A 288,358-nucleotide genomic window follows, 5' to 3' on the forward strand; every position below is an offset into this window, starting at 1 on the left:
GGTGGGGGCTGACTTCCCACACTACTTTACTGGAGCACAACGTGGAGGCAATTGTGGATCATTCAATCGACCGTGATGAAACGAGTCATGCTTTAGGTGAAAGCTGAATGCGTCTGTGTGTAAAACGGGGGAGGGGGTCGATATCGCTGGGAGAAGACCTACTGGTACCTGTTAAGTGTTGCATTTTATGCCCCTTGGTTCTAATGTTCACAGGATAATTACCGGTACTGTGCAAAATGGTGCTTCGTGCCTTTCGTGAAGGTTAGTAACCGAAGCGCTCGGCGCAAAAGAAATATTAATTTTTAGAGCACTTAGCAGCTTTGCACCACTTCAGCAGAAAACAGGGTTTTTGAGGAGGCGCTTTTAGCGCGACGCCTCGGTGCCTTTAATTTTCCCGAAAAGTCTAATCGCATCACCTTGGTTTGCTTGGGGTGCCGCCCATTATAGACCCTCCTTCCCTCTCTCTCCCCACAGGGGACGGGCAGGAAGGCGGTGCGGTCGGGCAGCCATTTTGTGGCGCTGCTCCGTGGCTGGCGCCGCGCTCGGCGGCGAGTTGGTTTCACTCTAACCCTTTTTTCCCGTACAGGCTCCTCGGTAAGAACATGGAACTCTCCTGCCTCGCTGAGGAGCGGGAGGGAGACCGGGCTTGCCCACCCCGGCTGCAAGCGAAACATGGCTCTCTTTCACTGCGGCTGCACAAAGGCGGCGGCTCGGAGAGGGCGGGAATTAGGCCTGAGGGAAATTTCAGAGCCTCGTTGCCTTTAGATCCATAATGCGGGGTTCTCGGTACGATTTGTTCGGAGGATGTGTAACTTCCCCATGGTATATTAGTCTTGGCGCGCAGGTTTGTGTTGTTTCTATGAATGGCGGAGCTGGCTCCGGGCAGTGAAGATTTGCCTATGGGGGTCGTCGTTTTGTAACCCCGTTTCTTGTGGGGTAGGTGAGTATTAGTGCTGTTACCGTAAATTGGCTGCGTGAAGCCAGGCTTCTCCAGGGTCTCCTCGGGCCTAATTTGATGTCGCTGGTGGCCCAGCCAAGGAAAAGTACAAGCCCCCTTGTTAAAAGAGAGGGAAGCGAAATGAGGCTGTTTTGGATTTTAAGCCAAGATGACCTTGGCTGCGGAAAACGCTGCAACGATCACAGCTACTACAATACGTCTGCTTCTTTCTGGGTTGGAGTCGAATAAAATTGCTCTCTTGCGCATATTCGTAGTGATACTTGGCTTAATCTAAAAACGCTATGCTATTTTTTGATCTTTTCGGACTGATAACGAGTGTCATTTCGTAAAGTTCCGGTATTGGTGTGTATTTGTTTGTTTTTTTTTAAATCGTGAATGGTCTTAAGGTATGCATTGACTGCATTTTTTCATTACGTAAATGTGAAATCTGAAACTGATCCTTCCTGGATGCAATTTTGTGATGTGATAACAGGTGAAAACTAAATGTCAGTATTGGTTAATGTGATTTAAAGGAAATTTTTTTCATAAGGCTTGGTGTATATGTTCAGTGTGGATATTTTTTTTTAAAAAAAGATCTGTATTGAAAAAGAGATAACAAATCAATTTGTTCTGGAGAGATGCCGGCCAAAGTAATTATATAATTTAGTCATATGTTTTGAAATCTTGATAATATAGAGCTGTATGGATACTTTATTATGTTGACTTATTTTTCATGTTGGAGAATGGTATAAATGCAAAAAAATCCTAAACAGAAGCAATAATTAATGTGAATTCACTAGATACTTTAAAAAGTCACAGAAATTTAAATGTGTTGAAGTACAAATGGATAAAATAGCTTTATAAACGTTTTCAGAAATAAGATTTGGTATTTTGAGTTTGGTTAACTTCAATTGGAAAGCTTGGCTGTCATTTGTCTTAATATTGACTTTTCAGCTGTGTAAATTAATTTATTTTTGTTTTCTTATCCTGTTCTCTTCCCAGATGTTGGGTAAGCAATTATAGTGTCTAACCGAAGGATCCAAGAAAATGTTGAGAAGCTGTTTTGTACTTAAGAATATTTTACTTTGTCATACTTCCACAAGTATCTTAGTTCCATAGGACTTTGATGTGTACTTTCAAAATTCAAGTGCAGATGTTGGAAGTGATATTTGTGAAAATAATTAGCCCAGTTACCAGCATTGGAATAATGAAGATCAGACACAGACACTGCAGAAAGTTTCAGCATATTAATTTTTCTACACACATGCACACCACATATTCTGATTGTTTCAATATGTAGTCATGCATGAAGTTTATACAAAATAGAAAAAAGGGGAAAACAGCATGTTGACAGGTTCTTTTTAGTAGAAATATCAACAAGTAAACTGCAGCTTCTAATATGTCTTATGGACAACTTCTGAATGTTATGTGAAAATGAAATTATTTGCAAAATGTTCAGGATTTTCATTTCAAGTGAACAAAAGTACAATTTGTGCCAATATATTCTTTCCTGAACCAACAAATATTTTACAGCCTTGTTTAGAAAGCCAGTGAATATTCTGTTCAGTTTTCTAGAGTTGGAGGTGTGTTTTTTTCCTTGCTAATATTTGAGGCTTTAATTTGAATTTGGTGGAAATTATTAATCATGTGATTATATTATGCCAGTTTTAAACTCTTGGTAAATTATTAGAATACAGGTCACTAAAAAGTTCTATTCTGTAATGTTTAAATACCCTTGGTTCACATCACTACTTGCTGAGGCATTCATGACATTTTTATTCTATTGTTTGTTTGTTTAGTTTTCTTTCTTTAAATAGGATAGGTTAGACTTTGTAATTAATGGGTGCCAGATTACAGATCTTGTAGTAAAGGAGGTATTCCTAAGGTGCCAAAATGGACAATCTTGCTGAATGTTTGGTATTTTTTTGATTGTGGAATAATATTTTGGTTTACTCCATTGAGAATGGAATTGTCCTGTTTCTAATTTGTATTGGATTATACCATTTTTTGTAACTGAGTTGGTCAGTGATAGTTTTATAGAAAAATATGTGAAGGGAAGGTTGATGCATGGTATTGAGGATTTAATATGATTTCTGCAACTGTGGCAGAATCTCAAAGGTTATTACCGTATGTTTAGAGAGGTTTTTCCTATATAACTGGGTGACAAATTACTTCTAGTTTTTCTTGATAAGGGAAAAATAATCATCTTTTTGAAACCAGTATTGGCAAATTATATATCTAATGAGAATACAAGTTTGAGAGAATACAGTATGTTATGGTTTTTTAGTTTATTTTCATGTTTATGTTTGTACTTTGATATAAAATAAATACTAATTGCAGTTATTGTGAACTAGTGTGAGGGATAAACAGAAGTTTTAATTTGGGCATACCCAAACTTGTGGTTTGCTGTATGTTGGGAGTACTTTATCATGGTTTTTCCCCCAAGATTTCTTTAATGCACAGTTCAGAATGGACTGTTAACTCTAGCTATATGTTGCTTGCATTGATTCTTGCCTCCATTTATTCTTTATTGCAGTCTAAAAGTTGGTTTTAATTGGTTGCCCACAGGATTGACTTGGCTTCTACTACTTGTTAAGGAAAAAAAAAAGTCTCACCTTGCAGGTAAGATGCTCTCAAAATATATTTATCATTAATGAGCACAATTTGACTATTAAAGATTATTTTGCGGTGATTTTGAATATATGCATTGATTTTAAACATTTCAATCACCAAAACATTACAGATTTTTTCTCGACGTCCCAGTTTAGTATATTTATTTACATTAACAGATTTTTAGAATATTTCTTGAATATATGGACAGGCTGTTTTTCTGGAGAATGCAATATGCTGCTTGTATGTGCTGCTTGTACTTTCAATATGAAGAGGCTGTTTATGTACAGTCATTATGTTTTGCATTTCAGAAGAATGTTTTTTTATTTCTTTACATTTTAAATTGTTCTAAATAGGCACCCTATGACAAAAAACCAATGGTTTTAGATATTAGAGCTTTATAAAGTTGGTTTATCATAGTTCCCTTTATTTTTATTTTGCTCTATCTGAAAGGTAGAGTAGCTATCAAAATATAAAATACTACTGCATGCCAATAGCATAGTGAAGATATTAAAACTAGTAAACGACTGAAGTTAATGTACAATTTTTAACTATCGTTACGAAGACAGTCGTGTGAATTTTTTAAAGCTATATATGTCTCTCATATCTATCCAGTATTCATTTTGAAGTATAGACCAGGGGTGTCAAACTGCCGGCCAGCGGGCCAGTTTCATCATATCGGAGCTGCGCCCACCCCAGTGCCGGCAATGGCGAAAAAGCTCCGATATGATAAGTTTGACATCCTGGTATAGACGAAGGTGCCTAATGTCTATTAGTACAGGTAGTCTTCAACTTACAACCACAACTGACCAAAAATTTCCTTTCCTAAGCAAGGTAGTTGTTTTGCCCCATTTTACAAACTTTCATGCCACGGTGAATGAATCACTGCACTTAGTTTAGTAATGTGATTATTAAGTGAATCTGGCTTCCCCATTGAGTTTGCTTGTCAGAAGGTCACAAAAGTTGATCACATGATCCTGGGATAATGCAACTGTCATAAATTCATGCCAGTTACCAAGAGTCTGAATTTTGGTCATGTGACCATGGAGATGCTGCAATGGTTGTAAGTGTGAAAACTGGTCATAAGTTACTTTTTTTTCAGTGCCTTTGTAACTTTGGTCACTAAATGAATGGTTGTAAGTCGTGAACTACCTGAATTTTGAGAAAATTTATTTTACTGAATTATTTGATTACAAAGATGCAGCTATCTGCATTGGTCTCAAAATTGTTTATGGTTGCAGAGAAAGTTTTGGATATAACTCTTAGTAATTGCTTTTTTAGATGATAATTGCATTTTGCTTAGTAATTGGAAATGTAGAGTAATTTATGTGTTACATCAAAGGATATAAGTATGATGTACTTATATGGATCAAAGCAGTATTCTTCAAGTCTTGAGAAATCTCCAGCTTATCTTCAGCCAAAACCTGTATTTGGAGATGTATTGTAGAGTTCTTACATATACCGTAAATGCTGGCGTATAAGGCGACTTCCGCGAGCGCTGAAATCGGCGCCAAAGACAGGGGTCGTCTTATACGCCGAGTCGTCTTATACACCGGAAATACTGGTAGTTTCCGGTGTATAACACGATGTTCTAGGAATGCGGCCCGGCGATAAAGACGGGGGTCGTCTTATACGCCGGGTCGCCTTGTACGTCGGCATATATGGTATTTTATATATTTTTACAATAGTTGGCCTGCTGTTGTGACTTTCTTATATTTGATGGCCACACAGAAAGGCAAATAGCTTTGGCTAGGTTGTCAAACCTGTAATTTGTTTAATAATCAGAATAGCTCTTAAAAACTGAATAAAAGCATCAGTAGGATTTGAATATTTATTTGATTGTTAATATCTGAATCTTTGGAAAATGAATATTTATTGGATTGTTAATGCAAAATAAACCCCTTAAGTCTTTATAAACACAAGAAAAGGCTAAGGCAATTATATCACCTAAAAGACTGAGTAGGCCACTTAGTTTTACCACTCAACTTACAAAATTTATTCATGGTAGGTTCTGCATTGAATGTATGGTTCAAAGGCCTATATGTCTAAGCATATGTCTCTTTTATTCCTGTTTGATCAATGATGATCAATGTTACAGTAGGTAATTTTCTAATTTCCTATTAAATGCTCACTTTTGATATTAAATACATTTAATATTGAAAACTGGACTGCTTCTAGTGTTTTTAACTTTTAAAGCACTAGGCATATTTACATGTGACCATTACATAGGAACTCAATTTTAAACTCATTCCTTGTTTATTATATACATTAGCCTTAAATTATAATAATTATAATTTATAATTACTATAATATTATAATTATAATTAACTAGTTTGTGTGGATTTTGAACTGTCTTCCATTTGAGTAACTTATATTTTTTGGATACAGTATTTTTCCCATTGCAAACTTGGAAATGCATTTTTTACTAATATCTGTTATAGCAGGGGTGTCAAACTGCCGGCCCATGGGCCGGTCAGAGCCGCACCCACCCCATTGCCAGCAACGGCGAAAAAGCTCCAATACGTTGTCACGTGACGTCGCGAGTTTGACATGTCTGTGCTATGGCATTTGGAAGATTTTATTTGTTTTCTTTAACAGTATTGGCCAATAGTGATTTTAATACATATAAAGAATTTGCTAGCAGAAAAAAATATTACATAAAATAATCTTACATTATTACATAAAATAATATATATTTTTATACTAGATGGTGATTTTGGAAATAAAAAGCAAATATCAATCATGATTAGGTGAAAAAATGGTTTAGAATTTATTTTTAGGGTTTGGCATTAGCTTTAAGTAAAAAAATTACCCACAGTACACTTAAGACATAGCATTAGCTATAGTTTGCCAATCATCTTTCTCCCAAGCTGCCTCTCTTGACAGTTTTTACCAGAGGGGAACCAGTAATTCCTGATTTTTGAAAACAATAGGTGTTCATAACGCTAGTCAAGTTTTAAATCATCAAGTATGAAGTAAGAGATTGCTAATTCTTCATCCCTTTGTTTTCACAAAGAATATCCTTCAATGTTAAAGATGAAGAAATAGATATGGTAGGAGTATCTCTGTTTAGCATATGCTTCACCATTCTAGCTCATTTTCCATGTTATTTGTAAAAATAATAAAAGCAGGATAGAAAAATAATTAATTACATCTGGCTTATAAATCTGGGTAGATATGACATGCTTGACATTCTGATTAGTGGCCATGTGAACACCATCTGGTGTCACTCTTTATAATCATATAGCCTTCATGTAGGAAAGCATGCTACCAAATCCAGAGCAGTTGCCAATTCCAATTTGACAAAAATATAAAAAACTAATTACTGTTACACATATCTATTGTTTTAAAAATTCAGAAGATGCAGGCTTGCCTCTGCATTATCAGTTGGCAGTTTGATTAGTGTTAAAGAAAATGGCAGGTACTTGAGAATTGAATCACCAGGAATCTGACTAATTTTTAGAAAAGGCAGATATGCTCACATGGGTCTATGGTTTGATGATCTAGCCTGAAGAAAACCATAGTAAGGTTCAGATATGATGTAGCTTATGTTGTGAATACAATACAATACACACCAAATTAAGATAAGATAAGATAACCTTTATTGTCATTTTTTTACTGTAGGCACAATGGCACACATCAAAAATGAAATTTAGTTGCCCGCTCTCAAAGTGAAACACATACATGACACACACCTAAACATACTATGAACAACATATGAATGCTTCTGGCGCAGTTCTTCTGATTTGGCACAATCTTTTGTCCATAATACAAGGAACCCCAATTACGTTGTTTAAGGTGACACAAAATTTCTTCTCCAATTTTGCCTTGTCATTAAGTTTATTTAATTATTATACATTTTTCAGGTATGGGAATATTAATCTTTTAATAGCAGAATTTATGGTGCCAGTGATTGTGTGTCTACATGTTCTGCAGAATTTGTAGATCATCATAGCCCTACCCACTCCCAATTTCAATGTCTTCTCAGTGTGTCATATACAGGTAGTCCTCAATTTATGACCCCAATTGAACCCAAACTTTCTGTTGCTAAGTGAGATATTTGTTAAGTAAGTTTTGCCCCATTTTACGAACTTTCATGCCACAGTTGTTAAGTGAACCATTGCAGTTAAGTTAGTAACATGTTTATTAAGTGAATCTGGCTTCTCCATTGACTTTGCTTGTCAGAAGGTTGCAAAAAATGATCACATGACCCTGGGATATTGCAACTGTCATAAATATGAGTCAGTTGCCAAGCATCTGAATTTTGATTATGTGACCATAGGGATGCTGCAACGGTTGTGTGAAAAATGATCATAAGTCATTTTTTTCAGTACATTGTAACTTTGAACTGTTATTAAATGAAATGTTGTAAGTCGAGGATTACCTGTATTGATGAACGGATGGCTTTGTTGCATCATTAATTTTAGTATATATAGAGATACAAATGCATACACATATTTTAAAGGAGAACTAAACTAAATTTCTTTTGAAGATTCTAGCAGTATGACCTTTTATTAATTTCCTGTTTTATTTTATCTGTGTTATAAATTCTAAGGCATTGGTTGAGCTTTCATTCTTAGAACTATTAATTTTTGGTGGTTTCAGTTAAAATAATATTCTCTGCAACCATAAGGAGACTTTAGTTTTATTTCTTTTGTCTCAGTTTTCTGTCTATGTAAAATCCAAGGCAAATTGCAGCAATTAAAAAGTACAATATTAGAAATGCAAATTATAAAACATAAAATAATTAAAAACAAGGCAAATTTAAAATCAAAACTCAGTCAAGTAAAAGCTTGATGAAAGATGGGTTTTCACACTGTTCTTAAATTCTATGGTAATATGGCCTGAACAAACCTCCTTGGAGAATGTATTCTATAGCTAGGGAACTGCAGGAGAGGATTCTCTCCTGTGTATTGGATGGGTAAACATTTGACAGTTTTGGAGGTGGACTTTCAAAAGATCCCTTTCTGCTTAATTAAGTAACCAGGCAGGCAGATGGATACAGCAAAAGGCAATCCCTTTCATGAAAATGCTTTTAAAAAAATGGGATTTTTGAAAGAATGAAAATCCTAATAGAGCAGATTCTTGGAATCCCAGCATTCTTTTTAATGTTTGGAAGATTTTCATGTTAAATCATACGTTAAATAGTAATTCTTGATAGTGTATTCATTCATAGATATTCCAGATCTTTTATTATGGAAATATTTGTGTCATTGCTACTTAGCTGAATCAGAGATGTTGATGGCTATATTTTAATACTGTCAGTAGTAGAAAGATCTAACATTGGTTTTATAGAGACTGAGAAATAAGAGTGAACTGCTGGTTTGTAGCTATTCCTAAAAAAAAGAAGGTTCTATAGTAGCTAGGAATTCTAGAGTTTTTTTGTCCAAATACAGTGTCAGATCCTCTAGCTTACACAAAGAAATTACTGTAGGAGAGAAAAGGAAACTTTAACAAGGGATGAAGAGGAGCTGTGATCAGGATGCAAAGATGCAAAGTGATTGGATAAGTGGTTTTAATGCCCACTTATCTTTAAAGAGTTATTTGTTATAGTTTGGGCCTGAAATATAAGCTTTGATTATAATTTTTCCAGCCTGCTTCAAATGCAATTTGTGGATTGGATTGTGTAAAGTTCTGATTTGATACTCTCTTGGAGGGTTTTTTTTTTCCGGTGCCAGTTCTTGGCTGGATTCATGCTAACAGCTTTGGCACTTCATGTTGCAGTTTACTTGAAAGACTTGTTACGATCTTGCTTTTACATTAGTCTTTGTAGAAAGTACCACGTAAATAGATGTAGAAAATAGAATTTTCATTCAAGACCTTCAGGAACATTAAAAAGTAATAATTTCTAGGTTAAACATGTGGTGTCAATGAATAGTCTGACCTAGTCGTTGCTTTTCTCATCTGCAGGTGTGTGTATTTCAGCGCAGCATGGCTGTGGTCATCCGCTTACAAGGTCTCCCAATTGTGGCGGGGACTATGGACATTCGTCACTTCTTCTCTGGATTGACCATTCCTGATGGGGGCGTGCATATTGTAGGGGGTGAGCTGGGTGAGGCTTTCATCGTCTTTGCCACTGATGAAGATGCAAGGCTTGGTATGATGCGCACAGGTGGTACCATTAAGGGGTCCAAAGTCACCCTGTTGCTAAGCAGTAAAACTGAAATGCAAAACATGATTGAACTCAGTCGTAGGCGTTTTGAAACAGCAAATCTAGATATACCGCCAGCAAATGCTAGCAGATCTGTTCCACCACCTAGTTCTGGAATAAGTAGTAGGGTGACTCTTTCTACTACAGTATCTAATTTTAACAGCCCTTCTCCTAGTGTAGTAACTGCAGCTACTTCAGTTCACGAAAGCAACAAAAACATACCAACATTTTCCACTGCTAGTATGGGAACTGCACCTCCCAATATGGGTGTTACTTTTGGAAGTCCCACTTTTAGCTCTACTATATCTAGTACTGCATCGCCAATGAACACAGTTCCACCTCCACCAATACCTCCTATTCCAGCTTTACCATCATTGCCCCCAATGCCTTCTATTCCTCCCATACCTGTTCCGCCTCCTGTTCCTACATTGCCTCCTGTGCCTCCTGTCCCCCCAATACCTCCTGTTCCTCCTGTCCCACCTATGACATCTCTGCCTCCTTTATCAGGAATGCCTCCTATGAATCCCCCACCTGTTGCTCCTTTGCCTGCTGGAATGAATGGGTCTGGAACAGCAATGAATTTAAGCAGTAACTTGAATCCAATGTTCATGAATCCTATGAATGCCATTCAGATAAATTCTCAAAGTAGCATGAAATCTCTTCCTATCAATCCAGACGATTTGTATGTCAGTGTTCATGGAATGCCATTTTCAGCAACAGAGTCTGATGTCAAAGATTTTTTCCATGGACTCCGTGTGGATGCAGTACATATTCTGAAAGATCATGTGGGGCGCAATAATGGAAATGGACTAGTTAAGTTTTGCTCTCCTCAAGATACATTTGAAGCCTTGAAAAGAAACAGGATGCTGATGATTCAGCGTTATGTCGAAGTTAGTCCGGCAACAGAGAGACAGTGGGTTTCTGCAGGAGGTCATATAACATTCAAGCAAACTATGGCTCCTTCTGGACAAAACCATCCTCCTCAAACTCTCTCTATGTCCAAATCTCCTAATGGACAGAAAAGATCAAGATCCAGATCTCCTCATGATCAGGGCTTCTGCGTTTATTTGAAAGGTCTTCCCTTTGAATCTGAGAACAAACATGTAATTGATTTCTTTAAAAAACTAGATATTGTGGAAGACAGCATTTACATAGCTTATGGACCCAATGGGAAAGCACTTGGTGAAGGTTTTGTTGAATTCAGAAATGAAACTGACTACAAATCAGCTTTGTGTCATCATAAACAGTACATAGGAAATCGTTTCATTCAAGTTCATCCCATAACTAAAAAAGCTATGTTAGAAAAAATAGATATGATTCGGAAAAGACTACAGAATTTCAACTATGATCAGAGAGAAATTATGATAAATGCAGAAGGAGAGACGAACCCATCTAAACTCTGTGCACATATATCTAATATCCCCTACAATATTACCAAAATGGAAATTCTTCAATTTCTTGAGGGGCTGGCCGTAGAGGAAAATTCTATACAGATACTTGTTGATACTAATGGACAAGGATTAGGACAAGCACTGGTCCAATTCAAAACTGAAGAAGATGCTCGTAAGTCAGAGCGCCTGCATCGAAAGAAACTGAATGGGAGAGATGTTGTGTTGAGAGTGATTTCTCTTGAAGAAATGAGAGAAATTGAGAGAAATCCTCCCTCTCAAGGGAAAAAAATGTTGAAAATGCCATTGCAAGGGAGTACAGCAATGCCAGGAGTACAAAATGCTGGTGGGGATGAGCATTCTTTCATAAGTGGTAGTTCAAAAGATGCAAAGAGTGGTCCTCCTTTTCATTTTCCTGGCAATTTCAGTGGTTCTAATGTATTTGGTCCTCCTCTTCCACCACCAGGAATAGGGGGAGGTGGTTTTGGTGACTCCAGGCCAGGAATGCCTACTATCGGAAGCAGTGGCTTGCCTGTTCTGCCTGGTACAGGTATTGATGTCCCAGGTTTTGGAGGTGGGCCTGGTAATTTAACAGGGCCCTCTAGTTTTGGAGGAGGTCCTCAGAATTTTGGGAATGGTCCTGGTAATTTAACTGGTCCTCCTAGTTTTGGTAGTGGACCTCCAGGTCTTAGTAGTGGGCTAGGACATATAAGTGGACCTCCGGGGTTTGGACCTGGACCTGGAAACATGCATATTACTGGGCCACCTGGGTTTGGAGCTGGCTCTGGTAAGCCCGGGCCTACTGTCATTAAAGTTCAAAATATGCCCTTTACTGTATCAGTGGATGAAATTTTGGATTTTTTCTATGGTTATCAAGTTATCCCAGGTTCAGTGTGTTTAAAATACAATGAGAAAGGCATGCCTACCGGTGAAGCAATGGTTGCATTTGAATCTCGTGATGAAGCAATGGCAGCTGTTGTTGATCTGAATGACAGACCAATAGGCTCACGAAAAGTCAAACTTGTTCTAGGTTAGTTGGAGTATAACATCCTTGTAGACTAGATATTAGTGCTGTGATTTACGCATTCAGACTGTTTTATAGTAGCTCCAGATAGAAACCATAATTTGTTTAAATTACAGATTTGTTTTGATAAAAAAGAGAACATTGGTTTAACTGTTTACAGAACAGTTGCTGCAAGAGAAAATATGCACCAGAGTGGATGTGCAGTTCTGCCAGTACAGATACATGGAGAAAGATTCTCATCAATAGAGAAGTTTTTTAATGCTCAATTTGACCATGAAATATTCATCATGGAGTCCAGATTGGTTTCTTGAAAGTTAGGAAAGTTGAAGAAAATTGTCATGATGAAGATAGTGATCTCTTAATGGGTGCTGTTGAAGCCATTGTAAAATAGAAACTAGATATTCCTAGAGTTGGTTAAAAGCTGACTGAATTTCTTTGTCTACACAAGTCAAAGATTTTTCTGTTTTTAAAGTCTTACTTTGCAACTAAATAAAGTCAAAGTATACACAGATTGTTTTTGTGCTTGTTTTCAAAGATTCTTGGTGTATGAACAGTGAAATTACAGAGATAGGCACTTTTCCTATATATGAACAGAACAATCCGTAAAATTCCAGCTTTTTTGTGGAATAATTTTAGTTTTTATTGCAATTGATTATATAGAATATAAGATATTTGCCACAAGTGCAGGTACCCTTGTTGTCGTTCTGCATTTTTATTCACTGTATGATTAAAATGAATACGTGAAGGTGCCATGCAATGCCATAACTTGAAAAAAAATTGTTTGATTAGATGATTTTGTTAGGATTGTATGTTAACAGTTGGAATAGGATGCTTATCATTTGGTTTTTGTATACTGTGTATGTTGTGTATCTTTTTGAATCACATTCTTATAAAATCTCTTGGTTTAATACATGAACATAAGGGATTGATGCGAAGTGTTAATGTTAGTAATCATTTGTGTTACTATTACTTCTTGAACTCTTGTGAATTATTACTATGGATCATTTAAGACATTAAAGCTTTGCAAACATATCCCAGTACATTTGAGTTCTTACAGTCTTTACAATGGCTTATATTTTCACTTTCAATCTCTATGTAGTGTTGTTTTTTTTAGTAGGATTTTCTTAGGAAAGAGAAGATACCATTATATAGAAAAATCAAAGTAGAAATTTGGATTATTCATGATTAAAGTTTAAAAATAGAAAGATTGAAATAAGTTGTTTGAAAAACCCTTTGAAAATCATTGTATTTTAAACAACTTAAAAGCTATTAAGTTCCTAGTTAAACAGTCTTTTGAGTTGTGTATGATAGAACATTTGAAGTGCACAGCCTGTTTTGATATAGAAATGCAAGTGGCGACTGTTCTATTCACCCAGTGTGTCAGATGGATGCAAAAGCCTATTGAATGCTACATCAGGGGAGGATTTTTGCAGTTCAGTAATTCTTTGAAAGACTGTGAAGGTGTTGCAATGAAGAGGTGGCTGCATTACAACTATTGTAATTCATGGATTTGAATTTGCTTTGACAGGAACTGAGATGGTGCACTCCTGAAAAAATGACATGATTGATTGTACTACACTGTTAAACGTACTAAGCCTCTTGTTAATAAAACTGTCTTTCTGAAGATTTGAGCTATCTATTTTTAATTGTTTGGTGTACTTCAACAGCAAAGGCCAATAAAAATACAGAGTTTTGGTTGGTGATATGACTAGTAAATGAAAATATCTTTTTCTTTTGAAAATCGTTAATTATGGGGGGGGAGTGTTTTCTGTGAAGCAAAAAATCTCAGTTGAATCCAGATTAGATGATCCAGAAATAAAGCCCCATTTATTTATGGGTGAAAGGGAATGGAGAGACAGTTTCATTGATTTTCTGTTTTGCTACATCTTGATTATGGTCTCTGGTAAGTTCCCATGTCTTCAAAGACACATTTTCAGGAGACAAAGGAATCATTCAGAAATTGCCTCATTGTTTCTTTTCAGTACATGGGGAGTCCAGCTCACTGAACAATAAAATTGAGAGGTTGAATCAAAAAAGTTCCTCTTCATGAAGAAAAAGACTTCAACAACTCATAAAACTTACATGAGCTGCAGTTTCTGCTGTGAGTGGAATGGTATCTTTGGCTCCAGCTAGATACTTTAATTGAACAATTGGTTAAGAAAATAGTGTATGACTTACTTGATATTTAAAATTTACATCTCAGCATTGCTTTTCATGGTATGAAATGCAATTAAAGTGCTCAGTTTCTTATTTAATAATTATATAACTTTCTCATAGTATTTGAGATGGGATTATTAGCGTTCTTCTGCATATTCTAGAAAATATTGCAATAGTGAGATTCTTGTATACAAGTTCTTTAATATTGCTTTCCGAATGGTGTTGGATATCTCATCTCATTGTTTCAGTAATTTTTAATACATTAAAAATAATACACTAGTATGATTTATCCAAAGTGTGTGTGTGTGTGTGTGTATAAAATCTCTCGAAGAGAAGATAGAAATCAAGAATAAACTGTAACATGCTTCTGGTTTATTAGGAACCAGAGCGTTTCTTCACACATGGACAAGAATGTCCAGTTATGATTAACAAAGACTGCATCTTAATGGCATAATAATGCCTGATATCAGCCACAGAAAGTTTCTTTTTCTGCATAATGCAAGATAAAGTGGACTTTGGAACCTGTTGTTACAGGTTCAGTAAGGTTAAAAGTGTCCTGAAAATTTGTGTAAGCCAGCAATGGGGAGTAGACCTTATCCTTTTCTTCACTAGTAATTTTTGAGAAGCCATTTCTTTGAATCTTGGAAATGATATGGGGATATTGTAAATAAAAATTAAACTTGCTGGAAATAGAAGAATCCACCTTCCAGCGATAACGTTCCTCTTGTGCTGGGATCCATTATAGATCTAATTGAATTGAATGGCCTTTTCTGTTTATTTTTATTGAAAAAATTTAATTTGATTAACTTCATGGAACTTTCTGGATTGAAGGACAGAATATCCTTTACATAAGAACAGAGGGCATCAGAAGATCAAACCCTCATAGAAGTGAGACATATACCACATATCAGTATACTAAGGATAATAATGATTAAACTTATTGTCACTCTGAATTTTTTTAAACCATGTATTAGTTGAATAATGCTATTCCTTGCTAGTTTTAATTTTACACATTTTTATATATACCTGCTTTGAGTTGATTGTTAAAGAGCAAGCATACTATAAAACTATGATACTTTTGGAACTGGAAATGTGATAATTTTTATAGTTGCAATGATCCCTTACAGAAATAGATTACTTACTTTGAAATTGTTACTAGTAATTAAGAGTAAGCCTTGTTGAAAATAGTGAGATTGAATGAATTTACATAAAGAGGAGGCAACTTTCCAGTGTATTTCAAAAGTATTATTGGAAATTAGCTAATGGGAGGAAATTTACTTGCTAGACCACCCAACTTCCAAACCACTCTTTCCTCCAATCACAAACCAGCATATAAAAATACAGCTGACCAGAAAAATAGAAACCAAACCAAGAGATCAAAACATAAGACAAAAAAGGGTGCCACAATTACCCTATCCCCTGTGCCTGGGAGAACAGCCAGGTCTTCAGTAGTTTCTGAATGATATAACAATGAGACCCACCCAAATCTCGGGGGAGGGGGCAGGGGGAGAGATTATTTCATAGTGCAATAGAGTATGCTTTCCTTCAGAATGACATTCTTTAATCAACAGGATCCAAAATGCACTCAACCTGTTGGATCAAATCAGACAGGCAAAGAGAACTTGAAGACAGTCTCTCAGATAGCTAAGCCCAATAACATGAAGGGCTTCACAGGTGTTAATTAGTACCTTGAATTGAACAAACATGGAAGCCAATTGCCAACCAGTGCAGCTTGCAAAGTAGTTGGATCATATGTACATACCATGATGCCCCCATCAATGTCTTCCCCATACATTCTAAACTAGCTGTAGCCTCAGAATGATCTTTAAAGGCATCCCCGTGTAAAGCATGCTACCTTAATCCAATCATGAGGTACTTTGGGTACAGATGACTCTGAAGAGTCTCCTGGTCCAGGAAAGGTACAGCTGGTGTATATTAGATGTACCTGTTCAAAGGACCTTTTGGCCACAGCTTCCACTTCCTCAATAAGCAGAAGCTAAGAGTTCAAGAGGATCCCCAGATTGCATACAAGTCTCATATAGGGAAATGCAGCCTGATTTGAGAGTCAACAAAGAATACTTTCAGATGGGAATGGGGGGCAAATAGACATAGTCCATGGTCAGAATTTGCCAGGACTGACCTTTAGTCTGTTCCTCCCCATCCAGACCTTCACTTCTTCCAGGCACTGGGTTAGGATTTCAACTGCATCTCTTGGCAAGTCAGGAGTTAGAATAACACAGTTGGAAGGGATCTTGAAGGTCTTCTAGTCCAACCCCCTGCTCAGCCAGGAAACCTTATACCAGGGGTGTCAAACTGCTGGCCCGCGGGCCAGTTGCATCATACGGAGGCCGCGCCCACCCTAGCTCCTGCAATGCAAAAAAGTGACACGTCACATGACCTGGCGAGTTTGACACCCATGCCCTATACCATTTCAGACAAATGGTTATCCAATTTCTTGTTAAAAACTTCCAGTGTTGGGGCATTCATAACTTCTGGAGGCAAGTTGTTCCACTGGTTAATTGTTCTGTCAGTTGACAAGCACAGATAGATATTATGTCTCTGATCCTGTTACTTTATTGTATCTTGAAGAATTGCAGAAAACAAAGTATATTAAAATATGGTTTAAAGCATAAAAATTAATGATATTTTAGCTGCACCACATGAACGTTCTATTACAATTTTGTAATAAGTTTATAGCATTTTCAAAATAGTTCTACTAAAAATATTCTTGTTGGTATAGAGCAAAAATATATAATGTTACCCCACGGTATATATAATGATTTACTTAATAACATAAAGAAAAATGAATTATTCCAAAGTTATCATGGATTATATTCCAGTGGGGAACAGACATGATCAATCTGTTAAATGTGTAGTTACACAAAGTTTTATTTAGAACCAAGATTTTGCAACAAATGTAGGATTTAAGGAGAAAACAGGTAATAGTACTGATGCATAAAGGAGAAAAAACAATTTTAAATAGCTGGAAATAGTTGATTCTCTTCTTTTAGGTCATGTTTTGAGAATTATTGGTGAAACCTAGAATATAATTTCACTTTCACTACGTATTAAATATATTCTAAACATGAGGTGCTGATTGGTTTCTAATGTGCTTTGTTTGATTTTGACTCGAGGGGTCCTTAGTGGTCTCTGAGCTTGGTTGTTTTCTTGCAGACGTTCCATTACCCAAACTAGGTAATATAATCATCATTTTGACTTGGTCTTTATGAACCCAGCTGTTGTTTGCTTAATCAAAGTTTGTTTATCACTGATATACAGATAGCCCTTGACTTACAACCATTTTTTAGCAACTGCTCAAAGTTACAATGGTACTGAAAAAACTGACATGACCAGCTCTTGCACTTAACTGTCACACTGTCCCCACAGTCAAGTGACTGGGCACTTGGCAAATGTTGCATACTTACAATGTTGCCATTTCCTATGGTCACCCTTTTGCCATTTGTGATTTTGTGACAACCAAAGTCAATGGGAAAGCCAGCAGGAAACGTTGCAAGTTATGGTCACATAATGTCTTGCTTAATTACCATGGTGATTTTCAGCAAATGAATGCACCAAAAAAAAAAAGTTGTAAAATTGAGCGTGATTGTGTGATGCTTCACTTAATGAGTGTACCATTTAATAAATGTTCTGGTTCATATTGTTGTAAGTCAAGGACTACCTGTAATGTAATATGTGAACCCAAATAGTTATGAAATTAAGCCAGCACATGGTATCTTTGATTTGGTTGAAGGTTTCTTTGTGTGTTTCAATTATTACATCAGAAATTTCAATATGAGTTGCGTGTATCGAAATTATTATTGGAATGTTATTCAAATCTGGCAATTAATCTCTGGTTCTTTTATTGGAGTAGGGATTTGGGTACTTCAGACACAATTATCCATAAATAGATTTAAAATGCATGCCCAGTATTGGATCCTTACAAACATTTTAGAAAATATATTTTGTAAATTCTTTTTAGATAACATTTTAAGGCAGTCCTTCAATTGTAATTATTACAAAGCCATAATGGGAGGGGGGAGTGATATATGCAGTTAAACAGTAAGGCACTCAATTCATTATATAATGCACACATTAAAACAACAGAATTCTTATTAGATTTTTATCTCAACTTTTTATATATAATTCAAGCCACATACTTATTGCTTCTGCTTCCTATTTTTCTACAACAGCAACTCTGTAAGGAGGATTGGGCTCAGTGAGAGTGATTGATCCAAAAACACTCAAATGTCTTTCATGCCTAATGAAAGTCTGGAACTCATAGTTCCTTGGTTTCTAGACCTGTACCTTAACCATTACACCTAATTGGCTCTCTAAACCAGAGGTCCCCAACCTTTTGGGCGCCAGGGACCAGTTACGTGGAGAAAGGTTTTTCTGCGGACCGGAGGGGGAGTGGTTTTGTGTGCTGCCTGCATCCTGTGGATAGGGCTTTCCTTGTTTGTGCGGACTGGTTGCTGGCATGCCATGGCCCAGTACTGGTCCACGGACCTGGGGTTGGGGACCCCTGCTCTAAATTATAACATAGATAGGAAAAACTATGCAGCAATACTTCTAGAAACAGTGCTTGCTTCATAAATGATTCTGTCTAAAGAATATATGTATTGTGTCAAAGCTGAAAAAAGTTTTTTTCTTATTAAGAAATGACTCTCTAATTTAATTTGTATGTAGGATAGAATAGAATAGAATAGAATAAGAATAGAATAGAATAGAATAGAATAGAATAGAATAGAATAGAATAGAATAGAATAGAATAGAATCTGGAAGGGACCTTGGAGGTCTTCTAGTCCAGCCCCCTGCTCAAGCAGGAGAACCTATACCATCTCAGACAAGTGGCTGTCCAGCCTCTTCTTAAAAATCTCCAGTGATGGAGCACCCATGATTTCTGGGGGTAAGCTGTTCCATTGGATAATTGAGGGAGAGGTTTTTTCTTCTATATCAATTTTGACAGTTCTTTGGGATTAACAAATTAAATAGAACTGGTAAATTATGAGAGGTATTTTGAGCTGTGTATAATGTGTAGATCAGCATTGTGAAGCTGGTGGCCAAGATCATCAACACTGGAAAATACCTGGTCTCCCAATGGGCAAGATTGTGACAAAAGACCTAAAAGGAATAACAATGGTGATACCTGTTTGGGAGATCTTATTTAGGGGTTTTATTAGAGTAGCTTTGTTAAGACAAGTAGTGTTAACAATTAGTTCCCTCTTCTTGATGTTGGTAAGACTAGTTGTACTTCCAAGTGTTAGTGAAGAGGTCAGACTTAAATGGGAGATGGTACCAAACTTTACATCTTAGGTGAAAAATATAGGGTTTTTTTTTTAGTACTTGCAGAAATGTGTGACAAAATCAAATTTATGGTCATTTAAAATTTGAATAATTTTAATCTTACTTGTTTTTGCTTGTCATGTTTACAGTCAAGGTGCAAGACACAAACTTCACCCCAATAATAAAGTGCAAGCACTTTAAACATTATAATCATATCTGCCTATAGATTTTAATTAGTTTCTGTGTATTTGCATTATTTTCTGTACTTTTTGTGCACAGAAATATGACATATAGTCAGTGCTAGTGTATTCTTTACTATGTTTCGTCAAGGAGCTTATGACATGCACTGTTTAACTCAAAGTGTACATTAGTGAAAATATCTTCAACCAAAGAAAGATGTCAGTTATGAGGGATGATGGTTTTCAAAGTTTCTCAACTAAAACTAGGATGCAATACTTATTTACTTATCCATCCTACAATTTCAGTTATGTCATAAATTTTATTAATGTTGAAATAAATATATATACAAACACACAATTCAAGAAATCACAAACCCTTTTAAAATATTTATTTATTGGATTTATGTGCTGCCCATCTGGTCCGAAAGCAACTCTGCGTGGCTTAGAAACAATAAAAATAATTAAAATATTGCAATTTTGGACTCTAAGATGAAACCTAGCATGGGGTTTTGTTAAATTATTCAGATTCTAATAAAAGTTTTTGCATTCATTACAGTAAAACTATAATTATAACTTTATGTACAATGCTACACTTCAGACATTGAAGCATAAAGAATAAAGAAAACTAATTAACATTAATATTAAACTACAGACCTGCCAAAATGCATTGTACAAGAAATATGACTACAAAATATTTTACAAAAATAGTATGATCTGTTTTAGAAAATTGTGTTATACTAGTTCATCCCAAAAAAATTCTGATGTTTTTAACCTAAAGGTTCCAGAGGATAGTACTGTTGAATATAAATCAGTTTCAGGTAGGTAAAACTTCTAGTGGCAATTGGTATTTTTCAGTTGTGTAGATTAGCTTGCCTGCCTGTTTAACAAATCATTTTCTTCCTATTTGTATTGTATTGCAAGTATTACCTGGTTTTGAAAATTTCTTTCAAAGGAATATCATTTTTATAGACATCTAAGACACTTGAATCTGTACATGTGGTGATCCTCATAAATTATTTTGTGACTTGGACAATTAAACTTTGCTTGAGTCCAATAAAATCACTGGCCTATAATTTATAATAGGTTTAAATTTTTAGATTTAAAATTAATAAAGGGATTTCTAATAATTGTCTAACTGTCATCAGAGCAAATCCAATTGCACTGGTTTATAAATATTCCTTGAGAAGAAGAAATTTGAATTGCAACAGGAACAAAGAATGTAGTTTTCCAGTTTCCTGTGAGATTCCTGTTTTGAATGTTCTGTATGGTAGTGATATTGGATTCCTTTTCTTCAAGTACTGCGATCTAAAAGTTAAGAAGATTGTTGGATTTTGTCAGAAATGCAAATTAGACAAAACCAAAGATTTGTTGGCATTTTATATTATTTCATCCCCAACAAAAAATTGAATAGTCAGCAGGGGGCACAATGAAAGATATGTTGTAACTGTACTGAGAAAAGATGAGAAATTTACACATTCAAAGATTTGTCAGGACCAGCTACGAACAGCCATTGCCTGCTTATGTATTCTAGTCACTTGGAACATTCTGCCACTCCAGCAAAGATTTCTGCCTTGGCCAGTGGGAACATTTTTAAACAAAACTCTTAGGTGTAACCACTTGTCATTTATATTTTCTATGGCTGTATGTAAACCCAAAAGATGCTTATAACTTTCTATTAACTTTTATAATCAAAATGGCCTCTACATGTGAATTAATCAAATCTGAGATAAGTTGTGTACTTTTATTGATACTATAAAGAAATTATGTGTTCAACCACTGAGTTGTCATAATTTGGTCAACAAAGGTAATACATTGCAATTGATACATACCCAGTAAAATTATTGGAAAGCTATGTAACAACATGCTAAGAATAATGGCATTTTAATTTTGTGCTTGCTAAGGGAAAATCATTTAGAATTTAACTCACAAAGAAAGAATTGATTGATTTGAGCTAATGCAAGTCATCAACTATTACTTTTGCAAGCCTTTCACAGCATTAATTCAGTATATGCCAACTGTGTGTTACAGTTCTGAGAAATTATCCAATACTTTATCTGTATTGGACAGACACATTAAATTGCATTTGTCTTGCATCTGAAAAATACAAGGTTTATTTTACTTTAATATAAGCATTTCAGTTTTCCTTTACTTATGTATTCCTCAAGCTTATCCTACTTCTAACTAACAAGGTTAGCTACTTATCTTTCTAAGTACATATAGATCTACTTTAATGGCAGCTTTCCATCCCAACCACAAACTGTTTAGAAGAACATCTAAAAAGTTGTTTCTTGCCCACCAAGTAATTGGCAGGTGAGGCATTTTTTTTGTAGAAACATCAATTCTTATTCAGATAAGAATGATGAAATACTACAGGTATTATTTCTAAAATAAAATATGGTGTGGTATTTGAAATATGACTTTGCAGAGAACAACTAAAAAAACAATTTATGGAAAAGATATGCTAGAAATATATTCTGGCTTTATTTTATTTTTTTTTTAGTTAGATGGGCCTATGTAATATTCTTTGAGCTTTTAAATAGTAAACATTCAACATGAATCTAAATTGAGCAGCAATCATTTTCTTCAGAACTAATGGAAATGGATATACTCACCTTCACAAGTGGAAACTGAAGATGTCATTGACGCCCAGAAACAACGTATTGATGTTTATTGAAGATATTTCTCATGTAGAAATGTGTCTAGAAAGCATTCTTTGTTGATAGTCTTAATGGGGTGCAGAATATCTTGTTTAATGCAAAAGTATGTGTTCCAATATATATTATGACCTTGTATGTGCAGTTTATAAATTGTTTTTAGGGGAACATTAAAATGCAAAATAGCTCTTTGTCAAGAACTTTTATTTTGGTGATGTCCTATTTATTCTTTTAAAGGCTATTTTTTATACATGCTTTGCAAAAAATAACACTATTGCAGGAGACTAGGATGGAGAAAAATGGACAAGGTTCTCAAATATCCAGAAATGCATATTCAATATATATAGCTTTTTCACAGTGAATGAATAATTTGCATGTCATCGCAGGGAAGACAGCTTTTTTTTTACGTTTTTCACAGTATTTATTATTTAACCTAGAGCTAGAGTGTCATAAGAAGGGAAAACGTATCAAATAGTTTTGTGTTTTGCCCAGGAAAGGGGCGTTGTCTTACCTGAACGCCTTTTCTCAGCATGACAATTGAGAATCCACCAATGGGTTTGCTTCGTCTTCTGCCCAGATAGACTAAGTCAGCCAAGTTGCCACGCCTCCACTTCCTGGAGCAGGACCCCATTCTTGACTGAGGCGCAGCTGTTTGGCTATGATTCGAGTGTGTTGGCTCAATTTTTCCTGACATAGGACCTGACAGGCCCTAAGGGTGGGAGTGGATTCTCCATCGTCATGCTGAGAAAAGGCGTTCAGGTAAGACAATGCCCCTTCTCCAGCATTACGAGTGGAGAATCTGCCAATGGGATGTACCAAAGCCTCACTGTCCCTGTGGGTGGGAAGCAGTCTGGGCCTGTGTCCCACTCTCTGATACTACGCATTGGAGGACCCTTCAGCCAAATGAGGCCTCCACCGATGCGAACTTATCTAACTTGCAGTGTCTTACAAAGGGGGAAGGCGACGCCCACGTCACCGCCCTACATATTTCCTCAATCGGTGCCTGAGTCGCCCACACTGCTGATGTTGCAGCGCTGTGAGTGGAATGAGCAGTGATTTGCTTAGGAACTAGGAGCACTTGCCCCTGGTATGCTCCTGCTATGCAATTCCTGATCCATCTGCCAATTGTGGATGCCATGACCCTTCGACCCTTTGAGTGAACCTGGAAGGATACAAACAGAGCCTCAGACTTGCGGAAGGGTGCTGTTCGCTTTATGTAATGTCTTAGGGCTCTGCGAACGTCTAAGGTATGCCAGTTGCGTTCCCAAAAATCTGGTAGCACCACCGCCTGTGTTCTGTGGAACAAGGAATTGACCTTGGGAATGAAGGAGGGATCTAGACATAGGGTCACCCTATCTGCGTGGAAGATGCAGAGGTCTTCCCTAACTGATAGAGCTGCCAACTCTGAAATGCCTGGCCGAAGTTACGGTGACCAGAAATGCGACCTTAAGAGTCAGGTACTGTAGGGTGCAAGTCCAGATAGGCTCAAATGGAGATGAGGTGATGGCCTGTAGGACCTTGGATAGATCCCAGGAGGGATATCTGTGGACTACGGGTGGTCTGTTGTTCGTTGCACCCTTAATGAAGGAACGCACCTTGGGGTGCCTGGCCAGAGGCTCAGAGTTGCCATACGTTGGGATAGTGGACATTGCAGCCACCTGTCTGCGAATTGTGTTGGGTGCTAAGCCCCTCAAGCCCCTCCCACAAGTAGTCTAAGATCCTTGGAATAGCAGTTCTGGAATGATCTAAATGCTGTTTTACGCACCAGTTACAGTAATTTCTCCACGTGGAATCGTAAATTCTGTTAGTTGTAGGCCTTCTTGAGGCCTGGATCGTGTTAATGATGTCAAATGAATAAGACTCCCTTGTCAAGAGGCTCTGTTCAAGTGCCATACGTTCAGTTGGAGCCACTGTGGCTCTGGGTGTTGTAAGGCTCCCTGATTGAGGGAGATTTGATTGTGTGGAATCTTCCATGGAGGTGATACTGAAAGACTCACTAGGTCGGCAAACCACGGACGTCTTGGCCAGTGTGGAACAATGAGTATCATCTCTGCCTGTTCCTGCAGTACTTTTCTGATGGTTGCTTGCATCAGAGGAAGAGGGGGGAAGGCATATAGCAGTCCCCTGGGCCAGGGCCCCCGTAGCGCATCTGCTCTCTCCGCCCCTGGAGACGGGAAGTGGAAGAAAAACCTTGGGAACTGGACATTCATGGGACTGGCGAATAGATCCAACCCTGGATGGCCGAACCTCTTTGATGCTCTCTGACAAGATCTGGATGCAGGCGCCACTCTGAGTGGTCTACTGTTGATCTGCTCTGCCAGCTGATTTGCCTCTCCTGATATGTGTTCGGCCCTGAGGGAGGCGAGGTTGCTCTCCCCCTAGACTCCCACCAATTGAGCCTCGGCCATGAGAGATCTGGATTGAGTACCCTCTTGTCGGTTGATATGGGCCTTTGCTGCCACATTGTCCGTGAGAACTAGATCGTGTTGATTTGTCACTGAGTTGCGAAAGTGGCGAGAGCCAGGTGTATAGCTCTGAGCTCTAACCATGTTGTGTCTCAGATCTGCCTTGGACCATTGGTCCTGTGCCAGCTGTGATTGCAGGTGTGTTCCCCAACCAAATAGGCTGGCGTCCGTAGTTAGGATGACTCGGGTGGGTTCCTTGAACATCTGTCCCCTTCCCAACGCTGTGGACGGCCACCATTGGAGAGACTTCAGAAGTTGTGGTGGGACCCTTACCTTCTGGTTGGCTGCTTCCTATCTTCTGAAATGGGAGCAGGAACTATTGAAGGCTTCTGGAGTGTAGCCATGCCCAGGGCATGATTGCTAGATCATTTTTCCCATCAGGTGGGAAAGTGTGGTCAGTGTAGTCCGTTTCTTTCGAATCTGACTGACGAGGTCTCAAATGCTGGTTCAACGCTCTCGAGATAGATAGACCTCGCACGTCAGTGTGTCTATCATGGCTCCCAGATGGAGGAGACAGGTTGACAGAACTGTTTGACTCTTCTGGAAATTTACTGAAAACCTGTGGTTTTGAAAGGTTCTTAGGGTCATTGCTAGCTCTGACTCTGCCGCCTGTACGAATGAGGATTGTATGAGAATGTCGTCCAGGTAGCACTGGATACGTACGGGGATGGCTTGTAAGTGTGCGGCGAGTGTCGCCAGTACCTTTGTGAACACTCTTGGGACCGATGAAAGTCCAAAGGGTAGAACCCTGTATTGGAGATGTTGGCCTGCATAATAGAACCTGAGAAACCTCCGATGCTCGGGAAGTGTGGGGATGTGAAGGTAAGCCTCCGTCAGATCTATGGATGTCAGGAGGTCTCCCCTTCTGATGCCGGCCAATATAGACTGGAACGTCTGCATCTTGAATTTTCTGTATGCCAAGTGATTGTTCAGACTCTTTAGGTCTAGAATTGCTCTCCACCCCCCCCCGAACTCTTTGGGACTATGAATAAGATGGAGTAGAATCTCTGTCCCTGTTGCCCCTTTGGTACTGGCTCTATAGCCTGGATGTCCAGGAGATGCTGTATAGCGCCTCTCATGAAGCCCCTTTTGATTGGATCCTTGGGTGATGGGCAAGGAACAAAGTGGTTCGGGGGTTTGGAGGTGAATTCCAGTGAGAGGCCGTATCTGACGATGTTAGGACCCAAAGATCCGTGGTGGTGGCTTGCCAACTGTGTGAAAAGGGCCAGCCTGCCACCAATGGGAGAGCTTTCCCCGCCATCACTTGGATTTCCGGAAGGGATGGCCCCCCACTCCTCGAAAGGGCCGCTTCGACTGGAATTGCTGCCTATATCTGTCCCTGTTACCAGATCTGTCGACCTGTTGGTCTGATCTGGGCTGATAGGGATGGGAAAAGGAAGCTCTGGACCTGCTTCTGATCGGAAGGGCTGTCTGCGAGGGTAGGTAGAGACTCTCCCCTCAGTCCTCTTCGAGAGGTGGGCCAGGACCTTGCGTTTGTCCTTGTTTTCTATTAGGTAAGGGTTGAGGGCCTCACCGAAGAGTAGGCCATCCTTGTAAGGCGCAGTAGCCAACCTCCACTTTGCCTTGATGTTGGTTCACCATTGTCTGAGCCACAGTAATCTGCGTGCTGCAATGTTGGACGCTATTGCCCTGGCAGAGTAGTTTGCGGTGTGTAATGATGAATCTGCCATGAATTCAGCTGCCACCACCAACCTCCTTAAATCATGGTGGGTTCTCTCCTCCTCTGGGGAGATCCTGGCCTGGAGTTGGCACAGCCAGAGCAACAAAGTCCTAGCAAAAAAGGAGTTAGATATGGCTGCCTTGATTGCCCACGCTGAGGCCTGGTGTGTTCTGCGGAAAGAATCCTGCCTTTCTGTCCTCTGACTTCAGGGCCTCCGCCGCATCCCGTGGATGGTAAGAATAGAGCCGCTAGTGGCTCATCCACTGCCGGGACCTCTATTACCTCCGATAGGGCAGGGTCTATATTGAACAGCTTCTTATCTGTCCCCCCCATTGGAGGGAAAGACCCCGGTGCCCCCAAATGTTTTTGAATTGTATCGAAGAGAGGAGGACAAGGGATATATTGCTGTGTGTAGGTGGATTGTGAAAACAACCTGCTGTTTGTGTCCTGACGTGGAGGGTCCCTCCTGGGGGAGCCTTGGCCTCTTAACCTTTGCGGTGCTGCTGGCCTTGTGGAGCAGGGATTTAAATAAGGTCGGATTGAAGAGGCCTACAAATGGTGGAGGGTCAGGGAATATATCGTCATCCTCTGACAATCCCTGTGGGGGACCTTCTGTTTCTGGAGGAACGAGATGGTGAGACTGATTCCTGGTATGCTGAAACTTTTTCTTGGGAGAAGTAGGATCAGCCCTTTGAAATAACTGACCCGGTTCTGGACCTATGATGTCTTGTAGAAACCATGGCCTGCATGACAGCCTGAGATATTAGGGACTATAAGTGTTCCGATGATAGGGCTCCCTGATTGTTTGAGGGCCAGGGCCCTTCTGTTGAGTGAGTATCGGGTGCCCCCGGACTCTCAGGTCCTCGCTTAGGGGGGATCCTGACTGTTCTGTTTCGGCCTCTGTTTCCAGAGGTTCCTGAACAGACTGCTGCGGGCCGAAAATCTCATCCTCTGTGTAAGCAGGGGGAACTAGTCCATCTCTTGATGTGTTTAGCCTCTTTTTGGCTCTTGAGAATTGTTTCTCCAGAGCCTGGTGCTTTCGTTTGGCCTCCTTATCAGCGGTCTTGGAAGTTCTTTTGCCCGATACTGCTTTGGCCTTGATCCTTCCCGCTGCATCCTGATTGGATGATCTTGGCTTCTTACATCCAGGAGGACTAATGGAGGAGTCCTGCGCTGCCTGAGCAGCAATGGTGTCTGCCATTGACACAAGAGATATCTCAGCATGGGGACTGAGAGGAATCTCGAGGTGAGAAGCCTGGTGATAGGCCGGCTTAGATCACAGAGCAACCTGGTTATGACTGGAAGCAGTCCAAAGTGGCAAGGCTAATAAATGGTACAGCCACACCTCTGTGCTCTCTTAATCCAACACTCTGTTGTGTTGTTAGCTGCAAGATCAAATTAATGATACGACCCGCACACAATTGTTGGGTAGACAACTCAGGTTATTATGACCCTCTTGTCTTGCCTCCCTTTCCCTTTCCTTTTTCTTTCTTTTCCTTTTTTTTTTTTAATAAACACAAGGCGTGGTGATTGAAGTTGTGTCAGATTGATTGGTGATTCAGCAGGTACAGGGGAATGGTATTGTCCTGTATAATGGGGAGCTTTGTAGGTGGGGAAAGGTGACACGCGTTTCCCTTTCCTGCTCCCCCATTCGGACCTTTTCGACTTGATTTGAGTGGAGGGAGAATCTGAAATTCTGTACCCTGTACCGATCCGAGCCAGCTGTTACTTATCTGTGCTAAGCCTCAGGTGGCAATTGAGCCTGTTGAAAACTGAGCGATCTGGCTAGCTGGTCTTTTTGAATTTCGCGCCGAAAGTGGCAGCCGCAATTCCTGTATTATTAATGGCGACCACTGAAAAAAGGCGCTCTCTGAAGCTGGGATGGGTGTGAGCCGATATCAAACTGTCCAGCTGTATCGTGGGGCCCAGGAATGGTCTCTTTTTTCCCCGGGGGGAGATTCCTCTCTCTCCTAGTCTAAGGTCACACGGTGCCGAAAATGGCGACCGGCTCTTTGTTTCCCCTCTGACGATCAGCTGAGGCTGAAAGTAACCCTGCGGCCCGACGATCAGCTGGGACTGAAAGGAACTACACGGTTCGCTCAGATTAGTTGGAAGCGACGGCGAAAGAACGCCTGCTCGTAAAGCGGGGGGGGGCGTTTACTAAAAGTAAGAAAAAAGAGGTTAAATACGATCTGATCTAGAGATCTGTTTTAGAGCTAATTTTGTGTGTCCTTACGGACGAGAGACTGAGTCGAGACTGGGGTCCTGCTCCAGGAAGTAGAGGCGTGGCAACTTGGCTGACTTAGTCTATCCAGGCAGAAGATGAAGCAAACCCATTGGTGGATTCTCCACTCGTCATGCTGGAGAAAAATTACAGCTGCTGTATTGTATCTGTAGGTCCTGTGTTCCACTTAGTATCTACAACTCAGTGAAGAGCTTTCATTTATTTTAGTCCAGAAAATATATTTAATCTTGTTTAAAATGAGATATTAAGTGAGATGAAGTTTAATTTCCTTGGTGGGAAGAAATAAAAGCCAGAAATAAATAATATCAGATATTTTGGCATCATCTAACTCTTAGCTATCAAACAGTTATTATTGGAAATTCAAAGTTGCAAAACTTCACTTGTTCCATTCAGGGAAGGTATGGACTAGATAAATGTCTTTGGACCCACATTGGCATATATGTTCAGTAAAACGGTATTATTCTCTGTAATACTGTTGATGGCAATTTTGTAATGTTAATACTGTTTCCAGTTCTCAATTTTGTTGCATTCATTCTAGTATACTGCTACATTCCTTGTTTGTGGAGAATAAAAATCTAGAATTGATGAGTTTTGGAACATTGCACAAGCATTATAGTTGTCTTACTGAAATAAACAGACCTGTTTCCAAATTCAGCTGAGATATGCATATATATTCAGTGCAGGCTTTTGGTTTTATTACCCCAAAATAATGCCAAGCTAAATGGCTAATGCTTGGCTGCAGTCAGGATCCTCAGTTAACCATCTCATATACTAAATTTTACAATACAGTAATAGATGCTTATTTTTAAATGAAGAATTATCTCCAATATAGAAAACAAGTTAAATATTTCTAGATAATAAAAATGGATTTATAGCTGTGTATATTAATGTATCTTATGTAGAATAGTTTTTTACATGGGAAATATCTTCTTAATAGCTTCTCTGCCTCATTCTCTTAGAGATATGTAATTACCTACATATTAATTACAAAACTCTAATTATATTAAAATTAATTATTAAACTATGGATTAATTATAGAACTACATATGTAACATGTAAAAATGTAATATGTTCCATACTTACCCTATAAAAGTTTGGGAATAACAGAAAATAAAAAAAGTTTGAAAGAACAGAAGAATAACAGTACTCTATGTAAAAATTATCTTTCAAATAAAAACCACAAATGTAACCAAATGTTAGGTGCAAACAACCAGATCCACATGTGAAGAGTTCAGTTAGTAATTTTATTGCTCATGCCTATTTCACAGGAATCTTCCTGACTTGCGGTCTGCACCTGAATCAGACTACATAAGATTCAACAGCATTTGGGGGATGAGAAGAAATGGACCTCCCTTTGTGCTTGTGTAACAATTCTAGGCTAATTCCCTGCTTGACTTCTCCCTGTGGCTTAGCCAGTCTCTTTCCAACACAAGCGAGTGAAGGATATTTAAATACAGCATACACACCCACACACCATGAAAGAGCACAAGAGCACACTATTTACAGTGTGTTCTTGATGTTACTATAATGAGCTAGACAAACTAAAATTCATTCTAAAGTTATAAAGGAAATAAATATAAAATATTAAATTCATTGCAAAAACAACTAGATTTGCTGTAAATTATCATGTGAGAAGTAAAACTGGTCATTTTTGCAAATTAATTGAAAATCAGAATTGAGAAAAGGTATAAGGAGTTTAGTAAGAAATATTAATTGTAGGATGCCCAGCAGGTGGCAGTTAACCTGGCTGATCTAAAAGAAATCCTACAATAGGATGTAGTTAAGGAAAGGCTTGAGCAGAATCCAGTTAATGTAAATATTCCATTTTTCACATCTCAGAAATCCAGCAATATATCTGTTGTAAATTTATTTGGAAGTTTCACTCAGGTATAATGGAGAGAATCTACGATAGTGCTTTGTTTTGCTAAATAAAGCTGCTGTCCATATTTTATGCATCTCATATCCTGGAAATTTGTTTAAAGACTCAAATTTCTGTAAAATAAAAGTATGAATTGAAGTATCTTGAGATAAGTATCTATAAGCATTCTCGTTATATCAATGTGGGTAATAATCTGTCATTGATAGATCTTATGTTCTGATGATACATGAATGCATAGGAAACTTGGAATTACTATGCCTTTCCTGCTTTTTAATTCTGGAAAATAAATGCAATACAGGAAATATGTTTTATATATAAACCAACATTTTAAAAATCAAATAAAAGTTGAATAAAGACAATGAAACTTCTGATTAGTAAATGTAATGTATAACAGATGAGAAAGAATTACCAAGCATGCTGGATTTGTTAACAAATTCATTAGAAGCAATGCACTTATTTCAGAAAATATCACATTTCTGAGGTCAAGCAATTCAGTAACATTACTGTATTTATATGAAACTAAACCCTCAAATAAAAAGGTTTAAAGGAACTGAAGTTTCATACATTTTATCCCCTTAATAGATTTTATTCACAACAATAAACAACTGTGTGTGTGGATAAGCTGAGAATTTTTGGTACCAAAATAATGCCCCAAAAAGTCAGTTTTGCTTTTCTATGTATTAAGAAAAGTGGAACAGTTAGAAATGGGCATACAAATTGCCTACTGCATTGATTGGTTAGTACTTTCCAACATTTTTAAGTATATTGGTCAAATTCCATAAATATGTGCTATTCTAACATAAATTATAACCAAGCCCTCCAATAAATGGGCTTATTTGTTTTCTGAAAACAAGTTTTAGCAGTCAAGAAATTGCTGTCATGATAGACTTGACAATGCCCCAAATGGGTAACAGTGCTGTTGCTGGTCATGAAATACCAATTTATTATACAATCGTTATAGACTCTCCTGCCTTTTTTGACTCCCAGTGTCTGCTGATAAATCCCAGCGTTTTTTTCTCCCCTGACAGGTGAGTATATTTGCAGCCACTCATTTTTGAATAACAGGATGCAGCATGAAATTCAGAAACATTTTTAAAGAAAAATGAATACTGGAGTTTTGCTTTGCAATATAGTATGCCAACTTCATTTTTACTTTTGCTTAAAATATAACTCAAAGTGAAGCAGGGGCTTGATATACTGTACACTGAGGAATAAGTGTTGATTGCAACTGCCATGGTGGGGATCCCAAACTTTATAAAATGCATCTTTTCCAGTATGTGTCATCTGCATAATGGCAGCACAAGATGGGGGAAAAGTGTAAACCTTATTTTTTTTCTATCTCTTGTTAGGAAACATCCTGCTGCTTAAACTATATATGTTTAGATAATACAGGAAAGACTGGGTAAAGAGGAATAAACAGTGCAGAAATAGCTTGTTGCTTGTGTGATGTTGGAGTCTGCCCATATTTCTAAATTTTAAAACTTACAAACTTTTAAGGATGTTTTAAAAATACATTGCTTTATTCTGTCATCAACAATTTATTATCATCCTGTTTTCATGATAATGTATTATATAACTGCGATCCCATCTGCAGAAGTCTCTCTAGCTCATTGTATAGAAATAATCTAGTCTTCATACAATTAACAAACTCTTAAGATTCATTTGGAAAACCCTAATCACATTGTAATAATACATCATGTGGAGTTTCAGTATAGAATAGGGAACGGACAATTTGCCCATTTCTTTGTATTAAAAGGTAACTGTCCTGTACCTATGAGCTAAGAAAGAATCTGTTCCATAGTTACTGGATAGAATAGCATGCTATAACAGAATAGTGCTTATTTTTCTTTCACAAAATTGTCAAATTTCCTTTTTTGGATCATTTTTCTTCTTTCTATTAATTAGAAATAGTGGCTAGAAACATAATTATGGGAGACAATGATATTCTTAAATATAAAAAAGAACTTAGTTTTTACATTCTATAAAATAGAATCATTTTATTCACAAGAATTTTTTTTAGCTCAGCAATTGACCCACCCTGCTAATTTATTACTCATAGGGAATACCTCTTCAAATATCTGAAATTACCTTCCTTTCACACCAGACTTCCCAACATAGTACTGTAGAGCATATCGCAAAATACATCTGATGTAATTGTGGTTATATCACTTGTGGGTGGGTGGGAGGAAGGAAGACCTGACCAGATCAAATATGAATCAAGAGATTTCAGCCTGCTATCTTAAAAAGGTTTAATATTAAAAGAAAACAAAAAAAACCTCTTCTAAAATCCAAGTTATAACATGAAACAACAGGTTATTTTGCATAATTGTTTTGGAGACTGTTTGGCACCACCAAGTAGTCTGCTCTGTTTTCCCGTATATAATTGATGAAGCTACAATCATGACTGTAATGAAAAGCAATGCCAGCTACAGGGATGTGTATACTAATCATGCAAATAATCCAAATAATTATTATGTAATTGTGACTTGGCAATGGAATACCCAATCTAAACGATTACAGCCATTTTTTTCTAGTTCAGATACTATTTTCTATACACATACTTTTTCTGCATTGAGTTCCTAAATATTATATAAATCAAATCAAAACAAATCCTAATGATTTGCCCTGGATTATTGGGATGGTCCTGTGGCTGAACATAAGTTATGTCATCCCCAAGAACTAGTTCAATCTTATCCCCATATTTCTGGGAAACAATATGTGACATCCCTGTAGTTTGGTAGTATTATTCATGTTCTAGCTTATGTGGCTTTAAAAAAAACACACATTTGAGGGTTTTAAAGGTTAGAATAGTATGGTAGTGGGAGATGAGGTATAGAGGAGGTGGTGGCATAAAAATTTAATAAATAAAAACAAAGGATTTAAGTTACAATTCTGTGCATTTTTATCTGAGAGATACTGGATGCAATAGGAATTTTTTTACAAATAGTTATAGGATTGGTTGTGATGCTTCAGTTGCACACACACTTAATGGTCCCATTAAGCCTTGTATATTTAAATGAATACAGGTAGTTCTTGGTTAATTACCAGTTGCTTAGTGGCCATTCAAAGTTATATGCCCCCCCCCCCCCAAAGCTAATTATGATCCAATTCTGGAGTTCCGATGGTTGCACACCTCCACTCCATATTTTAGACTCTTGGCAACTAATTCACTTTTGTGGCCAGTTGCAGTGTTCCATGGTCATGTGACTGCAATTTATGATGCCTTTTGGCTGATTTACAGCAAAGAACACTCGTAGGAACATTGATTCATTAATGACCACTGCAAAAGTTTTAAATTTAGGTCCAGTCCTATTGATGCCTTGGCTTATCACTATCATGACTTATGGGAATTCTGGGCTCCATTATGGTCAAGGTGTAGATACAAATTGAGATGCTGTTAATGTTTGTAGTGATGATCATGCACAAAATCAAAGCATGAGGCTATAGGAAACGAGAAGATGAGGTGTCTCTTCTGAATTTTAATCTTTCTAAGTCACACTGAAGGTCACATATATGTCAGTCTTCAGGAATTAATGTGAATACACAGATTCCATGCAATGCATAGCTTAGAAAACTTATTTTGAACTATTTGAATCATATAGTCAAATGTAAATAGCTTTGAGAATGACCATGGTGGATCTGAAGGAGGTGATACGAGACAGAGGGGCATGGAGAACACTGATCCATAAAGTAGCGAGGTGTTGGTATTGGACACAACTGAATGACTGACAGGGATGAAATAGCTTTTAGATGACATAACTTTTAACTGCCATGACTGTAAACTCTTCAAACATCCAGAGTAAATCTCTCTTGATTATGAAATGAGTAAAATCATATAACTTTATGCAGGCTTTTATGTTTCTTTACTTTTCTTTATACTGTTTGCAGTTTACATATATAGTAGCAGGCAGACCAAAACAGCTTCTCATTTGTTTGTTCATATACTTAAATCTCTCTTGGAGTACTGTTGCATATTCTGATTAGCATATTAGAAAAATCTTTTTCAACGTGACTTTTTCAAAATATCTTGAACTGCTCTTGGAATGTCCAGGATTATATCTAGAGAGATTCATATTGGAGAATATTATACTAACAAGTCAAATGAAAAACATTTTGATAAGGATGGGTCCATTAGAAGCTTAAATATACACCTCCTTTCCCATTCCTTACAATCAAAATAGGAGTGGCTGGCAGTATTGGTAATCCCAAAGGCAAAAGTTTCCTGAAAGGATGATGGTGAGTATTTTAATTGGTTAGTTCAACATGAGGCAAACATCACTCAGTCTACTCCCATCAGGAGGTGCAGGATAACATTTCCTCAGAAATGTAAATACTGTAAAATGTAAGTTGAGCCATTGGGCTTTGAAACCTACAGAATAAATTAATATACCATCTAGCTGATCTTGCCTGAACTGAAAAAAAACCCCAACTCAATACTGATTAACACTTGAATGGAAGACTATTGGGAAACCCTGGGACTAGCCTAAGAAATTGAGCAAATTTTCCAGAAGACAGTGGCAAGCCACTTCTGTAAAACTACATTTTGCATCTATGAGTTTTCACCTTTTCAATATGCCATGATTTTATAACAACGTTCCATCTAATATTTGTTTTTTTGTGGTCCAGATATATACATACTGAGATGCAGAGGTATACACATTTTGTAGGCCTTACCATGATGTTCTGTATTTGCAAGGTCACTTTGACAAAACTACCAAGTGATTTAGTATTAATATCTTAATTTCCTGTATTCTCTTGACAAATGCTCTTGGACAAATGATGCCATAAATTAAATCAGTATCAAGTCAGCAGCATTGCAATTGCAGGTAAACCCATTGATACAGATGAGGTGGGAGAGCAATGAAAGGATCCTTTCAAATGAAAAGCCAGCATTGATTATTGTGTTTTCTGCTTCCTCAATGCCTCCCTTATGCTTCCTTGTTTCTCTCACTTTTAGCATCCTGCCTGATCTTTTGCTTTTCTTTTTTTCATTTTCAAGGATCATCACTATTAATGCTATAGCTTCCTTCATTGTCAATATGTAGCAAATTCCATTGCAAGAAACAATAATCATGGACTTGATAATGTTACCACACTATTGTAGGGTAATACTATAATATATGCATTGTTGTAAATGTAAACATATGTTATTGATTTCATAGTGTAGATAGAGAGAATTAGGAATGCATACCAGTCCATAAAAGAATGTCAGAAGTTTCATTTGACATGAATATATGTAACTCAAGGTTGTTCTGAAATCCTTGTTGCTCTCAGTTTGATTGTTGGATTGTAGATGTTTCACTAGTAGACTAGGTAACATCTTCAGTGCTAGAAGGGAGAGTAAACAAGCAACCAAAACTCAAAGAGCAACAAAGACTATTGTTAGAAATTTGTTACTCAGTAAATAACAACAGTGTTTGCTTTAAGTATGGAGGATATATATATATATATATATATATATATATATATATATATATATATATATATATATATATATATATTCCACTGATTGCTGCTGCCCTTTTTTCAATCTTGCTTTTCCATGTCTGATAATTACTGTCATACATTAATGTTTATCTGGTTTGATCTGAATTACATCGAGTTTGTGGCAGCAAAGCTTTTGATAATAAACTGATTCAGCATAGAATGTTCATGGACATTATAGTCGCTCAGGAAACAAAGCCTGCAGCAAGAAATGCTGACAGTTGAGTTTCTGTATAAGAATACTAGCTTGGTTACAGTCAAAACGTTGCAGACTATGAATGCAGTGGTGTCTTATATGGGGATGCTAGGGAACTAAGTCTGGGGTCAGATCTACCCAGCAACTGAGTTTTGTTTTTGTTTTTTTTATTTTTGGTCACTGTCTTGTTATTTGTTGACTATGCAATTGAGAAGGCTTTAGCTAACAGGATCCATTCCATTGATGCTTTTAATGAATAACATCCAAAAGTGAGTTGATAATGATGTGACTCAAAAACCATGGAAAGAAACAGGTTGAACTGCCCCAGATGCTAATTATTACTAAGTCCTAAGTTACGGGTCCCCAACCTCTTGTCTGTGGACTGGCACGGGTCTGCAGCATGCCAGCAACTGGGCTATGAAGCCCCATTTGCGATATGCAGGCAGCATGAGAAACCACGCCCCTCTGGTCTGGGGAAAAATCTCCACAGAGCCGGTCCCTGGTGCCCAAAAGGTTGGGGCTACTGTCCTAAGTAAAAAGTCATGCTGTCCTCAGAGGTTCTCCTTATGTAAGCAGCAAGTACCACTAACAATGGTAGCCTCCTGTGTGACAACTACTTAGAATCAGCAGTCACAAGGGAAAGATGACTGAAGGTAGGACAGAAATAGGCAATGAACTCAAAGCAAAGTTCAAAGAGAATGATTAGAGAGAAGAGAATTCACAGAAAAGGAAAAAAAATTAAAAATGTGTAAGGAGGACAGAATAGCCAAATATCATAATTTAAAATTGGCAATGGATTAGTAAACTAGGATCCATTGAAATGGAGGAAAGCGGCAGAGCAGGAACGTACCCAACTGGCAAGAACAAGTACACTGATTGAACTATATGGGAAACCATGAATTAAAATAGTGAGCTTTTAATTTGTAAAGCCAAATCTTAAACAGCTGAATTTTAAATTTCTGGATCTGACAGGGTGTTTCTTGTTTGCTCTGACTTCCACTGCGATATGATTTTGCACTCCCTAAAAAAAAAACAAATATTTTTTCTTCATTCTAGTACAGAGTATTGTTAGCATGTTAGTTCAGGCTCTGTTATATAAGCTGGTTGATATTCAAGTTTACCGTTCACACTGTGCTTTGGGAACTACATAAAGCAGTTGAATGTTCATATCTACCACTGTGTGCATGTAAGTGTAGTTTGATGCTTTAGAGTTTGAAAATAATATTCATTGATTTAATTTTTTTTCTTGTGCTAGAGAGGAATGGGATATTTACATAGTTTTCAGATATCAAATTAGTTATCTTATAAATTCTTTGGTTTTTGCTGTTATTATATTAGACATTGGAGTGCACAATTATCTAGCGATAGGATTTTTAAAATTAAATACGTATTTTCAAAGTAAGTGATAAACTATTTTAACCTTTTAAATGTTTTTTTTTTAGTTATTCATCAATATAAAGTTATTGTAAATAATTATTGAAATGCCACCAATAGAACATGTGTGACATGTATTACACAGTTTTTATTTGGAGACTACTGTTGTCTGTCCAACTGAAAAGAATATCTAGCTGGATATATTAATATTTGAATTGCTGAAATTTTTGTTTTTTAAGTATGCAGAAACTGTTTGATATTATCCTTTCTGTGGTTGTTCAGATTTAGAATTCAATGTAGACAAATCATACTTGCATTTATATTTTAGGTGCCCATATATTCAAGAGGCAGTCTGCTTTATATTGATTTACCCAGTCTAATGTGTCTGAAACTGATGTTGTATCAGTATTTTGAGAATCTGGGAAGTGGAGTGACAGAACTGTCACAACAGAAACTAAATAGATTATAGCATTTCATTCATTATTGATATAATTATACATTTGGCACTCTGCAGCAATGAATATTTTTTGGGGTGTTGTATGGGACTGCTGACATGGTTGCTATCATTTAGTTCTCTGTTGCTTTTGAAATTATTTACATTAGGAAGAAAAACTTAGGAGTTATGTTCTCTGAACTTTTATCTTTTTCTGTGACTTTTACTTGTATTGTTTTAAAGGAATAGTATGAAAACAATATTAAACAACAGATTAGATATCTGCCGGTTTAAATACATATTTATCTTGCTAAATATAGTTGCTGCATGATTATTTTCATAATAGTATAAATATGTTGGGGTGAAAAAGATTTGGTTGGTATTCAGCCAAATTCATTCAGCTTTGTTAACATTTGTGTTCCATTCTTTGATTGGTTTAAATGTTAAAAGAATAGCAACAATAAGAAACCAATACAGAACTAATGAAGTACATTATCAACAGATACATTGATATATAAATCAATCCAGATTCTATACACATTGTACACTGAATTTTTTATCATTTAATGACTATTCATTATTTTGTTTTCAATCTGTTTATAGATGGCTCACTGCGTGACCAAGGTGGAACTGTCCATTTCCTGTGACAACCTGATTGATAAAGATGTTGGCTCAAAATCTGATCCTCTGTGTGTCTTGCTTCAAAATGTTGGTGGTGATCAGTGGACTGAAGTAAGGAATTTTTGATGGTAATAAAATTACCAGATGTAGGTAAAGCCTTTTGATGTAGATTGATTTTAAATATGATTAAATTAACTTCAGCTGAAACAATTCCAAGGAATTATTTTTGGCAAACTTTGGCAAATTTCAGTTCGCATAAACCACCATAAATACAATTAAATGATCTCAAAATGAGTTTTATTAGTACATTCAATTTTTAGTTATTTGGCATAACCCCATGGTGGTGAACCTATGGCACGCATGCCACAGGTGGCACGCAGAGCCCTCTCTGTGGGTACGTGCGCTGTTGCCCCAGTCCTAGGCCTTCAGCTGGGTTTTATAAAACCTTTTCGTTTTAGGTCTCTGCCGCCGTGTGCAAAAAAAAAAAAAAAAGGTTCAATCAATCAATTTCAACTTCTCATGGGAAAAAAAAAAGATCCCGCAAAGTTGGAATTGATTGATTGAACATTTTAGTCCCACCTAGTCAGCTATTACCACTGCAGCTACGCCCACCCAATGGGCCACGCCCACCCGGCACCCGACAATACATAAGTGGGTTTTGGGTTGAGGTTTGGGCACTCAGTCTATAAAGGTTCGCCATCACTGGCATAACCAATTCAATTTTAAAATTTATTTATTGTTAAATAGTTTTGCTTCTTATTATTGAATAGTTTGAAATGAGAAAAAGAAATAGACTGTAATGAGAAAGGAACTCTTACTCATTTTTTTGGAATGCATACACATTGGCTTTATCTGTCTACAGATAATATACATTTTCTTTGTAATATTGAAAGTATTATTATTGCGTTTAATTAATTCCTTTTAATTATTTGAAGCAGCATTTGGATATAGCATGTTGCAAGAACTTTATTTTTAGCAATTACACAAATAAACCTTCTCCAGGATGATCTGACCCTAACCAGGCTGTTTAGATCTTCCCAAACCTAACTGTATACCCAAGTAAGTTTTAATAGAATTCATTCACCTTGCTGCTGATTGTACTTCTTTGCTTTCATTTTACCTTTCTCAGCATTTTGTAGAAAAATACTGGACGCGATATCTCAAAGACTATGTTTTATCTTTTTCTTTCTTTTTTCTTTTACATTCATATACATTCAAACATTTATTTAATATCTTGTTTGAAATAGAATGGGGTGGGGGTGGTGGCTCAGCAGTTAAAATGCTGGGCTTGTCAGCTGGAAAGCCAGCAGCCCAGGTTCGAGACCCAAGCACCACATGATGGGGTGAACTCCTATCCTCGTCCCAGCTTCTGCCAGCCTAGCAGTTTGAAAGCCTACAAATCCTCCTAATCCTCCTCCTCTTCCTCCTCATCATAATCATCATCAAAGTTGGAAGGGATCTTGGAGGTCATCTAGTCCAACCCCCTGCCCAGGCAGGGGGAGTAGATGAATAATAGATGCGAGTAGATGAATAAGTACCACTTCAGTAGGAAGGTAACAGTGTTTCATGATGTCATGCTGGATACATGACCGTGGAAATGTCTTCAGACAGCACTGACTCAATGGGCTTGAAATGGAGATGAGCACTTTCCCCTTCAGTCAGCCAATAATTAGCGGAGTAAAATTCACAGGGACTCCTTTATCTTTTTTTACCTAGAAATAGAATAGGAAAACTCAGCATTTTGTTCAATCACAAGTTGGTCCTATTCAAAATAGCATAAGTTTTTATAATCGTCCAACATAGTTACACATAGTTCTGTTAATTTGATTAGATAAAAATCCTATTTTCACCCAAAGATTAAAAGTTTGGAGGTGAGTGGTGTATAAAAATCCAGAATATTCATTACTGATAGTGAGGTATGGTTTCTAATTATGTATAGAAGAACAGCATCATGTTTTTCTGAACACTTCTGCTTAGAAAAAAAGCAGACAAGCTTCCTTGGAGGTCAACTTGCCTCATACTACGGATCTCCTGAAGTGAAATGAAGCCCGGGGGAATGCTATATATGAATCTGTTTGTTCACACTGCATTATGTGTTAAGCAGCCCCTTTTCTTTCTTTTTGTTTTCCTAGTTGGATCGAACTGAAAAAATAAAGAATTGCCAGAATCCTCAATTTTCAAAAAAGCTGCTAATTGATTATTATTTTGAGAAAGTTCAAAAGCTGAAATTTGGTATATATGATATTGATAATAAGTCATATGACTTAAGTGATGATGATTATCTTGGAGGTGCTGAATGTACCCTGGGTCAGGTACTGTAAACAACTATGATCATTACTATATAAAATGTTAAGTAAAAGTTTAGATTTATTTTTTGCTGATGGTGAATAATTAAAAGGAGATATTAATGTTCAGAAGCTTTAAGTTAAGCAAAGAGATAGCAAATTACTGTTCTTTCTTCCGTTTTGTTATTCTTGTTGAGAGGAAGGAGATTTCCTGGGTTTCTTGGATGCTATCTGGCAGAATCCTTAAACAACTGTACAGCCAATTATTTCTCCATTTCACTTGGAGGATTGCATTCGTAAGAACAGTAATTTTATATGTAAAAATTGTTTGATCTCAAAAAATTCCCAAAATTTGCTATGCCACAAACCCCTAAAGTGCTAAATGTATTTGGATATATCTCCCATGAATAAATCAAATTATTTAATTGGAGTCAGCTAAAAAATACATCACTTATTTTAACAAGAAGATTTAAATTTATATGTCACAGAGGTCCTCAAATTTTGTAGTACTAATTACTGCCTTCTAGCTTGCACAATTAAAATGAACACAACCTAAAATTAATTTTGACAGTTCTCCCATGTTGACTGTCCAATCCTAAATAAGTGTTTTAAATAAAAATTGTGACTGTCCTTCTAAGTTACTCATACCCCCTGGACATCTGAACCCATAGTTTGAGAATCCATGCTGATTAAAAATTGTCCTGCTTAGGGACCCCAAGAAGCGTTTTCTTATAAAATAACCATGCAGTGTAATCTTTTATTGGAAAAGATTAATCATTCAGACTTTTACAGTATAAATAATTATAAGGCACATTTTCATATTTTTCTTATATAATTTGAATAATGTGTGCAATTTATATTTTAGATTGTATCAAGTAAAATACTTGTTCAGCCTTTAATGTTGAAGAAAGGAAAGCCTGCAGGAAAAGGCACTATTACGGTAAAAGGAAAATTCAGTTATAATTTGTTGTGAATATATGAGTTAAGTTAGACATCTGTTTCTTCTAGAGTTTAATATATCTCAAGCATTTTCCCCTTCAGTTAACCTAATATGATGTATCCATTGTGGTTTATAATTTTTTTTAACCAAACTAATTTTTAAATAAATATTCTACAATAATAGAGTGTCTTCCAAGATTACTAATACAACATTTCCTTCAACCTGCAGATTTGTGCAGAAGAGATTAAAGATACCAGAGTTGTTTCTATTGATGTTGAAGCTCGGAATTTAGACAAAAAGGTAAAAAGAAGTATAAAAACATAATTCTAGTAGTTCAGTCATGTTCTAATTTTGAAATCATTTTAATCCCAAAGCTTCAGTCTCCATCTGAGTCTCCACTTCTCCAGCAGGATGGCTGTAGAGTCCAATGGTTGGGTTCTATGACAGCCTTCCTGCCCGGCAGACTGGGTAAAAACTTTGGCCACACCCTTCCCTTGGGCGTGACCCCAGTTTTGACTCAGTCTCGAAGCCCGTTACCAGCTAGCAAATTAGCTCCTGACAGAGATTGACAATTAGACCTAAAACCCTCTGCTAAAATTTACAATTCAATTAGAAAACTCACAGGGAGGCTTTTTTCCTTTCAGCCTTTGCTCGAGGCTCCGAGCAGCCGACAGATCGCTGTTCCCACAGGCGTCGCGTGAGGAGGTGGTGAGAGTATCGTTTAAAAAAAAAAAAAAATTTGCCGAGAGAGCCTGCGAGAGGCAGCGGAGATACAGGGAGCGTCGGCTGCCCTTATCTCCCGGACCAGCTGGGGCGCGCGAAATCGGAACAGGGCGAGTCAGAACAGCGGCGTTCAAGGTTTTTGGAGGTTTGCCAGCACGGCAACTCGCCCAGTCCTTAATGGCCGGCTTTAATTTAACCCTTGTTTCACCGGATTACCTGGGAGAGCGCGGCCTGTTTCAGGGGGATTGTTAAGGCACCAGTACCTAGCTTCTGCCCCCCCCCAAAAAGCCTCCTCAGCCAACGGAGTGACCATTGGAGACAAATCCGCCATTTTGAGACTCGTGGTTCTCTTTGGCAGTTAATAGGAGGGCGTGGCCTTCACCCAGACGCCATTTTGAGTGCACCTCCTTTAGCCTCCATTTTGGGTGTATTCTTATAGCCTCCATTAAATATACTTGAAGGTTTTCCACAGGAGTGTGGGATAGAGAGGCAGAGGGAAAGGTAGAAGGACATTTATAAGCACACCCGGTGGACTGTCTTTACAGCCACAGATTGGGGAATTTATACTCACAGCACTAGCAAACCTTTGGCCTTATATCAGTGCCATTGCAATCAACCCTGGTGAAGGAAGGGGAGAAAAGTTTGAACTGTTCCACTGTTCTTCAAGGTGACCTTTAGTCACAGGCCCACAGGATCCTTCCTTGCAAAGGGACCTGTCTGTCCGGCCATTGTTTCTTCTGGGCAGAATAGGCCTTCTAGGTCTTAATTATCTGCAACCGATCTGCGTACTATTCATTCCCCACCCCAGGTATTGCCTACTCGGGATACCTGGCCACAATGGCAGACAATGTCTCGTATTCAGCTACGCAGGGCCCCCAATTGCCCCCCCCCAACAACAAAAACGCAGATCCTCAGAATCTGAGGTGGGGGGGAAGAAGAAGGCTAAAACAAAGCACCTGACTCAAAGGGGCCCATCCAAAACAGCTGAGCGAGAGGCCTCGAGGAGACATTTGGCTTTAGAAAGACAATTTGCCAGGGCCCAGAAAACCAGTTCCAATGGGGCAAGCATGGTTTCCCCTGCCCCATTGGTGGCCCCTATTACAGAACCTACCCCCCAGGAGGTTCTCAGAACTTGGTCTCCTCTGGGGGAAACCGAACAGTTGGACTCCTCCCACTCCTCTTCACCTGACTCGTCACCAGACCATACTCCCACTGTGGCTGCGTCCACGGACAGAGCTCAGGAGGACATCTGGTCTGCACAATTTCAGGCATTCATGCAGGATGCCTTTTCCCAGTTCATGGCTTCTAAGGGCCAAGTAGCCTTTCAGCCATCCCTTAAGGGACGAAGCAAGGCTCCGGCTACAAACATTTTTGAAACTTCCTCTCAAATCGGAGAGGGAGATTTACTAGACCTAGACATGTCTGATATGCCCCTCTCGGAGGATGAGGGCACCGCTCCTGGGCAGGCAACGAGCTCTGGCTTCTTTGATCCAGCTCTTCTAAAATCACTTCTGATAAAGGCAGTCTCTACGGTCAATTTGACCTCAGTTCAGGAGGAAAATCCTTCTACTAGCAAAGAGGCAAACCCTCTCTTTGCCAAGAAAGTTCCACAGGACAAGTACATTCCTTGTCCTGAGGTTTTCCGTACCACGATAGAGGAGCAATGGGGTTCCCTAGCAACACCACCAGCACCTAGCAGCGTGTAGAGGAAACTATTCAATGTTTCTCCTTCCTTTTCGGGCATGTTAGATGTCCCTGCAATAGACAGTCCCTTGATCTCATTATTCTCTACTTCTGCGATTCCAGGGGACATGGCGGAGGCCTTGAAACCAGAGGAAAAGAAATTTGAGCACTCCCTCCGTTGTTCCCACATGGCCGCAGCCTGGGCGGCCAAGGCGGCAACATCATCATCATTCTTCGCCAGGGCGTGTATAATGTGGCTGCGTGAGCTACAAACCACTGTACCTCCAGATCAGGTCAGAGCTCACCAAACTTTGGCCAAGATACTGGCGGCATCACAATTTATGGCGGACGCCTCACTTCACGCAATCAAGTATGCGGCAAGATCAATTCGGCCACAGTAGCCTCTCGCAGATTACTGTGGCTCAAGAATTGGAAGACAGATCTGAAGGCCAAGTGGCGTCTTTCGACGTCCAAGTACAGTGGGTCATTTCTGTTTGGATCCATTCTGGATCCACATGTAAGCGAGAGTAGGGACAAAAGGAAAATTCTAGTCCATCCATCAAAGAAATTAGACAGGAGAGGCAGTCAGGAATTCCGGAGGCAGAGTTTACGCTCGGGCAACGCCTGGGACTGGGCACAGCCCTTTCGATCAGGGCAATCCTGGGATTGGTCTAGAGGCTCACGATCCTTCTATTCAAGACAGGATTGTTCCCAGGATCGCCCAAACAGGGGAGCCAGAGGCCAGTTTCAGTCCAGGCGGCCCTTTAGAGGATCGGGAGGCCGACCCTTTAAACGCGCCAAGTGACGCCAGACAGGACACTCCCATAGGAGGTCGGTTAGGGAATTTCATCGAGGTCTGGGAGCAGACCACTACCGACGCCTGGGTCTTGGGGACAATCAGGCATGGCCTGACCTTAGACTTTTGTTCTTCCCCACCAAACAGATTCATCAGATGTCCCATCTCCAAAAAGGTACACAAGGCAAGGCTGATAACCTTGGCCATAGCACACCTCTTGTCAATTCAGGCCATAGAAAGGGTACCAAAGGAGGAGGAAGCAAGAGGATTTTATTCCATCCTCTTTGTGATACCGAAGCCATCAGGAGGGTGGAGAGCAATATTGGACCTAAAGGGCCTGAATTATTACATAACTTACAGAAGGTTCAAAATGCAGTCCCTGAAATCCATCCTAACCAGTGTCAGGAAGGGCGACCTCCTGTCCTCAATAGATCTCACGGAGGCGTACCTGCATATTCCCATATACCCCAAATACCGAAAATTTCTCAGATTTACCTACGCACACCGGCATTATCAATACAGGGCACTACCCTTCGGTCTATCCTCAGCCCCAAGGGTATTTACCAAAATCCTAGCAGTAATAGCGGCCCATCTCAGGCTGATGCCGGTGCGTGTACAGTTTTATCTGGACGACATATTGATTCAATCCAGCTCACAGGAGCAAGCAAAATTAGACCTCCAGACCACGTTCTACAAGAACACGGATTCTCAGTCAATGTAGAGAAGAGCCATCTCACTCCCTCAAGGAAGCTACAGCATCTGGGAGCGGTGATAGACTCATCCCAGTGCAGGGTATATCTTTCCCAGGAGCGTCGAAGCAGCATCTCCAAGCTGGCTCATCAAATTCAGAAAGACAAGAGAGTACCTATGATATAACTCTCGAAGCTCCTGGGAAAGATGATATCTTGCATGGGCATTGTCCCATGGGCAAGACTCCACTCAAGGGAGTTGCAGTGGTTCCTCCTCCCCTATCAGAGGAGGAGCCTCAGTACCTCCAGCAGGAGGGTCTTGGTACCAAAAAATGTACTGAAATCATTGAATTGGTGGATATCCCCCATGATGCTCAAGGGGAGTATATTCAGGGAGCCGAACCAGATCACGCTCACGACAGACGCGAGCCTATTCGGATGGGGAGCACATCTGGGAACTCAGATAGCGCAGGGCCAGTGGAATCAGGAGGACCTCACTCACAACATCAATTGGCTGGAGCTTCGGGCCATTCACCTTGCTCTACGTCAATTCTCCCACATAGTAACGAGAAGACACGTTCTCGTTCTAACAGACAACGTAGCAGCCAAGGCCCATGTCAACAAGGAGGGAGGAACACGATCCTCGGAACTAATGCAGGAGGTATCAGCTCTGGTTCGGTGGGCAGAAACAAATGTGAGTTCCATCAGAGCGGAACACATCTCAGGGGAGACAAATACCCAGGCAGACTCCCTGAGCAGAGCCAAGGTGGATCAGTCGGAATGGCGTCTGGATCCGGCTCTGTTCGAGAAGATCTCACGGAGGTTCGGACAATCGCATCTGGACCTATTTGCCACTCCCAAGAACACTCAACTCCCCAGGTTCTTCTCCAGATTCCCGACTCCGGGATCGGAGGGAACGGACGCTCTCAGGTGTCGGTGGCCGCCACAACTCCTGTACGCCTTTCCACCACTGCCATTAATACCGGCAACCATACGCAAGTTGATCCTGGAAGGCGCAGAAGTAATCTTGATTGCTCCACATTGGCCATGGCGCCCGTGGTTTGCCGACCTCGTGGATCTTTCAATATCACCCCCGTGGAGGATTCCCCCGGACCGAGTAATACTCAGTCAGGGCAAACTTTTACATCCAGATCCTCAGTGGCTACAACTAGCCGCTTGGCATTTGAGCGGCAAAGTTTAGCCAAGCAATCCTATTCCTCAGGGGTGATATCGATCATACAAGCATCAAGACGACCTTCGACAAACAGTATCTACGATGCTACATGGAAAGGTTTTTCCAGGTGGTGCGTCCTACTTCACCTAGATCCAACCTCAGTATTTATTCCCAATATTCTAGATTACCTATTGGAAGGACTTAATAAGGGCCTGTCAGTCAACACTATTCGTAGACAGGTATCGGCCCTCTCAACTGTACTTTCCTGGGACAACTTAACCTCTCTGGCACAACATCCAGCGATTAGCGCCTTTTTGAAGGGTGCGGCCAATACTAAACCTCCTGTTATACACAGGTACCCGTCATGGAATTTGCCCAAAGTTCTTCAAGCTTTGACATCAGCACCCTTTGAGCCTCTTGACTCATGTTCTCTGTATCACCTATCGTTAAAGGTAGCCTTTCTAGTGGCTATTACTTCAGCGAGAAGAATCTCGGAACTAGCAGCACTGTCAGTGAGGAAGGATCTCTGCACCTTCTTCAAAGACAAGGTCGTTCGTAGACCAGACCCTGCATTCATTCCAAAGGTAAACAGCATCTTCCACAGATCTCAGGAACTGATTCTTCCTGATTTCTGCCCAAAACCCAGACATAGACTAGAACAGAGATGGCACAAGCTGGATGTACGTAGAGCGTTGTGTTTTTACGTGAAGCGCACTTCGTCCTTCCATAAGACGGAAGCATTATTTGTTTCCTTCCAACCATCAACTATGGGGAAGAAGGTGTCATCTTCTACCATAGGTAGGTGGATCAGAGCCTGTATAGCCCAAGCCTACGTCTCGCAGGCTCTACCAGTGCCCCCGCAAGTGACTGCCCATTCAACACGCAGCGCAGCCACATCGGCTGCGTGGTCCACACAAGCATCGGTGGAAGAGATTTGCAAGGCCGCAACTTGGTCTTCTCCCTCCGTATTCATTAGGCATTACTGTTTAGACTCCTTTGCAGCAGCGGATGCTGCCTTTGGTAGAAGAGTGCTACAGCAAGTTGTATCTGCTCAGGATTCAGTGGCCTAGACACTCCCTCCCAGGGGGACATGAGGGCTTTGGTATGTCCCAACCATTGGACTCTACAGCCATCCTGCTGGAGAAGGGGCGTTGTCTTACCTGAATGCCTTTTCTCAGCAGGATGATGTAGAGTCCAAGCCCACCCAGGTATTAGATCTAGGCAGGTATTGGACAAGGAGCTACCGTATCAAATCCAACAAACAATTCTCGCCTAAGTCAAAACGGGGGTCACGCCCAAGGGAAGGGTGTGGCCAAAGTTTTTACCCAGTCCGCCGGGCAGGAAGGCTGTCATAGAACCCAACCATTGGACTCTACATCATCCTGCTGAGAAAAGGCATTCAGGTAAGACAACGCCCCTTCTGTCCAGGAATGAACCTCCAGAACTTACTGAGTCAGAATCACTTATCTTAGACTGAGTTCGTCTACATTGATTCACCAGTGGTGAAAGTTGGAAACAAAGTTGGAAACAACCCCCTATTTTTCCACCAGAGCTTTTCTGCTTTTTTTTTCAGAGGAGGCAATCGATAAATCTCATTCTTTGAATGTGGAAGTGGGGCAACAGACCTAGACCTAGTGTTTTGAAGCTGTATGTATGCAGTATTTCTACCATATATTATTCCAATGCTATTAGTGTTTTAATAAAAGAGGCCTCCTACCATGCTGTTGGCTTACCACATATCAGTATCCTTCCCTTTATTTGGTACAGGACATTGTCAGCAGTATGGGCAAAAGGCATTCCTAGGAGTCCTTGGGCACTTCCAGCTAAGTTTTTCCTTCCCTAAGTAACTAAAGCAAAGTGGAAACTGAATTCAATGGGCATAAGCGTTACATATCTAGTACCATAGTGCCTCTGGCATGAGGTAGCTTCCTTCTGTAGACTTCCAGTTAACAAGCAACAACTAACCCAAATACTTTTTGCAGAGATTGCTTGCATGATGAAACAGCAACTTAATATGTGACAGTACTTTTAAATCCACAGCTAACATTAATCACGCTGCAAAAAAAAGAGAGATTCTGTCTTTTGAGGAACAGTGGCATGTAACTCTGCCAGGGTTCCATTCACTGCACCTGCACCAAGAACAATTAGCACTGGGTGCTTCAATACCTATGGAAAGTCCAGGATGAATTCTGCTAAATATTGCAGCAAGAATAGAATAGGTCTGTCATAATTTAGAATTATGTGTCTTTTTTACTAGGAAAACTGTCTATCTGGTATTCTTCCCCTCCCCCATCATTATCCTGGATTGTAGCTAAAGAAAGGCTCAACTCTGTCTCATTTAGGGGGCTTCCTTCACTTTCTTTCTCTTTGTTTTTTATGCTTCACAATACATTTAGGAGGCAAAACACATACAATTGTGCTTAATTGGATTATCTTTATAGTTCTCTTTATCTAGTTTTAGGACTTGTGTGAAGACCAGTTCATATTTTAGGTCATATTTGTATTAAAATATTGAACATTGCAACTTTAAAGCATCACTGTATGTTCACTGGCTATGGCCACCTTTTTGCATTCAATTTTATGAGTCCATAATTTTAGAATTTCTTAAAAAGAATAGTGCCGACTTTTTGTCTTATAAACTAGCTAAACAACAATGCCTTATTCTAATCAAAGGACATTTTATTAAAGTGTAATCTCAGTGCCTTCTGCATTCCTTGAGAATATGTCAGTCTTTTTAATTATGCAGTTACATAGGATCAGCTTTTATGTTTTTGAGGCATTATAGACCTAACCTTTGGGTCATTAGTGCTGCCCTTAATAACATCTGTTCTTGTCACATAAGTCATCCTTTGGAAATTCTTCTTGAAGTCACAGTAGCAGTCATTGGGGGAGATGTCTCTCTCTCTTTCCACTCCCAGAAATCTTAAGAATTTGAACCTTGTTCTGTGCCAAGTGCAGATTACACATGTATAAATTCACAGCTGGCCACTTGAATCTCAGTGGTAGATAACTAACCAGTTTTTATACATGGTTATAAAAACTTGAATGTTCCCTAGATAGATAAAGATTGAAATAATTAAGATGTGGAAGAAGACAGAGATGAAGAAAGAAAAAATGTACATTGAGTCTACTAAAATATAACATAAGCTTTTCTTAATGTTTTGTTGAAAAGAATTAACTCCTAAAGAGTATAAAAAGCCATCATAACTATGCTCCAATTCCAAAATCCATTCCAAATTTTAATATCCATAGTCAAGTAATATTTTAAGTGTGATTAATCAAAATAGAGCAAAAGAATATGAAAATATTTAAGGTTTCCTCTTTCAAACAAAAAATCAAGCAAAAGTCCAGAGGCAAGGAAAAGTAAAAAAATAATGAGCAAATAATTAGGCTAGATGTTACAAATATGAGCTTCTGCAATTCAAAATCAGACAAAGATAGAATTGACAATTGACTGAAATTGTTAATAGGAAATTTCATGATTCATTGATGAATATTGTAGGTAAATATAGATGGCTACCTCAGCCTATAGGTTTCCTAAAAAAGAATAATAGTTGTAACTCTAGTTAACTTGCATTTAGTGCAAATTACATTAAGCATATTCCCAAGGCATGATCATATAATATTTTCAGGCTCTTAAATGAGAAATGTACTGAAATCTGTAAAAGAAAATGACCATTACAAGTCAGAACGTAGGAGTATTTCATTGAATCTGTGAAAGGTTTTTTTTAATAGTTTACCATAGGTTTTGTATATAATAGAAATAATTAGAAGAGTAGAGATAGTCCTCGACTAATGACCACAATTGAGCCCAAATTTTCTGTTGCTAAGCAAGACAGTTGTTAAGTGAATTTTGCCCCATTTTACAAACTTTCTTGCCACAGTTGTTAAGTGAATCACTACAACTATTAAGTTAGTAACATGGTTGTTAACTGAATCTGGCTTCCCATTGACTTTGCTTGTCAGAAGTTTGCAAAAGGAGATCACATATCCTAGGACACTGCAACTGTCATAAATATGAGTCAGATGCCAAGCATCTGAATTTTGATCACATGACCATAGGGAACGCTACAATGGTTGTGTGAAAAACAATCATAAGTCCCTTTTGGGGGGGGGGGTGTTTGTAACTTCAGATGGTTCCTAAATAAACTGTTGTAAGTCAAGGACTATCTATACATTGCTTTAGATGAAACATTTTAGTTTTCCTATGTCTATATAAAAAATATTTTCCCAATACAGGACTTCTTGGGCAAATCAGACCCATTTTTGGAATTCTATAAACAGAGTGATAGTGGAAAATGGCAACTTGTATACCGATCAGAGGTAAGATTTCCAGCGATTCCACCTTTGTTCATTAAGAGTTGTTATATATTAATGGGGAGTTGCAGGCCTATGTTTGAAGTTGGATGGTGTTTCAATTTGGACAAATAAGATTGATCTGGACAGATTTTTGATTTCCCGTGATGTAGGATGGGTTTCTCTAATTGCCATGTCTTTCTTCAACAATTTCTGCAGAGCTTCAGACTTGTTTTATTATTCTGAAGCTTCAGTCTCTTGCAAATGATGGAGTTATGTCAACAAAAAGGAGAAGGAAGAGTAAAAGTCCTTGGGGCATGCATTTATATAAAATGCCTCTCAGGGAGGGGAAAACGAGTATCACATTCAGTGATACTATGGCCTGTTCTCAGATTAAAGTGATCTCTACCATCATTGGTTATCTCACTTGCACTCTTTGGGGACAGGGATTCTTGGCCATTGTTGGACAATGCAAAGGCCAGCAGGAGTGCTTGGCTATGGGAAGGACAGGGATAAGTTTCGGTCAAATTGTAAGTGCAAAGAAGCTTTAGAAATGATGCCGTATAGATTCCAGGTAAAGTATGGAATGTTTTGGGCAGGCTATTTCCAAAGTATTAGGTCAGCCCTTAAAAGTTATTCAGCTACAAAACTGAACTCTTATTTGCAGAGGTCAGAAATAAGCACTTCGTGTAAGCAGAGTTCCTACCTCATAAAAAGATATTTCATTTCACTTAATTCTATACTGGCCATCAGGAACAGCTATTCAGAGGCAAAGTAGATTTCTGCCTGTAATTTTTTGGACTCTGTTAATCATTGGATATCAACAAACAAGTCAATTAGGATGTTGATAGAAGAAGGCTTCACAAACTGGCTCTAGGAATCTTGTAGGCCTAGCCAACTTAAACTTTCATCCATGATGGAACTGAAATATTAATTGAAGCACATATTGAAAATGTATTTAAATAGGACTTAGGAAATGAAACAAATTCATTAATTTAAGGAATGCTAACATTCATTTATTCATTCAACCAACTTATATGCCACTCATCTCACGTGGAGGCTTACAACAAATACAAATGTTACTTCAGAAAAAAGTGTAAGACTATAAGGTAACATTGTGGTTGTCTTGGACAAATGTGACCATGACCCAAAAAATTTTTGGGGGAGAGATATAAAAATATGAGAAAACGTGTGCTTTCATAATATACATTGATTATAACTATTTAAAATAATATTTTAGGTAATTAAGAACAATTTAAATCCTTCCTGGAAAAAATTCAGCGTACCTTTGCAAACATTTTGTAGCGGTGACTTCAACAGGCAAATCAAGGTGAGGACAGTGATTAATTTCAGACAAATTAAGAACTCATTTTATTCAACTCATTTTTTGTTGTGATATGATGCCTGATTTTTAGATGAGTTAGAATTAAAACTTATTTATGTATGATTTAGTTGGCTTATTATTTATAAAGCAAACTGCTTTTCTCTCCACCTTCATCTGTTTATTTTTCAGAAATAATTTCAGAAATTACTTGATACAATTCCCCTTTTTGATCGCTTTAAAAGACCTATCAGTATAATTTGTAGTATCTGTAATAGATCTATGCTGAACAGCAAAAATATAGGTAGTCCTCATTTAGTGACTGCAATTGGTTCCTGTAACTCAGTCATTAAGTAAAGTTTTGCTAAATGAAAATCACATGACTATGGCCTGCACTTACAATTTTATTTCAGCTTTCCTTTGATAATACAGTATCAGAAGGAAACGACTCTAAAAAGCTACGTGAGCCCAAACATAGGGAAGGTTTCTGAGTATCAATTCATGAGGAAAATTAATGAAAGGGCAAATTTTATAACCCTTCACTCCCCCCTCTTTTTTTTCTCCCCCGCTGTATGAATGTTCACACACTACTGGGATAATTAACAAAAAGTGAATTAATGTTTGTGCTTAGATTCATTGCAGAGGAAGGGATTACAAGAGAACAAGCAGGCATACAGCAGTCCTTTTATGGCTGTAAGCAAGAGCTACTTAGGAAGCAAACAAAAACTTTTTAGTGTGAAACTGATTAGGGTCTTGTCAGTATCAGGCAGCAGTGGGAGGGATCTAATCAACTAATTAAGGTCAGAGAACTGAGCATGAGATTAGAACAGTTGTGCCATGGAAAGATAGCTTGTTAGATAATTTCTACAAGAGTGAGTGGAAAGAAAAACAAGTCAGTCACAGAACAACACTAATACTTAGTGACTATAATGGTAAACATTTGACAGAGAGCTTCTGTGAAGTTGCAAATATGGGCATTGGATACAAAGTTATTTTTTCATCACAGTTGTACTACAAACAATTGTTGTCTAAGGCAGTTGCTAAATGAGGATAATCTGTATATTTAAAAATTATGCTATTGTTATTTAGTATTTACACTTAAGAAATGTATTTTTCTTGAAGACCAAGATTATGAAGATATAAAGTATGAGCTTGCATTTTGCAAAGTAAGTGTAACATATTGTTGATTGTGGTAAGACATGAAAACATGACCTGAATGTACCAGAAATACCTATTTGGGGGTTTTGGCATAAGTTTTATAAAACCAGCATGCTCATGTCAAAACATTCTAGAATACAGTGATTACAAAACTTATCATAATTAATCTCTTTTTAAAATTATATTTCAGATTGGTGCATGAAACTGCCTAATATATTTATTTTGCTGATGTTCATAAGAAAAGTTATCTAATGGCCTAGTCATTAATTGTTAGGTGCAAACAATCAGATCCATCAGATCCACACATGAAGAATTCAACTAACTGTTTTATTGCTCAAGCCTATATGCAGGAATGTTTTAGAATGATGGTTTGTACCTGGGTTAGGATAGATAAGATTCAACAGCATGGGGTGGGGATGGGTAGGTTAGATTTCATTCTCTTATGCTTACATAGAGATTCTAGACTAATTCTTTGACTCCTCCTGGCTTGGCCTGTCTCTGTGAAATAAATATGACATTTCAACTTGTTTGATTTTGTTAGATTTTAAATACCACCACTCAACTTTCACAACCCGGGGTTGAATGTAAAAAAGCTGCAGGATAGGATCTGACATTTTATATACTAATAGATATTAATACAGTATTATGAATCATAATGGATTTATAATTAACACATAAGCATAAGTTGAAATAATTAAACTATAATGATTTCTTCCTTTGTTGGGAGAAAAGTTTCAGAAATACGACAAAATTCAGAAGAGTAGGCATGAGAAGGTTGAATGAAATAAGAAACTGATGGATTAGAAATACATAGCAATCCCATGCTAAAATAAGCTCACACTAAAAAAAATACAGTGAATTCCTTCTTCCTTTTGAATGGGTAATAACCCTGAACCAAAATCTTTTTTTCTATAATATTTCCTTCTTGCAACAGCATGTTCTTTGTTTGTCCTCCTGTAGAAAAAACTTAGAGGTATATAGTTTCTCCTGTTTAGTTAAGGCTGCTTGATAGAAGATAACAGACAAGGAAAAGTAGTTGTCATTAAGAATATTCTCAGTTGTTATTTATTTCAAATGTTCCATATCATTTATTCTTAGTTGATTGCTTCATAAATGGAAAAGGGCCTTTTTTAATTTTATAATAATCATGAAACACAAAACAATTATATGCTACCACAATCCAAAGCAACCCTATCTTGCTATTCTTAGTAGTATTAGTAGATTGATTGAATAAATGCCATCAAATTGGTGTCAACTCTTAGTGACTACCTAGTAGATTCTCCTGTATGATCTGTCTCTAATTATTAATAGATTAGCTTTCTTTAAAGGTTAATGGAAGAATTTAGCTCTTATGGCTGTGTACAGTCAGTTTGCAGATGTTAATAGCACAACTCTATTATTAAGCAAATTTTGAAATATTAATAACTCAGCATCTGGAAAATGCAGTGACTACCCAATTAAACCAGCAATGTAGTTTCTACATTACCATCTGTAGGGATATTGGAGTTAACATTTTTTGGTGAATAAGATATAGTTGCATTTTTATGCTTTCCCAACCTTATCACTGTAAGGGCCCATTTAAAACTAAATGTTATATTCCAAAATATTTATTCCCATGTTTTATAAACAGGAGAAAGTTGCTGGTGAAGAATGATTTTCTATTTACTAGGAATCTCTGAGTATTCTGAGTCAGTCAACACTGACCTGGATCTCCAGCCTTAATAAATCCCACTTTTGGATACTCATTATTGCATTTCCTATGTACTTATTTTGGGGATTATTCATGGGAGTTGTAGTTCCACTAAGCATAACATCTGCAGACCCACAGTTAGGAGTTGTATTTGAAAGTGGTTTACCTGTCAACTTTCTGAATTTTAGTACAGTTGTCATAGTGCTACTTGTATTATTATTTTTCTCTTCAGTGAATAAATTTTCAGACACTCTATGTGGGGCACATAGAAGTGATAAGCAAATTTTGGCAAATGTGGCTTATGACTACAAGTGTGGCTCAAGAATATGGAGAAGCTGGAGAGAACCACTTGGTGGATGTTTACAGATCACTGATAATACATAGGCCATATTTGAGAATCACTATTATTATTTTATAGGTCCTCCAGAGATTTTGTCTTCCACTTTATTCAGAGGAAAATATAATTGTTCATAGGCTTGGAATCTAGCATCATTAGTAAGAAGATCATTAGTGTAAGGCTTGGAATCTAGCATCATTAGTAAGAAGATCATTAGTGTAAGGAGGGCTGTATGTTTTGGGCATACAGATAAAGGCTAGCAAAGAGATTAAATCATAATGAATGATTGTTGATGAATTATATGATACAAAATGCAATTCTGATAAAGATGTTGCTGTAATTATTGAGATGCATCACTTTTTTCTTGCCAGAAAAATATCTATACTTTTGCATTTTGCTTTGTTATTAAAGTAGTAGCAAAGAATACTTTTCCCTTTTGTTTCTAGTGAAAAGTCTCTGGTCTTTTCTATCAGTGTGACTGTCTTAAAGGACTTTGCTTTTAAGTTTTGGTTCCTAGGCCTCTTTATTTCTGGTCTGTGATATTTTCATCTATAAGTTTTAGTCCAAATATGTGTCATTAAAAGTTTATTGCAAGCAAATATATTTAAGATTAACATATTACACAATATTTACAGCATATTCATAAACACCACACATAGCCCTATATTGTTAGTGTATCACAGATGAGCAAGAACAACAAGAAGATAAAAGTCATGTTTTCCTTAAAAATATCAGCATTATTCAAATATCTTTTTAAGCCCTGATACAAAACAATATCTGTGTGATTTCCAGATTTTTATATTTTATGCTGAACATTTAACTTAACATGAGCATTCAGGTCATATTTTGCTTGATTTTTTTTAGAATGAGCCTTGCAGTTTCCGCATGAATGGATGTTCTCATGAAACGTCATAAAATAGAGAAGAACTGTGTGGTTTAGTCTTGTCATATTTTGTATAATTCATGCACCTACTTGCTGTTGGGTATCTTATATTTAAGTTCTTTTTTAAACTCATCTTGACCTTATGTTGCCTATGCCAGCCTTCCCCAATCTGATATGGTGCTAGCAGTATTCTGAGAAGTGTATATCAACATATCTGAAGGGCATCAGATTAGAAATTACTGTTTATGCTGGCATATAAAGCACTTAAGGTTTCTGTTTCTGTTTCTCAGAATGCTTGTCTTCTGTAAGTTATTGAGTTATTTTATCTGGATCATTGATACATATTTTTTAAAATCTGCTTTGCATCTGAGCTGTCTTTCCATTGCATATTGAACACCTAACTCTTACATTACATAGTTGTCCTTGAGGACTCATTTTGAGGTTTCTTTCTTACTATTAGGTTACAGTTAGTGATATGGATGGCAACACCAGTTCAGACTTGATAGGGGAATTCATATGCAACGTCTCAAAGCTGTTGGAAGTGAGAGATCAAGTGGTGAGCAGCAGTCATTCTCCTTGTCTATTGCCCTCTGTTTCTTTCCTTTTAGGTGCACTGTTATGATTATGATAGTGATGGGTCACATGATTTAATAGGCAGTTTCGAAAGTACCCTGTCCCAGCTACAGAAGGCAGGTGACAGTTCTCCGGTGAGCTTTGAATTTTACATTATTTGATTCGTTTAATTTTTGTATTTTTTCCCCAAGAAGGATAATAAAATATTATTTTCATTCTCCCAATATCTTTGTGTGTTTATGGAGGAAAAAACAAGTTATATATGTTTTACAGCTATATTTTTCTTTCTTTTGAGCCTACCATGAAGATAACATTCTGATGCTTATGAATCAAAACTGATAGGCTTAGGAAGGCAGCTATATGGCTGAGTTGGTCTTAGCGGTAATATAAGTAAATGTTCTCTATTGAATGCAATTGTTCTGCTCCATGCTGGTTAATCTTCTGTTGAATTGAAAAATAGCATAATAATCGAGTAATTTATAATATAGATTTAATTTTCCAATGACTAACTTCTCAATAATTCTTAGTTTTCTGCTACACCATTTGGGAGTCCACTATTTAATTCTTTGTCTCTATTAAACTTCTCTCCCAAAGGATTCACAAACTGAGATGACAGCTGTAGAAATTCTCCATTGAAATTTAGTTTACATGCACATAATTTGTTATTTTTGACATATGTTTGCTTTCCAACAATTCAGTATTCTGTATCTCAGGAAAATTCTGTGTCAGATAAAAATTCTTTATTTTTCTTTTCCATTTAAATAAGAATATTGTAAAACAAAACACTGTGCTTCATAATGTACCTGTATTTTGGAACAGGAATTCACTGGTCAGGCAGATAGTTTAATTATAGATCCTAAATGATGAATGATAAAGTTGGAGGAATTTTTGAAGCCTTTATATCACAATACATATTTAAATTAATTCCTTTTTATTTAAATTGTTACAAGATGCACCTTTAGCATATTCTGTATAACTGGATCTCATTGTGCCTCACTAGTACAAAATTTAATTCTTTCAGAAGTGTCAAATTCAATATTCTGACTTCACTTTTGCTAGTTATTTCAGCTAGTTATTTAATGTCTTCATTAATAAGTATTAGTTATGCAGTGTGGAAAATCTGGGGGATTCAAGCTGATGCTGAATTACAATTTCCAGCAACCCATGGAAGCATGGCCACTTGTAAGCTGGCAGTTGTAACTTGGCACTTTCTGAAGGACTTAGGTTCCCCCATTCTTATGCTCATATAATGATTTTAGCATCTGTACTTTTCCACTGTCATAATGTTTGATACAAGTCAAGAAAGAATAATATAGTAATTCTTCCTGGTTATCTTTTTTTTCAAATTAATTTGGATTTACCAAAGGAATTATTCCTAATTCATCTTAAAGTGTTAGTCTTGATTACATTGATTAATAAGCTTGATTTTGTATGTATACTTTTCATATAGGTTGAATTTGAATGTATTCACCCTGAAAAAAAAAGAAAAAAGAAGAGTTACAAAAACTCTGGCATTATTAGATTGAAATCCTGCAAGGTATGAATAATTTCATTTAATGCAGTTGACTTTTCTGTCATTATAAGGTAAAAATAATAATGTTGCAATGGTTTTATTTTTCACAGATTGAAACAGAATATTCGTTCCTGGATTATATCATGGGTGGTTGCCAAATTAATTTCACTGTGAGTATCAACTCATGTATTTGATTTCTAGATTAAATGTAAGCTCCAGCATTTATATTTTTCTAAATAGTAATTTGCATGCTAACATTTGTTAAGATGCTTTTTAAAAAAATAAAGATAGAAATTACTATGATTTACTAAATTTGTTTTATATATTTAATAAAATTAAATTTACTTTTTTGTACTTTTTAATTATTCAATAATTAACCACAATTATTAAATACAATGAAGAATAGGTTTGACCTTTTATTGAAATTAGTAACTCATCTTAATTTGCCTTTGACATTTGAGAAGCCATTTTGGCAATATTCTTTAGTTGTAGCTGGGTTTTCCTGAAACCAAAGTTAATGAGTAAAAATCTTGTTTCTTATATTATCTAACATTTAATTTATATTTCTTATTCTTCTATCAGGTGGGGATAGATTTTACTGGCTCCAATGGAAATCCAAAGTCACCAGATTCTCTTCACTATATTAGTCCAAATGGGATAAATGAATATCTCAGTGCTATCTGGTGTGTGGGTGGTGTGGTCCAGGATTATGACACGTATGTTAAATTTTCCATCTTTAGCTTATTTACTTAATAAGGCCAAGAAAGATTCCAAAAGGTCCAATGTTATAAACTCTATTTCCTTTGAACTGGTAGTTTATTTCATGGAACTGGAAGTTGCTGCCAACATGTTTTGATACTAAAATTAATTCATTGTCTAGTGTGCCTTTGACATTTTTATTAGTTCTTTTTAAGTGGAAACTGTTAATCCACTGTCCCATAAAATAACAATGTTTGTTTAACATTCTATTATAAAAGTTATGAGTGAAGCATATTTAAAGAACTGCTATTACTTGTTAGATAAAGAATATTAGAACGCCATTCAGTTTAAAAGAGACTTGAACTCATAACGTAGCTTTCTGAACATTACCACTTTACAAAAGATCATGCTAATTACAGCTAGCTTTGGTCAAGTTAGAGTTAAATGTTACTTATTTTGTTCAACCTGCAGTTAAAATAAAAATATCTGAATACTTTTGTGTTTATTTGATTTGTTTTTCAGTGATAAGTTGTTTCCTGCCTTTGGATTTGGAGCTCAAGTTCCTCCAGATTGGCAGGTGGGCTTCTCACTTTAATCACCGTTACACATTTTTAGTTGCCTTTGATCCCATGTCTTAATATGTCTGTCTTTCCAGGTTTCCCATGAATTTGCATTGAACTTTAATCCTGCAAACCCTTATTGCCAAGGTAATCATTTATTTTTCTTATAAAAATAACAAATTTTATAAGAGAAAGAACAAAAAGATGCAAAGGATCTTTCATTAAAATTATAAGAGGAACATCGACAGTTTTGAGGACAATTGGTATTTGGCCATCATCATTACTGTAGCATATCTAAAGATCTGAATTTTAGAAATCTTTATTCACCATTTAAAAGAGTGTAAATAGTATTATGATTTCAGTTTATAATGAACTTTACTATAACATTCAGTTTGGGCTTAAACATTAGTGTAAATGGTGGATCAAAAATTAGTTTATAAGAAATAAGACAGGAGCTTGCACTGCTTAGGGTGGAAGTCACAAACAGCTCCAGTTTATTATACTCCTTAGCCAAGAAATAGTTTGTTTTTAACTCATACCTAACTTTTTTTCATTCTTTATGAAAAAATGAAATAAAAAATTACATTTGAATTTTATTAAATAACTTAATACTGGATGTATGTGGTATATGTATTGATTTCAGTCTAACCATTCTTAATGCAATAACTTTTACCCAAAAACAAAATCTTTCAAATTTTCTGGAATTCTTTATGAGGCAAAATAAACTTGATGTTTGTTTATATCCCTCCTTTATTATTTTTGCAAATAACTCAAGGTGGCAAACACATCCAACACACCTTTCTCCTCCCACAACAACTCTGTGAGGTGGGTTGGACTAAGAGAGAGTGATTGGTCCAAAGTCACTCAGCTTCCCTGAAGCTTTTATTGAAATTTTTGAAGTATTATTGAAGCTAATTTTTATGATGGTCAATACAACTGCTTTTTTGTGTTGCTCTTTTGCAACACAAATATCTTGTTTACTTTAATCTTATCCAATCTAATCGTTGGAGGCCTTTTCTAAATCACTTTGCCATCTGAAGTATGACTGGTATCTGTGAAAGAATCCTTTTTATTATATGGCAAGAGGCTGACATTTCCTCTCAGAGCATCTTAAGTTCCTTGATATCTCACTTTTTGGGATTTTTGGAAGTCAACTTTTTTTTAATGATGTTGTCATAAACAAAAGTATAAAGGCCATTCTGTTAACAGTTTCATCATAAAGAAGGATAAAATATCTAGAAATAAAATGAAAACTATCTGAAGTCTGTTAAACTATATACTTTCGATTGGAGAATTTTTTTAAAATTACCTAAAAACTTTAGATAAGAACTTAATTTTTAATTTTGAATGGCGTGTTTTTAGTAACATTCCTCTAGGCAAGATAGCCACCACAACCTCATAGTACAGTATACTATTGTTAATATTTTTCTTACCTTCACTTTCCTCTTAAAAGATTAAAATTTGGTATTTTTACCATCATGCTAATCCGGGTGAGTGAAATGAGAATACAGATAGTCCTCAGGTTGTAACCATTCAAACTTAAGATGGCACTGAATGAGGCTGACTTATGACATGTTCTTGGAGTTCTGACTGTTCCAGTTTCCCCGCGGTCATATGATTGCGATCGGGTACCTGTCTCTTGATTACATCACAGGGAGCTATGGCCGTGTGATTACAATTTTTGATGTTCCCTGCCGCCTTCCCACAAGCAACATCATTGGGAAGCTGACAGGAAATCAGAAATTGCGATCATGTAAAGTCCTGGTTTAACTACACAGGCTTCATTTAATGACTGCAACCAGGACTGCCAAAATTGTCTTTCTTAAGCAACACGGTCACATGATGTCATGCATTGCTTAATGCAGCGTCTCCCAACCTTTTCTATATCCTGCACCCATAGAACGTTCCTGATATATTCTCGCACCCCTTATAAAAATTCAAAATAAGGGCAACAAATTATGCATATACACTATAATTTGAAAAACCCAAGTTTTCGCACCCCCTGGAATACCGTCTCACACACCCAAGGGGTGCAAACACCCCCAGTTGGGAACCCCTGCTTTAGTGATAGGAATTCCCAGTCCCAATTGCTTTATAACTCAAGGACTACTTACAAGTAAATAACCAAACTGATTCAAGTAGACTGCTATCCCCATTTCTTTATCTGTACGTTATTCCTAGGTGCTCTTCATATTGAAACATTTGAAAGATGCATATAATACTTTATCCAAAGTTTTTAATTAATTCTGCTGTTTCTTTGTTTTAGGAATCCAAGGAATTATAGATGCCTACCGACAGGCCTTGCCTCAGATTCGTCTCTATGGTCCAACAAACTTTTCTCCAATTATAAATCACGTTGCTAGATTTGCTGCTCATTCAGCTCAAGAAAAGACTGCTTCTGTGAGTTGGCTTGATGCTGTTTTGTTTTTGTTTTTTCATTTAATCTAGGCGACTCAAATTCAAGTTAATCACAAGTGCTTCAAAAGGATCACATTGTTTGAGGGCCACCACACCAAAAATATTTCATTCTTTGATACAGAAGTTACTTGCATGTAATAATTATGTTTTAATCCTTAATCTTCTGTATGGCCATCCAGATGATGATGAATTGCAACTTTCACAACATTAAAAGCCTTCAGACTGTCCAGAGAAGACAGATCATTTGAAGAGAAGCTTCAGTTTCCAAAGAAGTCACATCTGTTCTTCCTCCACAGCCTCTGATTAAACATATATGCCTTTTGCTCCTATCCTTGGCAGAAATCTCAGCCAGTTATTACAGCTCACTTCCTGAAAAGGATTTTCTCAACTCTCCTCTAGTAGGAACAACTGCTCACCTACCTGCCTCTTCCACAAAAATCTTCCTAACTCTTATTTTTTCCTATCCATTTCTGCACTTCTTCTGCAAGGTTATATATGAACCCTTATGCACTAATTGAGTGCCAATGCCAAGCAGCTCAGCTCAGTCTCCATTTGCCTTTTCACCATTCTTGCTCTTCAGGCCTGAGGAAGACAGATCCAGAGAGAAGAAAACAGGGTGATATCTGTCTGCATTCAGGATCCATGTCCATTTGTCTCCAATGACCTCCAAGGTCCCTTCCAACTTTTTAGTATTATTATTATTATTATTATTATTATTATTATTATTATTATTATTATTATTATTATGGCTTGTGAACAAGGCACTGGAAGCAAGTGAGTGAATGCATGAAGGCAGATTGTTCAAGGCAAAGTAGGATGAATGGGTGAACCATAGGTTGGCTGCAGAAAACGTGATTGTATCTGTTTTTTGGGTCATGAGTTTGAGACCTCCGAGACTCCCTTTCCTCTGTTTTAGAAAAAAAAATCCCTAAAATAGGAACTACTACTGAATATCTTAATGTACAAATTAATGTACAACTCGCAGGCATAGGCAGTTCTTTGAGTGTTTTCTAAAATAAATTATACAAAGCAAAACCTGAAAATAACTCTTTGAGATCAGAGCCGATATTTAAAAATAATTGCATTGTTCTTTTCAATCCATTTTAGTACTGTATATATGCTTTATGAGGTTATCATATCCATATTGTATTGCATTTCAGTCACTTTTCAACACGGCATACTTGTTATATTTATTTAATTTTTATTGTTTCATCTATTTTTTTGCAGCAATACTATGTTTTACTGATAATCACAGATGGGGAGATAACTGATCTGGACCAAACTAGGCAAGCCATTGTAAATGCCTCCAAGCTGCCTATGTCCATCATTATTATTGGTGTTGGCAGTGCTGAGTTCAAAGCCATGGAATTTTTAGATGGGGATGATGGTGTCCTGAAATCATTGGCAGGGGAGCCAGTTGCACGAGATATTGTCCAGTTTGTGCCTTTTAGACAGTTCCAAAATGTAAGTTCCAAATTTATTTATTTATTACATGTTCTTTTATGCTGCTTCAACCATTTTGCTTTCAGGGTGTTGATATAGCAGTAACTAAAGAATATGACCCTTAGAGGTTAAATTGATCCATTAGTAAATTATTAAAGTCTGCAGTAAATTAAAATTGGAAGCCCCCCATTTATCTGGAAGGTCACAAGTTTCTCCACTCCAGTTACAAACAACTATGTTGATTGTGAATCAACATAAATAATTGTGTGAGACATTTTATATCAAGAAATATAGGCTTAACTTGGTATGTTTTAATAGGTTAATTTGAACGTAGTCTGGATAGTATCAACATCTGGAGCTCTGATCTGATGTAATTGCTCAGAGATCTAGAAGTTATTGAATTTTTTTTTAACACCCGATACTTTTTTTTAGAGGCAGAAGCTTGTAACAGATTTAATTCTGCCCATTTCTTACCCATATTTAACAGCATAAATTTGGATCAGAAATTTGGACTTCTCATCTGTATTGATTATTCTATTTCACTATAGGTTAGTGTCTAGTTAGATAAAACGTTGCATGTATTCCAGTGTTGTTCAGATTTAATTTTGAATTCTGCTTAAACTCTGTCTTTTAAGTCTTTGGATTAAAAAACAACTTAACATGCTCCACATTCAAAAGGGTGTGACAAAATGTATGGGAGGCAAGATATATTCTTTTTGTGCTTTCTTAACCAATTATTTTAAGAAATATAAAAATCTTCATATGCTGGTATGGTAAAATGTAAAAGATATTTGAGGCAAACTGTAGTTTTGGAAATGCATAATTAATCTATTTTTTAACTGAAATGACTCAGTTTTATTAATTCTGGGTAGCAGTATCAAAACTGGGCATTTCTCCATTGCTTATTCTTGTATGGTATTTCCTGTTTTTATCTACTGTATTTTTTCTGTTAAGTGTCTTTTTATATTGTGGAACATAATATGGAAAATAATATGTTTTTATATCTGTGTAACATTCTTGTCTTTACATAATACATTTTCTTTTTCATAGGCTCCTCGGGAAGCCCTTTCCCAGGCAGTATTGGCTGAAATCCCTAGACAACTAGTCTCCTACTTCAAGAAAACTGGCCTGACTCCTGTAAAATTGCCTTCACAAAAGCAACCATAAAGCAGAGAATATTTTTATTGCTTAAATATACAGTCAGGAAAATAATGCTGCAGACAGAAGGTTTTTTTTTAATAAAAGCATTTATCTTCTGGCATCCAGTAACACTGCACTCAAAAACATTTCTGTGGTTCTGCATATAATGCTCATGTTCTATGCAGAAAATGTATAGGATCTGTACATGTATAGGAAATATATAGGAACTCTCATGCCTATTAAGAATCTAGTGGCTATCTCAAATTGTAGGATTTGGCTATCAGTTTGTATTCTGTATATCTGCATACACTTTGTACAGCATGGAATCAAATTGAAGAAACTTGGGTTTAGAACAAGATTAAAGCTTTACGGTATATTTTTTCTGTTAAAATTATATAACTTGGATAGATCTTAGCAGTGGTTTTGGAAAGGTGATGATACTTAACTAGGTTACTAAATGGTTGATGGTCCCTGTGATCATGCAGAAGTTGTAACCTCAAAACTATATTATTTTTTAGCACAAGCCTATATTTTATGCAAGATAATCTGATTACAAGAACTTCACATATGTTGCATATATCAGAAATTCACTTTAAAAATAGTTGACATGCATGATTTCTTTCTCTAATTTAGAATACTATGAACATCTAGCTGCTGTGAACTTTTTCACTGATACAGAAATATGTGTGTGTGTATAATACACACTATATAATATAATATATAATGATAAATGCTATATTGTATATATACATATATACATCATTTATTATATATTCCTAGACAATTTCTCATCTGTAGAAAGACAAATCTTCTTGCACTGTTATAGCATTGCCTTAATTTTTGTGGGTCTTTATGAAATGACAAATATTAAAACTATTTTCTTTATAAAGGAATTGTACTATACATTACCAAAGCTGAATACAAATCATTGTTTAATGTTTTAAATAATGCTGTTTACATTCAGACATGTTTCTTAAGGGCATTTTCTTATATTTCAAATTATGTTTTAAAGTATATTTCATTCATGTATTTCACTGATACTAGTAGAGAAGTGACAAGTAAGAATTTGAACCCTAACTCCAACCCTAAGTTGCAGGAACCTTAGATGCTTTCAGCTACAGCAATACTAGTTTACATTAAATACTTTCAGTTATAGTTTTGGAAAGTTCATTTCAAATTTTCTATAACTTTGGAGTATGAAAGCTTTTTAAAAGAAAGTGCAAATCTTATTGATCTAAAGGAAAATGTGTTTGAATAAATTTAACAATAATATCAAATATTATTTATAAATCCAAATATAAGGAAATTAAGTCTGTGCTTAGATAATGAAATAATTTGTCTAATGCTGAATTTGCAGTTTGATCCAAGTAGAGCTGCTTTGTTAATGAATGCATCAAACAAAGATATTTTAACTAGAGGTAGTTCTTGATTTACAACCATTTGTTTAGCCACTATTCAAAGTTATAACAGCAATGAAAAAGTGACTTATGAATGATCCTTGCACTTAGGGCCATTGCAGCATCTCCATTGTCACATGATCAAAATTTGGGTGTTTGGCATTTGTGATGCATTTACAATAGTTAGTGTCCTGGAATCATGTGATCACTTTCTCATCTGGCTTCGAACAAGCAGAGTAAATGGAGGAAGCTGGATTCGTTTAACAATTGCATGATTCACTTAACAGCAGCAGTGATTCACTCAACAACTGTGTCAGTAAAGGTGATAATATTAGGTGCAACTCAGTTAATAACCACCTTGCTTAGCAGGGGAAATTCTAGCCCCAATTGTGGTCATGAAGACTACTGGTATAATCACATTATACTTATCATATTACATCTCAGTTGAAATTAACTCTATAGTAATAATATTGTGTCCGTTTTCAATCCTTGAGAAAAATTGCTTTTGCTGTATTTTTTAGACAGATTTAGACTTGTTCTCTATCATGATAGAATGTAGGATACACATAACAGATTTAAATTTTAGGGAACCACTCTGAAGAAATTACATCCTTTCTGCTTTTGAAAGTTTTACGATTTCTCATTCAATAGGAATTTGGATTCAATTTCCAGGGCCTACCCTATACTCATACCAGGATGATAACAGTTGATTTCTAAGATGGTAAAATAAATAATACAAACTTAGACTGTAGTTGAAAAGCACTCAGCAACTTTAATACTTATTTGTGTTAACATATTTCTCAGAAATAGAATATAGTTCTTTTATATTTGGAGGAATATTAGAAGGAATTTGTACCTTTTATATTTTTTGATTTTGCCTTTATTACTTTTATAAATATCTCAAAACAGAGAACATATACAATACTCCTTTCTATTTTCCTCATAACAGCAATCCTGTAAGGTGAGTTGGGCTAAGAGAGAGTGCCTGGCACAAAATCATGCAGCTGGATTTCGTGCCTAAGGCCGAACTAGAATTCACAGTCACCTGGTTTCTAGGCCAGCACTTTAACCACTATTCCAAACTGTTTAAAATTTTTAAACCACATTTTTAAAAGGTATCTCCAGCCTTTTTGAAAATTGCCTGTTTGGACAATCTTCTATTGCACTGTTTGATTAAATGTTTAATGGAAATAATGTTTCTAATGTAAGAATGCCATTCTGTATTAAATCTCCGTATAAATTTTAAGCCTCTTATTTGAATCAAACTTCTCGGATGTGCCTGAAAACAGTTTTCAGTGAATTACATGGGGAACTTGGGGAGATGCCTAATATAGACATAATCGATAGGAAAGCATGTATATTTGAGCATTAGTATAAATGAATCTTGAATGCTCTTTGAATCTTTAACTAACATAGCCAAAGGCCATACTGATGTCAAATTCTGGACGTTGGAATCCCAACATGTGCCAGGCTAAAGAATCTGATCTGACTGAGAAATTTGATGTTGTGAGCCATTTTCAAGCCTTCAAGACAACTTTCAGTGTTTTTCCAGGACATTTTGTCACCTACTGTAAAGCCCAAGATTCTTCAGTTTACACACACACAAACTAACAGATCATCTTACTTCCACAAAGGTAACAGTAGAATCCTTCGTCAGTGGAGTGGGCCAGGGAGGCTGTGGTGCTCACACTTTTTTGCTTAATATGTCTAAGATCAAGCTGGTCATTTATGCCTGAAGTGAGAACTAGATGACCCATTTAGTTGTTTCCTTGGCTGCCAATGATATTCTCAGGCGCCTTCTCTAATCCCAAAGTTCAAAAGTCTCGATATTTCTGCCTCAGTTATTCAACTTTCACTTCCAGAGAGTGCACAGAGAAAAAAAATATTGCCTGCATAATTTGTAGATAAACACATTTTGGCATCTGTTTTTTCTAAAGTATTAATTGATAATCTACCTACAGCTTATTTTTTAGCTGCTGATTCTTTAACATTAATCCTAAAAGGCAGAAGCTGTCTTAACCCTTCAGTATCTTCCTTTTTTAAAAAAAATTGTGTTATTTTATTCATGGTTAAAATATAAACTCCCAAAAAGGGGAAAAAATCAAAAGCAAAGTAAAGCTAACAAGTCATTAAAAAGTGCATTTTTAAAAACCACACATAGATTCCCCCCCCCAGATGAATAGTGCTAAATACATTTCAAGAATAGTGCCCCCTTTTGCTACAGGCCCATGATTTATGAACTTCTACAACTGTTTACCCAACCAATTTGACCTGCCATCAACTGTATAAGAAAAAATAGTTAACAGGTAAAGCCAACAGCAAAGTTAAACTTAGAAGTTTACTGTTAACAATCTGTTATTGTATGTGTCTTGTAGAAAGTTCACTATGGCTTCTGATCTACCATAAACTATCGCAATCATTACCTCTGATCTGTTCAGGATCAAATATCCCCGACTGATTCTTAATGATAAAAAATTTTCTTAAAATTTTTACTGGGATCTTTCCCAACAATTGCATCTTATTCCCCAAAGTCATAAATCTCTTGTAAATATCTCTGCAGCATTTGTTTGTTCAAAGAATCTTGTTATAATTTGAAACTCAGTGTGTCTTGACAATTGTTTTCTAATTGGATATAAATCCATTCCCAAATCTCCATCAGTCTTCTTAAGAAAGTTCTTAAGAGTTTTTACAGCAAAATGTAAACAGTTTCTCTCAATAGATGTACTATAACAGAATGACTTCAGAAAAAATTGAGATATTTCCCTTGGTAAAAAGTGAATAGAAAAAAAGGGAAAGTTCCCATTACAGTTTAAAAGAAATAAGACCAGAGCTTTTAAAAATGTAGAATACAAAATCCTTGCAGTAAAAATCTGATATAAATGTAAATCAGATCAAATCACATTCACTACCTAGAGGAGAGTCCTCTTGCTATCAATTTCCATACAATGAAAGCAAAAGGTGATTCACAAATCCAAAATAAAGCAGTAAAAAGATGCATAAAATACACATTAAAATTCAGCAAGAGGTTAGAATAAATCAGCATTCAACCAGTTGATTAACAATTGAAAATGAAAGTTAAAAAGAAACAGTAAACTTCAAAAATGTGCAGTTAAAACTGAGGTGTGCTTTTAAAAAAAGCAAAGCTGAAAGGAAAAGATGGAGACCCAAGCCCTTGGGATATTTCTATCAAGAATTGCAATCATGGAGATTCTTCTTCCCAGGTAGATGCATGGTAATCTGAGGATCTTCTTAGGTCATTCCTAGTTGTTCCTATTCAAATCTGGGAACCATGCTTTGGCAGCAAAATCAGTTGTTTGTCGCAGGAAGAAAAAAATGCCCCACCGCTCAGCATGCCATTTTTGGAGGAACTATATCTTCATTCTAAAGTCTAGTTGCTGTACCTGTTTTTATGAGTTTGGCCTCCTTTATATTTGGTCCCATTTCTTGACTGTACTTCTTAACTTTAATCGCTAGAGCTTGCAGATCATTTACATTTTGGCTATCAACAATATCATAAGCATAATGCAGGCTACTGATGTACACTTTTCTCCAATCCATCCCTCAATATTTATTTAGCATATAAGTTAAACAAATAAAGGAAGGGCATACAGCCTTATGTTCATGTGGTTTTCTTGTAAATACTGTAGTGGTTTACTATTGCCTTTTTCTGTACAATATGATGCCTTCCACTTCCAGCAATTCCCTGTATTACTGCTGCCCATTATAAGTGTCTGCTTGCTTTAGCTGGGCAGTTGGGTAGCCTTAATGCCTTGGATGAACTTGCTGGGATAATGTATTCTTGGCACACACTGCAGACATTCTTCGCTTATTCCTCCCAGAACATTCTTACCCCTACAACAATAAGGCAGCAAAGCAGCACTTGCTGGGGGAAATAGAAATAGTGACTAATAAGAATTGCAAGTGGATACACCTATAACACATTGTATCTATCAAGAAGGATCTGACTTGTATCTTAGTAGTCCTACAAACCAAAATTGGTTTACTCTGTATCAATTAAGTACTGTATAAGCATTTTACTGCCCTCTGGTGATTCTCAATTGAAAGGTTTATACGGTATGAAATACAATTTACTAAGGGGTGTTCCAAAAGGTGATAGACCTATAGCATTACATTCAAATTAGTCATTCAGATGTTGATTATTGTTGTGTGCTTTTGATATGACGCATGTAGCTGTTCTTTTGGCATAATGCTCTATGGTGATTTGGGGAGTGGTTGGAATGTAGTTACATAGCATATTTCTGCTATAAAGTCTCCGTTAGTTGTTTTACCTGTCTCCAGTAAGCCTAGGAGCTATTAAACTCACTGGATTTTCCAATCAAGTGTGATGACTTTGGCATAATATTTGGTTATTGGTTGCAATGACATTTGCAGGAATTGGGGGTGGGAGGAGACAAAATGTCAATAGGGCAGTCGTGGTCCCATGCCTTTTGTGTGTGTGTGTGTGTGTGTATATATATATATATATATATATATATATATATATATATATATATATATATATATATATATATATATATATATAAATGTTATATGTGTGTACAAGAAATGTGGCTTCAATTGTGCAGCTCTAATCACTACCTTGTTTTTTTAGAAAAGAATTGCTCAAATACTTTCATAAATAGCAAGTGATTCCTTCAAATAATTTTCAAAATATGTTCACAAGTGTCCAGAAGACTTTTTTTTCACTCCTTCAAATGTTTTAAGTTCCAATAAAGAGTTGAACTAGATGACCTCCAAGGTCACTTCCAACTTTATTATTATTATTATCATTCATCGCACAGTCAGCCAGATGTTCAGCCTGGATTTGGCACTTTGTCTACCTATCGAGTCCTTACCCAGGACCTGGGATAGGCAGATGTGGATGTTTGATGGTATTACAGGTATCGTCGCAGGATGGAAGCAGTTCCTAATAAGGCCGCCTTTTGCAATTGACTAATAGCAAATTTGTCAATGCCAATGGTGTTCAAGTGGTGCTCCAGTTGTTTTGGGATTGCGCCCAAGGAGCCTATGACTATTGGTACTACCCTTGCTTGCTTTTGCCACAGTCTTTCTATTTCTATCTGTAGGTCTTTGTATTTTGTTATCTTCTCCAGTTCTTTCTCTTCTATTCTGCTATCTCCAGGCACTGCCACGTCCACTATCCAGACTTTTTTGTCTTTCTTATCGACAATTGTTAAGTCTGGGGTGTTATGTTGCAGGTGCTTGTCTGTTTGAATTCTGAAGTCCCAGAGCAGTTTAATTTTATCATTTTCTATGACTTTCTCTATTTTATGATCCCACCAGTTTTTGCTTACAGGCAAATGATATTTTTTGCAGATCTTCCAATGCACCATTGTTGCTACTTTGTCATGCCGCTGCTTGTAATCAGTCTGTGCAATCTTCTTGCAACAGCTTACCAAGTGGTCCACTGTTTCTTCAGCTTCTTTGCATAGGCGGCACTTACTGTCTGTTGCTGTCTTCTCAATTTTGACTTTGTATGCATTTGTCCTTAAGGCTTGGTCTTGTGCAGCCAGAATTAGTCCCTCGGTCTCTTTCTTCAATTTTCCTGCTCTTAGCCATTGCCAGGTTTTATTATTATCTGCTTTCCCAGCTATTTTTTTCATGTATTGGCCATGTAGTGCTTTGTCTTCCCATGCCTCTATTCTGTTCTTCATTTGGTCTTTCTTGTAGGCCAGTTTGGTCTCTCCAGTAGTTAGTAAGCCTTCCTGATATACTAATTTCAGTGCATCTTCATCATTGTTCTTCAGATATTCTTCCAAAGCCATTTTTTCTTCTTCAACCATCTGATGTACTTGTAGCATTCCACGCCCACCTATTTGCCTTGGTAGATAAAGTCTATCAATGTCACTGCGTGGATGAAGGGCGTGATTCATTGTCATTATTTTTCTGGTCTGCCTATCCATTGCTTTTAGTTCTGCTTGAGTCCAGTCCACTATTCCAGCTGTGTACCTAATGACTGGGATTGCCCAGGTGTTGATTGCCTTTATGGTATTTCCTCCATTGAGTTTGGATTTTAAGATCTTCTTCACTCTCTTGATGTATTCACCTCTAATCTTTTTCTTGACTTCAGTGTGCTTGATGTTGTCAGCTTGAAGGATACCCAAGTATTTGTAGTATCTTCCTCATCCAGACTCTTAATGTTATTTTCGTGGGGCATCTTGATTCCTTCAGTTTTCACTATTTTTCCTTGTTTGATAGTAAGTGTGGCACATTTGTCCAAGCCAAACTCCATTACAATATCTTGGCTATATATACGGACAGTGTTGAGCAGCGATTCTATTTCAGATGATGTTTTTCCATACAGCTTCAGATCATCCATGTAAAGGAGGTGGGATAGTCTGGCAGATGTTTTTGATGTTTGATAGCCATGTCCTGAGTTATTCAGTATTGTTGACAGAGGAAACAGTGCAATAACAAATAGTAATGGTGATAATGAATCTCCTTGAAATATTCCTCTCTTGATATTAACCTCTCCCAGCCTCTCACCATTGATCTGCAACTGTGTCTTCCATTGTGCCATCGATCTTTGCACAAATTTTCTGATGTTTCTACTGACTCCTGTTATTTCTAGGCACTTGATTATCCAATCATGTGGCAGAGAGTCAAATGCCTTTTTGTAGTCAATCCATGCCACATTCAGGTTGGTCTTCCTTCTCTTGCAGTTTTCCAAGATCATTTTGTCTATTAGGAGTTGATCTTTTGTTCCTCTGCTATTGGGGCGGTTTCCTTTCTGCTCAGGTGGAAAGAGATTGTTTTCAACTAGATGCTGTTGTACTGCATCAGCTACCACACCAGTTAGTAATTTGAATGTTGTTGGTAAGCAGGTAATTGGCCTGTAGTTACCTGGTGTTGCCCCTTTTGCTGGATTTTTCATTATTAGGTAGGTTTTCCCAGTTGTTAGCCACTTTTCAATTTCTCCTCCTTGTAGTATATTGTTGAACTGCTTGGCAATGAGTGGGTGTATAACAGTTAGATGTTTCAACCAAAACCCATGCAGTTCATCTTCACCTGGTGCTGACCAATTTTTGATTTTCTTTGCTCTTTTTTCTACCATTTTTGTTGTTACTATTATTATTATTATTATTATTATTATTATTATTATTATTTACTTTTGAAACAGCTAAATAGACCCTCCTATGGGCATAGCTGCCTTAACCCTTTGAGGTGGAATTCTTCGCTCCTATTAACAAACCTTACAGTATCTCTTATGAATATTTTGCACAACTGTTGTAGAGTACCTTCTTCTCTGTACTGTGCATGATATTAATTTCAGTGTAAAGGCTGCACATCTTTAACTGACTGTATAGTTTTCATTAAAAAAAACAATATTTTTTAAAAATAAAACTGATTATAGCATCCATTAATTCTCTATAATTTAATGTATACTGTCATGTACAGCTTCTTTTTAAATTATTATACACTCCAGCACTTAAAAAATTCCTGAATTCTTGAAATGTGAAAGAAGCATTATATCCTACTTGATATTCCACTGGTTCCATTATTTTTCTAGCCAATTCTATACCTTTTTTTTTTTAACCTGAACACTAGGAATAAGCAACTGTCCAGTACCTTCCTCTGAGTAGCCCAAATCTCATGAGATTGGAATAGTCATGCAAAGTTTCCTCATTCTCACAAGAATTTGGTCCTGTAGATTTGTTTAGCTTAACTTGGAATTCTGTGAATTTCATTGTAAGACTTGATGGAAACTGGCTTTTTTAAAATTAATATTTTTTGTAAGAATGCTTCCTGATTCCCAAGTATAAACAAAAGGATTTTGGGTAATGAAACATCTGCAAGACAACTATCAAGCTCAAAGAGCACCAAGGAATCATAAGCAAACAGAATTCTCAAAAAATGAAAAAAAAAACTATGAGAAATGTGAGCTGCTATTTTGGAAAGTGTCTCCTCCTGCTCAGAAAAATGACAAGGTATGTCTGAGAGAGTAGAGATGTAATTTGTCCAGCCAGGCAGCCAGACTGCTCATGATTATTCTCAACATAAGATTGATAAAACATTATTTCCCCTTGTGATACCTTCCAAATGTTTTGGGATGACGCTTCTCAGAATTCCCAGGCTATGTGCTGGATGATTGTTCTGGGACCCGTCCTAACACAGCTGGAGGATGCTAGGACGAGAAAGGATGATCCAGTTCTATGTTCCACTCCTGCTTATGAATGCAACCAATTATAAAAAATGTTTGTTGATAACTAGGTAAAAAGTCACTACAACTAACACATATATTACAAGGTGCCTTTTTTTCCCCAAAGGACCAAGCATATTATTACTTTTTTATTTTAATGCCAGAATCTGTACCCGTTTTTTTGGCTGGTAATCAACTGCATTTATTAAGAACTGGGCTTATCTTAAAGCAATCTTCCTGATTTGGGTGGTGGTGGTGTGTGCAGACATTTAGTTACCTGTCAGTGTGGCCCAGAGCTACTATTATTGGACAATGTGTGGCTTGCGGGTGGGGTCTGATCAGTCAAACCTGCTTGGCAAGTCCCCAGGCCTGACTCACTAAAGAGACAGGTGGAGCCCTGCTCTGGCAGCGGTGGTCACACAGAGGCCATCAGTCCTGCACAGAGCCAAGCCCTCGCAGCACCATGGCTCTGAGTGTCAGCATCAAGAGGGTCTTCCAGCTGCCAGGGACTGGGGAGAGGCAGGTGCACATCAGCTTTCGAGGTGCGGAGGACAGGGAATGGGGGAAGTCTGGGGTGGGTGGAAGGAGTTGCACACGGGGGTTTTGGGAAGAGGGAAGACATAATACAATGGCTTAAGATTATGTCCTAGAGAAAGCTAGAATATAGCTCCGTAATATAATTGTTTCCTAATGATAGAGAGTTTGTGGGACTTGTATACAACATGGAAAAATACATAAACCTGCCAGTTATTCTTTATGTGAACATCTGTCCTTCCTTTTAGGAAAATGCACACAATTATGTTTGTACTGCCACAAGCAGAACATATTTAGGAGTAGCTGCTTAAATCAACAATAACAACGAAATCTTACAGTTGTTTAAAGAGGAACGTTTATTAAAATTTAAAGTTTTGAAAACTGTAAGAATACACTTTGTCAGAATACCATTCTATAAAAGGCATGCTATATATTCAACATGATTGGAGGGAGGAAGCATTAGTAAAAGGAAATGCCAAAGAAAAATTAAATTTAAATGAAAAAGAATAACAGATAATTAAGGGGGGGAAATCTAAAATCAATTCCTGGATAAACTTTATGGGAGAATTTGAAAACCTTCAAACACATTTCTGTCATTTTGGTTGATTCTATTAAAGGCATCACCTCCACTATAGATTTTGATCTTTAAGGAACAGAATCTTCTCTCCTTAAGTTCCTTTGGTTAGTCAATATATATATCATCTATCTCTTTCAATATCTATCTATTATCTATCTACCTGAAATTTGGAACTTTATCTTAAATTTCACAACTATCTGAAGTTCTGGAAGCAAACTCCAGAACATGGAATATATATTAAGACTGGGCACAATCATTTGTGTGGGAGTAGGTTCAGTTAAATTCAAATTTGTTTATTTCTGAATAGATTTGTATAGAATTCTATTTCTAAGGACTTAAACTGACAGCATTTGACATGAGAGAAAAGAATAAACAATTTTCAAAACAGTATTGGAATTCTGAATTTAATGTAAATAGGTATTTTCTACAAGAAAAAATAAATATAAATATATAAGGTACAATAATCTTAAAGGTTTCTTTAACCTATTTAGATATTTCATATTTTTAACCCCAGGTTCTGATCAATATTTTGCAACTCTAGATTATATACTACACAAACAATTTGCTTTTCAATGGAAATGTCTAATAGCCATTTTGTCAGTAGTTATTTCCTCCTTTTTCAGTTAATCCTCCATTGATGGTGAGTCAGTAACTGATAATGGTCTGGTGTTCGACTGCACTGGCATATTTACTAGAATAAATATTGAGTAAATATTCTCAATTTTAGCAGCTTTAGTATATCTGGACTTCAACTCCCAGATTCCCCCAATCATCCATGCTGACTAAAGAATTCTGACAGCTGAGGTCAGAATTGTCAAGGTTTAGAAACACTGATCTAGAAAATGCTGTAAGTGACTGGTGTGGAATGGCAATTGTCTCCATAATTTTTTGTTCTGCTTCCGTAACCTATAAAACCTCTCAGAAGCCAAATATACATGCATGTTGTTCCCACTGTAGAACTATGCATTTTGAGGTGTCAGATTGCATGAAAACTTGAGAAACATGCAAAAGTTACTACCAAAACTGGTTTAATATAAATTAGGAGTAAACTATTAAATATCCAACTGAAAAATAATATTAGCTATACTTAATGTAATATAAATAGTGTAAAATGAACTTAATGTATATGTTGTCTTGACCAGCCATTACTTGTTTTAGAATGTGACCTTAAGCATACTTCATCCTGAAAAGTTATGCAGCCCTAGTTTATATCAAGCATACAGTCACTTATCTCATCTCTCAATGCATCATTTCTCTCTCCATTTTGTTTTTTCCTCTTACGTTCCTAAGATAATGAATTGGAAAAGATGAGACTTTTGTTGATTTCTGTATGTGTATTTTGAACACAACAGATATTGCACAGAGGCACGTTCTATTTTCTGCAATGTGGTATAATAGTTTAATTTCCCCAAACCTGAATTCCTTCATGAACATTTTGTTTGAGAGCTACACTATAACAAATTGGAGGCACCAAACTGGGTAAATGAGAGCTAAGTTTATGTCAGGAAAATTCACTTTCAAATGCTCATTGTCCACAATGTTTGCAATATATCTGTAGATGATTTTTCACTGCTCAAATGAATCTCTCTCATGCTGCTGTTTGGTGGATAAAAGAGAAAAAGCATACATATTATTTTGGAGTCTATAAATAAAGGCAATGGAATGAAAGAAAGAAAAAATACTACAATCTTCAGATAAGTAGTTGTCATCGAGTGGTGGTAGAAATTACGTAAAATCCATACATGAGGGCATCTGTATTTCTCTGTTCTGAGAGCTTAAAGAAAGGTAGAACATATATATTATTCTGATAGATTCTATATATCCCTTCCTGCAATGATTGAACATGAAGACCTGGATAGCTCCTAAAGCCAACACACTGCACTGTGCAATCTCCAAAGTGCATTTGAGTCCCGTTGGATAACATCTGGCTATAAAAAAAATCCAGATTTTTGAATATGGCTTTCTTTTCTGGTACGCTCCTTCAAAGAAAATTCATACCCAGGGTTTCATATGTTTGACAAAGTTTGTATTCCTCCCCTCCAAGGATTTACCCAGAAAACAAAGAAGATACGCTGTGGCCAGGAAGCAATCTTTGGAGAGGTAAGGAAGTATCACACTCAACAGGAAGACTTAATTTTGAATCATAGTAAGTTCATTGGTGTGCGTGGGAAGAGTATCTTTGCATTACACTGCCCAGGTTTCTCCAGAGTAGGAAGTACTACAATCTGGTGAAAGCAGGGTTGTATTATTAACTGAAAAATCAAAAACTGTTGAAAAAGAGTTTGTTAAACTATGTTCTTGCATAATTTCTCAATTATTGTAAGTCAGTATAGTTCAAAGACCATGCTATAGCTTCAGTGAATCTGAAGTACACCAGATTGGGAAAAGTAGTGATCACTGAATACAGATAAATACTACAAACCACGTCTCATTGTGGGCGAATACAGCTTATGATCTTGCAACTTGCTGTTGAATTACAAATCTCAAAAACTCTTGGCAGCATGATGATGGTGGGGGTTGATGGGTGTTCCATCAGCATCTGGAAAACCTAAATATCCACAATCCAATGTGAGGTTGCCTCAAAATTCTGTAATTAGAAAGATAAATGAATTGTATTATGACATAAACTCCCACATTTTCTGTCATCTGTTGAGATTGGACATGAACAGATGGAAAGGGGACTTTTCAGAAACCTTGGGTATTAATTTTGGCATTATTTCATGTTTTAGCTCTTTCGCTGGCCACATTATGGAAAGTTCATTATGGAAGAAATGTTGATAGTTAAAGTTTACAACTGCAGTAAAGTATTCAGTAACAGGTAGGTTCCTAACTCCCTTGGAAAATCTTTCTGCTACATTTCATTTTACAGTCGCTTGAACCTGAATAATTCATTCATGCTATACCAAAAATACATCCCATTTTTTAGTAGATACACTTTTCCCTGTTGTATCTCTGAGAGATCAGTCAAGTAATTGTAAAATAACCAACTGCTCGAGTTTCTCCCATTTAATGTTTTTATGCTTAACTTTTCTTCTTCCAGATGACATTTTCCAGTGGACGACATAAAAAATTATGTTTTTAAGGATTTGTTATGTATAAAAGAGAAACAAAGGACTACTACTATTTCAACATAATCTGTATTTACATATGTTGCTACCCCATAATAAGATTTGCTTGGTTCAAACCAGATCAAAAGAGAAAGATGGGAAAGAGCAAAGAGTTTGGAGGAAGGGTGGGGCAGAAGCAGAAGGCTTAATTGCTTTGGTTCTGATAGAAATACCTTCATGGTCTCTTGTCTGATATAGTCACAGCACATAATTGCTCTCCGAAACCCAAGGGCAGCTTTCTTGCTGATTTATGATTTATTTTTATGTAACATCATTCCTGAATCTACCAGAACATCTTTATATGCTTACAATTTAAACTTTTTAAATTAAACTGTTAAACTTTTTTGCCTTTTATCTTGGTTTTCTTTTTTGTAGATTACTTGGCACCTTAGTTATCAGCCTTCAGCAGTTGGTAATGTCTGGACGACTGAACATCAGAGAGGCTCTTGTTGATAAAAACCATAGCATTACTGGGGTAAGTAATTTGATTAATATTATAGCATTTAAAATGCACAGTGATATGACACAAGCATCTCAAATCGGCCTTTTGACACACAGCACACTATCACAGAAACATTTCAGTAATTTTCTGTTGCTGAACATATCTGCAATCATCACACAATAATTCATCGCCAACTCCAGTTCCTGGCCACCCTTAGAAACCCCCCCCTCCTCCCTCCCCAGGCTTCAGGTTGCATGAAATACATTTTTCAACATATTTTTTCTGTCTTGTGGGCACTCCTCTCTCCATGTTGAAGTCTGGCCAGGCAGAATCTACCTGGACTAGAAGATAAAAAGGACCTTAAGGCCACAAAGAGCCTGACATGTGGTGGCCAGCAACTTAGATTAAACCTGGAAGCCTTCAGACAGTCACTGCAGTTCCTAGGAGTTGTTTTGTTGAATTGTTGAAGAATGTTTTAGAATTGTAAGCCATCCAGAGTCACTTGGCTGAGTAGGGTGATTATAGCAATTGAATAAACAAACAAACAATAAATAAATAAAACAGAGCTGGAAAAACAGAGCTAAAAAGTTAAAACTTACAAGTAAAACTAAATCAAAATTCAGAGCTAATTGGTTAACAAGACAGCAGAAATATCCTTAGATCACCAGCCATTCCCAGGCCTGCACCATACTTTTAGACTCCCCCATGCTAATTGACAAAGCCAGTTCCTAAAACTTCCAGCATGGGATAATAGTTAACATATTTTACATGCATGCTGATATTATATAATCATGAAACTTTTGAGGCAGAGTCTAAATAAATAATGCAAACAAAGTAAGGTTAACAATTAAAGGGAGTTGGAATTAAAATGAGATATGGTATAATTAAATGGTTCAAAATTGAGAAAGGCATGTGCCAAAGTTGTATACTACCATCCTATTTATCTTATATGCAAAATATATCATGTGGAACGCTGGGTTAAAAGAAATAAAAATTGCATCTCAGATGTGCTAATTATATTACTTTGATAGCTGAGGGTGTGAAAGTTTTGAGTAATTACTTGGTTGAAAGAAGGGTGTTGAAATCCGGTCTGCTGTACAATATTAAAACAAACAAACAAACAAATAAAGATTATGGCAACAAGCAAAAAAGAATTTGAAGTGAAGTTGAGTGAAGAAAAATAAATGTCTTTAAATTGTGGGTATTGGAGACAATTAATGGTAATATTTTGGACTGCAAAGAAGAACACATAATTCATACAAGATTAAATAAACCTAAATTATTCATCAGAAACATTAATAATAAAGCTTAAAGTTTAAAGTTTTGAATATATAATATTAAGAGAAGAATTATTGGAACTTGGAAAAAATCAAACACAATTGAAAAAGAGGGCAACAAAATGCAAAGATAGCTGGATGACACAAGCATGGGCTTAGAAGAATTTAAAGAACTTCACAGATAATCTTGGTGAAATTGTATTCATTTACAAAGAGAAGTGGCTAAATAATGAAATATTTGGTAATTGTTTTGGAACTCAGTTTTACCACTCAATGATTCCCTTAGCTAGCTAGCTAGCAAGCAGGAGACTGCTTTTGCAAATTATTAGACAAATGCATTCAGTCCTGTAGCTGGGCAGTAGCTATGGGTGGGTCTTTTTTGTAGAGAAATGTCCTTGTTTTGGTTTGGTTTTTTTTAAGATGAAAAAAACAAAAAATCCTCCAAATATTTGGGAGTTATAATAGTTTTTCTTAAATTTTACTTTTTTTCTGTAGATATATATTGAATTGGATTTGAGATATCAACCTCCGGATGGTGCTGCAGGGACATGGGTTGAGGAAGATTTTGTCTACCACATGAAAGACAGGTACTGGAATCTGTACTAAAACACAATATATTCATTTTTAATATTCCAAATGATAATAGTATTGTTTTTTTAAACTAAAAAAATCTATCCCACACCTAAATAGCTTTCTAATCAGAAAGTCATAGAACTGCTGAAATTAAGATATAGTCCCACAGTCTGATAAAGAAAGTGTGACAAATAAAAAATAAGATAGATTTGTTACTGGCAAATCCAACCAAATATAACAATTGCCACATAGCTTTCAAGATGGATCCAGGTGTATTTGCAAATAGCCAAAAACTCAGGTCAATTTTGGTTGTGTTTTAAATTAGACTGAGTGAACTGGGAGATGTAAAATTACAGCTGACTACTATATAGAACTTTAATTCCCAAACTGGATGATTTGTAGGGGAAAGGTTTTTTTTAAAAGTTATATTAGTAATTAATTTGAACAGCCAACATTTGTTTGCTTTGTACTACTCATGTTTTATTTTCCTTTATTACAGCTCTGAGATTATAATTCGCAACCCAGGATTTGAAGAGTTAGAGTAAGTAGCATATTCTATATAGATGCTACTAGTCTGATACTGTATATTGCTGCTGCAATAAATGTATGGAAGTGTATACAATCCATGTGATAGTGCAATATTTCAAGTTGTGTTCCCCCCCCCCTTTTGTGCTTTTGAGTAACTTTTGCCTCCTTAGCAAGCTTTTTGGAAATGATTTGTTGAGCGCAAATTAATTGGCCCAAGGTCATGCCGCTAGCTTTATGGTTAAGGTGAGACTAGAATGCATGGTCTTCAGTTCCTTACCTGGTGCTTTAAATGGTACACCAAACTGCCTCTCAAATTGTAGTACTGCATACATGTAATATTAGTCTGCTTTGTACTCATATTTCAAGTAAATCTCAGTGATCAACTCAGTAGTGCTTATGATTTACAAAATACAGGATAGTGTGGGGCGGTAATGGTGGAGGCTTTCCGTATAAAGCAACTGAGTGAGGTCATCTAATGGTAAGTGTGATACCCAGCTTTATATCTCCACCCCGAATGAGAATAGGCTTCAACTCAACCTTAGCAAGATTGAGTGGCTTTGGATATTAAGGTCCTCTGGTACTGGGGACTGTCTATCTTTAGTTCTTCATGAGCTGGTACAAACTCAAACAGAACTAATGGCCAATTTGGAAGTCCTCCTGGACTTGTAGTTCTTGTGGCAGCCGTGGCTAGGACAGCCTTAACACAACTTTGTGTTATGCATCAACTGCACGCTTTCCTGGACTGGGATGGCACTCATGCCTTGTTCGCCTCCTTTCAGTACTCCTACAATGTCTTTATAATTTAATCTAGTTCACTGAAATCAAAGTTTCAGAGACAATTATGTGCATTATTATTACTTAGTAAAGAATTAAATGTGCTGTTTTCCTAAGTAAGTGATTCATCTTATAAAGATTAAACCAGTAGTAGTAGTAGAAATAGCACTAATAAAAATACAGTAACAAGGGAGTAAAGGAAAATGGTATGTAATGTTTTTCATCTCAAATTGTATACATTGCCTCTGGAGATAAAAGAATTATTATGAGCATGCCAGCCTTGTAATTCTTAACTTCTGGTGTGGCTATAGGGTGGCTGATGCAAAACGAGCCGCTGACCTGGATAGGAAGGCTGCAGTGCTGGGCAGGAAGCTTGTCAAAGGTCTGGAAACGGATGATGAAGAAGACGATTACTACGATGTATCTGATATGGAGTTCTCTGGGATTGTCTTCAGTTCTGTAAAGAGGTACTTTTCAACCATGAGTAGGTAGTGCTTCAATTTCTTCTTAGAAGAAAACAGACTTCAACCTGATACATTCCAGATAAACTGCAATATCAAGAATCCTAAAGCTGCTCTAACTGTGGTGCAAAGATTTCTTTATTTCTTATTCCATCTTCCATCCAGGAGTTCAAGAGATGGTACATATAGCAGTAGCCAGTGCTTTTTTTTCTAAAAAAAAAAAAAAAAAAGGTGCCGGAACTCACACACGTCATATAACCCGCCTTGCCTACCCTACAAGGTTCCATCCAAAAAAGGTGCCGGAACTCCGTTCTGGGCGTTCTATGAGAAAAAAAGCCCTGGCAGTAGCAATAACATTTAGACTTATATACCGCTCTATAGTGCTTTACTGCCATCTGTTAAAAGTTGTCTTCTCTCCAGACATTGTACATTAAAGGAAGTGCTTGGTAGGTGATTGCCTACCAGAGGATGTCATGGGGGCGGATAGGTAAACAAAAACAAGAGAAACCAACACTTGGTTTTCATAGCTTCTCCACATTATATCTGTCAGGAGAGCCCTGCTCCTCGGCCTCATTACTGGGGTAGAAGACTCATCAGCAAAGATACCAATACAACAGTATGTGGTTAGACAATTCTGCCTCCTTTAGGGCTGGAGAAAAGCTCTGGAAGACAGCTAGCATGTTTAGTTCAAAAGTGGCTAGAGGGTACCAGAAAGGAGAAGGCTAATACTTAGCCAAACATTCCTTTCCAAAATAGCATGTGTGCATCATTTGGGTTTATTATTAGCATTTATATCTGTGCAATACTAAAACTCTTGTGTCTGTTCTTAACCTTCAATTGGGCAAGATTGGAAGGTGTATGACAACAATTATTGAACCAAAGTAACTTAAATGGAGTAACTTACAAAATGCTGGGACCCATGATTTCCATGGGAATGAAATTTTGGGAGGTTGTGTCTGCTTCACTGCCACTACACCTTTTGCCTGCTCTTCCCAGAAACCTACCCTCTTTCCTGCCTCCCTCTGGCCTCCTGCACCCAACCAACCAATAGCAAGGTCTGGCAGGCAAGTGACAATAGATTGCTTTGGAACCAAGGTGAAATCCCTTAATGGCAATGGGCAGCAAGGAAAGGATGAGGGAGCCACTTGGATTTGTCCTTGTAAAATAGGCCTGGCTGTGGGGTACTGGAGGTCAACAGGTGAGGCTTCTTCCTCCGTAGAGCCGGTGGGCCCTTGGGGACATACAGGGATGGGGTGTAGAGGTGCAATTTTCTTTGCCATCCATGGTTCTCCTTGTTCCCTCTCTCCTTAGCAAAGTGGCAGACAGTTTTGTGGATCAGCCAAAGAGAATGATTTCTGATCTTCCCTTCTTTGCCTGCCTGTAATCATTCTTTTTTTCTGTTTAGGAATGGAAATATCCCTGAAAGGATGACCCAATGGGTCACAGTTTGTCTACTGCTTCCTTAATTTTTTCTTTGGCCAAAGTTATGATTGTTCAAACATTTGCTACAAATATTCTGCTTGCTATTTGTAAATTAGCATTAGCATTAACTAGCAGTACCTGACAGAACTTATTGTAAAAATGTTTTATTTTAAGATATTAATGATCTGAACAATTATATATACATGTCACAATATTAGTAATTTCAACATTAATAATAACAAAAAATTAAGGAGAGAGGTTTGGAAAATTGTTAACCAACAACATGTAGTGACAATCTGTTGCTGCAGATCAGGTATAAAGATGCCTTTTCAGTTTTCAGAAAAATAGTCACAAGTAATCATGGCATTATCACAAGCAGAAATGGTAGTAGATATATTTATTTACTTACTTAGACTTGTATGTTGCTAAAATCCTTGAAGTTTCAAAGCAGTTTTCAATGTTCTTTCCAGCATAAGGATTTTTTTATTTAGTATGTGCATATATCTAAGCGCAGTACAGTGGTACCTTGGTACTCCCATTAATTGGTTTCAAGAGGCTTGATGAGTACCAAAAATGATGAATACCAAACAAATTTTTCCCATAGGGAATAATGTAGTGAGTCACCAGGCAGCTGACACTGACAAATTCTAGCTTGTGTGTTGAGTACCAAATGATGATTACTGGAACAATTTTTTTGTGCCAAAATGCTTTGAGTACCAACTTTGATGAGTTTCAAAGCAATTGAGTACCAAAGTACCATTGTACACATGAAACTAAAACATCAGTAACACCTAAAGCAATTTCTATTTAGTTGATTACACCAACATACATTATCACCATTATCACATTAATTTTATCCTATAAAATTAATCTGCTCTGGGCAGATTACTCAATGAGCTTGTGTTTGAACAAAACTACACTCATGGTTTTAGCTACTAGAATGCAGTGTTTTGACACATCATGTAGTTTGAATGTAATAGCACTGTTACATATATTAATGGAAATGTAAAATTAAATTTAAATACCATCTTTTTTTTAAAGTAAAAGCATCTGATTACATTTAAAATTAAATGTTGATTTACTGTCATTATCCTGCTGAAACAAATAAATAAATGTGTTTTGAGCATAATTAATGAAATTAATTTAGTTCTTCAATAGACTTTCACAAGTTGTAATATTGGGGAAATGTCTGCATTTATAGATTTGAGTATGTAGCTATTTATTCATTATTTTTATCTTTTTATTCCAATGCACTCTGCATTCCAAAACAAAAATAACAGTTCAAATAAAATGACAGATAAGATAGTAATTAATGTTGGATGTTTCATTTTAGCCGTTCTAGGGTTTTCTCCAAGTGGGATCCCTGTGCATCTCCTAGACCACAGAACTTCCAGGTAATGTATTTGACACTTTTACTGTGAATTTTGAATTTCTAGCCATTTTGAACCAGTGGGGTGCATTTGAAATTATGAGAGGAAGCTCTGGCATTCACATAAAATGGCTATCTTGGATGGAAGTGTCCCTACTTCACAATAGTTGCTCTGATGGGCATAGCAGGTTATACAGTAAATAACCCAGTTACCAGAAGGCAAATTTGCTTCTTGCTCTTCCTGTAGTCCTCAATGATGTCCCTTGTTAGCCCAGTTTATCTTGTCTTTTTTTCTGCCAAGTATAGCAGACATGCAAAGAATGCACAGGGCTGTTTTTTACGAAAGAAGATTGTGCAATCTAGAGCCATGCTTGTCAATAAAGAGGACACTAAAGCTTAGTAGTATTTTTGTTTTATTTATTGAATATAGCATTTTTTATTGAAGAATTAAAATCAGGTGGACAGAAAGCCTGACAGACACATATGAATAGTTGACCTCTTGGAATCTCTGCCAATAAATCATTCAAAAGAATGCTCTATATAACTCATATTTCTTACCTGATTTTGGAAACCATGTATTTGTTTATAACTTCCATTAATGATTGAGCAATCATTCCAGCAAATGTAAAAGGAAAGTAAAGGAAACATTGATTGATTTTTACAAATCAACAAGTAATTGATTTAATTCCTCTCACTTTATACTGATATATCTAGACTGATTCTAGGAAATATATTGTCTCCCTAGATTGGCATCAACATCATTGAAGCTCAGAAGTTGGTTGGAGTTAATATTGACCCTTTTGTGGTAGTGAAAATTGGAGGTGAGAAAAGACACACAGCAACACAGAAATCCACCAACTGTCCTTTTTACAATGAGGTATGCAACTAGAAGAAAGCGTACATAATTCTATTCTCAGACTTGTCAATCTAATGCATGTGAGCACAGTTATATAGCCAACTGCTTACCACAAGCTTGTTTTAGCTTTAGAGTTCATTTTTGATACAGTTCTTTAACATATTATGAAACTTACCAGATTGACATGAAAACCATGTACAAACTGTTCTATGTATTGTAGTCAGATGTACTTGTGTACATACGTAACTTAAGTACTTGTGTTATTAAGCAATTTGAAGACACAGTAGATTAATAAATAAAATTATAGTTTATCATAGTATATGAGGCAAATATCTTGTGTACATGAGCGATATATAGAATTATAAAGTTTGAAGGACTGTTAGGCCAGGGCTCGTCAATCTTTTCTTGCTCATAATCCTCTTCTGACCCTCATTTACCTCTTTGATCTCCCTGTTGAAAAAATGTGTTTTACCATATGCACTGTTTATTAATCTATCAGATAATATAACTATAACTAAGATAATAGATAGATAGATAGATAGATAGATAGACTATATATAAAAGTTATAGTAGCTAACAAAACAATTCCCTGCAAACATATTTGTGTAGTAGCACAGAAAATTCTTAGAGACATGAAATGCAGTAGCGTAAAGCTTCCTAGAAATAAGGCAGCCCCCCCTCGAAGAGGCATATCACTCCACTGAAAACTGCTGATTTAAACCATTAAATCTCAACTCAACTCCTTGCTTGATTCAGGAACCCTATTTAAAATATCCCTAAAAGATGGCAAAGGAAGATCTGTTTGAACACATCTGATAGACAAGAGTACCTAATCTATTTCAGAAATAGATTCCAATCTCCAAGGACTCTTACTTTTAGGCAGGTTTCCTAACAATTAGTCAGAGTCTGTTTTCATCTAAAAGCACATTCTATACCCTGGGATGATCTGCAGTATCTTTTGGCCTTGTTAAATATATAAATTAATTTTAAAGTCCTATAGAAAAGGATCTTCCATTTAGAAATATTGGGACCTGTAAGGAAGCTCTTTTCTTACATAGCTTCTTGTTGAAAACATTCTGCATATTATTATATATGATGCTTGGCATAAGGTAGAACTTAATTTTTACACGAAATGTAATATTTATATTTTTTCCTTTTTCTTCCAGTATTTTATTTTTGATTTTCATGAACCAAGAGATATTCTATTCCACAGACTGATAGAGATTTCTGTAAGTATACTAGCTACTAGTTATAGGGTAGAAGTGAGATGAGGGTAAATGACCAATGGCCTTACATCATATTATGAAGTGAGCAATAAAGTAAAAATACAGTTTCTCATTTATTCTTCTAATGTTGCAGCTATTCTTTGTCACAGATCTATGAGAGCTAATCATATCATATTTTATCACATAGGCAGCCATTAGAGATGTATAACCTTTACTTTGTGTGTTTCTCTTACAAGAAATGTATTATTATTCAGATGTTTGACATTATCTAGTTTATAAACTAATTCAATTAAACATGCAATTATGAAAAGAAATACTTGGCAAGTGATGTTTCTGAGAAAAAGAACTTTGACTTATTGTCTTGTAGAAACTAATTTGTGAAACTTGTTTCAATTTATTAATACCATTTAACTGGGCTATAATTGCTACTTGTTTTAAACCCAGTTATCAACTGTTCAGTATCCTCCCCATTCTCAAGCAAAATGCTAGGCTTTTCTTGGCAATAGTTGGCTTCTGTGGCACATATGGCTTATCTGCCATATGACTTAGAACTGAGAAATACCTTTATATTCATGTACAGGTCTTCCATTCAAAGAAGATTCCTTTCCTGGGCACTCTCATAGGCACTTTCAAGATAGATCTTGAGACTGTATACAATCAGCCAGGTACTGTACCATGAGGCTGCTATCATGCTAAAAGTTGCTTCTTAGTTCTCTTTTGCCATTGCTTTGAATTACCTGCTTTGAGTCCATAACGCGGAGTTGTCAAACTTGCAATGTCACATGACGTGTCATGCTGTATCGCAACTTTTTTGCCATTGCCAGCAATGGGGTGAGCGCAGTTTTGCTATGATGCATCTGGCCCACGGGCCGGCAGTTTGACACTCTTGTCATAACGTGTTCTAGCCTTTCATTGTGGGTTGATCAAAAGTTAATCAATCTGTTTGAAAAGGATTTGTTTCTGAAAAGTATCAATCACTTCCAACCAATGTCTAAAAATGAAAATTAAAAAAGGAGTTCTCCCAGTACTTGGTCCCTTCAAGAAGGTCCATGATCAAGATTCTTAGCTGAGAAAAATTGAATTGGGTCCTTAAATCTGGCCAATATTTTCAGGGCTGGTTGAAGACTTTTTGCTGTATGAGGTTGATCAAATCATGTTTGTGAAATTTACCCAGCTGGCACTAAAATATATTAGCAATTAATTTGTTTCCCTTACACATCCTGCCCATATCCTGATCACTTGGTACTGCACATTGCCTAATTGTCTATCTTCTAAAATATGGTGTCATTTGAGATTAGTACTCCCAAAATTTTTCAATATATTAGATCAATGCCAGGTTGGGATTGGAGCCATATGATGCTCATGGCAATATTTCAGTAAAAGTTTATGTGTTCCGTGTTATAGCTTTCTTTATAAGCAATCTGAAGAGCTCTGCTAATTTCTGGGAAGGAATAACTGACCTATGCTTGCTAAGTATTATGTCAATCCATCAGTTTTAGTTTTCTTCTGGGTCCTTTGCTCAAGACACTGATAGTCTAGATTTAGAATTTGTAGGCATTACAGTTTGTTTATATATTTATATGAATTATGTGGCTACCCATCCCATACTAGTAGCTCTGGGTAGTGTATAGGGATTAAAAAGACAAAATCACACAACATATAACCAATCAGGCAGTCAAGGATAAACAATAACCCCAGTCATAAAAAAAGTACATCAACAAAAGCATAGCTCATCTAACCTTCTGACTCAAACTCCTAATAATCTAAACTAGATCCAGAGAAATTGTGATTCAATTGTTTTCTCTTTATTCATTTAGACCATAGGTTCTACCAGAAGTGGGCTGTGATTAATGACCCAAAGGACACCAGAGCAGGAATAAAAGGCTTTGTAAAGTGCAACATTTCTGTCATGGCTCGGGGGGATGTAATGGGTTCCTTTCCCACCTCATCCAGCAGTCAGAATGAAGACATTGAAAAGTAAGTCTGTGGTGATGAAAGGTGTATAGAATATTGTCTTATGAAGTAGTAGTAAGAGGACAGTTTTCTTACTCTTATGGATAAAGAAAAGATCCAGAAGTGCAGTGCTTAATCACAAACTTGGAAAGTTTGCTTTATTTATAAATTCTATTGTTTAGGACAGGAAAGGACTTGAGCATTCAAACAGAATGAATTTCAGGTCTCGTCTTTTTTTCTCCCTCTAAAATTGTTGTCTGTCCTCTTTTACATTTGGGATCTTCTCCTTGTCCCACTATCAGTACAGGCCACCCACCATTTCCCGAGTGCAAGAATAGATAATGTCATCTTCCACCTACTCCAAGTCCATATTTTGAAGCTCCATGTCAAAACTGGTTTTATGTCTTAAACTATTTTAAGCCTTTCTGAACCAGGCAAAGGATCCAAAATACTATAAACTCTGTAAAGCTACTTTGCTTTGATTAAGAATAGAACAATCCTTAAAAAAAAAAAAGGGGGGGGGGACATTGAGACACTTGCCTACACAAGGCTAGTAAACAAAGTTTGTCTTCTCTGCATGGATGGGGAAGGCAAGAAGTAGGAAGAATAACCAATTGGGTTCTGCAGTAGCCATATTTTGGACTGGGCACCAATTCACTGCAGATTAGACTTGAATCTTTAAGCACAGCTTCAGCAATGGTTGGAAACAGTAAGAAAGACAGCTCAGTCTGGCTGCAGTGTGGACTTCTTAGTTTCTTTCCTCATTCTAATCCAAGGAATGATGATACAGTTGCCTCCTTTTCTGAAAAACCTCCCAACCCACCACAACCCTCCCCCAACCTTTCCAGGGCTGAATACAGGCTTAATTAAAATTTAAAAGGAAAAAATTTTAAACACAAATAAACCATATACAAATTTGGTTACAATGATTAAACAAATCATAAAATACTTTAACACTAATATTTAAAAAACAGAAAGAGAAAAAGAAAAGAAACAAGAAAAAGAAGAAGAAAGAAAAAAAATTAGAAAAAAAAGAAAAAATATCTAAGAAATATCTTAAACTTTAAATATAAATTATTCAAAAGCTAAATAATATTTTTTTATATCATACTTGTATTGTATAAAATTTATCCATCTTTTCCATACTAAAAGGTACTTCTCTTGCGATTGATCTTTCAAGAAAGCCGAAATCTTTGCCTTTTCCGCTAAATAAGAAACTTTAAGAAACCATTCTTGCAAAGTAGGCAAAGATTCCTTCTTCCAACATTGCCCTACTAACAACCTAGCCGCTGTATGATTGTATTATATTAAAAATAATCAGGCATATGTTGCTTGCAAAAAAAATATATTTTGAGAGGCCCCAAGTTTGTTCATGGATATATTCGTGTTATTTTCATGGAATGATGTAGAATTTTTTTTCTTCTAGAATGTGTTTCTTTGGGCATTTTTTTTTTTTTTAACTTGCTGGTCCAGTTTCAAACTCTGTTATTTTTTGGTAGTCTCTCATCCAAGTACTAACTGAGTCTAACCTTGTTTAGCAATTAGGCAAAGGTGGCTGTGTAGCTTGCTGTGTAGTAAGATAGATTTGTTGGTTAATTGAAAAGCAGATAACTGACGGAATGAACTGTTGTTCTGATTTTATTCTCCATTATTTGTATCCTTAGTTAATCAAAGGTTTATCCCTCCTAATTGATCAAATATCTTATTTTCAGGAACTTATTGCTTCCTAAAAAAGTTCCAGCTGAGAGACCCTGGGCCAAATTCTGCATCAAAATATACAAGGCAGATGGTTTGCCCAGTATGAGTGCAGGAATCATGGGTGGCTTTTCAAAAATCGTGAGTGAGAAGAAAGTCTTCATTGATCCTTATGTGCAGATTTCTTTTTCTGGACAGCAGGTAATTCTTTTTTTTCTGCATATTTTATTATTGAAAGATTCATGAAATAGACCAATCTATTCAACTTTAGTGCTGAGCTTTTTGAATAGATCACATAGAACTTAAGAACAGATCATTAAGAACTTAGGAAACAATATGACCCAGTCAGGATTCCTCTAATTGCTGGTTGTGGAATAAATATCAAAGCTTCCCTAATGTATGCTTAGGCAATTTCTCCTAATGCCTCATTTTGTCGCAACCTCTTAGTCTTACAATATGCAATTAATACAATCCCAATGTAGGATTTGCTGACAGTGTAACAGGGGACGTAAGGCTTTTCCTACTACTGAGTTAAAAAGTTATCTGTCCTTATCTGAGAGCAGTGCGGTGGCTCAGTGGTTAAGACATTGGACTTCTAAGTGGGAAAGCTAGCAGTCCAATTTCAAGACCTGAGCATCAACATGATTGGATGAGCTCCCGTCCTTGCACCAGCTCCTGCCAACCTAGCAGTTTGAAAGCGTGCAACTGCGAGTAGATAAATAGGTATCACTTCAGTGGGAAGGTAACAGTGCTCCGTGATGTCATGCTGTTCACATGATTGCAGAAATGTCTTCAGTCAGCACTGGCTCAATGGCCTTGAAACAGAGATGAGCACTACCCCCTACAGTCAGCAACAAGTAGCAGAGTAAAATCCATAGGGACTCCTTTACCTTTACTTTACTTTACCTCATCTGAGCTAGGTAAAAATGTTGTTTCCATTGTCAATTCCTATACTGCCTTTAATGCTTCCATTCCAACCACTGCCAGTCAATGACTTATAATGGATTACAAAGCAAGGCAACTTCATGAAAACAAGAGGAATAATAAACATAATTATGGTTGATTGTGCTATATAGTAATTAGATGCATATAGGGACATAAACACAGTGCAGGACTCTTTAAGAAAAAATGTTTTTCAGATGTGAATTACTTTGTTTATATAGTTCTGATTTAGTGCATAAGCCCTAAACTTAAATTTACAAGAATCTAGACCTGGCCATAGAACCTTTAAGGAAAGGTGACAACGTTTGGAGCTAATTGTTTATTTAAAAGATGGATAAATGGGGCATTTATCCTAGATGGGAATTCAGGCAGTTGCAATCTCAAGACATCTGAATGAGGTCAAGGAATGGAAAGGCTAATCTGAACAATTCCATGCTCCCTCACTCTTCTAATATTGCTTTATCATCAACTGTGATTTTTGGTTCTATTCTTATAATGTTCTTTCATTTAGGGAGAAACATCAGTTGAAAGTAGCACTACAGAACCAATTTGGAATGAACAAATAACATTCATTGAGATGTTTCCACCTCTTGTTCGAAAAATAAAAGTCCAGCTACTGGATGATGCAAACATTGGAGATGTTGCCCTTGCTACACATTTCATTGATCTGCAACAAATATCTGACCCTGGGAGAAATGGTGAGTTTGTCAGAGACATTGCCTTATATCAGACCATAGCTCTATCTAGCACTTTGTTATCAGAACTGCTGCTTTAGCTAATTGGAAGTCTCTCGGAGCTATCAGCAAGATTGTTTCCAGCCTTAACCCAGGAGAAGTCAAGGATAGAAGCAGCAAACATTTAGCTTGGAAAGCAGAGATTTTTCTATTGAGTTACAGCTCCTTAGAACATCCTAGCTGATAGATGATGGCTTTACCTTTTGTCTATTACCCTGTTTATCTATTTAATTTAATTAAAAATTAATTATCAAATTAATTTGTACATTAATTTATACATTTACAAAAAAGCAATGATTTGGGTCAATACCAAGTGTTATAGCCTTGGCACAAGATGTACAAAATACTCGGTAGGACTGTTTTGCCCATATTGTGTAGGCTAATTATATATGAAATAGAAGAAAACTTTAAACAAAAGGTTTTACTTAAATGGTTCACAAAAGGGACTCAATGTTTGTCAATAGGAATTCCACAGGGTCATTACCAAACAGGCTTTATCACTTTTGCACATCAGCATAACATATCTTTCCGGTGAATGTTTGAGATAGATGCCTAATATAGCCATAAATGCGCAACGGAGGTTTTATAAAAGTTTTATATTATATTTTCTTATTGTATCCTTGATTCAGTATAGTAATATAGCCTTCAAAATTATTGGAAGGATGGGGCATCTTTTCTTCAACTATAATTCAGCTGAGAAATTATTATATACAGTATCTCTGTCTACTCCTGTGTGTGGTAAGACATAGCTAGGAATTATCTACCTCTACTGGTTGACACCAGGCTGAGGGATATAGCCACAACTAGTCCTCTGAATTTCTGTGTGATAACAGCATGCCAAATATCTCTTTAAGTCCTCAACTTATGACCATAATTGGAACCAGAATTTCCATTGCTAAGTGCCAGTTAAGTGAGTTGTGCCCAATTCTATGACCTTTTTAGCTACAGTTAAGTGAATTGCTATGGTCATTAAATGAATCACATGGTCATTAAGTGAATCTGACTTCCTCCATTGACTTTGCTTGTCGGGAGTTTCATGGGAAGGTTGGAAATGACAATCATGTGACTCCAGGACCTTCATTATAAATACATGTCAATTGTCAAGCACCTGGGTTTTGATTATTTGAGATCAGGAATGTTGTGATGGTCATAAATGCAAGGACCAGTCATAAGTCACTTTTTTCAGTGTGGCCATAATGTTGAATCATCATTAAATAAATGGTTATAAGTCAGGGACTATCTGCTTATGAAAGATCACCAAGGAAGCATGTCAAAATGGTCCTGTAAAAGTGCAAATCTGAACCAAATGCTGGTATATTCAAAAATATATTTTCTTCCCACCAGGCTTTAACCCGACTTTTGGACCAACTTGGATAAATTTATATGGTTCATCCCAGAATTCAACCTTGCGAGATATACACAAAGATCTCAATGAAGGTCTAGGTGAAGGCATCTTCTATCGTGGACGCCTTCTTATGGCCATTACAGTAGAGATTTTCAGTACTATCCAGGCAGCAGAAAAGAAGCCAGCAGAAGTTCTTAAAGGGGCCTTAAGCAAACTCAAGCTGAAGAAGAAGAGCAAAAAGGCCAAAGAGAAGTCCAAAACTTCTGTCAAGGAACATCATCAAAGCCAGGCTGATTTTGGTACCACTGAGGAGGCTGAACAACCAAGTGAAGTGATTGTGGAGGTAGAGGACCTCTATCCTCTCCCAGAGGTGAGTCTCTTTAATCACAGGAATCATAGGAAAGTGAAATTATCTTATACGAAGCCTCCTCTATATTTGGTGTTTAATAAATTATGGCTAAAACATTATTTCCCCCATTTAACACCTACAATATTAAACTTTAAATAGTAAAGAAATGAATACAAATAACTGTAATAAATAAACATTGTGATCTAAATTAACAAGATAAAATCCTTCTTTAGAGAAAAACATTAGGCAATTTGTAATCTGTCACTGAATCTTTAGAGTGTTATCTATTTCTTATTCTCCCCTCCTAAGACTTATGCGTATTTTTAAAGATGGAGTAATTGTTTAATGACTTGTGCCACTGATCTTTTTTTACTTCAATTTTTTATTTTACTCAGAATATTAAAGTACAAAATCAAAAACAAAAAAAAGTTAACATAGACAAAACTAGACAAGGACATTAACAAAATGTGAATTAAAAACAAAGAACAACTCCCCTTTTTATCCCCTCTACTTGAACACTATCAAATATTTTGCAACAATAAGATGTTGTTGTAAAATTTTTTTTGTAAAACTCCAGCAAGCGGTTATAAAATAGATCAGAAGTCAACTAGTTGTAAATCTCTGTTTAAAGCTCCAGTGAAGCCTTTTAAAAATAAAAGCTAGGCAGTTAGTTTGCACAGCTAGGCCCATAAAGAGACTTCTGTCTATCTAATGCTATTTCCTTTCTATGTATAGAGGTGATTTTTTTTTATAACATAATGTTTCTAACCTTTAGCTAAGGTCTCTATGTGTTACTATGGTCAACATCCTGATTTTTTTTTTTAATAAAAGGAAGAAATTAAAAGTGATTTGAGGTAGTTGAAATTCAGCATAGAGAAACTTCGGGATGAAAGGGATTAAAATAATTATCATTGCTTTTCCTGATCAAAGCATCCACTCGCATAAAAGGGAAGGCAAGGCATGAATGAAAAAATGAAATAGGAAGAAAACACCATTTACCTTTTAAACATTCTCAAAGTTATTTTATTTTAAAATCTGAATTATTATCTGTGTTCTACTAATCCCAATATATTTAGACGCAACACATTGTGTATTTACTCCTTTAAGCAAAATTCAGCTTTCAGCTCTCACCCTTTTTAGACAAATATTGATGCAAGTTTATGTTATGCTAGAGTACTGCAAGACTAAATGCCATCATGTGTGTGTGTGTGTATGTGTCTGTAAACACATTAAATTTAAAAATACAGTTTGAATTAATCTGTGAATCAATATTTTCTATTATCATAAAGAACCAAACTGAAAACTTTTTCTTCAGAATGCCCTAGGAGTGAAAGAAGAATTTCTTCTCTTTGCATCATTTTTTGAAGTGACTATGATGGATCCTTCAGTAGGAACCAAACCTGTAAAGTTTGAAATCTCTATAGGTAAGTGACAGAAGCTTCCGTTCTTTTTAATGTAAAACATTTTCTCTTTTTCATCCCTCTGCCATGCATTCTTCTCTTCCATCCTTTACTATAGCATGCCTGGCTGAGGAATTCTGTGAGCTGAAGTCCACAAATCATAAAAGAGCCAAGTTTGAAGACCCTTGCTTTACTAGAACTCTACAACTTTGTTACAGCCTGCTCTAAATTGGTGCCCTTCAGATGCACAGGCCCAGAACTGCTGTACTATTACGTTCAGTGAACATGGTCAAAGTCCTTGCCTTCAGGAAATTCAGATTTCACCTTTCTTAGGTTGCATCTGCTGGGAAGAGCGTCATATGATATTATTTTTCTATTTAGATTGAGCTCTGTAAGAAAGCTTCCAGTTCTTTTTATTAGTCCATAGCTTTATTTGACTTTAAGAAAGTAAGATTTTTATTCTTGTTTAGTTTGCAGCTGAGCTGTGGGTTTGTCTAAGTCTAAGAATTAACAACCATAAAATAGCTAAGGAGTTCCTCATTGATAAGGTGACCAACTTTTTTACAATGAAAAGGAGGACACAAATAAATTGAAGAAAAAAATATCATAAATAAAAGAAACATTTTATTCATTGCAACAATAATACAGAATACACTATAATATGATAAATGCATAATAAAAAACATTTGTAACAATAACATTTTATATTGTAATTATGCTTACATGCTGCGCCCCTGCCCATAGCTGCCCCGCTGTGTAGAGTGGGTCCCACAGCTCCCAAAGCACCAGCTGCACCGGCTCTGGCCCCGGGGGGGCAGCCTGCCATCGACACACCCCACCTGCAGCCGCCCCGCCAGCACCACTGCCCAACCTGCACAGCCCTGTGTAGAGCAGACCTCACGGCTCCCACAGCACGGGGGCAGCTGCCTACTGCTGCCCCTCACACCCCCACCTGCAGCAGCCCCGCCGCCCCTGCCTCTTGCACCCGTAGCCATTATTGCCCTTGCAGGGCTGAAGATCAAGAGAAAGTTACTGTGGCATTGCCGCTCCAGTCTCCTCCAGGTAGGAGATAGTGTAGTTGGGTAGCAGGGAGGGATGCAAAGTTCCTGACAATTCGCCTTTGCTGCAGACAATTTACATCTGTCAAGTTTGCCGGTCAGGTGTTTTGGAGCGCTCAGAAGCAATTCCTATTGGCTTTTGAAAGCCAATAGGGGGAGTAGCACAGCTCATGCAAAAGTTGAAAAAAAATCATCAAAAAAAAGGTGCCGGAACGCCGTTCTGAGTGTTCTATGAGAAAAAAAAGCCCTGCAGATTAGTCTTCAAATATCGAAAAGGAGGACACTTTTCAAGGGAGGACAGAACTCACAAAAGGAGGATTGTCCTCCCTAAAGGAGGACAGTTGGTCACCTTATCATTGGGGGACTTACAATAGATAATAGTCTCTCACAATTGCTCTTCAAACAGCTGAAAAAATGGAAATATGCTAGTTTTCCTTGTCTGAGTTAGAAAAAAGAAGAAATGCATTATTGGTCTAAAGTTAGACCAAATTTAGCTTAAAGATGGCCTTCATCAACCTGATGTATGCTAGGAGAGAGATGGAATGTATCAGTTGATATCCTTAGAACTTGTATAGCTTTTGATACCATGGATCATGGTATTCTTTTGGAGTGCTTAAACAAAGAGGAAGTTGGTAGCTTCATGCTAATTGAATAAAGATGCTTTTCTAGCCATGTCATATCAAGTGTCCAGGTATCTTCTGCCAAGTCTGAGTGAGGAAATCTGACACAACAGCTTGTAGGACTTAGGCTTAAACTGTCTCCAGGACTTCAGTTTCCTAATAGTCTATCTGTGCTCTCAGGTTTTTTACAAAATAACTAGATAATATAATATTAATAACATGGGGCTACCCTTGAAGAGCGTTCGGAGGCTGCAGTTGGTTCAGAACACAGCCGCGAGAGTGATTGTGGGCGCGCCAAGGTACGCCCACATGTCATCTATCCTCCGCGAGCTGCACTGGCTTCCTGTGGGTCTCCGGACGCAATTCAAGGTGTTGGTTATCACCTTTAAAGCCCTTCATGGCATAGGGCCAGGTTACTTACAGGACCGCATTCGGCCGCACAGCTCCCAGAGACCGGTGAGGTCCCATAGATTGGGCCTCCTTCAGGTCCCATCGGCCAGACAATGTCGGCTGGCGGGCCCTCGGGGAAGGGCCTTTTCTGTGGTGGCTCCGACCTGGTGGAATCAACTTCCCCCCGAGGTTCGAACTACTCCCACCCTGCCGGCCTTTAAGAACGCCGTTAAAACTCTCCTGTTCCGGCAGGCCTGGGGCTGATGTCCCCGGGGGGCCGGGATATGATCGGACTCGCGGTATGACTGTTTTATTTTATTGTTTTATCATTGTTTTAACTTTGTACGCCGCCCTGAGTCCTTTGGGATTGGGCGGCATATAAATATTTGAAAATAAATAAATAAATAGATAAATAAATAATAGTTATTCACTTTTCTGAAATAGGGTTTATATTGTTCAATTGTTTAGGAATTGTTAATTTTTTTACCTAGGATTTTTAGGTTATTAAAAACTAAATGGTTTTAATTTTATATTTTCATGAAATAACCTAAACCAGTTTATGGAATTGGAAGCTTATACATTACTTAAATTCATAGAGATAGATAGACAGACAGACAGACAGACAGACAGATGAGATAGATAACAGATATTATGAACTGTAGATTAATGTTATCTTTATGTCCAAATCAAACAAAAGTTCTGATATAACTAAACATATTAAATGTGCTACAATAACAAAGAATAAACATGTTTAACTTCAAGGGAACTATGGGAAAACTGAAGAAGTTACTACTAAGATATCTGTGAAAGGTGAGAAGGGAGAAAAGAGTGAAGAAAAACAGCCTTTGCTAGATCCCCTTTCAGATGAAGAGCTGGATGTTGAAGTCATGCCTCCAACTACAATTTTGCTTGATAAGTCTGTAACTGTGAACCAAAGACCAGAACCCACTGAATATGACAGGTAATTTCTCAATAGTTTTAAGTCATTTGAATTTCCATATTTTAATTAACTTGTACTATTAATTCTATTTGCAAAGAAACCAAGGTATAAACTTTAGTGCTCATTTATGGCCAGAAAATCTATTTTTAAAATTGAAATTTGCTCTTTCTCTATAGAGTAACTTATATTGCATCTACAAGATACACAACATTTACCTGGTTTTTAGGAGCCAGTTTAAATCTCAGTTCTTGATAGCAGTAAGTTCTTCAATGCTTATAGAAAGCTTATTACATTTCTAATCCTATTCCATCAGGAACAATTCACCAGTAAGTTACGTTTGAATCTTAGGACCACTCTCCAATTTTATTTCATGATAGAGCAGCGGTTCTCAACCTGTGAGTTGCGACCCTTTTGGGGGTCGAACGACGCTTTCACAGGGGTCGCCTAAGACCATCGGAAAACACATATTTCTGATGCTCTTAGGAACTGAGACACTAGTGAGAATTTCTGCTCAAGGCTAGCTCCGCCAGCCAGCTCGGGCAGACAAGAAAGCAGTTGCCTCAGCAACATGGCGGGGCTGCGCTATCCATCGCAGAGCAGCTACTGCCACATCACCATGGCTATGAACCTCCTGCTTGGCGTCTTTCAGGTCCTCTTGCCTGGCTTCCGTCTGGGAGAAGCGCAGGGCCAAGATAAAAAAAAAAGCCTGGTGAAATACTCCCGAGGGGTAGCGTCGACCCCTAGCAATTTTCCCCTTCAATCTCCTTCCTTCTCCATCTCCTTCCTTTTCCCTTCAATCTTCCTTCCTTCCTTCCATCTCCATCTCCATCCCTTCCACTGCAATCTTTCTCCTTCCTTCCTTCCTTCCTTCCTTCCTTTCTTCCTTCCTTCCTTCCCTCCTTCCTTCCTTCCTTCTTTCCTCCCTCCCTCCCTCCCTCCCTCCCTCCCTTCCTTCCTTCCTTTCCTTCCCTTCCCCTTCAATCTCCTTCCTTCTCCATCTCCTTCCTTTCCCCTTCAATCTTCCTTCCTTCCTTCCCCTTCCCTCCCTCCCAACATTTTTGAGCAAGGAAGAGTAAGCTTCTCCAGCGAGCATTGCCATATTGTTTTTGTGATTAATCACTAGGCTTTAATTATGTTCAATTCGTAACAATGAAAATACACCCTGCATATCAGATATTTACATTACTATTCATAACAGTAGCAAAATTACAGTTATGAAGTAGCAACGAAAATAATTTTATGGTTGGGGGTCACCACAACATGAGGAACTGTATTAAAGGGTCGCGGCATTAGGAAGGTTGAGAACCACTGTGATAGAGGAACTCATTTTTATTTGTCATTTCATTTTCATTTACCATGAGCAAGCAGTTTATAGCTCAGAAGCTGTATAAGGCCTTCAGCAGCAAAAGCCACAGCCTTAGCAATGATTAGCAGGCATGCAAGTTTTCCTGTTGCCATGAATGGTGGAAAAATTAAGCAACCAGGTTCCCACCTGGCAATTAAATGTCAGGGATCAAGTTGTTCATTTCTTACAGTTACTCACAGCAGGAAATGAACAATCTGCAGTGGATCACTGGGAGAAAGAGCACTATGGATTGAGAAAGATACATGTATGTCAATGTGTATAAGAGAAGTTACGTATATGTGATTAAGGTGTCTTTATGCAGCATTCTATATAGCTATTAGGGCTGAAAAAATTGCCCACCCATGAACCTGTGTCAGGTTCATGTAATAGGAACACACTCTTCTTCTGTCCTACAGGGTTTATGTTTATGTTTAAGAAATAGCAGTTCTTTGTTCTATGTGGCGTCCCTACTGGGCTTTTTACCAATAATCGGGTTACCAGGTCTGGGCGGCAGCTTTGCTGAGTAAGATAAAGATTTGGCAGCTCATACCTGGTAATCCCAAATCAAGAAAACTCTAGCAGGCCGACAAATATTACTTGTTGTACAACCTTAAGCATTTTCTGCATACTGCTGTTAGCTCTTACAGCTGCCTCCCAATGCTGCATGAGAAGCCCTGTGTTTATGTATGGAGCTACTGGGAAGACTACACCTGGAGACTCTATAATTCCAACTGGATTGTCAAAATAGCAGAGCGTTTGGTAACGTATCACTTTGCCTGGAAACACTGTCCAAACCTGCTGCTTTCTCCCCACATAACTGATTTCCTGGGAGCATACATAATTGTTTGGGTAGAGCTAAATCATGAATCATAATAAGAAAACCTTCTTGATTTCTTTGCAGAATGACAATTCTTGTTGTTTCTGCATGCCATAATCCTTCTGGTACAGGGTGTATATTATGCCCTCATTCTTGCAGCTCCCTCCTGCGAAAATTAGATATAAACCCTGTTCCATCTTTAAGTATCTTTTTTTCTACCTTATTTAGCATTTATGTATTGAATTGATATGGTCACTCGCTGTTTCATTGAATGCATTGATTTACGCTGGTTCAATGTTTTAACTGCTGTTGTAAATTATATAGTTCTGGGTTAGTTTAGCAATACTTTAATTATAAATATATTTTAGAAATGTGATTTTTGTAAATTCTGTATGAACTGATCTAATATTGCACAATATGTAGAGCATAATATAAGTATCTTCCTGGTTTTGCATATTGAAATAAGTGGTTTAGGAAAATAGATGTTTATAACTATACATTTCATCAAAACTTGATTAGTAATAATTGTTTTAAATAATTTTATAGATCAGTTCCATGTGGTTTTTTTTAAAATCCTCACATGCCAGAGAAATAGGACTGTACAACCTATGGATAAAGCTCATGCTTGAGTACATTGGAGGAATCCACCCATTGTGTTAGCATGATCTATTTAAAAGGACCCATCATATTAAGCTGAGATGCAATTTGGCTGTTTCTTTTTATTCAAAATAGCTGTTGAGTTTTGTTAACTTGTTATGATTAAGTGTATTAAGTGAGTCTAGCTTCTTTGCTGACATAGGGGCACGGACTAGAAGATGTAGAGAAACTCTTGAGGAGACCAAGATCAAAAGCAGATGAGAGGCTTCGTCAGGTTTTGGAGGAATTTGTTGCTGGATGTAGGTCAGTAAACTTCTATTGCCTTTTTACAACATGCAAGTTTGTACATTATGTCTAGATCCACTCTAGAAATTCAGATTTGCCACAAGACACTTTATTATAAAAATGGCAGCTTCCACATATTTTAATTTTATTTATCAAACATATGCCTCTCATCTTGCCAATGGTGATTCTGGAAGGCTTACAGACATTGAATAAAAAATGCAGTATAAAACATTACAACAAGAAAGATCTTAAATTTAAAAATTCAATTAAAATAAAAATAAAACTAAGCAGAATGGAGAGGGAGGGAGTAAAGTGTGCACAGGGAGGAGGTGGGCTGTTCTCTACCCCATTAGCCATATTTTGAAGCATAGTCATATTTATATTCTGAAGTATATCTTTATAGGGTCCCAATACTTTTTTAAGTTCAGATATTAATTCTTAATGAAGAAAAAAACCTGATAGTTTCAGAACTTCCAAGGGATATTTCTAGGTAAAATTGTTCAGAGGTAGATTTTGAGCTTACAAAACATTAACGTGCATTTTAAAAAGCTTGTGTGTAGTTCTGGGTACTATTTTATAATACTGAATGTACAGTGGAACTCCAGTTTACTTGATACATGGACTTCATACACATGAGCTCTAATTCTGCTGCAATTTACATCATTTGCATAATAATGTTAATTTGCATAAGACACAAATAATATAATGTGCGCATTGGCTCTTTGGCTTATAACACATTACACAAAACCTAGCAGATAAATTTATAATAGATTCACTGCCTTTATTTGTTTAAACTAATTTGATTCATCTTTCTAGACTTGTTTAATTTTCTCCTTCCTCTCATTTTACCACTGCTCTGGAAGGTAATTTGGACTGAGGGAGAGTGACTAGCCTAAAGTAACCCAGACAATTCCCATATCTAAGAGAGAACTAGAACTCATGATCTCCTTATTTCTAGTCCAGGACCTTAACTGCTACACCAACGTGACTCTTAATTTCTCAGTTATATAAAAATGTCATTTCTGTTTGAATTTCATATAATATACTTTGGGATAAAAAGGACATTCCCTGCTCTCAATTCACTCATTAAAATGTAATTTCAATGTACATTGATTTCTTCTAACTGTAGAGAGTCATAAATTGTGGTGATTTCTAATTATTTTAAATTCATGCAATGTATGTATGTTCTCATAAATTAAAACTTAACAGTGCCTCTAATTTCAGACAGTATTCTCTCAATGTGGACAAAAAACCAATGACACGTCCAAATAACCTTGACCGATGTCGGATGAAATCTCTCCCACAAAACATTGTAAGTTAGGTAGCCAGACTATTGTTGTAAATCAACCTGATTTAGTGTCCTGCAGTTGTATGGAGACATCATATATTTGGAAGGTACCAGATTAAGAAAGGCTGCTCTAAAGAGATGACATTACATTTTAGGAACAAACTCTGAATGCTGAGTGTGACATTGAACATAGAACTCCAGGGGTCTGTTAGAATATTGGTTTTCAGAATTTCTCAAGGACAATGCAAAGGTCTATAAGGTGGATGTACTAGATCAATTAAATTCAGTTTGTTTAGGCTTTCCATGTGAAAATATCTTAATTTTTGGTTGAAAAAAATATTGCAAGGAAAAAAACTTATATTGACAAAGAAGTTCTAAATAATCATACACGTAACTTTTCTAACTCCAATCAAAATTTATATTGATGAAAGCTACTAGGAACTACAACTTCGCTGTAATAGAAGTCTGGCATGGAATGAGAATGGGAAAAGAGAATTATCTTTATCTAGAGTACCTGGAAGGGGGTCAGAAAAGTCAAAATAGTGGCCACAACTATGCTACTGAAGCCCTACCTTTTTTTACATGCCTGATATTTATTTCAAAAAGAGGATGAGAGCTCAGCTTGATTCCCTATGTTGATAAATAACTAATTAGATGAAGATGTTACTTTCCCGATGTTAACAGATTAGTTAAGAGTTAATATTTAAATTTTTGACTTATTTGATTACAATGAACTTCTTGAACAGTTGGTATACATAAAACAAATTATTTATTGTCTCAATTGTTAATTTGGCTCTAGATCAGTTCCTGTATGCGGAAATATATTTTTTTGTGGCAATAGTCCATGTTGAAATTTACCCAGTTATGAAAAATTATGTTTTTTTCTGGCAAGGGGGCTGCCTAAAAAAATATGCTACATCTGTGGAAGAAGAAATCTACATCCAATTTGCAGTAATGGATTGCTTGACATGTTTTGTGGGTTAATATTGGAATTGTGGAGTTTTTTTTCAACAAAGGGGCAAGGAACATTTTTCAGCAATATGTTCGAAGTCTTTGAAATAATAAAAATAATAATGTTAATAAAATAATTTCCAAGCCTTTTAAAAAATTTGTACTGCTATGCTGTTCATTGTTGAAGTTATCTGGGTCCTTTAATGCTGTTGCCTGTCTTTAGATTTTTCCTTTGCGGATTAACTTAGCATGATACATTTTTAAAATGTCCTCTTTGCGTTGCATTTAGATACTCTATGCAAAACAGGGACTCCGCATAAGGAAGCGACTGACTAAGCTCAACATCAAGGAGAAAGTAAATGAGACAAAGATAATCCTGTCAAAGTTGCGCTTCCTGGCTAAAGAGGTACACAATTGCACAATGAAGGATATAAACACAGCTGAGCAGTCAGTTTTGTATTTATAGCTTTAGGGTTCAAGAAACAGGAAATAAAGGTGAAGTTCTGTTGCTGTAAAGGAGAGGGGTAATTTCCTAGATAAATGTGCTAAAATTTTCAAATATATGTTTAGAAAGGGGGAGTTCAAATTTTCCTTTTGGGAGTCTTGAAAATGAAAAGAATCCTGGTAAGTTTTACACATCTGGGTGGCCTGTTCAGGTTTTGAAATTAAAATACCGCAAACATAGCTTCCAGTACTTTCTAGAAATCTTGTGTTCCCACATTATTACCTACTACAATTCAATGACTCCTACAACTTTTCCTTTACATTATCTGTTTTTCTAGAAAAACATATTTACAGTGTTTAGACGTCTTTACTGTCTCGGTGAATATACAAAGAATAGCTTGCACAATAAACTTTCTTGTTAATTTCAACAACTGAAAGACTTTTGTTTTGTACCGATTTTGTCATCTTCTTCAGCCTCAGTGTTCTATTCCTGATGTCCTAATCTGGATGTTTAGCAACAACAAGCGTGTTGCCTATTCAAGGATCCCTGCACAGAATATCCTTTATGCAGTGGTAGAAGAGGAAAAAGGCAAAGACTGTGCAAAGATCCAAACTGTCTTTCTAAAGGTAGACATTATTCATTTCATCATTAGCTGATAGTACTTATTATTCATCATTAAACCTATTTAGTTAAAAAAGAGCAGGATAAATAATCAAATCAAATCAAATATTTGTATTATGGTCTTTAACCGGCCTTTATAATAGAAATAGAAAAATAGTTCAATTCAAGAATTCATTATCAGGGGGAAACAATAAGAAAATAAAATAACATATATAATTAACTTTTGTGTGATTAGATGACTTGATGAAGATATTTGACCACCTGATTTGTTAGTGTAGAATTAGCATCCCTTAAAAAATAATAAACATAACATTTATCATTATGACTTTCAAAATTAGAGATAATTGGGGAAATCAGAGCACAGCTTGGCCCATCTAAAAATCTTAGGTTGGTGAGTATAAGTTAAAGAATTAGCAGGATAAATAGTGAATATTAATCGAGCAACATCAAAGTAGTAATATTGTTTGGGCTTAAAGGTTCCAGGGTCACGCACCGAAGAGATCTTTGCAAAACTGGAAATCTATATGTGGCTTGGGATAACTAAGTATGTGAAGAACAGTACTGCAGAACTTCCAGAAGAATTCAAACACATCTATGACAAGACACAGAAACTTGCAAGCATTCCAAAATACTTCCCACCCATCCAACTCAGCAGAGATGGTGAGTTTAATACTTGGAAAGTCCTGGAAATAGAGTTGTTTCAGATGATTTTTTCTAATACAAATAATCAGAGATATTATTTATTTGTTCATCATTTTAGCTAGAATGGCAATATTTGGTTTTGGCTTGGTCTATCATGTGCTAGTATCATTTACAGGTAAATTAGGCTACTAGAACTTGCTCAGCAAAACATGGTCTAGGGAATCCAGGGTTAATCTTAAGTTTCAGAGCTGCTTATGGATGTCTCCACTAAATATATAATTTTAGCTCTTAGAGCAGTGTTCCCTAAATGTGCTGTCTGCTGTGTTTCTGCATAGTCACTTTTGTAAGAATTATTTTTTTGAACACTTTCTCAACAGAAAGTTCATTCTATTGCACTGGAAACTATTAAATAATTCAATTACACCCAATTCAGAATCATATCCTAATTAGCAGATGGCACTGCCTAGCTGACCTTGATTAATCTAAAAAAAACCCCAAAACCCTAAGCATGATTGGATGTGGTTAGTGTTTGAATAGCTGTAAGCTGGAGCAGTGTAACGATGCTAAGAAAAAGACTCAGGCATTTCTTGAGCAGAGGTTTGAAGCTGTAGGACACAGCTTAACAAACTCTGAATTTATTGCTTCTTATATACTTTTTATATACATAGGCTTTACCATTAATGCTGACATTTTACATTCATAAGTTTAACCTTTAGCTGTTGACATAAAGTAATTGAAAAATTGCTTCATATAAGCAACTATTTTCTAGTAACATATTACCTGTTCAGAGACCAGGTAAAGACAAATACAGGTAGATGAAAGACAGGAAGAGATAAGAGAAGGAACTAAGCATATTATCTGTTTAGACAGGTAAGGCATTAAGTCAAAAGGGTATGAACTTCTGGCTGCTTCATTAGGACAAAGGGTATCAAAAGGTTATGAGGTTTGTGGGGGGGGGGGGAAAGCATGGCAGTTTGCTGCGTGTGCTTTTTTCCCCACAGAGCAGAAAATCTAAAATACATTTTGGGAGAAGGCAAAGACTATTTTTATTTAGTGAATAAATAAGCAAATACAGACAGTTCTCATTTAGTGACTACAACTGAGACAGGCAACTTGATCGTTAAGTGAAGTTGTCACTAAGTGAGACAGCTGTGCTTATGATCTTATTTTGGCTTTCTTTTGCTTTACAGATCTGCAAAGGTCATAAATATGACAATTGGTCATAAAATTATTTTTCATCACTGTTGCAACAGCAAACAGTTACTAAACAAGGCAGTGACTAAACAACTGTATAATAGTTATTATAGTTATTCCTATTTAACATGGCTAGATTTATTTTATTCCCACCTTGGTATAAACTAGTTAGAGAAGTATCTGTAATTCTCAAGACAGCCATAATTGAAATCTGTGGATATCACATATAGCCTATTACTATGGAAAAATCTCTCCCTCCCTCCCTCCCTCTCCCCCCTCTCTCTCAGACTTCAGTTACTTTCAGCTTCGAGGTCATTTGTATCAGGCAAGGGGAATTCTTCCTGCTGATGAAAATGGCCTTTCAGATCCGTTTGCAAAAGTGGTGTTTTCAACCCAGTGCCAAACTACAATGGTAAGAATATTTGCAGACATTGTGAATAAACTGTAGATACAGTAAATACTGAAATGGCAACATTTTCCGTCCCTCTCCCTCCATGAATGTCTGTACTAATCCTGCCCCTATCTGCTCACCAAATATTTAAATCCTGTTTTACAACAACATCCACAGTGGCTCCCTGATTTCTGACATTTTTACTTATTTATGACGTTAATTCCAGGGGCATCCATGGGGGTGGGGCAGGATTGTCCAAAATGTCAAGATGGAAGCTATGACCATGTGATTGAAGCCCCACTCCTTTTTTGTGTGCTCTCTTGACTTTTTAAGTTCCTCTATAGGTATCCCTATTCCAAAGCTAAATGAATTTCTGCTCTGCCTACTTATTAATACATCATTCTTAGTCTTCAGTTTATCAAACTGCTGATGTTCCTCCTCCCATTTTTTTTTCCTCCTGGAGGTGGGCTGAGAAATAATGACTGGTCCCAAATCACCCAGTGACTCCTATGACCACAAATGATTTTGAACAGGATCTCCCTGGTCTTGGTTGAACACCTGAACCATTACATCATATTTATTTCTTTGTTAGGTTTATTCCTTGCCCTTCCTTCAGGTGCTCAAGAGGGTATATGTAGTGCTCCCCCTTTTTTTCTCCCAAGAAGAGCACTGTGAGTGAGATAAGTTGGGCTGAGTAAGACTAAGAGTAGAAACCTAGGGGTTTCTAGTCCTAGTCCCACACTTTCACCACTACATCTCATATAATTCATTAATATATTTGTATTATATTTCCATGCTTCATGCCATACTATAGCTCTGTTAGAAGAGTCTCAAATGATTGAATGGGTCCACACTGGAGAAAATTATCTATAAGATTTTTTCCAGTTGTATATATTTTTAATTTTACCTTTTTAAAAATGTGCTACTAACTTGAGCAGAGTTTAAATTGGAAGAACTTGGGGCAAGACTGTGGAGGAATGGGAGAGAAGAGCACTTTACATTAGAAAAAGCAACACACCCTAGATGTGAGAGGTGTGGGAAGGAAGTGCTTCAGAGAGACTTACCTTAAATAATTCACTGTAAATCTAGCTGGGAATTTAGTTTCAGTTTTCAAGCATAACTTTTGCTCATTACTCTTTACTAGTATCATACGTGTTTTTGAAATCCATGTGATTCTTGCTTGTTTAGTTTGACAGCTATTGCAGCACCTAACCTTACTTAATATTTTCTCCACAAACTATTTCAAATTTCAGTCTCCATTACTCCTGTCCCACTTCAGACTTTTTTTTAGTAAGAGAAAGGGAGAAAGGCAGACGTTATTTTTTCCTTCAGGCAGAAGTAAATCAATTGGGAATGAACATTGGTGAAAAAAAATAGGCAGCGAAGAAAAGGCTATGTTCTTTTTTGTCACTCCTTAAACCTAGGATATTCCATATGTGATATTTGCGTCACTTCAAAATCAGCTCTGAATCCACATGATGCTTTTCATACAAACAGAAACTGTATGAAAACCTATTTATTGTTATTGTCCCAGCCTGAACTTATCATAGTACCAGAATAGAGTGTATGTCTAGGCAATTGTGCGATAGGATGAAAAATAGCACTCATCAGCTTATTCTGTCACTGTCAATAACCTCAATATTTATTAATGCAGGTATTGGAAGAAACACTCAGCCCAATGTGGAATGAGTTACTTCTGTATGATCAGCTTATAATTGATGGAAAGAAAGAGGACTTGAAGACAGAGACTCCAATAGCTATTGTCAATATTTTTGACTACAATAAATTTGTAAGAGTACTTTTTCTTTATAAACCTTTAAATCTGCTTCTTATTGCTAAAAAGAGATTACAAAGCAGAGAGCAATCTTCAAAAGTTTACAATAAATTAAAGCAATATTTGAATTAAAAACATGATTAAAAGCATTAGAGAACAATATTGAACTAAATCAGAAGGCCTAGCACCACCAGTTTAATGAAGTACCTGGATAAATAGACTTGTCTTAAATTCATACCAAGAGCTTAGAAGATTCATAGGCAATCATTGGCCTGAAAACTTCATAACCTGAGAGATTGTGTTGGTACTTTTTCTTGAGCCACCGCGTAGTAACTCACTGGTAGATGCAATATCCTTAAGAACCTTTGATTCTGCAGACTGACATTTCCAGATGACTTACCTTGATTCAAGAAAATTGCATAGCTAAGGGAAGCTCTACACATGACATTTGCATCAATCTCATGATGTTGGTGTACTTTAGATCTTTTTGGTAGATAAGTCAGTTAATTTCTGGCGCAGCTGTGATGTTTTGCAATACAGGTAGTCCTCGACTTACAACAGTTCATTTAGTGACTGTTCAAAGTTATAATGACACTGAAAAAAGTGACTTATGACTGTTTTTCACACTTATGACTACTGCAGCATCTCCATGGTCATGTGACTGAAATTTCAATGCTTGGCAACTGGTTCATATTTATGACGGTTGCAGTGTCCTGGGGTCATGTGATGAACTTTTGCGACCTTCTGACAAGCAAAGTCAATGAGAAAGCCAGATTTACTTAGCAATTGTGTTACTAACTTAACAACTGCAATGATTCACTTAACAACTGTGGCAAGAAAAGTGGTAAAATGGGGCAAACTCACTTAACAAATGTCTCACTTAGCAACATAAATTTTGGGCTCAATTGTGGTCATAAGTCGAGGACTACCTGTATTAACTGGATCTGGAAGGGGTGCAAATTTTCAGTGCAGGAACTCTCCTATTGTCCCCATTCTCGGCTCTTTGGCTTTTGCCCCTCTCTACGGAAGCGAAGATGCCTTAAAGCTTCACCTCTCTTCACTGAGTTTTAAAATTCAGAAACTCTCTCTGATCCCTTTGAAATCAATGTTCCAAGCTTTTTAGAAAGCACTGCCTTTTTCCCATCCGCACTGCAAAGGTAAATAGGGGTAGCAATAAAAACAGGAATGGACTGCTATCCAGGTAAAGTAAAAGGTAAAAGAGTCCCTGTGGATTTTGCTCCACTAAGTCATTGGCCGACTGTAGGGGGAAGTGCTCATCTCCTTTTCAAGACCATTGAGCCAGTGCTGTCCGAAGACATTTCCACAATCATGTGGCCAGCCTGATTTCACAAAGTGTTGTTACCTTCCCATCCAAGCGGTACCTATTTATCTGCTTGCATTTGCATGCTTTCAAGCTACTAGGTTAGCAGGAGCTGGGGCAAGGACAGGAGCTTACCCTGTTGCGTGGCTCTTGAGTCTCGAGCCTAGGCTGCTGACTTTCTAGCCAACAAGCCCAGCGTCTTAACTGCTGAGCCACTGCGCTGTCCCTGGACTACTCTCTAGTCAGTCCTCAAAATTATTAGGCTTTCATGTTTCAAAAATGGTTTGGAATTAGTGCCCCAGACTTCATATAAGTGCTCCACCTCTCTGCTATTCTTTAAATGAGCCGAACGTCTTGCTGGGTTCCTATAAAAATCTGAAAAGAAGTGCTGCAAGTGCTGTAAGAGTTGCTTTAAGAATGGACTCCTTAAAGCAACAGCAACTTTTGCTAGGGTGGTGCTCAGCTACAAGAATATTCTACATCTGTGTTTCTCAACCCCAGCAAGTATAAGATGTGCAAACTTCAATTCCCAAGCTGGCTAGGGAATTCTGGGAGTTGAAATCCACATATTTTAAAACTGTTGAGAATGAAAAACACAGTTCTTAATGAAATGTATAAGCAAAGGCATAATTTAGAAGTAATGAATCTGATACTGTTAGGGATAGAACACGTCATCTGAGTAAAATGTCCTTGAATCCTTTGGTAGTAAACTTTAGTGATCTCAAAATAATGTGCATGTATAATACTGATCTGATGCTTGCCTTTTTTCTGTAGGGCTCACCAGAGTTCCTTGGTCGAGCCTTTGTTACCCCACAGGTGAAGCTGGTGGATGAGCCTTACAGCAAACCTTCTCTCCAATTTTTTGATATTTATAAGGGCCATAAATCAGCTGGGGAATTAATTGCTGTATTTGAACTGATTGAACTGGATTATAGTGGTTACTTAGAGGTATGTGTTTGTATTGCCATCACCTAATTTATAGATACTGATTTCCTGAACCTCAATTAGCAAACTTTGGGTATAATGAACAAAATCTATTCATTTTGTGCATTTTTAAAATTAGTCATTTAATTTACATTTTGATTTAGTGGACACTCATTAGTCCATAAATTCTAGAGTTTGCTGAACTTGGAAACAGGAATAGGTTGAAAATATCCCTGCTAGACACAAGATGCATGTTCAGTAATGTATATTTCTAGCAGTACATTGGGCATAACAAGTAGACCTATTTCTGCCATGTTTTCTTAATAGAATAGATTTTCATTTTGTAGAAGGATACGGTAGTGCTGTGGAAGGTTATGATTAAGATTAAAAAGCTAGACCGTAATCTGTAAAATTACTCAATAAAATAGTGAATGAAAACAAGTTACTATGTAGTAAGTGCCTTTTCATCTCTTTAGCACAACCAGTGTGCAATTAGGAAATATTTCTGGGTAAGAAAGTATCACTTCCAGAAAAATATCATGTGATAGTTCCATTTTAGAAAGATAACAACTGATTTTGATAGCAATTATCAAATAAATATCATGCTTCAATGATGGCATTTCTTACTAATAAAGTAACATATAAATGATATTGCTTTATATCATCATTCCTCTCTTTGTGTAAATTAGCAAACAAATCAAAGAATCTTTAGTTAATCATAGTTTTCTGTGACATAAGAACTATGAAACTTTTGATTATTATTTCAGAAAATGCTATAGCTTATTAATTAAAAAACTGTCATTAATAATTAAAAAACCCTCTCATTTATTTGGTAACTCATACAAAGTATGGAGGCTATAGGATTGGGCTTGCTTAAATCTTTTGACAATAACCGTATTTATACATGCTCACAGAGATTTTTTTTAAAAATTGCTTTGAACTTTATTTTCTAGCCATCAGTGCCTAATGATGTAGACCCCAAAGAGCCAGACTATTTGGGGGATCCCCGTTCTGGACGATTCATTATTCCTGAGGGAATCCGCCCAATCCTTAAAGAATTTCGCATAGAGGTAAAAATATTTTCTAAAATATATTCCATGAAAATAATTAATGAATATAATCAACCTGTTTAAACCGACTAGCCAGATAAGAGGACAGAAAATGAAATTCTTTTATATACTTTTATCACCAATCCATGTGCTCTATGCCATATCTTTTCCATGTGCTAAAATACCTTTTCCATGTGCTAAAATAATGACAAATAAATTATATGGGTAATAACAAGCCTTATGTTACAGCTAATTATGTTTGTGTATGCATAAATTAGATTAAGAAACTACGAAGCTATAAATTAATATATCTGTTCAACAATTTTTTGCTTTTTTATTTTTTTTTTAACTTTTGAGAATTATGAAGTGAATCCATCAAGAGAAGTGGCTTAGACTGAGGTATTTTGCTGAAATTGTAGAATTAATATACAACCGATGACACATTGGGTCATTCTTCTTTCCAAACATAATATAGGTTTGTGCCATTTCCCCTTCCCTCACAATCCTCCTCCTCCTCCACCTCCTCCTCCTCCTCCTCCCCCTCCTCCTCACAGAACTGCCTGCCACTTTGCTGGGGAGAAAGGGAGGAAAGGGAATGAGTAAAACTGCAACTCCTCTCTCCATTCTGGCATGTGCCCCTCAGCCAGTCCTACCTTACCAGCAGACACTGGAGTCACTCCCTCATTTTTCCTCATTAACTACCACCATTAAGAGATTTCAAATTTCAGCCTCAGTTCCAAGCAGCCGATGGCTGCTTGCCCAGTGGGCTTTGCCTCTAGCCCAGGGGTGTCAAACTGCTGGCCCGTGGGCCAGTTACATCATACAGAAGCCATGCCCACCCCAGCTCTGGCAATGCAAAAAAACCTGCGATACATCACAACACGTCACGTGACACAGTGAATTTGACACCTTTGCTCCAGCCAATTGGGTGCAGGGCCCAGATGGAGGCAGGAAGGAGTGTGTGGCGAAGCCCTTCTCATCTTTCCTTGCACCACACAACATATAGGTTTCTGGGAAGTGCACATGGAAGGTGGTGGTGTTATAGAATTAAAAAAAAACTTGAATCAGCTCTTTCAGGAAAGGGAAGTTTATTGCGCAGGTTCAGAGAGCCATCCTGGCTGAAGGAATCTGAACCCAGATTGTACATTGATGACCATTTTTATAACCCTTCAAGCAGAGTTATTTCCTGAGCAGGTCACATGCCTCACATGGTTACATTCTATAGGTCCTTATTCTAACATGGGAAAACTACTGGACAGATCTATAATCGATAGCTCCTCGTTTACATTGGAATGTTTTTAGCAATCAGCAATATATCAAGTGTTAAGCAATTTAGATACACCATGTGACAAGCAGTTAGTAATATATCATGTGCAGAGCTGGGAACAGGATGTCTGGCCATCCTAAATTTAAGAGTTGTCTTGTAAGCAAAACAAACCTCCCTTACACACACAATCTTTGGTGGGCCATCTGCTTTTTACCCATATTCTTTGTCAGACCATTAATATTTTTCCAGGTACCACTTTAGTGGCATGACATGGCCACAGCTTTGCCAAATTTCAATCCCACAGAAGTCATGGATCCCAGATTTTGGATGCATTCTGTAAGTTGGTTTATTAGAAGTATGTTGATTTAAAAATTGTTGCTCTGTGATGCACAATTTTGCCCAATTGAAAGTTACAAAGTATCAAACAGATAAGAATTTAGTGATGTATAGATTTATGAAGTTTACATTATTGTTCTAAATCAGAATCTTCAATATGGAGATTAACCCACAGTAATTTAAACTGAGTATACTGTGAGATATAACATAATAAGTTGTAATTTCCCATAATATAGACTAGGACATTAGTTTATAAATGATAAATATCTAGAGTTAGTATTTTAAAGTATAGCTACATTACTACATAATCAAAGCACAGCCATGTTTAACCGATGCATGAACTCTGCTAGGCGATGACATACACAGCTTCTGGCCTGAGACATATACCAGGCACTGAATTGTACAGATAAACAGGAGAACTGATAAGGGAATACCGAAGAGGTGAGAAATGAAGGGGCTGAGTGTTCAGCAAGTTTGGGTGACAAAAAGGGCTTAACTAACTTTAAACATTTAGGTGTGGTGGCATCTTATGGGCAGAATGTGTCACTGGCCTGAGCCTATCAACTGGGCCTGGAAAGGAGTGACTGTGTGGCTGGGAAAGGATGTATTTAAACTGCTTAAGAGGTGTGGTCTCTTAAGTAGGTGTGGTCTCTGTAAACAGGTGTGGTCTCTTGCTTGCAGCTTTGAAATCCACCAGCCTTTGCAAATGCTTTATTATTAAAACTTTATTATTTCCAATAATTTGAGTGTGAGCCTTGTTTCTCGCAATACTATAAGCAGAGAAGAGATTGTTAATTTGGGATATAACTGTCACACAATTCAGTGTGACTTAAGACTGGGAACCCTTTAGAGAAGGAGAATGCTTGGCCTTATTCTGACCTAAGACATTTATTTGCTTCTCTCTTAGATCTTGTTTTGGGGCCTAAGAGATCTGAAACGTGTGAATCTATTTGAGGTTGACCAGCCACAGGTGATAATTGAATGTGCTGGAAAGAAAGTGGAATCAGAAGTGATCACAACTTACAAAGAGAATCCCAATTTCAATGAACTTGTTAAATTTGTTAATGTGGTAAGTGATAATTAGGAGGCAAATCCCAAAAGTTAAGATAATTGTAATAGAACTAATCAAGCTAGAAATAATAATAATAATAATAATAATAATAATAATAATAATAATAATAATAATAGTTGGAAGGGACCTTGGAGGTCATCCAGTCCAACCCCCTGCTTAGGCAGGAAACCCTATACCATTTCAGACAAATGGCTGTCCAGTCTCTTCTTTAAAACTTACAGTTCTGGAGGCAGGTTGTTCCACTGGTTAATTGTTCTAACTGTCAGGAAGTTTCTCCTTAGTTCTAGGTTGCTTCCCTCCTTGATTAGTTTCCATCTGTTGCTTCTTGTCCTGCCTTCAGGCGCTTTGGAAAATAGCTTGATTCCCTCTTCTTTATGGCAGCCCCTGAGATATTGGAATACTGCTATCATGTCCCCCCTTGTCCTTCTCTTCGTTAAACTAGACATACCCAATTCTAGCAACCGTTCCTTATATGGTTTAGCCTCCAGTCCCCTAATCATCTTTGTTGCTCTTCTCTGTACTCTTTCTAGAGTCTCAACTTCTTTTTTACATCATGGTGACCAAAACTGGATGCAGTATTCCAAGTGTGGCCTTACCAAGGCATTGTAAAGTGGTATAACACTTCACGTGATCTTGATTCTATCCTTCTGTTAATGCAGCCCAACACTGTGTTGGCCTTTTTGGCAGCTGCAGCACACTGCTGGCTCATATTTAAGTAATTGTCCACTAGGACTCCGAGGTCCCTCTCACAGTTATTACTATTGAGCAAGGTACCCACTATACTATACGATCTAGGAGATGTTTTTCTGAATGTCAGGGCAGTGATCAGGTGCCTGGGCAATTGGTTCTTTTGGTTCCAGAAACAATGAACATGCAAACAAATAAAAGGATTTTAAATTTCATTATTAGCTCAAGCAAACAGATTTAAAAAGCATACATACCAAGCAAAATGATACTCAGATCTACTACAAGCTGCTATGACCTCCAAGACCTGACCTTAACTGGATGACATATGTCTCTGGAATGGGAATCAAAAGACTTTCACAGTGAGAAAAGCTTTGAACCTCCCCCCCTTCTCCTTTATCCAGTAAACAAGAGTAACAAAGTGAGCAGGTTAGGGCAGAATGAGCTCTAAAGTGACAAAATATGTCACTAAACTCCTCAAAATAACAATGGTCTTCCACGTTGCCATTACAGGAAGGACCATTATCTTTTATAGCATCCATGTGCATATCTTTTTGTTAAATACTGTTTTCTTCCCTTTATAACCATTGAGAATCCTACAGCATATAGCTGATTTTCAGTGGAAATGGCCAATGGCAATCTGCATATTGAATTACTGGATATCTGATCAAGAAAAGAAATGTGTAACTTGTTTCTTTAACTTGTTCTTCAAATAACCTATGTTCCAATAAATGTTTATAAATATTCTTTATTTGTTTTTTCTTTGGACCAAGCAAAATTTTATCTAGTCCCGTATCTTGTCTATAAATACCTCAATCATGTTTATCTTTCGAATATCTTGCTTGGATCTGGAGATAAGACCACCACTCTATCTCTATTCCTTGTTGTCTTAACTCATGTCTAGATTTTAAAACACCTTCTTCCGTCAAAATATCTTTGTATCTAATAACCTTATCTTTCCTAAGCAAGTTGGGGTGTATAACTGCCTCCGATAGAGAAAACCAAATTGGGATCTTTGTATAATATTGTAATTTAACTGTATTCCAACTTTTAATTAACCCTTGCCGCACTTTGTGCTTTAAAAAATATTGATAGTTTCTGCTTTGCTCCTTCCACATATGAGCATGCCATCCCTGTTGAAGATCAAAACCCTCTAGCTGTATACATCTATGATTCTCTAAAGTTATCCAATCGCTAGTCCAAGATAAGGCCGCAGCTAGGTAATATAATTCCCAGTCAGGGAAGCCTAGACCTCCCCTTTCCTTAGCGTCTTGTAGTGCCTTCAATTTTATTCTAGCCTTCTGACCAGACCATACAAATTCTAAAGTTATTTTATTTAACTCTTTAAAAAATTTCTTATCCAAATAAATTGGAATATTCTGGAACAGAAATATCAATTTAGGTAGAATATTCATTTTTATAGCAGCAATTCTCCCCAGTAATGAAAGATGTAAATTTCTCCAACGGTCTAAATCAACTTTAATTTTTTGTATTAATTTAACATAATTATCTTCTTTGATTGAAGAGCAACGTGCAGAAATAACTATCCCTAAATATTTAAATTTAGAAATTATTTGTATACCTAATTTATTCTCGAGAGATCCTTTTTGTATATTAGTCATATTTTTAGTAATAATCTTTGTTTTATTTTTATTTATTTTTAAACCTGCATATTCTTCATAAACTTCCAAAATTTCAAATAATTTCTGCCTGGAATATTCTGGGTCTTCCATAATAAATACTAGATCATCTGCATAAACCTGAAGTTTATATGTTTCTCTCTTAATCTTAAGTCCTCTAAGAAACAATGGTGACATGGGCGATGGATTTAGGACATAATATTAATTTGGATCAATGGCAGCAGGTATGGATGCGAAACAATAAAATTACATTGGCGTCATCCTATAAAGAAAATTCGTATAAGATGATTTATAGATGGCATCTCCCTCCAGCAAGACTAGCCAAAATGTATAAAGGACACTCAGCCTCATGTTGGAAATGTAAAAAAGAAAGGGGCACTTTTTTTCATGTGTGGTGGTCATGTAAGGAAACACAGGGGTATTGGCGTATGGTTTGGAAATGGGTAACAGAAATGAGCATACAAAATATTCAATATAAGCCTGAGACATTTTTGTTAGGAATTGTTGAAGGAAATGTTAGTAAAGAGGATATGTATTTATTTATTCATGTGGTTACAGCGGCAAGAATAGTATTCGCTCAGAATTGGAAAAATTCAGCTGTACCTAGTGAGGAAATTTTAATTTATAAAATTATGCATTGCACAGAATTAGATAGGTTAACTAAAAGACTCAAAAATCAGGATGTTATGGATTTTTACCAAATATGGAATAAATTTTATAAATGGTGGGGGGAAAAATTTGGAGGTCACTGTGATGAGATAAGTTAAGATTGAGTTTAGAGTGATGTTTTTGGATAGAGTTTAATTAATTATGAATAGGAATGAACTGAGATGTTGGTCAAGTCTGATTTACCATGTTCAATGTTTTTAAACTTTTTCTTTTTTTGTTATTTAATAATAATAAAAAAAAGAAATGTGTACTTCTGTTATTGTATCACTGGAAATTCGGTGAAACATCATAATAATCCACTTATCTTAGAAATACTATGGATTGTTCTGAAATTAATTTGGTTGACTTTCTTTTTTTTTAATAGGAACTTCCAGAACAGGTATACTTACATCCGCCTCTCAGTATCTTTGTGGTGGAGAAGAGAGCCTTTGGACGCTCCGTCCTCGTGGGAACTCACATAGTTTCTCATATTATGAAATTTGCTCCTAAAGAAGTAGATGAACTAGAAGAGGAAACAGATAGCCCCCCCAAGAGTGAGTTTTTAGGACATCATCCAATGAAATGAAATAGAGTATAATGCATTGGGATTCAAGATATGTAGAGTATAGCATCTACTTCGTAAATTATTTTTGTCAATTAATACAGATAGTCCTCAACTTACAACAGTTTATTTAGTGACCATTCAAAGTTACAATGGCACTGAAAATGTGACGTATGACCATTTTCACAGTTACAACTGTTGCAGTATCCCCATGATCATGTGATCAAAATTCAGACACTTGGCAACTGACTCATATTTACGACAATTGCAGTGTCCTGGGGTCATATGATCCCCTTTTGCGATCTTCTGACAAGCAAAATCCATGGGGAAACCAGATTCACTTAACAACCATGTCAGTAACTTAACAACTACAGTGATTCACTTAATAACTGTGGCAAGAAAGGTCATTAAATGGGGCAAAACTCACTTGACAAATGTTTCACTTAGCAGCAGATATTTTGGGCTCCATTGTAAGTTGAGGATTAGCTGTATAAAGAAATGTCCTGACGGGTCACCCTAGAAATAAAAACATGTATTTGCATTATACACATGGTTAATATCTTTTATTTCAGAAAGGAAAGCATCAGATAAACCAAATATCTCCCAAAAGGTAATGAACCTTGGTGCAGCTGCTGGGCAGACTGTAATAAATATTGGTGCAGCTGCTGGACAGACTGTAATAAATATTGGTGAAGCTGCTGGAGACTTAGGAAATAAAGCTAACCCCCTCAAGCTTGTCAAGGTGAGTGCAGCAAAGCTTCAGCTTTACTCTAACAAGAGATTCTGTAATGTTGGTTGTATAATACATACATGGATGCTTTAGAAAAAAATATTGATATGATGGCACCAATTAAATGGCAAAGAAGGAAATATAAATGGGAAGTTCATGAAAGCAAACAAATAAAAAGGGACCCTAAAATATTTTAAGAGCCAGTTTGGGATAAAGTTTAAGGCATCAGTCTAGAAATCAGGAAACTATGAGTTCTAATTCTGCCTTAAGCATGAATTCAGCTGGATGACATGTCTAGTCACTTCCAAAACACTTCTGAGTGACAGTGATCAGGAACCTCCCACCCCCAGATCCAGGAAGAAGCGCCCAAGGCAAAATTGTGCAAAGGACCTCCAGATTGCAGAATGAATCCAAGTGAGGGAATGCAACTCCATCCAGATTCAAAGATCAATTCATTTCCCTAGGGCCCCAAATTCACAGCTACTTTTTCTTGGAATGGTGGAGCTGAAATCTGTTCTTTCCTATCAGATCCCCAAGACCTCCAAACTGCTTCACTTGGAAGATTGGGGCCATGATGTACAATTAAGTGTTATCAGCATGCTAAGATACTGCACCCCATGCCAAAAGTTCACTCCTCCAACAGCTTTACTATCTAATATACATATTAAACAGGAGAGGTAGAGAGTAGAGCTTTGAGGCATACACAAAGCAAGGGTTTTGGACTAAACCACTTTCCCCCAACACTAGAACCAGCTCTGGAGAAAGAACCCATCTAGAAAGTCCCCCACCTTCCAACTCCTCAATGCTGACAAGAGATCAAGGAGGACTAGGATGGATGCACTGTCTCTATTCTGAGCCCACCAGAAGTCACTAGCAAGCACAATCAAAGCTCTCTCAGTGTTATATCCTAGTTTGAAAGAGGTCCAGATAATCTACTTCCATTCAGGACCCTTTGGAGCTGCAGGTTGACCACCTTCTTAATGACCTTCTTACCTTGATAGTAATGATGAGAAAATGATTCAGTGTTTATATATGGATTTTATGAAGTAATCTTCCAGCAATTGTTGGAGAGGTCCGACAAGATTGTTCTACATTTCCACATAATAGATGGAATTTATGTCATTTATATTAAGGCACCACTGAAAAAAATTCCTATTGATAAATTGGTACCAAAAGAGGAAGAATTTGAGGAAGAAAAGCCTGAGAAGGAAGAACTGGATTGGTGGTCTAAGTACTATGAATCATTAAAGGAATTAAATAAACAGGTAATCATGGACCTAACAGTATAATTTATATTGTATTATAATGAGATATGCGACTGAGTTGGATAACCTGTCCCTTTTAACATTGATTATAAAGTGTAAAGTTCGGATGCTAGAAGGAAAAGGGGCTATTTAAACAGTAAAATTTGCTAAAATATGTCTGATTTTGTTAGGTAAAATAGCTGCCTGTTTATTTAATTTAGATTATGAATTTCTTTTTTTACTATTACCATATCTTTGCTCTTCAATACATTAGCTGATTTTCTAAATAGAGATGGGCTGCAAGCTCTTATCAATAAACCTAGGATTAATTCTCAATGTGACTTAATTACTGTATACCACTGCACTGCCAGCTTTTTTTTTCAAACTCTATGAAAACTTTGTAGTGTTACTCATAATAAGAACTCTATAGAACAGGTAAGAGGAAAGGGCTCTCACACAAAATAATTTAAAATTAGAGGAAGAGAAAAGAAAATCTGAATATCCTTATCCATAATAGGTTTTAAATAATCAGTGTTTTGAGTGCAGAATTTATTCATTTCTTGCATTTACTATAAAACTCACATTAGAAAACTGTAAGAAATCTACAGTATTAGAAAACTATAAGAAATTTATTAAGACCATAAAATGGTAAGTCTGATTGGCATCTGTTATAACTCAGTTAAAAACCATTCTCTTTTACAGTCTCTTAGTGATGAAGAAGAGGATGATGCAAATGATGCAGGTAAGCTAATCATGCTATAGAACAGCATTCCTTAACTCCGTATCTTCACAATGTCTTAAATTATTCCTTCCGTCTTCCATAACTAGCATATCCAGGAGGGATTATATTGGCCCAGCAAGCACCAGGGCAGCGGAATGCTAGTGACAACATTTCTTCAGATTGTTACCTATTTGAAGTTTAAGTTTTCTTTACCAGAAAGAGACCAACACTGTCTTTGTATACATCAACAAAATGAACAGATGTTGTAACTAAACACCAAGTCAGTGGTTAATCCCCTGCTACCTCAGATCCTTATCCCAAAGTTTCTGCTTTCTCTAAAGTGCCAAGTACTTGTGGTGTCATCTGATTCTGACTATCCAAACAGGCTCTTGCTGTACCAACATTAAATTCTCTCTGTGAGAAGAAAAAGAGAAATGTGGCCAACTCATTGTGCCATAAATAAAATGGGGGGGGGGGTAGGTTTTGCTCTTAACTGTTGAAAGAGATCACTATTCTAAATAGAAGTAAAATGGATGCAGTAAAGAAAAGTCATTAACTTTACCCAACTACTCCAAATTATTGCAGCCAGCAACTAACACTGTGAGCTGAGAAGAACACCAATCTAATTTCTTAGTATCTTCTTTAGATGGAGGGAATCTGAATGCTGCTTCTCTTGATGAGGATGTAGAAGATGAAATAGTTGTTGAAGCTGAGCCAGTTCGTCCCAAAAGGAAACTTATAGCAACATTAAAAGTAAGTCTTTGTACAAAAAAAAAGAAACTGACATAACTTACAAATTTAGCTAAATTTAGTATATTTACTGAAGCAGTTCTAGTTTCTTCACATGGATTCCTTACACATGGCAGAGTCTTGAGAGATGAACAGACGAAGAAATTTATTTAATCATGTTATGTGAGAGACATAATTTGTTACGATCATTTGTTCAGTGTTCATGTTGTCTATTCTCTTTGTCTTTCTACTTTAAAGCTAAAAGCCAAGTAAAACAGGCTGAGCAGAGATGTAGCTGATTGCTGTGTCCTACTGTCCATACCTTTGCTTCTGCAAATAGTATGGTGACTCTTCTGTTAAACAGAAGCCCCAAGAGCACTATGGCACCTTACAGACAAAAAAACCATATTGTGACATAAGTTCATGTGATCTTGAATCTAATTCATGCAATAGCATTCTAAAGTTCGGTTACAAAAAGTGGAGATATTGTAAGCAGTCAAGTTAGAGGAAAATGAAATGTAAAAAGAATATAAAGTAAGGTCGTGAGAGTGGCTATTCATAAAACAAGCATCATTGTATTTGATTAATTAATGCTTGTAATGAGCTAAAAAACTGTAATCTTGATTCAGGCAGGAGATGATAGATTTGAACATCTTGATAAATGGTAGCTCACCTATTTCATACAGGTGTTCTTTAGTCATAACAATATGTCCTTCTGGGAAGTTGCAATGTTCTATTACTGGCTTCAAAATATTGACTTTTTGATATTAGATTGTGCCCATATTATTCTTTTGAATGGAGACTGGCTTCTTGAAGTGTGTGCACACTAAATAATTATAGTAATTTAAGATAATACTACCGATACATACTTCACATTGAAAAATAAGTATACAAATATTTCTACATAATAAAGGATTCTGGCTGACAAAATACAATCATCAATGTGATTCTTTAGGTTGCACATTGCTGTAATAAAAATGCATCTTTGTAAAATAAAGCTGTGAATGAAAATATCAAATGGACTCCCAACACAATATATCTTTATTTTCTTTCTTTATTTTACAATTTTTATATACTACATCCATTGCTAGGTCTTAAATAAGACAGCAAAAGATGTGAGAACAAGTAATCAAATCATTACAGGTATCTAGTCTCCAACCATGGGTTTTTATCAAATCTCTCTTCAAGTGCTGGTTGACTGAGCATAGGATACCAAATTCAGTTGTTATGGTCAGGCTAGATACATCATGTTATCATCATCCTTTATATAACAGCCACTCATGAGTCAGTCTCTTCCAGATATATTGGACCATAAACACTGGGCATCATTGGTCATCACTATGCAATCAAGAGCAACCAAAGTCTAACACATTAGGATGGTAATGGATAGAAAGAAACTGTTATGGGAAACTTGTTGATGATTAGAAAATGATTGTGGGAAAATGTGAGGACAAAGGTGGGCAGGGCAATGATATAGAAATAGCAGAGCTTTCCACGTATGACCAAGATTTTGTGGTTTTTTTTACAAAGTTACATTGCATTTAAACTTGTTTAAATGATGTTGAATCTGTTTTACAGTTTATGCTATAATTTAATGTTTTCTCTCTCAAAATGGCAGAAAGCTTACTACCAGTTTTCAATCAACAGTGATCAGAAAAAGTTCCAAGAACTGCAGAAAATGAATTAGGGGGAGTTGTTTGTATCTTTGGGACAGAAAGTTGCCTAGCCTTCCTTTATAATATTATCTATATCACTTGTCTGTGAAAATGTAGTCTGTTGAAATAGAATTACAACCCATATCTGACTGATAACATGAATTTTGAACACAAAAAGGAACAGGATAAATAGCAAAAAAAAAAATCAAACACTGAATCTGTCACTACAAAAATTGTCTTTGATTGCATTAAATTTTCTAATTCAGATTATGTTCAATTACCATTTCATTCCAGATTTATAGTTCAGAACTAGAGAATGAGTTTGACAATTTTGAGGACTGGTTATGTATTTTTCCACTTCATCGTGGAAAAGTTAATGAAGATGAAGATGGGAATGAGGAAGAAAAATTTGTTGGGAAATACAAGGTAGGAACCCCACTGAATCATATTCATTAATACTATTTGATTTTGTTCCACAGTAATAATGATAATGATTTTATTTCTATTAGTACTAATTTGTTTGGCATAGGGACTCGTCAATGTGTCACAATTCAGTCTTACTCATTCCCTTATAAAATATAAGCCTTATTGACTTTAATGGAATGATCAACCAGTAGCTTTGCTATGTACTTTCCATAGTTCTTGACCCAGATTTCTGTTGCTACAACATGGAGATATCTTTTCTTTTTTTTCTTTTCTTTTCTTTTTCTTTTTTTACAAATGGTGAACTTTCTTTGACAGGAGATAAATATTGGATCCAAATCCTAATTTGGGAATATGACTGCTGATCTGAAAGAAAGTCTATTTTAACACAATCTATTATTGTAGCACATTCACTCCAAAGCTTCAACTGGTTCAGAATATGATGGGCTTGCCATAGCATTATTGCTCCATGAGCTGCAGTGGTTGCCGGTGTGCTTTTGAGTGTGATTCAAGGTGTTGAGTTATTATCTATAAAGATACTGCCTGTCTTCCACAGTTTCTACCAATCTGGTATGAACTGGCAAAGTGGGCATTTTCCAGGTCACCCTTGATTAAATAGTGTCATGTTTCAGGACCTAGGAAGTGTGTGTTCTTTGGCCTCTGAAATGAGGTTCCTCCTGAGGTCTGTATGGTTCCTACATAGATGATGTTCTAGAAGGTCTTGAAAAACTGGCTATTTATTCTGATCTTGGGGTAGGATGGGTGTTTGTATTTACATTGTTGTTTGGATTGCTTTATTGTATTGTAAGTATTTTGCACTTTTATACTTGCTCAGGTTAATATTTTGTTTTTTGTTGCTTATATATTGTTCCACTGGGACCTGTTGAGACTGGGTTGGAGTCAGGTGGCAGCTATATTGAATAAATGAATGTTAATTAATTAAAAGTCAGATATATTCTGCTAGGGGATGTGAATATCTTCTTTTCATCAGTAAGGCTTTTCAGAATATAAATTACTAGAACAATATTACATAAACAGCACATTCTTCTCAACTCTCTTCATTACAGGGCTCATTCTACGTTTATCGCGCTGAAGAGGCAGGTCCAGAACATAAGATCTCCCAAGGCATCCCCAGAAATAGACCCATCAAGGTTCTTGTCAGAATTTATATTGTCAAAGTAAGTATTTTGAGTTCATATACAGAAATACAGATTTCTGATTTAGGATTCTAATCTTTCTTGAGGTACATTGCAGACAGGTTGATTTCCAAAGCACAATCTGTTTCTGCTACTGATTCTGTCATTATTTCAAACCTGGCCATTACTTATTTATTGAGAATAGCTCTTAAGTGCTATTCTTTTATAAATTGAAAAGTAAAATATTATTACAGAACTTTCTTCTTCTTCTTTCGGGTTGGGTATTTTCAAATAAAAAAATCCTAGTGAAGTTGTTGCCCCTGCCTTGCAGATTGTTTTGCTGTTAGGAAAATAGACCCAGTATTGGGAAAATATAGTAGAATTAAACATGGAAGTTACTGTTTATAAACCATGAATTCTCCAAGGTGATTGTGTTAGGAAAAATTCATTTGTAAGCAATCTAAGCCTTTTTTCAGATGGGAAGATATAGGTTTACCACTAATTGCATGAAATTCCATTATATTAATTCCACACCAATTTGTAGAATTCTTTTTGTCCTGTGCTTTTGTATTCTGTCATTATATCCCATGATGCTGTTTCTTTAGGCAACTAATTTGACACCAGCAGATCCCAATGGCAAAGCAGATCCTTATCTTGTGGTAAAGATTGGCAAACAACAAAAAGACACCAAGGACCGATATATCCCAAAACAGCTCAATCCAGTTTTTGGAGAGTAAGGATGTTTTTGTCTTGTATCAGTTATATCTTCTCTAAATTGATTCTTGTTTTACCACAAGATGTCCTCTATTTCAGAAGAATGTACCTGTTTGTTGTAAAGAGAAAGAGAGAATCTGAGGTTATATCCAACTAATATGCTCATGAAAATAGGAGTAAAAGAAAGTAATCTGCTAGTAAAAAGAAAAATTGCAAGAGTCTGATACTTACCTGGCCATACGAGATAAAGAAGGAAGGTGAATTGGGGACTTTAAAATGAAAGAATAGTCTTTAATGGATGCATCCAGCCAGTACTCCTTTATTTTAGCATTTATGTTCACAAATACAAATTAAAGGAAATGCTGCTAGAGCAAGCAATAAAATGATTGTTGTACAGAAGCTATTTTGTTACGTTCTGTCTTTATTTGCTATCTCTCAATGATATTTTTTTCTTTCTATCTCATCTTTAGAGTACTGGAGCTTTCAATATCCTTTCCTATAGAATCAGAACTCACCGTATCAATATTTGACCATGATTTGGTTGGATCTGATGATTTAATTGGAGAGACCAAAATTGACTTGGAGAACCGATTCTATAGCAATCACAGAGCCAATTGTGGAGTGGCCTCACAATATGACACGTATGTATTATAGGAACAGTCAAGGTGACTGAATCCCTCTCTCATTTTATTAGTATTCTGCCGCTTTGTCAACAGAGCTTAAGACACAATGCTTTCTACATTAGTGCTGGAACGCCAGCACTAATAAACCAGTTTCATATCTAGTCTGAACTTGTTAAAATGCAACATACCCATATTTAATCATTTGTTACAGAGAAGGCTACAATATATGGCGAGATGCTTTCAAACCCACGCATATCTTGGAAAGTTTATGCAAGAAGAATGCACTCCCCTCAGCTGAATACAGGGCAGAGGAAGTCAAAGTCAATAACAAGATTTTTAAAATTCCTCCTGAAGCTTTTCCTGAAGGTAATGGTACATATCTCTGATATAATTTTTATTTCAAGCTTGCTGGAGATTTATTTCCAAAGCTGAACATGCATCTCCATGTAATCCTGATTATTTATTCAGGACCTTAATTTCCATCGCCTGGTGTCCTCAAGAAATATATTTGACTTCAACTAGTACCACAGTCTTTTCTAATTGGGACCATGCTCCCAACTTATTCTGCTGCAGAAGGCATATCTATTTATCTATATCTATCTTTAATTTTGTCATATTTTGTCACTTTCTTTGGGGGATTTAAGTAAGTGATCTCCGTTAATTTTATTTTAATCAAGTGAAGCTAAGTTTCAACTCCCACCAACTGGGACAATTTTCCAAATTCAGTGACACTACTATGGATACAAAATTAGAAACTGAAAATGAGTGGATGATTAGAAATCTCACATATCACATTAATTACTGAATTGAATCTAGTCTTGATGGGATCTGTATTTTGTTATATTTCAGAAGCCTTGGCAAAAGACAACATAGAAAGTAATGATGAAACCTGGTCTGCCTATGATGAGCACAAAGCTTTGTATGTTCTTCAACACTGGGATGAAATGCCCGAGTATGGATGCAAATTAGTACCAGAACATGTGGAAGTTCGATCCATTTACAATCTAGAAAACCCTGGTATACTCCAGGTAAAAGCAGAAAGTTGATTTATACATATTATAGCGTTGTTATATTTTGCATCTAACATTTACACATGTATCTTTAAGAAGAGATTGGACAGCCATTTGTCTGAAATGGTAGAGGGTTTCCTGCCTGGGCAGGGGGTTGGACTAGATGACCTCCAAGGTCCCTTCTATCATCTTCTTCTTCTTCTTCTTCTTCTTCTTCTTCTTCTTCTTCTTCTTCTTCTTCTTCTTCTTCTTCTTCTTCTTCTTCTTCTTCTTCTTCTTCTTCTTCTTATTATTATTATTATTATTATTATTATTATTATTATTATTATCTGTAGCATAACAGCCATTACCTGTAAAATATTTGTAGGAACACATGCGTGGTCTGCTGTTTAGCGAGGTCCTCTCTAAGATAACATAACATATACATAATAACATATACATAAGATATTTCAACTCCCATAATAACCCTCTGTGGACAGAAGGCTGCTCTAGTACAATCATAGCTACATGTTACTCTGGCCAAGTCAAACTCAGTTCCTGATAACTTTATAGATATAACAATATAGTTTTCTTGGCATAATTATGAAAATGGTTTGCCATTATCTTCTTCCTGGATGTTTTTTTTTTTCAATTTTGCTACCTTTCTGACAGCTCTTAGATTTCTTCACGCTTTCCAATCCAATCACAAACTAAGCCTGACTTAAATTTTTGAGACCAGTCAAAGATGTTTAGGTCTATCTATTTCATAATGCTGGTTTTGCTTGGTTTTGGCATTTGCTTATACTCCTACTCACAAATATTTTGTCTGAAAATATTTTAAGATATTGAAATTTCTTCAACCCTTCATTGAAAGAAGGCTGGATCCTAATTGTTGTCAGCCTATACCAGTGATCGTGAACCTTTTAGAGACCAAGTGCCCAAAAACCGCCCCCTCCCCACCCCCTGCTCTGTCCCGCCCTCCCACTGCTCCATAGCCTGCCGATCGCCCAGGCGGCCCAGAAGCACCATGGCGCCCATGCCCTCCACCGCACCCTGCAGCAGCAGCTGCATGCGATGGGGTACGAGGGCAGAGTCTTGTCCCTGCTGCACTGCTCCGCACGGGCCGCACCCGGGGATGACTCTCCTCCGGGGGCTGCTGGTGAGGAGAGGGCCATGGGGGATGCGGGGCTGGAGCGACGGCACGTGTGCCCACAGAGAGGGCTCTGAGTGCCACTTCTGGCATGTGTGCCATAGGTTCGCCACCACTGGCCTATACTTAGAACCTGATTACACTTCACATAACTTGTAAAAATTGGCCTGTTTTAATTTATTTTGAACCAAATTATAGAGTGAGTTAGCTATTTCTTTTCACATGTGAATCTAGGAAAATATCTGCATTTGGGTCAGTGGAATGGTTTGTACAAATATAGAAACAGAAAAATAGAAATAAAACCAAGAAACAAAGAGGTATTATGCTGATTTCTTTCCTCCAGGAGCATCTTTGTAAATATTTTTCTAATCGTTTTAGTCTATTGTGATTTCAGTTACTCGATCTGTATTAGTCCTGAATTTAGAGGAAATGGGGAGGGGACAATTCCTTCTGATTCAATCTTTCTGGACATTCCCCAAACAGGATGTTATTTAGCCAGCTTGGCTTGATATCTACAAACTGTTATTTCTTTTTTTCTACACAACTTGACAAGGCTGATTCAGGGCTAGCAGATGCCCCAAAGTCATACTGAGAATCTCCAGTTCTTCCCTACTTTCCAATGGGATGAACTGTGGTTGAAGGAAGAATTCTTTTCCAGCCAGCAAATATATTCCTGGTACAACTTTCTGCTGAATTCATCTTCCATTTTTCAGGGCAGGTTGTGAGCAAAGAACATGAAAAATGTTGGGGAAACAAGGATTAATGTTCTTGCACCTGACCTGACTCTCCTGGGCATAAACGAAAGGATGAATGAAAAATGCTGTTTAGTTGCCTAGACAACACATCCCAAGTTGCAGTGTAAAAACACAGATGCACGGAATAATACCAAGCAACTTAGGCTATTGACCAACAAAGGAAAGAACATTATCAAGTGACTTTTTGTTGTTCTTGTTTCTCCAGGGTTCTCTCCACATGTGGATTGACATGTTTCCAAATGATGTCCCTGCGCCACCACCTGTCAACATCAAACCACGACTGCCAATCAGGTGAGGGGGGACCTCTATGAACAGGAATGTGAATCAATACTTATTTTATCTTTATAGAATTTGTTGTGTATATTGTGCACTGGGAAAAGATTTTTGACTTGAAATTCTCTGATGCCACAAACATCTAACCTTTTATCTACTTTCTAACGGCAAATTGCATCACATTGCACATAAATGAAAAGTGCATTTAATATTCTGGAAAAAGGTTTGCAGAATAACAGAATCAGTACAGTTAATTTCATCTGGATGCCTTTTCAAATGGAAAAGTGCACACTTGTGGGTAATATGCTGTTAAGAATGGAAAGTAATATATGTATAATAAAGCAAGAGGAATATGCAGCTGCAGCTTGCCTCAGAATTAATGGAGAGACTGGCTAGAGCCAAATTTAGACTAACTCAATGGTATACAAGAAGAATCTGTAATTCTAATATGGAAACCATGGAAATCATATTGAATTCGTGCTATTTTAGCATTAAACCAAATGCAGAGAATCTGCAATTACCCTAAGGCAGTGGTGGCGAACCTATGGCACAGGTGCCAGAGGCGGCAATCGGAGCCCTCTCTGTGGGCACATGTGCTGTTGCTCCAGCCTCGCCTCCCCCCACGACCCCCTTCTCTCCAGCAGCCCCCCTGAAGGAGAGTTGCCCCTGAACGTGGCCCAAACGGAGCAGTGCTGCCAAGGACATGGCAGCCAGGCAGCGTAGACAAGACTCTGCCCTCACACCCCATTGTGCACAGTGGATGCTGCAGGGGGCGGGCAGAGGGCGTGACTACCATAGCGCTGCTGGGCCGCCTGGGCAATGCAGCAGGCCCTGGAGGCGGTGAGTGGCCCTGCGGGCAGGTGGTGCAGGGGATGGGGAGTGGGCTGGGGGTGGGACAGGGGGTGGAGTGGGGGCAGGACCAGTTTTTGGGCACTTGGTCTTTAAAAGGTTCGCCATCACTGCCCTAAGGATTTGTTTGTACCAAGGCCACTGCAAGGCCACTTCACTGCCACCCATCTTGAATGCATCTTTGCAATTAATTAACAGATCAGCTAACCAATTATTCAGGATTTCGAGAAAATCATTATTGTCTTTGGTTTTTTTCTTCTTTCCCAGTTATGAACTACGTGTTATTATCTGGAATACAGATGACGTGATTCTTGACGATGTCAATCCAATAACAGGAGAAATTTCCAGTGACATATATGTCAAAAGGTGCATTTGCTGGGATAGGTTAAAACAACCAGAAATCTGTCCCTGGGCCATCCTTTCTGTTTCATTTAGTGTGTGAATTGGAATTTAATATATTGTATTTGTGTGTGGAAGGTTAATTCATAATTATCCTGATACAAATTCCTCCTGCTACATGGTTCCTTTTGGGTTTTTAAGCACTTTGTATGATGTGAACTTTAGCCCACTCTCAATTTGTGGATTTTCCTTTGCTATTTGGGAGTTAATCAATTTAGCATGATTTTTCATTTTTGCAGCAAATAATACTCTACTGATATAGACTTTGGCTTGGGGCACCTAAATAAAGCTGCTGCTGTTTTTCTTCAAGCTTGCATATGAAAATGCACTGTATATATCCTATATAAATAACTCTTCGACTTACAAGCACAGTGGAGCCCAAAATTTCCACAGCTAAGCAAGATAGTTGTTAAGTGAATTATGCCCCATTTTAGGACGATTTTTGCCACAGTTGTTAAGAGAATGACTGCAGTTGTTAAATAAATCATGCGGTTGTTAAGTGAATCCAACTTCCTCAATGACTTTGCTTGTTGGAAGCCAGCTGGGAAGGTTACAAATCACATGACCCCAGAGGCAGTGCAACTGATCATGTGACCATGGAGATACTGCAATGGGTTTAGTGTGAAAACCAGTCATAAATCACTTATTTTCAGGGTCGCTATAACTTTGAACGGTCACTAAACAAGTGGGTTGTAAGTCGAAGACTACCTATATATAAAAATGTGGACATTTATAATGTGATGGAGGCTAGCGGGGCTGCAGCTGAGACATTTAACCTTTGGGCTTGAATGAGCAAATCTCCATTCCTTCCTCCACTGTTACCTTATTTAGGATGTACAGGTAGTCTTTGACTTATGACTACAATTGAGCCTAACATTTCCATTGTTACGTGAATTTATTAAGTGAATTCCCCCCCCCCGTTTTACGACCTTTCTTGCCAAAGTTGTTAAGTGAATCACTTCAGTTGATAAGTTATTAACATGGCTGTTAACTGAATCTGGCTTCCCCATTGATTCTGCTTGTCCAAAGGTTGCAAAAGGTGATTAGAATGAGCTTGGGACACAGCAGCTGTCATAAGTATGAACCAGTTGCCAAGTATCTGAATTTTAATCATATGATCATGGGGATGCTACAAAGATAGTGTGAAAAATGCTCATAAGTCACCTTTTTCAATGCCGTAACCTTGAACTGTCACTAAAAGAACTGTTGTAAGTCGAGGACTACCTGTATTCTGAATCATCCTTATGTTAAAATGTTGCTAGATGCTAATGAAAATTTCTCCTGCAGCTGGATCAAAGGACTGGAGAAAGACAAGCAAGAAACAGATGTTCATTTTAATTCTTTGACTGGGGAAGGCAACTTCAACTGGCGGTTTGTGTTCCGCTTTGATTATCTTCCAACCGAGAAAGAGATAACTTACAAAAAGAAGGATTCTATTTTTTCTCTGGAAGAGTCAGAATTTCGTGAACCAGCTGTCCTAGTCCTTCAAGTCTGGGACTATGACAGGATTTCAGCAAATGATTTCCTAGGTATTCTTCTAAATGTACAGAATTTGAATGTTAGCTTGTTTTAGTGCATACAAATAGGAGAAAATTTAGGAGAAAAAGATCTTCTATAATTTTGCTTGCAATTATATGAAATTGATCTGCTACTTAAAGGTGTCCTGTTCTTCTATTAAGCTGGTTAATATGAAATAAAAAGGGAGCCAGAAACAGGAAAAAGAACTATTTCAATTCCCACTATTATTTAGAGGACATGTCCCAGAATGCCAGGGACAATTTAGCAAGAGCCTCTTCTCCTTGCTCAGTTTTGAATGGTTTATGCAACTATAGGTAGCAAAAGTCATCTTACCTATTTATAGATACAAAATTTGTATCCTTGGTGAAGCAGTAAAGGACAAGAATGAATACACAGCACTACCCAGTGGTTACCAAGATATTACAATATAAGGTCTAGAGAATGTCAGGGTGAGTTTATGAATTCAGAAGCATTGATTGAGTCTCTTTGGCTCTCAGTCACATTTATTTATAGACCACAATTCAGACCAGAATTTCCATTGCTAAGTAAGGAGGTTTTCAGTGAGTCATGCCAGCTTTCATGTTCTTTTGTGCCATAGTTGCTAAGCAAATCACTGCAGTTGTTAAGTGAATCATGCAGTCCTTAAATGAATCTGGCTTTCCTCATTGAATTTGCTCATCTGAAGTTGGCCGGGAAGGTCTCAATCCTATGATCCTGGGATGCTGCAACTCTCATAAATGCATGCTGATTGCCGTTTTAATCACAGGACTATGGGAATGTTACAATGGTTTTCAATGTGAGTTGCAAGTTCCTTTGTTTGGTAACTTTCAATGGTCACCAAATGAGTGGTTGTAAGTTGAGGACGACCTGTATTACATTTGTTTGCCTATTTGTTTAGCAAGTAAAATACCAGATGCCTCTGCCAAGAAGCCAGGCAAGATTAGGTCTGATTAATTCTTGCTGGGTGATCACGAGAAATCCCAGGGAAACAGTATAGGCTAAAAAGTCAAGAAATATTGTAGAAGAAGAAAATGGCAAGCCACTTTTCTACTGTTACCAGGATAATTATTTGGATATATCCAGAGAACTTTCAGTTGAGGGTCCCTTAACTTTAAACAATTTCTGGTATCCCTGGGTAGGTTTTCTTAACTAAATAGGAAGATCTATATGAACATCAGGAACTGCTTTAAAAAGAGGCCAGAATGTTTTGTGTTGCCAATGTAGAGCTGTGGGTATCAGAGCTAGAAGAACCAAGGACAGGTGAAACCTGAAACCAGACAGTCCATTGGGAATACAAAGATGAAGACCACAGATGGATTCTATAATGCTAAGCCCAGTGTGGGTTGGTACATTGTGGGTATATATAGTTGGCAACTGCAAGTTTTCTGCTGTGATTACAACTTTTCTAGCATCTTTAATCAAACAAGGTTATAAATGAGTTTATTCTCTGCTCTGAGTAACAAACTGAGTGAAGCTTGAAGGTGGGAAGTTCCCTGAAATGAACTTCACCAGCTATGAGAGTTATGCAAGAATACAGTAACACAACAAAATCTGAGAAGATCGTATTGTTCAAACAGGACTCAATAAGAAAAGGAAGCCATTTTATATTTTTTCTTTCCCAGGAGAACCCAGTGATCAACCTGATCAATTGGGTTAGATCAGGGGTAGGCAACCTTGGCTCTTTGATGACTCGTGGACTTCAACTCCCAGAATTCCTGAGCCAGCCATGCTGAGGGGAAAAGGAGAGGTTTCCAAGCTGAGCCAGGCTGGCTCAGGAATTCTGGGAGTTGAAGTCCACGAGTCATAAAAGAGCCACGGTTGCCTACCCCTGGGTTAGATCATGTGCTGTAGTTATTATATGCCACCTTCAGTCAGTATTTCATCAGTAGCACCAGATTTAGCCATCTGTGATAATGGTGCATAATTGTATCAAATGATAGTTCCATAAGATTAGTAGTAGATGGACTTTGTTCAAGAATTGACTAAAGGATATTTCTTCAGCTTCAGAATATAGGTTTTTTGTACTATCTTTAAGAGGAAGTTTGAAGAAAAGGAGGTTCACATTTTTTTCTCAAGCCAGATTGCTGTGCCCTCTTTTTCTGTATGTGACTTGGTCAAAACATCTTACAAACATCTTTCTACTTATGCCATGCTATTGGGAGACTGATGGTTAGAATGTTCTGCCTTGAGCAGGATTCAACAAGATGACATTAAGAAGTCATATTGTGATTTCTGCAATAACGTTTCAGGCTATGAAGATTTGATGCCATGCTAATTGTGATCAAAATTAATATAATTCCCAGTAAAATTTTTTAAAAAACCAATTCTTACCGGTTTAGCAATTATTGCGTATATTATATATTATATAAGTGGGTGAGTGCCTGAGATTCTCTGTTTTTTGCACCTTTATAGGAGCCATTGAATTAAAGCTGAATGATATGGTGAGAGCTGCCAAGAGTTCAGAGCAGTGCACTATCAAGATGGCCAAGGAAAAGGCCATGCCACGGTTTTCGATCTTCCGAAACAAACGAATGAAAGGGTGGTGGCCCTTCGTTAAATTGAAAGGTCAGGAAGACATCGAAAGGGAAGAGAGGGAGGCTAAGCAGAAGAAAAAGAAGAAGAAGAAGAAATGGAGGAGATCAGTTAAGCCAGAAGATGTTGAGTTTTCAGATCCTAGTGGGAACATCTTCATCTTAACTGTAAGAAAACATGCAGCAAAATTGAAGTGGTGCCTGAAAGGCTAAGATATAAATGTGGGGGCTGAAACCCAGCTTTTATTTTAGGGTTCCCATTCCTTAAAAATATCTCTGTTTTCCTGGTCTTCTTATTCCTACTTCCCTCTTTATCTGAGAGGAATCGGGCAGACCCTAGTTTTCTGACAGTTGTGATGCTTTCTTTTGAAATTGCCTTTTTACAGAATGTCACCAGGCTGAATCCATCTTCAGTTTCCAGATATTAGGAAAAAGCTCTGAATTTCATTAGACTATAGTTTGGAATTTATATATTTGTGATGGCTATCAATATAAAACCAAAACCTGACAGGGTAAAAGAAGAATTCAAAATAAAAAGAAAAACTTCAAAGGGCTGATGCCAATGTGTTTTGCTTCAGGCAAAAGAACAAACCAGTCTCCAGAGACAGGAAATTTAAAAAGATGAACTTCATAATCAGAAAAACTTCTTGCCAACATCATGTTCTGGGCAGAGGAAATAGGTGGATAGATGTGACCCTACAAAAAGATCCCAATCTAGAATTAAATGGGATCTGTGCTACTCTGAGCGCAGTCAAAATATCTTTATCTTGCTAGGAAATGTGTTTAAAGAGACATAAAACGTAAGACACAGAACATAAAATAATGGGTGCCTCATATATTATCAGAAGCCACTATCTTTTCTAGGTATCAGAGCAGTTGTTCTTAAAGACTATCAACTGACTTCTCCCATTTCTCTGATGATTGATTCTACAGACATGGATTTTTACTCTTGAGTTTGATTGATTAATTTTATGTTTAATTTGCTGTCAACTCAGTGGTGGGATTCAGCCAGTTTGCACCACTTCGGCAGAACCGGTAGCTAATTTTTTGTTGCCCAGGCCCAGAATGGACTTCCGGAAGCGGCATCCACACAGAGAGCCGGTTGTTCACATATATGAATCCCACCACTGTTTCAACTGTTGTGGAAATTGTGTTTCTTGGAGAAAATTTTTGGTTCGTTGCATTGTATTTTCTTTAATAAGCAAACACTTGAAAATGTTAACCGCTATTTCATAGTATGGTTTTTTTTCAGGGAAAAGTAGAAGCTGAATTTCAGTTATTGATTATAGAGGAAGCTGAAAAAAACCCAGTTGGTCTGGGGAGAAAGGAACCAGAACCTTTGGAAAAACCCAAGTAAGTGCTGATAAATGTTTGCTGATTATCATACAAATGCCTCTGTCATAGATCCAACCATATCTGCCCTTGGTCTCCCACTCAGAATGGTAACAGTGATATATAGTGAAGGGTTCTCTAGAACAGAGGTCTCCAACCTTTCTGGGCTCGCGGACCGGAGGGATGGAGAGCATCTTCAAAATTGGTGCATGGCTGCACGGGGCCACGCACACTGGTATGGCACTAGCAGCCCTGTTTGTTCATGCGGTATGCGCTGGTGCTGTGTGCATGCGCAAACAGTCACACATCCCCTGTGGCAGCTAGCAGCCCATTTGCACATGTGCTAACAGGCCATGCAACCCACCCATGCTAGCGGCACATGTGCAAATGGGCTGCAGACACCCACTCCACGCTAGCATCCCCGTTTGTGCCTGCACGCATGGGCAAATAGGCCCGCAGGGGCTAGCACGAGTGGGGGGGAATGCACACTCACATGTACACGCATCGGCCAGCCTTTTCCGTGGCCTGCTGACCAAGAGCCCACAGCCCAGGCTGCGGCCCATAGGTTGGGAACCCCTGCTCTAGAATCCTCCTGTTTATGTGTATGAGGAGTTAGCTGAATGTAAAGTTAGGATAATTTTATATTAATGTGGCCCACTTCCAGTTAGATGTCCTGAAACTCTGTTTTTTACTGTATTTTCTTATTTTTTTACTATCATTTCCAGGTCCAGATAGCTGGAAAGTAGTAAGAGAAAGAGAGCCTAAATTTACCAAAAATCAATTTATATCGAAAATTATCATACTGCTAAAATTGCCTCTTTATGTTGCTAATTAAATAGAATACAGAATATGGAACATATTCAGTTTAAAAACTGGCAACACAGTTTGGAAGATCTTTAGCTTTTCAGATTATGAGGCTGAAGCAAAGAATATTGGCTTAAGGAGAATAAGGCTATTCATGAACTATACTTGTGATAACTATATCCTGCCTCCAGAATGAGAAGCAATTTTTCTCTGAATATCACTCACTCTTGGCCAACAGAATGATACAGTTGTTGTCCTTGTGTTTTGCTTCTGGGTTTCCTTTAAAGAAGATAAGATGATGAACTCAGTCAAATTTTATGCTTGAGAAGGTGCCTCCTTATGAGAATCCAAGCATCTGTACACTCAGTGGGAGTCAAATTTTATTTCCTTAAAACATTTATATAGCCACCCATGTTACATCAGATATAGGGCATATGGTTTGTATATTTTAAATTTTAGCATTTGATTCCTTCCTTAGCTTCTCTCTCCCTCCCCACCTATCTAAAACATGTTCTTTCTCCTCCAGTCGTCCCAAAACATCCTTCAACTGGTTTGTGAACCCCATAAAAACATTCGTCTTCTTCATTTGGAAACGGTATAAGAAGTACATCATTGCATTGCTGATCATTGCAATTGTGACCATATTCTTGGTTCTTATTCTCTACACAATGCCTGGATACATCAGTGAGAAGATAATAAATGGCTAAAGAATTACTCTTCCTCTCCAGCAAATAGGGATTTAACAAGAGGAACAGAAGGGAGATAACAGTGACTTTCTATCAAAGATCTTAAAGAACGTGGAATATAGCTGCCTAATTATTCGTACAGCATTTTAAAAATGCATCTGCCAGTGGAAAAGAAATGCTGCCTCTATCTGAGCAGACAGCCTGCTCACATATAGGATTCATAACAGTCTTTGAAATATGTTTTTTACTTGTCAATAGTTCCGAAGATAAAGTTTTATTGAAAAATCGACTCTGTGGACTTTATGGATAAAATAAATAAAAGAAAGCAGAGGAGATGTAGAAGCACTAAAATTAGTCATACAAAGAAGACTAACAGTTTTATGCTGGTGCTGTTTGTGTTCCCAGATCAAATGTCTGTGGGAAAATGAATTTCAATTAGTCAAAACACATGCTATAGAGAAAAAAAAAATCCCAATATTATAGAGCAAGAGATGGTAAGCGGTAGTGGGATGCATTTTATTTATGGAAAAATTATCACTTGTCATTGTTAGTATTTTGTGTTTATATAACAGTACATAAGAAAATAGACTATGTACCAAATAGACTACGCAAACAGACCAATTTTAACCATGGGGGGGGGGAACTTTAGAAGATGATTGGATCAACTTAATTGCATTTATACCTCTGTTTCCTCATATATTTACTATATCTTGGGTTGTGTTGTACCACACTGAATAAAATGCTATGATGATGCACTGAGGACAAAAAAACTATTAAGGTCTAGTTGAATCTTTAGAAGAATTAAGTGTATCAAATTCTTTGTCAGTTTTGCAATGGAAGTGCAGAAAGGTTGTGCAGGTGCAAACTATACTAACTTTTGTAGATAATCAATCACAGTGATTTTTTTTCTCTCCAACCATGCCTACCAAATTGCTAATAATATAATATCCAGTTTGAGAGAGGTAGAGATGTACTGCTGTTTGTGGATTAGAACACTTAGACTGCTGGAATACCAAGCCACATTCATCTTCATAAGAAACACTCACGAATGGGAAAGATAGTTAATAGTGTTATATAGCTTTTCAGTACCTTAGATTCTATTAAGTAACGTAATTTGTATGGGCTTTGGATATTTGGGCAATTGTGAGAGCATATTGAAGTGCTTTCATAATATGGAGTATGTGGGTCATCTATTTGTGAAATGGCTGCTATGGTGGACATGGCCAAACAAAGCATTGGTTTTATAATCAAAAGACAGGAGAGATTGTTCCCCATCATTTGTTCTAAGCTCTAAGGAAGTTATCTACTTTTACTTTGGTCCTTATTCTGGGTAATCAGCCTACTACCAAACCACTGTCTGGACTCCAAATGTATCCACTCAGCTGGAGCTTCTGGGCTGAGCAGAGATAATTAGAGTCAGGCTATCCCAGGGGCTGTGCCATAAAGGGCCTTATAGGAGATAGTCAGCATCTGGAACTGCACCCGAAAGCTTATAGGAAGCCAGTGCAGTTTTATAAACAATTAAATGAGATGAGTACACTGAATTTTGCTGCAGATTTTTGTTGTATGAGTCACAGCACAGTAAGTGGGGAATCTATGCAGTGCAATATTGCACAATTTGTAAAAAAAATAAGGCATCAAAAATCAGTTTATAGCTGTCAACACTAAACTTTTAGGAACTCAGGTTGCTCTGCAAATCATGTTATTGATTAATCTTTCGTTTCCAAAGGACCAACTGGCTCCTAAATATGTGCCAAAATAGCTTTAGCTAAAGTGTGTCATAAGCAATATGTATGCAACTAGTACTACACTAAATGAAGTGATTTGAACAGATATGAACACACAATTCCTTTCAATGATCAGACTACAAACAGTACTAGAAAACTATTCGGAGTTCAGTGGGAGATAGCTTCAATTTGGTTTTGAATATTTGGAAAGTCCAGTGCTGAACCAAAATTACATTATCCTTTGTGCCTTTTTTGTCTGCCATACTGTATGTATCTCTTTGTACACATAGTAATCAGCATCCAGGAATTTAAAAAAATGTTAACTTTAAGTAAAAAAAGTATTTTAGCATAATTTTATTTATTTATTTATTATGAATGTATACTCTGCCTTTCTGTTTATGAAAATACTTGAGACTGTTAAATATTTTAAAAATACAAAAAATAAAATTTAAAAGCTTGGCAGAAGAAAGGCATTTTTGCCATTTTTCTAAATACTCAAGAGAATTGGTGACCAAACACTCCTTTCCAAGTCACTGTATGGCCCGGGAAAGTCACAAGATAGGCAATTACTGGGTGGTAGAAAAGTGCACAAGTCTGAGCATTTCTTTACGTACTATTCTCTCTGTGCATGACTTGGACAGGAAAGCAGAATTACAGAAGAAGAGTGAGCAAGCTGCTGCTCTGCTTTTCAGAGGTTTGTGGTCTTCTCAGCTACCCTTAGCTGCTTCCTCTCAATCCTGTTCCCCTTTTTTCTGTGGCCTGATATTCCACTTTTCTGACTTGGCTGGACAGCCCAAGGCTGTGTCCTTCTTTGCTACGTTCACCCGCCACAGACACAAGAATGCCAGACCTAATTTCTGTCCAAGACTTCATCTCCCAAACCCAAGAGGACCTGAGTTCTCCAACAACCTCCTCCTTTACTAGCCACTTGGGCAAATGCAGGAACACAGTTTGCATCTTAGAGGAGGTAAGGGAGGAGCAGGGAAAAAGGATTTAAGCCAATACAACTGGATTGAATTAGTTGCTGAGGATTTATTGGGGGGGGGGGAGTAAACAAGAATCAGGAAATTTCCCCTTCATCCTATTAATATGTAACCAATTATTATTTGTGAAATAATGTGCACTTTACTCTTTCAAAAGCAGAAGTTCAAAGCAGTTTACATAATAAAAATGCAATTGTTAATTAAAAATTAAGTTCCTGAAAAAGTGAAAAATCTAATATTATATTTCTATTTTGAAGTATGAATGACTATCTGTGCATCCAGATGCTCACAGAGGTTGACAATCCATTTAAAACTTTCCAGCCAAGCTGACAAAAAGGTTATGATGTACAAGAGTTTGACCATAATAAATGTGTTACTCCCTAAAATGCCATAAGTACAGCTATACTCTTTAGAGCCAGACCACCACAGGACTTTACAGCGGCACAAAATTTCTCTGAGCCTTAACAGGTTTCATCTCATTGGTGAAGATACCATGAATTAGTCTTATCTAATAACTGCAGAGTTCCTATGGGCACAATCTGAAATAGGTTGATATGCTCTTTGGCTAGTGAATTCTGCATATTTCTTGAGTTATTATTCTTATCCTGTGTCAGCACTTCAACAACTGTTTATATATAATTTAACCAGGCAGATTAAGTTTATGGTCTTTTCACAATATTACTTAGGAATGAATCACATGAAAATAAACTCTCATTCTGAGAAAACAACTGACTGACAACAGGCATAATTGATATTTTTAAAACAATAAGGTGGGGCACCGTTTATACAGCTATGGAAGAGATCATTTACAGTAAATATTTGTTGATTATAATTTTTAGAACCATTTCTGTCTCTTTTACTTTTTCATTTCCTCTTTTAAAATGTGTTGCACATCTTTCATTTTGGTTTCCCAATAACCACACTTATTGTGAAGAAGATTCTAGAAATGGACAGCTAGTTTAGTTTTGTAAAGAGCTGAGCAGATCCTGAAATCTATCAAAAGTCCCTTAAGAGCTAGGACAGGATGTAACATTAAATTTAAAATTGGTAGCAAGAAACCATTGAAGAATATTAATAGTTTGGAGGAAAAAAACTTGTAGCATCAGAAAAAGAAAATATTGGTGACGTTCACATTATAAGTCCAAAGGTTTATCTTCATTATTAGTGCTTCTAATTAGCATACTGACATTATTTCATCTGGCATTATCTTACTATTGTAGTGTGTGACTGAGCATGCTTTAGTACTGTTAATTTTTGATACTGGGAAATAAATTGATATTCCCAATCCTTTACACACTGCATTCCATACCTGTACGTAGAACTTTAATTTCATCATCTTGTCAGATTTTAAATAATTCTGCTAGAATTTCATCAGCTCCTGCTGGCTTGTTATTAGCAATATTTTGTAGGGGCCACTTAATTTTATTTTCCAGAATGTCTGATTGTAGTTCTGTGATAAAATCTTTTCATGAAAGATTTTGACAATCTGTTTTGGTCATGTTTTTTCTCTATGGTTGTGTCACCTCTTTCTATAGTATGTGTTTGCCTCCTTTGATTTCTGTAATTTTCTTATTTTTTTTTAAAAAAACTATTTTTTATCCTTCTATTTTTCAGTTGTCCTTAATTTCTTTGAATTGGTTATTCAGACAGAACTCTTTGTCTCTCCCTGTTTTAACTAAAATTTGGAGTTTAGCTGCAAAAAGTTTCCTGTCTCTGTTGCCATTCAGCATGTCAGCAGACTGTCATTTTTCTTTTACTTTTTGCATTTCTGAATATTTTTGGTTTGCTTCATTTTTAATTATGTGTCAGTTTCAGTGTAGAGTTCTGCGAGGCACTCTGTTTGTAATAACTATTCCATTAAAGATATTTTTCACATTTGTCACATGTGAAACATTGCTGAGGTTTTATTTTGGTCTATTTTATTTATTTTCTTTAGTTTAAGGTTTAATTTGGTAAAGAATGTGTAATCTCACAAGAAGCAATAAGTCTTATTTGTACTGACTGAATAGTACTCCTCCATAGTACTCCGTCTGTATATTGTATATGATTGTATTGTATATCACAGTGATGGCGAACCTTTTAGAGACCGAGTGCCCAAACTGCAACCCAAAACCCACTTATTTATTACCGGGTGCCAGGTCGCTGGCCCACTGGGTGGGCATGGCTACGGTGGTCATGGCAGATTGGGTGGGTGTGGCCAAGGTGGGCATGGTCACCTCAATGTTGCTCATGGGGAGGGATGCCTGTGGGGCCGGGCAGGGTTTGGGGAGATCCAGGGAGTCTCTGGCAGGTGGGGCAGTGGGCAGGAGGCTCGTCCTGTGGGGTGAGGCAGGACTGGGGTGCCATTGTCGCAGGACAAGATGAGGCAGGGGCCGGGGCGGCTGCTGTCTTACACCATTAGCCCCCGCACACAGAGGCCAGCGAGCGCATGGGGGCTGACAGTGTCTGTCAGCAGCCACAGTCTGCCGGCCCCTCGACCGGCGCACTCTGGGGCTCTGCAGCCCACCACCAGAAGTTCAGAGAAGCCGCCTCTGAGCTGGATAGACAGCCGACAGCTGAGGAGACAATGCAGTGGGTCATGCCCGGGAAAAGGAGAGCATGCGAGACCAGGAGGGATGGGACAGGTGGAGGGAAACCAGCTGTGCTGAGATGCATCCGGCCACGTGAGATCTCGGCGAGTTAGCGGGCGGCTGGTTGAAGAGGGACAGTTGCCATTTCTGGGACATGGCGCGCATACTCACAGAGAGGGCTCCGAGTGCCGTCTCTGGCACGCGTGCCATAGGTTCGCCACCACTGGTATATCATATAGTTAATGATTTCAGTGTTGTCCGTTTGACCAATAGAAAAATAAAATAAAAAAATCTTGTCTAGTTAGTTCACACCTTGAACTTCCACCAACTGTACAGTGACAAACTTCTCTATCTTCATTCCACACAAAAAGAGTAATAAATTGCTAGCAATCCTCACCATGCTTTCCAGTATATGTATTTGAGTCTATTTATTTATTTACATAATTTATATCAGCCATTTCACAAGCAAGTTATTCTGGGATGTATACAACAAACTAAAATAATAAATATCTAAAATCATTTTCATTAACAAGTATTAAAAACATTATACTTGTTTTAGTAGTTTGTATAGTTTTTTTAGACGAAGGGACATTTATAGCAATGGAGCCACCTCACTAGTTCATCTGTCCCCTGCCATCCCAGGCCTGCTGGCAAAACCAGATCTTGAAGGACCTTCAGAAGCTGGGAACTAATGAGGTTATTCTTATCTTGGGGTGCAGGGGAGAAAATTCCAGCATTGGATGATCTGCAAAAATCTGAACAGCATTTATTTATTTACAGCATTTGAATAGCTGCCCATCTTAAAACCAACTCTGGGTGGCTTGCATCCAATAAATACATAATGCTGAAAACAATAAAACAGAAAAACCTGGCACTATAGCCCCATTTCTCTGATGCTACCCACATTCTCATCTCACTTTACCCTATTCCAGTGCTTGCAGTATAGTCAAGTCTTGAAAGCTGTCCACAGGGATAAAAAGGCTAGGAGCAGCTTGATCTGGGAGGAGGGAGTGCCATAGCGCAAGGGCTGCAACAGAAAAGGCAAGCTTCCAAGGACCCACAAGATGGCAATGTTTAAGGCAAGCAAGGCAGTCCTGCAGGTAATTTTGTCCCATGCTATATAGGGCTTTAAAGATATAAGCACTTTGGATTGCCCCTGGAAGAAAATTGAGAGCCAATGCAATTCATGGAACAGGTATAATGGGCAAACCTCAGGGCGCCCAATACAGTTCATGTCACTGCATTCTGGACCAGATAACTTCTGGGTGGTCATCAAGGGCAACCTCATGTAGTGTATATTGCAGTAATCCAAACAGGTTAGTTATGAAAGTAAGTTTATATAGTTGATTGTAATAAATCTGAACAAAACCACTGAAATCTTTCAGAAACATCCTGCATCATTGTTGTCTTAAAAGCTTCTGTGAACATAGGTTTTGTGGGGAGGGGATGACAATATATGCATTATGATGTCATCATGCAAATATCACCACTTATAAAATTGTGTCTGATACCATGATGCTAGGATATAACCACAACCTTTGTATAATGAAATCATTCCAAGCCTGTCACCATTTTAGTGTCCTTATGATTTGCTATAAAAGCTAATCCTAATGAACTGCAAAATTAAAGTAATAGCATGTTGGTAACTCTGCAATAACATACTTTTCCCAATTGCTGTGACTATGGTTGTAGGCAAAAGAGAACATATGTTTAGCCTTTCTTTTTTAATGCTTTTAGGACTTGGATTCAGATCGAACTGTTCTGCAAAAAATGAGGAAAGCAGTCAAAGCAAAACACACGACTGGACAAGGTCAGACTGCAACAAGAAATAGAATGTAGCCAAGTGAGCCAAATCTGATGGGCCAGAATATTTCTGTATCTTTATATCTTTAAGGAGTATTTTTTTTAAAAAATGACTAATTCATTTTCTTCTTTCTCTTAATTCTACAAAATGCAGGTATCCAGAAATAGATCCTACTAAGCTTTAGTAAGAATGTTGAATTTAGTAAGGCTGTTTAGAGAACTGGTTTGGTGTAAGTGGTAAAGGCATCAGGTAAGGAACTGGGAGATTCTGAGTTCTAGTTCCAGCTTAGGCAAGAAGCCAGCTGGGGGACCTTGGCCCAGTCATTCCCTCTCAGCTCTAACAAGCAGGAATGGCAAAACATTTCTGAAAGACTTTGCCAAGAAAACTGCAGGGGCTTGTCCAGGATGTCAATATGTCCTCAAAGGAACCAAAAAGGGGGAGAGGGGGAGGCAACTTACATTGAACCATAAATTAGGCAACCATCTTGTAGGCAACATGATGTATAAGCCAAGTCCATGTCACGCAAAGAAAGAAAAGTTGATTGTTATGATCACACTCAGTAAATGTATTGCACAAACTGCCATTTTCAGGTAGGATGCACCAGACTGCTACCTGACAAATATACTTGTTCAGGCATGACAAAGAAATTTCAACTCAGTACATGCCTAGCATTAAGCAACTCTCCTTTATATTAAATCCTTTTCATTTCATCCATGAAAAGCTGGTTTTCCTGCAGACAGACATTCTAGAATTCCGTGTCAAGCTGTAGATGCAAATGCTGCCCATTACAGGCAATCTTGCTGAACCCCATGGAAATTGGCTGTTCACTGATGTTGTGTACTTCTTTGTTACATGTGAACAGACGTTTGGGTGCAGCAGACTAATTATATGCACTCTGCTTAATAATCTGTGTATGCAAGAAAAAAGCTGGATTCACACATTACATTGTGCAACAGTTTGTTTTAACTAAGGATTGTTAAATAAGCCATATATCCTGATTTGCACATTAACCATAAACCATGACTTAGAAGTCAGAATGGCTAGATTGATAGACTACAATTAACCAGAATCAAACTTTGTTTATACAACCATAGGCATCACATGTCTACAACTGACAGAAATTATATAATTTGAATTATTTGCATGACGATGCCATTAACACTGTGGTATCACTTGCTGTCCTGCTCCCCTGCAGAGACATCCCACAGTGTGAATTCAGCCAAACTGTAATATTCCGTGAAAGAAATTAGATCAGACAAATACTTTTGTAAACAAATTGATTCCAAAAAAGAACAGCATAATCATGGACATTACCATGGTGACATCAATTTCTCAAAGAGAAAATATATTCCAAAAGTGCTTCCTTCGCTCCTGACCAGCTATCTCTCTGTGACCCCTTTGTCATTACACCTCCTTCCTTGTAGATAAATTTCCCATTCAGGATACATTTGGAAGTCATTCTTTCCAGAGGAGAAAAGACTGAGGGATCGTATCTTATTATAAAGCAGTCTACTTTGTAAAGGCTTACCATTTGCAATCTGTAATTCCTCATTTGGCATGGAACTCCAGCCCTTATCTGCCCTTACAAGCATGGTCAGGAGGTCCCAAGAACTAGAAGACCACATATTCTCTTCTGCTGTACTATCTTAAGAACCTCAGATCAGTTATCTGAGGTCCTTACCTTCATGTGGCATTCTATGTCCTTCTCAAAGTACATTTCCATATCCTAATTTCCAGAGTATTCCAATACTATATGTATTCATGTTGGTTTTAGGGCCATTAAAATAAATGAAATGGCTTCCTGCCAACGTTTTCTGTTTTCTTTTTGTAATACAGCTTTGCTTGCCTCAGAAAAAGATGTGCAAGAACATTCAAATACCTTTTTATTTCTGCAGATCTCATTAGCCATTTAGAAGCTCATATTGCTGCCCTGGAGAAATTTTCAGGAAACTATCACAACACTGGAGATGAAAAGCTTTCTGAAGCTTTTACCACCTTTGCTTCATTTTCACAAGAGCTGCTAGAAGCCATCAAGAGTTTGGTACTGTGCCATTCATTTGACCTCCCATTTTCTGGGGAAAGGATTCCGATGCCCTACTGTTGGGTTTGCTGGGCGTTGTTGTCCAACAGCATCTGGAGGGCCACGGAAAGGACTTTCCTGTTCTTTGTCATGACAGTTTGTATTAATTTCATTTTAGGAAATCGATTGAAATTTCGCTGACCTGTGCAAAATCTGACTACAGGTGTCAAGAAATTCACATGATTAAATAATCTTCTAGTTATAAAAATGGAAAATGTGCTTAATTCATTTATTAATCGGAGGAGTCAGCAGAACATTTTGATGCTTTCTGTATATGAGTAGTCAATTTTTTGTGTGGACCAAAGCCCATGCTCAGCATCTGGGGAGCCTGAGATAGGAATAAGGTTGGGGACAAATGTTTGAGAATTCTAATTGCAATGTACATATTTTAAGATTATTCCACAATTCCTATCAGTTTTTTATCCTAAAGTTGCATTGGACTGCAACTCAGTCCTGGTTTTAAAGATATGCCCTCAAGACTTTTCCTTTATCTTAATTCCAGCCCAAAGGATAGACCAGTGATGGCAAACCTTTTAGAGACCGAGTGCCCAAACCACAACCCAAAACCCACTTATTTACCACAAAGTGCCAGGGCCACATCAGCATTGTGGTGCCCTCGGGGGGCATAGGGGCATGGCCCATTGAGTGGGCATGGCCCACTGGGTGAGCATGGCTGTGGTTGTCACGGCAAACTGGGTGGGCATGGCTGGGGTGGGTATGGCCACCTCAATGTTGCTCATGGAGGGGATGCCTGTGGGGGCTGGGCAGGATTGGGGGGAGATCCAGGGGATCTCTGGTGGGTGGGGCAGTGAGCAGGAGGCCCAGCATAGATGGGGGGAAGCACGCAATCCTCCCTGGGGGGCCATGGCACCAATGGGGACTGGGGGACCATGGCACCAATGGAGATCCGGCTTTCCCTGCTTGGGGTGGCCTTTGGCTTGCTGGGTGTGGGCATGCTCTACCACCTCTACTTGAGCTTGCTAGCTGGTCGCTTCGCCTCCTTTGTGCTGGGTGGGGCTGCCGCTCCAGGCGGCAGCAGCCTAATGGACCTGTACAAGCTGCTGACAGCAGCGGTGCACATGCCCACAAAGAGGGCTCTGAGTGCCGCCTCTGGCACGCGTGCCATAGGTTCGCCACCACTGGGATAGACGCTTAAAGGCACCTTTAGCTGTTCCAGTTTTGAAGTAATGTTTTCATGATTCAATTTTTGCATTATAATCTATCATGAAAGCTAATCTGGTGTAGCTGTAACAGTTAAGACATCAGACTAGAAACCAGGAGACTGTGGGTTCTAATGGTAGCTTGGGTTCTAGTGACTTTGGGGCAGTCATTTCCTCTCAGCCCAAGGAAGGAAGCAATGAGAAACTACTTCTGAAGAAAACTGCAGGGACTTGTCCAGACAGTCTCCAAAAATTAGATATGATTGAATGGAAGAAAAAAAATCTTGCATACTACACCAACCACTTGGCTGCTGATGTAATCTAGGTTGAGAATCAACTGACTTCCTATTGGTCTTGTTAGCCTGGCTGCAGAAGAGACAGGATAATTGGCTTCTACAGAGGCATCTGCCCTCAAGTGCTGATCAATCCATTCTGAAGTGCTTGTTTCATCTTACACAGGCTCTTTATATGCACTGATTTAGTACTCTTTTGAAAGAGCATGGACCTGTCCTTAAAGAGAACTGGTTTACACTGCATAAAGTATTTGATCCAGGAAAAATAGCGGAGTTTGCCAGCTGTGCATTGCTAGTTCTATGCCTGATGAGGGCGTTAAAAGATTGCTGGTGTTTCTGTTGAGTAGGGGTTTCATGTGGCCATTGATTTTAATACTGGGGTAGCAGGCACATCCCATTTTGTTTGTTCCACAGGGTTCTTCTAGATGCTGCTTGTCATGACCCTTTATTGCCAGCACTGCCATCCCTTTGCTAAGCAAGGGTAAAGTTCAATTATTATCAATTGCTCCTTCCCATTTCTTATCATGTCAGTTATCCACAGCCGTGATTCAGCTGTTTGGATTCAGAATGCCTGCTCTCTCAGAAGAGTGGTTTTTTGCAAAACAGCAAGTTTAGACCTGCTATAGATGAGATTTCTGAATGTTGTACATAATATTGCTCTGGGATCGGCATTGCCTGCTTTTATCATTGTTTTTGAATTCCTGCAGTACTGCTAGATCTGTTTGCTTTTAGGGGAGGTTCTTATAACAGCTGCCCTGCCTCATAAATAGAGTTATGGGGACTAGACATTATAAGAGAACAGCTGCTTGACTCTTCTTAATGTCTATAAACGTTGGCTGTCTGAAAGCATTCCATATAATAGCCCATACTATACTGCATACTTTAAGTTATTACAACAGTTTTTAATATTCTCTTCTTTCATTAGGAAACAACACTTATTATGTGCCAATTACATAATAAACTTTTTTTTTCAGTTGCTGAGCCTCTATCACAACATTCATTTTTCTCTGGATTCACTGGTCAAGGGAGATTTCAAAGGGGTGAGTTGATGCTGGAATTAGAGTGTAGAATGTGTATTAAAGCTAGTCATCTGTTAATTTTCAAAATGTGATTTCATGATCTTTAAAAGAGTCATTCTGTAGTTTCTATGTTGTAGGAAACATTATTAGGGACAGCTCTTTTCATACTATTTCTCAAATTCCTCACCCTGAAGTTATTTTCTTGCAAAGCCTTTTACACAGACTATTTTTCTGATAATTCTTTTGGGCAGTTATGGACACTGTTTTTGTTTTCTGATGTGATATCAAAGCTGTGGTATTATCAATTTCTTTTGTGAAGAAGTGATAGGGAAAATTGCATAATTTCTAAATAAGCAGAATTAAAGTTCATTTTTAAGGCACACCATTGGGCTGGAAAACTGATTAACGAATGGACCTTCTCAGAGCAGCTAGTATGTCAATAAATTAAAATTACTTTTAAACTTAAGTTTTTGTTCAGGCCTGCATGATCTCAAGCAATCAACTTAACAAACAAGAGCATATTTGTAGTCCTCTACTACTTCAGGACAATGAAAAATGACTTTTTCAACATTTACTTATACCACTTCCAAAACTATACATTTGTGTATTGCATTAACTTTCATTTTAAATAGAGCAGCTGGTAGGCTGCATTTCTTGCATTATGCCTATATAAAAGCAATTTGTGTGGCAGAAATAAAAGGGATTATTAAAAGAAACTGCAGCCTAATTTTGATGAGCTTCCTGGCAATCCAATGATATTGCAGTGAAGGCTTGTTGCTGCAGGCGGGCAATTCTCATTTATTTCAATTGTTTTATTGAATGGATAATTCATCAACATGAGATGGAATTTGATACATGTGAATGGGAACACTCAGATGCTAGCAAACCAGACTAAAGATTAGATGTTGGAACAATAGGGAGAAAGAGAAAGAAAGTAGCATATCCAATACTGCCGGATGTGACTGTAAGGGTTTTCCTTATGTTCTAATAGCAACACAAATGTGCATTGATAACTGCTTATTACCTTCTGTCTGTCTTCATAAGTTTGCCATTGTCTCATTGTGGCAGGTTTATATTTAAAGTATTGTAGAATCCACAGACCATGTGGCTGAATGCTTCTCATCTCATATTTATAAGAGGTAGACTTATTACATAAATTATAATCACTGTTGTAGTGCATCTAGCTTATACTGTATACACATTTATCCAACTACGCTTAATCCTATATCAATAGGATTATAACAGTTTACAAAACTGAACAAAGTTACAAATTTCCTTTTCCCATGTCCTTAACTGACCAACTTAGCAATAAAGATAGTATAGTAGTGACACAATGTTAGCCTTCCAAGATGATCAACATAAAAAGCACACTCAGATGAAATAATTCTACCTTATTGTAAGCTTACTTTAACAGAAACTTGCAAGTCTGAAAGTAGATTTCTCTCCCATTGCCTTTGCAGTCCCCAAAAAACTAAGGAGGGTCCCTTCAGTTTCACCCACATTCCTTTTGCAGGCTGAGCTGCCTAATATCTGACCTGGCTCTTTCCTCTGTCTCCCAAGGACATTCCCACATACCATTAAACACATTTTTTTTTTCTCTAGCCCTTTCCTGTAGGGAGTGAGAATCCTATTATTTTGTGATTACACCTGTCCCTATATTTTTTCTACCCTCCAGCCCCTTACCTCCATAGGTCTTGTTGCAGATTGGAGTTGCTTGATAATTTATTTATTTTTTTACTGAGTTACCTTTCAGTGTCTTGGTCCTTATCAGTGTGGGATGGGACACAATTACTTGCTGCTGGTTGGCTATAGCAGTCTGCATCAATAGAAGCTTGTGAGGCTGTTAGGCTCCACTGCTTCTCACTCCAGTTACCAGCTTTAGCATTTCACTGCTCACTACACCAAATCTATGTTCCGTTTCACCTCCTCCAGGCCCAGCTGGCTGTTTTTTCAGCTTTGACTCAATTTTCTTTCTTCTACCTCCATTCACACCCTGTCCCTTCAGCATTTTTCTTTTATCTCTCTGCAGCACGAGGGTGGTCATTTATTTTCTCGAAATCCCAGGGGATACAAAACCACAAGGAAGGAAAACTCACATTGGCAGCTTTGAAGTTTTTCTTCCACACTCATCCCCAGCAGAGGCCACTTAAAGTTGTCCTTAGCTGTGTCAGTTTTAAAATAGCATTTCTCTTCTCCGCTGGGCTGTGAATACAATCTAGCATATTTCATCAATGGGATGCTAATGCAGTCTTCAACTTGGGATCTGCCCAGCTTCTTTTTATACTTTAGGCCAGAGGTGTGGAGCAAGCATTTTGCTGAGCAAGATATGGGATCCTGTTTCATTCTATGCATCTTTCTATACTTGCACACTATTAGTTGGGGAACCCAATAAGTAGATAAACCTACTCTGTTAGCATCTACCTGCACTTCTTTTTTCCATCCAGCAGGTTGGAGGGGAAGTAATGTTAGAGGAATCCACTAATCCCCCTCCTTAATTTTTGCAATGTGTATAAAGATGGTACCTATCACCAACTTCATTGCTTCTGCCAGTTGGGGCAGAATCCATAGCAGATTGCTTTGGAGCTGATTAGTGATTGGGGCAGAACAAAGCATTCCAGCTTACTTTTATGTTAGTTCAATGACTGGTGGATAACACTTTAATATAGCTCTCTGGAAAAGAGAGTTAGGAGATGGAAAAGCTGAAAGAATTCACTCTCTATGATGCCACACACTAAAAAAAATTGAAAATATATTTATTTTATTTGTTTTCAAACTCTTTGGAAATGTAATGGCTCTTTTTCTGTATATTGTTTCCAATACCACAGTTAGAAAAAGGAACTATAGCTCAGGAGCTTTTGCAAGTATGTAGCCTCAGATTTTATCCCTGATAGCCCGAGCTGAAAAGATCAAGAAGGTGTTGCTTCTGTCAGAGAATACCAGAGAGGTACTAATTAGGTCTGATGAGTACAGAGAACTTGAGGATTACTTACTTCAAATTTCTATTTTAGTAACTGATCAGTTGAAACAAAATTTTATTTAGTATCAATATTGTGCCTAAAGAAGCATAATGATATAGCATACTGTAAAGTATTATATAAAGGGGAATTATGATTTAAATACTATAATGTTAAACAGATTAATTGCAATAACTAATTTTCTGCACTATTAAAGATAGTTTTAGCAAATAATAAAAATTAAAATAGGAATCGCGTACATACAAGCATAATGCATAGATACAGATAATCAACTAAATAGACAACTACAGCTAAAAAAGGATGACCAATAGAGTCAAATAGGAAATGTCTAAGAATTAACTGAGGAAAACTGTGGGGTATTATACAAACAGTATAACTGTATTTAGCAATATTCAGAAAAATAGAATCAGACTGATCTGATAATAACTGAAGGTAAATTGGAATGCTTGACACACAAATACATACATGCCAACAGAACAGTTTAGCAATGTAAAATTATTTGGGGGTAGAAAAATAGAACAAAAGATAAAATGCAGCATTAAAGTGTTGCTTCATCTCTCAATAGGATTTTAAAAAGCCTTTTGAAAAAGCTTGGAAGGACTATGAAAGCAAACTGTAAGTTGTTCTGATATTATCTTCTTTACAAAACTAACCCTACTTTATTTTGAGATGATTTTATTAAAATACCTAACATTGCTTTTTCTCTACTTGAGTGCAAAGATAGAGAAAGAAAAACGTGAGCTGGCGAAACAATATGGAATGGTGAGGACAGAGGTTGCTGGAGGAGAGATTGCTGAGGAGATGGAAAAAGAGCGAAGGATGTTCCAGTTACACATGTGTGAGGTGAGGCAGGCAGATGGTGAGGTTTCTTCTCAGAAAGGAGGCCCTGAGTCTGTCTTTCTTTCAGCTTAGGCAGGACCCTTAGCATGTTACCTCTGAAATGGTTGAGAATCTATTAACTCCATCCTGTGGAATCCTTGGTGCTTTCAGAGCTTGGTAGTTTTGGATGTTTCAGTACCCAACTAGGTAATATCTTCAATGCTAGATGGGAATGTGCTCATATCTCCATTGGGCCCCACATCTTTGGCTCTTCTCACTCTCTTACTTCTTACTTCATTTATTTTTTCCAAAAATTGCCTCTAAGAAAGAGAAATGGCCTATCTGCCATGTGACCTTCCTATACTATATCTATACGATACCTAATGGTGCTGTCCCAGAAGCAAAATTCTTGGATTGTGAGAATTGTGCCTTCCTCCAAACTGATACCCGCTTCCAGGACAGCATCATCTGGCCTCTATATAGTATAGGAAAGCTGCATAGCAAATTGGATGGTTCTTTTTCCAAAAGATGATCTTAGAAAAGGTAAGTGAACTGAGGCATGATTGGGGGGAAGAGGCCAAGGGTGTGGGAAATTTGCAAGGATAGTCACAGGAAACTAGGGAGGCCCTGGCAAATCAAGGGCAAATGAATGAGCTTGGGAAGTGCTATACTGTGGGTCTGATCTGTGCCAGGCCTCCCTCCCTGAGGCACCCCATGTTCCACTTAATGAACTGCAGTCACTTATTGACCACCATGGGGAGAGCTAGGGTTGTAGTCATTAAGCAAGTCAATCATGTGGGCACCTCACTCAATAACCTCCACAACCTCCATATTTCTGGGCTCAGTTGTGGTCATATATTGAGGACCATCTGTAGTGGGCCTCAGAAAGCAGGAGAGCTAATATAGAGTTGCAATGAAGAAGTGAAGTGGCAAAATCACTGCCTGTTTTGTGCCTAATTTCCTCTTCAAATTGAAGGAATCTCTTCAGTTCATTTAGGAGAATCTGGATCCAACTCTTAATTTTTTCCAATAAATTATGTTTGTTTTTAATTTGTTGATACATATCCTTCAAGATAATTCCTCTAACATTGGGACCTTCATTTTTAAAGCCTCATTCAGTCTCTGAGAATATACAATATTTCCACTATTTGGTAAAATTCGGTTATAATTATTCAGATCTTAATTCTACCATAGTACCATAATTACCACTATGTAGCAATTAACTTTTTTGCTGCGGGCTATTAGAAATAAGCGTATCTTATACTTGGAAAAATATAAATGTAACACTTGGTTTAGTTAGTGTAAATAGCTATGTAAGTTCTGCCTTTCATAGAATTTAAAAGACAAATCATAAAAATAAATTTAAATTACTTCAATCCAAGTACAATTGTTTTTGAGTTTGTGTAAAGCGAAGATTATTATATACTCTGTGCGTGATATAAAAAGAAAGAACTGCAAAGTGTAACCTAGCATTCAAGAACAGAGGAGGGCTAAGCAAACAAATGAGAATGTAGCTTAAAAAGTCAGCTATGTAACCTTTCCCTCCAGTACCTAATTAAAGTGAACGATCTTAAAACCAAGAAAGGAGTTGACTTGCTGCAGAATAACATCAATCACTGCAACTCCCAGTTCAAGTAAGTACCATCCATTTTCTACCTTTTCATTCTTCACAATTCTCTTGGAAGCAAAGATATTAGGGCAGTTTAAATGCAAATTTCTTATTGCATGAACTTTTGTAAGTGTGAATCTATGGCATACATATATTTTATTCTAGAGTGTACATTTTACTCTATTACAGGTAAGTAATCTTATCCTTGCAAAGCTTCATTTCCAATTCTTTTCTTATAATTGTCTGAACTCTGAAACATAGAATATAGTTGCAAAACTGCCAGGCCCTCCTCATAACTCCTATTTTTATGTTGGCTTTTGCCATCCCTGTTAATTTTTCTACCTTTTGGGAGGGAAGGGATAGTGCTGTAAATTGTTTGGGATTAACACAAATGAAAAACAGTATACAAATACATATTTTAATTTTTAAAGTTTGCCTTTTGTTTTTACTACTGCGTTAGAGCAATTATTTAAAAACTATGCAAGAACAATTGCAAAGGGCATCCACTCAAAATCTAGTGTAACCAGTTGCTCTGTTTGAATTTCCATCCGTTTCAAAATGAGTTGTGAAGACCGTAGAGGAGTGGAATGCAGTGTCCATTTCAAAAAGAATGTGGGCAATACTATATTTCAATGCTGCAAACATTAATAATAATAATAATAAAAACTGTGATGTCATTCATAAAAGAGTAGCAATGTTGCTTCTCCTGAAAGGAAATTGTATGATGGATAGGTACATAGGTCAGTAGGTTTTTGCCTACTATGCATGCAATGTTAACAAAAGGAAACATTTGAAAGTGTGCTTCCCCACCTCCAATTTCAAATGGCCTTGCCTATTCTATCATTTCCTTCTGTTTCATGTATAAACTGTCCCTTCACCGACAAGAATGGGTAACAATTGAAGTAATCCAATAAAACACAAGTAAGGCAAGAGCAATATGTCCATAGATTTTTCAGCCACCATCTTGCAAACTCTGAAGAGATACATTTCTAGCCTTAAAGCCATCCAGGCCAGTAGCTATACCTGGGTACTGAGGCTGAAAAGAGCTCTTCCAGATGAGGTCCTTACAGCAATTCAGAACCTGGACCTCATCACTCTCATGGCTGCATTTGGGAGTTGAATTGATTTCTTACTTGCTCTATAGTGCATGCAACATCACAACAAATTAAATAGTTTCACCTGAGCATTGGAGACCTGGACAATCGGTTACCCACTCTTGCTTTACTCACCCACTGATGGAAAGGTATCCTAATCTCCTCCCACTTCCCATCTTCTTTCTGCCACTCAAGCATCATTCACAACATATTGAGGTTAGCAATTGTGATGATAATTGTGGAAAGACTTCACTGAAAATAGTAGTATTGATGTGAAAGTGTCCTTTGGTGTGAAATGAACATGTACTTTTTTACTTTTGTTTCATTGTATTTTTGTATTTCTCCATCAGTTTCTTCCAGAAATGTTTAAAGGCAACAGAGAAGCACAAGCAATTTATAGAGAAACTAACTCCTGAGCTTCAGAGTGTGAGTATATAATATGAAATTGATAGGCCAAAATTTCATATCAGGTTAAAACACAGTGTGAAATACATAAACAGACTTAAGTCCTATCCAGTCTTAAGCTTACACACACTTTCCAAACAAAAGTTCAAAGTTTTCAGTCTACTTTTAGTTAACTAGATTCTTTGTTGTATTTGGCATTACTAAGGTTTGTATTAACAAGCCATCTCTAGAAATCATATTTTGAAGCTAGTTTGTTTGAACATAATATAACTAATATAAATAGCACTTTGTCTGGATGAGAAATTCTGGCAGTTGAAGTCCACACATCTTAAAGTTGCTGAGGTTGAGAAAATTGTTCTAGACAACATAATAAAAACAAAAGCTTACATTTCAAAAATCTTTCTTCCCTTGTAAATTGTGTAGTAAAGAGCCTGTCCACTTAGCCGGAAGCAGGTTTTCATTCATATTCTGGCTTTTCATTCTCATGCAAGCTGCATTAGAACAGTTTCACAAAACCTGAAGTCCTGGGAATGCACCCTCCACAGTAAAGACTTGGAAGTTTCACATGTGTAAAGGGATTGGAGCTTGTAACTTAAAATTTCAAGAACTTGCAGAAGCCACTGAGAAGAGAATTATTGAACGATTATGATTGGAGAATAAGCATATTGGTTATGTTTATTTTTAATATAAAATGAAATAAAATTTAATTTCTGTCCTAATGTATGCATTTTGTGCAGCTTCTAGCATGTCACTCATATTCCAGAGTGGACATGCTAAATATGTAGAGTTTTGCACTACATATACCCTGCTATACCATGCAAATATGCAACACTGGTGTGGGGAAACAGACAGTCAGTCAAGGAGGGGGGAACCAAGTTGGGAGTTAGCCTTGAGTTGTTACTCAGCTGCAAAATACCTAGCTCTAACCTCCCCTCTAAGTTCCATGTACCTTATCAATATGTTCCCAAGAGAAAGCAAGCAGACTAGTGAGATTCCTGCGTTATAAGTGGAATAAAATAAAGTAGTTAGCTTGAAACACTATATGTGTGGACTTGATTGTTTGTGCCTGAAAACTGGTGAGGCAAACTTTCAGCAACAGGCTGAGGGTTCCAAAAAGTCCTCCACCCTAAACCTGTTTCTTGAATATATCTTTAAGGAAGTTCATATGTTTTCAAATACTACTTGGATGGTTTGCAAGGCACAACCATAATAAATATTTTCAACTTAATAATTAAGTTCAGCAGAAAAAGTAAAATGGTTCCATGGAAAGACATGTAACTTGGCCTTTTGGCCTTCCAGATGGGTATTAAAGCTTGTTTTTGCCAATTGGCTTAGGTGCTGGAAGAGTTGGTTGATGGAATAAGACCTCATTTCCATGCTGTCCATCTCCTTGGTTTTAATTTTTTGTGTAGTTTTCAATTTTCAATTTGTTTTTCTATTCATCTTTTTATAATCTGTAAGCTTCCCAGAGTCGCTTTATCAGGGAGGTGGGTGGTATATAAATTTAATAAATAATAAATAAACTTCCTTTTCCTTCTGGTCAGATTTTATATGCTGTATTGTGCAGTCTGAACATCTCACTTTAATTTTAAATTAATCCCTTTCAAGTATGTGTAACAATGAAGAAGAATCGAAGAGAAGTAGACATAATTTCAAATTGCAAGCATCTGAACACATAGCGGTCAGACTTGGAACAAATGATGTTGTCATTAAATTCATTAGCTTAACTGGTGTTAAAATTGCTGTTAATAATATTGGCTGGAGACTTCTGGAGATTTGGGCAGCATAGAAAGAAATGCTAACTGAAGGTATTTTGCAGCAAACACAAAAATAACTGATGTGTTTGATGAAATGTTTTTGTGATGCTTTTTAGATGAAGTCAAAGCAGGAGGAGGAGAAGAAACAGTTGTGTTCCCTTCGGGATCAGCTCAAAATAGCATTGCAGTTGGAGCCCAGAGAGGTAAAACTAGGGACGGTACAACCAATTTTGCTATAGAGAAAGACCAGCAGGTACCTGATGAAATATTCTTAGAAATCTTTTGTTAAGGACTAAAAGGCAGAATTAATTGGGGGAAAGGCAATTTACCATGTGTATGAGCACAGTTTCTGCCAATCTGTCTTTGCTTCTGTCAATTCTTCAGTTTTATGGAAGAGAATTTGGTTTCAAAATTCCTTCAAAGGAGAAGAGAGCTTCAGGAAATATTCACAGGAGGAGTGTTTCTGTATTTATTTAATTACAAGGGAGCTGGATAGATAGATAGATAGATAGATAGATAGATAGATAGATAGATAGATAGATAGATAGATAGATAGATAGACAGACAGACAGATGAATGTAGTCATGTCTCTTGTATTCACTGTATACTTTTCTCTCCTACATGCTTCATCCTCCCTTCAATTAAATCTCAAAAGAAGACAGTATGAAGGAGCTACTCCCACAAGCCTTTTTAAAAAAATAGTGGTAGCAGCAGTTGTGCTGTCCCACCTAAGGGAAAGTTGTGCTCATGAGAAAATGTTAAAAAAAAAATTTTCCATGGGGAAATTCAAAAAAGCCCCCCATTCAATATGTCTATGCAGAATTTCACAAAGCCTTCTGTGCCCAAAAGTATTTTGTGCTTTGACATGAAATATAATGCCCATTACATTGTTTTAAGAGGAAAGTTATTAGTAAGAAAAGGTGCCAAGGTAGCCTATCACAAGGACAATTTCTTTTTTGGCAAGGATAATAACTGCCCAGCTTTCAAATTTCATCTGCTAACATTGGAGGAGTTGTGACCAAAAGAAAAGATGGGTGCCAGCAAAATCAGGCCATTATATCACACCAATGTTTCTTAACCTTGTTAACTTTAAGATGTATGGATTTCAACTTCCAGAAATCCAATTCTACAGATCTTAAAGTTGCTAAGGTTCAGAAACACTATACTAGATTGATCTTTCTATGCTTCAACAGTATTGCTGCAGATAATACATTGCTATTGCAGGCTTAGCATTTTCTAGGTAAATGTGCTGAACCTGTGCCCAAAGCAATTTTAAAAAATATGAATCAGTGGGAAAAGAGAAGATACATCATATGAATGAATAGTTGAAAGGATTTGTGCAGCAAATGGATTACATTATCTGTTGATCTAGAGAGCAGACCAAGAATCAATGGGTGAAAATGGCAAGGAAGCAAAGGTTATATTTTAAGAGGATCTGATGGTAAAAGGATTTTGCAATATGGTGGATTCTCCTTACTCAATAGCTGGATGATTGTGAGGGATTCTATGGCTCCATATTGGATTGAGCAGAAAGGTGGAATCAATGTCCATCTATTTCCAACTCAACATTTCTAATTTTGAGATCATATTCTAATGGACGTTGAATTTTTGGCACCCTTGCTTATTGGTGTATATAATTACATTTTAAAAATGTATATTTGTTTTCTAGCAGAATTCTGTGAGCAAGCCAGTGAGGTATAGCATGCATCAGCTCCAGGGAAATAAGCAGTATGGCACAGAGAGATCTGGGAGCCTCTTTAAGAAAAGTGATGGGTAAGTAATGCAATGATTTCATCCTTGGCAACTGCAAATATAGTTTAAAAACAATAAAACTTAAAGCAATAGAACTATTTAATTGCTGCCTGATTTTCTCTGTTGAATGCAGGGCTGTGGCTATTTCTCTTGTAAGTTGCCTTGGAAATATTGTATTTTGAAAGCAGAGCATGAATTACTGAAAAGAAAACACAATTGTTTTCCAGGCAAAATTTTGGTGTCAAAATTATTAAAGTTGTTTACTGGGTATATTTGGGGTTAACAGATATCTGGCAAAAAGGAGGATATGTCCTTTTTGGCCTCAAGTTTTGCCTCTGGAAAGCATAGCCTTAAAATAAAATATTGTCTTTTTGAATCTCTTCATTTTTTAATTATTATTTTGGATTGTTTCACAGCCATAGTCATTCAAATTTTCATATATTGTGACTTTGTAAATTGTTTGCTTCTTTCTTTACCTTGTTTATTGGTAGATTCAAGAGTTTAGAATTACATTATTTATTTCCCGAAGTCATCAACTGACTTCACTCAAGTCCTTTCAAATCGATGATCACTCTAGTTTGTGGATCACACAATTCATCATACATTTCTCTGTGAAATCTGAATGGGGCATTGCTGCAGATTCTATGTTATTGCTAGCAGATGTTCTGGAAATTAAAATTTGTTGTAAAAATATTATGAAAATATGATTTCATATACATCTAGACCTAAGTAAAAAAAATTGCAGTTTTTCACTGTAATTTTGACTGTGGATGCCGAGAAAGTTAAACAGTTAGTGTGCCCTCCTTTCTACTTGTCCATGTTCTCCCATGCCTGTTCAGTTATCTGTTGCCCCAAAGTACATTTCAAGGCCTAACTAGCTTAAATCTTAAGTCTGCCTTTCCTATAATGAACCTATCTGACTCAGATTTGTAAGATGGGTTTTTTTGTAGCTGCCATATTTCTGCCATAGGAGAGAGAACCTCCTGCTTTGCTCCAAGATTTTGGAATGCATTCTCTTGGAAGCTGAGTTGAGTTTCTATTTTCTCAGTATCCAGAATATGTTTATTGATTTAATTTCTTTCTACTAATATAATAATGTCATTTTGTATATATTGTTTTGCTTTTAAAATGGGCTGTCTGTCTTTTCTACTTTGCCTGAGTAGAAAGGACCTTGGCTCTTTTATGACTCGTGGACCTCAACTCCCAGAATTCCTGAGCCAGCCATGGTATAAGGGAACTAAATAAATCCTTTTATTATAGTATCTCAGCCCAATGGTAGAAGGTTCACCCTTCTCTATAAGAAATTCCATGCTCTGCAGAGCTGAAAAAGGCCTCTTTCCAGACAGACCCTATAGAGATGCTGATGGCTTCATTAGGAAGAAAGGAAATAGTGGAAAACATTATTTCATTTAAATTATAGTTATGTTCCAAACATGAATGCCTTTTGTTTGATCTGACCATCTAACAGTGCTGTTATGCCATGGTGGTTGGAATTAATACTGTATATATAACTGGTTAGTTCTCCAATAATTTAAAATGTTATCTTTAACTTTTAAATAAAAATATGCTATTTTTATATTTCAGCTTAAGGAAAGTCTGGCAGAAGAGAAAGTGCACAATCAGGAATGGCTATTTTACCATTTCACACAGTACAGTATGCATTTTACTTCCAGTATCGGGGTGTTTCTCTTAAAACAAAACTCTTAACAAAATGGAGCTACTGTTTATACATTGGAGTTCCTCTATGCCCTTATTTTGTTTTTGGATGCCCTGAAAAGGCAGGTCCACAACTTGGGTCTGCCTGGACTCATGGATCAGCAGATGGAGGATGTGGCCAGTCAGGGCTTTGCCCAGTTTTAGTAGTATGTCATTTGCAACCTTACTTGAGACCTTTAGAGAATTTACCTCCTCCTGGAACTATTCAACCTAACACTTATTGCTTCTCCATTGGTCTTCTACTCAGTCTTTCCCCAGAAACCCTTCCTTCCCCTCTTGAGGTCTGGATGAAGCTGTCACCAGCTGGATCTCTCCTTCCCATTCTTAGATCTTGAGAGTTCTCATCCCTTTGGGTCCTTATTTCCCTTTTTTCAGGGCTGCCTCCTGAGAACTTTTCTTCTCCCTTTCCAGCTAGGAAGTGACAATTGTTCTGCATAAACTTCTTTCCCCAATTTTTCTTTCCGGACATTCGGTACACTTCACGCATAGACATGTTCTCTCTTTTTCTTGTTATATTCCAACACACTTCATCTGATCCTCTTTATGAAGTAGTAACAACAGCTCTATAACATCAGGGTTTAACCCAAATAATACTGCTTAGGATACTAGTTAAATGCTATTGAAACTGATGTTCATTTTTTTTTTCTATGGTTAATTAGTTAAATCGTCTTCCGGTGAAGCTGAATTTGCTCACTTGTCAAGTTAAACCAAATGCAGATGACAAGAAATGTTTTGATCTTATTTCACGTGAGTTCTGTTAAATTCATCTTAGACTGGAGTCGTTAACAAAGTATCATCCAGATATTTGATTTTATTTCCCACCAATCTCAGTAGACATGCCAATGATAAGGGATTAGGAGAATTGCTGCCCAAAGTATCTAGAATTCACCTGGTTGCTTGATGCTGATGTAATGATTATTAGGTACTTGTAGTTTATCTCACAAGTAACCTGAATCTGGATAACCACCCTGTCTTCTCTTCCCTCTCCCCATTCCAATTTAAATCATACACACATCTGATAAAATGAGCTAAAATTCATTAATATATATTTTTAATTGTGAAAAGGTGTTACCAGACCCTTCCTGATTTTTGACTATCGTGGCTAATATGGCTGTCATCCTACAATATTTTTTGTTAATGACTCCAGTTGCTTTATTTTTTATATTTCTTTACTAATATTCAGTTGTTTCCACATTTGCATATAAAGGATACGATAGCTTTATCTCTGCTATTTTCTGGTTTGCTAATTATTCAAGTACAATTCTGTTATTCTGTTTTTGTGGGATTTTTTTCTTTTCAGATAATCGGACATATCACTTCCTGGCAGAGGATGAACAAGAATGTAATATGTAAGTATCAGGGAGGAAAAATAAGTGCCTCTTCACTGGATTTCTTCAAAGAAAATCTGAATAGATTTTTGTATCTCTGTGCTAAAGAAAGATTTATCTCAAGGGCCTGGCTGGTCCCTTTTAAATCTAAGATTTTATTATTCTTTTCCTACTAATTGAAAGTCTTATTTTTGTTCTTTCAATTTCAATTTATTTATAACCATAAGACCCAAATGATACTATCTGTTCAATTGTGTCCAATTCTCAGCTATCCACATTATCTGATCTTACACAACTTCTTCCAGTTATTTTATGCTCTGGCTGATGTTAGCTTTGACAGCCAACAAATAGCCACAAAAAGTCCAAATAGCAGGTTTCAAATATAAACTAAAATTTGGCATTAGATAAAACAGTTTAAGATGTATAATATTTTTTAAAAAATTACATAATACACTTAAAACCCCAACTAACTGAGGTGTTACTAAAAATCTTGGTTTTATAACAATAGTTAAAAATCTGGCCATGGCTTCTGTAATTTTAGGATTTTCGTTTGAAGTAAATTTTTAACATATTCAGAAATATTTCTTCCTTAAAATAGACCAGATAACTTCTTGCCAAAGAAGCCTATAAAATTCACAATACAATAAAATGTGGCAAAGATCAATACTGTACCATTTACAAGGACAACATCTTTAAAAGATGGGGAGTTTTTGAAATCCACCTTTTAGTGTATTTTATGGCAACATATTTAATTTGGCTTTTGAAAACTCTGCCCTTCACAGATGCATGAAATGAATAAGTGGAGAGCATAAGACTATATATCTTTTCCCCATGTCAGAGAAGTGTTCACTCATCAATGTCGGTCATGCAGATTCCATTTTTATCTTTCTCCATTGTTTAATGTAAAAGAAGTGGTGTACACAGTAAGATTTTATAGATCCCCTTAATCTGTGGCGCTCTGAGTAACAGGATGAAGGCATTCATTTATCTAATGACAATTTTCTTCTATATTACAGATGGATCTCTGTTCTGAGTAACAGTAAAGAAGAAGCTTTGAATATGGCCTTCAAACAAACTCACAACAAGGAAGGATACAACATGGAGAATCTGACTGGAACAATCATTGAGGAAATAAAGCACATGCCAGGAAACAATATGTGCTGTGATTGCTCAACACCAGGTACAAAAAGAGATTGCTGCTGCTTCTCACTATATCTGTGAGAAACAATTTAGGATCTCAGCAAATGATTATGTTAAATTGTAGAAAAGAGTGATATAGCCCTTGTTATACAATATATAGGGTGTGTGGTGTGTGTATGTCTTATTTCTTCTCCAGGAACTGAAATAAGGCAGTCTTCTTAACCAGTCCAATTCAATCTAGTCAACAATTCTCACTATTTCCAATCACATACCTGCTGGTTGTGTCAGCAGGGAATTTTAGAAAAGTAATCCAACATACCTGAAGGGCACCAGAGTGGGGAAGCCTTGAGTAATAGGTCATTTGAAAGCAGATTTCTCACCCATCCAGTTAATTGTTTTTCCTATTTTCTATTGTGTTCATTTGTTTTTAATAATAATAAAGTTGGAAGGGATCTTGGAGATTATTTAGCCAGCCCCCTGCTCAGGCAGAAAACCCTATACCATTTCAGACAAATGGCTGTCCAGTTTCTTCTTAAAAACTTCCAGTATTGGAGCATTCACAGGTTGTTCCACTGATTAATTGTTCTAACTGTCAGGAAAATTCTCCTTAGTTCTAAGTTGCTTCTCTCCTTGATCAGTTTCTCATCCTGCCTTCAGGCGCATTGGAGAATAGCTTGACTCCCTTTTCTTTGTGGCAGCCCCTGAGATTTTGGAACACTGCTATCATGTCCCCCCTCATCCTTCTCTTCGTTAAACTAGACATACCCAATTCCAGCAACTGTTCCTTATATGCTTTAGCCTCCAGTCCCCTAATCATCTTTGTTGCTCTTCTCTGCACTCTTTCTAAAGTTTCAACATCTTTTTTACATTGTGGTGACCAAAACTGGATGCAATATCCCAAGTGTGGCTTTATCAGGGCATTGTAAACTGGTATTAACACCTTACACTTTATATTTATAGGAGTTAAATATTTGCTGCTAGCAGAATATGAAAAAAAAATTGCATTAAAGTCTCACTATACATGTGCCATCATTTTCTGTCATTGCACTAGCTGTGGATGCCTAGGAGTTCCTAGGACAGTGGTGGCGAACCTATGGCACACATGCCAGAGGCGGCACTCAGAGCCCTCTCTTGGGCACACGTGCCATGCCCCAGAGATGGCAACCAACTGCCCATTAACTCGCTGAGGTCCCACATGGCTGGATGCATCCCAGCACAGCTGCTTTCCCTTCCTACCATCCCATCCCTCCTGGCCTCACGTGCTCTCCTTTTCCCAGGCACGACCCACTGCATTGCCTTCTCAGCTGTTGGCTGGCTGTCCAGCTCAGAAGTGGCTTCTCTGAACTGCTGGTGGCAGGCTGTGGAGCCCCAGAGTGTGCTGATCAAGGGGCCGGCAGGCTGTGGCTGCTGGCAGACACTGTTGCCCCCCATGTACTCTCTGGCCTCTCTGTGCGGGGGCTGATGGTGTCAGGCAGCAGCTGCCCCAGCCCCTGCCTCACCTTGTCCTGCGACAATGGCACCCCTGCCCTGTCCTGCCCTGCCTCGCCTTGCGTCACTTCACCCCACAGGATGAGCCTCCTGCCCACCGCCCCACCTGCCAGAGACCCCCTGGATCTCTCCCAACCCTGCCCGGCCCTCACAGGCATCCTTCCCCATGAGCAACATCAAGGTGACCATGCCCACCTTGGCCACACCCATCCAGTCTGCCATGACCACCACAGCCACACCAACATCTGCCCTCTTCCTTGCACAGAGACTGTTAAATGTGACTATAGACTTTGTTTCCCTTTTATTTTATTTTTTTTGTTTTGAAACAAATTATTCTATAGCAAATGGTTTATCTCTACTATTAATATTTTAGGAAATACTGTACCTTCACAATGTCAAAAATTGGGAATATTCCCTGTATTAGTCATTATTTCCAGCAAGATAATGCTATAACCCTATGCTTCCTCCTTGCATAGATCCAGCATGGCTCTCCATTAATTTGGGGATCTTAATTTGCATTGAATGTTCTGGGATTCATCGAGAGATGGGTGTTCATCACTCCCGCATCCAATCATTAGCCTTGGACAAGTTGGCCACCTCAGAACTTCTGGTAAGAACCAATTTTGTTTTGCACCATCACCATTTTTTCACAAGCTTAGCATTGGAATAGATGTGATAAGTTTCACTATGTTATAAAATCTTTGTTATATTCTTATTTCTTTTGTAGTTGGCTAAAAATATTGGAAACTCACGATTTAATGACATAGTAGAAGCTAACCTTCCCAATTCATCTTCAAAGCCAACTAAGGACAGTGCAATGTAAGGAACATTCATTTTTTTATGATCATAAGAAGGGGATGGGGAGGGGCAGAATTTTCACAATTCCATAAAACAAACTTTAAAAAGCTCAGAATATCAGTTGAACAAGTGGTTACAGTCAGTGTGAAATTTGGCAATTTAAAAGTAAATTGGAAAATAAAAATAAAAGCAACTGAAATTGCAGCAATTGTATTACTTTATCATTATAAGAAGTTCCCTGCTAGATCAGATTAAAAGATCATGAAATCCAGTATCCTGTAGTGATTTTTATTTGCTTCTGAGAATACAACAAGGCTTGTTGGCACTAATATTTTTTCCCTATAAAAATATCTTTTTTTAACAATTGTGACTGGTTATATAGAAGAAAAAAAATTATAGGAGAGGGTGATTTTATTGTAAGTAGATTTGGAGTCCTTGGTGCTATCTGAGCTTGGTTGTTTGCCTGTAGACCTTTCATTACTTGATTGGGTTTTAACTTTTATATAAAATAGCTTGCATGCCAGTGTTGGTGAAGGTATGGTTTTCTCTGTAATAGCTCCTTGATTTCTGCTTGATTGCCATGAAAAGCAAAAATCAACAATAGCATTATGTTAATTTTCTCCAACAATAAACTATTTTTTAAAACCCTCCAAATATTCTGAGGATGCAGAAGAAGAATTCAACTTTGATGTATGGAGATTTGGTTTGAGGGTATAGGAAGTTTTTTAATGAATTCATGGTTTGGGAATGTTTATACCATTGCTGAGAGCTGCCCAGGCTTTTGGTAATAAAATGGTTAGTAGTACAGTCATATCTCAGTGCTTGACTGTTTCAAAACTCATCAAATTCAGTTCTTGATGCATTTTGAAGCAAAAATCTTGTCCCAGTACTCATCTTTTTCCTGGTATTTGATGCACAAGGTAGAACTTGCTGGCGTCAGCTGCCTCATGACTCGCTATTCCTTCTGGCTGAAATAAAGGATCACGTAAGTCACGTGACTTGCTCAGTACCTGTTGTTCTTAGTAGTCATCATGCCTCCCAGAAGGAATCCTGGGCGAGTACTGAGGTGCCACTGTATTTTGCAAAGGAAAATAAATATTTGAGAAATTGCAAGACCAATTTCAATACAAAGTTATTTATTGTGTTATTTAAGTAATGTATAGGTGGTTACTGGACTAATTAGCTGGCCCATTCCCCCCATGCTTTCTACTCCCCCTCTATCCACCTTTTTAATTCATATTATTCTACTTTTATCTTTTCATTGCTTTGTTTTTGTTATCTTTACATTTTTATCATTTTTTATTTCTGCTTTACTGTTTGTAAGGTGCCCAGAGTAGCCTCACAGTAAGATTGGCAGCAAATACATTTAACAAATACATTAAATCATAAATTCTTTTTTTTCCCCTACCCTAAAAGATAATCTGTTAAGTAGGGAACCGGTAAAGGATGTCTTTCTTCCGTTTTCTCTTTCTTTTGGAGCCTTATGACTTGCACGTCTCTGCTTATTGGAGGGGAGTTTATTGTTTCTGCTAGCAGATCATTATTGTGCACCTTTTAAATCTGTCGTTTCTGTCTTTCTGTGTACCATTATAGGACTCATCGGAAACATTTCATAATTTCAAAATATGTTGATAGGAAGTATGTTGTTCCAAGGATCATGAGGAGTCCAGCTGCCAAGCTCAAGAATTTGGAGAATGCTGTCAGAGAGAAGGATATATTTATTTTGCTTCAGGCATATGCAGAAAAAATGGATTTAAGTGAGCCTGTTTTGGAATCTAGCCAGGTGAGGCTTCCTCCTGTTAAAAGCTGAGGAATATATGGACACTTTAGCAGAAATAATACATTAATACCAAAATGTGGAACATGCAATACACTCTTTTTATTGAAGCGTATAAGAAAAAATTGGTTTTTGAACTATGTGCTAGGGAAGATAATCTACCTAAAGTGACTCAGCATTAATGTTCTGGTCTTTTTCTTCAGGGCAATAGCTTGCTCAGTAAGGAAACTCATTAACTTCCCTTTCCTTCTTTTGAGTCAAAAACCTACTGAATGTCAGTGGAAAAAAACTTGATACAGTTTGACACAAGTTTTTTTATATATCAATTTTCTACTATTTGGTGTCCTCAAGATGTGTTGGATTGTTATCCCTGTTGTCAGTGGTGCTAATAGATTCTATTTTCCTATTCATTTCGAGGCCACCATGAAGGATAATGCTGACATATTTATTTCCACCACTGTCTCTGTTGGCCTCTCATTTTGTCACCGCCCTACATTTTCCCTTAAATGTAATTAATAAAATAAACAAATAGCTCTTCTTTACTAATAGTAATTATAGCCTAAATATGAAGATTTTACAGAAACGTTCTGTGATTCTGCTTCCACCTGAGGGGACCTTTTAATGTTAACACTAAAGTTTTAAAAAATGGATACTGACAATAGGAACAGTTGGGAGGAATTCATTTCATAGACAGGATTATGCGGCCCGTTTCTCCAGTAAACTATTAGCCATCCATAGTTGTTCATTTGCACTTTGATCAGAGACCAATTTGTAATCTAAGTTTAGGCAAGTAATTCCATAAACTTTCTTCTGATGTTTTTTTCTATTATAAATTAGCAGAAATTGAAGAAATCATTCCTATGATGCTAGTTCCCCATGAATTATCATGGCAATCTATTTTCTTAAATAATCAGCTTGTTTCTTGTTTCAAAGGAACCTAGAGAGACGCTTCTTCATCTGGCAGTCCTAGTTAGTGACCGAACCTCTTTGCATATTGTAGATTTTCTGGTGCAGAATAGGTGAGTTGCCTTGATAGGCCTAACAGAATTAGCAAGTAGCAAATGTTCTTGTGGGTTTTTTTTCACATGCACACCAAATAAAGTGAGAATACTAATAGATTCTGAGCTACTAGCTCTGGGGTTTCTTCACTCCGGTGGAACAAAAATTGACATACCCATATAGGAGAGATACCATGAGGGGAGATACCATCAATATGCTGATGATACACAATTTTACATCTCCACTCCTGGTGACCCAAATGATGCTGTGGATACCCTTTCGTGGTGCCTCAAGGCTGTGGGGGCATGGGTAGGGGACAACAGGCTTCAACTGAACCCTGGTAAGATGGAATGGCTATGGGTATACAGAGTCTCAATATCCAGACATTTATCATTTTTAGTTCTGGATGGGATGGCACTACCACAGACAGACCTGATGCACAACTTGGGGATTTTTCTAGATTCACGACTCCTGCTCAAAAAGCAGGTGGCAATCATGGCTAGGAGATGCTTCACAACATCATGTGGTGCATCAACTGTGCCCTTTATTGGATTGCGAGGCCTTGCGTTCAGTCACTCATGCCCTGATCATTTCCCATTTGGATTATTGAAACATGCTCTACATGGGGCTATACTTGAGGAATATTCAGAAGCTATAATTGGTCCAGAATGCAGCAGCACAGACAGTTTTGGAAATCCCTAAGGTGGCCCAGGTAACACCACTGTTATATGAGCTGCACTGGCTCCCAGTCGCCTTCTGTGTGCAATTCAAGATGGTTGCTACCTTTAAAACTCTTTATTGTATGGGTCTAAGATTTCTGTAGAACCATCTTTCCCCAGTGGGAATGGCCTGCTCCACTCATGCTAGCAGAAGGGGCCTACTGCGGATCCCATCAACCAAGGAATTTTGGCTGGTGGGATTCAGAAGAGCATTTTCTGCCACAGCTCCTGCCCTTTCAAACATCTTGTCACAGGAGATAAGATCTGCCCCCTCTCTTTTAGCTTTCAGGAAAAGCCTTAAAACCTGGTTCTGCCAATTAGCATGGGGTCCTGAAGTAGAAGCTATTGGCTGGAGGTGGCCGGTGCACTAATAGAGAAGGCACCCTTACCTCTCCCCTCCAAATCCTTGTTTTTTTAGTTTGTTTTAATTTTTATAATTTTCATCCAATTTTATATTTATAATCATTGAATGTTTGTGTGTTTTATCGTTGTAAGTCACCCAGAGTCGCCCTGATCAGTGAGGTGGATGCCAAATAAATTTGATCAATTAATCAATCAATAAATGTGGTTCCATAAGTGGAGGATTTTTGTATGATGAATAATTTCTCTCTTCTAGTGGGAGCCTGCTGAAACAGACATCCAAGGGAAATACTCCCCTTCATTATTGTAGCCTTCATAATAAACCTGAATGCATAAAACTTCTTCTGAGAGCAAAAGCCAATATCACAATCAGTAAGTGATCATGAAATAAAAGGAGTGTTCTGAATGAGAAGGCAAAATGTCAATTTCACTGTAGTGCTACAAAATGTATAGTGAAGATTATAATGCTGCTATATTTTATACTCTGTACTATATTTATTTTTCCTTTCTCTATCTCTTCTGTAGTTTTTTATTGTAGGTTTATTTAATAGTAATGGATGAATGTTCAGTTTAAGAAAACATACTTGAATATTTGTATCACTGTAAATTTTATTTTAATACTGCATACCTGAATATTTAACCCATTCCCATTGATGTTACTGCATTGGGGTAGTCTTTTTCAGTACAGTATTTAATTGCAAGCCATTTAAGAATAGTTAATTTTACCCATTCAGTTATCTCCAACTCATAGCAAGTTTATAGGCAAGTGCTCTTAAACAACAATAATTACTAAATTCCATAGAACTATGGGAGAAAACAACATCCTACAGTGATTGGATATGTTGTTTTAGGTATATCTTCATATCTGTCAAACCCAACAGTTAGTAGTTGATTGGCAGCTAAACATGCTGTTCCAGGCATCTGCCAACACTCATCTAAGCCAATAGGTGCCAGCAATTTACCCAGGACAAGGCAGTAAATCTCACCCTAGCAATAAAAACTTACACTTAGGAGCATAAGCACAAGAGCCAAGGACAAAGTTTGAATAGGCAAATTGCTTTTATAATTTATAAGAAAATTAACAAAGAAAATCAGCTACTACCAAATCTAGATATTTATATGTAGTAGCTGATACACATCAGATATAGTGTTGAAGTCCTGCATCAATTTATCCTGCCTTTACTTGGTTTTGGACATTTGTGCCATTCATTTTATGACCTCAGATGTAGAAGGCATCTGCAAAGGGGTTTGATAATGGTCCTATCTGGTTTCAGGCTCTTTTCTTTCCAGCTCTGACAACTACAGTCCTTTCAGGCAGAGTAATGGGTGATTTTCCTCCCCTCTCTCCAGAAGCATTGATTAGCGAGATGGGAAACAAAGCCAGGGGAACCCACCAATCACTTTCCTTAACAGGCCACATTAAATCAATAGTGACAAGAGGACCAGTTGCAGCCTCCTTCTGGCAGAATAGAAATTGGCAATGAGAGTAGCATGTTTTATGCTGGCTTGGCATACTTTACTGCTGGAGAATAGCACTTTAATATTTTGCCCTTAGTACATTCATTTACCGGAAGCTTACAGTTTCACTACATTTTACAATTTATCTTCTCTGGAGTCATGAGCAATTCACTTCCCCTTTCCTTCTTTGATGCAACTATAGAAAGAAATTAGATTTCATGTTTAATATTGATTAACCATAATTTAGCAGTACGTTCATAAACTGATGTCTAGCTAATCTTGTAATTATGCCTTCCTTGAGCTGCAAGGAGTCATATATCTTAGATACAACAAATAAATCTTGGTTGCTCTTCCACCTAAGACAAATATTAATTTGACCCTTCTTAATACTAAATATTAAAATATTAAACCCCAACCAGTCATTTTGGAAAGATTTTATTCTCAAATGACATAGATCCTTCTCTAGTATAATGACTGTAGTTGTGAAAATAACAGAACAGCTTTAATTGCATATTTTGTATCTTATTGTATATAATATTTAAATTTACATAGTGTTAGCTCTTATGTTAATAGTTTTCAGTGCTTTTTTTTGTCATAGAACGCACGTAATGGCGTTCCGGCACCTTTTTTTGAACAGAAAAACTGGTTCCTTCTAAGCGGTCAGCGTGAGTGAGTTACGAGCATTCACTTAACTCTCATGCTTCTCCCTCCCTTCCTGCCATGTGGGACTCACCTGAAAAGAGGAGAACTCACCTCCTCTCTGCCACAGTTCCTGCTGCCGCTCCGATCTGAGGCCAGGGGATGAGGTCACAGCCCCCCACTGCCTGATCCAGGCTCTGGAGCCCTGGAAAAGGCCTCTGCCACCTGGATCCACAGCCATGGAGTGATTTTGTGGCCCCCCCAGTGGCCCGATCCAGGCTCTGGAGGCCTTTTTCCAGGCCTCCGGAGCCTGGATCGGGCCTCTGGGGGGACCCGCAAAATCGCTCTGGAGCCATGGATCTGGCTCCGCAGGCTTAGAAAAGACTTCCAGAGCCCACATCAGGCCGCTGGGGGAGGTCACAAAATCACTCCATGGGCATAGATCCAGGCGGCAGAGGTCTTTTCCAGGCCTCCAGAGCCTGGATTGGGCCGTGGGGGGCTGTGGACGCATCCCCTGGCCTCAGACCGGAGCGGCAGCAGAAACAATGGCAGAGAGGAGACAGACTTTTTCCAGGTGAGTGTTCTGTGCCTTGGAAGCTCCCTAAAATGGTTTCTTCTCCCCCCCCCAAAGGGCTTTTGACTGAAGCCGGAGCTGTGCGTGAGTTCCGGCACCCCCCCCTTTTTTTTTTTTTTTTGCAAAAAAAGCACTGATAGTTTCTAAATGTAACTTGGAGAATCACTTAAGAATTAATATTTTAAAAATTGTGTTTAAAACAGCAAATTTATATAGTGCTGTCTAACTGGTTTATTTCCAACAACCTTTAGGCACCAGAGGTCTTATTCTAACATAATAAAGGTTAATTAAAAACAAAAGAAAGTAAAATGTATTTCCATCACAATACTCTGAGTTAAAATAATGCCTAATATTGACATTTTTTATGCTGTTCTTCACTTGAATCACCAAAATCATATAGTAATATGGTGTTTCAGTATGGCTCAGCCCCCGGTATAAGGATCCTCAAACATGAATTTTCCTACGCCACGTATTATCCTGTTAGGAGAACTTTGCTCATACTTCCTGATTTCTTCCACATTATTTGCTTAATCCAGAGTAGAAAACCTTTTTAAAAATGCTTTTCACAAAGGCTCTAGATGAGGCAGTTGTCAGAGCATTGCATCAGGGTTTTATATATTGTTTTTCTGTCTTTTGCAGATCTCTCTCTTTCAGGGATCTCTCCAGGGAGGGAGTCAAAAAGTTAATATGGGAGCCACATCCATGTGATTGAAGCCCCACCCTTTTTCTTGAGCATAATACATAGAAAAATGAGCAGGGCTTTGATTGCTTGGTTGTGGCTTCCATATTGACATTTTTGACCTACCTACAGTCTTGCACTGCTGTTCTTGCTTTGCATAGATGATGATTTAAAAAAAGTAATATTTCAGCCATGCTAAACATAGTGTGAAAACAACCCTTTGTTAGAAAAAAAGTTTCAAACTGGACATACAAATAATATAGCTACAATCTTTAAATGTCATTTTGAGGTCCTTTCTGTGGTTGACAATATGATTTATATAAGTGGAGTCAAATCTATGAACAATTTCTTTAATTATTATTCTTTGGTGACATCTAATATTCTCCAACAGCTAATGAAGCTGGAGAGACAGCCCTTGATATTGCTAGGCTACTGAATCACACTACATGTGAAGATCTGGTAAGAAACAGCAGGTTCAACACAAATGTCTAACATTGTCCCAAGGCCTTGACAAGTGGTATCTGGATAATGTGATCCATACATAGCTATAGGCAATATGTTTTCAAAATGCAAAGTATGTTGAAACTATTACAGCTCTGCTGTACACGTGTCTTTTCCCACAGCTTTTATCATAATCTCTTCTCTAATAGATGTTCAGTTTTATTTAGCATAGCACTTAACTGTACATTATAAAAGCAGAAACATGTTAAGTAAAAATAAAAGCTGAAATATATTGAGTCCACAACTACTTCAATTAAAGTGTTTCTGTTTTTATATGATTTATGTGCATGATCGTTGTATAAAGAGGATGGAATAAAAGATTGTACTCACTTGCAAACAAAAGTCTAGAGAATATGTTTCTTTTTCTTTTAAATTAGTGAAAAATTAGGTTTGTATTCACATAGTCTCACACACACAAAAATATATATATAAAGGACAAAGAACATGAAGACAAAAAGAGACATATCTTCCCCTTGCTAGGCGTCTAGTAACCTCTATTAAGATAACCTCTATTATCTTAATAGAAAGCTCTATTAAGATTTCTTAATCACAGACAAACCATGCAATGCCTTCTTACACATCATAATTTTATTCATAATATTAAGGAAAGAACTGAAATGCTATGGTTTGGATACAAGCCCAATATCAGATGCAGCTTCCACCCCACCCCCACCCCACACACTATTTTTTTAAAATCAGCTGTAATAGGTAGGTTTTCATAGCTCAGAAATAATGTGGTTGAAATCTCAAAATATTCAGTCCTCAGCCCTGAATTCATCCTGTACTGAAGTTGGTGTTTTGATTTCTAAATCTATTTTTCCCTGTGAGATTTTTCAGTTTTTGTTCTTATTCTTGTTTAGCTTAGTTTTGAGTATTTGAGAATTACTTTTTAAACATTCCCTAACTTAATGTCTGGAGGGAAAGCCAAGTCTTCAATGCTTTTTGAAAGACAGGCAGAATCAGGGCCAATTGAATATCAGGGTATGCTGTTGTAAAGGCGGCAATAGAGAAAGCATGTCTCTGAAGTCCCACAAGGTGATATTGCCTAAGCCATGTTTCTAATCTCACTAGCCTCAAGATATGTGGATTTCAACTTCCAGAATTCCCCAGGCATCAGAGAATTGTGGGCGTTAACATCCACACATCTTAAAGTTGCTGAGGTTGAGAAACACTGGCCTTATGCAATGGAGCTGGAAGTGATAGAAAATGTTTCTGCTAGGACTACAGCTGTAGCTCTCTGTCTACCAATACAATCTAAAAAAGCTCAGTGGAAGGAGTTCACTTATGATGTCTACCTTTGGGATTGAATGGAAGTGGAAGGAAGGAAGGCTGCACCACTGATAGAGAGATGATTGAAAGGGTATTCACTTATACCTTTTGATTTTATCTAACAAATGCAAAATAAAAATCACCTTGAGAATTTCTGTGAAATTCTTCTTTGAAATTTCAAAACACCTTCTCTTCTACTGAACTGAGCTAAAACTGAAAAAGCAGAACAATTGTTTTACGTAAGACTACTGTGATTGCATAGCACAGTATTTTATAGTAGTGTGATTACCTATATAAATATTCCTTCCCTTTGTTTTCTGCTGCTTCCTAATTTCCATTGAAAGTCCCAAATACCAAAGAAAACAGATTTAGTCCAGTGGGGTTAGACATGCTTGGAATTTTCCTCGCGCAATATCATTATGAGCAGAGATGTTCTGTATCTTCCAGCTATTGCAGGCTGAAAATAATCAGTTCAATATGCGTGCCCATGTTGAATATGAGTGGCAGCCAGGCCAAGAGGAGATGTTTGAAAGTGATGATGAACTGGATGAAAAGGTAAGATCTCGTCACTTCTGGTCAGGTTGAAATTTGTAACTATAATTATTTAATTGATATGGTATAGATTTGGTACCTTATTAATAGATTACTGACCTTTTATTGGATATATTTTCTGATATCAATTCCAGGAAAACTACATAGATATTTATCACAGTCACTGAATTATAAAATCAATGAGGTCCTGCCTAATTTCTTAGACTATTTTGATATTCCAAGGCCATAGTCTTGCATTATGTTTTTGTTATTGAATATCAGGGGCCTTAAGCATATTTCATTCTGTGGTTAAGATGCCACTCACAGATTTTCATCCAAAACTTGTGCTCCAGATAGACTACCTGTTACTATATATTTAAATCATCATTTTAAAGGGGATATTTTTCCTAATACAATGGTCCCAAATGTAATAATGAATGTAGCAGTTTTACAAATATACAAATATAAAGAATACTATTTTTAACTTCACTTTTCTAGCAATGTAATCTGCTTGTATGTTTCAGCCCTGGCTGGTGAAAAAAGATCGCTTTCATCGCCCGCAAAGCTGCTACAATCTTCCTGGGCCAACCTCTCAGTCATGGAAGAATCCAGCCGACTTTTTCAGAGGAACCAGTCCAGCATCCCAGGACAAGTGCCATGACTTATATGCCACACCACATGGCTATAGATCTGCTGCAACAGCATCGCCTCCCACTTCTGCCTGTCCAGGCCCTCCATTGCCACCACGTAATGCCCCCAGAGGTAAGACAATGCTTGGTATAGTCTTGGAATTATACCATTTTTTTTTTAAAAAATGTTAATTTTAGTACTAATCTATTTTAATATTTAATGCAATCTTTGTAAAACAACACACTTATGCTTTAATATAAACACAGTAGATGAGTCTGAGGATATGATTAACCTATTCTCCTTATTTGCTTCTTACAGTTTTATTAAGATTGCTGTAATTGAATTTGTTTCTCAGCCCCCAGCTTCTCTCCTCCATTACCCCCAACCAGCAACTATGTCTATCCTGTAGATACAGCAGCTAAAAGAGCTATGCCTCCTCCTCTGACCATTAGGCATAAGCGGACCTCCTCAGAGCCTCTCCCTTCTACGCCACTGAATCACAGCCCTTCTGATGGTAAGAGAGCCTACTGAATCACTTCTCAAGTGGAAAATCTACTCCTGTGGAACAGCTGCTTTTGACACTGGTTTTACTATGTTTCTGACTCATTAGACAAAGTTCACTTCATAAGAGAGAAAAATAGCTTTGATTCTGTTTTTTATTAGATTCTAGATCTTTCTCGCTTCCAAGGCGCTGCTCTCCAGAAGGAGCTTCTCCTAGGAGTTTGAGGTAATTGTGTACATGTGATATGCAGAACTGAATAATAATGCTACCTGCCTGAAGTTGGGTTTGCTCTGAGGGTACATCCTAGTTTTGAATAGAGACTAAGAGTCTTATGTTGATTGTGCCTGAGGTAATGGGAATATAAAAGTTACTCTGGCCAAAATAGTCATTATCACTGATCTTTTTTTTACCAGCTGGGACTGTGGAAATCTCTTAAGGGTATTTTGTAAATGCAAATTTAAGCTACTTTGCACTAGACTGGGAATATCTAGACAGAGGCTATCATTTAGAAATGTTCAATAGCAAGTAATAAGTAATATGTATATATTCAACTATATATACATATACATACAAACATACATACAGTATATATGTATGTATGTATGTATGTATGTTTGTATGTATGCATGTATATAATTTTCCTCTCCCTCTTCCTCTCCACCTACATTATTTCCCTCAGTTCTCAGCCATCTGAACTCTCTGAAGGGGTGGATTCCTGGCAGCAAGGTAAGAGAGTTTGTTTTAAATATACTATTTAGTTGTAACTGAGAATTGTTATCTCTTTCTTCAGGGAGGCGTTTCAGCTGTGAAAAACGTCAATTTACATAACTTCCTGTATGGTGGGGGAGGAAGATGGAAAAAATACTTTAAAAAGTTTTCTCATTATGAAAATAAGTGCTATGGAAAGTGCAATTATATGAATGCTATAAACTGCAAAGTTAGCAGGTAGAAATTAATAGGGAAAAGTTTTCCCATCCAAGCTCAGAAATATTTATCAAATTATTTAAACACAGAAGGTCACCTACTTCACAGTTTATCCAAAAATAATAATGTTATAAACTATATATTTGATAACTAATTTTGATCAAAATCTCTGATTTGGAAATTGAGTAGTTACAGGTGGAACATATCAAAGAACATTTTTTTCCCTGGGATAAAGTGGTTACTGCCATATAAAGGTAATCCTGACTGCTTTAAAGTATTCTGATAGATGCTACATATCCCTTCCAAAACACATTTTGCACTTCAAATCTGATTTCTTTCAGTCACAATAAATACTTTAGATTTCTTGTATAATGTCATTCCCATGTTTAAAACCAGCAATCCTCAAGACAATAAAAGCAAAACAATCACTATAATATCTCCTGAGGCCCACCAGCTATGAGGACACTGAGATTATGGTGTACAGCCGGAAGTGCTGATCCTGGGGCCTTTGTCTCGTCCCAGCAGCCCTGCAGCTCCTGAGGACTTTCTTCACGGCAAATCCTGGGCTGCGCCGCTTTGGCTCATTCCCTCCCCTGCTACACTTGGCTAGGCTGGGCAGGGCCACATACCACCTGCCAAGTGTCAATGTACCACCAGTGGTACCACCGGTTGAAAAGCCCTGGTCTACAGGGTAGTTCTATTTCCTGTGTTGTTTGGATGCATGCAATTTGCTCCTGGAGGGATGGGCTGAAAACTATGAATCCGTTTGGATCATTACACTATAGAGTGTGGTGGGCAAGCCTCTGCGAATATCTGCGTAAAGCCACAATAAATCCTCCAGCACAAAGTGTGTCCTTGTTTTGTCCAGTCACATTTATTATATTCTGTCTGTGCCAGCATCCTAAATAGCTTGTGGTTATTTGAGGTTCATGGGACTGGTTTGCATCCCATCTTCTTCAGGATTAGTTCTCCTGCCAGCTACTCACTTTTGGGTCACTAGAACTGGTTTTCAACGATGATTGATTTATGGTCTCAAAATATTGTAGAATTATGTCTTCTCATCATAACAGTTATCAGGTTTTTTTGGCACAAACAGCAAACTTCAGAGAGAAAAAATAAATGGGGCCTCTGACCCTCCCAGAAAATATAAAGTTATAGCTTTATATTACAGAGCATACTATCATGAAGGGAATAGATATTGGCATTAGGTTCATCACATTGTGACAAATAAGCTTACCATAAAATAAGGTAACTAAAAATTTAATTTGCATTCTGTCAAGCTTCAAGTGCCCATTTCTGGGCATCATCCTAATACATCCCAACAAACATTGCCTCCTCTCTCTTTCTCCCTCTCTCCCTCTCTCTCTCCCTCTCCCTCCCCCTCCTCCCCTCTATCCCCTTCCTTAAACCTGCTCCAGTTTCTCTCAATCTTTATTTAAATATGCCTAGAACCGAACACAAGCAAGAACCTGACCAGTGAAGAATAGAAGAAAGTTATGATTTTCTGTTGTTTGCAAACAATAACTTTCTATTTCTCAGGAACTCAGCAATGATACAGCAACTGTTAAGGGCACCAGGATATTCAACCAACAACACTGGTTCTATAACTCAGGAGTGGATCAAGTGTTCATTCTCCTTTCTCCTTTCAGAAGAATCCACTCTTTCAGAAGTGATCCATTATGTGTCCTATATTGTATGGGAAGCATATGCTATACAAATAATATTGAATCAGAGTGAAAACTGCACAGCATTAAACACACCAGCATGCATTCTGCATAATCACTCAGGTTATCCAAAATTGAAAATGACATATCTTTTTACATTGCAGCTGCCTCTGAGCCAAACCAAAACTCAAGAGAGAACCACTGGTCTTCTTCTCAATCTCCTGAATCATCAGATGACATTCCTCCACCACTACCAAAAAGGGGATATATGGTATGTTCTTAAACTTAATATTCTGAGGTTATTTTTGCTTAGAATACCCATTTATGGATTAAGGTAACTATCTTCTTCTGATACAGAATATCCTAGATACTATCTAAATATATATGAACCCATATTCAGATAGGTTTTGGGGCAATTAACTGTTCAATACCAATTAAAAAATAGATAATACCACAGTGTATGATTATGTGCATTGAAATATTTAGCAATTAGGAAATTCATTGTGTGATGGTCTCATCTTACATGTTTAGGTCTTCTTCACAATATGATTGAGATTTCTTTTCATAAACTGGTATCAATAAAAATCTAATCAGCTTGGGTATATGGATGCATGAGACACATGCAGAAATATATAAATTATCTTTAAAAACCCAAAGATATCTACTGTTCTGAACACTTCTTTTTATTTGCCTTATATTTGTATGATTAGCTTTTGCAATTCTATGTGATATACAAGACCCGTACTCTTAAGCTTTTTGCTTATGGTAAACTGTTTGCTTATGGCAGAATACATCCTTTCTGCATCGTGTCAGAGCCCTTTATGATTGTCAGGCTGATCATGAAGATGAGCTCACTTTCAAGGCTGGAGAAATTATTATAGTAGAAGGACAAGAGGACTCCAACTGGTGGGTAAGTGTCAATTTGATTCTCTATTATTATTATTGGGAATTCCTTATTGAGCACAGAACACATCCCATAAGACCAGCTTCAGGTTTGGGACAAAGACTCTGTGAAGGAGCCTATAAGAGTTTTCCTACTAAGTCATTGGGTCTATTTTGGGCAATGGATAGCATGGTGGGTATATATTAGGCACCAGTAGGCACTGGAATATTCTGGGTACTTAGCATCTATTTTTAGATGGTGACTAACTTTTCAAAAAGTCTTCCAAGAATTATATTAATTTTCAGTTATGCCTTAGAATAATGTTATATTAAAACCATTGTGGGAAACTAAAAATGGTAAATAAATTTAGTTGCCTGGCAGTATTCAGAATTCTTGATCTGCTACAAAAATAAAAGGTATAATGAAGCTCAAGATAAGCATTAAAGGTGTTAGGTACAGACTCATCTCATCTAATGCAGAGTTCCCCAATGTTTCCGGATTTGTGGACCAGCGGGGGAGGGGAGAGGGGATGGTTCTGAGTGAGCAGTCGGCAAGCGCATGCACATACAGCTCCATTTGCATGAGCGATGTGCATGTGCACCTGCCGCTCACGCAAATGAAGCACAGATGCACATACTTGCCCTCTGCTCGGTCAAGTGAGGATATGTGCATGTGCTCATGGGCTCGCTGGCCTTTTCCATGGCCCGTTTGCAATTCCCTCATGGTCCACTAGGTTGGGGACCCCTGATCCAATATATCTCTATTCCAATATGTGGAAAATGATGGGATCAGAAATACTGATAAGCATGTATATCTTCTTAACTAGCTTCTAATTATTGTGCACGGTTCCTGCTGTCTGTTAAAAATCTTGGCTTTTCTTTTATTTTTTCAGCATGGCAGGATTGAAGGATACCCTCACAGAAAAGGTGTCTTCCCAGTGTCATTTGTTTATATACTACCTGAATAAGAATACATCTAATTCATGTAAAGTACAATCATTCTACTGTAAAAGGGCCTCCTGCCCTCTCAAAACACATGTATTAACCTGCACAATAGTTGTTCAGAAACACTTATTGGAATTAAATACAATGCATTGGCACTGAAATGTCATGCAGAGGATAAACATCTCCTCCTCAAGTCATTGGCAAGAAGTCCATTGAATTTTTAAAAAAATGATACCTGAACTGCAAGAGCTTTTTGATGAACTCATCAAACATACCTGTGGGAATAGTACAATTTCTTGCTGTCACTGTTCGTGCATGAATGCAAGCAGTACGTACCTTTCAAATGCCTCTGTCATCCACCTGTTAGACTAGAAAATGATTTAAGCAAAAAGACTTCACTGTTCCAAAATTTATTAGTATACATAATAATATAATTCACAATAATAACAGATAAAGAGAAGAAATGAATCAAACATGTCATAAGAAGATAATGCCTGTGCCTATTGTTTATTTCTAAATATCAAACATGTCATAAGAAGATAATGCCTGTGCCTATTGTTTATTTCTAAATATCAAACATGTCATAAGAAGATAATGCCTATGCCTACTGCATATTTCTAAATGTCAGAAACACATGAGAAAAAATGCAAACGTATGGTGTTTCTTAATTCTTCTCTTCCCTGTATTCATGAAACATGGGGGAAAACATTTTCAGAAGTAATGCTTTAGGACGTCTATGGAGATTCTCAGTCATCCAGGTCATGGTTGTCCCAAAGATGCTTTTTCAAAAGGCAAGTGGACTTCGTTTTTCTTGAAGACATTTCACTTCTCATCCAAGAAATGTCTTCATTTTAAGGAAAAACAAAGTCCAGTTGCCTTTTGAAAAAGCACCTTTAAGGCGCTTTAGGAATTGCAAAATTCCAGTATATTAGTTTTCGAAGTAAAATAATGTCATTTCTGATTTGACTGTTTGTAAATCTATATATGCAATGTATTCCATAAGGACTTCTACTAAAGGATGAAGAAGAATGGGAGAAACTTACTTGCATCTAAAATATCAAAAAATAGAAATCACAAAATATATTTCAGTTTCTGCAAACCCACCCAGTCCTTTCTTGAAAACATTGTTTATTATGGAAAGAAAATAATGCATACACTAATTCAGAGTCTTTTCAATTTTCCAGTTAGATGTGTTCTTCTACTATTCATAATGAAATCTTAGAATAAATATGGTATATTGAAATTTCATTTTCCCCAAGTTAACAACAGTTCTTTTAAATCTCCAAAACTGTTTCTAATAATGTGAAATAATGCTATTAATGCAGAATTCCTCTATTTGCTATTATGTTACTAAAATAAATACAGTACTCCAAATGTTTTAATGATGCTTTATATTATAGTACTTCTATTTACGAAGAATGTGATATTCCACCTTCAATAGCAATTTTGTTTCTTGTTTCTGAACTGAATATAGCTCATAATTATATCTCTTATCAATGTCCACTTCACTGATAAGATTAGAAAATGTTGACACTGAGAATGGCAGAAGTCTATACTATTTATTTCATCACTTTGATTTTTTTTTGTTCAGATTTATTGTCAAAAATTATCTCTGTACGCCTTTATATTAACAGTATTTTTGTAAGTCATAAGTTGTCAATATAATAGAAGAATCCTATTTTTATTTATTCCTTTCCCCGTACAAATGTTTTTTGAGTGCTACTCTGCTTTGATCTTGGTTTTTTTATATATATCTTTGCTGTGTTGTTTCCAGTATAAAAAGGAAATGTTCTCAAAAATAGAATTGGGAAGTGGCCATACACTGAAATAGAAAAAGAAAAATAACCTTAATATAACTGTTTATGGAACCCATATATTTCTCCTTTCATGTACATAAATTATACTAGGGTAGTAAAATGATTCTGAATGAGATGCAAGCGGGAATGCTAATTCTAAATAGCAACGTGAATACAAACTACTATGTAATTTTAATGTCACTGAAATTTAATAAATAAAACTAAAATGTAAAAACCAGAATGCCAATGAGTGAGCAATATAAAAGGAGCACACTGAGGTAGTTCAGACATATAGTAATAGTAATAGTAATAAAGTTGGAAGGGACCTTGGAGGTCATTGAGTCCAACCCCCTGCTCAGGCAGGAAACCCTACCATTTCGGACAAATGGCTGTTATAGAGGAAATGAATGAGGATCAATTGCAAAAAAAAAACAAAAAAACAAAATCAAAGGAAGAGTAAATGGGTAAAGAGGGAGAACAAGAAAATTATGATTGGAGGGAGCTATTTAGTTCCTCAAAAAGAGAGTAGTGGGAATTTTAATGAATAAAAGGCAGCATATGAAGTAGTATATGTACATGACAGAAGTAAAAATGTTTGCAGATATGTATGGATATAGTGACTGGTATGGGTGTAAACCAGATTTGTTTTCTTTTTTTAAAAAACTCATACCACTAATTTCTTTGGCTTATTATTTTACTTGCAATCTATACTTGACATAACTTAATGGGTATGTATGTACATGTGCATAAAATTGATGATTGTGACTTTATTAATTTGAATCTTACCTGAGTATTTGCATCCTCACATGCATACTCCAGTAACATAAGAAATAATAATAATCTCTAATTTTAAATACACTTTATAAAAAGCTAAAAAAACCCCACTATAAATGATTCTGGGACAAATCTCTTAATGGGACAACCGTTAATGATGTGCTGAAGAAAGTTGAAGGACTCAACCTATCAGTTTGCCTACCACATATTGAACACACAAAATCAGGACATCAAAATCAGGACTCACGATCGATGCAGGGTAGAGCCTGGAAATAGAGACAGTATTATGGGTATTGTTTTCTGCTGTCCTGAGTGATAGAAAGTCCATTATACCAGAAGTTGGAAAAGGCCCTGAAAAGTCATCTAGCATAACTTACTATTTCAACAAAAGATCAACAATGGTGAGAAATCTAACTCATTACTAAACTTCAATGAATGATGTCCCTGAAGAATGTAGTACAAAAACAGATTCTTCATGCTGTAGCCAAATTTTATGGCCTCAGTTGCAAAAGGAATACAACTGCCAAATTAATAACAACAAACTGTGTCATGGTCAACCAACAATCACCGAGCATCTGCTTCTTGTGTCACAACTGCAAACGGCTACAGGAAACCACTTCTAATTACAGTATGTTTCAAACACGTTTCCTTTTTTATTGTTTAAGCTGATCTGTTTTAGGAAGAGAACGCACATTTAGAAAAAGGAAAAAAACAGATCAGTTAGACTGTTAAATCTTTTTGCAAATTTTCTCCTCCGTCTTACCAGAATCTGTAAATTGTAGCCTATGGCTGAGGAAGATTAAGATTTTTTACTAAGAAAAGGAGTAAATAAGAAAGGGCTTAAACATTCATAGAAACGGAAATACTATTTGTTGGCATGAGGTCTCCATTTAGGAAGTGCAGCTTTCAGCACAAGTAAGTATATTGCAGAACTTTTTTTCAATTTGTCTCATTAACAAGCTGCACACTAATTAGTGCACTGTGATGTGCATCTATGTAAGATTGAGTTTTTCCTGAAGAATCTTCTGAAATAATTCTGCTATCAATAGATTTTATCAGGCTATTGAAAGTATGGGATTATAACGCTTCACTTTTTCCCAGCTAAGTGTTTATTTAGGCTTTTGGACACACTAAAATATGTTCTCTTTCATGCTAAAGAAAAACTAGAACATTGCTTTTTAAATATACATTACTATTAACAGGCTTTGTAAATGCATTACAGAACATTCAGGCAATAGGAAGAACATGAATTTAATTTGCCTTGTAAACTGCCTGTAGAAATGTTACTAGAATTGTTCTTTCTTTTAGCTAACGGCCATTGCATTATAAATATATAAAACTCCAAGGGGTGATAGAAGTGATAGCAGGATAAAAAAAAGCTTGATTTGTGAAAGCATTTTGCTGTACTACTGTTGATTTATGTTAATGAATAAATAGACTTATAATACTATAAAAACTAACACATTTTTGCACAAGCTTTAATTTATTCCACTTCATGGGGATTATATTGTACTGTATTATCTGACAAAGCACTCTATAATCACAAAATGTTATACTATAATAAATTGGTCCATCCTTTAGATGTTAAATGTAACATTGTTAAAAGTAATGGAAAATAATAAAAGGATTGCCCCTTAGAAATGTATTCTAACATGCTAGCCGGAACTCGTCCATTCACAAGCTCTTTTCCTGGCATTGTATAAATCTAGGACTTACATAAGCTTGTGCTTCATGGTGCAATATAGGATCTGACTTTTATGACTGCCAATGTTTGAAATTTGTTAATTTTATTACACACCTCTCTTGATACCAAGAAGTGAGAGTTCAGTGGTCTTTCAATCTAGGATTACATATTCCAGATGTAAGATTGAGTTCTTAAAGATTCCACCCCCAACACATGTATTATTCTATATTTACATGCATATAAGCATGTGTTTATGTGAACTATTTATTTTTAATTCATTTCACAACAACTATATGAGCAATGTAAAAAAGAACAGGGCCTGGACAATTGCCCACTAATATTAAATAACTACTGATTAAAATAAATATAACTAGCTGTGTGTAAGATGAGGGATGTTAGCTATCCCAGTAATTGATTCCTATCAAAATATACCAGTTATTCTTTCTCTCTGGGAGTGTCTGCTTTTATGGCAATATTATGGCCACCATCTTAACTTTTTAAAGTTAAGCATCCTGCAGATGCTACTGTCTCCTTCACACTCAATCCATTCTACACACAGGCTCACCCAAGTGTACACAACTATCTACTTCCTCTTCTCTTCCCAGCAGGAGGAGGGAAAAGGGAAGGGGAATCTGGATGTAAGAGGAACTGTCTAATTGATAGGAAGGGAAGGGAAGGGAAGGGGGATGAGGAGAGAAGACTGCTAACTGAACATGTTAAGAAAAAAATGGGAAGAAATCTTATATTCTTAAGAAAAATGTTTAGGTCAATAGACAAGTAACTCCTACTACAAAGTACTTCCCATTATTCATCAATTGGTCCACAGTTAGTTGCATTTCCTACTCTACCAGAAGTCTTTGAATGCTAGCTGATTAATTTATATCTCAGTTTAGGTGACCAAATCTGAAATACAAGCAAGGAAATATGCCTACTCCCCAGCATCCCTTGGTGACTTCACAGCTTTCTCAAAATGTGTGGGTCCAAAATTCAGTGGTCCTTTTGCATTTTTAAGAATTGAAGGAGTTAAAAGGAAATTGTTACATTAAGATTTGCAGATGTTAAGGCATCCTTTTCAGTCTTTGAATTTCTTCTAATGTCTCCACCCACTTTTAGTGTGTGAACTTTGATGTACCATTCAAAGCCTGGAGTGAACCTCAAGTTGAAGCTTGCATCTCTGATATTGGTTAAAACTGTTCTTGGTATAATGAATAATTTGACTTGTCAACGTGGAAAGACATTGCACTTAACACATGAGCACAGAACAGTAATGCCATCTGAAGACAAATACACATTGTTGCAGGTTTACCAAGAAACTGATTTTTCCTCTTTTATTTATTTATGGTTTATTTAGTTTTGGTTTAGTATGCCTATTCAATTGCTTGGTAAACCATCATTTTTTTTTGCTTTAGTGAAGAAACTGGTATATTAGTAAACAATGATTATGATTTACCTTACTATGTCAAACCCAACTGGTAGATATGAGTGTCGAGAGAAGTAATTGTTAAAATTTCTGCTCATCCATGTCTACAGCCATTCCTCCCTGCCCAAGCCAGTTGTCCCACTTGCCAGGTGTCTGGTACACTTCTGTTTACAGAAGCAAGATGAGCCATTGCTGGAAATGCAGAACTTGCCACTTCTTGTTCTTGCTTCTCTGCTTCATATTATTTTTTTCCTCTCTCATTTGCTTCACCATGTGCTTTTTCTTCCTCTTTGATTTTGAGTATTTGTAACCCATTTCTCACCATCAAAGGTGACACCAGCCAGAGCATAGAATAACTCAAAGAAGTAGTGCAAGATCAGAAGATATGGAGAGAGCTGGCCCATAGAATCACCAAGAATTGGACATGGCTGAATAGACATCATCATCATCATCAACCCACTTCTGCACATATTCTCAACTATAAATCTCATTGAATTCAGTAGAGTTGATTCCCAGGTAAATATGTTTCTCTAATTTCTGAAAATATCTTTTCTTGGTTATTCTTCTTTATTTCTCCTGTTCTTTTTTCTTTCCTACTATATTGTTTAGAACCCTATACAGGTAGTCCTTGACTTACAACCATAATTGAGCCCCAAATTTATGTTGCTAAGTGAGAAATGTGTTGAGTTTTGCTCCATTTTATGACTTTTCTTGCCACATTTGTTAAGTGAATTGCTGCAATTATTAAATTAATAACTCCATTGTAAAATGAATCTGGCTTTCCCATTGACTTTGCTTGTCAGAAAGTCACAAAAGGTGACCCTGGAAAATTGCAACCATCATAAATATGAACCAGTTGTCAAGCATCTGAGTGTAAATCACATGACCATGAGGATGCCGCCATTGTCCTAAGTGAAAAATGATCATATGTCACTTTTTTTTAGTGGCGTTGTAACTTCGAACAGTCACTAAACAAATTGTTGTAAGTGGATTAGTTCTCTTTCTATCTGTCTAAATGGTATGTGTTGTTTTCCTTTAGTAAACTTTTTTTCCATCAAAAACATCTGAATCCTATATAATTAATAAGAAAGAGTGAATGCTGTCTGATGTAAAATCACAAATTAAGGGATTGGATCTTTCCAAAATGAAGTGATTGGGGAGTTTGGGAGCCTAACAATTCCTGGGAAATTCCATCTTTGACTCTGAAGACTTATAGTTCCCCCTTCAGAGGAAGTCTGCAATTTGGGAGGTCTCCTAGACTCACAGATTCTGCTTGAAATGCAGATAGCAACAGTAGCCAGGAGGGATTTTGCATAGTAACATCTTGTGCACCAATTGTTACCCTTCCTGGACTACAAAGTCCTGCTCACAGTCACCCAGGCCCTAATAATTTCCCCAGTGTAAGGCAAGCTACGTGGAGCTGTCTTGAAGAACATGAAGAAATTACAGTGATTGCAGAATGAAAAGTCCCAAGCCGTGTAACTCACTGCTTTGGAAACTGTACTGGTTACCAATTGGTTTCTGAGATGATTCAAGGTGTTGATTGTCATATTTAAGACCATAAATGACTGTTTATTTAGGGACCAATTTCTCCCATATTCATCTGCCTATCTAATCAGATCAAATCCCATCACTAATCACTTGGTGGAATCCTGGAAGCATACATTTTCAGTAGCTGTCCTCACTCTTCATAGCTCCCTCCTAGTAGAAATTCACTGTCATGTCTCCTAGGCTTCAGAAAAACTTTGAAGATTTACCTGTTCAGTCTTGCACAGAAGGAAAGTAATCCATGATTTGAAGGTGAGGTTGCAAACACATGTATTTTTTGATGTTTAGTTTTTTAATTATTTTTCGCTTAAATGTATTTGGGGATTTCTAGGGTAGTGTTTATATGTTTGTATTGTGAACTGCCTAGAGCCTATGGGAATGGGTAGCCTACAAGTAAATCAGTCAGTTAATAATTTACTGAATAAATGATTAAAAACTTTTGTTACTAGCTATGCTGCTGTAAGGAAAATTCCCAAAAAATGAGACCACCAAGAAAATTGTCAGGACTCTTATAATTGATAAGGATATATTAAAATGGTCCTAACAGCTTTGGAGATTCACCCCCCCCCCCAGGGCATCATAGCAAATCTGAGTTGTGGGGAAGTATGTATAATCCATGGAAGTGATTGACAAAGAAATTACTTTTCTTGGTCAAATTTTATAGCCCTTCAATCTCTTCACTCCCAGAGCTGGATGCAAGTTTAGGCACAAGGGAGGGATATATATTAATGAAGATTAAATGTCTGGCTAAGAGAAAAGAGGGAAACAATTATAGAATTGGGATTAGAACAGGAAATTTGTTATGTTGTTGCTTGTGAGATTAAATAGAAAGAGCTAGCTTGTCTTATTTTCACTGATTTGGCTGTACTCCAATTTGGATATATAAAAGTTTCAAATATATTAAAGTGGCTGGGGGCGGGGAGTTTACAAAAATGTCAGAGTAGGTGTGAAGTGAAAAGTTATCACTAAACTGAAAAATTCTTCATGCTGATTTAGCTGTTAGTTGCTTTCTCTTTGTTTTTTTCTTTCAAACTACATCTATTATTTTTAGTGTTAAGATCCTGACACTTTCAACAAGGTTTCCTGGTTCTAATACAAACATACACCCATGAAAGTCACCATAGTTTCATATAAAGTTTCAAAACTGTCTTTTCTATTGGCCTTTTCTATTTATCCTTTTCCGAAATGGTATAGGGTTTCCTGCCTGAGCAGGGGGTTGGACTAGATGACCTCCAAGGTCCCTTCCAACTTTATCATTATTATTATTATGGATCATCGCACAGTCAGCCAGATGTTCAGACTGGATTTGGCATTTTGTTACCTATCAAGTCCTTACCCAGGACCTGGGATAGGCAGATGTGGATGTTTGATGGTATACAGGTATCATCGCAGGATGGAAGCAGTTCCTAGTAAGGCTGCCTTTTGCAATTGACTAATAGCGAACTTGTCAATGCCAATGGTGTTCAAGTGGTGCTCCAGTTGTTTTGGGATTGCATCCAAGGAGCCTATTACTATTGGTATTACCCTTGCTTGCTTTTGCCACAGTCTTTCTATTTCTATTTGTAGGTCTTTGTATTTTGTTATCTTCTCCAGTTCTTTCTCTTCTATTCTGCTATCTCCAGGCACTGCCACGTCCACTATCCAGACTTTTTTGTCTTTCTTATCGACAATTGTTAAGTCTGGGGTGTTATGTTGCAGGTGCTTGTCTGTTTGAATTCTGAAGTCCCAGAGCAGTTTAATTTTATCATTTTCTATGACTTTCTCTATTTTATGATCCCACCAGTTTTTGCTTACAGGCAAATGATATTTTTTGCAGATCTTCCAATGCACCATTGTTGCTACTTTGTCATGCCGCTGCTTGTAGTCAGTCTGTGCAATCTTTTTGCAACAGCTTACCAGGTGGTCTACTGTTTCTTCAGCTTCTTTGCATAGGCGGCACTTACTGTCTGTTGCTGTCTTCTCAATTTTGACTTTATATGCATTTGTCCTTAAGGCTTGGTCTTGTGCAGCCAGAATTAGTCCCTTGGTCTCTTTCTTCAGTTTTCCTGCTCTTAGCCATTGCCAGGTCTTGTTATTATCTGCTTTCCCAGCTATTTTTTTCATGTATTGGCCAGGTAGTGCTTTGTCTTCCCATGCCTCTATTCTGTTCTTCATTTGGTCTTTCTTGTAGGCCAGTTTGGTCTCTCCAGTAGTCAGTAAGCCTTCCTGATATACTAATTTCAGTGCATCTTCATAATTGTTCTTCAGATATTCTTCCAAAGCCATTTTTTCTTCTTCAACTATCTGATGTACTTGTAGCATTCCACGCCCACCTATTTGCCTTGGTAGATAAAGTCTGTCAATGTCACTGCGTGGATGAAGGGCATGATTCATTGTCATTATTTTTATGGTCTTCCTATCCATTGCTTTTAGTTCTGCTTGAGTCCAGTCCACTATTCCAGCTGTGTACCTAATGACTGGAATTGCCCAGGTGTTGATTGCCTTTATGGTATTTCCTCCATTGAGTTTGGACTTTAAGATCTTCTTCACTCTCTTGATGTATTCACATCTAATCTTTTTCTTGACTTCAGTGTGCTTGGTGTTGTCAGCTTGAAGGATACCCAAGTATTTGTAGTAATCTTCGTCATCCAGACTCTTAATGTTATTTTCGTGGGGCATCTTGATTCCTTCAGTTTTCACTACTTTCCCTTGTTTGATAGTAAGTGTGGCTCATTTGTCCAAGCCAAACTCCATAACAATATCTTGGCTATATATACGGACAGTGTTGAGCAGCGATTCTAATTCAGATGATGTTTTTCCATACAGCTTCAGATCATCCATATAAAGGAGGTGGGATAGTCTGGCAGATGTTTTTGATGTTTGATAGCCATATCCTGAGTTATTCAGTATTGTTGACAGAGGAAACAGTGCAATAACAAATAGTAGTGGTGATAATGAATCTCCTTGAAATATTCCTCTCTTGATATTAACCTCTCCCAGCTTCTCACCATTGATCTGCAACTGTGTCTTCCATTGTGCCATCGATCTTTGCACAAATTTTTTGATGTTTCTACTGACTCCTGTTATTTCTAGGCACTTGATTATCCAGTCATGTGGCAGAGAGTCAAATGCCTTTTTGTAGTCAATCCATGCCCAACATTCAGGTGTCTCCTTTTCTTTGCAGTTTTCCAAGATCATTTTGTCTATTAGGAGTTGATCTTTTGGTCCTCTGCTATTGGAGCGGTTTCCTTTTTGCTCAGGTGGAAAGAGATTGTTTTCAACTAGATGCTGTTGTACTGCATCAGCTACCACACCAGTTAGTAATTGAAAGTTGTTGGTAAGCAGGTAATTGGCCTGTAGTTACCTGGTGTTGCCCCTTTTGCTGGATTTTTCATTATTAGGTAGGTTTTCCCAGTTGTTAGCCACTTTTCAATTTCTCCTCCTTGTAGTATATTGTTGAACTGCTTGGCAATGAGTGGGTGTATAACAGTTAGATGTTTCAACCAAAACCCATGCAGTTCATCTTCACCTGGTGCTGACCAATTTTTGATTTTCTTTGCTCTTTTTTCTACCATTTTTGTTGTTATTACTAGTTCTTTCATTTCAACTTCTGTTTTATTTGCATCCACCTCTTTTAACCAAGCCGCATCCTTGTTGTATTTCTTTGGGTTATCCCATATCTGCTTCCAGAACTGCACTGTTTCTTCCTTGTCAGGTACTGACTGATTCCTTGCAGTTTCTCCATTGATGGATTGGTAGAAACGTTTCTGATTGGATTGAAATTGGAGGTTCTGCCTATAGTTTGCAATTCGAGCTTCATATCTACTGATTTTCCTGGCTATAGCTGTTATTTGTTGCTTTATTATTTCCAGTGCTTCTTGATCTTCCTTGTTTCTAAGTGGTATTTCTTGATTAGGTATTCTTTGGTCTTCTTGTTCTTCAGCTTCTTTTCTTTCATCTGTTCTAGCTTGCTTGCATGTGATCTTAACTTGCTGATCTTATTTTCTAGTCTAACCTTCCATTTTTGTGGTCTTTGTTTTCAGCCACTGTGTATCTGCGACGGGTAGACACCTTTTCTTCCAGTAGTTCTGCAGCTGCTGGCTCTGGTTGCTCAGCCAACAGTCCTGAGTTCTCTAACTCATTTTTCACCAGATATCCAGGAACTCCAATATCTAGTGCGGACCTTGTTAACCCGGGCGACATCCAAGCCGATATGGCATTCTGAAATTTATGTCTCACCATATTTTTTATGGGAGAGACACTCTTTGTCTGACTCCTCTGATGAGACCTGTCCAGTATGGTTGAACCATAGCTCTCATCTTCCTCAGAGTACACAAGCCCCACAACCATGTCAAGGTAGTGCCTCACTGGGGGATTATTATTATTATTATTATTGATCATCGCACAGTCAGCCAGATGTTCAGACTGGATTTAGCATTTTGTCTACCTATCGAGTCCTTACCCAGGACCTGGGATAGGCAGATGTGGATGTTTGATGGTATTACAGATATAGTCGCAGGATGGAAGCAGTTCCTAGTAAGGCTGCCTTTTGCAATTGACTAATAGCGAATTTGTCAATACCAATGGTGTTCAAGTGGTGCTCATTGTTTTGGGATTGCACCCAAGGAGCCTATGGACTATTCTGGGTACGACCCTGCTTGCTTTTGCCACAGTCTTTCTATTTCCTATTGTAGGGCTTTGTATTTTCGTATCTTTCTCCAGTCTTCTCTTCTATTCTGATCTCCAGGCACTGCCCACGTCCACTATCCAGACTTTTTTGTCTTTCTTATCGACAATTGTTAAGTCTGGGGTGTTATGTTGCAGGTGCTTGTCTGTTTGAATTCTGAAGTCCCAGAGCAGTTTAATTTTATCATTTTCTATGACTTTCTCTATTTTATGATCCCACCAGTTTTTGCTTACAGGAAAATGATATTTTTTGCAGATCTTCCAATGCACCATTGTTGCTACTTTGTCATGCCGCTGCTTGTAATCAGTTTGTGCAATCTTCTTGCAACAGCTTACCAAGTGGTCCACTGTTTCTTCAGCTTCTTTGCACAGGCGGCACTTACTGTCTGTTGCTGTCTTCTCAATTTTGACTTTGTATGCATTTGTCCTTAAGGCTTGGTCTGGTGCAGCCAGAATTAGTCCCTCGGTCTCTTTCTTCAATTTTCCTGCTCTTAGCCATTGCCAGGTTTTATTATTATCTGCTTTCCCAGCTATTTTTTTCATGTATTGGCCATGTAGTGCTTTGTCTTCCCATGCCTCTATTCTGTTCTTCATTTGGTCTTTCTTGTAGGCCAGTTTGGTCTCTCCAGTAGTTAGTAAGCCTTCCTGATATACTAATTTCAGTGCATCTTCATCATTGTTCTTCAGATATTCTTCCAAAGCCATTTTTTCTTCTTCAACCATCTGATGTACTTGTAGCATTCCACGCCCACCTATTTGCCTTGGTAGATAAAGTCTATCAATGTCACTGCGTGGATGAAGGGCATGATTCATTGTCATTATTTTTCTGGTCTTCCTATCCATTGCTTTTAGTTCTGCTTGAGTCCAGTCCACTATTCCAGCTGTGTACCTAATGACTGGGATTGCCCAGTGTTGATTGCCTTTATGGTATTTCCTCCATTGAGTTTGGATTTAAGATCTTCTTCACTCTTTGATGTATTCACATCTAATCTTTTTCTTGACTTCAGTGTGCTTGATGTTGTCAGCTTGAAGGATACCCAAGTATTTGTAGTAATCTTCCTCATCCAGACTCTTAATTTTTTTCGTGGGGCATCTTGATTCCTTCAGTTTTCACTATTTTTCCTTGTTTGATAGTAAGTGTGGCACATTTGTCCAAGCCAAACTCCATTACAATATCTTGGCTATATATACGGACAGTGTTGAGCAGCGATTCTATTTCAGATGATGTTTTTCCATACAGCTTCAGATCATCCATGTAAAGGAGGTGGGATGTCTGGCATAGTTTGATAGCCATGTCCTGAGTTATTCAGTGTTATTGACAGAGGAAACAGTGCAATAACAAATAGTAGTGGTGATAATGAATCTCCTTGAAATATTCCTCTCTTGATATTAACCTCTTCCAGTCTCTCACCATTGACCTGCAATTGTGTTTTCCATTGTGCCATCGATCTTTGCACAAATTTTCTGATGTTTCTACTGACTCCTGTTATTTCTAGGCACTTGATTATCCAATCATGTGGCAGAGAGTCAAATGCCTTTTTGTAGTCAATCCATGCCACATTCAGGTTGGTCTTCCTTCTCTTGCAGTTTTCCAAGATCATTTTGTCTATTAGGAGTTGATCTTTTGTTCCTCTGCTATTGGGGCGGTTTCCTTTCTGCTCAGGTGGAAAGAGATTGTTTTCAACTAGATGCTGTTGTACTGCATCAGCTACCACACCAGTTAGTAATTTGAAAGTTGTTGGTAAGCAGGTAATTGGCCTGTAGTTGCCTGGTGTTGTCCCTTTTGCTGGATTTTTTCTTAGGTAGAGTTTTCCAGTTGTTAGCACTTTTTCAATTTCTCCTCCTTGTAGTATATTGTTGAACTGCTTGGGCAATGAGTGGGGTTATAACAGTTAGAGTTTCAACCAAAACCCATGCAGTTCATCTTCACCTGGTGCTGACCAATTTTTGATTTTCTTTGCTCTTTTTTCTACCATTTTTGTTGTTATTACTAGTTCTTTCATTTCAACTTCTGTTTTATTTGCATCCACCTCTTTTAACCAAGCCGCATCCTTGTTGTATTTCTTTGGGTTATCCCATATCTGCTTCCAGAACTGCACTGTTTCTTCCTTGTCATGTACTGACTGATTCCTTGCAGTTTCTCCATTGATGGATTGGTAGAAACGTTTCTGATTGGATTGAAATTGGAGGTTCTGCCTATAGTTTGCAATTCGAGCTTCATATCTACTGATTTTCCTGGCTATAGCTGTTATTTGTTGCTTTATTATTTCCAGTGCTTCCTTGATCTTCCTTGTTTCTAAGTGGTATTTCTTGATTAGGTATTCTTTGGTCTTCTTGTTCTTCAGCTTCTTTTCTTTCATCTGTTCTAGCTTGCTTGCATGTGATCTTAACTTGCTGATCTTATTTTCTAGTCTAACCTTCCATTTTTGTGGTCTTTGTTTTCAGCCACTGTGTATCTGCGACGGGTAGACACCTTTTCTTCCAGTAGTTCTGCAGCTGCTGGCTCTGGTTGCTCAGCCAACAGTCCTGAGTTCTCTAACTCATTTTTCACCAGATATCCAGGAACTCCAATATCTAGTGCGGACCTTGTTAACCCGGGCGACATCCAAGCCGATATGGCATTCTGAAATTTATGTCTCACCATATTTTTTATGGGAGAGACACTCTTTGTCTGACTCCTCTGATGAGACCTGTCCAGTATGGTTGAACCATAGCTCTCATCTTCCTCAGAGTACACAAGCCCCACAACCATGTCAAGGTAGTGCCTCACTGGGGGATTATTATTATTATTATTATTGATCATCGCACAGTCAGCCAGATGTTCAGACTGGATTTAGCATTTTGTCTACCTATCGAGTCCTTACCCAGGACCTGGGATAGGCAGATGTGGATGTTTGATGGTATTACAGATATCGTCGCAGGATGGAAGCAGTTCCTAATAAGCCGCTTTTGCAATGACTAATAGCGAATTTGTCAATGCCAATGTGTTCAAGTGGTGCTCCAGTTGTTTTGGGATTGCACCCAAGAGCCTATGACTATTGGTACTACCCTTGCTTGCTTTTGCCACAGTCTTTCTATTTCTATTTGTAGGTCTTTGTATTTTGTTATCTTCTCCAGTCTTTCTCTTCTATTCTGCTGTCTCCAGGCACTGCCACGTCCACTACCAGAGACTTTTTTGTCTTTCTTATCGACAATTGTTAAGTCTGGGGTGTTATGTTGCAGGTGCTTGTCTGTTTGAATTCTGAAGTCCCAGAGCAGTTTAATTTTATCATTTTCTATGACTTTCTCTATTTTATGATCCCACCAGTTTTTGCTTACAGGCAAATGATATTTTTTGCAGATCTTCCAATGCACCATTGTTGCTACTTTGTCATGCCGCTGCTTGTAATCAGTTTGTGCAATCTTCTTGCAACAGCTTACCAAGTGGTCCACTGTTTCTTCAGCTTCTTTGCACAGGCGGCACTTACTGTCTGTTGCTGTCTTCTCAATTTTGACTTTGTATGCATTTGTCCTTAAGGCTTGGTCTTGTGCAGCCAGAATTAGTCCCTCGGTCTCTTTCTTCAATTTTCCTGCTCTTAGCCATTGCCAGGTTTTATTATTATCTGCTTTCCCAGCTATTTTTTTCATGTATTGGCCATGTAGTGCTTTGTCTTCCCATGCCTCTATTCTGTTCTTCATTTGGTCTTTCTTGTAGGCCAGTTTGGTCTCTCCAGTGGTTAGTAAGCCTTCCTGATATACTAATTTCAGTGCATCTTCATCATTGTTCTTCAGATATTCTTCCAAAGCCATTTTTTCTTCTTCAACCATCTGATGTACTTGTAGCATTCCACGCCCACCTATTTGCCTTGGTAGATAAAGTCTATCAATGTCACTGCGTGGATGAAGGGCATGATTCATTGTCATTATTTTTCTGGTCTGCCTATCCATTGCTTTTAGTTCTGCTTGAGTCCAGTCCACTATTCCAGCTGTGTACCTAATGACTGGGATTGCCCAGGTGTTGATTGCCTTTATGGTATTTCCTCCATTGAGTTTGGACTTTAAGATCTTCTTCACTCTCTTGATGTATTCACCTCTAATCTTTTTCTTGACTTCAGTGTGCTTGATGTTGTCAGCTTGAAGGATACCCAAGTATTTGTAGTACTCTTCCTCATCCAGACTCTTAATGTTATTTTCGTGGGGCATCTTGATTCCTTCAGTTTTCATTATTTTTCCTTGTTTGATAGTAAGTGTGGCACATTTGTCCAAGCCAAACTCCATTACAATATCTTGGCTATATATACGGACAGTGTTGAGCAGCGATTCTATTTCAGATGATGTTTTTCCATACAGCTTCAGATCATCCATATAAAGGAGGTGGGATAGTCTGGCAGATGTTTTGGATGTTTGATAGCCATGTCCTGAGTTATTCAGTATTGTTGACAGAGGAAACAGTGCAATAACAAATAGTAATGGTGATAATGAATCTCCTTGAAATATTCCTCTCTTGATATTAACCTCTCCCAGCCTCTCACCATTGATCTGCAACTGTGTCTTCCATTGTGCCATCGATCTTTGCACAAATTTTCTGATGTTTCTACTGACTCCTGTTATTTCTAGGCACTTTATTATCCAATCATGTGGCAGAGAGTCAAATGCCTTTTTGTAGTCAATCCATGCCACATTCAGGTTGGTCTTCCTTCTCTTGCAGTTTTCCAAGATCATTTTGTCTATTAGGAGTTGATCTTTTGTTCCTCTGCTATTGGGGCGGTTTCCTTTCTGCTTATTATTATTATTATTATTATTATTATTATTATTATTATTATTATTATTATTATTATTATTATTTACCACTCAGCAATGTAAATACAGGATTTTGCAATCTCTTTTGTCTTTCTAGTTCTCTGGTAATATTACAAAATTTTGGATATCTGTTTGAATATTACATATTTGCAATATTTTCAGGAAATGTATAACTGGCTTGAAGCAGTACTTTTTATGCAATTCCTACACATCATCAAAATTCATGTTTCAGTGCAGGTATTGTCTTATGAGCCATACCCCCTAATAAAGTGCTGTATGCTTAAATCACATTTAAGGAAATTTAAGGAAAGGATACTATGAAGCATTGACTGTTTCACTGCAAAACATGGCTATATCCTTTAATAGATTAAAAAAAATACTGGATGAGGTGTACAGAAAATACAAGCTGATTGCATTACATTCTGGTACAAATTATATATGGAACAAAACACACTATGAACCTGTATTTGAACAACTTTGGGTACTGAAACATAGAATTATTGGATTTTTAAATCTGTTCATTAATATCTAACAAAGTATATTCTATCATGACACATGGTATTGTCCTTTGAGATTTTTGGATAATATTGACATATCATTTTGTGTGTTTCAGCACTCTGAAGATATGGCACCTCACTATAACAATCTGCTCACAGAATGAATACAATCTACTTTGGTTTTTCTAGACTTTATCTACTTTGAAAACAATCTAATAATACCTGAGTAAAGGATTTAGCTGCAGTTATATCATCCAGCATGATGATTTTTATTCTATGAAAAACGCTAAACTAGCAGTTCAAACTGAACTGATGGAGTGAACAATGATGTGTAAGAATAAGTTGTGGATTGCTCTGGCCTTATGCATTGCACTTTCCATCTGGAAGATATATATTTCTGTTTCATTTTTGTCAAAAAGTCTTGATGAGTGGCTAGTGCAAGACTCATTCATGAAAGAGGAAATATGTCACCATAACAGATGCATTGGCCTAAGCAGCTTGGATTGGTTTTGTGACCACTTTAATGCCTCAGTAAACCGCCTGCTGATTCTTGAAAACTCTGATATCCCACCAGGGGTTCTTCAGTGGTGGCTGGTGAGTACTGCATCATATTACTAAGTGAAACAACTATATCTATTTAGAGAAAAGAATTGGAAAGAGTATTATTCTCTCCACTAAGCAAAGTGTTGGTCATGTGTAGTACTTGTTCAGATTTGTCTTTCAGTGGAAAATAAATGATAAGAGACTTATTTTAGCATTTTATCTTTGAGTTCATTTTAACTAAGACTGAGCATAGCAAACGCACTAAAGTCCAATAGAGTGAACATTCACAACTTCATATACTGTATGTAAAACATATTTTACCCAATTTGCCTTTTGCTTGCTTTTTTCCTGTACTTGTCAAAAACCTGGCTTCTCTTCTTTCCTCTTTTTGAAATATCTAGATTGCATTATCTTTTGGCGAGATGGATGAAGAAAGATAAGACCTGCTTTTGTTTCCTAACTGTAGAGAAACCATTCATTGTCCATTTAGCCAATAATCTCCCTGAATGTTGTTACAATCTGAATTCCATCAACATAGCATGGAATGAGCAGACTTGGAAATGAGCAGGAATATGGGAGTTAGGGTTGAACAAAGTGTAGAGGGCCATAGCCTCCCTGTCCATAATGTACATTATCCGAGACAGCCAGTTTGGAAACCTTCAAGCTATCCTTTGGTTTCTTTTAATCTTTCAGCTCTGTTCTCATGTCTTATAATGTATCTAAGGTATAGAACGTTTTTTCTGTTTAGGACTACACTTGATGTTTGATGTGTGGTGAGTTATATTAAAAATTAATTTTTATTTTCTCCAATGGATATTTACTAGAAATTAACTAGACATATCTACTGAAATGTTACTTTCCATATATTTAATGTTTCTCTGCTTTTGTGTCATTAATCGTTACCATTTTATGAATAAGTTTTAAGTAAACCCCAAATTAATCAATTATGATTAAGAAAGAAGGATAAATCTATAAGACCAAGAAAACCATTTGGTAGGGAAAGATCAGCACTGCAATGAAAAATGATAAAGAATTTGTTTCTATCATATGGATAAATTGATTCAATATTTTAAATTGCTTAATGCACTTGAACCATACTTTTCAGATAGGGAATATTTACAGAATGTATTAGGCTAGAATGTGACTGGCTGGTTTTTGGTTCAGTGATTGCTCCAGGGCATTGAGGCTAAACAGCTGTACCTTATTCCATGTTTGTTAAAGAAATAGTGATCATTTTTCATGGTCAGTCTCCTACAGATAAAGGTCCCACTTTTGAAATCAGTATTGACCAGTGTAGTTCAGAGGTATCCAAAGGGTAGATCCTTAACGTAGATCATTTTCTTGGGCAAGTGTTATTGAAAGTCCCTCCAGCCTGCTTCTAATGCTCTATTTTATTTCATCAGATGCTACAAAAATCAAAAGATGGCAGCCAATTTCAGATGATAGTAAAAAATCTGTTTGACCTCCTTCAGCCACTCCCTGCTAGAGTTCAGGATGTTGTTCACTGTGGAACCTGTGCTGTGGTGGGAAACTCAGGAAGGCTTAGGGGCTCTAAATATGGGGAGAAGATAGATTCTCACAAGTTTGTGATGAGGTAAGTAGAACAGAGCATATACACAAAGAATGAGAGATCTGCAGGCCTCAATTTAGATTCAAAAGACACATCACAGATTGGTGCAGTCCTCTCCCAAGAGTGATATTTTCGTATTTCATTCTTTTTTTTTATTGTTACATCAACTAGTTTGACTGCCCTAAAATGGTAGGGAGTTGGAATATTTATATTTATGTTTGATTTGATTCAAAGGCGGTGTTTTGAATATGCAGGGCTATGAACTCAGCATGTCTCTCTGATTTGTTAAAGCAGTGGCAGCAATAAAAGTATTTTCCATGATCACACAACTCTGTTGGGATCCAGGATAAGATGACATTGTATTAATGAGTCACACAGAAACTGCATTCACTTTCTGAAGCACTTTGAATCTGAATTAAACCTCAAGCATTGCACAGCCTAATCCTCCAAATTAGAAATAAAGATTATAGCAATAGTAATCTTGCTCCCTTCTTTGGCATCTTTGTTAATTTTGCCAATTTTAATATTAATATTTATTATTCTAATATTTTAATGTTTATCTTGTTGCTTTTTTACTTGCTTGTATGCCTCCTAGAGTCGCCTCTAGGTGAGATGGCAGCATATAAATTTAATAATGAAAAGTAAAAATCTTTTAAAATGTATATATAGAAAAGATATGATTTCCTCTATTGACAGCATGTGGCCATCAGCAAATTGACAATGAAAGAATGACCATTACCATTTTAAAAACATTTTTATCCTGATAAATGATCCTAAGTTTGTAATCAGGAATCTAATATGTTGCTCCTATGATCAGATATTATAACTGGTTATTGTAAGACTCTATTGTCTTAGGAAGAAAAAGGGTCTTTGTGGGCCAGGTTTAGAGATCTCAGTCTACATCCAGTTGGGGGTTAGAAAATCCCCATTTCTAAGGGTAGGTAGTATACATTTTGTTATATAGATGGCTTCATGTACTTTGCCCAGCATGTCACATTCCCAAAATAGGGACCTAAAGTAGGCACCATGGGGCAAGTCTGAATTTTTTTAAGCCATGAAATGAATGCCTTAACATTATCCAAGGTTTAAAATTTGCCCCTTAAAATCCACCCCAAATCCTAAATTCTCTTGAGAGCACAAAAGGCATGCTGCATGCAGCTAATCTTCTAGCACACAACATATACTGTATTATCCTATTTAAATTTCTCTTAAAAAGTAATAACCACATGAGGAAATAGATAAATAGTCTCAAGTTAATAAAGCACATTGAATATCATGTAGGTGATATCCATAACTTTATCTTAGATCCAGGTTTTGTATTTAGTAAATTTAAGTAATGATTTTTCCCATGTGTGTGACCTAGATATCTTGAATAAGAAGATTCTCATTAGGGCTTTTTTTTTTTTTAATATTCTCCAAGAATGAACACTGCACAGGTTACAGGTTTTGAGGAAGATGTTGGTACACGAACCACACACCATTTCATGTATCCAGAGAGTGCTGTGAATCTCCACTCTAATGTACATCTTGTACTAGTCCCTTTCAAACCCCTGGATCTCAAATGGCTGGCCAGTGCCCTTTCAACAGGAGATATCCAGCAGTAAGTATCCTCCCTAAGTAGATGCAATATAAAAGGCTGGGCAATTACGTAGTAATGTCATGCTATCAAACATTCCTAGTGCTATTAGGATATCAAGCATGATTCCATTCTTGGATGGCAAACATATTTCTCACTATATCAGGTATCTACTTGTCATTATCATTTATTAAAGAAATTTCCAGTGAAACTGATTTTTCATAAATGGATTTCAGTCTACCAACCAGAGGAACAAAAATAAAATTATGGTTAAAATCAGAAGTCTCCTTATTTGGGCTACCATAGACTAATATAGTTCTCTTTCTACAATGTTGATTAAAAGAAAATCAAATAATGTTGAATGGTAAAGATTCTTCCATTCTTTTCACAGAACATACAAAAGAGTTAAACGATTTATTAAAGCCGATAAAAGCAAGGTAAAGTGTAAATGAAAAAAAAGTAATAATGCATTTATTAACTATTACAACTCTTTTTATTTTTTGTGGATTAAAAATTATCAGCTTTGGAGTCCCAACTTCATAAATAAAGTGTATGTATTGTTTTATATTTATCTTATACTCGCCTAGACGAGTTCAAATCACCAGGACCAGATGGATTACACTCCAAGATTCTCAAGGAACTGGCAGATGTGATCTCAGAACCACCGAACTATATTTTTCAAAGATCTTGGAGCACTGGGGAACTATCACAGGACTGGAAAAGAGCTGATGTAGTTCCCATCTTCAAAAAAGGGAAAAAAATGGATCCAGGAAATTACAGATCTATCAGCTTGACCTCTATACCTGGGAAGATTCTGGAAAAGATACTCAAACAATGAATCAGCGAACATCTAGAGGCAAACAAAGTCATTACTAAAAGCCAACATGGGTTTGTCAAAAACAGATCATGTCAGACAAATCTTATTGCATTCTTTGACCAAGTGACAAAATTAGTGGATCAGAGGAATGCTGTGGGTATAATTTACTTGGATTTCAGTAAGGCATTTGATAAAGTAGATCACAACCTACTACTCAATAATATAGAAAAATGTGGGTTAGACAGCATCACCACCAGATGGGGATGCTGGGTGACCGGCCGTACTCAGCGTGTGGTCCTCAATGGAACTGCATCTACATGGAGGGAAGTGTGTAGTGGGGTGCCCCAGGGCTCTGTTCTAGGCCCAGTGCTCTTCAACATCTTCATCAATTATTCGGATGAGGGGATAGATGGGGAACTCATCAAATTTGCGGATGACACCAAGCTGGCAGGAATAGCCAACACTCCAGAAGACAGGCTTAAGAAACAGGAGGACCTGGACAGACTTGAACACTGGGCGCTATCTAACAAAATGAAATTCAATGGTGAAAAAAGTAAGGTTCTACATTCAGGCAAGAAAAACGAAATGTACAGGTATAGTATAGGGGGGTACCTTTTTCAATAGTAGTAACTGTGAGAGGGATCTCGGAGTCCTAGTAGACAATCACTTAAATATGAGCCAGCAGTGTGCTGCAGCTGCCAAAAAAGCCAACACAGTGCTGGGCTGCATTAACAGAGGGATAGAATCAAGATCACGTGAAGTATTAATACCACTTTACAATGCCTTGGTAAGGCCACACTTGGAATACTGCATTCAGTTTTGGTCACCACAATAGAAAAAAGATGCTGAGACTCTAGAAAGAGTACAGAGAAGAGCAACAAAGATGATGAGGGGACTGGAGGCTAAAACATATAAGGAACAGTTGCTGGAATTGGGTATGTCTAGTTTAACGAAGAGAAGGACAAGGAGGGACATGATAGCAGTGTTCCAATATCTCAGGGGCTGCCACAAAGAAGGAGTCAAGCTATTCTCCAAGGCGCCTGAAGGCAGGATGAGAAGCAATGGATGGAAACTGATCAAGGAGAGAAGCAACTTAGAACTAAGGAGAAACTTCCTGACAGTTAGAACAATTAACCAGTAGAACAACCTGCCTCCAGAAACGGTGAATGCTCCAACACTGGAAGTTTTTAAGAAGAGACTGGACAGCCATTTGTCTGAAATGGTGTAGGGTTCCTGCCTGAGCAGGGGGTTGGACTCGATGACCTCCAAGGTCCCTTCCAACTTTATTATTATACATTAAATGCATAATATTTCAAGCTGATAATATTCCTTGCTAAATAATAAAATATGGGAGGCAGAAGAAAAAAAGTTATGGAGGCCACCGTACACATTAACAGTCAAAGCAAATTTGTACTAGGAAGGGTCCAACTAGGAATCTCTTAGGAATATGAACTGTTCTCATTCCAGGCTACAGGTGTGGTATTTTGGTACCTTGGCCCTGAAACCATGGAATAACTGCACATACTGTCAGGGGCCAATGTGTCCAGGGAGAGGGGATCATCCATTCTACTTTAAGGCCTAGGGAAAATGAAAAAAGACCTTTCTTGCTCTGGAGTTATTCTTATAAATAAATGGATCAATTTGAGGAGGGATCTATGATCAATCTGGGTGACTCTTGTTTTACAAAATTATCTTCTTAGATTCTAATAATTCACCCTGTTTTCCTGAAATATATCCAAGACAAATGGACAAGGCATCATGGAAAATATCCTTCCACTGGGTTGGTTACACTGATTTTTGCCATCCATACTTGCACACAGGTAAGTGCTATAGAAAGAACCACCCCTCTTAACTCTGTAAATCAGGTGCCCCCAACCCCTGGGTTGCTGCCCAGTATTGGACCACAGCTCATTGGGAACTGGACCATGCAAGCAGCGGGCCACCAGGTGAGTGCACGAAGTTCCAAGGGAGCTTTGCAAGCATTCCTCCTGCTTGTGCAGAACCATTCCCTTCCCCCTCCCCGCCACTTTCACCACTGGTTGCAGAGCCAGAGAGTTTAGGGCTGGCTGCTGTAAAGGGGTTCTGAGCTAAACGGCTCTCAAATTCCTATTGCTTCACTAACCACTTTTAGCTCTGTTCCTAAAACAATTTCTCTTTATTTATTTAGTAATATAAATCTTGTTGGGAAGCTACTAAATGGCAGGTTGTATGTGGCCAATTGATAGGACACTTTATACTTTAATCACCAAAATGAAAAACGATGACAAAAAATAAATTCAACCTACTATTCAGCACGAGTTATACTTTAACTACTTGCTGTTTCACTTTCCACTTTGCAAAACCCATATATAACTTTTGAAAACAAAGAGTAAAATTGACATTTGAGGAGGGATATAAATTATGCAACTTTGGCATTTATGTAATGTAATAGACCACGGGTGTCAAACTTGCTGTATTTCATGACGTGTCATGACTTTTTTCACATTGCTGGAGCTAGGGCCGACACGGCCTCCATATGATGCCATAGTTTGACACCCCTGCAATAGACTATAGTGAGACAGGCAACCTAATACAGCATTTTTGATGTTTTCTATTTCAAAGCACATCTATTCCGTCCAGCGTGGCAATGACAATAACACTGCAAGAAATGTAATTCAAAACATATAACAGGGATTAGGTGTCTGATCTCTTCAGTAGATGTGTAACGTTTAGGTTTTTTGCAGAGATTTACTGTTTTTTCACTTGCTCCTATATATGGTAGGTTTCTGTCTTTGGCTTTGGTGCAGACAGCAATGGGAATTGGCATCACTACTGGGAAGACAACCGTTATGCAGGAGCCTTTCGCAAGTCTGGAGTACACGATGGCCCTTTTGAGCTACAACTCATTGAAAGGCTGGCAATTGAAGGCAAATTGGCATTCTATAAATAGTTTACAATTTAAGATGGTTTAAATTATCTCTGTTCTGGTTTCAAAGAAAAGCAAAACTAGAATAAAACACAAAAAGAGGAGACATTTCGGTTTGTTTAATGCACTAAATATTAAAAACATGAGTAACATGGTTCTGCTTTTCTGAATTTATGCATTTTAGAACAACAGAGACTATAAACACTATTTGTTACTAGCTTCAGATTTTGCTTCTTTCTCTGAGTATGAAACTACAGACAGAACCATTCAGATTTGCTAGCTGTGTTTTTGACAGCAGAAGAAATTGGAGCACCAAAAGTAGCACCAAAGAAACATATTTCTGATTATTTTCATAACAGGTATTTGAATGTGAAATATACCTTTGAATTTGAAAAATAGGCTTTCTGATAATTCATTTTGTGTTTCTCCTTCCCTCCATCACAGATTATAAATCAAGTTCTCAGTAAATTATCCAAATTTTTAATATTATTTTAATATTATTTGAAAATTATTATTTTAATATTATTTGAAAATGATTGCTGGAGGTATGTTTATTAAACTTATATACTACCCATCTTATTGTTTGGAGTGATTCTAGATATATATTACAACAGTCATGATTTAGGAATGTCCAATACACTAATTGGCTACTCTACATTAAGCTTCATCAATTCTAGACCCAATATCAAAACAAATAAGGAATATTAGCAATGATGAGAAAATTCACATTATTTCTTTTATTTTTTTTATTTAAAACTTTTTTTAAAACAATGGTAAGCCAAGTAGCCAATGATTTAGTTCATAGTTTTCTATGATAGATGAATTTTTGTTGGCATGGCCATTTCTATGATTAGAAATATCGCATGATAGCCTTTTTCTCTGTAAAGTAAAACTGAAATGCAGGATAAATCTATTTCACTGGGTAAAAACACACTATTATCTAAATACTTTTATGCTGCTCCAATTAGAGAATGAGTAAATAAATAAAGGGTCAGATTGGCACCCAACCCTACTTAACTGACCCCTGCTCTTCTCTCCAACTGCTCTGATGGGTTTTAAGCAGAGAACCTCCCTCTCCACCACAATATTTAACCTAATTCCCAAAACCTGGAAAATCCTGACCTGCCCCATTTGTATTATTCTTCAACCCATTATAACTCTTATCACTTCACAAAATGTCAGTGCGGTTCCTAGCCACTGATAGATTATCCACCCCTAATGTCACTCAGTGCTTCACTTTAGCCACTGCTGCTCTCAAAAAGGATAACATATAAATGATGTGATCAGTAAAACAGCAAAAATTCAGTTGTAGACATTTAAGTTAATGTCATGAAGAGTAAAGTGCCATAGTGGTGCAGTTGATATATACTCCCAAGATGGAGTAGAAAGCAGTGAGGAAACTATTTCTACACTAGGTTCCAAAACATTTGGCCTAGAGTAGGCATAAATTCAATAGGTCATCATTATCACAACCATAAATAATCGCCTTACCTGCTCAATCATCACAATGATTAATGAACAGGATACTTCTGTCAGCTGGACAGTGAGATGAAGAATGAGATACTGCTAATACATATATAAGGCATTGGGGAAGAGTTATGAGACAAGAACCAGTATTTTCACATGGCATCGCAAAATATTCTAATCAACTTTAGAAAATGAATAGCCAAAGATGAAGATCATGTGACCTATTGCAGAGTGTGGTTAGAATTAAAATATTACATACCAATGAAGAGGGAAAAATGACTGCCATAAGCAATATTTTTGGATATAACAACTCTTGATACTACATAAGCAAGCTTTAAAAAAGTAAATTATCACATCACTTTAGTAAAACTTTTTCCTGAGAATTTATTCCAACCACACATTTTACAGTATCACTAAATACAAATTAAATTAGAAATAACTAGTTTTAGACATATACAAGTTCTTATAGTCTATATTCTGGATGACGCTTTTTTTTGGAATATAGAAACTGAAATATATGCCAACAGATTACGGTGCATATTAAAACAGAAATGTTTTAACAGCCACAGACATTGATGTTTAAATTTAATCCCTGTTTTACTTGTCCCAGAACTAGAATGTCAGTCTCTTCTCAAAGTTCCAATTATCTTCACTTGGCACATTCGTATTGGACATTGATGTTAGGGTAATTTTTCATTTCTTCAAGTCTTTTAGGAAGGATTGTAGAATCTAATCTATGTAGTTTTTCCAAGTTCAATTTTCTTCTGAATGGCTCGAGCCGAATGATAGATCAAAGAATCAATGAGTCCTGCAACTGAAAGGAGGAAAAGGAGGGTCAGTTTAATTAGCCCATATAGGAAGGAAAGAAAAAAAACACACAACTGCAATATTGCCACAAAATAAAAAGAAGCCCCCTGGCATTCTTTCCGAATTCTACTCTTATGGTATAATACATTCGTAACCATGTCAATTTAATCTTGTTGAATCAATCAGAAGTTATACATTTTCAAAAGCTGTATAGTAAGTAGAAGCCACAAATATTACTCATTAATAATCGCAACTGTCAAATTTTCCCTATTTCTCATTTTATTTCCAATGATAATGGCAACTCTGCGAACTTGTAAATGATAGAACTGATTTGAAAATGCCCTGAAAGTATGATATATTGATCAAAACATTTACAAACTAATTTCCAGATTCAAAATGAACAGAAAACTATTTAAATTTCTGAACACAAAAATCCAGTTACCTGTAAACACTCCTCCAATAATGGCACAGACGCCTGTGAGAAAATGTGTAAAGGACCTGGATTTGGAAAAACATTAATATGAATTTACATTCTGAAGGCAAAAATTGAAATCAAGAGAGAGAATTGTTTTATTAAAGCCATTTCATTAATTACATTTATAATTACATTTATACTCAGACAAAAGTCAGATACTTTCAGCTTGGATCTGTTGATTTCAGAATATCTTCCAGAAACCACACTTATTATCAATCTCTATGTATAACACATTTCACATAAAACATGGCTTCTACAGACACATTAAATGAAATTTCATCTGGAGGGAAATTAGGTGGTTTTTTGCTTTACACTCATATTGAGAATCTCTCACCTGTGCTTCTCCGTTAATTTCACCATCATGGGAGAAAGCTCATATAGCACAAACACACCAGGTAGGCCTTGATCTCCAATTAGTCCATTAGCTATTTTTTCATGCCTTGTTACTGAAAATTGATTTGTCCTTACCATCTACAAAAATGTTGAAATAACTGATTAGTGTCAGGCATCATCCAAACTGAAGAAAAGAAAAATGCAGCTAATTGTGTATGACTTTGTGTATTCTTCAGGTAGAAGCATTGTTAAGTACATGTCACTCATTTCTCTTTTAGATATGCCAGAAGACTGCAACCATAGTAACAGTGACCTGCAATCCAACTATCTCCTTTCAAAAATATCTGTGATTCATATTTTGGAAGATCCTAGGCCCACTATTCATGGCTTAATAACAAAATAGAATTGTTTAGTAGAATTGCTTGAAATTTTCTATCTGGTATTTATGAGTGCTATCTCTTCACTCCCAATTAAATATAGCAGATTACTTCCCCGCAAAAAGGACCCTGCTGAAAATTTGAATTCTCCTTCATCCTGTAACCTTTCCACCTGCATTTCTCACAGCAGATTTGTGGGATATATAAAAGGAAGAGAAAACAATACAGGTAGTCCTCGACTTACAACCACAATTTTTGTTGCTAAATGAGACATTTGTTAAGTGAGTTTTACCCCATTTTACAACCTTTCTTGCCACAGTTGTTAAGTGAATCACCTCAGTTATTAAGTAAGTAACAGGGTTGTTAAGAGAATATGGCTTCCCCATTGACTTTGCTTGTCAGAAATTCACAAAAGCTGTTCACATGACACTGGGACACTGCAACCATCATAAATAAAAACCAGTTGCCAAGCGTCTTAATTTTGATCACATGACTACACAGATACTACAATGGTCGTAAGTGTGAAAAATGTTCATAAGTCACTTTTTCCCATGCCATTGTAACTTTGAATGGTCACTGAATAAATTGCTAGAAGACGAGGACTACCTGTAACAAAATCTGAATAAAAGACTGTTTTAATGTTGAATTTAACCAAATTTAAAGAAACTACTTAAAACTATTTAAAGAAAAGACAATATTCAGCTCTTACCTCACCATCAACTTTCATGTACACAGTGGGGACTACTTTTACAAAATACTGGAACATCATCGAAGCTAAAAGCCAAAATAAAATCATAATGGGTATGGGTGAAACAGAATTGTGTTTTGAACCCAGTACAAATACTGTATGATGTCGAATGGCTCTGCTGGATTGTTTTGAATTAAATATAGCTCAGCAGGGAAAAAAAATCACTTTGGTTGTTCCAACTTCAAGCTGAAATAAAATTGGAAGAAGCCCCAGAGTGATTTTACAGGGCACAAAAAGCTAATTTGCATCACCCCATTTTTCATCGCATATATATTGTTAGCCACCCCATCACCCAACACCTTTCCTTCCCCAGCCACGACACATTGCCATCAGTGTTTGCACATGCCACTGCAAAGAAATCCCTCACTGCCAGGGATGTCCACATACATTATTGGCAAAGAAAACCAAGAATGACTTTTCGCCTTTTTCCTCCTCAATTAATTTCTAACTGGAAAATGCATTCTGGGCCACTGTATCTGGAACAAAACACCTTCATTGTTCCATACAAGGACTCAAGCAATTGAAACATTTTTCTATGGACTGGAGCACCAGCTCCCTCATGCACAGAATAGCTCATGCCAAATATAAGTAACCAAAATTGACTGAGGAGAACTCAACCAGTAATTTGGTAGGCATTAATAGAGTTGGGCATGAAATCCACTAGGATCTTATCTTCCCATTCTCTTTGGACTGCTTGTGAAACTCTACTCAATATCAAAAAAGACTACCACACAATTTACTGCATTTCTGTCTTAGGGAAAAATGCAAATTTTTCTGCAGAATTAAGTACTAACATAAATCCTAATTATTATGAGTGAGTATCTATGTAGCCACCTTCTTCCTGGATGTTTTAAGACTTCTCATTTAATAATCCTGGGATTATCTATAGTCTCCTACCCAAGTATTGATCAGGTATGACCTTGCTTAGCTTTTCTCAGATAAACCAAGATTTGTAGGTGCTGCCACCTACTGTGGACATCTAAAAACTTGGGATGTGCAAAACAGTGTGGTTAATTGCTGGAACATTCTTTGTTCTGCAGAACATTGTTTTTCCCACAAAATGCACAGATCTCATGGTGTTTTTCAGAATAGGAAGTGGCTTGTAATTGCACATAACTACCCAAAAGTTAAAAGCTGGGTTTGTAGAGAAAAACTCAAGAAATGTTAAAACTTCAAGAATCTTAAAACAATGACTTAGGATTCAGCAAGAATTTGAAATAGATAAGCACCAGCCATTTTAGGGGTGAAGTTTTATGAATTTCAGTGGGCTCTCAATCATTAAGTTATTTTTATTATTATAACTTGGATCTGCAATTAATAAAACTAAGATGACATATGAAGAGAGTAAAGTGAGAGGTTGAGGCTAGGAGTCCTTCCTTAAAGTAATCACTCAATAAGATTAACAACTCCTCTCTTTGGAAAGCCTTTTTGTTGCTCTCCACTTCACACAAATTAAAAAGGTTAGAAGAAATTAAAAGGTGATACTGTAAAGACTGTGCAATTAGGGAATATCTATTAAAACCTAACTCTATCCACACTGCTAATGAAAACATGGAGAAAAAAGAGAGGATATGGTTCCATTAGACATATATTCCTTATTCTGAAGTAAAAAAGGAAGAGAAAGTTGCATTTTTATGGTTCTGCTGAAAAGTTACCAAACTCCAATTTATAATTAAAATGATTAGTTTAGCCAAGGCATATGTATTTTAATTAAGCACCCAACAAAGAGTAAACAAATGTTGTGCTGGTTGTCACCTTCATTTACCAGTTTAGATTGAAAGGCTGCTTCAAACCAATACCTTGATGAGCTGTGACAATTGTTCCATCAAGTGGGTTCACAAGGCCTGGATAATCCTTCCCAAATGAAAGATGCCTGATAAAATGTGTTATGTTTATCTGAAACAAGCAAACAAAGTCCCAAAATATCAAGGAGTTGAAGAAATAGCACAGATGAAACAGGCTGGAGGCCATTCACAATGCAGGCACCATTTTATATGATGGATGAAATATGACTCTTGTTATTCATCAGTTCCCAGCTAGTGCCTAGGCACACAGGTGTATTTCACAGGCTTCCCTCTTTGTGGAATGGAACAACAAGTGTTTAGCACCTGTGCCAGTTTATGCCAGGTCAGAACTGCTCATATTGTTTCCTTCTGTGTTCCTGCGTGTACATTGCCCGAGGGCAGCTGTCCCCAGGCAATTATACATCTGTACTCCCTCCTGGGAACAGCAGCCATAAGAAAGGGATAGGTTGTTTGTGCTCAGTGATCTACGTCCTCTATCAAAGAGGACAACAATTGTAGCAAAAGGGGAGAGGGATTTTTTAAAGCATGATTTATAATGAATGCATTGTATAATGAACTCTACAACAATTTTCAAAAAGAACAATTGTATTACTCCTACAGTTATACGTTATTCTCTACAGATGCCACACTAATATATGACAAATTATCTACATGTGCACAACTGGTAGATCTCCTATCCCTTTCAATGTAAGGAGAAAGCTCAGATACAAGTTCTCTTAGGGAACTTACATTGTCAAGTCCATAACTCTGAAGATCATGAACTGCAAAAGACAGACAACACATAAAGTTACTGGAGTAAGCCTTTTTGTACGAGACAATTATGCATTTTTAAAAAAACAAAAAAACTAAAAGTTGATTTTTTTAGAATTAGCATTTCTAACTAAAGATCATGATACACTTTTAAGATGAAATAGTTTAAATAAATAACTTAAATAGTTTAAATAAATAAAATAAATAAATAACTCCTCAGTAGTAAACACACATAATTTTTTTTAAATCTTCCATTATGACCCTAAACTGTCTTCTCCTCAGCAATTTCACAATCTTTTTACTGTTACTCTTTCTTTTTATTGATGCCTAAACTCAGTCAGGATAAATTAAAAAGAAAAAAAATATCCATGAAATATCCCAGCTTGGTTATAATTACTCTGTAAATTACTGATTTCAGAAAGCAGACACTTTATTTAAGCAGGATCTACCAAACACATAAACATTCCTCTTTAATATCAAGGGTCTTAAAGAAATATTTAAATATAAATTGTTTAAACATTCCATTTAGCAACTAAACTCATGAAACATTACTGTAACATAAACTCTTAAGGATTTGATCAAGGCAATATAAAAGAATGTGTCAGATCCAACTAAGCAGAAAGATGAAATGCAAAAGTAATATCTAACTAAAGCTACGTTTGGAAAATCTTAAATAATGTTTTATTTTCAAAATTATTATTTCTCATATTATGTAGTAGCAAACATAAATACGGTGTATATATGCAGAGGACATGATAGAACCCTATCATTTATAGCAGGAATTTCTATCCATACTTAGTTGAAAACAGTACACAGCTCTGTGCAAAGTATAAGGTACTTTGTATTTTTAAAATGTGTGTGAAACTGGTTTCAATGATCTATAAAATAGAATGCACCTAAAAGAAGAAACATTCTATTTCATGACTGGGCAAAACAACCCCATTCAGAATGCTCCACTGGAACATTTTAAGTTGGCTTTTTTAAAAAAAATTGTGCTATCAAGTTGTTGTAAATTAGGTATCTAGGATATTGATATATTTACTGTTCAGAATTTCAGTACATTCCTTCCATCTTTCATCTTCTTTAGCATATCAGTTTGAGGTGGAAAGCTTCCTTGATTTTATTTCAGAGTTCTGGTTCCCTGTCAATGAGATTCAGGACTTCAAAGTGATTCCTGGTGTTCTCCTTGAAAACAGTGGGTATATGCTCAAAATTTTGGAACCTGTTTGACTTTATTCTTCTGGTTTAGCTTGTGTGCAAGTTCTGACTTAGAACTTGCACGCGAGCAGTTCATGATCTGTTGCAAAGCTTCCAGCCACACCTTTGCTGCTAAAATTGAATTCTTCCACTTCTTTGTATCAATATGATGTAATGAAGAAATCACTGAGGTGGCAAAAACTGAAAAATGGTTCTCCTGCTTCACTTCTGTTCCTGAAAATAGTTGGCTAGCTACTATTTCCAACATTGGCATTCCTGTCTCTAAGTACAACACATTTGCTTGCATTCAATTTCAGATTGAATTTGACTATGAAACTGATCAACCCCGCCTTCTGCATCAATGGCTGCAGCATAAACTTGCCTATCATATTAAAGGGCTCGCTGCATAATCTAATTGATATTATTTAGATACTGATTGCATTGTACCCAAGGATGATCTTTGCTACATTATTCCTCATCTGAACACAAAATGGACAGCATTTAATTAATTAATAAAAGCATCTGACTGAAAGTGTCCAATTTCAATCCATTCAATTCACTAATCTTTGAGATGTCAGAGTAATCGGTTCATTTCAACTTCCACTATATTGAGTTTTCCTATGGCCGTGCTTTTTACCTTCCCCTTTTCCACTAATTTTCTCTTTGTTGCTTCAGATGTTCTTTTCCTGCATAGCAGCAACAGCAACTAGCTATCCCAAGGGCTTTACTTTAATTGTATCATGAACGCCAAATGGCAAAAATAACTCAGCTCTTCTTCAATAGCATGCATCTAACTTGGGGATGAATCATCATTCAGCACTGAACTGCCAATCATTTTAAAGCTTAAAATGTTCTGAGAGTTCGAAGCATAAAAAACTCAAATAATGCAATTGATGGGCATTACTTGTACTAAGATCCCTGTTGTCGGCTCATGACAAAAAACTTTTCTCTTTCCCATAGCAAAAAGAAAGAAGAAAATGCTCTAATGTAGTTTTCTGCGGTCAGCCAAGTACATATCTTCCCAATGCTAGTGGTCTGAAAGGGTGTAGTAATCATCACCAGGTCCTTGCTTCTTAGGAGAGATGGGACACGCAAGAAAGAAAGAACAAAAGAAAAATATAACAAGCAGCAGATTGTTGCTGTACAATAACTACCACCACCAAGAGTACAAATTAACACCATCGTCATTATCACTATTGGACTATTTAACCACCAGACCACTTCCTTTTAAATAAACAACTTTATTAGGCTGCAACTTCAAAAGAAAAAAAGGAAGAAAAGCACTATTGTATTTCAATAAACAAGCTAACAGAACCTGCATCTAAGTTTAGATGCTGACGTTTAACGTCAGAGTGTAAATTTAGCCAGCAAGGTACTAAAACATGCACAAACAAACCAGCCCAATTTCAATTTTAAATGCACTATAAAAACTCAACTCTATAAAGCATAACAGCCAAACCCTACCAAACCAATCATACCAACATAAAAATTAAAATACTTGTTTCATTTGTAAAGATTTGATTTGATATTGAGAGATAAATTTATGGGACAAACTGCCAGTTCTATGAGTGATAGGCTTCAATTACTTCTGATATATAAGCTTTATAACAATTCCAATTTATTTCTCTTGGAAAATAATTCATTGTGAGGAGTTGACAAATGATAACATTGATACTTCTACAAAGTTTACCTTAAATCATTGTTTACTATAAATCCTATCTTCTTCAAAACCATATCTCCTAACTTTGCAATGGTGTTAAGTCTGGTCTTTATATATATTCTACAGAAAGTTTGAACGGGACCTTACTACTTTACATATATACAGCTTCTATAAGAAAAATTGTGTGATTCAATGGATTAGAAAGGATAAGTAGCAGTACATCCTCTAAAATGTTCAGGGAATTTGTTTTTTAAGAATAGAATTGTCATCAAAACAATCTCAATATTTTAATGGAACATCATAGCCATATAATGCCCATTCCCAGATCCCTGAACCAAAATATCATCCTCAGTTTGGTCAAATCCTTAAGTATTATCAAGCTTTAACAGGAGAAATTAGTCCCCTTCATTATAGACAGTACAGAATTAGCAAATAAAATAAATCAACAAGACTTTAATTTCATCAGCATGCATGCATATTTCCAAATGTTTGAACATTACCTAATTCAGTTAGGACTGCATGTAACAGATAATAAATAATAGATTTACAGAGGTGGTATCCTACTCAGTGTATTTTGACTTAATTCTTTTTAGAGAATAAATTCTTAGAAGACAAATAAAGAACCAAATACTTTTAATAGAGATTTTGTATCTTTTGCAGACAATTGAAATTAACCATGTCAAACATCAGAAAAATGAATAAAGTACTGCCAGAGACTTTCCACACAGGAATGAAAAACTATAATGGATAGTAGCCAACACAGAATTTGACTCAATTTTCAAGAAATTATTATACATAGGTTTTTTTCATAGATATCAAGTAAATTTGCAAGCTTTGTGCAGAAGCCAAAGCCCTTCTTTCTCTTGAAGAAGATTAGCTTATTTATTCAGTTTTAGCTCGCAATCCAACCAATAAGATCTGCAGATTCATGTAGAACATCTCAAGTGCCACATATGAAAAGGAAATAACACACTATATTCATAGTACAATGCATGCCGCAGCTGCAATAAAATTGCTGAGCATATGAAGATCTTTAAAATCACAAACCTAAGGTTTGTTGCTTTAAATTACATATGAATTTTTTAGTCTTAAATATCCAACATTTATATAATCTAAAGTGTACTGAATATGTTGTGTACTGTATGTTGACATGTTATTTTTATATGCTGAAAACATATTTTATTAAATCAATCCTGCAAAAGGAAACAGATGATCATATCATCTGAATGCCTTTAAAATTGTACTTATAGCATTTCCTATGCAGAAGGGAATAATGATAAGCAATTATTTGTAAGTGTGTGCATGCATGTGTGTGCATGTGTATGCGTGCAGATACACACACACACACACACACATCCTTGCATACTACAACTTTCTTATTCTCATGAAAACAGTACTTTTGAAATGTTTCCTCTTGCTAGTTCTTCTACACTCCGTGTATTAGTTATACTGCTAGAGTTCATCACAACTACAGTGCAGTAATTGGACTGATAATATATAAACATCATCAATCAATCAATGTATCCTAAAATTTAAGGGAGGAGGCGGGGAAAGTTTATAAGATATTCAATGCATATGTTACTTTACCATGAACATGAGACTGTTGAAAGCTTTTTCCTGGTGCAAAGTGAAAATTCCCAGCTACCTGTAAGAGAAATCCAGATCTCATTCAATGATCTAGTTTTCTATACCAAGCAGCATCAGCTTTGAAAAGCGTGTCTTTTTAAATTAAGAAAATCCCTCTTATTTGGGTATTTAAAAGGAGCACACATACCTTTGCCTGAAATGGAATCTGAACAGATGCTTCTAACATTTTAAATAAAGCCATATAGAAATCCATTTTGTTTTTATTTGTAAACAACAGCTAAATTCAACTTGACAAAGAATATTCTGGGCCTTTTGATATATCAGTCAAAATATAGAGCCCTTATGTAAGAATGAGTACTTCATCCTTATTTTAAATGCAAATTATTTACTGAACTGCACACTGAAAAGAGGCACTGCCTCAAACATATGCCTATGTTTAAACTCAATACTATTCTTACTAAAGGAGTTACAAGCACATACTCAGAAACAATCCATTCACTGAATAGTAAACAATTATTTGATAGTCAGAGGCTGAATGGCTAAAGATGTGTGAGGTTCTGTCAAAGTCACTTGATTGTTAAGTGAATCTGGCTTGACTGCTTGTCAGAAGGTGGCAAAAACTGAACACATACCCTGGGACACAGCAACTGTCATAAATATGACCAGTTGCTAAGCAATTTTGATCACATGACCATGGGGATGCTGCAACGGTTGTAAATGTGAAAAATGGTCATAAATCACTTTTTTAAATGCTGTTGTAACTTTGAATGGTCACTAAATAAACTGCGAGTCTCCTGGACTGCAAGGCGATCAAACCAGTCAGTCCTAGAGGAGATCAACCCTGACTGCTCTTTAGAAGGCCAGATCGTGAAGTTGAAACTCAAGTACTTTGGCCACCTAATGAGAAGGAAGGACTCACTGGAGAAGAGCCTAATGCTGGGAAAGATTGAGGGCAATAGAAGAAGGGGACGACAGAGAATGAGGTGGCTGGATGGAGTCAACTAAAGCAGTAGGCATGAGCTTAAATGGACTCCAGAAGATGGTAGAGGACAGGAAGGCCTGGAGGAATGTTGTGCATGGGGTCGCGATGGGTCGGACACGACTTCGCAACTAACAACAACAAAATGAACTATTATAGTTGAGGACTATCTATTCTGAATTTCTACTTAGCATGATCAAACGTTTATACTGGGTGAAATGCCAATGCAGAATGATGATAAAAATTGCCATACTCACTTTATTGACCTCTAAAAATCCATATACTTTGCATCCCTCATTTTTCTGCTCCTGCATTTTCTCGCTAAATCCTTCTCTCTTGCACTGTTCTATAGTATCTGGATTCTTGAAGGCCCACCCTCGCCGCCTGTATGCTTCTCTCACATCATCACAATTATTGCAGCATCTGCCAAAAAAATTAAATGCATAAACACATTAATTAGAAAAAGACCATCATACAGCAGCATTACAAAGCCTGAAAATTATGATTATCAGGGATTTTTTTTCAAAAAGTTAATGAATTGGAAGTAATATTAGATAGTGTGCTAGATGTCTGTCACGGCATTTCCAAAGCGTATGAAAACTGGGAGAGACAGGGAAAGTTAAGACAGCCATCACAGTAGTACAGGTAGTCTTCAGCTTACAACCACAATTGAGCCCAAAATTTTTGTGGTTAAGCAAGACATTTGTTAAGTGAGCCTTACCCCATTTTATGACCTTTCTTAGCACAGTTGTTAAGTGAATCAATGCAGTTGTTAAGTTAGTAACATGGTTGTTAAGTGAATCTGACTTCCGATTGACTTTCCCTGTCTCAAAAGGGGATCACATGACCCGGGACACTGTAACGGTCATAAATATGAACCAGTTGTCAAGCATCTGGATTTTGATCATGTGACGATGGGGATGCTGCAACGGTCATAAGTGTGAAAACAGTTATAAGTCATTTTTTTCAGTGATGTAACTTTGAATGGTCAATAAATGAATTATTGTAAGTCGAGGACTACCTGTATTTGGGTAATGATCGGAGACAGAAAATCTGACATCAATACACAACTGTTTTCTAAACCGGGTTATAGAAGCAAATGAAACAGCTTATGGTGCAGAGCCTTTTGGTTGATGGCCTGAGACTCCAATTAAATATTATAGGAAGAGTCTCATGACAAAGAGCTTGGGATAGTTTGGAATTTCTTGATTATTCCTGGCTCAGTAGAAAGCATTTCAAATGGCTAACATACTATGCTGATTGTTTTAGGACAGTGGTGGTGAACCTATGGCACGCGTGCCAGAGGTGGCACTCAAAGCCCTCTCTGTGCCATTGCCCCAGCCCCGCCTCCCCCCACGGCCCCCTCCTCACCAGCAGCCTCCCCAGAAGAGAGTCGCCCTGAGTACAGCCCACGCAGAGCAGCGTATCCAAGGACATGGCAGCTGGGCAATGGGGACAAGACTCCGCCCTCACACCCCGTCGTGCACAGTTGATGCTGTGGCCACCATGGTGCTGTTGGGATGCCTGGGTAATCTGCAGCGGGCTGTGGAGGCAGTGGGTAGCTCTGCGGGTGGGCGGGGTGGGGGTGGGATGGGGTGGGGCAGAGGGAAGGGGAAGGGGGAGGGGGGATAGGGCCAGAGTGGTGGCAGAGTTATGGTGGGGCAGGGGCGGTCTTTGGCCACTCGGTCTCTAAAAGGTTCGCCATCACTTTCTTAGGAGCAATATAGCTTAGAATCCTATGGCAAGCACTCCTACAGAAAGGATAGATTCTTTTTCTTCTCGAGATGAGGAATTAAACAGAATTATTTTATGCTCCCAGGAATGCAGCAGACTTCACATCTGCTAACTTATAGGAACAGGGCATATCAGACCATATTTTAGAGACAACACAAGCATAATAAATAACTGTTGCAATTAACAATGTATTTGTTGTTGTTGTTGTTAATTGCGAAGTCGTGTCCGACCCATCGCGACCCCATGGACAACGTTCCTCCAGGTCTTCCTGTCCTCTACCATCTTCTGGAGTCCATTTAAGTTCACACCTACTGCTTCAGTGACTCCATCCAGCCATCTCATTCTCTGTCGTCCCCTTCTTCTATTGTCCTTCCTTCTCATTAGGTGGCCAAAGTACTTGAGTTTCAACTTCAGGATCTGGCCTTCTAAAGAGCAGTCGGGGTTGATCTCTTCTAGGTTTGAACGCCTTGCAGTCCAAGGGACTCGCAGGAGTCTTCTCCAGCACCATAGTTCAAAGGCCTCAATTCTTTGGCGCTCAGCCTTTCTTATGGTCCAACTTTCACAGCCATACATTGCAACTGGGAAAACCATGGCCTGGACTATACGCACTTTTGTTGGCAGGGTGATGTCTCTGCTTTTTAGTATGCTGTCTAGATTTGCCATAGCTTTCCTCCCCAGGAGCAAGCGTCTTTTAATTTCTTGGCTGCAGTCCCCATCTGAGGTGATCTTGGAGCCCAGAAAAATAAAATCTGTCACTACCTCCATTTCTTCCCCATCTATTTGCCAGGAATTGAGAGGGCCGGATGCCATGATTTTGGTTTTCTTAATGTTGAGTTTCAAGCCAACTTTTGCACTCTCCTTCTTCACCCGCATCAAGAGGCTCTTTAGTTCCTCTTCACTTTCTGCCATTAGAGTGGTATCATCTGCATATCTTAGGTTGTTGATATTTCTCCCGGCAATCTTAATTCCAACTTTTGATTCATCTAGCCCTGCCTTTCTCATGATGTGCTCTGCATATAAGTTAAATAGGCAGGGCGACAGTATACAGCCTTGCCGGACTCCTTTTCCAATTTTGAACCAATCAGTGGTTCCGTGTCCAGTTCTCACTGTTGCTTCTTGACCCGCATATAGGTTTCTCAAGAGACAAATGAGATGGTCTGGTACTCCCATCTCTTTAAGAACTTGCCACAATTTGTTGTGATCCACACAATCAAAGGCTTTTGCATAGTCAATGAAGCAGAAGTAGATGTTTTTCTGGAACTCCCTAGCTTTCTCCATGATCCAGCGTATGTTGGCAATTTGATCTCTAGTTCCTCTGCCTCTTCGAAATCCTGCCTGTACTTCTGGTAGTTCTTGATCCACATACTGCTGGAGTCTAGCTTGTAGGATTTTAAGCATAACTTTACTAGCATGTGAAATGAGTGCAATGGTGCGATAGTTTGAACATTCTTTGGCATTGCCTTTCTTTGGAATTGGAATGTAAACTGACCTTTTCCAATCCTGTGGCCACTGTTGAGTTTTCCAAATTTGCTGGCAAATTGAGTGTAGCACTTTTACTGCATCGTCTTTTAAGATTTTGAATAGCTCAGCTGGAATACTGTCACCTCCACTAGCTTTGTTGTTGCTCAGATTTTCTAAGGCCCATTTCACTTCACATTCTAGGATGTCTGGTTCGAGGTCAGTGACCATCTCATTGTGGTTATCTGGGATGTTAAGCTCATTCTTGTATAGTTCTTCTGTGTAGTTTTGCCATCTCTTCTTAATCTCTTCTGCCTCTGTTAGGTCTCTGCCATTTTGGTCCTTTATCATGCCCATCTTTGCATGAAACGTTCCCTTCATATCTCCAATTTTCTTGAAGAGATCTCTGGTCCTCCCTATTCTGTTGTTTTCTTCTATTTCTTTGCACTGTTCATTTAAGAAGGCATTCTTATCTCTTCTAGCTACTCTCTGGAATTCTGCATTCAATTGGGTGTATCTTTCTCTTTCTCCTTTGCCTTTCGCTTCCCTTCTTTCCTCAGCTATTTGCAAAGCTTCCTCAGACAGCCATTTTGCTTTCTTGCATTTCTTTTTCTTTGGGATGGTTTTAGTTGCTACCTCTTGTACAATGTTGCGAACTTCCATCCATAGTTCTTCAGGCACTCTGTCTATCAGATCCAGTTCCTTAAATCTATTTGTCACCTCTACTGTATATTCATCAGGAATATGATTTAGTTCATACCTGAGTGGCCTAGTGCTTTTCCCTACTTTTTTTCAATTTAAGCCTAAATTTTGCAATGAGAAGCTCATGATCTGAGCCACAGTCAGCTCCTGGTCTTGTTTTTACTGACTGTATAGAGCTTCTCCATCTTTGGCTGCAGAGTACGTAGTCAATCTGATTTCTATGTTGACCGTCTGGTGATGTCCATGTGTAGAGCCATCTCTTGGATTGTTGGAAAAGAGTGTTTGTTATGACCATCGTATTCTCTTGACAAAATTCTATTAGCCTGTGCCCTGCTTCATTTTGTACTCCAAGGCCAAACTTGCCTGTTATTCCGGTTATCTTTTGGCTTCCTACCTTAGCATTCCAATCCCCCATGATGATAAGGACATCATTTTTTGGTGTTAATTCTATAAGGTGCTGTAGGGCTTCATAGAACCGGTCAATTTCATCCTCTTCAGCACCAGTGGTTGGGGCATAGATTTGGACTACTGTGATATTGAATGGTTTGCCTTGGATTCGAATTGAGATCATTCTGTCATTTTGGGGATTGTATCCCAGTATTGCTTTTCCTATTCTTTTATTGACTATGAAGGCTACTCCATTTCTTCTGAGGGATTCTTGCCCACAGTAGTATACCTGATGGTCATCTGAGTTAAATTCACCCATTCCTGTCCATTTTAGTTCGCTGATTCCTAAGATGTCGATGTTCAGTCTTGTCATCTCTTTTTTGACTACGTCTAGCTTGCCTTGATTCATGGATCTTACATTCCAGGTTCCTATGGAGAAAAAATCTTTACAGCATCGGACTTTCCTTTCACCACCAGATATATCCACAGCTGAGCGTCCTTTTGGCTTTGGCCCAGTCGCTTCATTCTTTCTGGCGCTACTAGTACTAGCCCTCTGTTCTTCCCCAGTAGCATATTGGATACCTTCCGACATGAGGAGCTCATCTTCCATCTTTTTGCCTTTTAGTACTGTCCATGGGGTTTTCATGGCAAAGATACTGGAGTGGTTTGCCATTTCCTTCTCCAGTGGATCACATTTTGTCAGAACTCTCTGCTATAACCTGTCCGTCTTGGGTGGCCCTGCACGGCATAGCTTATAGCTTCATTGAGTTACGCAAGCCCCTTTGCCACGACAAGGCAGTAATCCATAAAGGGGTAACAATGTATATATACTTCAAATACCTGGATGTAACCATCCTAAGAAAATAATGCAATAAAAAACTTCCACCCAACAGCTTTGCTTCAGGCAAAACTATTATTGCACAGTTTGTAATCCTATCTGCCTTGGGACCTTATAAGAGTTTACCCTGGAGTGAAATGAATGGTTCAATCCAAACCCAAATTAAGTGGCTGAAATTTCCACTATTTCAGATTCAATCGGTCTGCTATTACTTGAGAAACATTTCCTACCCTCTATTAACAATGAAAAGCCCAGTAAACCCATATGATGTTCTAGGCAAGAAAACATGGAAGAATATCAGCTAAACTACAAACAACCACAAGCTTAATCCTTTTTAGTAAGTTCAGAAAATGATATAGCTATGCAGCTCCCTCCCGAAACCATTTTCTTGCTTCCAAGTCATAGTAAGAAAAGTAAAACCTACTTGATATCCTCGGATTCTGCTCCGTAACAGCTTTCACAGCGTTCAGGATCTAATGAATTTGGATTAAAGAATAGTTCCTCTTCTTTTCCTAACTCTGAAATAAAGACATAAAACCTGTAAAAGTAATGTATGACTAAGCATATCAGTGCAGAGCATGCTCAAACATCACTAATACTGGTCCATGTCTATTAGTTGTACCGAATATCTGGCCACAATAGAAACTTATGCCAGCCAGTCACTTTTATACCCTTAAAATCAGATGTCATAAAACTAAACCCAGTGTTACCATCTCATCTGCAATACTGCTCCCACACTGGAACAGTATATCTATTCTACCATGTCTTTCTGCTTCTGGAGTCACATGCTTGCCATCTTTATCCAAGCGCTGTTTGAAGAGATTATGCTCAACATCTAATTGTTGCTCTCCAGCCACATCCATTGCATCAATGCTCAAATCTGTAAGTAACAAACAAAGACAGTTCCAAACCAATTTCTTGGGGACAGTTATAATATACAACATATCCATCAGGCCATTAACGAGAACACTGAATTTTTTTTGAAAACTATAGCAATTAGAAGACTGGGTAATCAAAAATCAATGTAGATCCATAATCACACTAGCTAAGATCTAAGGAAAGAATCCTGAATCAATACTAATATATGAGAATTGATGAAAATCAAGAAAGGATGCATGGCGCAGGTTAAAGAACATTTACATATATCTGACTATTATTTATGTCTTAACCCTTAAGAGTAGCACTTCCTTTTACCACTTCAATATTATTCCCTTGTAATCAGCATCCATCTTAACAGAATCACAAAATTGGATGGGACCTTGGAGGTCTTCTAGTCCAACCCCCTGCTCAGGCAGGAAAACCTATATCATTTCAGACAAATGGCCATCCAATCTCTTCTTAAAAACTTCCAGTGTTGGAGCAGCCACAATTTCTGGGGGCAAGTTATTTTACTGATTAATTGTTCTAATTGTCAGGAAGTTTCTTCTTATTTCTAGGTTGATGCTCTTCTTGATTAGTTTCCATCCATTTCATTCCATCCATTGTTCTGCTGCCTTTGGGTGCTTTGGAAAATAGATAGACCCCTTCTTTTTTGCAGGCCCTTAGATATTGGAACCCTGCTATCATGTCAATCCTAGTCCTTCTTTTCGTTAAACTAGACATATCCAATTACTGCAAACATTCTTCATATGTTTTACCCTCCATATGTTTTAGCCAAATCATCTATGTTGCTTTTCTCTGCACTTTTATAGAGTCTTAATATAATATAATAACAAGGCATTATAAAATAGTACTAACACTTTATGTGATCTTGGTTTTATCTCTCCGTTAATGCAGCCTTGGACTGCACTGGCTTTTAAGTAAAATCTTACTTTTAAGATTTTACTTTTAATTTTAGGTAAAATCTTATTTTACTTTGCAGAGTAAAACTTGTTTTACTTGTTCCTAATATTAACTAAAATATTATAAAATACTAAGTGAAGACAAGGAGTGTCCATTTTTCCATCATTTCATTTAACTAAAAAGCAAAATTCAACACCCTTTACTCACAAGCACATGGCATATGTGGAAAAGCAATGTCTATATTTATCCGTAGCTTATCTCCCCTTGATTTATCAACATATAATTCTGGGTGAATCTAAAGATAAAAAAAAATAAACAAGCATAAAATCATTTATAGCTTAGACCCAAGCTACTTATAGGATCATTTATTCCCATAAATTTTTATCGCCCTCTTAAATCAATGGGACACAATGGGATATGTTTCACATCAAGCACCAATTCAGATTTCTCCATGACAGGGCCAATATTAGTGAACAAATTACCACCAGAGTTAAAGCAAGCTCCTGGTTTATTTCAGTTTAGACGCAGACTCAAAATATGGTTGATTTTTTGAGGAGTTTTAACGTTATATTTTATTTTTGTTTTTAAAACAGTTTTTGCTATACCTTGCAAAGTGTTCGAGAAGTAACTGGCTCACATATTTTCTACATAAATGCATTATTTATTAGAACATATTAGCCATATGATATTTTAAATCTGTTGGTTATCACCCAAATTTTATTGCTTATACTGGTTGTTTTTTCTTTTTTTCTCTTCCTTCTATCTTCTTTTGAATGCCTGTTTCTTTCAGCATTATTTTTTCCTTGAAAATAATAATTTTGAAAAAGAATACAAGTAGGCTTTGGGTTATGCTTGGCAATTGAGACCAAGATTGTCATTGCTTAGCATGGTATCACATGACTGCTTTGCTTAGTGATGACAATCCCAGCAGTCCCACCTTTATGGTCTCCCACCTTATTTGCTAGGGTAATTTTAAGCTAGACTCCATGAGAACTTGATGAAGATAAGATCCAAAAGAGATTTCTGACATTTTCTATTATATTAAAAATGAGTATAAATGAGTAAATACATTTCATTCAAAAACTCATCAGGAGGTGTAGGTTTTTTTTTTTTAATTTGCTTCAGTGGTTTGAAAACAAGCTTGCTTTCAAGCATCCTATATTAAAAGAATTAAAGAGGACTAGCTGTGGGTTTTGGAAATCTAAACCAAAGAAATATTTCCCATATTCTGGACTCCTCAGAGTGTAGCCCAATACATCTGGAGGACAATAATGTAAGGAATTCAGCTTACACATACTACAATATAGTGACTAGGAGACATACAATTTGTATTGCTTCTTTCAAGACACCTGTTATAAAGAAAAGGAAAATCCTCCAGAGCAGTGGTTCTCAACCTGTGGATCGGGACCCCATTTGGGGTCGAACAACCATTTCACGGGGGTCGCCAAACAACGCAGTCCGCCATTTTTTTCCCCTTTTCCTTAGCTGTGCTACTCCCTTTTATTCTATTGGCTTTTGAAAGCCAATAGAATAGACTCTCTTGAATAGAGTCTAATTCTATTGGCTTTCAAAAGCCAATAGGAATTGTCCAGGCTGTCTCTGCCCTGCTGAGCCTGCCAAAAGTCCCATTCTGCAAACGGTGCTGCACCAGTTGAGTAGTCCTCGACTTACGACCGGTTGAGTAGTCCTCGACTTACGACCGGTTGGGGGTCGCAGCATTAAAAAGGTTGAGAACCACTGCTCCAGAGGCACAATAGTCATATTAAGGTAGAAGAGAGGAACCTGAAGTAACATTTCCTTTTATTAGATGTGTGCAAAAGAGGCAAGCAAAAACATGCAATGGGAGAAGAATAGCAGTTAATGACTTCAAACTACATTAATGTTAATAAAAATGCAAAATACAATTAGAGCAATTTCCTCAGAAACATAAAACTATGTTTTTAAATATATTATTAAATGTATACTTTCTGCTTACGTAAGTCTTCAAAACGGCCTATAATAACAAAATTTACATTTTTAATTCCACTTGCAGAATGGTGTATTTGATCTACCTTTTATCTTTCTAGGCATCTTGTAGGATAAATTAGCCTGAAAGACATAGCTGCTATAGATTTCATAGGACAAGTAGGGAACTTTGAAACCATTTGGTAATATCTAATACAGTAGCTGCTTCTAAAGAATATGTGAGAAAATTGAAGGTTTATATTCAGAAATGGATATCCCAGGACAAGAAGACTCTTTACCTCCTTTGTAAGATAGTATTGGAGCTCTGAGAAGAACAGGAAGAACATGATGAGTCCACTGATTACAGTCACTGCGTACGAAGAAAGGAAAGTTACATGTTGTCATATCTTAAAACATATACATTTATCATTGTATTAACATTTAAGTATAGAAGCTGTAAAGTATTTAGCTGGACAGATTAATGATCTATCTATACTGACAGTTTTTCTATAATTTCAAATACCGTAAATGCCGGTGTACAAGGCGACCCGGCGTATAAGACAACCCCCGTCTTTATAGCCGAGCCGCATTCCTAGAACGTCTTATACACCGGAAACTACCAGTATTTCCGGCGTATAAGACGACTCGGCGTATAAGATTTCAGCGCTCGCGGAAGTCGCCTTATACGCCGGCATTTACGGTAGATCTTTTCCCATTCTACAGAAATACCAGAAATGTAGTACTCTGCAGGGGGGAAAAAAATCTATCACTGAATAAAAGCCATTTATATGTTATTGATTTTATTATAACTTTTTTGTTTTGAGCCACCCAAAATTGTTGAGAGTTGAGCAGCATACAAGTTTAATTTATTTATTTATTTATTTGTTTAAATTTAAATGGCTGCCTAGTTCACTCACAGTGATTCTGAGTTACTTACAAGGCTTACAAATCATCATCATCATCTCCCTAACAATTTTTGCATGTTTCATGTACTATAAATGTATGGGATACCTCAGAGTCTAACAAGGGGGGGGCCTCAATAGGATTTCCCTGACAGGAAATGAAAATGCATACCTTTTAAGAAAATAACACTACAAGCATGTTTGGCTTGCTCAAGGAATCATGCAGGGAATCTGGAGGAATTGGCTAAGCCCTTTGCAATTCACCCAGTGCCTTCAGTTAAAATGCTCAGCACTGTAAAAAGACATGAAAATTTGAAGATTTCCCAGGAAACCAATCAGCCTCTATGTACTTGTTGAGAGAAAGGGATTCAATACCACTTTTTAATCTAAAATATAAAGGTATCTTTCTAGTCCATAAAAATGTAGCTAGAATAAGCACAGGCTTAGGACAATTTAGCAGTTGATTTAGGTACAACAAATTAGTAGACTATCCCCCCCATACACACCTCTGAAAACTTTCTAAAAAAAGTTTGAATCAATATCAAATTTTGGAATGATGAAGCAGCCCAAGAAATAATTACACAAACTAGTCTGGGACTGCAATATTATATAAATTGATTGACTTTTGCTATATTCATGAAAAACAATTCCTTATATGAAGCTTTTTATATCTAAATATTAAATTCATAGAAAAAATGCATGCAAAAACATGTGAAAAATATATTTTGCACTCCAGCTGCATGTGGAAAAGTAACTGCCTGATGAAACTTCTTAATGCGGGATTGGTAAAACAAACATGTTTGTGTTATTCAGATGCAATGGTGCAATGTTTTTACTACATCAATAAAATAAAAAAATCAGGAGGAAAAGTCCTTTCTTAGTTTTCAAGATCTTTAAAAAAGTGAAAAAATAAAATAGGTAATATTCATTTCTCTTCAATAATAAATTGTTAAATATTCATATACTAACAATCAACCATTATTTTCACCATAATTTTTAAAAGCTATACAATAGAATAACATATCTTTTATATTATTATTTATAAGAGATTATTATAATTTTTGCATGCAAATGTTCATTCTCCATGGAAGACTGATATTTTCTTCCAAGAAGGATGCAAGCTTTCTTAAAGTCTTCCTTTCTCTTGTTTACTTTTGATCTTACAGACTGGTGAATGTGTTCTTATCCTCAAAGAGGTCCCAAAGGACAGGGCTGAACATTGTCAGCAGCAGCAATCAACCTGCATTTTCAAAGGGATACTTAAAAAGCTATGCATATATTTTTTTTTCAGTTTCCAGGAAACTGCTTTAATTAAAATTTCTACTATTGTTACCTATCTATAAGCACATATTTAAAAGAGTGGTGCTGAATCCTGAGCAGTAAAACATTCAGAAACACATACCTACTGTATGTAACAAATAAATAAAAAGCTTGGACAAACACAAGTGAAAAACAAATTATACAAAAGTACTATATAGCCAAAAAAATACTCCTAAAAGAGATTATGTATTGATTCATATATATTTTTAAATATTTAATATAGTTTTGAGATGCTATATTTCAGAACATTTAAATTTTAAACAATCAATGGAATCATCAAAAAGCATCCATTCAATATCTCTGCAAGATCAGTTCTGATTCTTTGTCTCAACTCTAAATTATTTTAAAAGAATATGGATTACTGTACTTTAAAATAAGCAATGATAAAGAAAGCCACTATAAGATAATTTGACTTCTTTTCCAGTCCTCAACAGAAGACATATTTTCTTGGAAAATTTTACTCAGTATTAAGTGACAAGACATCTGGCAAAGGCTAAAAGATCTAAGTTTTAAAAAAATCTAATCTACCATATGGTTCTAAACTGGAGAAAGTACAATGAATAGATTTACTGATTCATAGGTTTATTGATTTTTTTTCACCCCAAGAGAGTCATTGGATTGCTAAGGATTTAGGTTCCTTACCAGCAAGTGGTACCAAAGCTGCACCAAGCAATCACTTCATAATCCTGGCTATTCTGTACATTCTTAAAGATTAATTTGCTAAAAAAATGGAAACAATCAAGGCTGCATTTTCTTTAAACGATTTCCTCATACACATTCAATGCACATATAACAACATATACTGCCTTCTGAATTAATGCTGGCATTGAGAAAACGTCAGGTATGATAACGTAACACAGAAGAAAAATCACATTAAGTTCAGCCTCGATACTTTTCAATATGATCGCTACCGATCACCAAGCTGCGAAAGATCCAACTTCACAATCCACAAGACCAAAAGATAACAAATGAGCCAAACTCTTTTCAGTTCACACATGAAACATTACGCTGATCTGTCTGCATGTGCAACACTATGCCTCAACTTAGGACCGCTTTAAACTAGCAGGGATCTCTGCAAGAGCAACCCCTCTTGTCTTCCTCCCGACAGCAGCCCTCTGAGTCCTGTAGTCCTCGGGCAGCCGGCGGTCCCTCACCGAAAGCGCCGCCACAGGTCTTAACCCGAAAATCTTCCAGCGTCTTGGGGAAGGCATCGAACCGCTTTAGCCTCCAAAGCGACTCCATGATGGACACTCCCCCACCCACGAACCAGAAGACACGACGAACTTCCGGCCCTCGCCCCGCCCTCTGTTAGCTATCAAGGGGGTGGCGACAGGTATTGGCTTTCTCGCAGAACTAAAATCCTGATTTCGGTGGGCGTTTCCTTCTCGTCGCCAAAACGGAGCAATTTTGAGGAGCTTCAGTGAATTGATGTCTTGGGTTGCACAACAGGGAATCTTTTGTCTAACCTGGGTCTAAGTCTGGGAACGTTACATCATTTTGTTTCTAGTGGTCAGAGGTTTAGACGGGGGAGTTCGAATTAACCTTCAGGATGGTTATAAATCACCTTCTTTCTAATGATACCGCCAATTTATATATGACATACCATACAGGTTTTTTTTGTCTGAGGATCTTCTATTTGCAACTCTCAAACAGCCCCCAGGGACATTTATAGTGGTTTTTCATTCTAGACCCTGAAATACCTAGTTCAGTTACTAAGATGTGTACTGTATAGCTAGCTGAAGTTCTCTAATTGTAAAGAAGCAAAGGATTATTGAGAACAGATAATAAGCAACTATTGGGCACTAGTTGCAAGAAGTGGTGGTGTAGATTATAAATATAATGAAGAAATAACCAACCGAGGGCTGCGTTTCTAGAATCTCAGAAAATTATTAATACATAATGTGGGTATGGAAAAATAGAATTATTGTTAGGGAAATACTATTATAGGGTATTATGAAATATCTGTAATACCCAATAGAAAACTTTTGTACAAAATCCAGGATTTTTTAAAGTGCTTTTTAAAAAAAAAAATCTGAGAAATATTTAAAATGAACTTCTGCAAGGCATTTGCCTAGTTGTGTAAAGAATATGGAACATTTCTGCTTTTAGTCTTCTGAATTAGTCCATTTGGGGGATGAGCAATTTGAAGTATAAAATATATTAAACATTCCAGAGCTAGGCCCTAACTATTAAGTTTCAGTGACATTTTATATCTCACTGGGAATTAAATCTGAAACTGGAAAATACACATTTTGACCACAGTTCATGTTTCTGTAAATGTCCGTAAGGTCTGTTCTATTCTCCCAATGCAGATCAAACAGCAAAATTGTGATTTACAAATTTAATTATGCAATTAAAACTTTTCAACATTTTATTTTTTTTAAAAAAATGGGACTTTGCTAGCCACTAATCTATGATATTTTAATTTCACAGTAGTAATGATCAAATAGTAAAAAGGGGGAAAGGAACTTCTATGATTTCTATTATCCTATGTTTACTCCTTGTTATTCAAAGTAGCAGGAGATACTTATTTAGCTGAAAGAGAACCATGGACTGTACCCAAGAACTGCCTGCTATATCCTTCCTATGAAAACAATGTCATTGTTCAATTCACTGATGCCTAAGATGTCAATATGTAGCTGATAAATCTCATATTTCATTGTTGAGCTTTTCCATGTTTATGCTTATTACATTCCATGTTCCTACTGCAATTCCCTTAACAATTTAGGATTTTCTTTTCTTGCCTGGCAGCATTAGTAACTAGAAGTTCTGAAGGCTTTTATCTAGCCATGTCATAAATACCATTAGTAATCCAAAAGAATCTTGATTTTCCTCAGCAGTATGCCGAGTGCCATCCAATCTAAAGGGCCCATCATCCAGTACTACATTGTCAACCACTTGTCAGTTTTTGGTGTACTGTTGATTTCTTCCACATTATGGATGGTTGCTTTTACCATTGTCACTAAAGTGGATATCTGCCTCCAGCATCTTCTGTATAGCTTCTGCCTGATATATGGATCTTCTTCCTTTAACTGGATAGCTGGGATGAGTTTCATACCTTGGCTGACTTTGCTGGGAGTATAAATATATGATGTATATTATTGCTTCTTCATTCATCCTTTCCAGGAACCCTACCCCAACTCCTACCACAATAAGTCAGCATAGCAGGATTTGAGGTAGAGCACAAGCCCATACTGGTATGTAGTTGAAATAAACTTTTGAGCATTCCCTAAATTAACTATTTCATTGCCTGCCATGTAATCTTTCTTTTAACAAGGCAGCATCTATTTATGCTTGCAGCTTTGTAACGATCCCTAAATCCTCTCCTGTTTAGAGTTAACCAAAAGCTTAGCTGGCAACTTTGCAGGCTTTTGCTCCTCTGGTCAAGTAGGAACAAACCCTTGAAATCTGGACCTCTCCTATTTTCAGTAATCTTTCCTTTACCCTGGAACTCTTCAGTGGACTTAATTCACTCTGGAATCAGTAAATTTTTAATTTACTGAAACTGCCTAAATGCATCTTGGCTTCAGTAGTTTTTTTTCTTTCTCTCCAAAATGCTAGTGATAATTCCTTCTTTCTGTTAGGTCATCAGCCTGTTTTCATTTCCTGGTTTTAACGCATAAACTCCATTATGAATTGGTGTAGCTACTATACTTTCAGGAACAACTCTATGTAGTAGCAACCCATCTGTCTCATCACTCCAACAACTTTTTTTTTGTAATCTCTTGAGTTTCATGAGGTGAAGGAGTCAGTTTTACAGACATTTCTTCTTAGTTGTAACATCTAACTTAGTACTTTCAATACAGGATTGGCCTTCTAGAAGTTGGTTTACTGCAGTGGATTACTGTAGTTCCAGGGGATACTTGAGAACTGAAGAACTAAATGTATTACTTTGGTACTTAATTTTTATCTTCTATTTTAATTACAATGGTACGTGTCTTATATAGTCCTTGTCGACATAAACCTCCAGAGGTTCTTGTAGATAATGGCTATGCATGCATATTATCTATTTATTTATATATATATATATATACCACAATCTCAAAAAGCAGAAAAGCGTCATATGAAATATTTGAGCGGAGAAAGAAAAAATAAAATGCATTTTTATTATAAAAGAACTGTTTAGTACAAAATGTTATAAAAACCCTCTAGATATATCTTATACCAAATTGCTGTACAATAATTTAGGAAATGATATCTCTATCAGTAAGATTATTAAATCAAAATGACTTTAGATCCGAGATTTCTCTCTCTGATCAAGTACTGTCCCATGGGTCTATACAAAAAAAGCGGGAAATCTTTTTAATGACTTCAGTTTTTTCAGGACTCTTTTCCTGGAATGAACGTCCATTCTTCCTATCAGAAATGGTTTCTTTGTTTAGTTCTAATACAATGGCTTTGAATTTTGTCATGTCCAAACATTTTCACACTGCATATCTTCAGCCACTTAGTATGCAGCCTTTCAACTATTTTTGCTTTTTCTCAGGCTGTACTGAGATCTTCACTGATTCCAAAGAATCTGGAATTATATTTCTGAAGGATCAAAACTAGAGACGATGAAGTATCCATCATGAATATGAAGAAGTATCCATCATCCAACAACTTTTTAAACCCTGCTTGTGCTGGAGCCTCTGTAATTTCTTGCTTTTGCCACTCCTGTGCTACCTTGTGGGCTTCTGATGAACACTTTTTGGTGTTGAGCTTGCCATATGTTTTTCAGATAAGACACTGTCTGAGACTACAGTTCTCCATGTCAAACTGTTATTCAAGGTTTCATCAAGCCTGCGAGTCTCGGATTCCAGAACAGTTGCCTCAGGTTTCCTAGCCACAACAGCTAAAGAGTTTACAAGCTCTTGATGTAAATCTGAAAGCTCTTGATTTGTTTTGGTACAGCTGATGATATAATTCTGCTTCTGCTTCCGTTCTAGTGATAGCTGTGATTGTAGAACAAAAACCTAAAACAAGAACAAATGACATCAAGGACTAATGACTTATTTCCCTTTGAAGAACTTAATTTCTAATTTTCAGCACAAGGAACAGTATCTTATGTAAAATAAAACTGTTAGATTTATTATTTAACATATTTAATATTACTAAGAAATTCTGAGAAAATGTTATGTGATCACTAATAATCAGCACTGACTTGATGGTGCACAAGTAACATTTTTTCATAGCAATGCATTGTGCATTTAACAGCAAAAACAGTAAATCATTCAAATGTCATGGATAAAAATATTTTGAATTTTTTTTAAAAAAAAATCAGAATTCCTTAGAGAAGTACAAAATAATTTTGAAGATAAAATGTCCCAAACTGTTCTGATTGGGATTTTCTACTTTAAACTGTCCTTTAAGATCATTGCTTACAAAGATTATTGTGAATCTTTAAAAATGCAGTTACTATGGAGGCGCAGCTCTCCAACAATGGAAGATAAGAAAAGCAGTTCTAAGAGACGTAGTTCCAATTATAAACTACACACCTGTTTTTGTAACTCTGCCAGTTGCTTTTGGAGAACCTGGGTTTCTTTCTAGAGAAAAAGAGAGAAAACTCAATCAGCTACTTATCTTCAAGAAGTCTATTATTTACGAAAATTATTTATATAGCTTAGATTTTCTTTCAATTATTCAGGTTCAACCCAACAATTATAAACTTTAGTTAAACATAAAAGTAAAGGTTTCTTCTGTCCAAACATTTCCAAGTCTAGGGGGCAGTGCTCATTTCTGTTTCTCAGCCAAGGGAGCCAGCATTATTCAAAGACATCTGTGGTCATGTAGTCAGCATGTCTAAACATTGAGGTGCACAGAATGCTGTTACCTTTCCACCAAAGTGGTACCTATTTATCTACTTGCCTTTGCATGCTTTCATACTAATAGTTAGGCAAGAGCTGGGGCAAGTAATGGGAGTTTACCCTTCGTGTGGTGCTCGGGTCTTCAACCCGAGTGGTCCGCTTTCCAGATGACAAGCTCAGCAGTCTTTAATTGCTGAGCTATCGCGTTAAATATAATACTATCTAAAAGCAAAAAGGAAGGAAATAATGGATAGTTTTAAGTGAAACTTCCGATAATATGCAAGCCTTCAGAGCAGGGATCCAGGATATCTGAGGAACTGTCTCACCCCAATAAAACTAGCCTGCCCCACCCATGCTGGCAGAAGGGGCATGCGTCAGATCCATCATCAAGGAATTTGGGATGTCAGGGTCCAGACAAAGTACCTTTTCAGCTGTGGCTCCTGGGGAACATCGTGTTCCCCAAGGTGAGATCTTCGTCCACCCTTTTGGTTTTCTGAAAGGATTTGAAGATACAGCTCTGTCAACTGACCTACGATCCCAATGAGGGCACATCATTCTGTAGGTGGCCAATGGATTAGATAACACCTCACCTCCTATTCATACGCACTTTGCTCCCTTCCTCTACATCTTGGTCAATTTAATTTTAACTAATTTTAAATTTAAGGTCTGTTTGTTTTATGTAGCATTTTTATTTAATGATTGTAAGCTGCCTTTGGTGACATGGGTGGCATAAAAGTTTTATATGTATGTATGTATGCATGTATGTATGCATGTTCAAACCTTTGAAATGGAGAGAATCTTTTGTGAGCCGGAGTCAGCTTGTGAATATTCAGAATTTAGAGAAAAGTCTCCATGACTCCTTTTCAGTTTCCTTCGTTCATGTTCTACCTGTAATCGATAAACGAGAGATAAAACTATTATCCTAAATTAGGTAAAACTGGCTAATACTGATTGCTGATATTGAGCAGATTACTGAAAATAAGACAAAGAATACCAAGTACAAACACTGAATTGTGAACAGCCCTAAATTTCTGAAAATACGTAATATGTAAAAGAGTAGTCACCACCCAAAGAAATCAGTAAAACTTAGAAAGTCAGGAAAAAGTGTGAGCAGGGTTTTTTTATTAACTACATTATGAGATTATAACTACATTATAAGTTTGTGAACCTTTATAAACTCTAGTACTGTGATCTATAAGAGATTAGAGCTTTATCTAAATCCTATTAATAGATAAAAATTCTAGTTAAACAACTCTGAAAACAGCATGTTGTATCATTCTTTATTGAATATATAAAGCACATAGTTAGAGAAAGTTATGTGAAGCTTTAGATTTAAAACACAGGCTCCCTCTTTCAACCAAGTATATATTGTGCCCATTGATATCTTCCATACATTGGCTTGGAGTTGTTTTGGCTCATTCCTCTTTGACTCACTGATATACTTGGGCTGTCTTGCATGAACTGCTTGCTTCAGGTCATACTACAACATTTGTGTTGGGTTAAATCATGCTTTAGCCCTCCCATTCAAAAATGAATTTCTTTTGGTTCAGCCATGTTTTTACATATTTACTTTGTGTTCAGAACTACTGTTCTTCAACTTATGCATAAATACCCTGACATTCTCCTGTAAAAATTCACTGATATAATTCAAAATCCATTACTGCCTCAATCAACTGAAAGCAATTCATTACTCAATAATATTTATTTGGTCAATGACCAGCAAACTGAAAGCCATTGAAGTCTTGAGACTGCAAAGCATACTATCATACTTTCAACTGCCAAGTTTCATGTTTGGGAAGACGTTCTTTTGTTTCAGTACAGTATTTTATTTTCTGCAGATGTAATATTTCTCATTATTATCCCAAAGTTCTATTTGTGTCTCACTTGTCCGCAGAATTTTTTTTCCATAGTCTGTTCAATGTTCTCTGGCAAACTTGAGATGAGTAAGATAACAACATTAGACTTTCTCCATTTATTCTCTATCCATCTGACTGTGGATTGATGAGGTCCATAGTCTCCCATGATAATTTTACAGTCCTTTTAAGCACTGAGAATTATTTTTCTTAGGTGTACGAAGAACCCTTTTGATTAGGGCCTGACTCACTTCCATAAACCTGAAATGAAGGTGGTTTATTTGTCTTTTTTTAATAGGGGAGGCCCCTCAAACTCACAATTCTATCATCTCATTAATTAAAACGTATGACTCAATTTACCTCTTTATCAGAGCTTAGGGCACATTACCTTTTTATGAACACAATAAAGGTTGACTCATTGTATTCAATAAAAACAACAGTGCATTGTCTTACACATTCATTGTTTAATCAGAAGCTCTTTAATGAGAGAGTTTAATCATTAATTCGATCACATTATAGGACAAAGAACTACTTTACCCAATCACTGTATAATGAAGGCTAACATATGATTACATTGCACTGAAAAATAATGCTGACCTTAGTTATTTTACCTTTTCAGAAAAGCTTACCTCTTGCAATGCGTCTCTTAATTGGGCATTGTGCTTCTCTAAACCATATTTATCATTCTCCAGCCTGGCCACAGCTTGCTGCAGAAGTTGTAAACGCCTATACAAGAGTCGTTTTTCAGCCATCCATGTCAGCTGTCCCTCTTTTTTCAAAGCCTGCATGACACAGAAATGGTGCAGTACAAAAGAAGAATATAAAAGTCAGGATACAAGAAGATAGGAGGCAGTCACTCACAAATGAGGGTGACATTGTCCCATGGATGGTACATGACTTTTTCTGAAGAAACCTTAGTATGTTGCTATTGTAAATTTCAGAATCTTAAGCAATTAACTACTTAAGTTAGATACGTCAGTTGCATCAGTTCCTATAGGAGTAACCGCTAATCATTTGGAATAAAATGAAGAAAGACTAAACTTAAAATACTTGCTAATTTATTATTACATAATATGACATAGAATGGGAAGCAAAAAGGCATATAGAATTATAATAAAGTTATAGTTTAAGGTACAAAAAAACCTGATGAATATTTGAATACATCTTGCTCTTCTATATGACACATTGCTATCTCAGATGTTTCATATCCATTCTTTTATCTCACCTTTCCAGCTTCATTATGCTGTACCCCTGGTACATCATTTTCACTGGATAGCAGATCAGTAACTCCCACCAGAGTTTCAATAATAAATCTTGCCTCCTTCAGAGTTTTGAAAGCTGTATCCAATTGTTTCTACAGGAAAATAAACAATACTCTGCTTATTTAATTAAGTACAATGGGTCTGCAAAATGTTTTCTTACAAAATGAACAGATCCTGGAATATGTCATTTACAGTGCTTGAAAAGACTCTGACATCAAGACAAAACATCCCAAAGTTAAAATGCATATTTCACAATGTCAAATCATATTCAGAAGAGTCTTTTCTAGAATCAGGATGTTCTATGGCAGAATATATGGCAAACAGTAAGTTAATATTTGAATCCACACTCAAAACTCCTCAGAAAGATTATAGCACATCTAACTCACAGCCTCTTGGTTTTTCTTCCTGTCTCTTCTCATTTATTATTTATATCTTAAGAGTCCAAGAAAATTTCATTTTAAACCACTTTCCCTTTAAAAATATAAACAGTGCATCTCTAAAAGAGAATAAAAATGATAGATATAATTTTTAAAATGCAACTTGACTGCTCACATGCTTTATAAAACATGCTGAATCTGTAACGGTTTGCATGCATTTTAAGATGAAATGCATACCTGGAGATGAAGCCTATCCATATCCCTTTCTGAAACCATGCTCTGGGTAACAGCCATTTCCTCCTTTAAAATTCTCATAGCCTCTTCACTTCGGGCAAGGGTCAGATCCAACTTCTGGGCTTTCTGCCTCCATTCTATCTCGCCACTCTCTGTCTGTTTTAGAACAGCTATCATATGATTCAATTCTTGTCCGTTTATCATTTTCTCATGTTCCAAATGTTCAATCTTTTCCTTCTGCCATTGCAAGCACTGTTCTTTTTCCTTAATAACCTTCCTTTGAGCTAGTTCTTCTTCCTTCCACATAAAAATTTTCTTGATACAGCTATGGAAATTGTATTCTTTGTTATCCTGCAATCTCAGAGCTGAGATTATTTGCTTTATCTGATCACGGTAGGATAGTAATTCCTTCTCTTTATCTTTGAGTCTCTCTTCCAGTTGTTCAATTTTTCCTTTTTGCAATTCATTCTCATCAGCTTTCTTCTTTATAAGTTGGTGATGCTTCTGCTTTTCTTCAGGCTCATCTTTCATTGGTTTTTGACTTCTCTCATCTTGACAATTGATCTCTTTGTTTTTTTGATCAAGCAATTTCTCTTGCTCTCTGAGATGTTTTTCATGTTCTTGCTCATTTTTGTCTGGATATTGCAAAACATCTTCCTTACTTTTTTGTTCTCTCTGTGTGGCTTCTACTTTAGCCTGGCACTTACTAATTTGTTCTGCTTGCTTCCGAAGCTCTTCTTCTTTCTCTGCATTCAACCGATTAATCCTATCCAGATCCTGCTGTAGACTTAAAACAGTGTGCTGTACTTCCTCTTTCTGTTTTGAGAGTTCCTCGATACACGTTTGTAAGGATTTTGTTTCCTTTTCTTTCTCATGAAGGGAAGACCTAGTGAGGTGAAGTTTATCCAAGATAAATTTTGTCTGTGCCTCCTGTTGTTGAACTTGCTGGAGGTTCTTCTCCTTTAAATATTTGATCTGCAATTCTCCAGTTTTTAAAGCTTGTTTTGCTTGTTGAAGTTCTGCTTGCAATCTTTTTATTAGCTTTACATTCTCTTGTGTGTTCTTTTCATGCTGCTCTTTCAGGGACTCAATTTCTTGTTGTCGCCTCTTAAAGAATACTTTGAGTTGTCCCAGCATTTCAAAAGTAGTTTCCTGTAGTTTTTGCTTCTTTTGTTGGTTTATTTGTTCATCCGGAAACTCTGCATTACCTTCTCTCTCCTTTAGCACTCCTGAGCTGTAATGGATATCTTCAAGTAGAGCTCTTATCTGGCTTTTTGATTCTTCTTCATGCTTTCTTTGGAATGCCAATTCTCTGTTGTTTTCCTCCAAAGTTGCCTGTGTCTTGGCTATATGTTCATGAAAAGCCATTTGTTTTATTTCCATTTCTTCTTTCATTTCTTTCATTTGATTTTTTTGTGCCTTGAGTTCTTGTTCTCTTTGGGTCAAAGTCAATGTCATCTGCTTCTGCTTCTCAGAAAGCTCGCTGAGATGCTCTTCCTTCTGAGCTTCAAGCTGTTGGAAAATGGATATCTGTTCCCTCTGGGATTCTATTTCCCGTTCTTTGTCCTTAATCATGGATTTCATGTGTTCTAGGCTTGTACAAAGAGCTTTCTCACGCTTTTCCCCCTGTTCTTCCCATTCTTGAAGTAGCTGTTTTTGAGATGCAAGTTCCCAACCTTTTTCATTCATCTTTATTTTCAGGTCATCTAGATCTTTCAGCAAAGCTCCAATTTGTGCGGATTCATTATGTTCCATAATCTGAATTTTCTCCTCTTTGATGTTAGCTTCCTTGATTTTTTCCTCCAGATTCAGAGATAGGCTTTCAATTATTGTTTTTTGGTGTTCTGATAACTCTTGTAGTTTTTGAAGCTTTTCTTGTTGGGATTTCAAAGTCTGAACAGCCTCTTCTAGATCTAGATTTAGTTTCTTGAGATCAGCCTTTTGCATCTTATCTTGCTTTGTCAGTTCTTCAATTTGCATTTTTTGGAAGTCAATTTCTTTGCTTCTGTTTTCTAGATTTTGAGTGAGATGCTCTAAAGCAGCTTTTTGCATTTCTTTGTGATTCTCTAAATCCCTAATCTGCTGTAGCTGGTCTTTTATTTCTTCATGTCTCTTTTCTACAGTAACATTGAGCTGATCCACAGTTTCCTGAAGTGCTCTTCCTACCTCTACCTCTTTCTGCAAAGCCACAAATCTCTTCTGATGAGTCTCAACTTCCTCATGTTTATTTCTGAGAGTGGAGAGAGCTGTCTGAAGCTCTTGCTCCAGGGACTCATTCATCTTTTCCATGGCTCTTGCTCGAAGTTCTGAAGCTTTGGCTGATTCCCGAAGAAGGTCCAACTCCCGTGTGAGCTTTTCTTTAGACATTTGTAAGGTGCACCGTTCATTCTGAAATGCAAAAAGAATTATTTTCTTCTTGTTTGTTATTCCAGAACTCTACTGTTCAAAGACGGCATTCCTTCAAATGTAAATCTTGCACAAAAATGCTTGTCATTTTTAAAAATGAAATGTTTGTTAACTGTCAGGAAATTTCTCCTTAGTTCTAGGTTGCTTCTCTCTTTGATTAGTTTCTATCCATTGCTTCTTGGATGGAAATCTAAGTAATTCTGTTTGATGATTCATAAAATCCTATTAATAATTCAGAATTTGAGTAATAACTTTCTTGTCCATTAAATAATTTTTTTTCCCATAACAATTTCTTTCTTAAATATTTAATTGTGACATATTTCTAATTTATCAAGAACTATTCCATCCCTGATTAATACAAGAGAACAAGCTAGAAGCAGAAAACATGGATCAGAAAATGGTTACTGCTCTAACTACTACTATGTACATTAGAAAGTGTGTGCTTCTGCAAAATTGCAAAAGCTATAAAAGAAACTTAGAAGAGAAAGACAGTCACAATAGACAATAAGAAACAAGTATTTATATGCGATCTATCCCATTATAAAATCACAATATGAAAGAAAATTAATTCCCTTAGAAAAAAAATGTTTTCAACAGTTTATCTAATTTTAGGATATTGAACCTACAAAATGTCTGGTTTCCTTACCACCAAGCCTTTTCTTTGTTTCTCTGTGTTTTCAAGTTTTGTTTCCAAACTGGTCAACTTTTCACGTAGACTCACATTCTCTTCCTTGAAAGCAATGACCTCTAACTTTAAGGCAGACTCTAAAGAGCTGCGTCTTCCTTCAACTACATTTTTTTCTATAATGGAAAAAAAAAGTCATTATAATAGTGACTTTTCTAACAAGAAAGTAATTTGGGGGTATTTTAGAAAGTGCTAGTAACTAATTTACTATTCAAAATAAATTTTAAAATATCAATGCATTTTCAGCATGAAATATCAAGGAACAAAAAAAGAAAGCATCTATGAAAATTTCTAGGAAAAAATAGCTCCAGAATGAAATACTACCGGTAATTTTTTATTGAAACCATTGTTAAGAACTGATTTTCTCAAAAGTCATCAGAGAAGATGGTTTGAATCTCCTACATCTGCTGGAGACTCTGTCCTTCTGATATTATATCCAGTATTGCTGTATATAAGGAAATGTTTTTGTTACTAAGCTTGACATAACAAGGGCAATAATGCTTTGCCACTGAGGATTTTCTCTATCCCTGAACTTTGTTTAGGGAATCACATTTTTAGGTTATCACAGAGAAAGGTAGAAGATGTACCTTCTTGGCACTGGCTCAGCCACTTTTGCAGCTCTTCGGCTTTGGCATTAATGCGTATCCTTTCTGTTTCCTTCTCAGTAAGTTCTTGTTTCAACTTCTCAGAATTCTTCCTTGCTTCATCCTGCCCAAAAAAAAAAAAAATCCAACACATGCTATAGATATGCTTGAGATAGAAAAAGCTTTATAAAAAGTTTTTTTAAATAATAGAAATTTTCATGTAGCAAATTATACATTACATTGCACAAACTAAACTGTAGGTTACATTTTCTTGGAAAACACTGTATGTTGCAAACTATACATTACAACTGCACATTAAAATTGTATCCTCTGTCTTCATCCTGCCTGTTTATAAACTTTTCCCTATTGTTGTCTGTTACATCTTTGACTTTTTTTATAATCTTCAGAAATACAGTTCTAGCCGGGATAGAAGTACTGGAAAATACATAATTTGAGTGTCCCAAAGCAACTGGCAACTGGGACTTCCTTGGTATTGAAGGAAGTTTTCAAAGGTTTGAAAAAGTTTTGCTTCTTATCCAAGAAACTCTTCAGATTTATAATGCAAAAGAATTTGTATACAGGTAGTCCTTGACTTACAACAGTTCATTTAGTGACTGTTCAAAAGTGAAAAAAGTGACATGACCGTTTTTCAAAGTTGCAACCTTTCCAGCATCCCCATGATCATGTGATCAAAATTGAAATGCTTGGCAACTGGTTCATATCTATGACCGTTGCTGTGTCCCAAGATCATGTGATCACTTTTTGCAACCTTCTGACAAGCAAAGTCAATGGGGAAGCCAGATTCATTTAACAAGCGGGTTACTAACTTATCAACTCTGCAGTGACTCACTTAACAATTGAGGCAAGAAAGGTTGTAAAATGGGGCAAAATTCACTTGTGGGGAGATTTACTTGAGCAACTGGCAACCTTCCTATTGACTTTGCTTGTGGGAAGCTGACAGGAAAGGTCATAAATCACAATCACATGACCACAGGACATTGCAATAATCATGTAGCTCATTGTCAAGCACCCAGATCACAAGTCTCAGATGACCAGACTTTTGAGGGCCTGTCATAACCACCACTCATTCAGTGCTGTCATGACGTTGAACGGTTGCTGAACAAGTGGCCATTAACCAAGAACTACCTGAACTACTAGCTATGCCTTTAACTGCGTATTTTTTTTTACTTCCATCTATCTCAATTTTTAAGGAATTAAAAACAACCTATCAGTATAGCAAAAAGCCAATCATTATATTAAGTAAATTGATACATATTTGCTGAGCTTCTTAAATACAAGGCCATAGTATGTCCTAATAATTGTCAAGATTTATACAGCACTTAACAAGATAGAATATAAATGAACTTCTTAAGTGTTTTAATTTGGAGTTTACTCCTTAGAGAGTTAAATTACTTATTTTGATTATTGGTAGCCCGTGAGAGACTTCTATGCATTTTAAAGATAACTTTTATTGTCATTTTTTTTACTGTGGGCACAACGGCACACAACAAAAATGAAATTTAGTTGCCTGCTCTCAGAGTGAAACACATACATGACACACACCTAACATATCATGTACAACATATGTATAGACCTACATTCCTACATATACATAACAAGTAAATATTAAATACTGTCCATTAACTTAATAATACAAGGAAAATCATTGGGCAGACAATAATACCGGATTATCTAGTCCATGAGTCTATTCCTCAGTGGCCAGGAAGATGCCCAAGGGAAACTGACCAGTACGTGTTTTCTGCAGCAACTATTTATACATGTTCTTCATTTAAGAAAAAGATTTAAAGAATACTGTGCCGGATAATATGCCACTATCACAATACCTTTATAAAAGTTTTACTATGTCTCCTTTAAAATGCCTGAAAGAAACCCAAAGAATGATGACACATTCATAAATCAAAAACTAAGTTACCCGTTCAAGGTGAGCCCGCCAGAGATCTTGCCGCAAGTCTTGAAGTGCTTCTGCTACTCTCTCTGCTGTAAGCTCTGTGGAACTGTCCTTAGGCTGAGACAAAGCCAGTTCTTTCAGATTATCTTGTTCTGAAGAAATAAGCCTGTTTGGTAACTGCACCTTCAGGTTAGGGTTATTAATTAGAAAGGGAAATCTAGATAATACTTTAAAAGTCAAATTATCTACTGTGATAGATCTAAAACTGACATGGATCTGCACTGCTTTCTATCTACAGTTTCTTATAACATGGAATATTGCTTTCACCAACCAGATAGCTTCCAAGTGTGTCAGAGCAACTTTTCCACAGAATGTTCAGTCAAATGGGCACTGGTGATTATCAAACATTATTTGTATTACCAATAAAAGAGAATATATGTAGCTCACGGTTGAACTGTGGAGTTCTTGGTGCTCTCTGAGCTTGCTTGTTTTCTTGCAGATGCTTTTATTACCGGATCTCCAGTGCACTGTGTACTAAGGACTCCATATTACTTGTATTACCCATGCCACCTGTATCATCCATTTGGCCTGCATTTCATATAAACTAATAATTTTAATGCCTTAGTTGGTGTTTCAGAGTCTATGAGCCAGATATCCAATGTAGTTTGTAGCCAGATCTTGCCATCATATTTTATTTGTTTGTTTGTTTGTTTAATCATAAGCAGTAATTCAGAACCCAAAACTTATACTCTACAATCCCAACCTTGCTTTTCTGATTTTTACTTATTCGATTTAAAAAGTTCTAAACAACCATTTATATAAATAGACATGTGATGAATAATAAAAATACAGTACAAACACAATATAAAAGTAATACTTAAAGTCTTAATCCTATATTTCACAACACATAGTACAAATGAGGCATCTCTCTTTGACATCTTAAAACAGTTGCATTTTTGCTGGGGGGGGGGGGAATGAAGTAGCTGTGGATACCCATGCAGACAGGGACTGCCAGAAGCTATTTCTAAAGCAGCAGCAGAAAAGTCTGCAGGAAAAAAAATGGAAGTTTTAATTATTCAAAGATAATTGCCCTGTTTATATTCCCATGTGTTATGAAGCACTTCTTTTAAAGGATTTGCATATCCCTAATAAACACAGTTTAAAATATGTAGCTAAAAATGTTTTGATCTGGAGTTAAGGTCACTATTATTCAATATATATATATATTCAAAAGCCAATATCATTCATTTTAATTGCTCTTCCAAATAGGTAATGACCAAACATCATTAAGAGTTACAGTTGTTTTTCCTTCTATAAAAATTGCACCATTCTAACTTTCAGCTCTAGGAAAAAGGCATTCAGAAGCCATTTCTGAAATCTTGCCAAAAACTGCAGACTTGATCAGGCAATCACCAGGAGTCAACACTGACTTGAAGGGCCACACATACACACAAATATTGAAATGATACACATACAATTTTGGACCAGAACATTTTTTAATACTCAGACTCTTTAGGCTCCAACTCCAGCAACCTTCAATTCTTTATTTTATTCTATTCCAAACAACATTTTTTTTAAAAAAAAGTCAGTTCTACCTTGTATATCCTAGACAGCCAATAGACATGAATTACATAAGTTTATAAAGTTATTGATTAGCAATTTATACTATTGGTATAAAAATAAGCATCATGTTTTCTCCCTATCTTCTGAATATGTCACTGTCAACTCTACAAATGAGCATGGCTGCAGCCATTTTTTCCCTACTCATTTTTGGTTGCCACATAGATCGGAGGGAGGGGGGTTACTCAGGTGCTTTGTTAGTCAAAATAATCTTTTGTCCTGTGGGAACCAAGATCATCGGCTGCTCCCAAGACTGCAGGCTGGGCCTTGCATAAAAAGCCCACCAAGAAGATGTATTGGGGAACGTAGTTGCTTGCATAGTTTTAGGGGTAGGATTTTTTAACTTTGTATTAGGGAACTGTTATGTGTGTCTCCAGACTTGGTTTCACTTTTGACGTGTCGATGCTTTGTAACAAATAAACATGTTCTTTGAGGAGTTTGCAAGCCTCAAGAGTTCTGCTTGATTTATCTCTATCTGTTGGAACCATGACAGTCACTATATTTTAATTAAGCTAACCTTTAATTATAAAGGTTAGCTACGATTTCTCTATGTCACATTCATAAATACATACAACCCACCTATCCCCCCAAAAATATAGTTCTACTACAACAGAATTCTGACTGTGAAATTTAGTTAAAAAATGACTTGTAAAGAACATACTGATCATTCCCTTGCTCCTCAGACTTACCTCTATTAAGGAATGATGAACTCCAAACGTTTTGCTCTCCTTGCCCTCTAAGCTTTGGCTCAGGACTGTTACACAGCATGTAATGAAGTACTGAATGTAGTTTTATCAGCTGAGCTTGAGCTTCCCAATGAACTGAACAAACACGCTGACACTCAGATGCCAGTGCCTCTGCCCTACTCTCTGTGCTACATAGGCTTAAGCGCAACTGGGACATTTCAGCCTCCAGCTTTTGTGTAGTGTCTTTGGCATGCTGCTCATTTGCCTGGGAAACTTCCAGATCTTGAGTTAGCTGTTCCTCACGAGCTATCGAAGTTGCCTCCTTCTGTACCATCATCTGCTTGAGTGATTCCATCTATGGGAAAAACAACAAAACTTGGGCATAGGAACAAGGATAACTCTAAGATAAGTAAATACCTCTTAGACAAAATAAAAGACAAACTTGGAAAAGTTAATTTAAGTACACAAAGGAGTAAGCATTTTATATTATTACAAATACAGATAGTCCTCAATTTACAGCGGCAGTTGGGACCTGAATTTCCATCACTAAAGGATTCAGTCGTAGAGTGCAACTACACTGCTTAGTGACACCAGTGCTTGCAGTCCTGGTTGCTGTTTTTAACGGAATCCCACGGTCCTTAGCTGAGGCAACTTCCTGTCGGCTTCAAACAACCAAAGTCAATGGGGGGACAGCAGGAAATTGCAAGACCCAGTCTTCCAGGCAGGTAACAGGCGGCTGCCAAGTGGGGAAACAGTGAAAGCGGGTGGGTGGGGGATGGTCATGAAGGGTGTGTGAGGTGTCATGTAAATCAGGAAAGTATGAGGGGATGTGCAACTTTATGAGGGGCTGACAAGAGATATTGCACAGTGGGGGAGGGTAAACAGTGGTGTGAGTGGCACACTGCAGCATTGGCAGGATGTGTGTGAGGGGTGCATGTGGTCTGAGAAGGATGCAAGAGAGTGTGCAAGATGCATTGCGTGGGTTAAAAAGTGTACAAAGGAGTGTGCGAGAAGCACTGTGTGACACGGAAGATGCACAGAGGTACGTGAGAAGTGCCATGGGGATCAGAAAGGATGTGTGGGAAAGCACGAGATGAGTGTAGAGAGGCTGGGGAGGGTGTGCAGATGGGGGAAATTTACCCCAGTACTCTTCTCTGTTGGCTTCTCCTTTGACTTTCTGTGGAAACTGGCATGGAAGGTTGTAAATATTGATCACATGAGCGAGGGGTGCTTGACCACCAATCCTAAGTGCAAACAGGTTTCCAAGCATCCAGATTGCAATCAGATGGGCGCAGGGGTCCTGGGATGGCCAGGACTCTGAGAAGCACTTGCAACCACCATTTATTCAGTGCAATATAACTTTGAAGGATTGCTGTATGAAGGGTCATAAATCAAAGACTAGTTGTAGGGCATTACATATTATTATATCAGTTTTAGGCAAGTAAAGGAAAAAAAATTAAGCCAGGTTATTCCGAACAATGCAAGAAAGAGACCAATATATTAGAAAAAAAATAATAAAATACTGAAAGCAGGTTTTATTCTAAACACATTACTGTACATCGATAACATAGATCTGGCAATAAAGAGAAAAATAAAAAGGAACTGTTGTGGATGATACCTGACTAATGAATTCTTGCACTTCATGTTTGTGCTCAGCAAGCATCTTTTCTGCTTGGTGTAGGGCACTATTCAATTTGGTGATTTCATCCTGATGAGCCTCTTCCCTCTTTTGCAGTTTCTTCAGCCTGAATTCCTTCTCCTCCAATGAGAGAATCAAGCTACAGCAGGAAAAAAAGCAAGATTTCAATTATAGGATAACCGTATTTAAGTACAAAAGCCCAGTTTTCTTTCCCTTAGATCAGTGTTTCTCAACCTTGACAATTTTAAGGCATGTGGACTTCAACTCCCAGAATTCCACAGCCAGCATTGCTGGCTGTGGAATTCTGGGAGTTGAAGTCCACATGCCTTAAAATTGTCAAGGTTGAGAAACACTGCCTTAGATGGTATTCTCATGTAGTTTTAGTTCTTTTATGATACACACAGTTATGATGTACAGGCAAAATGTAAGTATATATGCCAGAAAATAGTAATTACACAAAAATGTGTCAAACACAGTGTGTATCTGTAAAAGAAGATACCGATACAAAAATTATTCATGCAACATAATTGGGAGAATATATAGGATTAAACTACCAAGAAATCATCTCTCTTAATGTAAACAATGTAATATAAAAACAAGGGAGATCATACCAGCATTAATAGATACAGATGCATGAAATTATACTGCTATATTTTTTCTATCCTGCTCTATGGAGTAGAGAGTTGATCTCTGACAGAAGGCCACCTGAAGAGACTAGCAGCATTTGAAATGTGGATTTACAGGCAGCTGTTACATATAAGCTGGGTTAACAAGATCAGAAATGAGGAGGTGATAAGCCACCTGGGAAAGCCAAGGGAAATCATCAAAACAATTAAAAAATGAAAATTAGAATATTTCGGACATGTGATGCGACACCCAGAAAAATACGGCATACTCCATTTAATCCTCCAGGGAAAGACTGAAGGCAAACGAGGTCCAGGCAGAAGAAGAACATCGTGGCTTCAAAATCTAAGAGACTGGTTTGGACAAAACTCAGCAGCACTTTTTTGTGCGGCTGCTGATAAAAACAGGATTGCCAACATGATCGCCATCGTCCGATAACGGATATGGCACAAGAAGAAGAAGAATCATTATATGGGAGCAATATTCCTGACAGGATACTACAACAATTAGTCAGACAATGCAGACTATAAAAGCTAAGCTTTAAGAAGTATAAAAAGCTGCCAATTTTTAAATATAAAATTACAAAACACTCTTTTGGAATAAACTATCCTGTCTTTTTCTAAGAGAGGTTTTCACCAAGGACATTCTAAAAAAAATCTGTATATCCACACGATCATTGAATATTTATAGAGAATTAGCAAAAAGTAACTCTCTCTGAGATCATTATTTTCCACTTACAATTTACTGCAGTTTCTGCTTACCTGGCGCGTTCATGCTCCAGAGCCTGCAGTGTTGCCTTAAGCTGCAAATTCTGGTTTTGTTCTGTCTTCATACATGTATCCTTACTTTCCATTTCTTCTTGCTTGTTATGAAGAAGGGCCTGAAATTCTGCATTCTGATACTCAACTTTTTCTTTCCAATTCTGCAACTCTGAACAGCGTTTTTGTGCCTCTTCCCAATGGCTCTGAAGCAGGGCACTTTCATGTTCTGCCTCCTCCTGGTGCCTTTGAAATACAGCTTTCAGTTTTGCGTTCTTAAGTTCCACCTCCTCTTTCTGTTGCCGCAGATTTCTGTTCTGAAGCTCTGTGTCCCTTTTCTGATTCTGTAGCAGTTTAATTTGGGATTTTGCCTCTTCCCATTGCCTTTGGAGCTCAGAATTCTGAAGCTCCGCCTTTTCCCACTGACCCTGCTTTCTTTCCAGGGCTTGAATAGTGGTCTGCTGGTGCTCTACCTCTTCTTGCTTTCCTAGTAGCTTGTTGTTTAGGTGTTTTTCAGTCTCCCGTTGACTTTGCAGCATAGCTGCCAGTTCTGTGTTTCTTTGCTCCAACTCTTCTTTCTGTCTTTGCCACTTAATGTTCTGCTGTATGACCGCCTCTCTCTGTTTTCTCTCTGCTTCTAGCAGCTTTTGTAGTTGTGACACTTCAAGTTCCTTTTGTTCAGACAATTCTTGCTTTTCTCTTAAATGTTGCTGAGCCTCTTGGTTAAACAGTTTACAAGAATCGTTTGTAGCCAGCAGTTGGAACTCCAATTCTTGTATCTTAAAAGAGAGAATAATATAGTGAAGAGGCAGATTATATAGTTTTCACAAGTGTCAACACAATGGTACATTATACTACATAATGATGGTACATTATAACTCACCATAAATGAAGAGATAATGCTGCAGGTTTAAACATCTCAAGGTAAATAATATCAACCTGAGCTTTTTCAAGATTTCAGTATTTGTCTGATCATAATAGAAATGGTAGCAGTGCAATGGTGACATTATACCATTAAGAAATAATAAAATAAATTTGGCAGAAGGGAAGTTAGCTACCAGAATCACTGTCTTATTATGCAACCGAAAATACCTGGCTTTTCTTAAAATAATGTATATTTCTTATAGAAATGTTTGTCTTTTTAATTTGTACAGCTTTCCATGTTTTGGATAAGTTAACAAAGCACAGCTTTAATTACACCCATACATTCTCATTACAGTTTCAGAAAGGCTGCATATTAACACAAGGCAAAAATGGGTTAAAGTAAAATCACCTGATTTTGTAAACTGTCTCGCTGATTAAGTAGGACATTTATTTCTTCTTTGAGAGATTTTATTTCCTCCTTCTGCTTTATTTTTAATGTTTTCATTGTATGTGTGGAATCTTTCAGCTTAGCTTCCAGACGTTGTACATTACACTGCCAATAAATATGTAAGAATTGGGATTTAATATTTTAAATTATATCTGTGCATATTCAGGCTTAGTTTCTATAATAACATCTTTCTTTTATTAAGTTTCTAGATATTTATACAATCTAGGAGTATATAGTCATGGATGCATATGCATTCAGAAGCGTGTATTGATTGATTGACTGATTTACTGTGCCACTCCATTCTCATAGGCTTTGAGTAGTGTACAATCATCAAAAAATTAAAACAATATAAAATCTATCTACATACTTTCAAAAATAGTGCCATCCAGCCTTATATTATCCTATATAAATTATATTTGTATATCTGAATTCTAAATTAGATGTACATCTATGGTAATGAATAACGTGAACGAGATACCTGTAAGAAGTAAAGTGAGATCTATTACTTAAGAAGCAATGTAAAATCTATTCTGTCCCATGGCCTATGCACATTTAATGAAGAATAATGGCTATATATGGAAACAATTAAATCTGATTGTACTTTTTTATTTTCAAGTACACCATCAAAATTTGGCTGCAGAACAGTGGTAGATTTGTAAAAGGAAAATGTCTAACCAAGAACGGCACTGAGCTAGATTACACGTTCTGCAAAACCCCAAAATAAAAAGCCCCCCCCCCCATTTTTTTATCATCACTTGCCCAACCACTTCAATCATGCCAGCAGAGTTGTCCCCCATTTCCAAGAGGTTAGGGGGTCTGAAACCTGTTTTTTTCATGATGGAGCCAGCCCTATGAAATGATTCATTTATCTCCAACTTCTGGATCTGGAAGAAGTTTAAATTAAAGCTTATTCAGAGAGCTTTTGGAATTTAACATCATGTATTGTTTTGAGATTGTTATAATGCATTTCTAGGATATTTCAGGTTTTTATTATTGTGAGTGGACAAGAGACATTTTATGATTGGGGCAAGATACAAATCTGATAAAATATAAATAAATAAGGAAAGATGCAGTTGGTTTAACAGCAATTTTGCTAGTAAAATATACTATAAGCTTGTTACAGTAGGTTGTCCAGAACATCCTTTCATCATTTCAAAACGTAGAACTGAACTAAGTTATTATTTAAAGAACGTCTGTTGGATAGTATTATGCTGATGCGATGGTGGCAGAGAAAGACATTATGACTGTGAGATAGGCCATAGATTGGTTTTAATTCACATCCACCAAGATTTGCCTTGAATCTTTCTCAGCATCTACCTTCTTTTGCTAAATGTTTGTGAATTCCATTAGACAGCAGATATCTCCCTTGGTATCCATCAAGCTCTTTCCCCATCACAAACTGGAAGACAGCATGCTAACTTCAGTACCATCTTAATTCACAAAAAAAGCCTCCCAAGGACCCTACGGCCATATTTAAAAAATAAAAAATAAGCTAAGGCTATACAGAGTATCCTGGAAGCTAGAGGATATAAGATGAAGCCTTTTGGTAAATTTGGTAAATTTGCAGTGCTAAACACACCAGGATAGCCACTTCCTAGGGCAACAATTCTGCAAGATAATCTGCACCATACTTCAAAAATTCCAAATGTATCCACCAGCCTGAACAGGGTTGCTACCCCCCCCCCCATATAATCTCTAGGAACCTGGCCTCTGTACAAAAGTAGTTTTTATACATTCAACATTGCTCTGAGCTGGATTCTTGGAAGATTTCACAGTATTTTTCACTAATCTGCTTATTCTTACCTGTTCCCTCTCTTCAAGCTTTTTCATCTCCTGATGAAGACACTCCAGCTGCTGAAAAGTATTAGCAACTTTCTCATTTGTTTGGAAGATTTCCTCTCGTAACAATTTCTTTTCATTCTCTTTTTTTAGAAGAGCCTATACATGAATAGAATAGAATAGAATAGAATAGAATAGAATAGAATAGAATAAATAGTCTTGGAAGAACTTCTAGTCCAATCCCCTGCTCAAGTAAAAACCCTACCATTTCAGGCAAATAGTTGTCCAGTCTCTTCTTAAAAACTTCCAGTGTTGGAGCATTCACAACTTCTGAATTACATAGACATATATTTGGACCCATTAAATACATGACCTTTTAAAGCCAGAAGTATCACAGTAGAAATTGACAGTTCATAATAACTTGAAGCCAGGCCGTAAATTTAGACTTGAGTAAAGTATGTTCAAATTAGATTCCCAGATATTAATCATGGATAAATGTGTTTTAGAAACACACTGCATAAAAAGGAATATTACTCAAAAACCAATTTTAAATAGTTTTTAAAACCCATGAGACCAAATTCAGCACAGAAAGTATATAAAATGTGAAACTTTTAAATATACTTTAAAATATAATCAAAAGATTATCCCTTTACTATCTTGATTTTTTAAATCAGAGTTCTGCATAATAATTCTATTTTGATCGCTAAAAAATTTTCAACATCCTCATCTCAAGAGTTCTTAATACACACACACACACACACACCTAACATAGGCAGACCTATATGTGAAAGATATGTCTGTAAATAAAAGCCAATTGGAAGGTATGCAGTTGTAAATTTTTTAAGAGTTAATATCTAAAGCAATAAAAAACAGGAATTAGTAACGATAATATTTCACATTAGTATATCAGAGTCTTAAATAATATCCTAAAAGAGAAAAACAAAAGGGTTGAAGCACAATCTTCCCGATATGTAGATTCTCAGCAATTACCATATTAGCAAGAGAATTTGGGGGAATGAAGTCTAAACATCTAATGGTGTTAAGAGTGGAGAAAGAAGTTCTAATATAAGTCATACTACCTCTTGTTTGGCATTTTCGGTTTTAATGAGCTCATCTTCCATATGGGTTTGAATATCAGTGATCTTCTGCTGCAGTTCCAACAGCTTCCTTTCACAGACATTTTCAGTCTCTTCTTTCTCTTTGACAACACGTTCCAATTCTATTTGGTGACATTCACGTTCATTTCCCTAGAAATACATCAGGCAAATCTAATAAATACATAGAGAAAAAAGAATGATGTCTTTTTTAACCACTAAAGCAAATGTTCTGCCTTTAGCAAAGATTTGAAATGAGTTTACGAAAGACAAGATACTATACCTTAATGTCATATAATTATCAAAAAACAGAATTGACCAGAAAGAGAATACCTAGGCTGAGATGAAACAAAGAAAATATAAATATAAATGCTTGCCAGCTTCTGAGAGAGTGTGTCCATTTCTTCTTTATGTACAATGTAGCAGTGACTGAGAGTTTCTTGGTACTTCTGCTCTATCTGTGAGAGCTGCTGTGCTTTTTCTTCTTTCTCTTGTTGAACTTTTAATTTTGCAGCTTCCAGCTCAGCCCTAAGGCATTTCACTTCTCCTGAAATAATAAGCAAAGAAGAAATTAAATTTCTACTGAATCTCATTTTCCATTAACCAAAGAAAATATAAGTATTCTACTGTTTCCCGAAAACACCAACTATTTCTCACCTTGTATCACTTCTTTGGCCTGGCTAATTGCCTGAATTTTCATTTCCAGTTGATCTCGGGTAACTTCTACTTGAGATAATTGCTGTTGAGCCTGGAAGAGATTTGATTCCAAAAGATCCTTTCCTGACCTACAAGATACAGACATAAAATTGACATTTAGTCTTTCTTCCCTTTCTTGTATGAAACCTGAAAGATACAATAAGAAAAAAGTTACATTTGAAGTATTCCAGCTACAATCTCGATACATATAAATAATAATATCTTTAGTATCTATTTGTCAAGCTAATACCAGATAGCTAATATTTGGAAAGAACACACATTTTTGTGCATGCACTATATTGATTGTTTGATCTGACAAATCTGACAAATTATATGCGTAATTTAAAACATGGATAAGGCTTGAGTAATGTAACTGCTACATATTTCTTAAGTTGCTTTCTACATGGACAGAACTATCTCTAATACAAGAGATTTGTATTATGAGATACAAATTTTTTTTCAGAATCCAGATTACTATGAATATATAGTGTTATTTATTCAAATAATTAAGAAACTTCATCCAACACTTTCTTACCTAAATTTTGAGACCTGCTCTGTAAGAGTCAGCCTGTCTCTCTCAACAACTTTAAGTCGTACTTCCAAAGAAGTTTTTTCACGCATTAATGATTCCTTTTCTCTAGAAGCCTTGGACAGCATTTCCCCTGTATGAATTAGCTCTTGATTTGCTTGTTCCAAACTAGCATGATATATTTCATTCTGATGATGAACCTACAAGAAACAAAAAAAAGTCTCGTATAAAATAGTCTCGATTAATAGATGCCACACTAAAAAAAGGAAATATTTATGGTTTCATTATTCATGGTTTCATTATTTGTTTACTTATGTATAAAAATTTGTATACTGCCTACTGGGATAAAACAAATATTAAAATCTACTACATCTTTCATTCTAAACTGTGTTATTCATCTTTATTTATTTAAAGAACTTTATATACTTGCCCATATTACAAACTACTACTCGGGACAACTCATAAAACAGATAAAAATGGGGGGGGACCTCACAATGAAAACTTCTGGCACCCCAGGCCAGCTTTTGTTCCACCCATTAGCATATCACTTTGCTGGGCTCCTGCCTGATTCTACCCCAACCCTCGACCTCTGCCAGAAGAAACAATGCTATTAATATATCTATGCAGGTTACCTTTTAATACTCACTTGACTCAGCTTCTCATTTGCCTCTTCCTTTTCACCTGTTAATACTCTCAATTCATTCTGTAAGCTTTCCTGCAACTCCTCGGCCTTATGCAGCAACTGTTCCAAGCGAAACTTCTCTGCATTTAATTCTTCGTTTGTTCTTTCTGTCTGGTTAAGCTGCTTTTGCAAGGAAGCCCCTCTCTTTTCCATCTGATCTACTTTGTCCAAGAGAGCCTGGTTTTCTTGTTCTAACTGAATGTAATGAAAGACCAACAATAAAGATAATCTTAGCTTGAGGAAACACTTGTTTCTATTCTGAGTTGAACACAATCACTACATTTAACATATCCCTTATTTTCATACTACATGCTGTTCAGCATAAAACAATTTATCTAGAATATGTTCTTACCTTCAAAATTAGTTGGTTTAAGCTCACTTTATCCAGTGCTAGTGCTTCATTAAGGGCACTCATCTTTGTAACTGTATCATGAAGGTTAGCAGTTTCGGCCTTCAGCCTATTGTGCACACTGGTTAACTTTGCAAGAGACTCTTCAGCCTTACAGAATGAAACACACCAAAAACAAACATCTATCAATTATTATGACAAATTTCTATTCAGTGGCTTGAACATGTGCCAGATTCTGCTCATCCAATTATGGCCGACAGTTTAATCTTGTGAGTAACAATGGGGATACGGAGAAAAAAAGATGGTGTTGTAATTGCCTTCTGTGTGATAACATACTTCTATGTCTAACATACATAGGACAGGACCAGTTTTTATATTTTAACCCACTTATTATAAGGAGGGAATACAAGTCTTATTAACTGGAATTATGTATAAATCTCAGGAAATAAATAACATAAATTATATTTTTTTATTAGCCTGACCATTACAGCCATTCCTCATTTAATGTCTTTACCAACCAATAAGTGTATTTACCACCACATTTTGTGCCTGACCAAAAAACCTTCAGTGTGATACTAATTAAGCTCAGATAAGTTTCAGGCAGCACTGCAGCCAGCAGGAGGATTCTAATCAACTAATTAAGGTCACAGAGCTGAGCTTGTTAACTTGCATTTAGCACTTTTTTAAGGAAGCACTGCACTATGGAGAAAAGCAGCACAAGAAGAGATAGCTTGTTTAAGCAATCTTTCAGCCCTGTGAGGAGAGAGGGCACTCTACGAGAGAGCACTATCTGAATGAGACAGCAGCTACCAGTGATCTTCACACCAATGTTCACTTACTCAATTTGTAAGTAATGCCTAACAATCAAGTCATTAGAACAGAATGTAGTTAATAAATGCAGAAGGTATAGTATATAACATTTAATATGGCATTTATACTTTACACATTTCCAGTTTAAGTTCAAGTAGAAGGTAAGAAAAGTATGTTAATAGTACTTGCTCTAATGCTGAAGCAAGTTCGTATTTTTCTTGCTTCATCAGTTCTCCATCAAGATGAGCTTTTTCCAATGATTCTCTCATAGCTATCAATTCATTTTTTAATAATGAATGCTTTTCTTCAAGAGCATTTTGATCTTCCTGACTGAAAAAAAATATTTAAAAAAGGAAACTATACATGTATTTTTCTATTAAAACAGAGGTACATCTTTCATATTCTGTCCTAAGAAAACTGTTCTAAGAGTATTGAAAGCTGGTTTGCAGCCAAAGTACTATTAATTCACTCACAGTAGTACACAAAATCAACAAAATTCAAACACAGTACATGGAAGGGAATAGACAGAAAGAGCTCTCTAATTTTTTTTCCTGTTAAGCTGTATCTATAAACTGAAGATGCTTACTTATTTCCAGAATTCAACAATACTGAATATTGTTGCTTGTGTTAATATACTGCAGGCCACTTTAGCTGACTGTGTTCAGCAGGTCAGCGGTTCAAATCTCACCAGCTCAAGGTTGACTCAGCCTTCCATCCTTCTGAGGTAGGTAAAATGAGGACCCAGATTGTTGGGGGCAATGTAAATATATATATACATTGCTTACTGGTGTACACCGCTTAGAGAATGCTTGCACTTAAAGCGGTATATAAGTCTCATAAATAAATACTGGATAGTTCTAAATATACATAATCTAAATATACATAGAAAGATATATTATCTTGCAAGGTAGCTTGCATGGACTGTCATGGGTAAAGGTTTAATTGCTTTTTGTGGAATACTAGCCAAAATGTGCGCAAACTGACTATATTCTACCCTAATTCTTCAGGATATGTTTCATCTGACAGTAAGGCTGGTAATCTAGTCAATACTATCATTATCTTACTAAAAACATTATGTTAAAGCCATAACTAGAACAACTAGATATATATTTTTATAGAAAATTAATCTTCCAACAGAATAAATGACAAAGGTTACAGTAAAAAAAAGAATAGATGCATAATAAGGGAACAGGTCATTTTTTTAAAGCAAATTATTGCTCTTTAGAGAATGTGTGAAGAAAACAAGGAAAAAAGCTCACATGTATTCTCTCTCACGCATTAGCCTCTCCAATTCCCCCTGTTTTTCTTCTTTCTCTCCATCTGCCATATCTCCTTTCAGTTGTAGCTCTGTGTTACTTTGGCGTAAATGCTGAGCCTCCTGTTCCAAAATTTCCAGCTGCTGCTGCAGTTCTATTCTAGATTTCTCCAGGGTTTCATGGTCACTGTGAAACAGCAGCCTCCAGTTAAGTAGTTGCTTATACTGCTGGAAATGAATAACAACTAACATGGCAACAACAAACAGGTACATAAGAAAAATGTTAATATAAATAATTAATAGTATAATATATTAAAGAATTACTGGCATCTCCCAGATATTTTGAGATTACAGCTCTCAAAGTCTTAATCAGGAAAGGCAAAAGAATTCCAGGAATTGCAAACTCAACACTTCTAAAGGCAGCAAATTGGAGAAGATACTTTAAAGCTAGAGAAAGCTAACATAATGCATACCTACGGTAAGTGTCCAGTACAGATTGTAAATGCTGAAGCTGGCTTGCATATGTGTCTCGTTCGCCTTCCAGTTGTTCTAGTCTATGTCTTAAGAAGTTGCACTGCTCTTCCTGTTGCTTTTGTTGTTTTTCCAAAGCAGTGGCAGAATCTTGACTTTCCAACAGCTGTCGCCTCAGTTGCTGCAAAAGAAAAAAACAAGAAAATAAAGCTTAACAAAAATGTCTGATGAACAAATGGAGAGTGAATATTTACAGATATCAAGTGTTGAAATTTTTATAGGAGAAAGTAGTATTCTTAACAGTCCTCTTACCTCTACTTGATTTCTTCTCTTAGCAAGAACATCACGTAAAAGAAGAAAGGTGCCGTCTGAATCACCAGTATTGGGTTCCATGACACCACAAGGGTCAGCATACTGTTCAACTTGCCTGATGCCAACTGTTGCATCATTCTCAATAATAAGTGCCTGAAATCCAAACCAGTATCACTCTGTAGTTTTTCATATTAAAACCATCACCTACCTAGAATCTCCTACATAGGTTCTACTCTTGTGAAAGATTCTAATGGACAATGACTAAGTCATTAACCTTATTCATACTTTCTATCTGCATGGAACCTTACCAAGGTGAAGCAAGACTGGGACATCTCAGTGTTACATCTGACATCCACTACCCATATGCTGTGTACTGCTTATAAGAATTAACTTGCACAGCAGAACTTGCAATTCATGAGATTGTGGAGTAACAGCCTGGTTATGTAGATCTATAAGCAAATGCTTTATGAATAATGACACTATAGTCAGTGCTGAATTTTGGAGATGTACAATTGAACAAAAATAACCTTAATAACTGCTCCTCCAAATACCGTAAATCCAAATAATATATAATGAGAGTGTCTGTATTTCCCAAGTCATGACTTACATAATGTGTGAAATATAAAACAACTCCCATTTAAATGACTATCATCACATAGTGCAAGATAGATTTTTCTGAAACAACGGAACATTGTCTCCAAGATGTCTCAAAGTAATAATACAGTATGATTATTTTGTTATTAAATACAAAACAATTTTATGAAGATATTTCCAATATATTCAGATAGGCATTGTCTTCCTTCTAAACCCATAAGAAATCCATAACCAACAATCTAACTTCTCTTGTGGAATAACAGAAAATATAACATGAAAGGGATCTTGTAAGTCACTTAGTCCAGCATCATGCTTATCCAATCTATTTGAAAGTCTCCAGTGAGTGACAGTCCACTCTGATTGGGCTCTGCTGATTATGTAATACAAGTACAGCAAAATAACACCAATTTTGCTGAAGCTGCTCTGGTTACCAGAAGGCTTCTAGGTCCAATTCAAAATTCTGATTATTACCTACAAAGCTTTTTATGGCTCAAGTCTCTGTTACCTTTTGGCACCAGGTAAGCGAGATAAAATTTGTCTGACCACTGTGCAAAGCCAAGTGGATAGTGAAAGACATCCTCCCTCGTGAAAAGTCAAGGGTAAGGGGGGGGGAGAAAACTCCTTCAATAGGGAACCACCTAATGCTCGAACCAAGGCTGAAACCTTCTTTGTTGTCCTTTTGAAAAATATCAATACCATGTTTTCTAGCAGGTTTTGATATGTGTTGGTGGAGGGAGGTATAAGTAATCTGCTAATACAAGGAAGTACCTGTGTTTTGGAGGGCAACATTATTTTGATTTGATTTAAAATTATGGGTTTTTTTTGGTGATTAAGAACCCTTATAGTCTGAGATGACAACATAAAAAAATATTGTAAATCAATAAAACAAAGTAAGTAGGAAATAGTAAATCTTTTGCATAAAGCTTTTCTATATTTTATAAATTGGGGGTCTGAAATGTAACGCCTGCTGTGTAATAAACATATTTTTGTGATTGGTCATGTTATGAGTGGACAAAGGCCACCGATACACTACAAAGTATGCTCCTCAGTGTCCAAATGTATACTTCTAGATAACAGAATGTGATACTTAATTTATATTTTAAAAAGTAACAGAATCATGAAAAGATATCTAAATTATACCTACCTGGGTAATTTCTGTTAATACATGTTGCAGAGAAAAGATCTCTTCACTGATATCTTTGCTTGGTGTTTGGTCACAATCTATCTTCAAATTATTAGCCTTCTGAAAAAATAAAGTATTAGAATTAAATCATTGTTTATAGAATCTGAATCCTCATAAACATCTGAACTTAGAACATAATTTAATAGGAATACTGATTGACAACATATCGACAAAACTGCAATGGACATATCTCACTGGCCAGAATATATCATATGAAAACATACCAAAAGGAGTTCTACCTGTAGGATTACAGAGCAGTACTGGGAAATTAGTACTTTTTAACTAGCTATTAAAATTGATATTCAGTTTACATATTGCATACATATTTTCAAACTATATTAGCAAAAAGAATTTTGGCTTTATAAATGCACAACCTGTTTCCCCATTCCTATGGCATAATTATATAAACAGTAGGTATTACTGTTGTAGCAAATAGTACATTTCTTTTCAAAACATCTTGTGATCCAGCATTTCACTTGTGAAAGCAGTTATCACTAAAATTATATGAAGCAAGCTGTATAACATCTCTTCCACTGGATTTTCTCTAACTCCTTGACAACATACCAGAATTTCTACTGTCTCTCTTAGAGATTTCACTGTCTTCTCCTTCTCTTCATTCTGTTTATGAGACTCTTCAAGCAAAGCAGTCAACTCCAGCAACCTGAAAAGAGAACAGCAATATTTATAGACTAAGATGTTTTGGCTAATACAATTTTATTTTTCTGCTTCTAAAAGTGGCTCATTGTCCCTGAAAGCTCAACATGAGAATGTGAATCCTGCACATAATTTTTTGCATTTAGCTTCTCAGCAGAGTCCCCATTTTTAAAATCAGAAAAAATCTAATTACATAATTTACATTAATCTCTTGAAAGAGCAAAACACCTTTACAATCTTTGTTGCCATTTACAATCAGTAGACTTTCCAAAGCCAAAGAGGGATTCCTGTATCCAATTTCTCAGTGTGCTAAAGCAGAACTTTTATATGTTCAGACTAGTCATACAGGAACTAAATGAACCATCTGGAAACCAAGTTCCCTATCCAATATATCACTAATTGTGGTATAGTGGCCCAAGAGTCTACTTACATACAGACTTTTAATAGAAAAAACATCTCCAATCTCCAAAATGTTGTTATTTTAAAATATAGCCTGTATATATAAAGCCATGCATTTTTACCTTCTTTATTCATACATCACAATTATCAGAAGATCTGCGTTTTTTCCAAAGAAGAATGAATCATATTGATTACTTATTTGAGCCAACAGCAAATACATCAAAGTATTCAAAATTTATAAAGAAATATACTGTATTCTCCTTCATGTAAGCTAAATTTTGGCATACATCAGTATGAATATATTTCCTGATCATTCATATTAGGCTGATTGTCCTTGTACAACATAATCCAGCACTGATTTATTGTGCACTGAATTTCTCTTTTTCAAAATAATGAAAACAAAATAATCCAAGTTACAAAGAACAGAGTAACTACAGTAAGCCCATATTCTATTAGCTTTATCTTTCCAATTTGCCCTACTAATTAAATTGTTAATTGGTATAATTCATTCCTACTACAATTTGCAACAAAAATATCTTCCTTGAGAAAGTCTTGGCACTAACAGCCAGTGTAATTTGAATAAAGAACTACAAATGGTGAAAACAATTAGTAGACCTTTTAAATGGAACTTACCTGCTCTGAAGATCTTCCTCTGCAAGATCTCCTTTGACATGTAATGCTCCAATTGCCCTTGTTTGGTGGTATTTTTCTTTCTCCATATTCATTTTCTCTAATTTTTTAGCAAGCTGTTGCCGTTCCTGCAGCTGGCATCTTAGGGCTGAATCTTCCAAATTCTTGGTCTCCCAAAACTGTGCATCTGAGCTCACATGGAAACAACTGATCACTATAGAGCCATAAAGCCTCACTTGCTCAGCTTTTAATTCAGACAGATCCCTGGAATAAAAATAAATAATGCTATATTCTACTGATCTGCAGATAGTGGAATTCAGCCTCTGGTAAAATGAAAGTCTTCACAGGAAAGATGTAGTAGATAAGAATTTTCCTTCCTATACAGCAGTGAAGGAAACATGTCATAATTCTTTCATTGACATACAGAAAAAGGGCATTTCTACATACAATTTAGTAGTATACAATTTCAACTGATAGAGGAATCCATTCCTCTTCACCTGTCAGTTGCTGTCTTCATTTCCAAAAAATGCCGACGTAATGTCACCACTTGCCGCCAAATGCCAAGGATACGATCGTGTTCAGATTGCCTATAGTGTTCAAAGAGCTAGAAACAACAATAAAATTACAAATAATCTGTTTTATCCCACAATAGTAATTTAGTATACACTTTTTCAAAGAAAAAAAATATAAGCTTTTTAAAGCTCATAAACTTTTTCCTTACTATTCTTTTTCTGTAATATGAATCAACTTTCAAGATATGGCTATGAGCTGATTGATTATTATGAAAGAAAAACACTCATTTCCCATTTCCCAAAGATTGCTAGAATCACATACATCTGTTTATACCCTTAGTGCCATTACAATATTTACCAACTTTCTTAATTTTTATCAGCAAATATCTGTTCAAGCTGAAGCATGGGGAATTTCTATCTAACTGGAATAGAAAACTTTCTAGGAAAAAATTACTTTCCTTATATTTTCTGTAATGTTCCTACAAATGCATTCTTACCTCTCGTTCTTCGTGCCATTCACTTTCTTTGTGCTCTAACTCAATTTTAGCTCTTGTCCAATCATCTGTCAATTTATTGATATCTTCCTGGAGTGCCTCATTCACTTCATTGGCTTTGTCCAAGTGTTTCCGAAGCAAGATATTCACTCTAGCCAAATTCTCACATCTGATATATAAAGTAATAATTTAAACAAATAAACATGATTCTGAGAAGATAAACTAGCATCAGTACAAGTACTCCTCATTTAGCAACCAAAATTGGGACTGACAACTTGATCATTAAGTTGCTAACTGAAACCACAATTGTGCTTATGATTTTCAGGTTTCTTTTGTTTTACATACCAGTAAAGGTCATAAACGGAAGAAATGAATATAAAATTACTGTTTCAGTTACTTTTTGTAACTGTGATCAGTCACTAAATAAAACAATCACAAAGCAAAAATTGTCTTTACTGTAATTGTACTGTTACTCAACACACTTCTACAATTAGGTTTAACTCACCTCTGCTGTTCTTCTTCCAAATGAACCAATACATTTTCTATACTCTGTTCTACTTTGTGATTCCGTAGATGTGGATGAGAATCCTTTGTGAGAAAGTAAAGTCTTAATTAAACATCAGATTATAAAACACTGATCAAATGGATAATCAATGGCGTAGTACTAAGCCATATTAATTTAATTACAATTAAAATAAGTGCATGGCTCCGAAGTGGGGATGGTTATCAGATTCCAGAAAACAGTGTTATGCCAAATATTGATAATAGGACTGGGAGGGATATGCAGGATATAGAAGGGCCCAAAGCATAAAAGTATAAGAAGAAATAGGTCAAAATACATAACCTGAAGATTCCAGAGGATCTATAGAAATGTACTGAATATGGTGTCGAAGAATAAGTTTTCAGTGGGGAAAAAAAACAAATACAATTTGAAAGGTATTATTGAAACCTGGTAAAATGAAATTCGTGAACTGAACGCAAGCAAGGAAGGTAAAACTTATTCAAAAGGAATACACCAGACAAAAGTTAACAGAAAATGGCATACATGAAGGAAGTGCACTCACATACTGATACCTAGAAATTTGAGAGAATTCAGTCAAAAACATATTTGTAAGAATACTGTACAAGAAAAGGAGTATTATTTTGAGGATACCCAATAAACCACCAATTAGATGTGGATAATGATCTCCTGTACCAGGACTTTCAGGGGAGAATAATGATAATAATTCAATACCTGGATACAGGTAGTCCTCATTCAAAGTTACAATTGCACTGAAAAAAGTGACCTTACACTTACAACCATAAGTGTATCCCCATGTTCATATGATCAACATACAGGTGTCACAGTGGAATTGAAACTACCACAATAGTTGGGGAAAGTTCACCCTGTGTTTCACTGCAATCTATTGAAACCTGTGTCAGAATCCTCTTTGAGACCTGTCCCAAAGAAGCCACGAGGTCCAATGGTGGTGGAGGGGGAGACACTAAGTGAGGAGGTAGAGATAGGTGAATGGGAAGAAGGCATTGACCAAAACTACCAAGGTTTACAAAGAGCAAGCAGACAAATGATGCTCCCCTCAGAAACCTTTTCATGCTGGACAATTGGTTTATCTTTCAACAAAATATTTAAGGTTAAAATTTCCCAGTAGAAAATTAGGGCCAAAATTCCTTGGTCCTTTTCCTGTCACTAAAATCATTAACCCTGTCACAGTGGAATTGAAACTGCCACGATTGTTGGGGAAAGTTCACCCTGTGTTTCACTGCAGTCTATTGAAACCTGTGTGACCTGTCCCAAAGAAGCCACCAGGTCCAATGGTGATGTAGGGGGAGACACATTATGAAATAAAACGTATTCTCGATTCTAGGTTGTACAAGGGAAAGTTACAATATCCTGTTCAGTGGAAAGATTAACCCCTTTCGGAAACTACACGGATGAAATGTACAAATGTGAAAGCAGATAGATTGATAAAGAAGTTTTATGATAAATACCTTCACAAGCCTCGAGGGAATGCTTAATCTGCTTTTTTTTTCCCTGCAGGAGACTCTTTCTGTCAACTTTTCAAATGAGCATGGCTGCGGCTATCTTCCTTATTCATTTTCAGTTGACACATTGAAAGGAGGAAGGGGGGGATTGCCAGGTGCTTCGCTAGTCTAAATAAACTTTTGTCCCATAGGAATCAAGGTCATTGGCTGCTCCCGAGACTGCAGGCTGGGCGTTTCATGAAAAGCCCACCAAGAACATATATTGGGGAACGTAGTTGCTTGCATAGCATTAGGAGTGGGATTTCTTAACTTTGTATTGGGGAATTGTTATGTGTGTCTTCAGAATTGGTTTCCCTTTTGACAAGCTGATACTTTGTAACCAATAAACATGTTCTTTGAGGAATTTCCAAGCATTTGTCAACCAATGTGTATTTACGACAATTGGCGTGTCCTGGAGTCATGTGATCACCATTTGCAACCTTCCCAGATTGCTTCTAACAAGCAAAATCAATTGGGGAAGCAGGATTAATTTAACAACCATGTGAATCACTTAATTGCAGTAATTTGCTTAACAACTGTGGCAAAAAAGTTCATAAAATCAGGTGTGACTTAATAACCATCTTGCTTAGCAATGGAAATTTTGGTTCCAGTTATGGTTGTAAGCCAAGTTGGGGGGAAGCAATACTGTAATCAAGGAACTACCAAGGAAAAAATCCACACACCTATCAACGCTGAAGGGCAAGCTTCTATACATAAAGAGAGAGCAAACCCCACAGTCACTAGCACTGATGTTACCTAACGACATAATGAAACGTCTGCAAGTAAACAACCAAGCTTAGAGAGCACCAAGTATTCCATAAAATGTACTTCACACACCCTCCTCTCTTTTGCATGGCACACTGTTAGTAACACATAATTGCAAAAATCACAGTAGTCACTTCCAATATTACTCACACTGTTGGATTCCAGACGCTTTTCTAATTCCTTGCACCAATTTCGATATTGCAAAACCTGACAAACAAAAAAATAATTTTTATCTTTTTGTGTGCTACAACACATTTCAAACAGTTTCACATTTGTTATCAATTAACGCTTTCTCTGTTTTCTCTTATAGGTAGCTGCCTACGTACATATATTCATTTATAAATTCCAGTTTTAGAATAATTTTCAAGCACAGGCTAATATTTTTTAAATGTATCTTTTATATTTGTATCCTGATTTTCTTTCAGCAACTTATTTATTTATTTATTTATTTATTTATTTTATTTATATGCCGCCCGATCCCAAAGGACTCAGGGCGGCGTTCAAAATTAAAACAATCATCTAACAATAAAACAATAAAATAATACAATCATACAGCATGTCCGATCAATATTAAAGTAATATTGTCACTGCCAATTTTATCCTCACACCTATTATATTCTGGGGGAGGTTAAGCTGAAAGATAGGATTACCTACAAGTTGCTTAACTGAGTGGAAATTTCAATAAGGTTCTCCTCCATTCTTGCACAGCACCGTTATCACCTCAATTAACTCTTTTATTTATTTATGCATCTAAGAAGATACATCACCACTTTCTTTTGGGTGATACTGGTAACAGAAAAGCTTTTTTACCTTTGCCTGTAGCTTTTGAACAAGTATTGCCTGACGGTGTTGTGCTTCTTGTGAACTTTGTAGTTTCTGACGATAGGATGCACGGTTTTCCATCATCTGCTGATGTAATACTCTTATTTGGTCATCTGGCAACAAAAAGCCCTTCTGTGTTTTCATGCTGTTTAGTGTTTTCTCTTCTTCCATCTATAAGAACAAAATCTGTATGAGCAAGATTGATTCCTCTCCTCTGGCAGCAAAAACTGCTCTGACAGCCTTTTCAATAATAAGCACGACTGTTTTGGCATTCTTTAAACAGATAAATAGGTAAGACACCCAGGACAAAAACTAGTCTGCTTTGTGTCCAAAACACAAAATGAAAAATTAGAGGCGTTTAATATACCCCACAGAAATAGAAAAAAATAGGAATTTACAAAAACTAACTTCTCTAAAGTTCAGAAACTCATCCGTAGATTTCACAGCGAGAACAAACCTAATATTCGGCTTTACTCCTATAAATTCCTATGACCTTGGGGACTGCAAGGTTCCCAGGCCTGCTAATGCCACTGAGCGGGGATCTCAGGTAAAGTCCGGAACAGCCCTCCCATCCAGAAGTAAGGATGCGGTTGCCTTTCTGGTCCTCCTCACCTGTGAAGCAGCGAGCAGGTAAGGTGGAGGGAGGGAGGGGAAAGAGCAGTAGGCCCGAAACTGCGAATCAGCTGTGCGGTATCTTTCCGAGCTTGCTTGCTGGAGCAATAAGCCAGCAATAAGCAATATCCAGAAGCGACTTGTGGGAAATAGAGTTCAGTTCAAGTCGGTTGTAATTAAAGCTGCTCTTGAAAAACGACATTACCCATGAGCCCTTGAGCTCCGTTTCTGTACTTCTCCGCTGCCTCCTATTGGTTCAAAGGGAAGATGACACTGATGCAGAACAGCGGGAAGATGAACGTGTTTGTTTTTAAAAAAACTCTTCTCTTTCTAAATGGTCATCATAGCACGTATTTTAATATTGCTAGTAAATCTTCTGGTAAAATGATATATTCTATGAAGACCAAAAGTAGAAAAGAAAGGATTTTTTTCCCAGTCCTCCTATTCCTGTTATTTTTCTACTCATTAGATTTGCTTCTCTTCCTAATTCCCTTCCCCCCCCCCCTTTGACGTGTTGTCGTCCCCCATGTTATTTAAGTGCTTTCGAATGGTGGTGTTGAAAAAGACTCTTGGGAGTCGCTTGGATTGTAAGGAGAACCCAGTAGTCTTGCTTTTTAGCTAATTCCAAGGAAGCAAGATGCTTTGATACTCAATCTGGAGAGTAGATTAATTAAAACCCAGTTGCAGAAATGGCAACTGAAACCAAGATACAGAGATGAGTTTGAACTTGCTTGGAAAAATGATAAATGTTTGTGTGACAGGACAGAGATTTTCCTTCAATCATTTTTGCCTCTCAGTATGCCTCATTTCATTCTCCCTCACTACAGTATGCAAAGAACTTAAAATAACAAGGTTACTTAATTGTGTTGAATGTTGGAAATTCCAGAGCATAAAAACGTCTTTTTGAAGGGTTATTCTTAGATATTCAGCGGTTGTTTCACTTTGTGTATTAAACCACAAACTAGATAATCATATGTTAGCCAAGGACATTGTTTGAGTCCAGAGTGTATGATTACATTATTAGTGCGATATGTGGAACCAGAAATTTCAGTCAGTTGAATAAAACTATGATTAAATGGTTCATTTATGGATAGCCAAAGAGAGTTACTGTATTTTGCTTTTGATGAACAAAAAGCAATTTCATTTTTTTAATATTCTAAATCTAAGGCTCTACTAAACAGAAATAATACTGTATTATCTGTAGGTAAAGAAATTAGTTCACTGAACTAATTTAAAGTCTCAAATATTATGATTTCAAATAATAAAAAGCTTTTAATAAAAAGAACAACTTGACATGCATGACTAATCCAGATTTATTGTAGCATTTTTAAATAATAACATACCTCCCGTGGTTTTTTTAAAGGTGTGATACGTGACCCCACCTATCTTAGGCTCACAACAAAACTGTGAGGCAGATAAGGTTGGCAAAGAATTACTAACTCAGAATCATCCAGTGAACGTTGTTTTGGAGATTTGTATTTGGTATATGCAATAGAGCATATTAATTCATTAACATAGAAATAATGGCATTACAGTGAAGCAGCATTAAGTAAACACTAATCTCGGGATAGATGATTGCTTAGCCCTGGCATTTTTTTCAGGCTTCTTCTCATCCCATTACCATCTCTTCCATCTCCAATTTTCCACTTGGAATGTATTTTGTTTGGCTAGTAACTTTTCACTTATTAAAATTTGTCACTTAGTTGTTTGATTGATTTGTCCTGGAAATGATATTGTATAAAAGAGGCATTTGCTCTGTCTTTGCCATTTTGTACCGTGTTTTGGGAATGGGAGATTACCACAGGAGTTGAAAAAGCCCTCACTCCTATGACTGAAAAAGAAATAAATTAATTTCTTATGAAAATAAAATAAAGATACTCAGTACTTCTTTGAAGATGGTCACACAACTTTTTTTTAAATTTGCAATATTTGGCACATAGATCTCTTTCCTGGGAAATGTATTACCTAAAATTGGGGTAATACTTTGGGCCCTGCTTCAAACTTTTATTTCTCCTTTTCTAAACTGCTGAAACACACAGTAATTTAATTTTGGAAATATTGCCCAATTTTCAATTTGCTGAATCAGCACAAAAACTATATACTATGGCCCATACTGTGGTTTGAAGGCTAAGATTTCTGTTTGTACAATGGTGATTATGCTTATGCTTTCTTATGCCATTAGAGTAATGTATTGCTGTGATGAAAATTAATACTTGACATAAAATGTTTAAACATTTCTGATCAGAGTCATGAACTACTAGTTGCAGGAATAACCTTCCCATCTGCATTTATTTTTCATAAAATACTTGAGGAATCAGTGATAATGTTTTTCTAAAAAGAAGACAATTTTCTGAAAGAAACTGGAGAAATACTCTAATTGCTTTGTATTAATAATTGATATGTGTGGCAATATTATAATAAATATCCTGCTTGGAACAAATGGTAGTGATGGTTTTAATCATAATAGCTTTGGGCAAGGGGAATATAGGACAAAAAGATGGAATATAGCACAAAAAAGACTGCCTTTACAGTCTAATTTTCCAATCAACCCATCTCATATCTTTACATATTAAGGGAAAGGACAGTGACAAATCTGGTCATGTATCTTTTGTATCATCATACTTGCTTCTTGAAAAGAAAATTATATCAGCCGTTCTCCAAGCTTTGTTAAGTGCAATTGCAATTATCATTTGGTTCAAACCAAGAAGCATGTTGTTAGGAATTATATCAACCCAGAGCCAGTGAAATTAAATCAGTGTTAAATTAAAAATATATTTAATTATAGAAAGATACACATGTTGCAAACTCACCTACTGACATGGATCTCCTCATATCTATTTCCCCACCATGATTTGTGACATCTGTAAGTAATATATTCCACATCCATGAATTAACTTGAGGGGGTTGATATGCTAACAAGCACATATTTGTTCCACACAGGTTTCACATCTTAGTCATAGGTTGATGTGTTTACTGTAGTTTTGAAAGAGTGTGTATATTTTACTCAATTAGAACTTGCTGGACATAGAATTAAAACTTATTGCTATCAGCTAATTTTGAGGTATGATTCAGCAGTTAGAATAGTTTGCAAAAGTTCCAGCTTGGTGTCATGATGAGACAGGTGAAAGAAACCAGCGCTCCGGATTCCTAGCCCAATTTCGCTCCGTCTGGAGAACCCAAGGTGTCGGAAAATTGCCCTGGAGAGGCGAAGAAGAAGGGAAGCCTTGGGAGCTTGGAGCCAACAGTGGTCAGCCCAAACGAACTGAGGAATCTCTTCAAACAGACGGAAGAAAGAGACAAATAAAAAACAACTTGTTATAATGGACATATTGGAATATTATGAAATGCATCCAGGAAAACAATTGGCATTAATATTTCTAGATCGGTGGTTCTCAACCTTTTTAATGCCGCGATCCCCAACCGGTCGTAAGTCGAGGACTACTCAACCGGCCGTAAGTCGAGGACTACTCAACTGGTGCAGCACCGTTTGCAGAATGGGACTTTTGGCGGGCTCAGCAGAGCAGAGATAGGCTGGACAATTCCTATTGGCTTTTGAAAGCCAATAGAATTAGACTCTATTCAAGAGAGTCTATTCTATTGGCTTTTAAAAGCCAATAGAATAAAAGGGAGTAGCACAGCTAAGGAAAAGGGGGGAAAAATGGCGGACTGCGTTGTTTGGTGACCCCCATGAAATGGTCGTTCGACCCCAAATGGGGTCCCAACCCACAGGTTGAGAACTGCTGTTCTAGATGCTCAAAATGCATTTGATAATGTTTACTGGCAATTTATGACTCAACAACTAAAAACTATGGACTTTGGACAAAATTTTATAAATACGATTGAAACAATATATCACAAACAAACAGCAAAAGTGATTGTAAATGGAGATTATACAAAGAGTTCAACATAAGAAAAGGCACAAGACAAGGATGTCCACTATCTCCATTGTTATTTATCTTAACTTTGGAAATTTTAAATAGTAATATTAGACAAGACCAAGAAATTAAAGGACTAGAAATAAAAAGTGAAACTTATAAACTGCAAGCATTTGCAGATGATCTGGTATTCATCCTAGAGGAACCTTTAGAGATGATTTCTAAATTATTGGAAAAGATAGAACAGTTTGGAGAGATAGCGGGACTGAAGATAAACAGAGAAAAAACTAAAATGATAGTTAAAAATCTTACAGATAAACAAAAAAACAAATGTCAGAAAAAATAGAATTACAAATGGTCAAAAAGGTTAAATACTTGGGAATATATCTAACAGCAAGATGTTCAACGATAAAAGAAGATAACTATATAAAATTACTAAATCAAATAAAACTTGACCCAGAAAAATGGGAAAACTTGCAACTGTCAATATTAGGAAGAATTGCTATGGTGAGAATGAATATATTACCAAAATATTGTTTTTTATTCCAAATGATACCTATAAAACTGGGGGGGGGGATTTTGAAGATTTAAATTTCCTAATTTTGAAATTTATTTGGTAAGGAAAGAAAGCTAGAATTAAATTGAAAATGTTACAAGAAGTTAAAGAAAATGGAGGTTTTGGCCTGCCAGAGTGAGTTTTATATTATCAAGCATCTATACTAACATGGATAAAAGAATGGATAACTCTTAGAAATAAAAGGTTATTGTTTTTGGAGGGACATGATTTAGAACTTGGTTGGCTGCTTTCTTATGGGAAAAATAAAATTCATAAATATTTTCAAAACCACTATATTAGAAATGCATTATGTGAAAAAAATAAAATGTAAAATATATTTGAAAATTCCAGGATGGCTTTCAACAATGGAAGCATTTGTACATCCAAATTTAATCAGTTTTGAGAAAATACAGACATATATTCTAAATTTTGAAGGGAATTTAAAATCTAAACAAGAGATGGAAAATCAGGGTATTGATCTATCATGGTGGGCATATTTACAAATGCAAGTGAGATACAATAAAGATGTTAAATTGTACGGATTTTATAAAGAGCAGACCTTGTTTGATCAGATATTATTAACCTCTAATGAGAAATTAATTAAGAAAATGTATAACTTTTTATTGAATTTGAAAATGGAAAATGAACAAGTAAAAGAAACAAAACATGGGCAAAGAATTTTGGATATAATACAGATTTAGAGAAATGGTAAAACTTGTGGGAAAGAAATTATAAATTGACAATGTCAACCTCTTACAAAGAAAACCTATAAAATGTTTCGTAGATGGCACCTGCCACCAGCAAGATTAGCAAAAATGTTTAAAAATATGTCAGATAGACGTTGGAAATGTAAACACAAGTCAGGTACTTATCATGTATGGTGGACATGTGTTAAAGCAAAGAGATATTGGACAAAAATACATACTTGGCTAGAAAAGATATTGGGAAAACATGTAGATTTCAAACTTGAACTTTTTTTATTAGGCATAATGCCAGAAAAGATTGACAAACAAAGTATATACTTGATTTTACATGTGATAACATCAGCAAGAATCATATTCGCATAATATTGGAAAAATGAAAAAATACCACCAGAGGAAGAAGTAGTTAAAAAATACTAGATCAGTGGTGGCGAACGTATGGCACGTGTGCCAGAGGCGGCACTCAGAGCCCTCTCTGTGGGCAAGCGTGCCATTACCCCAGCCCCGTCTCCCCCCATGGTCCCCTCCTCATCAGCAGCCCCACCGAGGAGTTGCCCTCAGTTGTGGCCCATGCAGAGCAGCGCAGTGCAGCCAAGGACATGGCAGCCAGGCAACAGGTACAGGATTCTGACCCCGTGCCCCACAGCATCATCTGCATGACCTCCATGGTGCTGCAGGGGCGCCTGGGCAATCTGCCGCGGCAGGCAGTGGAGGTGGTGGGTGGCCCTGCGGGGGTGGGAGTGGGGCAGAATGTGTGGGGTAAGAGGCGGGGCAAGTAGGCAGGGCAGGGGGCAGAGCAGAGGGGGTGGGGCAGGAGGCGGAGCGGTTTTTGGGCACTCGGTGTCTAAAAGGTTTGCCATCACTGTACTAGATTGTGCAGAAATGGACAGACTTACTCTGAGGTTGACAGAAAAAGAAGAAACAGAATACTATCAAACTTGGGACTTATTTTATCAATGGCTGCAGAAAAGAATAAGGGATTTGGAATTAAATCTGTATTAGTGAATGATAAACTCAGATAACACGTTTGTTGAACAAGCACTACTGAACTGTATGAAAAAAACTAATAAAAACTTTTTTAAAAAAAGAATATTTGCAAAAGTACAAGAATTTCTTTATATCATCCTCACACATTCAAGTTATATAACGAATCCCTCAAGAAGCTCAATTTTTACATTTTTAATTAAGCATTCATGATGCTCTTTTTCATGCAAAATATAGTTAATGACATGTGAAGTTTGCATATTTCTACACTCTAAAAAAAGTCTAGACTCATTAACTAAGGTGATTCATTATCAGAATTACAGAGATATGGATCGGTAAAGAATTTTATTTAAAAAAACTGATCAGAATTTAGTTGTTAATGTTGAATAACTGAGATTATTTGGTACTTTAACTTAATATGGCTCCAAATTCCTGCAGGGGACACTGCTGCTTTAACATTGGATATTCAGGGGCTTTACAAAGAGAAGAAGTTAAATAATGAAGCCTAAAATGCAATATAAGAAAATATTTCTTTCTCAGACATGAAGTAGGACTGTTCATAATTCCTTATTTTCTTTGTCAGTAATTCATAATGTTTAAAAAATCCTTTTTAAGCAATAGCTTTGCTATCACATTTGTTTTCTTTCAGTCACCTGCTAATAAAGCAGAGATTCTATGTTTAGAACTCCATACAATGCATATGTAATTAAAGAATACTACAAATTTATTTTGACCTGTTTTTGTAAAAGAATCTTATGACTATCTTAGGTGATGTTGTTTGGTTTTAAATGAAGAGTTCACTTAAGGCTAATAATACAGAACATGTTACCACTTTTGGGTCCATATTCTTATACACTTTTAACCCTACTGAGTTGTTTAACATAAAGCTGAGTATGACTCATAAAGCAAAGAAGACTTTTTAAAAGAAATATATCACACTTAAATTAGTTTAGACAGCATGACATCAGAGAGTAATTAAATAGGTTTTTGTTGGAATTCCACTTCCAATTCCTGTGTTCAAGTTTGTAAAAGATTTCTAAGCACCTGCAGGTTTCTGTGTGTGAAATATTTTCACTGGAAGGGATTCAAAACTTTTTTAAAAAAAACTTTTAACACAGAGGCAGCATTACGCCATTCTTCCTTCTTGGAAAAAAAAATTCCTCTCAGATTTAAACAAGAGTCCTTCAAGTTTTTAGTCATTTTTAAGGAAGAAAGGGGGTTGGTTAACTTTCTCTTTTTAGGAATAAACTGCTGGCAGAAATCAGGAGACAGCAAATTGAACATATTAGCATTTCCACTATGGGACTAGATACAGATATTACACAAACTGATTTGAAATTCTGTATATTGAAAATAAAGCTCTTTTTCCTCTTGCCTTTTAATCTATTTTGTTTTTTATGCCAAACCAGAGGAACCTTTTTAATTTTTTTATTTGGTGGCATTCAAAGGAAGACCAGAGGATGAAAATCCTGTACTTTCTTTCTATACTGCTTTGGCACTTCAGTTGGTTTTATCTGGTTTTCATTTCCTTAATATTGAATCCTGCTGAAGCAAGTCAAGGTAACCTAGGGTTGAAATTAGGATTGTCTAAAGTAGATGGAAAAGAGAGGCACCCGTTGCCAAGGACAGGCACTTTTAGAACAGGGAGCCATGAATATAATGCTGGCAATTCCAAGTCTAGAACAAGAAGCAATATTGCTCAAGCTGGAGGTTTGTTGGCAAAGACTGACAATTCAAAGAAGACTCTGTCTAAAGCAAGGAATACAGAAAAACATGACGGACTTACTTCAAATAGACAACCAGGAATAAGGACGGTGACTCCAAAGGCTCAGAATTTTGGCCCTAAAGCCCCAGTGAAAAAATCTGGCACAGGAAATACAGATAGTTCCTACAAAACCAAAACAATCAAAGAACCTATTACCCAAAGGGAATCTAAAGAGGCATTCAGACATCCTGCTGTCATACCACATGAATATATGCTTGCCTTATACCAAACTCTTTCTGATGCAGAACAGAAAGATATAAATGGAAGTCTAAAACTGGAGATGGGACTTGCCAATACAATTACAGGCTTCCTAGACAAGGGACAAGGTAAGAAAATCCATCTATTTGCAGAAAGAGACAAAACCTTGCTAATCACAGATGTTTTCATCCTAAATGGATACTTTTAAGAGCATTTCTAGTGTCAGCTTTTGATATTTGTATTAAGGTAATACTAATTTTCAGAATGTATTGTGATATGTTTTTCTTTTCTGCTTAAAACATTGCCATCACTTTATAACACAATACTATATATCTGATAGAATAAGAGCTGAATAATCTGTTCCTGTTGTCTATTTCTATTTCAGAAAAAAACAGATTAGCAAAAACTGTCTGGATATTTCTAATTCGTTAGAATAAAACTAATTCAGATATAGTTTTAATTCAGATTTAATATTACAAAATAAGCAGGAGGCTTAATATTTCTGCAATAAAAAGACTATACGATCAAAGGAGGTTGTCTACATTTTTTTTAGCTCCTCACAGGCCCCACAGCAATCTGTGAATTTTCTTTAATTCCCATGTTGGTGACTGATTTTTCTTCTACAAGTACTCTTGAAATGAGTAATGTGTACAACTCAGAACTGTAACTCATGGTAGAGAAACATATCTATTATCTGTAAATATACTCAAAAGAGAAAGAGTTTTGTCTGAATGAAATTCCAAGTTGAATGTTTAAATCCAATATATATCGTTATTCATTAAGTTTAAACTTCTCTTCCTGGCAAGTGTCTTTGAAGGAAAACAGTTACTAAAAATATCATTCACAAGCATATGCTCTGTGCTTTCTATCTTAAAATATAACCACTACATAGCCACATATGTTTATATGCTTTCCATAATATATTACTACAACAAAAAGAACATCATAGGCACAAAGTTTTAATCTGAAGTTCAGGTTCAAATGTATTTTATTGGAATTTAAGTTCTAATTAGGTTACATGTAGCGTCTTCTCTGAAATGTTGAAGAATTGGTCCACTATATCTCCATGTGATATTACCTTCTAACCGTGCCATAAAGCCATTTTATTAATCCCAAACTCATTATGTACATGTGCTAGGAGAAACTAAACAGTAGTATACATTTCTATTCAGAAATATTTGAACCTCTCTCTGTTTTTCTCTTTAGATGATCAAGCTCCAATTAAAAAGCAAAAATACATTTTTGACATCAGCGCACTAGAGAAAGATGGTTTATTAGGGGCAGAATTGCGGATTTTAAGAAAAAAAGCTGATACCTGGAAGCCTTATTCTGCTGAGAAAATGTATCAAGTGAAGCTATTCAGTTGCGCTCCAAGCAGGCAAGCATCCATTGTCTTGGAGTCTCGAACAGTCAACATCATAGATACAGCAAAATGGGAAGTGTTTGACATTTGGAAAGTGTTTAGGAACTTTAAAAACTTTAATAACTTGTGTTTTGAACTGGAGGCTTTTGAAAAGGGGAGGCCTGTTGATTTAAGGATTGTGGGATTTAATAGAACAGGGAGGCAAGTCAATGAAAAGGCTCTTTTTTTAGTATTTGGTAGAACAAAGAAAAGAGACTTGTTTTTCAATGAAATAAAAGCCAGATCTGGTCAAGATGACAAAACTGTTTATGAATACCTATTCAGTCAAAGAAGAAAGAGAAGGGCTCCTCTAGCAACTCGACAAGGAAAACGACCAAACAAAAATTTGAAGGCAAAGTGTAGCAGAAAACTACTCCATGTGAATTTTAAGGATATGGGTTGGGATGACTGGATAATAGCTCCTCTTGAATATGAAGCATATCATTGTGAAGGACTTTGTGAATTTCCTCTTCAGTCTCATCTAGAACCCACCAATCATGCAGTTATCCAAACATTAATGAACTCGATGGATCCAGAATCAACACCTCCCACTTGTTGTGTTCCAACAAGGCTGAGCCCTATTAGCATTTTGTTTATTGATTCAGCTAATAATGTAGTTTATAAACAATATGAAGACATGGTGGTAGAGTCATGTGGCTGTAGATAGCAGCACAAATACAGTTATTTTCTTTTCTTTTAAATAAAAGACAAAGTGTGAGCCTATAGATGATCAGCATAATAAAGTCATCCAAAGCCTTTTATACTGACAATAGTGACATTTTGATATTGGCAAGCTTTTTTTTATTACAACTCCCACAAGGATTCTATCTTACTTTATTACAAGTTGTAATAAATAGATTTTTTTTAAAGCAGCAAATGTAGTGGCCTGGTGTCACATGTTTAAATTATTCCTATTTATACTAGTTATATCTACAATGTTGCAAGGGCCACATCTAGAGACACTTGCTACTGTCAATAGAGCACACGGATATTTGTGTGTCCTCAAACCATCACATTAAATCATAAGTCAGGTTGCTACCACCAGGGCAGTAGTGCCACACTGTACTTTGAGGTCAGGTATGAGTCACGTATGTTTCTAAATAGAATAGATTAATAAAACAAACAACATGAAAAATGGACTGCAGTGTCATCCTGCAATTTGTCATGTTTTAATATTTGTTACTCCCTAAATCAGTGCTGACCCAATACATTTTGCTGTCTTGATGTACAGTACGAAATAATGCAACAACACTTTAAAAGTATGTGCTGCATCATTTAGACTTCAGTTTTTGCCTTGATTTATCTCCCCTGAAGCAGGTTTCTTTACTGGAAGGTAGTAGACAATCTTCTTTAACCACTCAAATACACTTCAGTGACACAAACATTTTTATCTGATAAATACTTTTGACCCAGTAAAAACATTAGCAAATAGTGTTACAATGGGCCTGTTTATTTTCTTACACATTTTAAGCTCAATAATATTAAACTATTTCACAGATTAATCTTTCATGCCCATTATTGTCCAATATATTTATCTTGTATTTGCTTGAAAAAAACTTATTTCTTTAATTCTATTATAACCAAACAGTATCTAATAGTTTAAGAAACATTTCATATATTTAGAACTGTATATTTGCAACAATTATTTAATAGAATGCTGACTTAGTTTTAAACTGTACATATATGTGGAATTAGAGAATTGCAAACAAATATGTTTATTTCAATGTATATTATTTCCATTTTATCTTTTTAAAATGTTGATCTTTTTAGTGTTTGAACACTAGTGTTTTGTTGTTTTGCTTATAAATCATGCTGCACTCTAATGCTTATAATCTTAAACTGCAATAAATTATTGGGTGTTAAATATCTAGATGACATAGTTACTATAAATATAATTTTATTAAATCTGTGTTTTGAGTGCCCTCTTTATAACTAATGGAAGTTAAGAATGCATGGTTTTATTTGCTATCTGTTTGAATATTCTCTGAAAAACTGCAAACTATCAAAAACACACATATATACCATGATCAGTACTTTTATTGGGAAATATAAAATAGTAGTTGAGGCAATCTTATACATTTACACTCTGGGCCTAAATACCACTGCCTTTTGACTATATACACTATGATTATAGTTTAAATCTGTTGTGTGCATGAGTTTATTAATTTCCATAGACTTAGGCATTTTTGGCTCATGTTCCATGGCTTTTTTCTAGCTGTCTATTCATTAAACCCAAAAGAAAAGTCTTTGATTTCAATTGTACATTAGTTTTTCAAAAATCTCCTGAATTAGTTTATTTGTTTGTATCCAATTTTTTTTATATGTCCATCATACATGATAAAATGACCCTTCATGTTGTTCACCTTTCCAGCAAAAATTTGAAGTGCCTTTATACATTCTAGACAATTTCTCTAATGACAAATACCAACAATACATCATTTTATAAAAATTCTCTTTAAGGCTACAATATAATGTAAATTTCAATTCTTTCAACTACAAACCTAGCAGACAACTTTGTCTCCCAAAAAGTAGAGAAGGGAACTAGGGGATTAGCCATTTTGGATCTAATTCTCACTAACAGAGATGAAATGATAGATGGTGTTGAAGCCATAGGAACCCTGGGAGGAAGTGATCATGCAATATTAGAATTCAACATTATAGAAGCACAACCAATAGAACACAGTCAAACTAGAGTCTTGGACTTCAAGAGAGCTAATTTCAATAAACTTAGAGAGGGCTTGGGAAGGATTCCATGGATGAGAATCCTCAAGGGGAAAACAACTCAAGAAGCTTGGGAAATTTTGAAAAATGAGATAATAAAAGCACAGTCTAGCACAATACCAACAAAGAGGAAAAATAACAGCTCTCAAAAGAAACCAGCATGGCTGCATAAAGAACTCTCTGACAAATTGAAAGATAAAAAGGACAAGTACAGAAAGTGGAAAGAGGGGAACATAACTAAGTCAGAATATCAGCAAATAGCCCGAGCCTGCAAAGATGAAGTGAAGAAAGCCAAGGCTCAAAATGAACTAAGGCTTGCGACCAAAGTCAAAAATAACAAAAAAAGCTTCTTTCAACATGTAAAAAACAAGAAAAAAGTGAAGGAAATGATTGGTCCATTAGTGGGTGGAAGTGGCAAGAAGGTGACAAGCAACAGGGAGAAAGCAGAACTATTTAACTCATTTTTTGCATCTGTCTTTACACAAAGGGAAAAAACAGACCAACCTATCAAAAATAGTGCCATAAAAAAACAAAACAGAAACACAAGTTAAGATAGGCAAGAAAATGGTTAGGGAGCACCTGTCCAGCCTAGATGAGTTCAAATCGCCAGGACCAGATGGATTACACCCCAGAGTTCTCAAGGAACTGGCAGATGTGATATCGGAGCCACTGAACTATATTTTTCAAAGATCCTGGAACACAGGGGAACTACCAGAGGACTGGAAAAGAGCTGATGTAGTTCCCATCCTCAAAAAAGGAAAAAAAATGGATCCAGGAAATTACAGACCTATCAGCCTGACCTCAATACCTGGGAAGATCCTGGAAAAGATAATCAAACAACGAATCAACGAACACCTAGAGGCAAACAAAGTCATTACTAAAAGCCAACATGGGTTTGTCAAAAATAGATCATGCCAGACAAATCTTATTGCATTCTTTGACCAAGTGACAAAATTAGTGGATCAGAGGAATGCTGTGGACATAATTTACTTGGACTTCAGTAAGGCATTTGATAAAGTAGATCACAACCTACTACTTGACAAGATAGAAAAATGTGGGGTAGACAGAACCACCACCAGATGGATCCGTAGCTGGCTGACCGGCCGTACTCAGCGAGTGGTCCTCAATGGAACTGCATCTATATGGAGGGAAGTGTGTAGTGGGGTGCCCCAGGGCTCTGTTCTGGGCCCAGTACTCTTCAACATCTTCATCAACGATTTGGATGAAGGGATAGATGGGGAACTCATCAAATTTGCAGACGACACCAAGCTGGCAGGAATAGCCAACACTCCAGAAGACAGGCTTCAGATACAGAAGGATCTGGACAGACTTGAACACTGGGCACTAACTAACAAAATGAAATTCAATGGTGAAAAAAGCAAGGTTCTACATTTAGGCAAGAAAAACCAAATGCACAAGTACAGCATAGGTGGCACCATGCTCAATAGTAGTAACTGTGAGAGGGACCTCGGAGTCCTAGTAGACAATCACTTAAATATGAGCCAGCAGTGTGCTGCAGCTGCCAAAAAGGCCAACACAGTGCTAGGCTGCATTAACAGAGGGATAGAATCAAGATCACGTGAAGTATTAATACCACTCTTACAATGCCTTGGTAAGGCCACACTTGGAATACTGCATCCAGTTTTGGTCACCACGATGTAAAAAAGATGTTGAGACTCTAGAAAGAGTACAGAGAAGAGCAACAAAGATGATTAGGGGACTGGAGGCTAAAACATATAAGGAACGGTTGCTAGAATTGGGTATGTCTAGTTTAACGAAGAGAAGGACAAGGGGGGACATGATAGCAGTATTCCAATATCTCAGGGGCTGCCATAAAGAAGAGGGAATTAAGCTATTTTCCAAAGCACCTGAAGGCAGGACAAGAAGCAACGGGTGGAAACTAATCAAGGAGAGAAGCAACCTAGAACTAAGGAGAAACTTCCTGACAGTGAGAACAATTAATCAGTGGAACAGCCTGCCTCCAGAAGCAGTAAATGCTCCAACACTGGAAGTTTTTAAGAAGAGACTGGACAGCCATTTGTCCGAAATGGTGTAGGGTTTCCTGCCCGAGCAGGGGGTTGGACTAGATGACCTCCAAGGTCCCTTCCAACTTTACTATTATTATTATTATTATTATATATTTTCCCACTGTCCATTTGTATATTGTAGCCAAAACTTTTAGTGCATTTTTACTTGTTCTTCTGTCTCATATTTCAACAAAAGTTTACACATTTTAGCAATAACATGTTCATCATTTGTACGTACTTCTGTTTCAAACTAAACTTGCATTGTTCAAAACCATAAAAACTTTTATCCACTTTAAACTTTTCTGTTAATTGGTCATAAGAAAACCATTGACAAGTATATCCTTCTGTTGTCAAAACCTCTTAATTTTATTTTACATCCTCTTCAGAAATTTCTAGTACATCAAGATAAGATAACCATTTATGTTTACTTACTATTTATCATTTATAAAACATTTCATGTGCTAAGAACCACAAAGATATTTTCAGGCACAATGTAGGCTTATATTTATTTCATAGTCTAAGAATAGCCCACCAGACATAAAATCTATATTAACCTTGCTTTAATACAGTGGTCCCCAAAGAGACCAGTTTTGTGGAAGATAACTTTTCCACGGGCTGGGGGTAGGGATGGTTTTTGTTTCGCTCACTCACTGTGAACCCAGGAGGGATGGTTTCCATTTCCTCGCTCGCCTACCACTCACCTCCAGCGGTCTGTAGGGTGGGGACCCCAGCTTTCATATAACCATACATGTCCTTACCATCCAAATTTTAGATCATGTCCTTCTAATTTCAATGGCCTTCTATTTCTCAGCAACATCCACTTTTCATCCAAACTAAACAACAAGCAGTGAAATGTAATGTACTGAAATCTGGTAGCACTAATCTTCTTCTTTGCTTGTTTGCAGGCAATAGCATATTGTCTTGCAAGATAGTTTTTTAAATTAGACATCTAGTTTGCACAGAGCAGCGTGAATTATAATGGAACTGACAACCCTGGCAAAGACCAAAGAACTGGCAAATAGACTGGTTCTTTGGAATATTTCTTGGTAAGGAGAGACAGGAGATCCACTACATATGCTTCAGATAACTGTTCCTTGCAAGGAGACTGTAGGATAGCAGTTTTCCATGGGTTTGGGTGCTGGAAGACAAAGGAATTAGCCATCATGCTTGCAATCTCATTGGAGTCTTTCAAAGGACATTAAATTTACAAGCCTCACTTTCTAATCACTTTTGGAAATTGCCTATTAACTATCATAAAGCTATTAGAATTACAGATCTAAAAAGTCTCTGAGTGAGTTTAGCTTCAAACTGAATAAGTGAAAAAGTAATTACAAGATTAAGAATTCAAAAAATTTAAATAAACACAAAAATCCAAATATGATTTTGATCTAAGAAAGTTACAAATGGATTATGGGTCTTGTTAAATTTGGAATATTGACTTTTGCTATAAGATTTTGGTATTAACTCTCAGTTTACTGGAACTACAAAATGACACAAAGTGTTATAATATCAGAAATATTAAAGGAGAACTCTGAAGAATGGAGCCAGCAATTGGTATTTACAATATCGAAAGTGTCAATAATGATGTCAGATTCTACTGTATGGATAGATTATCTCCAAAAATGTTAATGAGGGAATGACAGATATGGAGCAAATTTTGTCTGATAGGATAGAGAAAGTACCAAAAGTGAAACTACAAATGACAATCCAAGACAAGGATTTGGGAAAAAGATATACAAAAGAAACTGAAGCTTTAAAAATTAAAGAGAACACACAAACCAAGAGAACGACCTGGGAAAAAATTATTGAATCAGCAAAAGTGGCTTGTTAAACCCTTGAAGAAATCTGTATGCTAGAGTAAAGAATTAAAGAGAATCAACTCTTATGATAATATTTGAATGATCTAAAGATTAAGACTTTTAGAAGTAAAAGGAATATAAAGTTAATCAGTGTTAAACTAAGACTTTTTTTCAAGGTTTTTGCAATCCTTTACAGACTTTTTGCTTGAAAAGTTGATGTCTTAATGGATTTGCTTGTAGAGAAGGGATGTGGAATGAAGTGAAGATTTACTAATTTTGTCTATACTTTTAATGAAATATGAAAATAAATCTTTATATATTTCTTTTCTTTTTTCTTGATCATTTTCCCTTCCTTTTTTGTTGCAGCTTTTATACTTACTATTCTTTTTTTTCTCTTTAAGTTTAGTTGTATTAGTTTTTACTATTATAATCAAAATCCTTAATAAAAATTATATACAAAAATGGATGGAAAAACCTAATCTAGATGAACCATTAGTTGGATTCAGCAGAGATCATGTTTTGAAAACTCTACAATGAAAATTAACAAGTATTCTTGAATTAAATATTCTCCCTAATAATAACTTTCTCAGCTATTTAGAGTTCAACAGATAGTGGGAAGACTGGCATCTCAAATTATTATTATGATCAACTATACTGCTTTCCCTAGGGACATGGCATTATTATTGAATGCTAAACATTGGGGGGGGGGAAGAGTGGTAAAATGATATTGGTTAAAAGTTCAGCTTTCCTATGGCAGGTTTCTCTCTCTTATCTTTCATAGAAAATGCCTCATTTGTATCTACTGTCTAAAGTCATTCTCTATCCCAAGTATGTCTTCGTAAACATTCAGATTTCAAATAAGTAGTATACGATGAGACAAATATGGGCTAATAATTTTTATTGTATTTGGCTAAAATATGAGAACTGAGTTGAATGGGTAAACATGCAAGTGTGCCATTTAAAACAATGCATTGTCATTAGTGTTTGAATATGTGCCTAAACTCTATGTGTACTTTTGTATGGTTATGTCATTTCCTCTATAAAATATCATTGTTTATATAACAGCTATATGAAAGTTGCAGTAACCCAGTATGTAGGCTATTTGAAGCTGCTTTAAAGAAACATAAAAAGCCTTGACCCTCACATAATAAAACGTATTTATAGTGATACTGTTTTATGACATCCTAACCAATCATGATAGAATTTTTGTTAGAAAAAATAGTCTGTGGTTTTGGCATATCTTACTTTAAGAATTTTTACGGTTGCACAGTCAGTGGATTAAATTAAATTATTACTGATCTTCAAATATAGTTGATTTTTCAAACATTAATATTTTATTTAGTTGATGGATAGTTTGACAAGGCCACAGAAATGGAGAATTTTAAAAGGTTTGGGCTACTGCAGTTATGGCTATGTATAGACTCTGACTTTCCCAATACTTCTAATAACCAAATATAAGTATCAAAAATTATTAAATTATAATAAATTTAAAGCTGAATAAATTAAATATTTGGGTATTTAAAATATATCATTTATATTAGTAAACAATAATAAAATAATAATCAAAATAGATATTACACTGATTAAATTGAATTTACATAGTTATTTAAAGAATTAATATTATAAAATAGAAACAGTTATTTCAAAAAAGAAATAAATCATGGTGATTAAAATGTAAAACTGAAATAAGAAAAATCCTTATGCTATTAATATAAAATTAAACTAATCCTTTAACATCCAATTATATCTAGATCAAATAAAAACCTGTTGCTCTGCTTTCTGATTTTTTTCAATAAAAGAACATTTCAAAAATCACTAAGAATCACATCTCTTGTATCTAATCTTCAATTCAATATTTATTTTCTGCCTAGGTAGCATGACTCTTTGCTGAACCCCAGGCTCAATAAAGCCAGTCTTCTTCATTAATGTCAACTAGCCTATTTGAAGTAGCATTTTATGCAATTGTACTTTATTTCCAGGTAAGTATACATACATTGCTATCCTTGGACAATACCTAGGAGGGAAATTTCCTACACTTTTCCTGTTCTAGCAGCTTCTGACTCACTACAGCCTTTGAAGAGAGTTTAGGGGCTTCTTAAATTATGTGACATGTGAATATTGGAAAAGAAAAGTCACTTAACTGAGTCCTGAGAAATCGTATTCCTGCTTGAATTGTTTATAACTTGCTTACAGCATCAAAATCTGTTATCTTTTTCTCTATGCTTTGACGTTCACCTTGACAGTTGCTTCACTATTTATTTTTCCATATAGTTCCATTAATTACTAGTAATATTTCTGGAGATTATACTGTATATGTGCACCTTTCTTCATTAACACAAATATTTTGAACTTGATTATTGTCAAAAAGAGTACAATGATTTTAGTTTTTAGTGTCCCAATTAACAGAAGGAAAATCCTGGTTAAAATAAAATTTAAAATTAGCTCCCTTGTTCCAATAGTGAATTTAGTATGAGGCTCCTGCCTTTGTCACTTTCACAATATGAACTGCTGGTAAAGTAACAAAGAAGGACATGTGCTTATATAAGAAGATCCCTGTTGAGTCAGGTCAAAGACCTAAGTTCAACATTCCAGATGTGTTCAGAAAACTTATAGGTAGGATTTTTTTTGTTGCTGAGAGGAAAGGATCTTGTGTTTCCAAACATTAATTATCCTACTGACATTAGGGTATGTTGACTGCTATATCTTATTACAGTTTAGATTAACACAGCTTTTATTTAAGTAGCATTTGGGTTAATTTGTTAGACATAGCTGTATTTATTTATTTATAGGCAGACCAATTCCTAAATGATTCTGGCAATCTATAGTATCTAAGTTAAGATTCTCAACTTTTTAAAATCAATGCCTGGACGTTGCACCTCAGTTTGTGAGCAGGACTGGGACACCATAGCAAAGCCAGAAAAAATAATAATAATTTCCCTTGTATTGTATAATTTTCATTTTCTGTCAAACTGAAAATTACAGTTGGCACCTATTTTAGAGATGCTCTTGAGACTCACACCCAAGACTCGAATAGGTCACATGCAACTTGGATCTCTTATTCTGCTCCCCACCTAGACTATTCTATTCACGGAAATCCAAAAATTAAAATTATTGAAATTCTGTTAGATAACTAAATGATTTGAATAGCATTAAATAAAACTGAATATTGAGATCAAATTAAGTTTTATCGTTGCTTTATAGATTTTCCTATTAAATAAATGAGCAATTCATCATATTGCTATGCATGCTTAATTCTAAATATGCAGTGCCTGAACTTTCTTCACTGAAATTTTGAACTACTTTATCTATACATTTGGACGTGTGTGATTAAATTTGATTAAAACATGCTATATATTTTAAGAATGTTGGTATCTTTGTTTTTTAAGCTTCTTCTGTCTGTTTCTCTGGTCAATGCAGCAGGGAATGATAAAACAAAAATGTATCTGGGCAGAGGTCACTACTGCATATTTTACTAAATTATTTGGAAAAAATCTGTCCTCAAATTTCCATCTCAGGAGTGGATGTATAAGGATGAAGAAAATATCACAGGAAGAAGTGGAAGTTTCTTTGACTTTCAGTCTAATGGTTCCTACTGCTTCTGTTGAATAGCACATTTATTTATTTTAGCTGATCATCTGTGGAGGCTCTGTTTGCTGCTACCTGCCCAGCATGATATTCTGGCTATTTCATCCCTCCTTGTCAATGTCTGAATATGTTTTGGCATGATGCCCAACTGGAAAGTTTGACGACTCCAGCAGACATTGTTACAGCAACAGGCATCAGAGTAATTCAGTTACTTAATCACACATTGCTTCTCATCTGAGTGCTGTTGAAAGGAGAAAACCTTTGCTGGTTGGGCTGGTTTTCCATTCCTGCCAGCTTTAGCTTTCCATTACCAATAAGAGGTTATACAGCGTACATCTCTGCACACTGTACACACTATATGTAAAGGAGGTGTTCAGACTTAATTTATTCCTTACCCTGGATAAAGATTATTGCAGCTGTGTGTTTTGGAAACCTATCAATGAAGGGAGTTCAGCTCATACAAGTTTTGAATAAGGTACTGTATTCTGTATTTCCAAGATCTGTTTTAATTGCACTTGCGTATTAGCAGGAGAACACCAAAATCTGGAAAATGTTTCCTCTGCGATGGTACTTCAGACTTAATTTTGTATTGTACACCTTATGATCAAAACAAGTTATTTTAGA

At 36.8% G+C, this 288,358-nt stretch overlaps 8 protein-coding genes across 29 annotated transcripts in view; 6 read left to right on the top strand and 2 right to left on the bottom strand.

The window, feature by feature from the left end:
• The first annotated feature begins 443 nt into the window (after positions 1–443).
• On the top strand, positions 444–67,725 carry LOC120297007 (RNA-binding protein 12-like). 6 transcript variants are annotated; one of them, XM_039319117.1, is made up of 17 exons: positions 444–594; positions 3,474–3,559; positions 38,744–38,872; positions 40,894–41,073; positions 41,912–41,986; positions 42,215–42,286; positions 51,291–51,374; positions 52,588–52,677; positions 57,345–57,443; positions 58,760–58,846; positions 58,933–58,992; positions 59,405–59,538; positions 60,044–60,098; positions 60,177–60,228; positions 62,348–62,481; positions 63,727–63,963; positions 64,993–67,725. In XM_039319117.1, exons 3-17 carry the CDS (start codon positions 38,744–38,746, stop codon positions 65,107–65,109), a joined length of 1,605 nt encoding a protein of 534 aa, XP_039175051.1. In that variant the 5' UTR covers positions 444–594; positions 3,474–3,559; the 3' UTR covers positions 65,110–67,725. The 6 variants fall into 6 exon arrangements, with proteins under 6 accessions (XP_039175051.1, XP_039175052.1, XP_039175054.1 ...); XM_039319120.1 differs by having other exon boundaries at positions 482–594; positions 3,506–3,559; XM_039319123.1 differs by lacking the exons at positions 444–594; positions 3,474–3,559 and adding exons at positions 6,807–7,345; positions 9,458–12,109.
• Positions 67,726–73,525: 5,800 nt separating this feature from the next.
• LOC120297028 (fer-1-like protein 4) lies at positions 73,526–140,524 on the top strand. Of its 3 annotated transcripts, XM_039319198.1 has the most exons (46): positions 73,526–75,182; positions 77,796–77,851; positions 78,481–78,569; positions 79,234–79,333; positions 81,073–81,164; positions 81,650–81,691; positions 82,764–82,919; positions 85,669–85,729; positions 86,450–86,581; positions 87,727–87,789; positions 88,367–88,451; positions 89,604–89,763; positions 91,452–91,635; positions 92,888–93,074; positions 94,455–94,825; positions 96,120–96,228; positions 99,035–99,233; positions 101,196–101,316; positions 102,174–102,274; positions 103,466–103,568; positions 104,785–104,901; positions 105,414–105,566; positions 106,038–106,221; positions 107,685–107,809; positions 109,443–109,577; positions 111,658–111,831; positions 112,761–112,877; positions 115,367–115,528; positions 118,889–119,057; positions 119,638–119,721; positions 119,755–119,807; positions 120,929–121,060; positions 121,742–121,781; positions 122,407–122,513; positions 124,439–124,570; positions 125,635–125,745; positions 126,309–126,436; positions 126,888–127,058; positions 127,252–127,406; positions 127,890–128,068; positions 130,140–130,225; positions 131,324–131,422; positions 132,743–132,984; positions 135,386–135,672; positions 136,757–136,857; positions 138,167–140,524. In XM_039319198.1, exons 1-46 carry the CDS (start codon positions 75,104–75,106, stop codon positions 138,345–138,347), a joined length of 6,114 nt encoding a protein of 2,037 aa, XP_039175132.1. In that variant the 5' UTR covers positions 73,526–75,103; the 3' UTR covers positions 138,348–140,524. The 3 variants fall into 3 exon arrangements, with proteins under 3 accessions (XP_039175132.1, XP_039175129.1, XP_039175131.1); XM_039319195.1 differs by having other exon boundaries at positions 119,638–119,807; XM_039319197.1 differs by having other exon boundaries at positions 103,481–103,568; positions 119,638–119,807; positions 138,167–140,523.
• A 108-nt stretch (positions 140,525–140,632) lies between these two features.
• On the top strand, positions 140,633–199,656 carry LOC120297030 (arf-GAP with SH3 domain, ANK repeat and PH domain-containing protein 1-like). 8 transcript variants are annotated; one of them, XM_039319205.1, is made up of 31 exons: positions 140,633–140,747; positions 145,344–145,416; positions 147,306–147,451; positions 149,918–149,983; positions 153,503–153,552; positions 153,651–153,780; positions 155,305–155,390; positions 156,810–156,885; positions 158,738–158,824; positions 160,291–160,394; positions 161,958–162,027; positions 162,749–162,836; positions 163,390–163,438; positions 164,434–164,597; positions 166,522–166,655; positions 166,773–166,864; positions 168,437–168,626; positions 169,554–169,639; positions 170,955–171,070; positions 174,440–174,507; positions 176,266–176,373; positions 176,874–177,111; positions 177,335–177,493; positions 177,643–177,706; positions 178,161–178,207; positions 180,234–180,340; positions 180,857–180,979; positions 181,845–185,381; positions 187,901–188,086; positions 189,302–189,370; positions 199,176–199,382. In XM_039319205.1, the coding sequence occupies exons 1-28, from the start codon at positions 140,682–140,684 to the stop codon at positions 181,917–181,919; spliced, it is 2,862 nt and encodes a 953-aa protein (XP_039175139.1). In that variant the 5' UTR covers positions 140,633–140,681; the 3' UTR covers positions 181,920–185,381; positions 187,901–188,086; positions 189,302–189,370; positions 199,176–199,382. The 8 variants fall into 8 exon arrangements, with proteins under 8 accessions (XP_039175139.1, XP_039175134.1, XP_039175133.1 ...); XM_039319200.1 differs by lacking the exons at positions 140,633–140,747; positions 199,176–199,382 and adding exons at positions 140,764–141,020; positions 199,539–199,656; XM_039319199.1 differs by lacking the exon at positions 140,633–140,747 and adding an exon at positions 140,764–141,020.
• A 2,980-nt stretch (positions 199,657–202,636) lies between these two features.
• Positions 202,637–206,569, top strand: LOC120297037 (CMP-N-acetylneuraminate-beta-galactosamide-alpha-2,3-sialyltransferase 2-like). The gene is made up of 3 exons (XM_039319218.1): positions 202,637–202,772; positions 205,266–205,385; positions 206,327–206,569. The coding sequence occupies exons 1-3, from the start codon at positions 202,734–202,736 to the stop codon at positions 206,492–206,494; spliced, it is 327 nt and encodes a 108-aa protein (XP_039175152.1). The 5' UTR covers positions 202,637–202,733; the 3' UTR covers positions 206,495–206,569.
• Positions 206,570–207,210: 641 nt separating this feature from the next.
• On the bottom strand, positions 207,211–231,030 carry ERGIC3 (ERGIC and golgi 3). 4 transcript variants are annotated; one of them, XM_039319213.1, is made up of 14 exons: positions 230,877–230,960; positions 230,365–230,442; positions 227,800–227,870; positions 225,764–225,851; positions 224,535–224,654; positions 224,199–224,292; positions 218,913–219,078; positions 217,677–217,734; positions 213,212–213,243; positions 212,477–212,573; positions 210,639–210,703; positions 209,554–209,690; positions 209,187–209,242; positions 208,662–208,751 (listed from the first exon to the last, which is right to left on the bottom strand). In XM_039319213.1, exons 3-14 carry the CDS (start codon positions 227,845–227,847, stop codon positions 208,672–208,674), a joined length of 1,041 nt encoding a protein of 346 aa, XP_039175147.1. In that variant the 5' UTR covers positions 227,848–227,870; positions 230,365–230,442; positions 230,877–230,960; the 3' UTR covers positions 208,662–208,671. The 4 variants fall into 4 exon arrangements, with proteins under 4 accessions (XP_039175144.1, XP_039175147.1, XP_039175145.1 ...); XM_039319210.1 differs by lacking the exon at positions 230,365–230,442 and having other exon boundaries at positions 207,211–208,751; positions 230,877–231,029; XM_039319211.1 differs by lacking the exon at positions 230,365–230,442 and having other exon boundaries at positions 224,568–224,654; positions 230,877–231,030.
• A 2,768-nt stretch (positions 231,031–233,798) lies between these two features.
• CEP250 (centrosomal protein 250) lies at positions 233,799–268,273 on the bottom strand. Of its 5 annotated transcripts, XR_005553661.1 has the most exons (34): positions 268,122–268,273; positions 267,498–267,680; positions 266,838–266,894; positions 264,406–264,488; positions 263,904–264,069; positions 263,392–263,498; positions 262,898–263,158; positions 261,776–261,872; positions 261,173–261,271; positions 259,435–259,587; positions 259,125–259,303; positions 258,656–258,838; positions 257,582–257,726; positions 256,590–256,736; positions 256,202–256,432; positions 255,562–255,755; positions 254,988–255,115; positions 254,708–254,877; positions 254,316–254,483; positions 253,261–253,395; positions 251,419–251,562; positions 250,149–250,924; positions 248,743–248,902; positions 247,128–247,479; positions 244,843–244,970; positions 242,913–243,033; positions 242,287–242,441; positions 239,238–241,622; positions 238,587–238,715; positions 237,991–238,143; positions 236,289–236,396; positions 235,932–236,001; positions 235,200–235,247; positions 234,597–234,677 (listed from the first exon to the last, which is right to left on the bottom strand). XR_005553661.1 is itself a non-coding variant. In XM_039319193.1 (33 exons), the coding sequence occupies exons 2-33, from the start codon at positions 267,678–267,680 to the stop codon at positions 234,384–234,386; spliced, it is 7,836 nt and encodes a 2,611-aa protein (XP_039175127.1). In that variant the 5' UTR covers positions 268,122–268,273; the 3' UTR covers positions 233,799–234,383. The 5 variants fall into 5 exon arrangements, 4 of the variants coding, with proteins under 4 accessions (XP_039175127.1, XP_039175125.1, XP_039175126.1 ...); XM_039319193.1 differs by lacking the exon at positions 235,932–236,001 and having other exon boundaries at positions 233,799–234,677; positions 261,173–261,268; XM_039319191.1 differs by lacking the exon at positions 235,932–236,001 and having other exon boundaries at positions 233,799–234,677.
• Positions 268,274–275,424: 7,151 nt separating this feature from the next.
• GDF5 (growth differentiation factor 5) lies at positions 275,425–279,507 on the top strand. The gene is made up of 2 exons (XM_039319209.1): positions 275,425–276,328; positions 277,407–279,507. The coding sequence occupies exons 1-2, from the start codon at positions 275,635–275,637 to the stop codon at positions 278,267–278,269; spliced, it is 1,557 nt and encodes a 518-aa protein (XP_039175143.1). The 5' UTR covers positions 275,425–275,634; the 3' UTR covers positions 278,270–279,507.
• Positions 279,508–288,036: 8,529 nt separating this feature from the next.
• LOC120297035 (ubiquinol-cytochrome-c reductase complex assembly factor 1) overlaps positions 288,037–288,358 on the top strand; it is a 42,116-nt gene continuing 41,794 nt past the window's right edge. The window contains exon 1 of the mRNA XM_039319214.1: positions 288,037–288,209. The gene's annotated coding sequence lies outside the window, so the exon portion shown is untranslated. The remainder of the gene's footprint in view (positions 288,210–288,358) is intronic.

This window comes from Crotalus tigris, unplaced genomic scaffold (assembly GCF_016545835.1).
Source record: "Crotalus tigris isolate CLP2741 ecotype Arizona unplaced genomic scaffold, ASM1654583v1 scf7180000022411.5474196:2289641, whole genome shotgun sequence".
Lineage (NCBI taxonomy): Eukaryota > Metazoa > Chordata > Lepidosauria > Squamata > Viperidae > Crotalus > Crotalus tigris.

Coding starts and splice junctions, on each gene's coding strand:
- LOC120297007 (XM_039319123.1), top strand. CDS start 7,265: ATGAATGCTTCTGGCGCAGTTCTTCTGATTTGGCACAATCTTTTGTCC. Junction 58,847..58,932: donor TTAGATTGAAATCCTGCAAG/GTATGAATAATT, acceptor TATTTTTCACAG/ATTGAAACAGAATATTCGTT. Junction 62,482..63,726: donor CTCAAGAAAAGACTGCTTCT/GTGAGTTGGCTT, acceptor ATTTTTTTGCAG/CAATACTATGTTTTACTGAT.
- LOC120297028 (XM_039319195.1), top strand. CDS start 75,104: ATGGCTCTGAGTGTCAGCATCAAGAGGGTCTTCCAGCTGCCAGGGACT. Junction 91,636..92,887: donor TTTCTTTTTCTGGACAGCAG/GTAATTCTTTTT, acceptor TCTTTCATTTAG/GGAGAAACATCAGTTGAAAG. Junction 103,569..104,784: donor AATCTCTCCCACAAAACATT/GTAAGTTAGGTA, acceptor CGTTGCATTTAG/ATACTCTATGCAAAACAGGG.
- LOC120297030 (XM_039319200.1), top strand. CDS start 140,895: ATGCCAGACCTAATTTCTGTCCAAGACTTCATCTCCCAAACCCAAGAG. Junction 163,439..164,433: donor GATGAACAAGAATGTAATAT/GTAAGTATCAGG, acceptor TCTATATTACAG/ATGGATCTCTGTTCTGAGTA. Junction 176,374..176,873: donor ATGATGAACTGGATGAAAAG/GTAAGATCTCGT, acceptor TGTATGTTTCAG/CCCTGGCTGGTGAAAAAAGA.
- LOC120297037 (XM_039319218.1), top strand. CDS start 202,734: ATGGCTGGCCAGTGCCCTTTCAACAGGAGATATCCAGCA. Junction 202,773..205,265: donor TCAACAGGAGATATCCAGCA/GTAAGTATCCTC, acceptor TTATCTTCTTAG/ATTCTAATAATTCACCCTGT. Junction 205,386..206,326: donor CCATCCATACTTGCACACAG/GTAAGTGCTATA, acceptor TATATATGGTAG/GTTTCTGTCTTTGGCTTTGG.
- ERGIC3 (XM_039319210.1), bottom strand. CDS start 230,964: ATGGAGTCGCTTTGGAGGCTAAAGCGGTTCGATGCCTTCCCCAAGACG. Junction 225,852..227,799: donor AATACTATCTTACAAAGGAG/GTAAAGAGTCTT, acceptor TTTTATCTTTAG/ATTCACCCAGAATTATATGT. Junction 210,704..212,476: donor AATTGTCACAGCTCATCAAG/GTATTGGTTTGA, acceptor TTTGGCTTTTAG/CTTCGATGATGTTCCAGTAT.
- CEP250 (XM_039319191.1), bottom strand. CDS start 267,680: ATGGAAGAAGAGAAAACACTAAACAGCATGAAAACACAGAAGGGCTTT. Junction 254,878..254,987: donor GGCCAAAGAAGTGATACAAG/GTGAGAAATAGT, acceptor TTATTATTTCAG/GAGAAGTGAAATGCCTTAGG. Junction 244,971..247,127: donor TTCATCATTCCTTAATAGAG/GTAAGTCTGAGG, acceptor TTATTTCTTCAG/AACAAGATAATCTGAAAGAA.
- GDF5 (XM_039319209.1), top strand. CDS start 275,635: ATGCCAAACCAGAGGAACCTTTTTAATTTTTTTATTTGGTGGCATTCA. Junction 276,329..277,406: donor CTTCCTAGACAAGGGACAAG/GTAAGAAAATCC, acceptor TTTTCTCTTTAG/ATGATCAAGCTCCAATTAAA.